The following is a 288,358-nucleotide window of genomic DNA, read 5'->3' as shown; positions in this document are numbered from 1 at the left end:
TTTTTTTACAGCCCAATTCACATAAAAATACTCTGCAGAACTACTACTACTACTACTATTATTATTATTATTAATTATTATATTAAATTTCAAATTTGTATACCACACTTCATCTGAGTTCCTCAGGGCTGTTCACAGCATAAAATATAGAATAAAACCATAAAGTACATATTAAAAACAAAAATGAAACAACCACCACCCACACCACAGACACATTTAAGCAGGATCTGTGGGCTGCTGGGTTTCAATTTTAGATGAAATACTTATTTCCCATTTTAAATCTATCTGTGATAGTTGTTAAGGACTTTAATCTGACGCAGTAGAGCTGCTCTTATGCCCATCCTTGCAGCAAGTTTGTAAGATAGATAACTAACGTTCCCATTTTACAGATGGGAATTAAAGTTGAGGCGCTAAAATGCCCAAGCCAACTTTGTGACGTGAGGGAAAATAGGCTTAGCTGGATTCTATTTCTCTGAAAAACAGAACAATGAAGGCCTCAATGGTCTCTGACTGTCCCCACCCCCCACCCTGCTCTTTCAGGAATACAGCTTCTACATTTCATTTCTAAATACAGTTACTTTGAAACTAAGAGACGTCAATTTCAGTGAAAATGTGGAAGAGCACCAGTGCAGAATAATTGCAAGATTTAACATAAGAGGGCCAAATTTATTTGTACTCTTCTACGCACGGCATGAACAGCAAGAAACCAGGGTGAACAACATTGCTAAAACAATCTAACGTTGATGTTTTAAAAACGACACCACTGATAGCATTTTTTTCATTGTTTCTTTGCTGAAAAACAGGGTATTTCAGTCTTAGTTCATGCTGTTTTAGTATGTGGGAGTTACTGAGGAGCAGAAAGATGTGCCCAAATTGGATTGGGGGGCGGGGGGGGGCAGGTTTGCAGCTTCTGCATGTATGTGAAACCAGGTTTCCTCACAGTGAGGAACTGCATGCACCAAATAGGTCCTATGCGTCTCCAATCAAGCATCTAGCAGTGTACACACAGAGACCTTTTTCAAAGATTAACTCAACTAATCAGAAGCAAGTGGGGGGGGGGACGACTTCTACTTGATTTCCCCTTTCCTGCCAAACAGCTGATTGGTGAGGTTTTATCTTTTGAAAAAGTGCTCTTCAAATGGAATATGCCTTCTATCAACTGTAGATTTTACATTCATTTGCATTACAGATGTGTGAAGTATATTTTAAAAAGTGTTTTACTGTTATGTGTGAAAATTCGGTTTCTTTTGACTCAAGAATTCAAGAAGACATGTATGTACAGGAGCTTCCATTTGCAATAGCCCACTGGGTTAGCACGAATGTTTACATGGTCTAGCATATAACTAATACGTCTGTGTTGTAACACTTCCATGTGATTTGGGCTTGGCTTTGCATACAGGCACTGGGCAACAACAATTTTGAAGGTTGCTATTCTCTGACTATGTAGGTTTATCTATGGCAGTGTCCACTAAAAAATGTGCCCCGATGGCTATTTTATAGGAGGAATGATTGGAGAATTGCACCCATTGCCCTAACAATTTCATTAAGCCCTTAACTGGGAAAACGGGCTGGAAGATCATAGCCTAGGTTGAGCTACAGTGGTGCCTCGCAAGACGAAATTAATCCGTTCCGCGCGTCTCTTCGTCTAGCGGTTTTTTCGTCTTGCGAAGCAAGCCCATTGACGGCTTAGCGGATTAGCGCTATTAGGGGCTTTTAGCGGCTTAGCGGATAAGCAGATAAGCGGCTTAGCGGCTTAGAAAAAGGGGGGAGGGGAAAAAACCCGCAGGAACTCGCAAGACATTTTCGTCTTGCGAAGCAAGCCCATAGGAAATTCGTTTTGCGAAGCACCTCCAAAACGGAAAACCCTTTTGTCTAGCGGGTTTTCCGTCTTGCGAGGCATTCGTCTTGCGGGGCACCACTGTATTTTAATATGCCAAGCCATCTTTTTTTTGGGGGGGGGGGTTGTTAAAATGTGGAAGATACTTTATTTTGGAATGCTTCTGATGATTACCTCAGAAAGTAATATATTTATCAATGTCTATATTTGTTTTATTACAGAAAAGTAAACAAGTGCTACAGGGGTCGTTCTTGTCCGGTAATTGTTCATTGCAGGCAAGTACCATTTTCAACCCACCCTCAAAAGAGGCTCACAAGGAGATTGCATGGACTGAACAAAATATGCAAATGATTCTGTAGCTTGATTTGCCAAATGAGCAAAAGCTGTTCCTTATTGTTCTGCCCCCAAAAAACATTTGTATTTGCTGATGAGGAGAGTCTCTAGTAAATGGGGAGATTCCTCACACTTCAGATTTCACCATGAAAATATGAAAGTTGCTTAAGCCTACCAGAAATAACCAGTGGGGTCTCAATACCATCTCAGCAGCAATTCTTCCTTCTCTCTTCGACCTACAACAGTACAGTGCACACAGGCACCAAACAGCACTATCACATACCTGCTTAGAAGTAAGTCGCATCAAGTTCAATGGGGTTTTACTCCCAGGTAAATCGGTGTAGGATTGTAGCCTCACTCTCTCTGCATCTGTAAATAAATAGGCCCTGTTACTTGCTCGGCAGCTCATTGAACATTTATTTCAAAAGCCTTCAAACATTACTTTTCCCAGTACCACGTGTTACTGCTTTGAGAGAAATTTCGTTATACAGTTTAGGCATGGATTCCATACTTCGTTCAGTTCAAGGACTGGTGTGGTGTGGGAGATTCAGAACTGGGGAATCCAAGCTGCCTTTATTTGGTCCATGGCTGCCTGTCTTTTTCCCTCCATGGTCATAATGCCACAAGCTCATAGGAAGGGAAGAGGTTTGAGACTAAGGAACTGCTGAACAGAATAGACTTCCAAGAAGCATATTATTTGGTAAGCCAGCTAAGAATTTGCTTCCAAATAAGAGAGTTCATAGACTGTGGTTTATAACCAGAAAACCCTGCCAGTTTTGAGGCTGCGTTGCGTAAAACTCAGGGAATTGTGCCATTTTCAAGACTCTAGTAGACTTCTGAATTTGCCTGGACTGGCACGGTTTATTTTGCTATAAAAGAGAAGAAACACATGCCTTCTAATTTTTACATATATTACGATATCCTTGTCAAATAATTTTTTTTAATCGCTCAATTATTTCTATTGACACCAAGTCCAATGCCTAATATCAAAACGTTAATTCTGTGGTTAAAAACCACACCCCTGATCTAGTAAATTGTACTTAAATCAGAATGCATTCAAAACTACAGTAACACCACTGTCTTCTCCCCACACCTCTCCAGTCCAGAAATAATTTTTGTAGGTAAAGAAAATCAACAAAAGTGAATTATTTTAAGTGATATATCTCCCTCCCCCTCTCTCTGTCAAGCATAGTCACAAAAATGCCACCTTAAAAACTGGGGGAAAGGGCAAGAAAAATGGATTGCTTAGAATCTTAATTTTGTATACTGGCAACATCTATGAAAACTAACACCTTTCCAATTAGAAGCTGGTTTCTGACAGCAAACGGAAACTGCTTTCAGATTAAGGATCTTGACATCTTCACATGGATCACTCGGAAGTCTCCAAAATTATCGTGTGTGTTCCAAGGAGGGTTAGAAATACTTTCAGAAGCTGCGTGCTATTTCCCCCCTAACCAAGTCAGCTTCTATATTAAAGAAAAAGGAAATCGGCAGCATTTTTTCCCAAGCCCAGGTGGCTAGTATTCAATTAATTTATAAGGAAACAATACAATCCTTCCCCCCGCCCAGTTTAAGAAGATGCAAGTGATTGTAAGGTTGGTTTGTTGACATGAATGTTCCTGTAAGCTCAGATACCGGGGAGAGCAGTCATTTGGAGAAGATGCTGTTCTGTCCTTTTAGCTTTTTGCTAACAGACCTGATTGAACAGCTCTTGATCATGGATACTTGGCTTCTAGAATTACTTACTTTATCACAGTACTCTTCAAAAATATTTGGAGAAGTCTTTCCAAAATAAGCAAGTATTTGCCCTTAACAAAAATACAAATTCACCTTGCAGAACTGTAGAGTTTACCCAAATAATAATATAAAAGCTGCCAAGCTTGTGAGGACAGTTTGTTAAAGAAAGCTTGTCTAACGTATATCATCCTCTACTTCCAGCATAGCATTTCTGTCGGGGTTTTGAGCATGTTGAATTGATCATGGGCTATTGTTGTTTTTCCCCCTCTGTAGTGACGGTGCGGGAAGAAGTGGAACCTACATCCTAATTGACATGGTTCTCAATAAAATGGCCAAAGGTGAGAATCGAAAGTGCTGTCGCTTTTTGAGTTCTGAGATGTGGTGGCGTTGTCATGGCAACGCAGGCGCAATATTCGCAAAAAGGGCCTCAGATAGATTAGAGGCAAATTTTACCCTTGCCTGTATGTTCTCGGGGCTTTTTTTTTATTTTGTTTTTCCGATGTCCACAGTGATTAAAAATGAAGCAAAATTTCAACCCCTGGAGCTCTATATGAATGATTCTCAAACATGTGTGGTTGGATTTGTACTTTCACAAATTTACATAACTTTTATTGGCAAAAAATGTTATGAACTACGCAGTAAATCTTTATTTCGTTTTGCCCTACATTCACTCTCTGTGTGGTATGCAGCAGTTGACATTCACCTGACCGTAATTCGTGTTCAAGGGCTTCTCTTGCTTTGAAGATGACAGAAAACTGAAATATGCAAGTAGAATATTTTGACCTTTTTGAAATATTTCTCTTTATGCTCCCTGCCTCCTTTCCTCTTATGTGACTGACTTGCTCAGGCTAGACGTGTCCACGTGTCCTGGTGAAGCTGCAGAACACATCAACTAGGTCACAGGAGTTTCTATTATATTAAACAATATAACATTATTTTATGGCCTTTCTCTTGCTTCTCTTTAACATCAACCACCACACCTCCCTCCCTCCCTCCCTCCCTCCCTCTCTCTCTCTCTCTCTCTCTCACACACACACACACACACACTGTGCTAGTCAAGTTCTTCTCACTACTTACTATTAAGCTAGGAAAAGATTTACCTGCTTATTTTTTACATGTCATGCTTCTGTTAGACATGGGATCAGGAAGAAACACTCCCCCCCCCACAAGACACTTCAGCAGGAACCAAGCTAAGCCGGGGTGAATACTTTTCACTTGGTACATAGTGTACTTGCTTTCAACCAGATCCCTCAATGAAGACTCCTGAGTAAGCTTAGCATAGCAGCAGGAATTGGTTAAGTAGCAGGAAGAAGAGACTAGGAATAGTACTCTGGAGAGGTGCAAAATGTGGAGTTCTCCCAAGAGATCACTACTGTGCTTTTTAACATGTTCATAAATGATCTAGAGTTAGGGGTGAGCAGTGAGGTGGCCAGGATTGCTGATGATACCAAGTAGTTCAAGATAATGAAAAAGAAAGGGAGATTATGAAGAACTCCAAAAGGTTCTCTCAGTGCTGAGTGCTGAGTGAATGGGTGGTAAAATGGCAAATGCAATTGAGTATAAAGTGATACATGTCAATGCAAAAAAAATTCCTAATTTCACATATACTCTCAGGGGGTCTGAACTGGTGGTGACTGATTAAGATGCTGACCTAGTGTGACACAGCTGCTTTGAGAAAGCTGGAGATCATCAGGAAAGGAACTGAAAACAAAACTACTATTATCATGATTCAGTTATACAAATCTATGGTGCAAACACATTTGGAATATTGTGTATAGTTCTGGGCGCCTCACCTTAAAATGGGTATCATAGAGTTGGAAAGAATTCAGATAAGGCCAACCAAAATCATCAAGGGTACGGAACAATTCTCATATGAGGAAAGGCTGCAGCATTGGAGACGTCTTAGTTTAGAGAAAAGGCGAGTCAGAAGTGACATGATAGAAGTCTATAAAGTTAAGCATGGCATCTTCTTCTTTGTCTTCCATAAGCACAGTTTTAACAATGAGTCCGTAAGAGACTGTGGAGGCCAATTCTGGATCCACACGTCCTTCCACAGTGGGGACATAGGTTTCCGGGTGGGAGTTGATCACAGTGTGGATTTGCCAAGCGTGCCTTCCTCTTAGCACATTTCTCCCTTGCGTCCTGAGCTTGAGTGTCTTCAAAGCCCATGACATCTTTGGTAAAGGCTGTTCTCCAACTGGAGCGCTCGCAGGCCAGTGTTTCCCAGTTGTCAAGTGTTTATACTACATTTTTTTAGATTTGCCGTGGGACAGTCTTTAAACCTCTTTTGTTGACCACCAGCATTACACTTTCCATTTTTAAGTTTGGAATAGAGTAGTTGCTTTGGAAGACATCCGCACAACATGACCAGTCCAACAAAGTTGATGTTGAAGACTCATTGCTTCAACACTGGTGATCTTTGCTTCCAGTACACTGATATTGGTTCATCTGTCTTCCCAAGTGATGTGTAAACTTTTTTGGAGACACCGTTGATGGAATCTTTCAAGGAGTTGGAGATGGTGTTTATAAGTGGTCCATGCTTCACAAGCATATAGTAAGGTTGGTAGTACAATAGCTTTGTAAACAAGCATTTTGGTTTCCTTGCAAATGTCCTCAAACACTCTGCACTTCAGTTGGGAGAAAGCCGCACTCATTGAGCTCAGGCGATGCTGGATTTTGGCATCAATGTTAGCCCTTGTGGAAAGATAACTGCCTAGGTAGGAGAAGTGATCGACATTTTCCAATGTTACACCATTGAGTTGGATTCGTGGTGCTGCAGAGGGGTTATTTTGTACTTGTTGGTGCAGCACTTTTGGTTCCAAGCATGTCATGGAGAAAGTGGAAGGGGTGTGTGTGTTTTTCTCCTCTCGTAACACTAGAATACATGGGCGCCCAGTGAAGTTGAATGTTGGAAGATTCAGGACAGAGAAAAGACTGTTCTTCATCCAGGACATAGGCTATGGAACTTGCTCCCAAAGGAAGCCGGGATACCCACCAACTTAGATGGCTTTGAAAGAGAATTGGGCAATGTCATTGTCAGGGAGCTACAGACAGCGAGGGAGGAAGGAATGGGAGGTTACCGGGAAAGATCCCCTTTGATCAGCAGCTTTTCGTCTTCAGAGGGAAGGGAAGGGGAAGAAGGGGGGTCAGAGGGGAGTGATTCTGAGAGGGAGGGGATACTTCCGAGAGCCAGTGCCTCTCGTCACAGGGGAAGTAGGAGGGGGCTGGGAAGGTGGCTGTGCTGGTCCCACCACAAGAGGAAAGATGTCAGATGGAACAACTCTCCATGATGATCGGATCGCTTTTTTGAACTGCTTGTAAATACGCCAAGAAGCAATAAAGAGTGTAAAATATGGCTGGGCTGAGCGCCGCAACTCAAGGCAGCTGGCAGTTCTGACAGTCATAGAGGTTAAGGCTATCAATGGTTCCTAGCCATGATGGCTATGCTCTGCCTCCACAGTTGGGATGCAATAATGCTTCTGGATTCCAGTTACTGGAAACTGCAGGAGAGGAGAGGCTCTTGTGCTCAGGTCCTGTTTGCCAGTTTCCCACAAGCATCTGGGTGGCCACTTTGCAAACAGGACACTGGACTAGGTGGGTCCATTGGCCTGATGGCTCTTCTTATGTTCTTACTACAGCTTCTGTATTGCCTCTTAATTAACACACGGGCAGAAAAGCATAGCTCATTCTGCATGGCCATGGGGATTTTAAGCTAGAGTTTCTTGAAGAGCAGCTTTTTAAGCTACATGGCAATGAACTTTGAAATTGAGGGGACTTTTAAAAGCAGTTTATGACATGACATGGGGATATGGTAAAAATTGGGGGTGGGGGGGGGGCAGAATCAGGTGGGCACGCCTAAGCTTGCAAGCATGTCTAAAATAGTGTTGAATGAGATTAGCTGCTTGCTTTCTGATAGCTTAGCTTGCGTGATAGGAGGTCAGTAGTACTAAATACTGAAAGGCGAAGCAATGGCTTATATATTTACCGCATATTGGATATCTGTGTTGAGAGGAATGCTGTATTCTTCCCAATGATACCTGCACCTCCAAGGCATGTATAGGAATTAACAACTGATTCTAGGAGTATTCAGTGATTTGTATTACACCTTAGGCTGTAGAAATGCAGTCCAATTCATCATAGCAGATAATGATGCGGCTAATAGTTGCTTTATGACGAGAACCATAATATTAAGTTAATAACATATGTGCTAATAAATACCAAGTAGTGTTAAAACCATAGGTTGATCTCCTGTTTTACTCATGACCAGACCCTGAACATGATTTAGCTGGGTATCATCCGGGGGGGGGGTGTTCTACAGTCAGCATCTAAACAGCTCAATACGGAGCTCTATTATGTCCCATACCAGACTCTTTCCAGTAAAGCAAATTATTTTCTTAAATGCTCTAGCCATTAAATGTATGAGAAAACAAATTGTAGCAATAAAATACTACAAACCATGTCCTGCAGTTAGCAGAAAAAGGAAAGCTGTTTTTGTTCTTGATCAGGCATCCCCCACCTACGGCCCTCTAGATGTTTTGGCCTACAACTCCCATGATCCCTAGCTAACTAGAGCAGTAGTCAGTGATGATGGGAACTGTAGTCCAAAACATCTGGAGGGCCAAAGGTTGGGGATGCCTGCTCTTGATAATAAACTTTGTGTCCAAATTTTGCACTGAAATAGTGAAGTTCCCATTATTTACTTTCCAAGTGGCCTGGGCAGAACCAGTTTACAGGCCTCTGCCCTAAGGAAAACAGTCTAATCATTGCCCCTTTTAAGAAGCCACTGGTGCTTAGTCTCCTCACCTCATCCCTGAACATCTCTTATATTAGCTGGAAGCCCTAGGAATCAGCATAAGAAAATTTGCCTACAAAGTTGAACACAGAACTCTGCAATCTCAATCTATTCCACTTCATAATGATGCAAGACCTATCACTGATGATCATTTCACTGAGGCCCAAGCAATGAAGATGACAAAAGTATATTTATATGCCACTAAAGCTTTGAGATTGACAAAGTATACTACTTTAAATGTAAATAACTTTTTCTGTAAATTGACTATTAGGGCCAGGTTTAATAAGAATACCATAACAACAACAATAACATTTTAAAAATTATTTATACCCCACCCATCTGGCTGGGTTTCCCCAGCCACTCTGGGCGGTTTTATTACCCTGAACATGGTGTAATTTTTCTCTGCCACAGATTCTCATGTGAGAAAAGTTCAGGCATCATCACCATGTGGTAAAGTCATCGATTAGAGTAATCTATGCTTGGTGAAACTGAGGTGTGAAGGTATCTTACCAAACTATAGTGTTCCATCACTATAGTCTTTCAAAGAATGTTGGTTTCCTCTCCATCTTCGATTTCACAGTTCCAAGAGTTGTTTGCTCTACATATGCTACTCTGAAACCCTTGGAGGAAGAGAGATTGCTCTTGAGTTGCTTACGGAATACTGTAGTTTGATTGTTGAGAAATCTAACCTGCATTATCTGAAAATCACCCCCTCCTCGAGCACACTTTTTTCAGATAGTTTAAACATTAAAAAAAAACCTCTTATCGGCTCAGCTTTGTAGATGCAGCACTATGAAGTCTTTGGTTTCACAGAACTACTCATCAAAGACTGCTTTGTGTGATGAGAAATTCTGCATATATCAAAAGTAATGCATAGCAGGACACCCAACAACTTGATTCAATCATAAATAATGCATCTTAACATATTTACAGTGCTTTCTGCCTTATTTCCAATGATCCTGAAAGATTAGGATACCAGATGATCTAGAATATGGGGTTTCCCCCAAAAAATCTCCTCCTATACATGCCTGGAAATTAGTCCCATTCCACAGGACTTAATTTTTAAGAGACATGCACAGGATTGCACCATTAAAGTGGTGATATATAGCAAAGCTTTGTGTGCCATGTGAGTGAATTTTGTCTTGTGCCCTCTTTGTTTCTTGTGCCCTGTCTGTGGCCCAGTTCATGTGTGGTGTTGAGCCAAACTATAGTTAAGTGCAAGCATGTTGATGTTACAGCAGAAATCATGGCCTCCCCCAGTCCTCCCTGTAGGGTGGCCTGGATTGTCTAGAGTGAGTCAAACTATGAACCCAGAATCAGATGTGTCACAAAGCCAAACCATGGGTTTTTAATGGGTTGCACGGCAGCAGGAGGACTGAGGGGTCTCAAAGCAGCAAAAGTATCCAAACAATCATGTGTTCATGCTTAGCAATGGTTTGCTTTAGTGTTATGCACAAAGTGTGTATATGTGTGTCCTGTCTTAAAAGGGCCTTGTCTACCTTTTGTCCATTAGGCAATGCCTCTGAGCTTATCTATACATAGGGATGCCTCTTATTTTCATGTTTGAAATACTGTTGGCTATGTTATTATTTGAGAATGTGGGCGTTGTCTTCATTTTTGGTTTGGGCAACTTGACCTTGCCATGCAATGTCTTGTTTGGTATGACTGTGTTTTCTGTGCGCTGCGCTACGTTATAATTTCCCCCCCTTAAAAAACAAAACGAAACAACTCACTGAGGATCTTTTGCCATTTGTGCAAAAAAAAAAAAAAAAGGGCATTTCATCTGCTTGGAACATTTGAATTGCAAGTGGCATCTTGAGCTGCCTGTATAAAAGTTATTGAGCTGAGGGAAGGAGCAGACATGCCACATTTATTAGACTTTTGTTAAGCTCATTCCATTTTTCCATCAGAGCTTGCAATGAAAGCAAAACTGCAAAATACATACTGTTTTCTTCACAGAATAGTAAACAAGTAGTATTTTCTAGCTTCGAGCTTTCAACCACTTAAGGGAAGGGTTGACTTTGTTGCAAGAGCTCTAAAGAATGCCATTTACTGACTCCATTGTACCATGTAATGTCAAATTCCATTTTAAGTGTGGGCTTAGTGTGGCACAATGCAAGAGAAGTCATGTGAAACTGGCCAAAGAAAAGAGTTGCAGGGTTTTTCAGATTGGTCAGCCCCATTTTGTTCTTGACCTGCACCCCTCTGCCATTGGGGGTGTGCAGTCTGAAATCCCTGACCTGGCGCTTTTGGGCAATTTAAATGAAAGATCAAAGGGCAGAGCGGGCATCTCAGCCCTGCTGAGGTGGGCCTTTCCCAGGCTGTCACACTGTGAGGCAGCCAAAGTTTTTGTTCTGACAGGAATCTAGGGACCGGTCTGTGAGGCCTAGCCCTCCTTTGTCTGGCCTGAGAAGTTTGAGGCCCAGGTTGAGAATCCAGCGCTCATCAAATGATCAAAGGCCTGAAGTCCAGGACATGAAATCTTTCTTTCCATTTCCTTTTCTTAAAGAATGAATTGCACAAGTACCAATGAATACCCTTGCCGTTGCTTTTTCTGTGGTGCAAACACTAACTTTAGAGTCCTTCAGTTCTAAACATAAAAATGTAAGTGCACTTTCAGTCTAGGGCCAGCTGCAAGGACCGCATCTGCTAACATGTTTTAGGAAAAAGAGGGTGGGAGGAAGAAGGGGGGAGGGAGTGCTTTTAAGGATTAAGGCCTTCAGGTTTTGTGTTTTTTTTAAAAAAAGGACTTTTAAGAATAAGAGTAATCTGAGTTCTTGTTCCACACTCTGGTTTATTAGAAAGCAGGCAATAATGGATTTTAAAATCAAAGTAAATACAGCACCACTTAGTTTCAGCAGTGGGAAAGTGAAAAGCAATCAGTAAGATGCTTTAGCTCTTCAGTGGCTCTTTAAATAGCACATGTTTAGGAAAAGGGACTCCTTTTTCACATAATTTACTTTTCTATGTTCAAAACAGTTTCCCCTAGCTGACTGTACAAGGCACCGATGCTTGTATTTCAGTACTTTAGAAGTTCGTATTTTCTGCTGTTAATCCTGCCTTTGATTTAAAACAAGAAAAATCGCATTTTAAATGATCTTACGGAATTTTAAGAGGGAGGGGGAAACCCAATGGGTTTTGGGTTTGTTTGTTTTTAGTTCCCAGTTTTGATATTGAAGTTGCGATTTCATGAGTTTCTCATTCGTCCAGTTTCTCTTCTAACCAGAGGTTCAGCTTCACTTAATATAAATGGTTAGCACAGAAGTACTCCAATAATAGTTGCCGCTAATATTAAGTGTTTCAGGTGTTTTTGTTCTGTGTGTTGTGTAGCAGGAGGGTATATTTACAGATCTCATGATAGCTGGAGGAGAGCTGTGCTGGGAACATACATTCCAGGCCCTTAGTTCCTTTTGTTATTCAAACAGCTGCATAATGCAGTTGTGGAGTGTTTGGCCTCTCATACAACATCATGAAGGATTTGCTACAACTCTCTGTGAGGCAGAGGTGCGGAACATATGTGTGTGTGCACACTTCAGATGAATTATGATGCACTTTTTATTTACAACGTGGTCTTTTCATTTCATGTATTAAGTTGTGTTTGGTCTGAAATGCCATTCTTTACCATTGTAATCCTTAAGTGTTGGTTTTTTATTGGGGGGGGGTGGAAAGAGGAGGAAGACTCTTCATACCAAATTTCCCACACAGTCCATGCTACCTATGCAACCACCTTGAAATAAATGGGAGTTAGGAAAGAGTACACATTACAAAACTGGAAGATAAATCAGGCCTGCAGCTGTGATGTTGGAATAAAAGGCAGTGTGAAAAGACACAGACACTCAAAGTCACTGAGTGGTATTCAGTTAAGTTTTGCTCAGAGTAAATCCATTGAAATCAATGGACCTAGCTTAGTCACGTTCATTTCAGTGGATCTATTCTTAGTAAAACTTAAGTTGCGTACCATGTTATCTTTGTCCTCATTCCTAGAACTCTCTCCCATAAAACCAATGTGGTACCCCTTCTCTCTCTTCTTAAACCTTTCCTCAAAAGTCCCATTTCCTGCAAGTCCTTTGCTGTCCTTTCTAACTAAAATAAAACTACTACAATGCAATGCATAAAAATAAATCCCACTATGTTCAATGGGGCTTCTTCCTGACAAATGCATATAGGGTTGAAGCATAAAAATGTGAAGTGATGTTCGCTCTCAGTCATCCCTTGCTTCTTCCTCAACTTATAAACTGGGATTGTTTTATGTATTTTGCTTGTTTTGCCCTGTGAAATCTCACAGAACCTACAGCTAAAAACACATACAGTGGTACCTCAGGTTACATATGCTTCAGGTTACAGACTCAGCTAACCCAGAAATAGTGCTTCAGGTTAAGAACTTTGCTTCAGGCTGAGAACAGAAATCGTGCTCCGGCGATGCAGCGGAAGCGGGAGGCCCCATTAGCTAAAGTTGTGCTTCAGGTTAAGAACAGTTTCAGGTTAAGAACGGACCTCCAGAACGAAGTAAGTACTTAACCCAAGGTACCACTGTACTGTACTTTACAATATACAGTGGTGCCCCGCAAGACGGAAAACCCGCTAGACGAAAGGGTTTTCCGTTTTGGAGGCGCTTCGCTAAACGAATTTCTCTATGGGGTTGCTTTGCAAGACGAAAAAATCTTGCGAGTTCTCGCGGGGTTTTTTCGCTCCCCCCCCCTTTGCTAAGCCGCTAAGCCGCTTATCAGCTGTTCCGCTGATAAGCCGCTTAACAGCTGATCGCTAAAAGCCGCTAGACCGCTAATAGCGCTAATCCGCTAAGCTGTCAATGGGCTTGCTTCGCAAGACAAAAAAACCGCTATACGAAGAGAATCGCGGAACGGATTCTTTTCGTCTTGTGAGGCACCACTGTAATGTTCAAGCATAAGAACAGAGCTATGCTCACCTACTAAAAAAAATGAAATCTTGCATAATTCCTGTATCCCTTATTTCTTTCCAACCATGTTTGAGTATAATGAAGCAATATGGAGCTGTGTTTACAAGCCTGATTCACAAGTCTGCAATCCAGTTAAGCTCAATAATATGTTTCTATGCCGCTTTTTGTCTCACATGTGTTGGCTTAATTAAAATTGTGAATCAGTAATGTTGTAGTGGAAATATCATTAATTTACAGAGTTTTATAAATCTGAAATAATTTTTTTGGCTTCCAACACTGTAACTTTTGCTTCCGAGATCCAATTTCCAAATAAATATCTGCATAGGCCTTTCTTATTGCCATATTTTACAATGTAGTTCTGGGGAAAATATGCAGTGTTATTGATCTGATAGTTCAAAGGATATGAGTGGGTTGGCACAGAGACATAATTACTGAGAAGCCCACAAAGAAGGAGAAGGAGAAAAGTCTTCTGTTCTAAAAAGTAGCTGTCTTGCCTTCTAGGTTTTGAATTTTATTGAATCGCTAAGCCTTGAACTTTGCAGCTCATTAGACCCAGTCAGTTATCCGATGGAGGAAAAAAGTGAAAGCAGCAGAAACAGCCTGAATCTTGCTTTCATTTTAAGGCATATTTTTCACAAGCCAATTTTAGGTCATTTCAAGTAAGAACATTCTATGTTCTCTGAAATACTGCGGCTGCAGTTTTGTCAAAATAGCTCTTTTGCGTTCAACAAATCTTATTATATATTTACAAAGGCATTATGTGAGTGAGCTGCTTTTAATGTAATGTTAACTGACGATGGAGTTAGCCAGTTTAACACAATTATGCAATATTGTTGGCTGCGGCAAGTTTTTTCAACAGATAGTCAACCACAGTAAAAACTGTGCCTCAAGCCGTATTCAAATGCAAACATGGAAGAAGATAGTTTTAGTTTTTGACTGATAAAGACTATTTAATATTTTTTTAAGCATGCTTTTATAATACTCCCAGCGAGTTCAGAAACATGGTAGTATTTTTCAGATGGGTTAAAGCAGCGAGGCCATTTCAGCCAAGCCAAGCCCATCTACCTGACACCTGATGTCAAGCAGACGGCCTTCTTGGTAGTGGCACCCACCCTGTGGAATGCCCTCCCATCAGATGTCAAGGAGATGAGCAGGGATGCAAGTGGTGCTGTGGTCTAAACCGCCAAGTGTCTTGGGCTTGCCGATTGTAAAGTCGGCAGCTCAAATCAGCATGACCGGGTGAGCTCCCATTGCTTTGTCCCAGCTCCTGCCAACCTAGCATCTCGAAAGCATAACGGTGTGAGTAGATAGATAGGTAGCGCTGTGGTGGGAAGGTAAACGGCGTTTCCATGCGCTCTGGCTTCCATCACAGTGTCCTGTTGTGCCAGAAATGCTGGCTACATGACCCAGGAAGCTGTCTGTGGACAAATGCCAGCTCCCTCGGTCTGAAAGCGGAGATGCGCACCACATCCCATAGTCGATTTTGGACTGGACTTAACCACCGAGGGGTCCTTTACCTTTACTTTTACTTTACCAAGGAGATTAGTAACTATATAACCTTTAGGAGACATCTGAAGGCAGCCCTGAATAGGGAAACTTTTTAAGGTTTTATGTTTTATTATGTTTTGTGTATGTTGGAAGCCGTCCAGAATGGCTGGGGCAACCCAGTCAGATGGGCAGGGTACAAATAATTTGTTGTTGTTGACGTCGTATGATTTCAGATGTGGAATATGTAAAGATGCAGTTTAGACAGGAGAAGGTTTTGCAGAACTGCTGATCAGCTCATAGTGGTGCTTCCAAAGCCCTATGTGACGTGACTCACCCAGATGAAAAATCGCAGATTCTAGTAGAGAAATTTGTAGGCACACACAGACTTCCAAACATTATTATAGACAACTTAAGCAAAATAGAACCATTTGAGAAAGGAGCTGGATCATGCACTGCAAGGAGTTGATACTTCCTTGAGCAGTTATCCAAGCCTTTCTTTTCATTGGAAGTAAGCAAAAAATTTACTGATCATTTATTTATTTATTTATTTATTTCAGTTAAACATTGAGGGTTCCCCCCCCCCCCCGCCCTGTGGTATTTAGAATGGAAGAGTTAACAGCAGAAACTATAAAAACTGCCTCATTTATTCAGGGTTGGGACCTTTGAATTGATCACACACAGTCAATATCTTTAGAAGGAGAAAAAAGACTTCCAGAGCTTTAGAAGATTCTGAAAAGAATGAGCTGATATCAATAAGTTTGAAATAGTAATCAATTTGGAAATAAGAAATCTCATGGACTGAAGTCTCAGAAGAGACAAGTTTGTAGAGGATGCAGGCAACATTTCTGCATGCAAAACATAGTTGTATTTATGAGGTAAATAACAGACACGGCCAGTAGAAATTGTGTGTTGTCTGTTAAAGATAAAAAGGTAAAGGTACCCCTGCCCGTACGGGCCAGTTGTGTCCGACTCTAGGGTTGTGCGCCCATCTCACTTAAGAGGCCGGGGGCCAGTGCTGTCCGAAGACACTTCCGGGTCACGTGGCCAGCGTGACAAAGCTGCATCTGGCGAGCCAGCGCAGCACACGGAAACGCCGTATCTACTTGCACCCGGGGGTGCTTTCGAACTGCTAGCGCTGGGACCGAGCAACGGGAGCGCACCCCGCCGTGGGGATTCGAACCGCCGACCTGACGATCGGCAAGTCCTAGACGCTGAGGTTTTACCCACAGCGCCACCCGCGTCCCGCCTGTTAAAGATACAGCCATACAAAAGATTGGAGAAGGAAGCAAGCATTTTCATCAAAATATCTGTCTTAATCCATAGTTAAGTTTCAAAAGAGCATAGAACTGAGCTCAGAATGGCATGTTTTATGATGGACTCTTTAAATTAATGCTTCGGAATTTTGTTTTATAATTTCCTGGGCATTCTGTGTATTTTGTTTTGTTTGTTGTGTGGTTAGCATATCCTAAATGGGATTCTTCCTGCTAGCTTTCATGGTAGCTGCAAAGAAGAAAATGGAGCAGTGAAAAATTTCTGTATAGCGTTATGTATGTTAATTAAGTTTGACATTTGTTGCAGCTCAGAATTGGCCTGAGTTAGTGATCTTCTTGCTTAATCCAGACCTTTTAAGGGCTCTCAAGTTTTGTGGCATATGAATGTACTTGCTTGTCTCGCAGCAGGAGTTGGGTGGGCTGCTTCAGAGAATACTGATAATGAAGATCTACATGAAAGGGCTAGCCAAGTAATACTATATTTATCAAGAAACAAATGCTTTTAGTCAACACAAATGTGGAAAAATAAATTCTATGCATATTTAAGTTCCACATGGAATGTAGCATTTTCAAAGCACCCTAAAGCTGTTAGAACAGGATTTGGTTGTAACTTAATTCACCCCCAAAGGAAGTGCTCTGTGAATGTTAGAGGTGCCCGAAAACCAGCCAGTTGCCCAACTTAGCACAGCTTTTATGTGTTGCGAAACCTGAGTAAAATAAAGGTCATTCCGCAGGATCTTCACCAACTTGAAACCTGACATAATACCTGCTATTACAGCCATTAAGGAGCACCAAATGGCAGCAGGATCCAATTAACAGCCTATTCTCCAACATACAAAAGTATTTTAATAGAAATATTTGCACCAAAATACTCCAAAGTCTTCAAGCAGAAAACTCCATTACATAAATGGGAACAAATTATGTAAACTTGAAATATATGTGTAATGTTTTAATATATTTCTCTGCTTCAAAAGGGGACTAGGGAGTAGAGAAACAGGGCTCAAAATAAGATGAACATATGAGAGTTCAGGAGCTGTACCTGCTGACCATATTGACATTTTACTAGTTTCTGAGGCCTGCATGCCATAGTTCACACTCCTTTTCACTACAGAAGTAGCCAAAGCTCCTAAAGTAGTTTTTCTCCACAGATCACAGTAGTTGGCAAGAATGTGTTTGCTAAGAGTCTCATGAACCTGCTCAGGAGAGCTTTAAACTAGATCCTGAGGGAGAGAGATAACATTACTGACAGCAGAAGAACATATGGTACTAGGGATAATAGCTTCACTGGTGCACAGAAAAGTGAGGTGGTGCTCCAGAAACCTGCCAAAGGGCAAGAAACTACAAGAAGTAAGCGGCTGGAGGGAATGACTCATGATTTCAGTTATCTCTATACTAATGCACAAAGTATGGGAAACAAGCAAGACAAATTGGAACGTTAATATAGGATGGCAAATATACCTAGCAGGCATTACTGAAATCTGGTGAGATGAGACTCATGACTAGAATGTAAGAACTGAGGAGTATAACCTGCTCAAAAGAAATAGACCAAACAGTAAGGGAGGGAAAGTAGGATTATACGTAAAGGGTGTGTACACTTGTGAATAAATCCATGACCTGTAGCACGGAAGGAAGATTGAGAGTTTATGCGTAAAAATTGTAGGAGACAAACAACAAAGCCCCTTCCAACTCTACAATTCTATGATTCCAATGTACAGTCATACCTTGGTTGTTGAACGGAATCCGTTCTGGAAGTCCATTCGACTTCCAAAAATGTTCGACAACCCAAGGCACAGCTTCCAATTGGCTGCAGGAGCTTCCTGCCCACAATCGGAAGCCACGTCAGACATTTGCTTCTAGAGAACGTTCACAAACCGGAACACTCACTTCCAGTTGAGTACTTCCACCATCTCTCAACCTCTTCTACGTTACCATAAGCTCCTGGAAGGAAGGGTATGATACAAATGTGTGAACATGGAAGGTATTAGCGTTCCCTCAGTATTGCTTCTTCCTCTGCAAATGGGTATATTATAAACACACCCAGACCATGAGGGTTAAACCAAAATGCTTCTATAAATAAAATTTCCCATTTCCCCCCCAATTATTCAAAAAACATTTTTAAAAACCCTCAAATTATTCAGCTAAAACTTGTGGTGTTGACAGCAGAGCTTGTTTGGTTGTTCCCACCTAGGATTATTACTCTGCAGCTGTCTGAAATGCAGATTAAGTCAGTGCCTCAGGGTGACATGGGAAGATCGGTCTCTTAGCTGGGAATTAATTGAAATCCAAGTCTTCTGAGTCCAGCACCACATCTGCTAGGTGTACTCTCTGCTGCTACATTTGACAATTTCTTTGAAAAAGAAACAGGTAGTTTTAATACAACCTGAGCACTAGGTAATTCACTGGGCCTTTTGTACTGCCATTCATTTCAACGTGAACTTTATATGTAAACAAAGTAGGAATAAAAAGTTTAAATGGTAGCCTTTACAGCAGTGGTATTATGGTAAGTCATTTAGGTTCGCCCCACGTTGCTGCAGCACCATTTGAAGGCTCAGCAACATATGGGAGGGTCTGATCATGCACATAATTATCACCCAGCAAGCATCAGGAGTTACAACTGGGTGGAAAGAACCATTGCAAATGGTCTTGGCCCATGTGGTACTGGGCCTTTAAATGTTACAGCTCCCACCCCAATAATGTCAAAGGTCCTAGCATTTTTCTTCCTACATTGTCTTCCCATCCTAATAATATCTTCTGCATATCATATCTATGACTGAATTTTTGTGAAACTTTATAACCCATAGTTTTATCTGCCCATCTAGGGTTATGTTAATTGGTTTTTAATTTAATTTTGCATTTCACTCTTCCTCCAAGAAGCTCAGGAAGATGTGATCATCCTACTTTATCCTTGCAACAGCTGAGGCTAAAGTAGAGTGAATATCCACTATACCACACTAAAGGAGTAACTAACTCCTGTTGAATGTTCCACATTACTAAAAGTGAGCGTCACTCAGAATTTTGTAGGCTTTGTCCTGAAAGCACCATGTGGTTACATAGCATACAATTCTGGTGACCCTCCTACAAGCCAGAATTCTTAATCCTCCTGAGATTCGGTAATCCCTATGCCAGCTGCTTAATGCCAGACTTCTACCACACAAGGGGAAAGAGGGCTTAAATCTACATTTATGAATGTAGTTTCTTTCCTTGACCGCCAAGCAAAATAGGATCCAGTCCACTTTGGTAGCTTCATTCTGTTGTTCTTAGTGCAGAAATTTTGTTTAAAGTTCCAGTAACGCTTAAGACAACTCACGGAATCTTCTCCCTTCGCGTGCTATATGGTGTTTAAAAAAAAAAAACCACAGCAAGAAGTTACCACTTTGCATTGCAAACTTACACTTAAACTGGTTGTGTAAATCCGCCACAAATATTTATTTACTTTTGTGTGTGTGGTGTTTTGTATAGTTCACAATGTGAGTTGTGAGAGTTTCTTAGGTAGGATCTTATGAGTCTTCAGTTTAGTCTGTGTGTTTCACACCCCCAGGCCACATGGAAAGGCACAACAAGAGAAACTGAGGCAATGCTAGGCAAATCAATAGCCTTACCAAAGCAGAGATCACTACTGAAAAATAATGGTTTAATGTAAGCATAAATGGATCCTCATTGTGGTTTTAAAAAGAAGACCCTAATTTCAGATATGATCTTGAATCCTGGAATGAGGACAACTGGGAGAATAGTTCTCAAGTCATTAAACATGTTTTTTTAAAAAAAACTTTTACTGTTCTTTTTGGAGTGTGTGTATATATATATATATATATATATATATATATATATATATATATATATATATATATATATGCAGGTTTTGGTGTCCTCGGGTGTCTTCCCGTGTAAAAGTTGGGGTGTCTAGGCGACGTTTCGACGAGGTCTCACTCGTCATCTTCAGGCTGGTGCTTTCGGCTTCTTGTTACTGGAACAGAGCAGTAACAGAGCAGTAACAGAGCAGTAACTCTGTTCCAGTAACAAGAAGCCGAAAGCACCAGCCTGAAGATGACGAGTGAGACCTCGTCGAAACGTCGCCTAGACACCCCAACTTTTACACGGGAAGACACCCGAGGACACCAAAACCTGCATTCCTGTACCCGTGAAAATCTACGAAAGCATATATATATATATATATATATATATTCTCCTTAACTCATCAGTATTCTGCAAACCACATTTGGGGCAGCTTTACCTTATAGTGCCTATATGAAAACAAAAGGAAGCACAAGAAAGTTAAACTGGCTGCTCATGTTCTTAAAAAAATGTACAAGCAAGAATACTTGTACAATGCCCACCTTGCAATTATTTTAAGTCACAAAAGATCAAGACACAAACCTCCACTCAAAAATATTAATCTAATGGATTTTAGTATTTTAGTCCAACAGCAGAAAATGAAAAAATACAGACCCTTCCTGTGTGTGTGTGGTTTTTTAAATTACATTTTAAAGGTACCATGCGGGGGAGGGGGGTACCCTACAGCTGTCTGCCTATCTGGCAGCCTTGATCTACTCTTGAGGAGCTTCTGTGCCCGCAAATTCTACCCACTTTTGCCAAGAGAGTGAATGTGGAACACAAATCTTGTTATACACAGAGTGGCTCAGGACTCAAATCACAGACAGACAAGAGCAACCTAGGAACAGATTTTTTTTTGGGGGGGGGGAGGTTAAAGCACAGATTCAAAATGAATCCTGAGGCCAGTTCACACCCCTAATATATAAATTTACAATGAGTTTGAAACACTGAGTTAATTGTCAATAAATGCATTTTGCTGCCTCTCAGCATCAATACAGACATCTTTTAACGATTCTTTATCATTTTTTTTCTCAAAAAAATAACTAATGCTAATCAAAGCCATCCTTGGCTTTATTCTTCCTGCGTTTCTGAATGCCAATTCTTGAGCAGCATGCCAAGTCTGCTGAGAGATGACTGTATAATTTTCAATTGGGCTCGTAGCCCAAAGGGAATCCAGTAGCAGGAGATTGACAGATGGAGCATATATTATCATCACTTTGAACTCAGTCCAATTGGTGATTTATTTTATTTTTATTTCCGGCAGGTGCTAAAGAGATTGATATTGCTGCTACTCTGGAGCACTTGAGAGACCAGAGACCTGGCATGGTCCAGACAAAGGTACTGTCAATAAATCCACTTGGGTTAAAGACCTTAATACTTTGCTTTAGTTCTCCCAAAAGAAAAGGAGGATAGGGCACAATTTAACACAAAGTGCATTCTTTTGTGTTTGCTTTTTCTTCTGAAAATTCTTACTTTTGATCTGGATTGAAATGTTAAATATAGCAATCTTTAAATGACTAAAGAAAATGTGTGTTTAGAAGAAAACACTTTCCCAATCTTCAAGGATAGGTTACTTCCTAAAAAAATAATGCAAGTTCACTGAAAATATAGTGACCATTATCTGAATGGTAGGGTTCATCAAGCATACTTAGCAAGAAGGCTGGAGTTCAAGAAGAGTTTGGATTTGATATCCCGCTTTATCACTACCCTAAGGAGTCTCAAAGCGGCTAACAATCTCCTTTCCCTTCCTCCCCCACAACAAACACTCTGTGTGGTGAGTGGGGCTGAGGGACTTCAGAGAAGTGTGACTGGCCCAAGGTCACCCAGCAGCTGCATGCGGAGGAGCGGAGACGCGAACCCGGTTCACCAGATTACTAGTATACCACTCTTAACCACTACACCACACTGGCTCTTGAGACAAGATTCTCAAATTAGGACAAAATAGGTTAAACATTAAGTTGATGGACCCACAGGCTTGTATATCTTGACTCTTTTTTTTGTTACAATTTTTTCTTTTGTATTTGGTTGTATGTTTGTTATGTGCATAACCTTAATAAAAATGTATTTGGGAAAAAAAAAACATTAAGTTGATGGAATATGTCAAAGAAATACGTTTGAAAAAAGTTAGAAGTCTTAAGTAGAAGTACTACTAGGCCACAGGAGTAATATAGTACCAGGTATGTATTGGCTTGGATCTAAAACTTCCTTCTTCTCATGCCGTGACACTTCTGCGTATACAAGTGTGGGTCTGTTGTTTTCACCAATTCCTTATTCCTGCTAGGGCCATAGCCCATGCTGTTCCAAAGGTTCCCCTAATCCTCAAGAGTAGGTTTTTGGAAGTTGGGTAAGGGACTAGAGTGGGAAGTGGAAGGCAGCAGAGCTCCGTTATTTGAGTAGGAAGTATGTTAATGAGAGTCAGGATCCAAGCCATTATCACTTCCAAAAGTGATTTTGATAGGAAAACCCACCACTAGGGAGACAGAACAGGTTGAAATAAAAATAATAAAGTTATGTAATAATAGATTATTTACGCAAATTGAATAAGTAAATGTAAAGTTGTGCCACGATGGGAGATGTACGTTCCAGCAATCCTCTTTGAAGGTTGTGTTAGTTGTGCAAGTAGAAGACCACTTGCACAACTCAAATGTCTTGCCCACTTCTCTGCAGCCCTATAGCCTTCATAAAGCTTCTCCAGAGGGTGGTTGGGGACTGTAAGCTCTGTTGTATAGGACTGTAGCAGACTGGAGGGATTGTGTGAAATTGCAAGACTCCTCCACCCAGTTTCAGGTGACTCTCCCCCACCTTCTGCAGCAGACTTATAACAACACAGCCCATCCTGTTCAGAGTGGGGACCCAACTCTCTGGAATGGCTTTTCCAAGGGTGCAGAGGAGAAAGTTTGATTGTGCAGGTTGTTTTCTACTCTGGCAGCCACTGGATCCAACCCAACAATTTTTAAAAATGTCTAAGAGCACAATTAGAGTATGATCTAGAATTCTGATTTATTCTATTCATTTACGTTTTGCATGTAGTCACAGATCGGCTCTGGGCTAAAGCTTTTTTAAAAAAAAATATTTGAAAGGACTTCAATAGTATCAGGCTAAAGTTATTGATGATCTGGTATTTAAAAAATGGATTCAAGGTTTTGCTCACCTTCCTTTTAACTATTCATCCCCTTGTTAAAATTGCCCAAATTACTTTGTTGTGCCAAGGACACTGCAAACTCTAAATATTTGGCTATGAGCCAGTAATGGGCAGTCTCCAGAGAATTTTGTGCATGTGATAGATTTAAACAAACCATGTTCTCTCCCAGCTGAATACAAATAAGGGATGAGCCTCTTACAGTAATTTAAAACAGTGGATTAAAAATCAGGATAGAAATGCCAATTAGAGTGTATCTCTAGGCAAAATAAACAGCAGTGACATTGGGTTTACAAGCAGACACTGCACCATGTTTTCATAGCTCACTGATTGGTGGAAATGATCCCTTTCAATATGTTTGTAGTTGTTTTAATCATGACTGTTTTCCCTATATTTGGGGTCCAGAGGTTACAGGGGAGACACTTTGCAATCCACATAAAATGAACACATATTTTCTCCTTAAATTTATATCCCACCTTTCTTCCGTTACGAAACCCGAGGTGGTGCATTTATGGTTTCCAAGTAGTCTCTCAATTATGGTTGTAATTTTTTTAGTGATTTATGTTATGTACATCTGGATCCTGGTGATAACGATAGACATACACATCTGCTTACATGTAGAATCTTGGAAGTGAGCTGCTAGCATGCAATTCCCAGAGTTTGAGTAGTAAAACCTCTGAAAATCTTGTGGCAAAGTTGCACAATAATTGGCCTAAAAGAGGGCTGGGAATGCTGCACCCCCTCCAGATGATGGGGAACTCCCCATCAGCTCTGACCACTGACCATGCCGGGTATGGTTGGTGGAAGTTGCAGTCCAGAAATATCTGGAGAACCACAGGTTTCTCAGCCCTGTTCTATACAGTGGTGCCTCGCAAGACGAAAAGAATCCGTTCCGCGAGTCTCTTCGTCTTGCGGTTTTTTCGTCTTGCGAAGCAACCCTATTAGCGGATTAGCGCTATTAGCGGCAAAGCGGCTATTAGCGGATTAGCGGCTTAGAAAAAGGGGGGGGGGCGAAAAAAATCGCAAGACTCGCAAGACGTTTTCGTCTTGCGAAGCAAGCCCATAGGGAAATTTGTCTTGCGAAGCGCCTCGAAAAACGGAAAACCCTTTCGTCTAGCGGGTTTTTCGTCTTGCGAGGCATTCGTCTTGCGGGGCACCACTGTAATCACCCGGTGTTGAAACTAGGAGAGTCTGGGCAGATCTACACTACACATTTAAAGCTCATCCAGTGCACGTAGCTTCCCCCCCAAAGAATCCTGGGAACTGTGGTTTCCTTCTCACAGAGCTATAATTCCCAACAAACTACAGTTCCTAGGAATCTTTGGGGGAAAGTCATGTGTTTAAAATGTGCATTGGGTGTGCTTTGTATCTCAGGTGGAGGGAAAGTCCTTGTGGTGTGGTGGTTAGAGTGTCAGTCTACAACCTGGGAGACCAGGGTTCAAATCCCCACTCGGCAGGGAAGCTCACAGAGTAGTCTTGGGGCCAGCCCACTGCCTCTCAGCCTAACCTACCCCACATGGCAGTTGTGGGGATTAAATGGGGAGGGGGAGAACCATCTACACCACCTTGATTTCCTTCAATAAAAAGGTGGGATAAAAATGCAATAATAAAATAATAAATAATTGGGAGCCCCATATGGGCTGCTCTCATTCTCTCAAAGAAAGAGAGGATCGTATATATGTATCTATAAGCAATACACAACGTGTCTCGTTGATTATGTTAGGTCTGAGGCCTGTTTCCTATGTTACGCTCCCTGTTTCCTATGCTTTGCTGTCCAATTTTCCCATACAAACTGGCAGGATTTCCAGGTTGATCACTGCTCACAGGCCATTCATCTAGGCTAATAGCTAGCATTACTAATGGTGCTGATGAGTTATTTGTAGTTAAGGTCACTCTGAGCTGCAGTGATTAAGCCACACGGTGGGCACACATTGAGTCTATAATCTTAATCTCAGGACATTTTCTTCTTTGCCTCTTTTTTTTTGTTGTTGTTCTGTTCTGTACAGTTAGTCCCTAGATATTTTGCAAAATGTTTCACCAGGATTCCTGGAAATGCTCCAGAACATTAATCCCAACTGTTCTATCTACAGGAACAGTTTGAGTTTGCGTTGACGGCAGTTGCGGAAGAAGTGAACGCAATCCTCAAAGCTCTTCCGCAGTGAGCGACTCGTCATCCCCGGAAGGCTCCCAAGGCGCTCATCTCCCTCTTCCATTATCCTCGGTCCCTGTGAATGTCATTGGAAACCGTGGCCTGACCTTAACTTGTGTGTCTGCTAGTGTAACCACATATTGATAGGGATCTTTACAAACTTCTATTGCCGGTTAAAAGTCCAGCAGTTAATGTATATCCTTGTTCTCGTTATGGTATTCAGAAATAATACACACTGAGACCTTGGCTTAAGAGACAAGAACAATCCCTCTAGCTCCTCTTAACATCCACAATGTTCTGAATCTCACACGTTGAAAGCACATGTACACCTTGTTAATAGAAAATACACCGTGTTGTGGATGCGCAGTGCATTCAGTGTATCTTTGGCAACATAGTGCTCTCTTGTGTATCTGTAAACTTCTCCAGGACTGAATAAAAGAGGCAGGGGGCCTAATTATTACTTTTTTGAAAAAGAAAAAAAAAACCAAGCATAGGGGGTTGTTCTTACAAAGGCCAAGCAAGACCAGAGAACAATGCCACGTGTTAGTAAACACAGCTCCAACTTCTTGCATAAAGAGGCTGCGCCACTTCACGCTGCGCCTTGGCAAAAGGAACACTTTTCTTAACGGTTGTTTACTTTCCATCTTCTGTGCAATGAATAGAGGCAAATCTGAGCTCTTAAGTCCAGAGACCTGCACAGTTAGCACAACCAGGGATAAAAAGTCGGTCACGTTAGCAGGAGCCCAAGTTTCCAAAGAGCACAGCAAACTTTTTTATTGTGAATCACTGCCCTAATAGAGGGAAAGAAAGGCAAAGTAATTGAACTTCACAAGAGGGTTTGAAAGCCCCTGTGTTGGCAAACTGCTGAATGTTGGTTTTCTTTCTTTCTTTTTTTAGAATTAGAAGAGAAATTGCATCTACCGTTGTGTTTATATCTCGAGATTAATTTACCTTTTTAAAAAATCCAAAGTGCATGCTTTTTTAAAGACCGGTAAAGAGATTTTTTTAGGAGCTTTCGGTCATATCTGATTGAATTGCTAGCATATAGTTATTCAAAATTACAGCAGGTTGCTTTTTCCACTTGATTCCAAATTTGCAGAATAATTTAAAACCAATAGTTGTTGCCTTTAGTTCTTAATCCACTTACAAGTAGCCTTATTTTACATTATGTTACTTGCACATAAGTGCTTTTAGGATTGCTATCTTCTACTATAAAACTGTCCAATAATTCCCTTTTAAACATAAGAGGGAGCGATCCAGCCTCCCCTACTGCACATGCAAAGCTGCATACAAGGAGGCTTCCATGCCCCTGGCATTTGCTGATTTCAATTTGCTGATTGAAACGTGCTTTTGCAGGAAACATATTCATTTGCTTGAGCTTTGAATTAAAGAAGATTACTTGAATTACTGTGTAGTATGCTAGCTATTAATTATTTGTTTCCATGCTTCCGGCACTTAACTGTGGCTCTCAATCTGAGGTGTGTGTCTGTAAATTTCTGTACAGTTATGTTTTGTTTTAAATGTATAATTTGGCTAGAACAGTTAGATCACAGCATCCTGTGAATGAAATCACATGTTTCAATTCTTGAGCACAATCCACCAAGCACAGCTGAAGCACACTCTTGTCGGTTTCAATGGGACTGCCATGGCCCATCCACCGGCCACTACTGCTACGCATCCTTTCTTCATCACACTTGCAAGCCCCACTGAAATATACAGAAGATGTGCATTAGCAGCGCTTAGAGGATTAGATCCTTTATCTCCATTGTTTAATGTAAGCATCTATGCGGCCTCTTAGTAATTAAAGAATTGTTTTTAAAAGCTCCAGATGTGTTAGTTTTCGTGTGTACATTTCTGCACACAGTTCCTGGCACATGGAAAATGTTTGGTTTGCACAATTCATTAGCGTATTACTCCTTTAGAGCAGTTAAAGCGGACTCCTCTATCCTCTTTGTCTACACCTGCTGTATATTTAGCCACATCTTTTATTCTATGGCAAAAGCACTTTAGATCTTCTGTAATAATAATTAAAATAGAAAGTTTTAGGGTGTGGTTAAGGAAAGGGCCTTTTCATTGGTTATTTTTTCTTAACACGTTTCCTTTATTACTTTAGGAGTTTAGGGAAGGGGAAAAAATCAGTTGAACAGCATCTGCTAGCATTTTGAATTCGATTTACTGGAGGTAAACGGTTTGCTATGGATTTCTGCACACTCATGCATCTATGCATCAACTTTGAGATCAAAGCATAGATTCCGAAAAGGGAAGCTCAGCATACAGCTCTTTGTTATGAAATCCTGTAATCTTGGGGATGGTATGTTACAGTGGCTCCTCGGTTTTGGAACGTCTCTGTTGACGAACATTTCAGTTTTCAAACTCTGTAAACCTGGAAGTAAATGCTTCGGCTTTCAAACACACCTTGGAAGTCAAACATGCCATATGGCTTCCGTATTGAGTTTTCTGTTTTCGAACTTTTCAGAACTCGGAACGGTCTTCCGGAATGGATTACATTCGAAAACCGAGGTACCACTGTACTAGCCTGCAAAGAAATGTCAGTGGATTTAGGTCAAATCACACCATTGGTCCACATCTGGGGGAAACTTGTGCACTGTTTAGTTGGTTCGCTCCCATCTGTGTTTCAACCTACATTGATCTCTGCTTTCAACATGGTTGAAAACGACCCTACTTTGGACCAGGATGAGCTGAGTGGTCTTCAGGGTTGAGTTCCCATGATAAAAAAAGGGAATGTTCGGGTGTGGAGAGAACCTGCCCTCTTCCAAGACATGTCTACTGTGTCTGGTTATGCTTCCCACTAAAGAGGATTCTGGATATGCCCTTATATCTGCAGTGCACCATGTTGGCCACCACTCCAGGTCTACATTCAACCAGCTATTAGAACTATTTGCAAAACCCACTGAAAGAAAGAAAAGCCAGCTATTTTGTACACTAGTTCCTCACTGAGTCCTTAAGGGATCCCAGTTATTGGAAAGAATAACCAGCCTTCCTATCTGTATGAATAGTTTCTTATCGGCAAGAAAAGTTTTTTAAAAAACCTGAGTAAGCATGTATAGGATTGTGCTGCAGGTCCATTTTTCTTTGTCCTTCTGATCTCCCTTTCCCAGCTCTAGAGGTGCTAAAGTATCCATGATTAAAGTATTTCATACTCTCTTAAGCCTGCTGTCTTGTAATGCTGATTTATAAGTCCCACTGAAGGCAAGACACTCTACAGAGCAAACGTGTACAATTTGAACTGCAGGCGGTTACTTCTGTTTATGTTTTGAAGCAATTTCAAGCCTTCTCCCATAGCTCACTGATTGGCTATTCAATCATTTCTTTGAAAGTTTCTAACATAATTCCATGTAAAGGCCCTGAATCCTGCAAGACACATGTTCAGGCACTGTCCACTTTAATCGCACAGTGTCCTTCTTTGAGAAAGGGCGGAGCTTTCAATTCTGCCCTATACATGAAGCCCTAAATCTTAAATACGTTTGGCATGGTTGCATCTGACAGCAGTGGCCATCTGTTTGTTCAATACTGCATGCACAACTCCTAATTCAGTAATCGGAACGGTCTGGCAAACCAGATTACTGAAAGCAGGTAACTGTCCTGGGTACCAGTTTTGCAGTACTGTATCACTCGTGCACATCTTGATGAACCCAGGAACTCTGCTCAGATGGACCCAGGTTAATATGCCCAACTGCAAGAGAGTGTCTCATATGGTGAAGTCCAGTGTGCTGAGTTTGTATCTAAGCTGGGTAGCCATAATAGCACTGATTAATACTTTGCCACTCAAGAGGTTGCCTGTGTGATGTTCCTGTGGCTGGGCTCAGAAACTGAATCCAGGCTATATAAGAATATAGCAGTGAACTGCTATACACACATATATTTGGATCAGGGTCATGTACATAAAGTGCCATTCTATTAGATACATTTGGCCCACCATCAGCAATCCTCTGCCCTAGAATCTATCCATCCTTCATTCCAATGAATTGTGATTTTAGAATTTTCACCATTTCAGTCTTCTCTGTTCTGGATGTTAACTTAAGTGTTCGTAGTTTGTGTTAATAGCTAATTGAGGAAAAGGAATATCACAAGCACTCAGATTTTGGGATGAACTGCAGATGAACATCTGAGAAGTTCTGCTTTTTCTTATTTTATAACTATACCTTTTTATCACTGTTTAATTTTCAGTACTGCTTTAAATAGTTTAGACTTACAATGGAAGCGAAGACATCTCCTAGAAAAGTGATGTCACACTGTTACAATGATATTTTAGGTACTTGGCTCACCTCTGGGAAATCACTGTGTGTTTTTATTATTCTAATTTCCATACAAATGGGTCCATTCCAACTTCAAAAAGGAAGTTCTAAACTGGAAAAAAATATGCCAACACACATAAGCTCCTTTTGTGAGTTCCAGATCACCAGGATAGCTGCTTATGTTTCATAGGTTAACCTGCTGCAGACATGCTCCCATGGGCATGTTCAGCCTGGCACATCATGTGTCCTAAAAACCTGAATAAAGCTTATGGGAATGGCATAAGTCATGGGCATTTCCACAGTTGCCAATTTCATGGGGAAGAGCCACACAATTCATCATTCTCATGCAATGCTCAGCCAACTGGGATGGCCTTAGGAAAATGGCTTGTTACGCAGCAGTGCAAGTACAGCACTTCACTATCCAGGATTTCTTATACACAAGAAGAGGCCTTCTAGTTCAGACCAAAGGCACATCTAGTCCAATAACCCAAAAGATTAAAAAGTCAGCTCTTCAAAGTTAAATATTAGAGAAGCCACTCTAGCCAGTTACGACAACATTAACCATAGATAACAATTTCCTTCTATTGTCCATGCACTTCCCATGAGATTTGTGAGGAGGGATTTTATAGCTATCACCAAACCTCCTGATGTATAGTTCCATAAAATCCAAATTACAAGGGGCTTGCAGAACAGTCTTCCAAAGTTCCAAAAGCCAGCAGGTTTTCTCCAGGGGCTGCTGGAATGACTCTGGCTCTGAATAGGCTGACGTCACAAATAAATGAAACTCAGTGCATACACAGCCCTTCAGATGAGTGGAATTTAATTCTTCCCCAGCAGTTACTAAAACCCTAGAGTAAAATGTCCATTGCACATATTTCCTAAAATAGATGTATAATGCTACTCCCAACACATCCCACAGAGGAATGACAGCAGTATTGCCTTCAATTCGGGGGTTTGTGCTTTATTAATCAAGTAGAATGTTAATATAAAACAGCCCAACCTCATAATTACTGGGACAGACATTAATTTTTTTTAAGGAACAAAGCCTGTTTATTGGAATAGAATTTTGATTAGTTTTTGTTACAGAAGAATAGTTACCTTTTTAATTTACATTTTGCCTATGTGTTTAGGGAACTCTCTTAGTGAACATGTTTCTGATGATTTGCTTTTTTAAAGTGTATAGTTGCTAATACTTTGCAAACTGTTGGCTATGCTTTTATGCTTAAAACTTCATTTGGCATTTTAAAAACATTTCATCATTTAGGCCGCTTGTAAAAATCTAATAACTGAACAAAAAATGAAACGTGTGAGACTGAAAGCACAATCCTATACATGCCTATTGCAGACCGAGTCCCACTGACCCAAGACAATTTACTCCCTGTCAGTTTGTAAAGAATCGCAGCCTTAATCTAATTAAAAGCTTGGCAGATTTCCCCTTAGTTACCTCCTTCTAACAAAACATTAACACCAGCAGGATTTTATCTGACAATGGGTGTGATCCACCAAGTGTGGCCCACTTCCATTCATTTCAGTGTGGCGTTGGCAGAGTCCCAGTGGGGTTATGTGAGAGCAGGCAGTTTAGTGCATGGGTGGGAAGAACCTGTGGCCCGCCAGGTGTTGCCGGACTACAACTCCCATCATCCTTGACCGTTGGCCATACTGGCTAGGAGTTGGAGTCTTCCAATAGGCCACAGGTTCACCACCCCTGTTTTTTAGCAGATCACTCCTGGTGTCCCTCTGCATGGTGTTTGTACCGTACCCATCCAACCACATAACTTGTTTGGTCTTTGAAAAGTTTCTCTTGTTCAGTTAAATATATTAGATATGTATATAATTAAAACAAAAAACAAAAAATAGCATACAAAGTATTTTGTTCTACCTCTGTAAAAAACAACAACACCTCACTTGTGAATAAAGTTATGCTGTCTGTGGAGTTCTGTGACTACTGCAAAAAAAAGAGAGAGCAAAGTGTGTTTTGTTTCTAAAGCAGGGTGGTGGCTTGAAGATGGGGAAGTAGGCTTGAAGGTTCTGGAACTCTTCTTACCCTACAAGACTCTCTACAACTCTGCCCCCCCTCCCCAGCTAAATATTTCCTTCCCGTAGCACTGCCATTTACATCTATCTCTGCTGGTCCTGATAGCCCAGAATGCTTCCCCATGATCCTACAGATGAACACAGATGTATGCAGTTTTGAAGAAGGTGGACTTCTTCAATGCATATGCAAATACTATACGTAAACAAGAGACTGAGCCTGGAACTGGGCACCAGTAGCCACTAGGAGAAGCAAGAACACAAGTTGAGTATTAATGGGGAAGAGACTGTGGCAGAGAATCAGCTTTGCACAGAAGTTCCTGGTTCAATTCACAGCCTCTCCAGGTTAAGCTGGGGAAGACTCCTGCCTAAGACCCTGGAGAACTACTGTCAGTTTGTGTAGACAATACTGTGCTAGATGGACAAGTGTATAACACAGCTTATTACACGCCTATTCCAAAGTCCAAATCCAAGGGTGCAGTACTGGAAGCCATTAAAAAAAATCTAGAGCTGAAAATTGGGTACCAGAGGTAGCAGTCTCATTCCACCTAATAGGAATGAGAACCGAGTGCTGGGCTAGGTGGACCTTTGGCCTGACCCAGCAGGTATTTTCTTGTGCCCACCAGCCCTACTTGCCTACCTGGCAGGTTTAGCCCTGTTCTACATGTTCATCAGAATTGCATCAAGTAGCTCTTGCAACTTCAGACTCCAGGTGCGGAACTTCAACCATCGATTAAAAACAAGCAAATGGAAATAATAATTTGTTTGTACCCTGCCCATCTGACTGGGTTGCCCCAGCCACTCTAGAATGGTCACAAATAGAATCATCGAGTTGTAGAGTTGGAAGGGACCCTGAGGATCAAATAGTCCCACCCTCTGCAAAGCAGGAATATGCAGCTGTCCCATATGGGAATCGAACTTGCAACCTTGGCATTATCAGCACCATGCTCAAACACTAGCATGTTAAGAAATGCACAGGGAGAAGGAACATTTGTTTCTGGCATGTTCATGCTCTACAGATGAGCATATGGGACCTGGGACACCAGGATTTGAATTGCAATTCAGCACTCATTTATGGAACTCACCTAGGGCTAATCGCTGTCTCTGAGCCTCTCTGTCTATTTCACAGGTTGTTGCGAGGATAAATTGGGGAGGTGGAGAATCATATATGCCACTTTGAGCTCCTTTCGAAGAGAGGTGGGCTATAAATGGAGTAACAACAATGTAAGAATGAATAACAATGTGATATACGCAGAATGTCTCTTATACCTGCACTCTGACGAGGGCACAGGCCAGTAAAAGTTTCACAACGTGAATCTACTTATCGTGCAGCTTGGCTCTTAAATTCAGTATTGCTGAACTACATGTCCTGATAGTTCAGGACATGCCAGCAACCTGAAAGCAGAGCTACCTGCCCAAATGCGGGAAGCAAAGTATTTATCGCCTCATTAAAAACTGCTGGAGTGTCTTGCATTTTGAAATTCTGGGAATTTTAATACTTGGGAAATGGGGTTTGGGGTACCGAAGGGAAGTTCTTAGTGCATTGTGTTCATTAATGACAGAAGAAGAAGAAGAAGAAGAAGAAGAAGAAGAAGAAGAAGAAGAAGAAGAAGAAGAAGAAGAAGAAGAGAATATAATGGTATTTGGAGGCAGAACAATAGCGCCAATCTCTGAGTGACAGTAATGTCTGGCACAAGGATGCTGAGCCTGGTGCCTGTCTCCTGCTGCTTGACACATTATGATGCTGAGTTAGACGCTGCCATGTGTCTCAGTCCCCGTGATTATACACAGGGCGCTGCACTCTCGGTTGACATAGTCGCATCACTAACAAATCCGGCAATCTTTTCAATCAGATGTTCCAAGGTTTTCAAGCTAGTCTTTAGTCAAGGCCTTAGAAACACTAGTTCTTTCTCCGTAATCTGAAATTCTCCCCTCTACTACTGACTTTGCTAATGTGACAAATCTACAGCCTTGTGGGAATTCAAAAGACAGACAGCTACTTCTGCTGCACAGGACTGCAGACAGCAAGCTCAGAAGCTCATTCCAGATAATATTTAGTGACAGTAGCCCATTTAGTACGGTATCTTAGCAAATCATCATTTATGTATACACTCATAGAATTGTAGAGTTGGAAGGGACTCCTAGGGTCATCTAGCCCAACCCCCTAAAATGGAGGAATCTCAACTAAAGGATCCATGGCAGATGGCCCTCCAGCCTCTGCTTAAAAACCTCCAAGGAAGGAGAGTCCACAACCACTCAGGGGAGTCTGTTCCACTGTTGAACAGCTCTTACTGTCAAAACGTTCTTCCTGATGTTTAGCCAAAACCTCCTTTCTCATAACTTTAATCCATTGGTTTAAGTCCTGCAGGAGAAAACAAGCTTGCTCCTTCTTCCATGTGACAGCCCTTTAGATATCTGAAGATGGCTAGCTTATCTTCTCTCGGTCTCCTCTTTTCCAGGCTAAACATACCCAGCTCCCTCAGCCATTCCTCATCAGGCTGGACCCTTTCCAGACCCTTGATCGTCTTGGTCACCCTCCTCTGCACACGTTCCAGCTTTCCAATATCCTCCTTAAATTGTGGCACCCAGAACTGGACACAGGACTCCAGGTGGAGCTTGACATAAGCAGAACAGAGGAGTACAGCTTTCCAAAGTTTTCTGCTCAACACCAACCCCCTGACTCTATCTAATGAGGTGTATATTCTGCCCTCTTTCAAAGGGAGGTCAAAGCAACACACATGGATCTTCCCCGTTGGTTTTCCCACTTAGGCCAAGACAAGAACTGGAACTACAACAAGCACCCTCAGACCTTTCTGAAGCTTTCTGTACCTGTCTAAGACTTTCTTAAAGAAGACCCAGACCATAGCCTGAAAGTTTAGCAGACCATGTGTGGCCAATTTGGTAACCTCCAGATGTTTTGAACTACAACTCACATCCTTGCTGTCCATTGGCCATTATGTCTGTGGATGAGTTGAAGTCTGAAGGGCCCTACATTGGCTGCCCCGCCATATAACTTTCCTAGAGACCCAAAAGATAGCCAGTAGCAGCATCCACAACTACTATGGTGTGTAGGAAAATATTTCCTTGGCCAAAAGTACTGGCAGCACACCAGTGGCAAGGAAATGCTGCCATGAAAACCCCTTTCATGCATGCACACAGTCACACACTTAACCGGAACTTGTAACATGCAAAAAAGGAGGGACAACTTGAGTATCTCCACATAGGGAGAAGAAAGCTCAATTTCCACATTTCAAGACAAGTGATAGCATTTGCATTTGCACATCGTCTTGTCATTAGTGGCCAAAATATTATGCCGGTTTTCTTGTTATCACACCGCCAAACCCTTTTCAGCAATATATATATATATATATATATATATATATATATATATATATCTCCTCTGGGCTGACTTTTCAGCAACTTCATTTACATTGCCTTCACTTGCACTCCTGTTGCCTTCATGTCATCATGAGCCAAATGTGATTGCTGGCATGGCACTGTAACATTATTCTCAGTGCATAGGTCCCGCGGAAGTGAGAGGACAATAAAGCAATGGGAAAGGACTGGACAAGGGTGCATATTTAAAGGGCAGCCGGGGGTAACATTCCAACCAACGTAAATTCCTAAGTTCCATCAAAGAATCCCCATACAAGGTGGAATTGAAATTCTTGGGGCACCTTCTTCTAAAAGAATACCCACAGCAAAAGAAGAAGAAATATAGAGAGAGTTGGTGATTAGAGTCAAGGGAGAAACCTCTCCTGGTCACAGCTGCCATTGCTTCTGGCTGCAGCTGGTTTCGTTTTCATGCAGAGACGCACGCAATCGTGTGTAGAACTCATTGCAATATGCAATACATAAACCTAGGAACTGCAGGGAGCAGAGGCACTGGCATAGCACAGCCACGGCAATCAGCAACTCTGATGTAAGAATAAGCGTTAGAACAGCCTGCGCCAGTCCTCCAGCTGTTTTCGACTACAACTCCCACCAGCCCCAACTTCTCTGGAGAGCGACAGGTTGGGGAAGGCTGCTTTATAGCAAACGGGAGTCAGATGCAATAAAGGTATGCCTTTAGGGAGGGGAACAAAAATAGTTTTCAGAACTAACTCGCCCTGCGTTACCAGAAGATACATAGGATTGTTTATCTTGCGCTCTTTAATGCCATTCATTATGTCACAGAAACGTGATCGATGGGGTCTCATCTGCCTCCTTTCCACAGCCCTAATCTCTTTACTTTTTCCACAGTGGGACGTATTTAACCTCTTCTAATCATTCATCTTGCCTGTCTCCAGAACATTTGCTCATGCTCTGTTTTTAACCAGATTAAGACAGAGGATCCTCACTTTCAGGCCACCTTTATGTGACACCGAATCATGCTGCTAAAATTGTCAGTGGGCAAAGTGATAAATGTGGCACCATTTCCTCGGGTTCCTAGCAAGCAAGCAAGCTAAATAGGTGTGTGGCCGCAAGTACCCTAACACCAACACATCTCTTACAGAGTGGAATATTTTTCAAAGTAGAAACTGGGTAAGTTATATTTGACTGAAGGGGCGTAAAACGTCAGGGGGGGGGCATTTAAATTAGACCAAGGCCTAGCATTTACCGTATTTTTTGCTCTATAAGACTCACTTTTTCCCTCCTAAAAAGTAAGGGGAAATGTGTGTGCGTCTTATGGAGCGAACGCAGGCTGCACAGCTATCCCAGAAGCCAGAACAGCAAGAGGGATTGCTGCTTTCGCTGCGCAGCAATCCCTCTTGCTGTTCTAGCTTCTGGGATTCAGAATATTTTTTCTCTTGTTTTCCTCCTCCAAAAACTAGGTGCGTCTTGTGGTCTGGTGCATCTTATAGAGTGAAAAATACGGTAATTCCAGATGCCCCTAAGGAGCTTACAAGCAGAGCAATTCAAGGCGCAAGCAGCCCAGGTGAATTCTTGGGATGGGCCACATTTTTAAGGCTTCAGCACACGATCACTGTGGGACCCCCAAGCCCTGGGAATGACTCAATGCAGTCCAGAGATGGACTATATGACAGAAGAGCATCACGGGGGTACAACCAAAAGAGTCTCTGTTCCAAAAAATCTCAGAAGAGCTGGTTCAAAGAACATGGGTAAACTATCGGCTGGTTCAGACTCTGGAATACCAACGACTAAAGTAGCCGCATTTTACCAGCACAACTTCCTGGCAGTGGTTATCAGGAATATAGAAGCACTTTCATCGCCACCACTCCAGCTACCATACAGAGTGGGGAGGAGAGACACTGCGTAGAGGGTCTTCCAGCGTTAGAACCCTTATAGGACTGCTGTGAGGGATTTTGACGGCAAAGGTGCTCTTGAACTACTACGTTGCTGTCTGCACAGATCTGGAAGAGGGGTCCAGAGTGCCATCTGGCCAGTTTATACGTTCAGTTTGGGCTGCTGTCATCTGGGAATGAGATGTTTGAAGGGGCATTACCTCCTTGACCCTTCCTATTACAGCCAATCAAAACTAGCCAGACAGGCTGGCCCATGCCTCCTTGTGATGTCTCCAATGGGGCCATGATGAGACTCTTGCCTCAAGACGCCCCATGGTTTGTGATAACTACCACCCAGTAACAAACATGTCATTCTTAGGCAAGGTGCTTGAGATAGTGTGGGATGTTCAACTTGTGCTGGGAGGAAGCAGATTATGTAGACTCATTTCAGTTAAGGTGTTGGCATCATCTTACAAGCGCTTAATGACTTGGGACCCAGATACCTGATGTAGTTTCTTTTCTGAAATCTGCCTGGTTGATCTTTAGGATCACCTTCTTGGTAATCGCTCCACTGAGTCAAACCATGGTGGCCTAGGAAAGATCCGTTTCAGCAGCCTCGGAAGTGCAACTCCCTCCCCTCTGCATCAGAGCTCAGGCTGCCATCATCTGTTTTTTTGACAGCAGATGAAAACCCATCTGTGCATCTCTGTTCTCGTGGGGATCTGATATCAGTTAGAATGATATGACAGTACTGCTGCTGCCTGTTGTTTAGATATGTTTCTTTCTCTTAAATTATTTTTAATCATCATCATCATCATCATCATCATCATCATCTTACGAGACCTTTTATGTAACCTGTCTTTGGGGTCACTTAATAATAAAGGGCAGGATATAAACTACTATACAGTGGTACCTCGCAAGACGAATGCCTCGAAAGACGCAAAACTCACAAAACGAAAGAGGTTTTCGTTTTTTGAGTTGCTTCGCAAGACGGATTTCCCTATGGGCTTGCTTCGCAAGACGAAAACGTCTTGCAAGTTTGTTTCCTTTATCTTGCAAGTTTGTTTCCTTTTTCTTAAAACCGTGCATTCACTTCGAGGAGCAACTCATAGCACGCGGTGTGGTAGCCTTTTTTGAGGTTTTTGAAGACTTTGGTGATTTTTGAAGCTTTTCCAAAGTCCGTGCTTCGCAAGACAAAAAAATCGCAAGACGAAAAAACTCGCGGAACGAATTAATTTCGTCTTGCGAGGCACCACTGTAATAAACTAATAAACAAACAAACAAATATTTCAAGAAGATTCCAGAGCTGTGGTCCACAAAACAGGAGATGTGAACTTGCTGAAAATATCTGATTTCATTTTTATTTTTTTTAATTGTTAGAAGGCTAGGATGGTTTATGCACTCCATCCTGAACTCAAGAACTGTACTAATGTTTGGATCCCCAGTATGCTTTAGATACGAAACATGCCTATGTACACATGCTTCAACATCAGGTATAAAACTGGATACCAATCAACACAGAGATGGGCAGGGTATAAATAAAATAAAATAATATTTATTATTATTATTATTATTATTATTATTATTATTATTATTATTACTTCTTTCTGGCATCCTTCCTGCAGAGGGCAGGTTGGACGATTCTTCACATTGTGATTATCAGCTATGATGCCATTTGCAAGGAGGGTATTCTGCAGAATCTGGGTTTCCCCAGGAAAAGCAGAAAGAGAACGGGAAAACCACCATGGTGAAATAAGCTAAGAATCCCCAGACAGAAATGTGACCAGGAACGGAGCCAAAAGAGAGCAGGAATCCAGATAAGATGATTTAATAAGACAGCCAACATAAGCCTTAGACTCTCTCAGAACGGCTAAGGCCTCAGGTGTGGTAACAATGGCAAGCTGGCAGGAATATGGTCACCTAGGAACAGCGCTTCCCCTGAACCTCTGCAGGAGGGCTGTGGATGAAAACATCACATCTGTGAATGACAAGCTCTTTTAACCCCAGAGAGAGGAGTATTAATTCATTAGTCAAATTAGGAGGCTAGCTATGACAGACATAACAATATTGGTGGTTTTGAAAGCAAGAAGGAGCCTTTCCTTTTAAAAGGACAGTCAGGGGAGCACTGAACACAAAGAGCTGGAGCTGCTACCGAAAGGTCAGCCGGCAGAAGACGGAAAGCTACACGGTGTACAAAATTATTATATTGTTCCCATTTATTTCTTTTTTAACAAAAAAAAATCCTACAAAGCGTTCCCATAAAAAGTGCACAAAGTGTGCTACACAATCAGCAATGAACTCTCTAGCACAAAAACAAAAATGTAATTGCAAAAATGCAGTTGGCAACAAGATTAATATTGAAATCATGCCGCTACAATCATAAAGCCTCCAAAATCCATATAGACAACATAAATTGCCACAATCTAATCCACAGTTACACACATTTAAATTTCATTTGAAAGCAAGAGAGTTTTAAACATTCCCTAACTATGTACTTACTGGGTTGTGGCCAGGGATGGGGGGGGGGGAATTAGGTTTCGTTCATATTTAAAGTTGAGCCTTACTAATTTGCACTTCCCAGAATATTATGTGAACTGAAACAAAGCCATCCTTCAAAATTTGCACTTGTTCAAAGTAATTTGTAATTCAGCCTCTCCAGTCAAATAATGTGTACAAACATACTAAAATACAGTGTGCAAAATAATGTGTGTATTAGTGAAAACAGCATACAAAAAATGTATTATATTGGGGGATTTTGCTCTGTAAAAATGTGCATATTGGGATAAATTTGCACCAAAATGCTGATGAATTTTATGCATACTTAAAAATATCACAAACTGATGTGGATAACCTAAGAATAGAAAAAGGAGAAACTGAAGCTGACTGATTCATCCATACCTAATTGTGACCAAATACAGTATAAAGTAGGAATTGTTTTCACCAAGCACCTTAAACCAGGTAGAAATATGGAGCCAGGCAAGCCTGCAGGTGGAAAGAATTCCCCAATGTTGACCTCTCTTCTTCAAACACACTGTACTTGGTACTCAACAAATGGATCTCACAAGGTAGAAGAACCCTGAAGATGGTCTGCTGAAATAACCAAGAAGTCCAGGGAAGATCTTAAGACAGCATTTCCTAAGGGATGAAAGGAGCTCAGGATATATTGCTATTATCTATTCATGTGGCCGAAGGACCACAAGTTCCCCATTTCTGATTTACAACCTTGGTTTATTTCCTAGTGATTTGTGGCATGATCACTCATTGCCATTTGTTTTTCTGTGTGTTTCTTCCATTGTCTATTCTTAGCTAATCCACTCTTGGGGTTTTGTTTTCCTCTTTTTTTTTTTTTTTCTTTTTTTTTTTGGTCTGGTCCACTGACTCATTCTCATCCCCAGTAAATCTCTGCAAGAAGTTGACCGGCAAAATCTTTTTGAAAATACAATGGTACCTCGGGTTACAGACGCTTCAGTTTACAGACTCCGCTAACACAGAAATAGTACCTCGGGTTAAGAACTCTGCTTCAGGATGAGAACAGAAATCGCGCGGCAGCAGCAGGAGGCCCCATTAACTAAAGTGGTACCTCAGGTTAAGAACAGTTTCAGGTTTCAGAACGAATTAAGTTCTTAAACCGAGGTACCACAGTATATGAAACAAAAAGACATCCAGATACATCTTTGCCCACCAGGTATTTGAAGGCCATTTGAATTAACCAAGACAGTCAGTCACGACCTTTACTATGAATTCTCAGAGTTTGCAAATGTACATTTTTAAAAAAGTAAAATAAAATCATAGGCAAGGACTCCAATGTGGTTGGTACAAGCTTTAAATATCACTCAAATTATATTTTTTAAAGGAAACTATAACGCTAAATGCAACAGATGGCGAAGAGCACCTTGCGAGGTGGATGATGCAGGCAGAGTCATCATTGTGCTCCTAGAGTCTCCCTTCCTCATCAGCTGTTGCCACGTGGGAGCCACAAAACACCCTCCTTAGGCAGGGCTTGAGCTTTTTCGAAAGATTTGCATGGACTGTGTGGGTGGAAATATAAGAACAACATATGGTAGTCTAACTTAGCTGCTGCACGTACATAGCAAGTGATCATAAACTTATGTTCCAGCAATAGCTGGTAACTTGATACCAGATTAACGGACAGTTTTGCCTTCCCCAGTCATAGACAGTGTGCTTAGACACGGTGATGGTGCTGGCGGATCAGGGAAGAGCACGTCAACACTGTCCAGTTCGAGAACTATGGGTATCTGCGATGTGCTTTCTGCTGCGCTTACATTGTGTCTTCAGTATGTGCAAAACTAGTTAAATGTGAGACTTGTGTCTACATTTGCGTTGCTGCGGTAGCAAAGTCCCGAGAAGGTGGGGAAATGTCACTAAATTCATTAATGGTATTTCGGGCCTGTTATAATAAGGCAGTCTTTTTGTTGTACGCTGTTTTGACAAGACAGCATAGGTCAGGAATCAGAGATGTGTTTTCTTGAACAAAATGTCATGTTACAGGATCACTATCACGCTCTTACGAATGATATGCAATGTAGTTAAGCATACAGTGGTACCTCGGGTTAAGTACTTAATTCGTTCTGGAGGTCCGTTCTTAACCTGAAACTGTTCTTAACCTGAAGCACTACTTTAGCTAATGGGGCCTCTTGCTGCCGCCGTGCCACCGGAGCACGATTTTGGTTCTCATCCTGCAGCAAAGTTGTTAACCTGAAGCACTATTTCTGGGTTAGCAGAGTCTGTATGTAACTTGAAGCATATGTAACCCGAGGTGCCACTGTATTCACAACCGCTTCAATGGCCTTAAATGTGCTTAACTCCGAGTTGGACTGTGGCCACAGCCAAACACCACCTGTGGCAAGAACGCCTTACTGAATGATCTCATGAATGTTTACTCAGGAGTAGCTCACAGGATTGGAACCTTAACAGGTCTAGTAACTGTTCATAAGGGACCATTCTATTTTGTATAGAAAAGGCAGGTTTTGGACAGAACTAGTTCACCACACAGCGAAATATAATAGGTTCCTGGCTGTTCTGAACTGCAATGAGCTCCCAGGAGAACCGGAACGCTTTAAAAAAATGTAGCTAGAAAGTTTGAGAAGTAGGAAGAAAATGCATCCTTAAAAGCCCTTTGTTCATTTGGTGCTGAGAAACTTGCCCTGCCCAGCATTTTGAAGATGAAGACCGAAAATGCACAAATGTCAGTCCCAAAAGGAGCACCCAAAAGGAGGGACCTTGTTTCCCTCTCTTGCTCTAACCACCAAAGTACATACCTATCAAGCCAACAGGCAGTTTTAGAGCCTTCACACACACACACACACACACACACACACACACACACACACACACCTTGCCAGAGCCAGAGCCAGACCCACCAACCAACCCACATTCCTATGCAGGAAGCTACAAACTTACACTGTTACTTGGGTAGCCACCCCTCTGGCCCACCAACAATGGTGTAGCCCGGGAGGCAGGGACCTTTCTCAGCCTGAGGGCTGCATCGCCTTATTGGCCTGGGCTGGCAAAAAGGGGGGCGATCCCAATCCAAATACCTTTATTGTACTAGCCATCGGTCATGACAAATCTGAATCAAAAATAAATACAAGTAAAAGGGGTGTAGCGCCACAAATAATGGTCTCTATTTAGATCTCTGCGTCTCCCTTAACAGTTCACTGCCATAGAAGGCACTGTCCAGGGCCTTCTTTCTGATCTTTTCGGCCGCCAAAGCAAAATGGACGACTTTATGAATCACTGAAGTGTTTACATTGCTAAATAGTCATAGGACCTTTTCTGCCGGGGAGAGACATCTTTCCTGTACGGACGGCAAGGCGAGAAATTGCCTCCCGGGTCCAATGCATAGTGGGGCAACACAGTAAATAATGCAAGATGTTTTCCATCTGCGGTTGCCCACATAGACAGAGTCTGCAAAAGGGGGCAAGAACAGAGGCGAAATTGTAATGGTGAACAATTTAGGCAGGAGGCTGCATTCCAACCACACAGAAGTCATAGGTTTCTGCACACACAGAGACACCCACACGCTCACTTCTTTCTGAGTTACATCCAGACAAGCAAGGCTGACAAACACACTTGAGGACCGTGTGGAGTAGTACTGTTGAGGGTCTATAACCTGGGGAAACTCCTGAAGACCAGATAAAGATGCCTAGTAGGCCATGTTTGACCGACTGCCCCCGCCCCCACATAGATAACTGGGAACCATGATGTCCTCTTTCCTTAATATCTTAGGCAATTGTGGCCACCACGTCCTTGGTTGTACTTGTCCAGAGGCTAATTCCTCCCTCTCCTCTCTGCCTCCCCACAAGAATACATCAGCTCCTCTGTGCCTGGTGATTAGGTCAGTCCATGTCGAATGCTTGAAGTATTCAGGCCAATTAACACTCTTTCTGGGTGACCAGTATTGCCGATCGATTAAGCTGCTCCCGCCTGCTGTGAGCTCTCGCTGCTGCAAAGACAAGAGCCTGGCCCCAGACGCCACGTCAAACGAGAATTAACGAAAAGCTGGTGGAGACTGACAGCTCAAAAGCTTTTGACTCCTGGAAGCCACCCGAGAAGGCTTTGCCGGGTTCATTGCACCCTCAGAGCTCAGGAAAGAAACAACATCTGTCACTAAAGTGTGAAGTTACCACAAAAAAGCACCCACCCTAATATATTCCACGAGCTTAATACGCAGACAGCAATTTAACAAAGCAAAAACCAAAAACCAAGAGCTCCTCTGCTCTGATGGTCTGTACCCTCCAGGGAGACGGCAGTTTCATACACTTCTTGAGACGCTCTTCAAAATGGTGCATTAAATACTCCATATTTTCCTGGTGGATTATAGCACAATCTTGTTTATCCAAATGCCTTTGGAACTATATCTGTGGTTTAGATAATCTCGCTTCCCATTGCATTACTTATTTTTGGACTGCATATATTTGGGCAACTGCCAATCTGCCTCTCTTCAACCTGATCATAGGACTTTATGCAGAACACAACATGCTCCCTGAATTGGTCCATATTTGGCAGGGCAAGTGCATTATGGTCTGCTTTTTGACATGGGGAAGTATATAAATATCACAAGAGAGGAAGAATAAAAATGCACCTGTATTCTGAATCTCTCCCAAATTCCCCACTTGAATGCAGGGTCTGGGAGAAGCAGTTCATTCTGCATGGGGGGTAGGCAGACCGTCTTTATTCTAATAATGCTTCACAGTGGCACATAAGACTAAAGAGAAGGAATTTTCTACAGCTCCATGCTCTATCAATCTCTTGCCCTCTCCTAGGGACAGGGGGAGAAATTCAATTCACATTTAAAGATGAATCTACCTAATTTGCACTTTCCCAAGCAATACGAACAGTTCTCTGAATTTTGCAGCAGAATTTTCTATCCAGGTAATGCGTATGGAAGTGTATCTACTTGAGGAAAGTGTGTGTATAAATGCATATATTGGCAAACACACAAAAATGTGTTGTATCTGGGAAAACTGCTTGGCAGAAATGTGCATGTTAGGCAAAAACGCATTCAAAAATGAGTTTATTAGGAGGAATTCACGCTAAACTCCTGAATTCTCGTGATCGCAAACGGATGTGGCAATGTGTTGATGTGAACTGAGCTTAAGATTGGGGAAAAACTGGAAACGGAGCAAAATTTACAAAAGCTGGTCCATTCCATACTCCCTCCTCCACCATGGCAACGGGTTTAGCAGGTAGCCCGCCCACCCCCCATTCTCCCACCAATCATCTTTAGCCTCTAGGGCCATTATTTCATTCCACCTCACCTGACTGGTTAACAGCCAAGTTCCTGAGCAGTCCCACTGCAGATAATTTGCATACATTTAAATAAGCACGGTCCCATGTTTTACCCAAACCTCACCTCTTTATCTCACGGTCACAGTCACAATTCATGGCCAGGGTCACCAGCTCCCTCCGGCCACCCCTGGTCTTGAGCCAGATTTCACCAAGCGGTTGTCAGTTGCTGATCCCCATGGTAAAAGATACTTCTCCCACATCCACATCCCTGCAAATTGATTATTATAAACCAGTTTCTCCTTCCAGCTTCAAGGTGTTGTACACACTTTCAACTCACCCAACAGTATGTTAGTGGCTCAGGCAACAATGAATCTAGCAATAAAATGGCCATCTCTAGAGCTTGTAAATCTAATTGGACATTCTTGCTCCCAGGCACCCCTCAGTTAAGCACAACTATCAAGAACACAACACAGCAAATATAATTGCATTGTCCCATTACTCTGTCTTGCTTTACTGTCTTGCCCATTAATCTTTTCAGGGTGCCTGGTTTTCTCGGCTACTACCAGTTGATCAACCAAGAGCCGCTGAGTGTTCTGCAGAAGGAGGGGGCAGGGGGGAGGAAGAATAAATTTGGGAAGTAGTAACTTTGAAACATGGCCTTGATTAACATTCTATTGCGGCTAATCTGTTTTATCAATCCCTTAATACAAGGAATCAATGGTTACACACAGCAAAGCAAATGAGTTTCTCAGAGGGAAGAGAAGGGGAGGGAATCCATAAAATGAAGACTTCAAGTCTTAAAAGCTGCAAATTTAAAACAATGAGTGCCACTAAACTTTTATTCAAGGTGAAAATTGCCGGTGTCTTAAGCCTCGTGCGCAGCTGGGAGCTCTGTCAAAGTTGCAAGTGACAAGATTTTTGAGAGCCACAACTAAGTGCCATAATGATACACCACCTACTGTTAATAGTCTGCTGCATCTACAGTTTAAGTTTACTAGCACTGACACAAATGCAGAGGTGGGTGGGTGGGTGTTCTGTAATAATACAGGTGCTTTACCCTACAAAAATATCAAGGAAATATGGCAGGCATAGCAGAAATTCTAATGGCTCTCTTTAACAAGGGTGGCTTTAGTGCAGGGGCAGAAAGTTTCAGGCTCAGCCAAAATGCGGCCCTTCAACCTCTCTACCTGGCCCTTGGAACTCGCCACACGCCCACTCTCTCCAGTACACACCTCTCATTGGTCCTGCTCCACATGCAGCTCAGATGCTTTTGCCTGGCTAGAATGTATTCTTAAAAACTGATGGTGCCTTTGCTTGCCTGGGTGGAGGATGGAAATATGGATATAGATAGAAACCTCTGACTTTGGGCACAGCTGGAGTATAGCCCCCTGTCCAAAGGGAAAGAGCCACATCTGTTGCTCTGCCCACTTTTGCTTCTGACCTTGCCCAACTTTTGCCTCTAGCCTTGCCCACTGCTGCCATGAAGCCCCCAGAAGGCTGCCCACAAAGGCATGCTGCCACCAAGGCTATGCAAACCACGGTTTCCTGAACGTATCTTCTGTACTAGTAGTGAACTCATCTGCCAGGTATTTATGCTCTTCCTATTGTTACTGCTTTAAGGCAGTGTTTCCCAAACTTGAGTCTCCAGCTATTTTTGGACTACAACTCCCATCACTCCCTAGCTAGCAGTGGTCAGGGATGATGGGAACTACAGTTCAAAAACCGCTGTAGATCCAACTTTGGGAAACACTGCTTGTTTTGCATGCCATGTGGCTTTATTATATTGTATGCATTGCGTTTTCTTTTATATTGTACCCCGTTCTGAAATCAAATAGAATGAAATGTAGGCTGGTACTGCCTCAAATAAATAAATATCCTCATGCCACAAAAAATACATTATAGGGCACAGGGTTGTGGGGACGACGACCAAGGTTTGCAGAAGCCTCCCGCAAAATGTTAGGACAAAAAAATAAATATCCTAAGGACAATCCCAACAATCCATGCTAAGCATCCTTAATGGACATGGAATGATGAAACAGGAGGGGGTCAGAAAAATGGGGAAGCAGGAATTCAATGGAGTATGCTACAAAGGGGCATGCCCGACTGGCTGGCTGGCCCCCTGAAGAGGAGCACTCCACACATCAACATTTGGACATAATCATGTATTCCATTGGGTTTTTGAGCTGCATTTTATGCAGCCCCAAGATGCTGTGATAGATTATTTGGGAGTTCTGCAACAAAGGAGACTGGTGGCGGCACAAAGCAATATGGTTACAGAACTATTTATCTCTCTCTGGAACCGTATGGTCTTAGTGCTTATTGAAGGCAACAGCACAGAGAAAGTTCCCTGCAGTCTGTCCAGCGTTTTCCTAGCCGAGAGAAACAGGTTCTGAGGTGCTTTATGCGCATGCCAGAAAGTGGAGCCAGCAGCAGCAGCAGAGGGTTAGTGAAGGGTCAACCTATCCCTGATGGACGCATTATTTTGAGCCCCCTGAGCTACTCATGCCAGCTTTGGGCATGAGATGTGGGCAAAACAAGAAGCAGACTCATACAGCTCCATGCGAAGTGAGATGCAGAAGGAATCTATCAGAAGTGCACGCACCTAAAAGTGGACAGATTGGTCTATTTCTGTTTCATTTTGTGTCTCATATTTCTCAGTCAATAATCCCTTCCATCCTGATTCTGCATCAAACAGTGGAGGGTTTAAATGAACAAAAAATTAACTATGAAATGCAACCAAATATTCACATTTTCACTGTTTTTGCAGTCATTGGGGCTGCGTTCTGAATGCATTTTGGCTATATTTTATGCATTTTGTACATTCTAATTATTGAAATGATAACCACATCACATCTGATGGTTGCATTATATTGCAGGCTGTGGTCCAGGAATTGTAACCCTCGCTGCATAAGGGGAAGGACACCTGTAATTCATATTCATGAATTAAACAATGAAGGCTCTGGAAACCCACCATATGTCCCATAAACTCTTAAACCATGGCAGGGATGGAGAAGCTGTGCCCCCCCCAAGGTATTCCTGGACCACAGCTTCCATTATCCCTCACCTCAGGCCACCTTGGCTGGGGCTGACGAGACAACTTCTCCACACCTTGGCCAGGGATATGCTAACAGCGCGATCCTAGCCATGCATGTCCTATTGAATTCAGTGGGGCTTAATCTCAGTGGGTTTAGGATTGCAACCTTAGCAGCAAACGCTTGCTTGTAAATAATGCAAAAGTTCCCAAAGGCACAAATGAAAGCAAGGGACTACAAGCAATATATTTGTTTTTAAAAAATGTTCCTTTCAAACTCTTCCCTTTTAACGTCTGCTACGGCTTGATTAGAATGAAACCCTTCATTCTCCCCGGTTATTTTTTACTAATACGTATGACGAGTGTCTAGCAACAGTGCTCCTTAATTAGCAGCTCCTTTGTATTCTGGTCCCTGTGCATCCGTTTCCCCCCCCCTTGCCCCCCTGCAGGAAGCCATCCCTATAAATAGCGCCTTCACCAGTGCTGTGTGTTGGCGTTAAAAACGTCGACGATTGGATACAGATCCCTCTTGCCAAAGGAGGCTCGCCGAGGCAGGTTGCTCTAACACACAAGACTGCAAAGGTCACCCCCCGCTGGGCTCTGGACCTGATTTATTACTCATTCAGTTTGTTTCTGTTTTCTTGCCAGGGCTTTCTACCTGCCTTTGTCAAGCCCAGCAAGGGAGGCCTGTGTCAGCCAAGGAGCTACATGCTAAAAGCTCTCCTGTGCAACCTTTAGCCATAACCGCCAAGCCACTTAGAACCACCAGCTCCACTCTCCGGAAGGCGCAGGAAGAGCCATAATTACTTTGACAGAGGCCAAGTAATCACAAGTCTATATCGACTAGGAAGACGCCTTTCATGACTTCTGCAAGCTGGATGCAGAAACTACACCTGCCTCTAGCACCAAGGAAGGAATCTCTCTGCCCAGATACTTCCAATACATCAGCAAGGCTTCTCTGCGATTCAGTTCGATATCTTTATTGTCATTGTCCCATACAGAACAATGAAATTGAAAAATCTACATAAGACATTCAAAATCCCCTAAAAACTCTGAGATCATGTTTAGCCTGGAGAAGAGGAGGTTAAGGGGTGATATGATAGCCATGTTCAAATATATAAAAGGATGTCACATAGAGGAGGGAGAAAGGTTGTTTTCTGCTGCTCCAGAGAAGCGGACACGGAGCAATGGTTCCAAACTACAAGAAAGAAGATTCCACCTAAACATTAGGAAGAACTTCCTGACACTAAGAGCTGTTCGACAGTGGAATTTGCTGCCAAGGAGTGTGGTGGAGTCTCCTTCTTTGGAGGTCTTTAAGCAGAGGCTTGACAACCATATGTCAGGAGTGCTCTGATGGTGTTTCCTGCTTGGCAGGGGGGTTGGACTCGATGGCCCTTGTGGTCTCTTCCAACTCTATGATTCTATGATCCATGGAGATTGAATTGAACAACACTCAAGGGCTCATAATCCCCACAAACACACACACACACACACACACACACACACACACACACACACACCACAATCTCAGGAGAAGGAAGGACAGGGGAGGAGGAAAATAAGAAAACAACACGCGGAAGTCTTGTTTGTTCCATCCTTGTAGGTTCTTTATCCAGCCTAATGTAGAAACTGCAGGTCTTCACAGAAGGTACTCTCTGTTGAGATTTTGACCGTTAGCCATCCACTGAAACTGTCCGCAGGTCCTACAGTCCACGCCAGAGGGAACAACCTGGAGTTTGGATTGCCAGGAGAGATTGCCATAAACACCACTTTATGAGCTGTAATGGTAACTGGGGGAGGGCCATAGCTCACTGGTAGGGCACAAGGTCCCAGCCTCAATTCCTGGCATCTCCAACTACAAATAGCAATGTCCTCAACCTGGAATTCTAGACAGCCACTGCCAATAATAATAATAATCATAATAATTTTTATTTATACCCTGCCCTCCCCAGCCAAGGCCGGGCTCAGGGCGGCTAACAAGCAATAATAAAAACAAGTTGAATGAATACAACTTAAAAACAAGATTAAAATACAACATTAAAATATTGAAACATTAAAATATTAAAATGCAACCTCATCACAGGAGGAGAAAGGAAAAAGAAAAAAGAAAGAGGGGGAGGGAATCAAATTGGCTCCAAGCCAAAGGCCAGGTGGAACAACTCTGTCTTACAGGCCCTGCGGAAAGAAATCAGATCCTGCAGGGCCCTGGTCTCATGAGGCAGAGCGTTCCACCAGGCCGGAGCCAGTGTTGAAAAGGCCCTGGCTTTGGTTGAAGCTAATCTAACTTCCTTAGGGCCCGGGACCACTAGGGTGTTGCTATTTAGGGACCTTGAGGCTCTCCGTGGGGCATACCGGGAGAGGTATGTAGGTAATCAGTGTAGGTAATGCTGACCTCGGTGGACCAATGTTTGGACTCAGTATAAGGGTACGTTCTTCAGCCACCCGTGAAAATCCCCCAGTCCTAGACAAGCAGGAACCAAATGTTCAGCTTTTTTCACCCTCTTCTGACCACGTGGAAATCATTGGAAGTGGTGTCGATAGCAACCCACAGTAGTGTCGTATAGGTTTCCCTCTCCCACCAGATCAGACTTGCCTGGGAAAGCAACCCGAGCAGAAGATGATTTAAGCTGGCGATTTCAGTGAGACACGACTCGGCAATCTTCCCTAAGAGACGTGACTAAGCAGAAAAAACCCCAAATCTGCCTCCGCCCTCCACTCTTGCAAAGTTGCCTTGCATTAGGGCATGGATGAGCAAGCCACCTCTCATTATCACTTCCATCTCTCATGCTGGCTTTTGTGGTGTGATAAAGAATTAAGTTTAGCAAATTAGGTGAGGGAGAGGGAATTTAGAAATGACACCCCTGATGATTGATGATACTAATAAGCCGTATGCTAAGGAGATTCCCCTCTCCACCCCCTCTTTGCCAGCCACACCAAGCCCTATCCCTGAGCATACACAATGAGGCTCAACATCAGCTGCTCTGATTTAAATACGTACTGAAGCATCTGTGAAACAACAAATGGAAAACATGGAGTGGTAGAGAAGGGAGCAAGGTGAGGTACTGGTTTTCAAACCCAGGACACCTCTGTTCTCCTTTTTCTGTTTTGGCATATTGCCAGCTTGTTCTTCAGTTACGTAATTATGGCAGCATCTATATTACAACTACAATCCCATTTTAACAACAGTTTTTGCCAAGCCAATGCCAAGGGAATTAAACCATCATCAGCGCAGACACAACTTTCCCCTCTCAGTGGTACAACTGTCCCTTTCCCCACAGCTAGGAATGGGCAAATCTGTGAGTTTCTCATTTTTCCACACTTAGTTCAGTTCTGCACAGTTCCAAATCGATTTGTGGTATGGTTGCCGTTTTCTTTTCTTTTTTAAGAGTATCCCGTGAAAATACAGTAGCATTTAAGTGCAAATTTCTGCTTAATACATGTGTTTGAATGAAATTTCCCCTTGCATACACACTTTTGCAAAGCAATTTCCCCTAATACTGTATGGGGGGGGAGTGTGTAATTTTTACAAACGTTACACACATTTTACTAGTACCTGTTTTTGTACCTGTTACTTTGCAGGGGGGGGGGAGAACTACATTGCAAAAATCAGGTAATTGTTTATTTCAAGAAACCTTGGTTTGCATGTGGTTTCAGAAAGTGTGAATTAGGTAGATTCTCCTATAAACATGAACTGAATCAAAATTCTCCTCCATCCTAACCCGCAGCTCCCTTCTCCTGCCTCTTGTTATTATGTCTGTGCTGTAATTCTCTTGCATCAAAATTAGAGTATCCATAGGGGTTTAAAAAGTGCCCCCACCCCTTCTGCTTACACAAATAACCACAAATGTAGGATTGAGCTTTAGGTTAATACCTCATTGCACTGGTGTTAATATTCACTCACATTTCATTTTGCAACCTCGGATGTATAGTTGGAGGCACTGTGCACAATAACATAAAGCAAAATGCTCTAGACAGAGCTCAATAAAGGGGCTGCTTTCAGTTTCTAATTTTTACTGAAGGCCTGTAGGATACAGTACAATGACAGCCATGTTGGATGCTGCAAACAAGTAGCAACAGAGAAGGCAAAAAACTTTTGCTCCGTGGTGAGATCCACGAGATCCACATGCATCTAGAGATTAAGTAGATCATGCCCTATTTTTGTGTGTTGCTTTGTAAAATACAATATACATTCATGTCAATGGGGCTGATATATTAGTTCTACAGAAAGCCTCAGACTCGTGAGTTACTCGCGCTTCATCTGTGATCTGTGTCTGCAGCAGTTCCGTGGGAATACTGTTCCGAGAAAAGCAATCAATAGCTGTTGCTACAGAATTTGGGTGGGATCATATAAAGATTCCATGGAACTCTGCAGCTGTGTATGAGAAACACATAGTTGTATCCAATCAAGTTCCACTGAAATTAATAGGCCCAATGTCCATTAATTTTGATGGGTCTACTCAAGAAGGACTAGGGAGCCAGCATGGTGTAGTGGTTAAGAGTGGTGGACTTGTAACCTAGTGAACCGGGTTTGCTTCCCTGCTCCTCCACATGCAGCTGCTGGGTGACCTTGGGCCAGTCACACAGTCTCTCAGCCCCACTCACCTCACAGAGTGTTTGTTGTGGGGGAGGAAGGGAAAGGAGATTGTTAGCCGCCTTGAGACTCCTTAAGGGGAGTGAAAGGGGGGTATCAAGTCCAAACTCAGCTCCTTCTTCTTCTACTTCTTCTTCTTCTTCTTCTTCTTCTTCTTCTTCTTCTTCTTCCATTTGATACAACCCACGAACTCTGCTTGCAAGAGCATGCCAGCTCTTCTCTCACCATCTTAGCCAAATGTCTGCAGCAGGAACTCAAGTTGGTTCTATGTGCAGTTTAGAACCCTGGAATGTGAGGATTCTAGATCAGGTTGGGAGTTGACACAAGTCAAGCAGGCTCCCCATTTCTAAAACCATCCCTCCAACTCATGGCGGGGGGTGATGGGGACAGCAGTGCACTCCCTCATTGCAAGAGGGATAAGAATGTCTGAATAGAGTTTATATAGCCATGCATTCTGCACATGCTCAATGTTTCCCATGTCCAAGCTGTAGGTGAAGTTAAAACCTGGACTCCCTACCCCCAGGATTTTAGTAAAAAGTAGCACTGGTGTGTGTCTTTGTGTTCATTGTCCGTGCAAAATATGAGCCATGTGCATTTTCCATGGCACAATGGTCGTACAGAACCCCGCCTCCCAAAACCAAACAGGCAAAGCTGTGGGAGAATGCTAAATTTGTGACCTAAGTAGAAGGCACAGTGCTCGTATTCAGCATGCATCTTTTATGTTTCATAGAAGCCTTTCCGCATGTACTCTGCAACTGCTCAGCCACCTGAGACCACAGTACAGGGACAGCGAATTATCTAACAGCATTCCATCCTATAATAGCACAGGCCTCTGTGCTCTCTTAAGCACTGATGTGCATCATGATCAGAGCCTAACTTTCACCTGCAAAAAAGGGGAAAAGGGAAAAGAAAAAACCCAAACAGAGAGTTCCATCACAGTTGCTCTATACTAAAGCTGCTACTTCTGATCAGGAGAGAGAAAACACTGAGCCAGTACTTGTTTTAACTCCCTTTATTCTATTCCTTTGACGCTTTTGCTGTGATCTGCATAGCTAGCTATCCTGAACTTGTGCTTGAACTGAACTGAACTGAACTGAACTGAACTGAACTGAAGCTAAATGTGTGCTTCAGTCTCATAATCTCCCCCTCCCGTTCCTCCACAATCAAGAGCAAAGCAGAAGGCCAGTTGAAACCAAGGCTGCAAATACCCATCCTATTCTACAATCCCTGTAGACCAAGCACTTGTTTTCTCCACGTAGTCCACACGTAATCTAGATCTGTTGCATATCTTTTGCCTCTGAAAAATGCTTATTGAGAAACTGATTGCGGTCCAAAGCAAAAAACTCACTGCAGACTGATACCTAGTATTATATTAAAAATATGGCAAACAGTGCAATTGGAACAGAAAATTTCTAATGATGCATTCTGTCCTGGAGTGGGTTCATCTGCCCAAGAGGACTTGCACCTAGTCAAGTAAATGAGCCAGTCCCCATTCTGCCTTCTCCTGCTCTGCTCACTTCCCACCCAACCCCCACCCCCAAATCTTGGACTCATTCAAAACAAGATCCTCATCTTCATGTCTAACCTTCACCCACACTTTTTTCTGCTAGCCTTGTGAATTCTGCCTAATTAAGAGCCTTTCAGATCCCCCCGTGGCCCAAGTTTTGTCATGCAGAACATGGAACTGGGAAAAAGGAAGGGCTGGAGAAAATGTGTTGTGAACATTCCCCACCCCTCTCCCCTGGGTCCACTTGGTGCTCTTAAAATTGGCGTTTCTGTTATATCTGGGTGAATTCTTGAAATGTATTAATGGTGCTCATTAATTAAGACTTGGCGGTGATGTTCTTTAGATGACATTTTGTACTTCAGATATCCAAGCACATAATGTATATGTGTTCTGAAGGGTGCCCACGTGTATGAATCACATCCTGGTTTGGGTTCAAAATACATTCAAGAATAATTCAGACCTCTGGAGCGCAGTTTATGATTTTAACTCCCCTCACAACTTTATCACCCCCTGAGTTTCCTGCTCCCTTAAACATGTTCATCATTTTCCCCTTGATGTCCTGGAATCCTGGAACACCCTCCTAGAACACTAACCAAACTGTCTGTGTTTCTCTCTTCCTTCAAACCCTCTCCCAAATCCATTAGACCTTCGGTTTAGGAAATATTTGCTGAGAAAGGGCTTCGGAAGACATTGCAGAGTCACTGTCAGTCAGCATAGACCAGGGCGGTCCAACTTTTCATCCCAAGGAGGCTGCAAGAGTACTTCAACATGGAAAGTGTGGGCCGCACACAGCCTTGTTGCACAGGGGGTGAGCAGCGAGGCTGTTATGTACTGAGTTGAATAGGATCCAAAAGGCAGCAGTCTGATTGGTCCTAGAACAATAGGGTCCAGAATGCAGCAGTCTGATTGATCCACAGGAGCCACCCAATCCAGCTCCAGGTGGAAGTGAATCCGCAACTTGATTGGCCTACAGGTGAATCCCGGAATTAGCCAATCATGTGGGGCCCATTGTGTAAATAATGTCTATAAAGCAGACATTCTGGGGGAACTTCCATTCCTCCTCACCGCTATGAGCTGAATAAAGAGCATGAAATCCACTCTCGACTGCGAGTATATTTCAGAGGCCAAAATTTGACACACACACAGACTACCAGCCTTCGCGCTGCTTTCCCAAAGCAGGCTAAGTGACGCTATGAGCTTTGAGGAGGAGGCACAAGGCCCTGGCAGGGTTCCACAGCCCTCCCACCTCCTTCTCAAAGCTGGGAATGTGCTCACTAGGCTTTGGGAAGGAGGCAGGACTCCTCAAGGACCCTGTGAAGGCCCTCATAACAGCTTCCTATGTTCCTGTGATAGGAGTGTTGAAGCCCAACTTCTCCAAGCTGGAGCTCTGTGTAACATAGGCAGCAAAGCACAGGGTAGTACTATTGTAGGAACACTTCTAACACTAATAGACTTCTCTCCCAGTTTCTGACCCCTGCATTTAGCACTCACTCAATAGCAAGTAGCACTATCTACTGAACCATCAGCATCACCCAGGGGAGACGCACCAAGGGTGATCAAACTCAGGTTTGCACATACAACCTGAACTGCTTTGCTCCTTTTTGTCAAATGAAAAATATGTATTTTAAAACTTCCTCTGAAGGCTTTGTTCTTAAAATCAATCTTGATTCAACAGGAGAGCCACAGAACCAGAAAGAGAAAGAAAGAAAGAAAGAAAGAAAGAAAGAAAGAAAGAAAGAAAGAAAGGTAAGTTGCGCCCTTTAAAAGATTGATTCCAATTTTTTCGCTAGCCCTCAGATCTAAATATACCTTGCATTTATGGGCAAGAAACAGAACATGAAGAGAAGAAAGGAAAACACAATATTGTCCAACACATAATTGTGACCGCAAGGATTTCATTTGTGGAAACAAATTAAGCATGGATTGTTTCCTGTAACTCTCTAACAATTATTAAATTTCCCCACAGCCATATTGGCAGAAGGCAGGGAAATAAACCTCATTAGAATGTAATAGAAACAATATTTGTCTGTCCTCCCCTTACTAATGGGAAAACACAACTTTCCCTCTCCCTAAATGTTTTTAATAAATCTTAGTTCACATTATTTATTGATTTTTGCTGTAAGAATGGATCAAGTCATACTGCATGTCGTTAAATGTTTGGGCAGCACATGCTTGAAATACTGTGTGCTGTTTGTTGGTTTGGGGTACTTTTGGTTTTTGGTATTTGTTAAAATAGAGTGGAGAATTCCCTGGATGCCTAGATCCAGGTTTAGGGCAAGTACTCTTTGGTGAGCCCCAGCAGAGATTTAAAATCACAAAACATGCAGCATGGAAATATACCTTTAAAATGTCCCCTTCTAAGTTTCCTCCAAAGTTCCTCACTCCCCTTTGCATTGTTTGGTAAGTTAAAAATGGTTTACCTACAAATTCTTCAAAGGTCAGGTTCATGCGCTTTTCCATACAGCACCAAGAAAAGACAAGGCAGTATAACTTAGGTTCCAAAAAGTGGCAAATGTTTCTAAACGATTTGTATAGAAACACAAAGATGGCTTGCTAAAGCCACGTGGTCTAAGCTTGGAGCATCCATCTTAAACGTCCTTACCGGTAGATTCACATGGTGGAAGCAGAGAGACCTAAGAGTTTGGTAACTCCTCCTCCCAAGGTAAGGGGATGTGACCTAGCTAAGCCTGGCAGCTTAATCTGTGGTCTGAACACCTTTATGCATTGATTAGAGTTAAGCATCTTGGTTATGTGAGGTTGGATATATCCCACACAGTTCTGGTCATTACACCATGTACCCCGTTTTGCCATCTTGGCATCCCGCCATGCCACTTCTGCCACTGATGAAGTGGCACTGGCAACAGCACTGATTTCCAGTGAGATCCTGCTGAAAGAGCACAAGGTATTGCCCGCTCCACAGGATCTCGCAAGATTTTGGCAAGATCGTGTCCTTCCAACTCTATGATTCTATTATTATATTTCAATGGAAATCACTGGAAATATTTCACTACACCTCAAAAAGGATGTTGTAGCACGGGTGGTGCTCTGTTCTAAACCACTGAGCCTCTTGGGCTTGCCGATCAGAAGGTCAGCGGTTCGAATCCCTGCAACGGGGTGAGCTTCCATTGCTCTGTCCCAGCTCCTGCCAACCTAGCGGTTCAAAAGCACATCAAAGTGCAAGTAGATAAAGAGGTACCGCTCTGGCAGGAAGGTAAATGGCATTTCCATGCGCTGCTCTGGTTCGCCAGAAGCAGCTTAATCATGCTGGCCGCATGACCCGGTAAAACTGTCTGTGGACAAATGCTGGCTCCCTCGGCCTGTAAAGCAAGATGAGCGCCGCAACCCCAGAGTTGTTTGCAACTGGACTTAACTGTCATAGGTCCTTGACCTTTTTTTAGTGCTGTAAAAGGTACAGAGAACAGAAACTCCCCAAATCCCATTAGTATGAGGAAAGGTTATAACATTTGGGGATTTTTAATTTGGGGGGGGGTCAACTAATTGTGTGCAGGGGGGCGGGAGGGCTAACATGATATGAAATTCTGCATGGGGAAGTATCTGTGCATTGAAATTAATATGATTTTACAATTGCTATGATCTTGCAAGCTAACTATTCTCTTAAATAACATGAGAGATTGAGAAGCGGGTAGAAATGGCTACAGATCTTGGCTGTAATAATCTGTATTCATTCAGTATACCAAAAGAACCAAGTACATAGACTAGAGAAAGGACATGGTATCAGAGAAAATTAGAATGTGCAGAAATTGCCATTTTCTTCTGTGTGTGAAGGTGACTTCCAGTGTTGCCATGTACAGACAGACACACACCTCTGACTTCACCAGTAATAATAATACGCCAGAAGATGATGGGGGGGTGGGCAAAGACCAACCCCTCTTTTTGGCATTGCTCTGACCACAGAACAGCAGCAGAAGGGGGCACCCAAAATCAAAATCAGATGACCCTGACTCATCATTACAATTTTTACTATTGTTATAATGATAAGGATGGTGTTATATCGATTTACTCCGATTGCATTGTTCAGTTTTTATTTTTCATGCCAATGAAAAGGGGACACCTAAATAAACAGCAATAATTGTTGATGCAATTGCAGGTGTGTATCACGTTATAGAAGATAGAGCTATTATACAAATGGAGAGGGTGGCCAATGAACCAAGTAAAGCTGTGGCTTATATTTATTTACTGGAGGTGTGGGATCAGATCACTGAATACTTCCTGTCTGCCAGGGATTTAACAAGCGAAATTATAACATTAAGCCTGAATACAAATGGGTCGTGTGTATGTGTACACACACCACCTTATTGTGCAATTTCAACACATCTAAAAATTGATCAATAAAACATCACAACTTTAATATTTATAATTATAATATTTATAATTATATTTTAAATTATAAATATTTATCATCATTCTTTAGGGGACACCTATATAAGCAATAGTTGCTGACGCAATTGCAGTTATGTAGGGAGGTGTGTGTGTGCGTGCAAATAAAATGGTTTTTTTGCCAGTCTGTTGAAAGTCTAGGCGGCTAACAAATTCAGTAATTCATTTATTTTTTTATGATCCCACCTATGTTTTTACTTGTTTCTCTTTTATCTGTAAGCCGCCTTGAGTCCCTGTCAGGGGAAAAAGGCAGGATATAAATTAATATAATAACAATGGCAAGACGGACAGGAGGGACCTGCAACAAGATATTGCAGTGCCAAGCTCTCCTGCTCAGGATTCCAGCCAGCCATGACCTTTTCCAATATATTCCGTTCCATTCCCATCCATTCTAACTCTGCCTCCCCACCAAGAGTCACTCTGCAATCTATGGCCACTGAGCATGCTCAGTCTTCAGTTGAGGTGTTTTGAGTTCTGCCCTTCCCCCTCCCCCAAAGATATCTTTTCATAGAATCATAGAATCATAGAGTTGGAAGAGACCACAAGGGCCATCGAGTCCAACCCCCTGCCAAGCAGGAAACACCATCAGAGCACTCCTGACATATGGTTGTCAAGCCTCTGCTTAAAGACCTCCATCTTTTGTACTTCTACTAACCATGAGTTTCCTCTGAACAGGCTGATACCTTCCTTCTTGTGCAAAGATGGCGTCATTTTGGCTCCATAAGGAGTCTGTGCCAACCTGGTGCCCTCCAAACGCTTTGGAACAGAACTCCCATCAACCCACTGCCAGCACAGCCTTGCCTGCTGGGTCTGTTGGCAGTTGTGGTCCACAAGATCCTGCAGGCACCTGGCTGGCAAAGGATGGCATATAAGCTGAGCAAAGGAATGGAGGCAGACAGGGCGAATGAGGCCCTAAGCTACTGAAGATAATGGGGCCCTTTATATGTCCAGTTGTCCTTTCTCAACAACAAATTGTCACTGTTTTATGTGTTGAATATATGCTATATGGTAATTTATGGACCTAATAGGTAACTAAAGTAAGTTATAAAAAAGGTATCTAAAGCCATTTGTGCATGTTGACATGCATCCAGTCCATGCAGAATGTAGGCACCCTATATATAGAAATGAGCAAACCAGTGATATTTTATGGAGCAGGCGGAGCCCATTACTTACATCATAGGAACCTACACAAAACACTGTTGTTGTATGTAGGTTTGATTTTGTTTGTTTTTTATCTTATATTTTGGAAATGTACATCCAGTGGGTTTTTTCCTTTAATTTTGGGGGGGGGGGGGCTCCAAGAGAGTGAGGCCCTAAGCTATAGCTTGTTTAGCTTCTACGTACCGGTAAATCCAGCACTGGAGGCAGACATAGAGTCCATGGCTGAGAAGGCACCAAGCAGCCCTTTTGGATTCCTATGTCTCTTATCCCTACTGGCAGCTATTGCCATGCAAGACTAGGGACCCAGCAATAGAATGGATCCTCATTTGAAGAAATAGGAGGCGGCCTTTATAAAATTGTACTAAGCTGATAAGGTCTGCTATGGTTTTCACTTGAGGATCCAATGAACCTTACTTCAGGAGGCTGGTATAGAGACATCGGAAGGCCTTTCCTCAGGGCTACAGTTTGATGGATCTTGGGGAGGTTCAAAATGCACCACCTAATAAATCAGTCATCAAAACGCACAGAATTTAACCAATGCTTTCTTTGCCTCCATTGTCCGTTTCCTCTGCAATAGTTCCAGGGCAGTGTTGATAAAGAAAGAGAAAAGGACACAAAGAATAATGATGATCAGTAGACAATAAAAGGAGAAGGATGGATTGAAGAAAGGATAAACTTCAAACCTACATGGGGGGGGAAAGCTCACCAGGTTGACTTCCACATGGAAAATAATAGGGATTTTGAAAAAGAAAGAGTTTAAAAGGTTTTAAAAGGTCATTATGCATTTAGCAGCCAAAGAGCAGTATGAATTTCTAAGCAGCAACATCTGGAAGATCAAAAGAAATCATACTTCAATCAACATGAAAATATCTGCTCATTACATGCAATCATATTTAGTTATTAATAGACACTGGCTAGACACTGACATTTTACACATTTCATCGTATGATGCACCAGGGACACTTCTGGCATTTAGTTTATCATTTTCATCAGTGTCATGGAAAGAGTGACCGATCTGACCCCCAAAACCCTCAGACTGTCACTCATCGTAAGTGAATTTATCAACACATACAGAATGGGGAATACACAGGAGAATTTTAACTGTTTGCATACAAAATCATTTCATTCTTCACGCTTCAAAAAGAGGGAGGGAGGGAGGGAGGGAAGCCAGACCTTCACTTTTGCATAATAAATAATAAGGGCCAGCAGACAATTACATAGGTGGAAATAGTATGCAAAATGATTGGAATTCAAATTTGTTGTGCAAATGTAACTGGAGGTAGCTTAAGTAATCAGCTGCAACGGGTTGATTTTCCTCCATTGTTAGAGGTTAATACAAAAGCTCTCCAGCTTATATTAGAAGCAGCCTTACTTCAACTGCAAATTGGCACATATCCCATTAGTATTTTCATTCTATGACATCTCCTCTGATAGACTTAGATGCACAGGCTGGCAAATATTAAAATTAATTGGGCTATTATATTTAAGGCAGAGGGAAAAACAAAAGTCTTGGTGAGGGAAATTCTGGGGGACAAGAAGGTCTGACCCCAATGTCCAAGACACCCTGGAATTGAATGGAAGATTTTTCTCCCCCTATGTCAGAATGGTTTGCTAAACTGGCACATCCTACTGACTGGGGTTAAATGATTGCAATTAAAGGAACAACAAGAGCAAATCTCTTCCCCCCCCCCCCCACTGTACTAATCATGATTGCAAAAAAAATGCCTGAAATGTGATTTTATTTCTAATGACAATTATTTGGGGATTGGATTGCAATTTTAGTTTTGCTAATTAGATCCACTGCTGCATTTTCATACTCGCTCATTGCATCCTTTGACGATTCTCACCAGAATTGCAGTTCCACACTGGCCACTTTGCAGGCTACGCTTTAATAATTCTCAAGACAAATATGAGAGGGGCTTGATTATATTTTGTGACAGCAGTAATGTAAACCTTCTTCCATGTTTCAGTTTCAGAAATCATCCTGGTCGCTGAACCATTAATTCTAAGAAAGAATGACTGTTTCAGAGGGATTATCCAGAAACAGATTATAAGCATGTATAATTCTTATGCAATAAATTGAAATTAATATACTGTTTACCCAAAACCTTAAATAAAAATAAGGTAGGCATGTGTGTGTGTGTGTGTGTTTAATTTGGACATTCTAGAATACACTGAACAGCAAGCACAAGCAATGTGCGGATTTGCTTTAGAATAACAGGAGGATTTAGAACAAATTTATCAGTGTGTTAGCTTCTCAAATGTATTAGGTATCTGAAAACAGTCCTCAAAACTCCCATTGTTCTAGGCGCGTTTTGCAACAAGGAATTTCATTAGTGAGAAGCGGTTTCTGCGCTCTGGGCGCAGTCCTAAAATTTCAGATTAAAACTGCAGAGTGGAAGCAAAGGAGGACCTTTTTCTGCCTCCCCACTTCCAGCCACCCTCTGGAGACCTTCTTTTTTTAAAAAATATTTTTTATTAAGGATTTTCTTGTTTTACAGAAGTGTAGTGCCTCGTTGTTGTTTTTTTCTTCTTCTTCTTCCATGTAACGTTTTTACAAATCCGTTTCATTTGTTGAGGCATTAGGGGGAGAAGAAAACTGAAAGAAAAAAGAAAGGGGGGGTGGGGAGAGGGAGGATGGATGGGGGTGGGGTCGGGTGGCGGTGTTTCTATTATGTTTAATGTATGTAGAGTTTGGTGTCAGCGTTGCTTGTGTTGTTCACTTGTGTTCCTTTGGTGGTGAGAGAGGTTGGGGTTGGCTTAGGGTGGGATTGTTTGCTTGTGATTGGCTGTGGTGATCTTTGTTTTCGTGTGTGAGTGAGGTGGGTGGGTGTTTTGGATCAGGTTAGCCATATTGATTTGTATGCTGTTGGTGGATTATTGTCGTTGTCCTGTTGGGCTGTGTATGTGATAAAGGGGAGCCATACCAGGGTGAAGGCGTCTTCTTCTGTTTGTCCCCGTGTCAGTTTATTAGTTAATTTTTCTAGTAGGGCTGTTTCCCATACTATTTGGTACCATTGGTCCTCTGGAGACCTTCTTAAGAATATTTGGGGGGCTGACAGGGGAGGCATGGATTTGTTTTTGCAGTCTTCAGATGAGGATTAGCCCATGTGAAAAATGAATGTAAGATTTTCAGCTTTGTATTCTTGTTATAAAAAAGTGTGCCGAGACATTCCATTGTTGTGCCCATAACCTAGGTTTAAGGCGCCATTTGGCTCCTAGTTTTCATATCTCAGTTTCTAACACTGTTTGAAAATGCAATAAGGTCTCCCAGGATCTCCCTAATCTTGATTTCTCCTTACACAGCGACTGTATGTCTATATAGGGGTGTTCTTTTTCTCACCACCTATAACATTTGCTTCCAATGATCAGATTTAATTTCCTAAAAGAAATGTGCTCGTGCTAAGATTCTTTCCATATTTAAAACAGCTTGCAGGGTCTCTTAAGTGCTTGTTCAGTTTTGGCCACACAGATGAGAATCAACACCCAATTTCTTGGGCCACTTCCATCCCTTAAAAGTTTTAACGGTCAAAAAGGAGCTGTAAGGTGCCAACCATGCACCTATTTCTGGGAGGGGTGATGCTGATTTGGGAACGTTGCAGCAGGGATTTCTTCCACGTGATTATGGGCTTATGTGTCCTGGAGAAAAAAGCCACATGGCTCAGTTTCCCATAAACACAATACAGTGGTACCTTGGTTTAAGAACAGCTGAGTTTATGAACAACTTGGAATAAGAATGCTACAAACCCGGAAGTAGGTATTTTGATTTGTGAACTTTGCCTTGGAAGCAGAACATGTTCCGCTTCCTGTTAAGTGTGTTCAGTTTGTAAATTGAGTCCCCAGCTGCTAATCAGAGGCTTCCTGTTGAGTCTGTCGGCTGTTGAGTCCTGAGCACCCACATAACACAGAGGTGATATTTGGAGCTTTTGTTTTTGCTATTTATTTATTTTTATTGTTTTTGTTTGTGTGGCTTTTCCATTTTTTTGACAGTGACTTGTTCTTCGTTTTATGGGATGGACTTGTGACTGTGGCTTGGTTTTTGTGACTTGTTTTTGTGACTGGGGAACACAGTTCAGCTACTGGTTGATTGTGTGACTGCAGAAATGGATAAACACTCCCCATCCAAACAATGACTACTTGCCGACGTGGGGATCCAGGGCACAGTCCTTCAATGGCTGCGCTCGTTTCTCTCTGGTCGGGGACAGAGGGTGGCGCTTGGGGGGGAATTGTCATCGCGCCACTCCTTGGTGTGTGGAGTACCTCAGGGTGCGATACTCTCCCCGATGCTTTTCAACATCTTTATGCGCCCCCTCGCCCAGCTTGTCCGGAGTTTTGGGCTGGGTTGCCATCAGTATGCCGATGACACCCAACTCTATCTATTGATGGATGGCCATCCTGACTCGACCCCAGACACACTGACCAGATGTCTGGAAGCTGTGGCTGGATGGTTACGTGGGAGCTGGTTGAAGCTAAATCCTTCGAAGACAGAGGTCCTGTGGCTGGGACGGGACGATATGGGATTGGGGGGGCAACTCCCATCTCTTGCGGGGGCGCAATTAGTGCCAGCACCGTCCGTTAAGAGTTTGGGTGTAATCTTCGACACCTCCCTTTCCATGGAGGCGCAGATTGCAGCTATAACAAAGGCGGCATTTTTCCATCTCCGCCAAGCTAAGCAGTTGGCTCCTTACCTCTCTCGCCCTGACCTAGCCACTGTGATCCACGCGACGGTCACCTCCAGACTGGATTATTCACATATCACATTCACCTCCAGGCTGGATTATTCACATATCACATTCACCCGGTGCTATACCAGCTGCACTGGCTCCCGGTGGAGTACAGGATCAGGTTTAAGGTGCTGGTTTTAACCTTTAAAGCCCTATACGGCCTAGGACCCTCGTACGTACGGGACCACCTCTCCTGGTATGCCCCACAGAGAAACTTACGGTCTTCAAATAAAAACATCTTGAAGGTCCCAGGCCACAGAGAAGTTAAGCTGGCCTCAACTAGAGCCAGGGCTTTTTCGGCTGTGGCTCCGACCTGGTGGAACACTCTGTCACAAGAGACTAGGGCCCTGCGGGACTTGACATCTTTCCGCAGGGCCTGCAAGACAGAGCTGTTCCGCCAGGCCTTTGGCCAGGGCACAGCCTGACTCCCTCCCTCGGCAATCTTGGCGGAGCTCTGGCCCAATGGTGGCCAGTGGCTTGAATTTAATTAATTTTATAATGAATGATTTTAGAGTGTTGTTTGTGTTGTACTTTTGTACTGTTTTATTGTTGTTAGCCGCCCTGAGCCCGGCTTCGGCTGGGGAGGGCGGGATATAAATAAAATTTATTATTATTATTATTATCATCAGTGCATGTAAGAAAAAAAAATATTTTTATTTTTATCATCTACAATACTGTCTTATTTATTTTATAGTACAGTACATTGATTATTGCCTTCATTTTATGGATCAATGGCCTCATTAGATAGTAAAATTCATGTTAAATTGCTGTTTTAGGGGTTGTTTTTCATCGTCTGGAACTGATTAATCCATTTTCCATTACTTTCCATGGGAAACCAAGCCTTGGTTTAAGAACACTTTGGTTTAAGAACGGACTTCCAGAAAAGATTAAGTTCGTAAACCAAGGTACCACTGACTTTTTGCAAACACTGAAAAGCCACAGTGACATCATTTTCAACAATGCCCCAATCACATAAAAATTTTCAAAATGCAGTGCCTCTTGCTTCCCAATACATGGCAGAGGACTAACAGATGGACAAAGATCCTGTGAGCCCTTATCGTGCCAAAGAGACTTACATTGCAAGCAAGAAATGATAAACACCCACCATCCACTGTACAGTGAAGCTCTCACTGCCCTTTCTACACTGGAATTAATGACTTACGATTGTCAATCTCATTTAGATACCTCTTCGGACACATGGACTGCTCATATGACTCTATAGATTCTGGCAATGTTTTTCTCACTTTGCCTCCCTTGCCTTCTGTTATATTTGAGATTTTATATAGACACACACACACACACACACACACACACACACACAGAGAGAGAGAGAGAGAGAGAGAGAGAGAGTTCAGCACACAGTGGGACTTCACTATTTTTCTGACTCACAAAGACTCACAGACTTATTGAGCAGATGATGAAGAAAATAACTAAGGAGCTATCCCCTAATACTGATACAAAACTCAAAGGAGCCCTCAAAACCAACACAGTGTAACAGCAGCAGTATTTATGGACAGCTTTTAAAATATTTTACAGAAATCCCATTTTATGGTAATGTTGCTTAATAATTAATTTTGTTAATCTTAGGCTTTGACTTCAATTTCATTCAGGTCTGCTTCAAAGTGGCAACTTCTGTTATTTAAAGGAGCATTAGAGTGGGTTGAGGCACGGAACATTTTTAATGAACTTACTATAATTGAATGCACAAACTCAAATAACGCAATCTGAGGAAAAATAAGGAACACTGCAATTACTGAAGCAATCATAAACATGGCTTGATAGACGAAAATACAATTTCTAGCTTTACAAAGACACCATGAATTACTAGAGGTGGGAGCAAAGATCCATCTTAAGGGGGGGGGGGGCTAAGCAAAGAGTAGAAACTTTTTGATTTTCTGAGGCTGAAACGAAATGAGAACACAACCACAGCAATTTGGGGTGGTTTCCAGAAAAAGCTTGAATTATGGGAGGAAAGGAAGAGAGACCTTAATGAAAGCCCTGGAATCCTTTTATTTTTTTCCAACCAAATCATACCCACAGTTCCATAGCCTTCTCAAAAGATTAGTTAAATGGGCAGAAGAAAATGGTCTAGGTCCCTTGTAACTCTCCTGTAATTCCAACACTGATTTTAACCCAAGATTTAGCAATCTGGTCTAGCGGCTAGATTCTAGCAGAAGGTAACTGTTAGACAAGATGAGAATAAAAAAATAAAAGCATGTATCCAATGCTATTATTAGCTACTTCATGATCCTAAAGCAGTATTATTATTAGCTACTTCATGATCCTAAAGCAGTATAATTCTTCACCCTCGGAAACTCATGGCACAAGCAATTTATTAGCCAATAGCAACCTCGTGCCATCATTCCTTGGGAATTCTAAGAAATAAATAAAAATCACTGCAGTTTTGGAACCAGCAGTAAAAAGCAGGATAGTTATAGATTGCAGCTCACATCATATGTGCACCACTTCCCAGACCAATGATGGGAGCACACTGGATGCAGCTGATGTGCGGGCAAGCAGCTAGTGCTGCTGTGCTACCCCGAACATCAGCTGTTCTGCGGGGAGGTTGAGCAGCTCAACAAAGCCTCGCTGCCCCTCCAAATTGCAAGGAAACCTGCCCCAGAGGGTCTCTGAGGTGGGTCTCCTCCAGAACCAGGAAGACTCTCCAGGGTGCTCCCCATTTTACGCAATTTCGCATATGCGTGCAGAGGCCTGGAATATAACCGTGTAAATGAGGAGTCACCTGCACACCTCTCAATACCAGTTCCTGGCAAACAGTGAGAGAGGGTGATTATGCTCATGCCCTGCTTGCAGGCATTCCACAGGCATCAGATGTCCCGCTATGAGAAATGGACTATATGAGCTTTTGTTACGATCCCACATGATTCTTTGTTGTTGTTTAGTTGTTTAGTCGTGTCCGACTCTTCGTGACCCCATGGACCAGAGCACGCCAGGCACTTCTGTCTTCCACTGCCTCCCGCAGTTTGGTCAGGCTCATGTTTGTAGCTTCAAAGACACTATCCAACCATCTCGTCCTCTGTCGTCCCCTTCTCCTTGTGCCCTCCATCTTTCCCAACATCACAGTCTTTTCCAGGGAGTCTTCTCTTCTTATGAGGTGGCCAAATTATTGGAGCCTCAGCTTCAGGATCTGTCCTTCCAGTGAGCACTCAGGGCTGATTTCCTTCAGAATGGAGAGGTTTGATCTTCTTGCAGTCCATGGGACTCTCAAGAGTCTCCTCCAGCACCATAATTCAAAAGCATCAATTTTTCGGCGATCAGCCTTCTTTATGGTCCAGCTCTCACTTCCATACATCACTACTGGGAAAACCATGGCTTTAACTATACGGACCTTTGTTGGCAAGGTGATGTCTCTGCTTTTTAAGATGCTGACATGATTCTTGTTTATCTATTTTATTTCATTTATATCCCACCTTTCTTCCAATGCGCTCAAGATGGTGTACATGGTTCTCCCTTCCCTCCTAACAACCCTGGAGGTAGGTTAGGCTAAGAGGCGGTGACTAGGCCCTGTCAGGAGTTCGCCCTACACTTGAGTAGGACCCTGGCAGAGACACGTGCCCGACTGGCATGTCCTCTCCCTCCTGGTTGATCGTTCGGAAGCTTCAAAAGCTGTCTTCTGCCCAAACATTACAGCGACCGATGCCAACAGACATCAGCATACTTAGGGATCTACAGAGTCTTCGCAGCTTGCGTAACAGACCTCAGCAACTCAGCATTTTGGCTAATCTACTTTATTTACATATAAACACACACGGAGCACTGCAACATGGCTCCCTCTCTCTCTAGTATCAGGCAGCAAAGAGAGAGCACAAAGGACAATAGTCCCACTCCACGGAACACAGTAAGACAAACATCCTGTCTCCGTCACTTCCCACTCTGTGGAGTCAAAACATACACCATCATGTGAAAGACAACAATCCCATGACTGCAGTCACGGAGCAGGAATTCTAGCAGGCCCAAGGTCACCAAATGAGTTTTATGGCAGAGTGGGAATATGAACTCCCAGGTCCCAACCAGACACTCTTAACCACAATAGCACACTGACTCTCTTATGTTCTTATACTGATGATACCTAGTTAACTAGGACTACAGTTACACAAGCACTAATTCAATCCCTGATTTGCCACCTCCTGCACTTTCCTCCACCTCTATTTGCCAAGCTTCGAAACTGCATTAAAACCAGAACAAAGATTTCTTTGGGTAAATCCTTTCAACGCTGCTGAGTTATAAATCTTTGTGCATAGAGTCCTCTAAAGGAAATGGTAAGAGACTAGGCTATAATGGTACTGGTGGATATTTATACCTCATTTCCTTGCTTCTTCCGCCTTAAGAGATTCTTTTCTCTCCCTTCAAGTATGATATAATTGAAATGGAAGAAAAATGCCCACCTAATTGTGCAGATACTCTGTTAATCACTTATTTCAATTCAATTAGTTTCAACAGGATAAGAATGTAATCTGACAGTCTAGGGAGCAATAGGTATTTTGGGGTATAGCAAATTGCACGATAGCATCTTGCTCTCGTGCCCCACCCCCCAAATCAACCGACTGAAGCTAATATGTTTGCTTAGCAATGCTTTTTTAAAAAGAAAAGAAAAAGAATAACCGGATGGCTTTTAATAAATGTAGTAGATTTAAGGATGAAAATAAAATCCCCATTATGGCGCTTCATAAATATTAGCAAGTTTTATTAAAAGCAAATACAGGTGCATTTGTGCAAAGATAAGTGGTTTTCTCATCGAGGTATGTGGAATTTGCTTAGCGATGGAGCTTGATCAGCAATATCTGTGCTGGTAACACCCAAGCACACCCACACTAACCATAACAACCCCAATATATCTTGCCAGTTGACACAAAACAAGAAATGACTGTCAAAAACCTGAACCCTTTCCTTTTGCACCTCTCTCCTCCTTTTTCAATCACTTTCCCACAACCCAAATCATCCCCATGGTGTTAAAAGATGTATGGAGATGATCAAGTAATCTCAAAGGACACAGTCCTAGCCCTGGCTGTTAACTGCCATATGCTCAAATCCGGTACCCATGTCTGCGGCTGTGTACCAGCTGGAAACACAGCTAAGCCATTCATTTTCTCAATTTCAGTCAAAGCTGGTTTGGAGGGGAAACTGCATCAAGATGCAGTATTTCGTAAGAAATAACAGGGCAAATGCAGGATAGATGTGGATTTCAGCTCACATTATGCATACACCACAGGAACTTCCTTAACAGCCTTGGTGTCAAGGAAAAGGAGACCTGCCTCTTCTATTGCTTATAAGCTTCTAGACCCAATTCAAGGTGTTGGCAATGGTTTGGGGGCAAACTTCCCAGAGTGCACCTGCTCCTACACGAAACTACCAGAGATTTGAGGTCACTTATAGAGACCCTGCTCACCCAGATCAAAGGCCTACCAGGAAAGATTAAGACTGGCTGGTACAGTCGCAGCCAGTGTGGTGCGGCAGAGGTGTGTATCCACCTGCCTATAGCTCACTTGAATGAGGCCAGAGGCTAAGAGTGTGAGCAGAGATGCTCTCACATTAAATCCCATTTTAGAAAGGAACACACTAAGCAGCCTTAGGCAAGTCACTGTTTCAGTCTCAGTCCGCTCTCAAACAATTAATATGGAAATATTAATACTGATCTACCTTGTAGGGTTCATCTAAGTATTGCTGAGCCATAGAATGCTAGACCATTATTTTTTATTTTTTGCACCGTTCCTGCCTATTTAGCGCTATATGCATGAGCTGCAACAAGTTTGAGCAAGGCTAAACTCTGGCTGGTTTCTCCAGCATCATGTTTGAAGCTGGCTTGTTCTGGAGCTGACCAGGGTTTGTTACAAACCATGGTTCCCGGTTCATGCTCCGTTGCTCCCAGATTTTGTGAAAGTGAAAGTAAAATCTGCCACACAAACATGGAAGCTTGAGTCTCACTTGGGCTCATTCCAGCTCTCACACACAGCCTTAAGCCATGGTTTTTAACACACAGTTTTTAACCCGGAAATGAAGCAGCTGAAACTTTTACAGCAGGGCTGGCTAACCTCTGACTCTCCAGATGTTATTGGACTCCCATCAGCCTCAACAGCCAGGACTGGTGAAAAACTACACCGACTGTATTTTCTGGCATATAAGACTACTTTTTAACCCAGGAAAATCATCTCAAAAGTCGGGGGTCGTCTTATACACCGGCTACAGCAGCAGCTCCTGCAGCAACTCCCCACCAAAGGATCAAACGACAGCAAATTAAATCAGAGGACACCAAGCTCTCTAGATGAAGCAGAAATACGCTTGAAAATTGGCCCCAGAAGCCCCCGGCCACTGAGAAGTGGAGCGGATTTCCGAGCCAGACTAGAGACTGGTTTTTTTAATTTTTATTTGGTGTGTGTTGGAAGAGGGGTAGTCTTATATGGCGAGTATATCCCAAACTCTATAATTTAACTGGAAAAGTTGGGAGGTCGTCTTATACGCCCAGTCGTCTTATATGCCAGAAAATACGGTATTTAATTTGTGTGTGTCAAGACAGCTGTTAAAGGTGGTAGGGCTCATAACTGTGCTGCTCACCTAATTCTGCATGCATAAGCGCCATAGACAAATAAACAGGCGATTCCAAGGAGGTATGCTTATGATTGCCACCATAATAAGTCAACCCAATTTCCTGAACTTGCACACCCAACTTGGGTCTGTTTTACGCCTGAGGTTTTCTCTCTCTATGCCTTCAAAAATTGCAATACATTTTACAGCTCTGGCTTTCACTATAGTGAGAGATCTCCAAGGAACAATCCCAAGAGCTAGAGGCAATAAAGTCTGGGGAATTGATTATCCCAGAGTTTATTCCCCTTTTGATTCCTTTTATTGGGAGAGGATCTCTCTTCCTGCCACCTGACAGGACCCCACATACTCATGCCTTTTCCCCCCACCCCTGGCACACACATATTTCTGCCTGCAAAACTAGGAAGTAAGCTGGGTTGCTAAGGGCCAAGCTACTTCTATTTCCTCCAAAGAGGGGGAAAATAGCTTACCAGAATCCAGAAAATCTCCCACAAGGATGCCACACGCTTTAAAGAAAAAGCAGGCGGCGGCTGCTTCTCTCCCCCTCTTTCTTTCCTGCTATCCAATCATTTGCAGGATAAATCCTAAAGCTAGTTTCACTCCCGGTTTTTCTCTCTCTCAAATCGTCAACACCTTTCTTATCAGCAGCATAGGTTAATTTCCCAGCTCTCTCTGCCTACCCCACGTTGCTTAAGGGTCTCCTTCCTGCCTTACGGTTAAAACTGTTTTAGAAAGACCATTGAACTTCACCTTTCTGATCAATGATCAGCAGCCTTTAAAAGCTTTTCTCAGTAGGCTTAGTTGCAGCATAACCCTTCTCTCACACCCCCCCCCTGCCGCCACCACAAATCAGGTGCTCACAAAGCTGTTCTCGAAAATGCCATGGACTGATTCAAACCAACACGTTGCAGAAACATGGGGTTGCCTGTGCTGCAGCTGCTCAGGGACTGAATAGCACCAATTGGGGCAGGGAAGTCCCACAAAGCTGGTAGGCACCTTTCAAATTACTCAAGCAAGGACTCTGAATACATACTCAGCTTCTCTGCTGCTTACAGGCACAATTCCCCATCCCCAACGGAGGAAGGATATGAAAGGCTGTTTGGGCATGTGCATGATTCCCTTAGCTTATGGGCAACTCAGTGTGTTGCCCTCCAGGTGTTCTGGATAGACTACAGCTCCCATGATCCCTGACCGTGCTGGTTGGGGCTGATGGGAGTTGGAGCCAACAACTCCTAGAAGGCATCACGTTGGCTATCCCTGCCCTAGCTAGATCCATTTACCTAATGTAGTTATCCTTCAAACTGTCATACAGTGGTACCTCGGGTTAAGAACTTAATTCGTTCCGGAGGTCCGTTCTTAACCTAAAACTGTTCTTAACCTGAGGTACCACTTTAGCTAATGGGGCCTCCCACTGCCGCCATGTCGCCACCATGCGATTTCTCTTCTCATCCTGAAGCAAAGTTCTTAACCCAAGGTACTATTTCTGGGTTAGCGGAGTCTGTAACCTGAAGTGTCTGTAACCCAAGGTACCACTGTGTGTGTGTGTGTGTGTGTGTGTGTGTCTGTGTGTGTGTCTGTGTGTGTGTGTCTGTGTGTGTGTCTCATTTAAAATGAATGAAGAAGTGTCTCCATCAAAGGGTGGATTGAACCTTGAACACTGGCCAGAGAAGTCCTGCCAGCCCCCGAGCTTCAACTCAAGTTGTGGATATTTTTGTATACAGTATTTTTGGTATGGGTTGGAAAGAGAGCAACAGAAAGGGCATTTAGAGGGTGCTCGCCACTTTGGGGGAAATTGTGTGCTTTAAATGCATGTAATGTAAATAAAAAAAATCCTTTTGTACAGCAACGTGTCTTGTACCTTTCCCCCAACACTTCTGTCCGTCCCATCTTTTAAGAAAATCCCAGCAACAGAAGGGGGGGTCTGGTCATTTATGTGCTGCACTATAATGGATCTCAGAACAATTAACTCTCGGTTCAACCTCAGATTGTCCTCATATGCTGTTATATCCTTGCGCCAAAGTCAGAACCCTTAATCCTGTTCTAGGAGCTGTGCCTATGCAATGGATCCTAGTTCTGAGCCATAAGACTTCTGTACTTCTTCCTGTTTATAGCTATTAGGAATAAATCCAAAGAGCAGGCCTACTCAGCGCACTCTTTCCAAATGAATAACACGGATTATTATCATCAGCAGGCATGCTGGCATCAGGTGGATTGAGAGTGCATTCACTGAGAAATCTGGTAAGCTCAGCTGCCTCTGTGTGCGCCTGCTTTTGAACTATATTTAACTCTTACTCAGCATTCTGTTCACACTCCTGCAAAATGTTGCTCCCTGGATTGCAGCGGATGAGGGTAGCGCTTCGATTCTCATTTAATTAAGTGCTCCGCGTCTTAAGAGGGTGATACCGCTGATTAGTGTTCTCGTTCCAAAGCATTTCATGAAGGAGAAAAGAAGGTTACTTGCTGGTAAACAGAGTTCTCCGATTTCATAATCTCCGTCGGGACCTACTGCCCATCATTGTAAAAAATATATATATTCCCGATATTGAAGACAAAGAAGAGACAAGGCCACATCTTCACCGTACATTTAAAGCATCATACCATTTTGTCATGGCTTCCCCGCCAAGAATCCTGGGAACTGTAGTTGGTTAAGGGTGCACATCCCGTTCATAGCTTGGAAGGGATTAGGAACAATAAATTAAATAACTAGCAATTAGTTGGCCTTTCAATGGACATCCCAAACCAGCTGCCGGAGCTAACCACATGAGAGTGAGGGCCAATGAGCTGCAAGGGGGCAAATGAGCCAAATCAGACACGACTGCAAGTAGAATGATAAATGCCTGACACAAGTGCCAGACCTCACTGGTGACCGACTGATCAGCCAAGCCGATCCCTCAGCGCTTCAGCAATTGTTCCAAGCTGCCAATAGATGCCACAACCTACACCTATGCTACATGGAAAGGGTAAGACTGTCATAGAGTTTGAGGGGACCCCAGGGGTCTTCTAGTCCAACCACCTGCAATACAAGAATCCTACGCCTATTTCATTCCCTCTTGTTGCCTAAACAGAGAATTCGGTGCTTGTCTCTGTTTTCCATTTCCGGCTGACTTGAGAAACCAATATGGTATCGCGAAGGCTGCTGTTACCTCTCCACGACCCAAGTGCTCAAACCCACAAATCACATGCAATGGGTACAAACGAACAAAAAAAAAAAATTATTTAAAATCTTCTCTACAAATCACTCGGCACTGAACGCCAAAGACACGGTGGCCAGGGAGGAGGAAGAGGGGAGATGGGGGTGGAGTTTGGGTCTCCCTCTCCACCCCTGAAGATGGGTGACCAGGTGGGCCTGGCTGCAAGTGAGGGGTACACTCAGGCACTTCCATCTTTGCCCACCCCACCCCCCCGCCCAGGCCCACTGGCCTTCAAGCAGCTTCCATAGAGTACCAGCTAGTGCTTCCGCCAACAAGCCCCTCAGCCTGGGAATTGCATGCACTCCTCACAGAATTGGAAGAGTCATCCAGTCCAAACCCCAGCCATGCACAACTAAAGCAACCCTGACAGAAGCACCCAACCTCTGATTAAAGACCTCCAAGGAAGGAGAGGTGAAATATACTCAGAGTCGAGAGTGGATTTCATGCTCTTTATTCAGCTCACAGTGGTGAGGAGGAATGGAAGTTCCCGCAGAATGTCTGCTTTATAGACATTTACACAATGGGCCCCACGTGACTGGCTTATTCCGGGATTAACCTGTAAGCCAATCAGGTTGCAGATTCACTTCCACCTGGAACTGGATTGGGTGGCTCCTGTGGACCAATCAGACTGCCGCATTCTGGACCCTATTGTTCTAGGACCAATCAGACTGCTGCATTCTGAATCCTATTGTTCAAGGACCAATCATACTGCTGCATTTTGGATCCTATTCAACTCAATACATAACTAGAGTCTATCATGGCTAGGCTGAGGGGCCTGGGGCATTTGGGCCCAGCACACGGGGAGAACGGGACTTTCTCCATCCCTTCCAGGCTCCGAACTGCCCCCCACCCCTACTTGGTCCCAGCCAGTTGGTTTGCAGCAAGCATATGCTGGCGAAAGGGCAAGGCCAGCAACAGGCCAGGACTGAGCCGGACGCAAACCACACGCCTTGGCAGAGTCGTATTTATGACACTGGCAGGGGAGCATGGAAAGGCTGCTTATTTTCTTTCTGAACGAAACCGGCAGAGATTTCTTTGCTCCGGATCAACCTGGGAATTCCCATCTCCTTCCTTCATCCGCCAACCTTTCCCTTGTCACATAAACAGAGATGTAAGCAGAGATAAAGAGGGGCTGGCGAGAGAGAACATCGCTGCAAAGAGACAACAGCAGTCAGGGAAGGTGTCTCTGTGTATGGGGGGGGGGGAGAAGCCTAGTATGGAGTGGCAGACCTGCAAAAAAAGGGGGGGGATCTCCAGTCAGAACAGCAGACAAGAGAAAGGAAATAATTTCAGAAAGGGCTGAAAGGGAAGAAGGTCTCTAAGATCAGACAAAGGAAAATAGGCAAGGTTGTTTGCCCCCGTTGCTTAGTGGAGCCTTGTAATGCGCAGTGAATAAACCACTACAAAAAATATATAGTTTTAGAAAAGGTACTGAAAACCCAAGAGGCATCAACGAGAGGGAGGAAAGCAGCCATTTTGTGCCTTCTTTTGTTTGCTTCCTATGAAGAAGTTCTAAAACAGGGGGAGGAAACCACATATATTTAACAAAATGTATATACCACTTGGTTGCTAATGGAACGTCTAGGCAGTTTACAAAAAAATAAAGCATTAAAAGGCTGGGGGGAAAGGTTTGAAACAGGATAAACTTAAAACCAACGGTTAAGTGAAAAACAGATAAAAACACAGGCTTGCCGGAACAAAAATTATCTTAGTCATAAAGAGTACATGAAAGGAGTGGAGTTGTAGGTGAAGAGAACAAGGAGGGGCTCTCAGTCTTTTGCTCTTACCCTTCCCTAAAGAAATCCCTGTCAGGCCAAAAAAGGAACAGGGTTAGCTTGTGGGAGGTGCAAATTCCTCCCACAAAATCAAATCTTTCCTGCAATACGCTTTTGTGACAATTTTCAACCAAATGAGTGCAAAAGGATGCAACATTTTCTCTTAATAATTAATCCTAACCTTCTTCATTCATACAAAATATGCTATTTAGCAGAGACTGTTCAAGAGCGCAAGTCTTTTGACACAATCCTCTTTTTATAATTTCTGCTGAACTGCGTAGGTGGCGGCATTGTCAGATTGCAAAGCCATCGTAACTGAAAACGGGGGGGAGAATGAGGAAAAGTGTGGGTGGGGGGAGACCCCTGGCGTGACAAGCAAAACAACAACAAATGAGATGCAGTATCAGCAGCACATTTCAAAAAAAATTCCAGAGCTGTTTTCCAGAGAGGGTGTTGGGGGAAAGGTGCAAGACACGTTGTACAAAAGGATTTTTTATTTACATTTCTGTAACGTAAAGCACATGATTCCCCCCAAAGAATCCTGGGAGCTGTAGTTTGATAGAGGTGCTGGGAATTGCAGCTCTGATTTGCAGATGCGTCTCTGGAGCTCCTTGGATGATTAGCAGTGATTACTGAGTGGAAAGGTTGTTATTACTAGTATATTATTATATTATATTATATTATATTATATTATATTATATTATATTATATTATATTATATTATATTATATTATATTATATTTAGTTCATTCACCCTAAGGTCCGAATGCGAATTACAACAATATTTAAAACAGTTTTAAATAACTTAAAGTTACAGAAATAAGTTGGGTCCTAAAAATGTGCATCTTAAAAGTCCAAATGACAGGATAAAGATGCATGTCTTCAGCGTTCAAAAAAAGCTGCATAATCTCTGTGGGAAGGCAGTTCCTCAACTTGGGGGCTGTCACAGAGAAGGCCCCCTCCCAGGATGCCACAAGCACACACCCCAAGCTTCTTAGTACCTGAGAGAGATGGTGGTCTTTCAGGTGTTTGGGGCTCTAAACACCAACACGAGAACTTTGAACTGGGCCTGGAAACAACCGATGATCAATGCAGCTATGTTAAAATGTGGCATTGTATGAGATCTGAAGGGAACCCCCAGCCATCTGGCTGCTGCATAATGGCCCACCGTTGGAATAATAAATTTTTTATTATTATTATTATTATTATTATTATTATTATTATTATTATTATTTTATACCCCACCCATCTGGCTGGGTTTCCCCAACCACTCTGGGTGGCTTCCAACAAAATATTAAAATACAATAATCCTTCAGATATTAAAAGCTTCCCTAAACAGGGCTGCCTTCAGAGGTCTTCTAAAAGTCTGGTAGGGTTTTTTTCCCCTTTGACATCTGGTGGGAGGGCATTCCACAGGGCAGGTGCCACTACCAAGAAGGCCCTCTGCCTGGTTCCCTTCGCAGTGAGGTAACCACCAGAAGGCCCTCGGCGCTGGACCTCAGTGTCCAGGCAGAACGATGTGGGTGGATGGACTTCCATAAAAGAGAACCACCAATACTAATCTTCTTGATTGATTATTTAATTTCTGCACTGCTTAACATATTGGAAATGTCTGAATGCGGTGCACAAAAAACTAAGGCAACAACAGACAACTTAAACAAAATGGTACAAAAGTACAGTTACATATAAAAGTGTTGCATTGATGCAAAGTTGTGTGTGTGTGTGTGTGTGTGTGCGCGCGCGTGCGTGTTTTCTTTCTTTTTTTAATAATATTTATTCGGAGTTTAAAAGTTACAAAAAGAAAAAAGAACAATACAAAATACAAAAAAGAATACAACAGCAACAGGAAAAAAAATACATTCACTTAAAAAAAAAAGAACAGATTAAACCTTTACATAACTTTCTTCCTTTACTTATTTCCTTGACCTCCTCACACCTCCCAATTTTGTATTCTCGTTCAAATCGTTATTTCAGCAAATCCTTCCAACCTGTGTGTGTTTTCCTTTGACACACCCTTCCTCTCAGCCTCCAGGTTCTCACTCAGGGTTCAAACCAACTCTCAGCTCATCCACAAAAGTCTCACAGTGCGAAGAGGTCCTGGAAACAGTGGACACCAGCCTGGTCTCTCTACACTTGCCTTCTGTGGGCAGGCCCAAAGTGGATGGCACTTCCTCAGGCTGCCCACAGTTCTGCCCCATTCATCTGCCCTGTCTACCTCTAGTTCCAGGTACAGGAGGTTTGTTGCGTTTCCCGGGGGGTTCAAAGCATGAGGAAAGGGCTCCCCCTCCAGTCACAGCAATCTCTTTGCCCTCTGCAGATAAGTAAATCTAAAAAGTGTTCTCGGATGCTAGAAAGTTTGGAAATCATCAGCCCTTAATATAAAGTAAGTAGTTTAAACCATAGTCCCCCACCATCATGGCACTATGTTTCTGGTCTGCTGAAAAAAATTGGCTGTAATGTGGTTCTTCCTTGCCTTTTGTATCCTCCAAAGAAGATTTCCCACAGAGGATGCCAATGTGTGCCTTTAAAGCAGCTATTGTTAAAAATATCCCCTCTAATACTAACAACATGTTTACTTCTTTGTAATCTCATCAACTGTGACATTGTGTAATTGCAGTTTGCTCAAAAGCCTCATCTACCCACTCATTCTTGGAATGAAAAACAACCGAAGAAGCAGCCTCAAACCAAGGATCTCAACCATGAAGCTGAGAATGGCAATGGAACCGACTGGGAGCAGCAGCAGGTGTTTAACAAGGAGTTATTACAAGCAGAGATGAGGGAGGCATTCGTTCCGGTTCACATTTTAATGTGAACTCACCTAATTCACGCTTCCCAAACGGGTGCTTCTCTAGCCAACGCAGGCATGCAAACACGCATATATTAGGGGAAAGTGTACAGAAAAAAAATCTGTAAACTTAACACGCAATATATCTGTATATATAGTATATCTGTAAACTTAACACGCAAAGGTACAGTATATTAGGGGAAATGGTTAGCAAAACCGCATATAACAGGGGAGATGGGTACCAAAATAAGTGTATGTGCCTCAAAATGAAGACGAATTTTCACATAGAGCAATTTTTTTTATTTTTTAAAAAATATTTTGCAACAGAGTCCGTCCCCCACCTTGCAAGGAGGTGAAAAGGCCACATAGAACATTTTTAAATAAATGAACCACAAACTTATGAGGAAATGGGGTGAAGTGAACTCAAGTGTGGAAAAATGAAAAACTAAGAACAAATTCCAGTCAACAGATTCTTCCATTTGTAGTGCCAAGAATAGTCGCTCATCTCAGAGCACTGCCTTAGATCAAGGGATCTTTACAATGACAGTGGCATGTCCCCATACTTCCAATAATGTTTTACTTTATTGTCTTGACAATTTATTCAGTAGCTCAGCCCCTGTGTAGAAGTCTGACCAAGAAAGAAATCTCGGGATAGAAGAAGAAGAAATCCTCCAAGTGTTCAGCATATCAAGACACATACAGGTTTAACTTGCATATGTGATGATCTTTCAGGAAAGAAAGAGATTGGAGTGTGTGTGTGACTTGGCTGGCAAAGGGCTGTTAAGAGTTAAATGAACAGGAAGTAGTTTAGCCTTACCACCCTGAACACACCTGATCTTTTCTAAACTAGGAAAATAAATTTGTTTGTGGGCAGAAGGCCCAATACTCATAGTGAACCAGGCCCAGAAATCCTGTTGGCTGGCTTGGTTACATAACCAGGCTTCCTCAACCTCGGCCCTCCAGATGTTTTGAGACTACAATTCCCATCATCCCTGACCACTGGTCCTGCTAGCTAGGGATCCTGGGAGTTGTAGGCCAAAAACATCTGGAGAGCCAAGGTTGAGGAAGCCTGCATAAGACAATACAGTGGTACCTCGAGTTAAGTACTTAATTCGTTCTGGAGGTCCGTTCTTAACCTGAAACTGCTCTTAACCTGAAGCACCACTTTAGCTAATGGGGCCTCTTGCTGCCACCGCGCCACCAGAGCACGATTTCTGTTCTCATCCTGAAGCAAAGTTCTTAACCCGAGGTACTATTTCTGGGTTAGCGGAGTCTGTAACCTGAAGCGTATGTAACCAGAGGTACCACTGTACACAAACAAACAGTATTGTCTACCTTACCCTTCTTCTTTCCCTTTTTTAACTGAGCATCTGAAGTGTTTCTGAGATGCCATTCTGGGGTGCTGGGTTCAACCCCCCTGACAAAAGCTTGTGATCAGTGTTGTTTCAAGTCACAAAACATGGCAAATGCAAGAATTTTCCTATAATCTGTAAAACTGGGGAAACAGCATGTCAAGGCAGCTGGGCTGACTCAATGCATTTTGCTACCCGAGGCAAAGGACAATATAGTGCCTCCCTCATTACATGTGCAACAGCTGACTAGACTGGCATTTGGATGTTACTTCAACACTGGTAATGAGACAAGAGTCCTCCGCCACACTTAAGGGCAACAAGATAGCTTACAGCATACAAAGCAGGCACACAGCTCTGTCTACTATCCATCACTCAACATTTGCCACCTGAGGCTGCACCGTGTCTCATGGTAGGGCCGGCCTTCCAAAGCAGAAATACAATTGCATTGCCAGAAGCAGATAAAACCTACAGTACAAGATTTCTTAATTGGTATACTGAATTATTCATCTCTAAAAGAAGCACATGGGTCTTCTCATGAATGATCCCCAAACAGTAGACTGACTCTGGGCACTGACAAATCTAATGTCTTCCGAAAAATTATATCACATTGTAATTTACAAGCTGAACCAGTTGAAAATTCAAATGCTACATTGGTAACATGGAACCATACCTTGGATATGACTTCTAAGGAATTCTAGGTAGTAGATTTTGATGCACAATCTCTACTGAGTCTACAGGGCGTGACTAATTCAAATTCTGTACAAATAGTTAATTTAATAGAAACATACCCAGAAGATCGGTGTGATGCTGATATTGATTACAAAAATGTGTTTCAAGGCCCAGGTTGCTAGAGCAGTAGTCCAAAGAAAAAGAAAAGGAAAAATTAACCCAGAACTAACCAATTTTAATCAATGCAACACAGAAGCTTCTAGCGGCAAGTGATAAAATTTTAAGATAACCAACTCATGGGGGGGGGGGAGGAAGGTGATAGTCATGGTGAAAGAACTACAGAGTAGGACAATCTAGAGTTGGAGTCAACAAGCCTGGCAGAGACCAGATAACATAGCTGAACCCATAATGTCATAATGTATAGAAAGGCTGGAAAGAAGTTGAAATATGAAAGAGGGGCAAAATCCTGGAGAGCCCCTATCTGGAGATGTCAGGAATATATGATCAAATTAATGGTGTTGGTGGCATTAATTATAGCACTGGGCTCCTGAATATCTATTTGGCAATTCTTGCCAAATACAGCTCATGACTGGCACATGCCGGAATCAATCTTGGCTTACAACACAGGAGCTTTTCCATAATGCTGCACTTATTGCTCAGAGAAAAGCCAAACCACACACACAGCTCTGGGGCATGCACAGAGTTTCAGATGAACCTACCTACTTGGTGTCTGTCTTTCAGCATCAGCGAGGGAATTTGGCAGAGTCAACTGGATGGCAAAGCTCCAGGCTGAGCACACTCAGTATACGCACGATGTACATTTTAGCTGACAGATATTTACAAGATTGGAATTTGGGAATCTTCAGCTCAAGGAAGTCTAGCCAACAGTTAGCCAAAGAACTGTTGAGAATCTTGATGGTGTCATATGGCAGGGGTTCATCTTATTTGGTTTTTAATAAATAAATAAATTCTGTCATACTAAAATAGTGTCCAAGGCAACTTAGCAGATGGATGAGACCTGCAGGTATAGGGCGGTATGCAAATTTCATAAACAAGCAAACAAACCTAATATGACAGAAGTTCAGATAATTACATAATGACAGGCTAAAACAAGTTTGTGATGGATTTTAAGAAAGGAAAGGTGAAAATGAATAAAGAAAAATGTGTACTTGGCAGGTGAGAAATAAAATTATCAATAAACCCAAAGGTGTTTTAAAAACAGATGCAACTAAAACCGAGGCTATACTTGCAGTGCCTCACTCAAAGAGCAAAGCTGGTCTGCAAAAAGTTAAAGGAAAAATCAACAGTAACACCATATTGCAATTGTACGCATGTCTAACCAGACACAAGTTTCAATGAGTTCATCAAGGCTTACTCCCAGGTAAGTGTGTATAATATTGTAGCCTTAAAACACAATAATTTGCAAATTTACCCAGAAGTTCCTCTGAGTTCTGTGGGACTTACTCTCTAGTAAGTATTTAGAATTGTAGCACAACCCTATGCATCTTTACTCAGAATTAAATCCCATTATGTTCAATGGGGCTTATTCCTAGATAAGTATACAAATATTGCAGTTATAGACCCAAAATGTTGAGTTTTATTGTATACAGCAGCCCAAGGGTGGCCCTTCAAAGTGTGGAAACAGACCACGAAACCACTCACACCAGTTGGGAAGGGGGGAGAATTATATAATGCACTTCCAAGAATTTAAATATCGTTACCGACAACAACACAGAAATATCAACTGCATATAGTAACCTGACCACACAAACATTTGACAATACTGGCAATCTAAGGACACAACGGGAACAAGGAGGTGAAGAATGTTCTGAGGAGGCTGATGTTGTTCTACACCCTTTGCGATGTACTCACCAACCTCAGAACCAAAACTGAAAAGTATGCCATACAGCGTCTTCAATCAGGAATTTCAAACACCTCAAGGGAAGACGTGCCAACAGAGAACTAATACCAAATTCGAAATCAGTTTGAAGGAAGAGTTGCATAGTATTAGATCAGTTTTACTTGTTTCACATATATGTCTCTTGAGGCATCATCATTTCATAAGATCATAAGAAGATCCCTGCTGGATCAGACCAAAGGCCCATCTAGTCTAGCATCCTGCTTTCACAGCGACTACCCAGATAACTCCACAAGCAAGAAGAAGAAGAAGAAGAAGAAGAAGAAGAAGAAGAAGAAGAGGAGGAGGAGTTTGGATTTGATATCCTGCCTTTCACTCCCTGTAAGGAGTCTCAAAGCGGCAAACATTCTCCTTCCCCTTCCTCCCCACAACAAACACTCTGTGAGGTGAGTGAGGCTGAGTGACTTCAGAGAAATGTGACTAGCCCAAGGTCACCCAACAGCTGCAGGTGGAGGAGCGGAGACGCAAACCCGGTTCCCCAGATTACGAGACTACTGTTTTTAACCACTACACCACACTGGCTCACACAAACACAATAGTATTCCCTTTACTCGTTATTATCAGTAGCTGGTATTAGAGGTGTACTGCCTCTGTCACTGCAAGTAGTACACAGCCATCAAGACAAAAAGCCATTGACAACCTTACCCTCCATGAATTTGTGGGATCTGCTTTGAAAGCCACTCGTTGCAATAGCCCACAAACCCAATGCGTTGTCGGGGAGACTTGTTTTCTCCACACAGGCTGGTACAGGGAGATGAGCTCCAGCCTGGATATGGACCTTGATACTGAACTTCCCATCTGTTCTGCCTTCAGCCAATTGCAACAACCTATGAACTTTCTCAAGATTAACCACATAAGGCAATAGCAGTTTGAGCTGCCATAACATATCTTATACTGTACACAATAAAGAGTGTCAAAGGTATCAGTTCAGCTTGGACTGGGACTCAGAAAGAAAACTGTGCCTATACGTACAAAAATATTAACATCTAGTGTAAATGGATAATTTCGTATCATTTGTGCATAAATATCCCCAATATGTTTAAGTCAATACCTTCCAACTGCACCCGTTTATTAGATACGTCTCAACAGCTGTGCAATTTACTTCTTGGTTAATAGTAGAGCTTTTCTACCAACTGTCTCTTATTTGGCTGTTGGCAAAATTCAGTCTGCCTTACCTGGCAATTGGATCTCATAACCATTAATGTATACAGGATTTTAGAATTCAGAATACTCCTTGTCTTTCAGGAATGAATATGCTATACAGTACAGATGCTCCCATCTTAAAAAATTAATTGGTGGGATACAGTGCCTGGTTATACTGAAGAAACTATCTAACATGGTTGGGTTGCTTCCCATATTTAATATAAAACGAGTGTCTTTTTTTCTGCATTTGATATTGGAAGGTATGCCGCAGACATTTCTTAGACATATAGCTCAGCAGCTTTAAGTTCTACCTGGGAAGGCCTTCCCTATGAGGCTTTTGCACCGCAATCCAGTTTGGGGTAAGGAAATTCTGGTGTGTGTATGATGATCCCTTACCTGCAGAAGTCTTCTCATTCAATTCAGTGTTGCAAGAAGCTCTACTCAAAGGTGGAGTACTCAACCGAGCGGCTTTCAGCTGTTGTTATATCCAGTTACTGACTCACACCTGTGTGCCTGAAGCCCTGAGCTCCTTACCATGGGAGGGGACCAGCCAGCTCCCAGCAGCCTCTGCTTCTTCCCTCCCCCCCAACTTCCTGGAGCATGCTGGAAGCCCAGAATCTCTCCAAAAGAAGGTTTTTACTGCCTGCATCTTTAAGACTGCATAATTCTCCTGCAAATTATTTCTTTTTAAGTAATTTGGAACTTTTTTCGTCTATATTTTTATATGCCAACAGTTTGGAGGGTTGTTTGCTGTAACTTCTGAAAACTGAGTAAAATTTTCACTTATTTGTAAAGCTAAGTGCAACTTATTCTATCCAAAGTATTTTTGTGGGGAATGTTTTTTTGAAGGTGGGTGAGGTCAGATGTAAATATAAGTTTTAATGTGCTTGGAGCAACGAGCAACTGTCATTGTGCTAAATCTGCTATGAGAGAGTAATTAATCTCTCTTCCAAACTTCTCTCTCCAGCATCAGCCTCATAAGGGGTAAATATGGAGCTATCTTACAGGGTTGTTGTAAGGTAATAAATGCAACCTGAAAGTGCAGCAAAATAATGACTGCTAGCCTTGCCTCCATTTTTTCCTCTTTTCCAATAGGCAGTCAACATTTGTGTGTTTACAGAGCAAGCTCCATTTTCATTCAGCGTTTTATGGTGGCAGGGTCGTCGCCAACTTCGATTCCCACTCCAAATATCATTACATTTTTTGTTAATTTCCGGAGCATGCCATTACTGCCTTGTTTGTTCATTTGGTTCCAATCCTGTCAGCACTCCTCACCTAAGTTCACTATTGTGCATATGAACACCCAAAAGCACTACGTAAGTGCAAAGTATTATAAACGGGTAAGAGCAAAGGTTTAGAGTAATGAAAACATTATCTCACTGCAACTCTCTCCTGCCTCACAGTAATGTCAGTGAAATGAACACTGTGATCCTATATATAGGTAAAGGTAAAGGGACCCGTGACCATTAGGTCCAGTCGTGACTGACTCTGGGGTTGCGACGCTCATCTTGCTTTATTGGCCGAGGGAGCCGGCGTAGAGCTTCAAGGTCATGTGGCCAGCATGACTAAGCCACTTCTGATGAACCAGAGCAGCACACTAAAACGCCGTTTACCTTCCCGCTGGAGTGGTACCTATTTATCTACTTGCACTTGACGTGCTTTCGAACTGCTAGGTTGGCAGGAGCTGGCACCAAGCAACGGGAGCTCACCCCATCGCAGGGATTCGAACCACCGACCTTCTGATCAGCAAGTCCTAGGCTCTGTGGTTTAACCCACAGCGCCACCTGCGTCCCATGATCCTATATAACTCCTCATAAATAGAGTTCTAGATGCACTTCTTCTTGTACAACCTAGTTACAACTATGGGACTTGCTCCCATAAGGGAGCAGTGATGGCAACCATCTTTGATGGCTTTAAAAGAGGATTGGACAAATTCATGGAGGAGAAGACTATTGATGACTACCAGCCATGATGGTTCTTGCTCTGCCTCCATGGTTCCTGGAAACCACAGAGAGGGAAAGTGATATTGCACTTGGGTCCTGTTTGTGGGTTTCCAACAAGCCTTTTTTGTGAAATGCCCCAAGATCTTCAGATGAAGGGTGGTATACAAATTTAATAAATCATCACTATCATCCTCATCTGGTTGGCCACAGTGAGGATAGGATTTCAAATGGCCTCTGATTTCAAATGGCCTCCCTCCCTGTTTAAGCATTCCCCACACCCCCAAACTTGAAGCCGATACCACGGTTTATGTCTGGTGCATCAGAGATGGCATTTTACTTGCCAAGCAATAGGTGTTCTGTATGCTTTATAACAGTCACTGAATTAGCACTTCTAGCCCATGGAAAAGCTACTGATACTCTAGATCAAAGTGCATGCTGTGAACATCCTGGAGTCACATTTGGGCGACAATTTTGTTGACAAAGGCAACAGAGGAAGCGGGAATTCTGTTAACTAGTCCGCAACCTAGTCTTGGAACCCCTGCTGAGAATAATATTACCATATACAGAATGGCATTTATTTCTAATGGCTCCTCTTCTGAGCTCTGTACCATATGCTGCTTTTTTCTGCAGCAGCAATAATAATGATAATAAGAATGATGATAATAATAATAATAATAATTAAAAAGAAAATACCCCAGCGGTCTCCGCGTTCAGTGCAAATCCTACAAGGTTTTCCTGAACAAATAGCAGATAGTGACCTTTTGGCCTTTGTTTTGCATGAGAATTAACATCAGTATTCAGTAGTTACTACTGTGACTAGGGACTACTGCAAATGCCAGATTCTGATTTAAAACTCGGGGGTGTGTGTGTTTTTTAAGAACCCAGAAGAAAAGGGGGGTCTTTGAAGCTCATCTGCATTACAGATCAGGCCTCTCTGAGAAAATCAACCATCCATAATTCATTACATGTTTCCTGCAGGGCTTGGAGACAGCAGCGATCCTAGCAACAGCAGAATCATAGCAACAGCTGCAAAGCCGGCCAATCCAGCGTCAGCCTTCCTTATGCAACGTAACCAATCAGAATGGGGAGCACCAGGCTGAAATGTTGTCAGCCAACTGGTTATTCTGTCATAAGCCTAGTTTTTAAACTAATGTGTGCTATTGGAATTTTCACTAGCATGCTGAAGGGGAAAAGGTCTGAAGCCATTTTTTGCTGAAACGTAGAATGAAATGAAATGCAAAATTGTGGACTTGAAAAAATTCTCCATTCTTCCAAATTGTTAGCCCAGTGCATCAATTAAGTATCTTTAGACTATTCCAGTGTACTATCACTTTCATACAGAGCTCATCACAATATCATTGGTCAAAATGGTTTTCATTATGATAAAACAATGCATTTTACAGACTTTTAGGCTGCAATCCTAGATCCATTTACCTGGCAGTAAGCCCTAGTTAACTCTGTGGGACATAATTTTGAGGAGACATATTTAGGATTGCATTGCCAAACTTTCACATTTATTCCTCCATCACTGCTTGCTGAATGATTTTCAGTATTTTATAATGTGTTTATGCTTAGCCACAAAACTACAGATATAATCATTTGGGGTGGGGTGGAAATACAAAAGGTGCCATACGTTGCTTAAGAGCTTAGTTAATTGTGACTAGTTGTTCCACTCCATTGTGATATCAAAACAGCTATGCTTTTGCAATCTAAAACACAACACATTAAAAATCAGAGATCTGCTTTTGAAATGCTTTGCTGTTTTGATTCTTTAATACAAACTGCTGCGGTAATTACAATTTTAGTGGTATTCTCCTTGGGATGCTAATAGTTTACTGAGCATCATGTGATGTGATGTTTATCCTGAAATCACATAGTTGAGAACAAAGAAAATAAATTGTCTATGGGCGTATGGAAACAAATGGAGATCAGAAACAGTATCATACTCACTTGAGCAGAACTTACAATTTTAAAACCGCCTGAGTCTTCGCAGACACCACTCTACTGTATTTCATAGCTGGTAAGGATGCCGGAAAATGTTTACAAACAGGATACTGATTACCATATTTTTCCGTGTATATGATGCCCCCATGTATAAGCCACCTATTTTGGGGGGCTCAAAATGAAGAAAATGCACTATGCACTATCGCTGTATAAGATGACCCCTTATTTTAAACTTCAAAAATTGAGGAAATAATATAGTCTTATACACTGAAAAATGTATTTTCTTTAGGAAGGTTCAATAACTTATAGTGGGGTATTGAACCAGCATCCCTTCAAGTGGGCTCAAAATGAAGAAAATGCACTATGCACTATCGCTGTATAAGATGACCCCTTATTTTAAACTTCAAAAATTGAGGAAATAATATAGTCTTATACACTGAAAAATATTGTATTTTCTTTAGGAAGGTTCAATAACTTATAGTGGGGTATTGAACCAGCATCCCTTCAAGTGGTGTTGGACCACTACTCCCCACCTGCAAGGTCAGTACCGGATTTACGTATAAGCTAAACAAGCTATAGCTTCGGGCCCCACTCTCTTGGGGGCCCCAAAAAAATTTAAAGGAAAAGAAGCTGGATGTACATTTCTAAAATATAAGATAAAAAACAAATAAAACAAAACCTACATACAGCAACTGTGTATTGCGTTGTGTAGGCTCCTATTTGTTATGTGCAAATGGCTTTAGATACCTATTAGGCCCATAAATTACCATATAGCATATATGCAACACAAAAAACAGCGACAATTTGTTGTTGACAAAGGACAGCTGGATATATAAAGGGCCCTATTACCTTCAGTAGCTTAGGGCCTCATCAAACCTAAATCCGGCCCTGTGAATGGTGGATGATCAGGGGCAATGGAAGCTGAAGTTCAACAACATACAGAAGGCCACAGGTTTCCCATGCCTAGCATGCCAAGTTCCTGCATTGTCAGGAACTAGCAGTAAATGACACTGTGGAAGTGTGCACTCTTTATTAGCAAGAACATGATCTGTGCAGACTTGGCAGAGTGTCAGGCCTAATGTGCACAGCAGCTCATCCCCGGTTGGTCTTGAACCCATGAATCAACTGCAGAGACTGAAAGTCCCTGCCTCCCCTCAGCAGCCTAAGTCCCCTCCTTTTCCAGGGTTTATCCCAAGCAATTGGAGACTGTGCCTACATGAAGCCAACCTGTCCTCTGCCCTTTTCATGCCTCTTCTGGTTCTGGGAGACCAGAGGGGAGGGGAGCTTGCTGCAGCAGCAGCAGGGGGAAGACATCTATGTCTCTTCCCTGCCTCTTGGCCTCCCTCCCTCCTCCCTTGCTTCAGCTTCTGCCTCCAATTCTGGACTCTCTGCCAGACACTTCCCCAGCTCATTATGCCGTGTTACCTCTTCAGCTCCTGACACCTCCTCCTCCCTGTGACCACTCATCATTGTCCCACCACCACTCCCCAGACTTTCAGCCCTCTTCCCTTGGTGGTTCACCAGCTGGTTTCACCCCCCATTCCTCTACGTCCAGCCTTTCCATGGCACGCACCTTCAATAGTTGTGTTGGTATAAGAAAGGAAAGGGATGCGGGTGGCGCTGTGGGTTAAACAACAGAGCCTAGGACTTGCCGATCAGAAGGTTGGCGGTTCGAATCCCCGTGACGGGGTGAGCTCCCGTTGCTCGGTCCCTGCTCCTGCCAACCTAGCAGTTCAAAAGCATGTCAAAGTGCAAGTAGATAAATAGGTACCGCTCCAGCGGGAAGGTAAACTGTGTTTCCGTGCGCTGCTCTAGTTCGCCAGAAGCGGTAGTCATGTTGGCCACATGACCAGCTGTACACCGGCTCGCTCGGCCAATAAAGCGAGATGAGCGCCGCAACCCCAGAGTCGGTCACGACTGGACCAAATGGTATGGGGTCCCTTTACTTTACCTTAAGAAAGGAAGCGCTCTTTGTCACCTGTCCACTATAAGTGCTTGGCCGCAAAGGGAGGAGAGAGACACAGAGAGTTTCCAGAAGCCAGCACCAGATGGTGATTAAAGATTTATTCCACCAGAAACATGTTTCTGTATAACACATTTTTATCTTATCTAAGAAAATTAGAATAATACAACAGAGAATATCTGAAATCGTTTTTTAGACAGGAAGGGTACCCACAATGTTCCACATAAACACATGTGCTGTACAATAATATAGTTATATAAATCTTGCCAGCGGGCATTATCTTCGACTTCATATCTTTAGGGGGAAATGAAAAGCAATCATTCATCTTTACCTTAACATTACCACTTGAAGGAAAGATACGAGAGGTTATCTCTGGTGATGCCTTGGCCCACAGCTGAGAAATCTCAGAGAAATTCCACCTGAGTGCCTCTGTTTCTCTCCATGAGTGAAAGAAGATTTACTAAGGATGCTTCAGAATGTATTTTGGGGCCAATTGCCCTATTCTGAACTTTCCAGATGATACATAAATTGACCAAAACTGTGAAGATTGTCAAAGCACAACTGGAATGAACACACACACGTGTGCGTGTGCGTGTGTGTGTGTGTGTGTGTGTGTGTGTGTTCATCTATGCATTTTATAAAAAAATCTGCTTTTCCAGTAGCGACTTTTCAGATGCTAGAAATTAAAATAAATTGCCAAGTACTTCATAATACTGCAAGCAGAATGGAAGATTCTGGATGTAATCATTCCAGGTCTGTGTAAAAATAATTACTGGTTTGTGTAGGGATGTACATGTTTTTCAACTGTTTAGAACTCTTACAGGTCTGAGGTGTTGACATTCAAATCAAAATGTTTGTGTTACCTGGTTATGAAAGAAAACTTAAGAACTGTGGCTCTGAAAACATAATTACTGTCAATAAACTGAAATTTACATTTTATTTCTTTTCTTGGGGTGGTTCTTTTTGGCAATTGTGTATTTTGGTTGCAATTAGACAGTAATGAATGGAGGGGGAGGAGTGTACATCAGGCCCATAACTATTCATTAAGCTAATCTAATGAACCCTTTGGTCTGCATAGTTAAAAATAAGAAATTGCCTCATAGGATGGTTAAGTGGTCCCATACCTTCATCCTTAACTTTGACAGCTTCAATGTAGAGCTGGGAGGCATCCTCAAACCGAAAAGCACACAGCTCTCTAATGAGATGGTAGAATCATACAACTTAAGCTAATGAATTTCTTATCCTCTTAGACTGATAAAAAAAAAAGTTTTCTGGGAGAAGTCAAAAGATCTCAGCATTTTAAAAGTGGATTTGTACTTTCCATTCCAGAGAAAAAGAAAAGAATCTCAACAATGGATAAAACTCGCAGCATAATTCTGAACAAACAATTGTGTGACAATAACTTAACTAAAACATGATTAGTGTGGGGGAAAAGGCCTCTTCTGTGATTTGTTCAAGACGCCATGCAATGCACAGACACAAATACCTACCACGGCACTCAAAATATGTGAATTCATTGCAATGTAAAATGCCTACCGATTCTGCATTTCATAATATTGTTCTGCAAGCACAGACACACACACACTTCCCTGAACTGTATGTAGCTTTAAGAGCCGCCGTTTATAGGACTTTACAGTCCTGAAGACTTATAATGATCTATGAAGATTTGTGACGTATTTTCTGAGAGCTACTTACTTATAGGTATTCAAACTGGGGAACAAGCCAGCTACTGAACTGAAAATCATTAGCAAGTTTGACACTATGGAATTTGGACTCAATAGCCACTAGGGGCAGCTCATTCTCTGCAGAAATCAATTGCTCCTCTCTATGGGTGTTTATACTACCAGTCTTGCTGCGCCTACTTACCACCATGTTGCACTATTCGCATAGTTTACTAGGGCTCCTACTTTGAATTGACATTACCATTGAATTGACATTACCATTCTGCTCAACAGATGCGCACCCTTGATGCCTCCGTTCTGCACTTTGCTCTCCATATTCGATTCATTCCCAGGTTATGTTGCTTTGCAGTATTGTAAAACTATAGCACTTCTCTCCCTCTCCAACCTTGATCATCACTCCCCCCAACTACTGCAATCTTCTGGTCTCTGATATTCCCTTCCGCCTCACCTGCATAAATCATTCTCCTGACACAATGCCCCTCCTACAAATCCCTATTTTATGGCCTCCATAGATGGGCTCACTTATTTGGAGGGGACAAACCATGGTTTATCATGCATGAGTGTATTACTTCCACTTTGCTCCAGTTCAAGCTAGGCAGAAGCAAATTACGGTCTTAGCATTATTTCCAAACTAGGGATCATGGTTTGTTTCACTCTTATTAACTACGGTCAGTAAACAAAGACCAAACCTTGGCTACAGATCATGGTTTGCTGGCATGAAACAAACCATGATCCCTGATTTGGACAGAACGCTAAGCTAGGGGCCATGATCTGTTTCCTCCCACTGCAAGTAGGAAGCAGCAAAGCAGTTCAGTCTGGTGTATTCATGGCAAACCATTAACTGTGGTTTACCATGGTGTGCGAACTAGGTCAATCAGTCAACTTATGCAGTGAAGGTGAAAAAAGGGCCAAAATGTTCTTTTATAATACTACAATTAGCCAAATCCATACAGGCAACTCCCTGTTTGCACAGGGGTTGTGTTCCGTGTCATTGTGCACCTGCAAGAAATTGCAGGCTTTTTCAATGGATGTTCCGATTATACACAAACAACCTGTTCTGCCCCTGCCCCAACCCATTCTGCCTCTTTTTTGTGATGTTTTTGGTTGACTTCTGGGTTCAGTGTGATACACATGCGTGCATGTTTGCGTCATGCACATATTGGACGTGCCTAAAATGGTTGCTGTGTTATACCATATTAATTTCTCTGTAGACACAGTTCTGTAGATCAAAAATAAACAGGAATTAAGCTGTTATACTATGAAATGTGACTGATTCCCCTGCTCTCGTTCTAGTCAAGCAGAACATTTCTTTTGACCATTGCAGTCAGGCCAAATACCATATTTTAACCTATTTGCCACCACAATCTCTCTCCACAGCCCAACATAGACTGCCTTGGTCGCTTCTGTCAAAATGAGGACAGGCTTCACGGAAGGAACAAAGGCCTCTCTCCCTTTTAGTCATTGTGTCCTTCTGAAAAAAAGAGAGAAGGGGCCCTCCTCAGGTAATTAATGCCCTGTGATTAGTTCCTCTCTCTCTCTATTTATTCAGGAGTGGGGAGAGGCCCAAGAGATCTCTTCACATATATGTGTGTGGAAGAGAGACAGGTCAAGGAGAAGGAGCAGCCTCAGAGGCAGCCATGGCATTGACAGAGCCTGTCCATTCTCTTTGGTAAGGAGGGGATCAGAGGAAATAAGCCTTCGTACCCTCCTTCTGGAGAGGAATCCAGACTGGGAAATAATGGCTGGCCCGCACTCAGACATTCCAAAGAAATCAAGGAATACCAGCCTCTTTTCCTTCATTTCTTCCCTTTACATATGAAGGCAAAGAGGAGGTGGAAATAGTTTGGCAATTATTATTTCTGAAAGGAGGGGTGCTCCGAAATGGGAAGACCTTTGATGATGGTGATGATGAGTCTTCCTTCATAGGAAGTTTTTTCTTTAAAAAAAGCAAAACCATTCATGCCAAGGGAAGGCAGAAAAATTTCTTCGTGGGACAGCATAAGACTCACAGGTTTGCTGAATGGGAAGCAAATATAATCCAGGGAGGGGGGGCGGAGAGAAGACATAGCCCCATAACAACTCCCTTTGTAAGACACAGAAAAGGCCAAGCCATCCATTTGAAGAAACGAAGGAGGGGGGCTGGCTATGAAAGTGTTGTTTAGAATGGAAGACATCAGAGGGAATATGGCTTCTCCGTTCTCAGATGAACATTGCCCAGTCTGTATTTACTGAACCTACTGAACCTGTTTTTGTTTAACAAGGCTTGCTCTGAGGTGTGACCCAGTCATTCATGGGGCATTAATTGTACATCTGTAACGATGAGTTCGTGTGTTTTTTAAGGGTTTGTAGGAATGGCTTTATTGTTTTCAGAACGTGCCATTTATTTATTTTTTTGGCATTTTCTCTCATGTTTATCTTGTTGCATACCTGCTTCAATAGCTGCAGGTTTGCAATAACAGCAAAACACAACACTAATACTGCAACAAACAAACAAACAAACAAACAAACAAACACACACACACAGAGAGAGAGAGAGAGAGAGAGAGAGAGAGAGAGAGAGAGAGAAGAGAGAGAAAGAGAGAGACCATCATCATCACATCCCACTTGGAGTGAGTTAAAGCAATGACCTTTGGTTCGCTCCTCTATGGGGAGTCTGAGAAAATGACCCCTGACCTTTAGCTCAATGGGAGCTCAGGAGAGGTCAGGAGGAATAACTCGCACCGCAATCTCTCTCTCCACAGGAGTTTGAAGGGGGGTGGACCTCAAGAACTGAGGAGTATGTGATCAGCAAAAGTTTGCAGCATTTCTGAAGAGAAAAAAGCAGGCAGAGGGGGGAGGGGAGGTGATATGTTTAGCTACAGTCCCTTGGGGTGGGGTGGGGAGAATCACCTACGATTGAGAAGCAAGTAAACCCATTTCAAGCAAGAATATACCTCGAGTCTTTGACTTGCAAATCAGGAAAAAGACAAGCGGGGGGGGGGGGCAGGGAAGGGAGGAGACCCAGGATGTAGTTCAAAATCAGGGTGTTCCCCTCTGAAGAGATGCAATCAAGGCTCCCAGCCATCAGGCACAATAGTTTTGCTTAAAGGAAGCAGCTCGGAATTAAGCAGAGTGCTTTTTTGTTTTAATGAGGTGATCTTTCCCCCACAATTACAAAATGCCTTTGCTGAATGTAGCATCAACTAAAGGGGGGGAATCTGGATTGTTTGATGGGGAATTATCATCAAGGGCTTATGAATTAAAACTTCGAATCTCCACTATGTTTCTTTCTTTGTCCATACAGAAATCAACTTGGCAACACTAGCTAGATGCTCAAAAATGATTTTTTTTCAACAACAACAACAAAAAGACTACAGAATATACTGCACTCCAGATCTTTCCCAATCAAGCCACACAGCTGTAAAGGTTCCTGTCTTTATAGGCAAGGCTATTATTTAACAGAAACGATATCTTGCTTTCAGCAATGGTTTGATGTCTCTGCCCATTAAGTCATAACCATGCCAGCTAAAGCAGAGGAAAAGGCTCTTTAACCTCTTTCCTGCACATGTGCTTTTGCATTATGTTTGCAACATCACGCTATAAACCATGCAGCAAGAAGCTCCAGACTCAAACTCCTTCCTATCCCCACACAGCTGATCTTTCTGGTTTTCGTTAACCATAGTTACTGGCTTAGATGACAAGGTGAACTTCAGATAACACTAACCATGATTAGTTTCACAAGCCAGCTTCATAACTCACGCTTTGAAGCTGGCTTGTTTGAAGCAAACCATAGAGAATGTTGCCCATGGTTTGCCATCCCAGACGACATGGCGCCAAACATACACAAGCCTTCTGGGGACTCCCCAGAGCTATTCAGAACCCCAGGTTAGCTGGGTTCCCAACCCAGACTTTTCTCCAACTCACTGAGAGTAACAAAGCATGGAGAAGGGGGAGCTTAGTGTGCTGTGTGTGTTTGGTGCCCACCCACAAACCCATCACCTTAAGTCAGTGCTTGAAACCTAATCCTGTTCAAGGCAGGCTTAACTCTTCTTGTCCTGGACTAGAAGTAGCTGGCCCATGCTCTGGTGACATTCAGATTAGATTGCTGCCATATGCTCTGGGCTTGCCCTCCTACTAACCGCCGGTCCACTGCAGTGGTGGCACTGCTTATCAACAATCAGAACAATCGTCCTTCTCCTCCTCCTCCTCCCAGTGTTGTTGCCCTTGTAGAACTCAGCAGGGAAGATGACAGGGGCAAAACTGGAATTAATAGACTCCACCTCTCATTAGCTCTGGCCCCACCTGCTCCAAGGTCACGGCCACTACTGGACAAAGCCAAACAACAAGAAGATTGTGAGAAGATGGAAAAACAGTTGTTGTTGTTTAGCCTTAACCAGACCAGGCTACGCTGAGCAAAACACAGATTTAAGGTTGCACCAAGGGCTACTGAGGTGGAGAAATTGCAATGGGTGCTCCCCTACCAATAAATAAATGCATACATAAATAAGGAAGTCAACCGTTATTTGGATGTGTCTCTTGCCAAGCAGAACACCTGGATCCCTTGTGAAGCAAAGAGCAGACTTAAATAAAAGGAAACATGGTGGCCCTTATATAAGTAATGTTGAAGTATAATTTTATGTAGCACAGGAGTGGGGTTTTTTCCTAATGGAATAACCCCTCTACTGATGATGACTTTCTTTTGGATATTCAGAAATGACTGACAGTTGCACAGAATAGTCAGGAAAGGAGATTTGTCCTTCTCTTCATCTTTTGTTTCTCTTCCTTTTATTTTCTTCTTTCCCTCCATCTTCCCCCATCTGGACTCGTAATTAGCATTTGATTTCCACAATTCCCTGCAATCTTGCATGTTCTTTTCTGAAACAGCATGTGTTCTATCTTCATGGGAAATCAAAGTGGCACCATGTTTACATTTCAGCAATGTGTGTCACAGAAATTAATTTAGCCATACGTGCACAAAGACACCTTTGAAACTGAAGGGGGGAGGGAGGGAGAGGAAAACATTAAAAGGAAGTGCCTAGCTGAGCACTATCAACATAACGGGGACAGACAAAGGAGACTGGTGAGCATATCTGCCAAACAAAAATGCACAAAGAGTTCAGGCTGCCTTGTTCTATAGTGTAGGGCCTCTCTTCTACAGTGGTACCTCAGGTTACAGACGCTTCAGGTTACAAACTCTGCTAACCCAGAAATAGTATCTTGGGTTAAGAACTTTGCTTCAGGATGAGAACAGAAATTGTGCGGCACCAGTTGGAGGCTCCATTAGCTAAAGTGGTACCTCAGGTTAAGAACAGTTTCAGGTTAAGAACAGACCTCCAGAACGAATTAAGTTCTTAACCCGAGGTACCATTGTATTTCTGAATCAGGGATGTTGGGGAGCTTTTCTTAGTCTGGGGGTGACATTCCCTTCTGGGGGCCAAATGTCAGTTGAGGGCAGGCCCATAAGCAAAAGTAAACAGAGCTATAAATATGAAACTTACCTTTGCACAACAGGCTTGTTCCTTCACACTCACACATCCGTCCCTGCAGGAAAACAAGAGGTATAATCATAGATCAAGGGCGCATTCCAGTAAAAACACTTTAGGAGGGTGCAAAGCAATGTTGTGAGGCTCAGGAAGGTGTGTTGTCTGGAAAGCAGGCTGAGGGCCAGGTAGGGAAGCCTGGGAGGCTGCATTTGCTCACCACCAACCCCCCAGCCTGAGGTCCCCCATCTAAATGAACTCATTAAGAGCATAACCTAGAAATCCGTAGTACACATCTCAGCCTAGCCACGAACTGGGTGCCTTTGTAAGCTAGTATCTGTCACCCTCAGTCTGCAGCCCCATGTACGCTATACCTTCAAAGCACATTTGAAGCACATTTTCTTCTCAAAGAATTCTGGGCACTGCAATTTGTCAAGGGTTGCTGGAAATTATAACTCTGTGGAGGGGCAAACTAAAGTGCTCAGGATCCTTTGAGAGAAATAATGTGTGTCAAAAGTGCTTTAAAGGTATCGTGCGTACACAGCCTCCATTACAGAATGGCAAGGCCAGTGGCGGACTTTGGGCACTCAAATTTCAGCAACGCCCTGGACAACGCTAAAATTCAGCGCTCACACAATCCTCTCGAGCCTCCATTCCACACCGTTGTTGCAGTGCCCCCAGTGTGGCTGAATGGGTCACACTACCCAGTGTGGTGTAGTGGTAGCCAGTGTGGTGTAGTGGTTAAGAGCGGTAGTCTCGTAATCTGGGGAACCGGGTTCGCGTCTCCGCTCCTCCACATGCAGCTGCTGGGTGACCTTGGGCTAGTCACACTTCTTGAAGTCTCTCAGCCCCACTCACCTCACAGAGTGTTTGTTGTGGGGGAGGAAGGGAAAGGAGATTGTTAGCCGCTTTGAGACTCCTTAGCCGTTTTGAGACTCCTTAAAGAGAGTGAAAGGCGGGATATCAAATCCAAACTTCTTCTTCTTCTTCTACCCTAAAACCGCCTGTGGTGTGGCCATGGTGATACCTAACTTTGTATACATACACACACCCACACACAGTGCAATGGGGATGAAGGGGTGGGTCATTTGAGTCTGGCTCTGCAGACCTATTTTCTAAGACTTTGCAGACCTAGGCCTAGACTTATTTAAAAGGATGGGTGGTTAGTTTGGGCCTGATTATTTAATTTTGGAATTTTTGCCTCTTTGATACATTTCTCAGGCACCCACTTACATTCCCAAGCACTGCAAATTGGGTTATTCTAATCACATGGATCATGATAATACTTTTTTATTTAAAAAAAATCTCTTGGTCATTAAGAAGTATTCATACTACTTTAATAAAGGAAATTCTGACATTGGAGTTCCCAATTGTATAGTAAAAAAATGTAATCCCTTTCTGTCTGGTGGAGTTCTTGCAACACATCTACAAATTGCAATTTTCTTATAGGTTGAAGGAAACTTCTTTCATACCTCTGAAATACAGAGAGGGAGAATTTAAGGGTTTCCTGTCAATTAAACAGCCTGTTGCCTAATTAAAAAAAACACACCCCAAGATAATGAATACTCCTAGGAAGTTCAGCACCAACTGAAAAAGAAGAGTGCTAATATGTTTTTGAGTGCTTTTGTTTAGTGCATATAAATTATAAATTATAACAGAGATATCAAGAACATGATGTGGACCAAAGAAGAGAGTATCTGGAAAGACGTTATTCAAAAATAGGAAAGGTATTCTTCATTGAGATAACTACCCTATCTTTTTTCTGCCTCTGCAAAATAAGAAAACAATTCCATCTATCTACCCCTGCCCTAAGCACCCCAACACACACACACCCTGTTAAAAAAAAACCCACCACCCCCTGCCCAATAGAGTCCATATCCTTCAAGGAAAATGTATGTAACAAGGTAAGTCTGGGATAGCTCACTCGGTAGTGCATGAGACTCTTAATCTCAGGATCGTGCGTTTGAGCCCCATGTTAGGCAAAATATTCCTGCATTGCACGGGGTTGGACTGCTAGATGATCCTCGTCGTCCCTTCCAACTCTACAATTCTGTGATTTGAAGATGTACTTGAAATAACCAAGTATTCCTCAGAACAGGGTTGGGGAACATTTTCCCTTCTGCAGCTTCTAAAATTAATCCACAGTCAGAACTACTACCTGCATTGCATGATTCCTTCAAAATCCCCAAAAGAGAGCACTGGAGAACTTTCTCATATATATATATATATATATATATATATATATATATATAGTCTTTAAGGTGAATGTACCAGGTCAATACCTGGCAATATCACAGAAACCAGAACGAAGCCAAGAAGTATTCCACTTGTAAAAGAGCAGGGCTTTGATGATATACATTGCCCTTTGCTCCTCCTCATAAGAAGAAGGAACATTACTTGGAGAAAGAACATAGCTCAGCAGCAGAGCACTTATTTGCACCCAGAAGTCCCCAGGTTCAATCCCCTGTGTGTGGTGGTGGTTTTCAAAATAATAAAATAGTGGGAAATGGAAAAGAACTTTCTCTTGTCTGAGATCCTGAGGCAGCCAAAGTGGATGACAGCAGACTCAGTGAGCAAACCGCCCGATGTGGTCTAAAAGCAACTTCACAGAATAAATTACTCCCCATAATGAGGCTTATGTAACTTGATTTATAAGAGGTATCTAATTTATCCTAACACAGTGCTGCATTGAGCATTGGTCATATTCAGACATGGGGGCAGCTGCCCACCCCGCAGCATCAAATAAATAAAGAAATAATATTTAACTAAAAGTAGGAATAATCAGAATATTTGAAACTGAAATGCTTGGATGATGTTGTGCCGCATTCAAGGAACGCAACTGGCAGCTCGGTAGCTCGGTTCTGGAACAGATTAGGTGGGAGCCCTGCCCTCCCAACATAAATACTGGTTACGACCATGTACTCAGAGTAGACCCACTGAAATCAATGAATACGACTAGCTTAATTTCAATGGGTCTACTCTGAGTATAACTTAGTTGGGTACAACCTACACATTTTTTATCTTTTGGTAAAGCAACAATACCGTACTTCCCATTCCAATGTATCACGCCACAGTTCTGCACGCCCTGTAATAAAGCTATTAAATAAAATTAAACTATTCTTCAAATACCTTAATGCTGTTCAAACCCTCAGTGTGCTAGTGATCTGTTCACTGGGAGCAGATGAATTTTGAAGCCCACAGAGCGAACGATAAAAACACCTATTTTAGGGTCATGTAAAAATACATAGCAATGTTGGGTTGAGTTTCTTCTTCTTCTTCTTCTAATATTGTATTTTACACCAATGGCTTCCTTGGAGCCATTATGGCTTAAGGAGATCAATTCAGCTTTGGGGCTGCATCGCTTTCTAATTTCCAGAAACACATTTTATTTATCTGAAAGACCATATGGCTTATCGGGTAACTGTGTATACAGTATAGCTACAACAAATCCACAAGGAAGATAATATTTACCTAATAGACCATAACAGCACAGAATAACACAATATGGCCCCCTATTTGATTGTGCATTTCGGTACGAGCACATCATGCCCATTTACAGAGCAAGCTATCACCCTGGTCAATCCATATTTAGGCAATTCAATTCAAAGTGGATTTCCAACAACAGAGAGATTAGAGGCATCCCTCGGATGCATTATGGCTCATGTAGTAATTTGGAAAATACTTTGTACATCACTGATAATTGACTCCAAAGGAGCTGTTAGGCTTTTATCAGTTAAACACATCCTTTTGATATGCAGGGTAAATTTGAAAAGCAAAATATTTGCTGAATAATTTACTACGCCAGACTAAGTGCAACACAGGCATCTAAGCGGGCTGGGGTAGACTTTATAGTGCATTATATTGTTATGAATTTCTGGGTGCCTGACACCTATAATCCTAGGAAGTGTTAAAATATAAAGCCAGGCCAGCTCCCTGGATTGAGGTAATCGCCTGGGTGATGGGCCATTAAGAGAGCAAAGGAAAGGGGGCTCTGGGCCAAACCGGAAATGGAGTGGGGTCCCTCCTCCAATTTTTTGATAGTTGGTAGGACAAAACCTGGGAGGGAGAGCAGAGTTGGCTGTGATGCAACCTAGAGAAAAAGCTACAGACTGGAAAGTCAGAGAGACAGAGCGTGATGTTTGATTTCTGTTTGAATCCAAGGCTGCAACCATGAAACAAGACCCTCTCGGGGTGTTAATGCTGTGAACCCCTCCATCGCAGCATCAGGTTGTATACACCGTAATTTTTGCTCTATAAGACTCACTTTTTCCCTTCTAAAAAGTAAGGGGAAATGTGTGTGCGTCTTATGGAGTGAATGTGCAGCTATCCCAGAAGCCAGAACAGCAAGAGGGATTGTTGCTTTCACTGTGCAGCGATCCCTCTTGCTGTTCTGGCTTCTGAGATTCAGAATATTTTTTTTTTCTTGTTTTCATCCTCCAAAAACTAGGTGCGTCTTGTGGTCTGGTGCATCTTATAGAGCAAAAAATACGGTGTGTGTAAATACACCATACATCACAAAGACACTGCAGTCTCCCCTGTGCCCTATTCCCAAAGGGAAACGCCAACCCTGCATAAGCCCCGGGACTCCTGAAATCCCACAACATTCGGAGACTGGGCTGGGGTGCAAGAATATTTTGCCAACCGGGAGGGGATTGAGGAGGCGGTGAAGAGGAAGATCCTATCCCACAGCTTATTCAGTGCAAAAGTGAACAGAGCAGGTTATATCAGTCTTGCATCAATCATCCATCATGAGGAAGTAGCAATATGCTTGGTACCATGAGCATTCTGTTCATATAATCTGCTACTAGATGCAGAAACAGCCATCCTAATGATTTCTATTTACATTTTAACAGCAAGGTTCTGGTCCTCAGCGTTGCTAACATCTCATGACAGCTCAGAAACAAAATTTAGGTTTGGGCAATGTTTCCAGTTAGCTGGGCAGTAGCACTGGGCATTGCACTCCAGCCCAAAAATGGAGGTCAGGAACCAGGTTTTCTCCCCGGTTCCCAAACACTTAGCAGCAAGAGCCCTGTGCATGCCCTGCTGTATGCACAGAACCTCATATCAGAACTTTAAATGAATAAGGATAGATTACAGCTGCTGCCACAATCCCACTCCTCTTCAATGCATGTGATGGAAGTTTGAACCAGGAACCCCTTAGCTCACACCTCCAGTTTTGCTCCATTGTACTACACTAGTTGCCACAGCAGTGTTGACCAAAGATTTTCTAGCAAACATTCCCCAAGTCAAATAAGAGACAGTATCTCTCTAGCACATACTTCATGGTATACCTACAGCAAGTCACTCTCTCTCTCTCTCTCTCTCTCTCTCTCTCTCTCTCACACACACACACACACACACACACACACACACACACTCACTCACTCAGCTATCCCCTAGGCCTGGGGGAGGGGGTGTCGTCCTACTTAGGAATGCTGAAAATTTCCAGGATTCCTGCTACTTGGGGCAACCATGCCACCAATTGGCTACCAACACTCTACTTATCCTCTTAAAGGTAAAAGGTGAAGGGACCCCTGACCATTGGGTCCAGTCGTGGCCAACTCTGGGGTTGCGGCGCTCATCTCGCTTTATTGGGTCCAGTAGCCAGCATGACTAAGCTGCTTCTGGTGAACCGGAGCAGCACACGGAAACGCCGTTTACCTTCCCGCTGCAGCGGTACCTATTTATCTACTTGCACTTTGACGTGCTTTTGAACTGCTAGGTTGGCAGGAGCAGGGACCGAGCAACAGGAACTCACCCCATCGCGGGGATTCGAACTGCTGACCTTCTGATCGTCAAGTCCTAGGCTCTGTGGTTTAACCCACAGCGCCACCCGACTTATCCTCTTAGAGATGTCCTCTTAGAGATGACCATATCCAAATAGTTGCTTTAGAGCAGGTGTGAGGAACTTTTGGCCCTCCAGATGTTGTTGAGCTACAACTCCCATCATCCCTGGCCATTGGGCATGCTTTCCGGGCCTGATGGAAGTTGTAGTTCAGCAGCATCTGGAGGGCCAGAAGTCCTCTCCCCATGCCTTCCTTAGAGCACTTAAATGCAATTGAAAAATTCAAGGTCAGAACAGTACAATTGTGGATAGCTCGATCCAATAAACAGCATGCTGCTATATGCATTCCAAATGTCAATACGAGGCCACATACTACTGTTATGAGGTCATTATTTTTTTAAAAATGATGGAGTCAAGACTGCTGTGCAACTGAACCAACATTTTTGCACAGCGAGCTTGGAGAAAGTTGGTCTAAAGCAAGCTGCGATTCTCTTTCTTCCAACCCCACTCCCCCGCAAAAAGGAAACAGGGTAAAAAGGAAGACAAAATGGGCCTTCTCTTAGCACAGACTTCAGTTCAAGGGGGAAAAGGCACCTGAGCTCTCAAGCATTAGATAGGCCAAATGCAACTGGCAAGCACCGTTAGCAACCTTTCAAATAGGGACAATGTTTCCAGGTGCAAGGAACAGAAAACAGAGGAATGCAATTGTTTGCATCATGTATGAGCTCACCGACAGACAAACAAAATAAAGCTGCACTGAAGCTGTAAGAAACAAAATCTAAAACACAGCACAGCCATAGCTACAGAGAGGTGGGTCTAGCCCGGGGGGGGGGGTTGCCCTGGGTGAAGCCACCTGAGGGCAGCCACTGAGGCACCAGCCTATGTGTGCCTGTACGCAAATGCGCGTGGGAGTGTGCCAAACTGGGTCTTTGACCCAGGTGAAATAAAGCTTAGTTTCGCCCTTGCACAGAGTTGAGCAATTCCTTGCTTAGGATCAAGTACAAAGTTCCAAAACAGTGAGCCAGCGTTCAAGTTCTCCATAATTCTTCATCAGGCTGTATGTTAAGTAACGCAAGGGGGAAGGAGAAAGTGGGGCATTCAAGAAAAAAATTATGAATTGAAGTTGTCATAAGATGCAGACCGTATAATTATTTATTATTTATACCCCACCCATCTGGCTGGGTTTCCCCAGCCACTCTGGGCAGCTTCCAACAAAACATTAAAATACAGTAGTCCATCAAACACTAAAAGCTTCCCTAAACAGGGCTGCCTTCAAATGTCTTCTAAAAGTCTGGTAGTTGTTGTTCTCTTTGACATCTGGTAGGAGGGCGTTCCACAGGGTGGGTGCCACTACCAAGAAGGCCCTCTGCCTGGTTCCCTGTAACTTGGCTTCTCGCAGTGAGAGAACCGCCAGAAGGCCCTCGGCGTTGGACCTCAGTATCTGGGTAGAACGATGGGGATGGAGACGCTCCTTTAGGTATACTGGGCTGAGGCCGTTTAGGGCTTTAAAGGTCAGTACCAACACTTTGAATTGTGCTTGAAACCTACTGGGAGCCAATGTTGGTCTTTCAAGACCGGTGTTATGTGGTCTCGGTGGCTGGTCCTGTTGGTTTCTGCTCTCTTCACTGTGCAGCGAACTGCTTGTCACAAGACAATGTTTACATTCCACAGTCAGCGTACTGTTGGGTTTTCCCATGGGAAAGGGAGACTGGATGTGACGTACACTGGTTTCCTGTTTTTCACTGTTCTTTGCAGTTCAGTGCGTGCTTTAGAGGAGAGAGGATGCTTTTCTCTGCTCCGGCAGAGGCAAGATGTTTTCTGTAACATACCAGCTTTGAAGTGTAAATAAAGCAATATACAGTATGTAGCACGTACTCCTCATCCTTCCGCTGTGCACGGGACTGCTGCTTATCAACAACATTTGGTTCCGGGCCCAGAAAAACGCAGTCATCTTAAGAATGGGCTCCAGAAGTCGAATCGGAGTGCCGGCAAAGGATCGGAATGCAGGGGGACAGATCGGAACGGAATCTGCTCTGCGCGTCAAGATGATTGATGAGGTATGTGCTACTGCTCCGGGCAGCCTGCCAGCTTCTAATTAATGGCTTTATGGCTGGACTTTGAACTTTTAAGGCAGTTTTGCCGGGCTGGGGAAATCGAAAGTAACTTTTAAAAGTGCTCTTGGACTAAAGCAGCTGCAGAAAATAGTGACGCAGCACTATTTATGGCAGCAGAGAGAAAGCACTTTAGAACTTTCCTTTTGAACTTGCCTTTGGAATGAGGTTTGAAGCAGCTGCAGTTAAGCAGAATGGCACAGGCTCACAGAGGCTGTTTTGAACTTGCCTTTGGAATGAAGCAGCACAGACACAGCTTGTATAAAGTAGCCTGATTTAAAGCAGCAGAGATGACACAGAAGGCTAATGCCAGAGTCATGATGGCCCTTCAGGATGCTTGTGGAATTCCTAAGCTCAATAAGAATAACTATGCGGACTGGGTTCTCTATGCAGAGGCTATTCTGCGGAAAGAGGGTCTGTTTGAAGTTATTACAGACACCCCCCCAGCTCCAGTTACAGATGCATGGGAAGCTAAAGATTCCAAAGCAAGGGGAACTCTTACATTGATAGTATCCCCAGAAGAGCTCTGTCTATTGCGTGATAAGACCTCAGCCAGACAAATTTGGGACGCTTTGAGAGAGGCTCACTTGAGGACAGAAGCTGGATCCACCATGTTTTACTTTAACAAGCTGCATAATATGGCTCTTGCTGAAGGTGGAGATGTGCGTAAACATCTGATGGAGATGCAGAATCTGAGACATGAGCTGCAACAGAGAGGACTCAACTTTCCAGAGGCTGTGTATTCCTTCATGATACTACAATCTTTGGGTTCAGGTTGGGAGTCTGTTGCGACTCAGATTGCTGTACAGCCTACTGCTCAGCTGACAGTGGACTATGTTACTGCCGTGATTCTGAATGAAGCAGATCGGCGGGGTGCTAGCTGCATGGGCAAGGGAGAGACTTCACAGTCGTCATCCCATAGTGCAGTGGAACCACCAGATGGCGCCAAAGCTTTGAAGGCAGTGAAATGCTACTCGTGTGGACGTCTAGGCCATATGAAGAGGGAATGCAAATATCCCAGGGCCAAGACAGAGCAGCGCAGTGAAAGTTCATCGCGTGGAAAAGGCCGAGGCAAAGGCAAAGGTCCAGTGTCCAGGACAACGCAGCCCAAGGCAATGGTCTCACGCTTCACTCCAAAAGATGCAGAGGTCCAGAAGACGTCTAGATCTTTCTTCGTTGTTGATTCAGCGGCGACGCATCACATGTGCAACGATAAGCGACTGTTCGTGTCTTTTACACCGCAGGAAGGTGCAATTCACCAGGCGGATGACCACACAATCCCCAGTAAAGGCTACGGAACTGTTGTTCTTCACAGTTTGGACTTATCGATACAGAATGTGCTTTATGTGCCGGATGCCAAACATAATCTGCTCAGCGTTGGACAGCTGAATGAGCGGAATATTGACGTTTCCTTTAAGAACAAAAGGTGCATCATCACAAAGAAAAATGATTATGTATTGTATGCTGAATATGTTGATCGTTTATATGTTTTGTATTATGATGATGTTGTGCAGGATGACACTTGTTGCATTGCAGGTTCTAACAAAAGTTTGCATGCAGAATGTATTCATGATTTTCACAGAAAACTTGGTCATTTGCATTTTGAGGCAGTATCTAAGATGCCTGCCTTGGTTGAAGGTATGACTATTAAACCCTGCAGGTACCACATGAAGTGCAAGGCATGCGCAGCAAACAAGGTGAAAATGGCTGCGAAAGGTAAGGTGTCTAGTAGGCAAGCTACAGAACCATACCAAATTGTTCATGCTGATTTGGTTGGACCACTAGCGCCCTCTTTGGGAGGAAACAGGTACTTCATGGTTCTCATTGATGCATTTTCCAGGTATATTTATGTGTACAATCTCAAGCAGAAATCAGAGGCTTTTCCTAGGTTCAAGGAATTCTGTGCTTGGTTGGAAAATGTGCATGGTAAGAAGGTAAAGACTCTTTTCAGTGATCGCGGGGGAGAATTCACTTCTCAGCAGTTTGAAGCTTTTCTGACTGAGAAAGGAATTCAACACGATTTGTCTAGTCCTCGCTCGCCATGGCAGAATGGACTTGCGGAACGAGCAAATCAGACATTGCTTCAAGGGTTAAAAACCTTGCTGCATGATGCAAATCTTCCAGAGAGTTATTGGGCCGAAGCTCTCTCATGTTTCACTTACAGTTATAATCGCAGGTTATCTTCAGCGATTGGTTGTACCCCCTATGTTTTTTCTGTAACATACCAGCTTTGAAGTGTAAATAAAGCAATATACAGTATGTAGCACGTACTCCTCATCCTTCCGCTGTGCACGGGACTACTGCTTATCAACAACAGGTCCCAGTCACCAGTCTAGCTGCCGCATTCTGGATTAGTTGTAGTTTCCGGGTCACCTTCAAAGGTAGCCCCACATAGGACGCATTGCAGTAGTCCAAGCAGTAATCCAGTTGTATGGAAACAAGGTTTGCTCCATCATTCAAGTCCACCCCAATTTGGAAGTATGTGTGGATTTTGGAGTACTAATGGATCAGCGATTTTTCTAAGGAATGATGCATTGCTGTTACTAGCATTCCAAGGAAAGGGGTGAATCAAAATCTCCTGATTTTACTACAATTATTTGGCTTCCTTTTTTCCACCTTCAGCCTCCAATCTGCCCCTTGAATACGAAAAACGAAAACGTGAGATTGAAGGGAGTTTGGGAGCCATTGCCCTGGGATATCAGAAGCAGCAAAAATGTGCTTAAGCTGCCCTTGCTTTAAGACAGCATTTCTCCACCCTGGTAGGAAACATGACCAGGCATAATTAGCTAGAGCTCATAGAGCACTTTAAAGATGAAAAGTACTTGTTAGTTTTTTAAATGTCTGAATTTCCTCACTTTGGTTTTAATTGGCTTGGTTCATAACCTTCAATGTTCTTTCCCTCTATTTTTGCGTACACCTTATTTCTTCGTAGGCGAAATGAAAATGCATAATATAAAAGCCCCATGAATAACAAAACCCAGCACTCCAGCCTAGTGGTGTTTAATTAAAGTTGCTTGCCCACTCCTGTTTCGGTGATGCTTCTAGTTGCTCCCACTCACAGCTGCAACTCAAAAGAGAGCAACTTTAAAGGAAAGAGGGAGATGGAGAGAATATGTAGTCCTGTGTTTCTGGAAGGAGGGGGATGGCTAAATGTGCAAAGATCTGTACTTCTGGATTTCTATGCTGAAATCCAGGGGACCTGTACTAAATTTTATTGTTATGCTCATACAGGGACACGGGTGGCGCTGTTGTCTAAACCACTAAGCCTCTTGGGCTTGCAGATCGAAAAGTTTGTGGTTCAAATCCCCGTGATGGAGTGAGCTCCCATTGCTCTGTCCCAGCTTCTGCCAATCTAGCAATTCAAAAGCATGCCAGTGCAAGTAGATAAATAGGTACCGCTGCAGCAGGAAGATAAATGGCATTTCCATGAGCTCTGGCTTATGTCACGGTGTTCCGTTGTGCCAGAAGCGATTTAGTCATGACCCGGAAAGCTGTCTGTGGACAAATGCGCTCCCTCGGCCTGAAACAAGGTGAGCGCTGCAACCCCATAGTCGCCTTTGACTGGACTTAACCATCCAGGGGTCCTTTACCTTTACCTTTTTTACCTATGTTCATACACTAGGGATTGGCAAATCTGTCAATTCTGGTTTCTTGTTTTTTCAGTCTTAAGTTCAGTTCTCTACATTTTCACATAAAATTGTGGGTCTTTTTAAAAAGTTCTCATGAAAACTAATAATACTTGAGTGCAAATTTCTCCTAGTACACATTTTTCTTCAAGCAGTTTTCCCTAATATAAGGCATTTTTATTTTTTACTGATATTTATCCTGTTGCATGCCTTTTTGCATGCATTACTTGGTTGCAGAACTGCATTGTGAAATCGAGAGAAGTGAGTATTTCAAAGGATGTGCACATTTCGGTTCAAGCATATAGTGGTACCTCGGTTTGCAAACTTAATCTGTTCCAGAAGTCCGTTCTTAAACTGAAACCGTTCTTAAACTGAGGCACACTTTCCCTAATGAGGCCTCCTGCCATTGGTGCCCTTCCACCATTCGGATTATGTTCTTAGACCGAGGTAAAGTTCTCAAACCAAGACACTATTTTCCAGTTTTGTGGAGTTTGTAAACCAAATTGTTCTTAAACCAAGGTACCTCTGTAGTTTCAAGCCACACAAATAACATAGATTTATCTTTAAATGAAAACTGATGCCAAGCCCACCCAAAGGAACTTACATCTTTTTAAAAACCAGAGTGAGTGAGTGAGTGAGTGAGTAACAGCAGCAACAATAACAACAATACCAAAAAGAGTTTCAATAGGTAATGACCCTGTTGTCCTATTAGCATTAGTGGTTGATTTATACAGTGGTACCTCGGGTTACATACGCTTCAGGTTACAGATTCCGCTAACCCAGAAATAGAGCTTCAGGTTAAGAACTTTGCTTCAGGATGAGAACAGAAATCGTGCTGTGGCGCCGCGGCGGCAGCAGCGGGAAGCCCCATTAGCTAAAGGGGTGCTTCAGGTTATGAACAGTTTCAGGTTAAGAACGGACCTCCGGAACGAATTAAGTACTTAACCCGAGGTACCACTGTACTGGCCAAATTTGACAGCTGAATGGGGCAACCCACCCATCTATCACTGACCTCACATAATTGGCAGGTGAGTTATCCCACCCACCTGCTGAAATCCCTTACTGTCAGGTGCTGAGGAACCATAGCACAAGGGCTCTGAGCACAGAGATGGCAGAGAGAGGAGAAAGAAGACAGCATTTTGCAAGCACTGGCTGAAGGCAGGATAAATCTATCTTGCGGCCAATGCCTGCAAGAAAGTGAGACTTAGAACAGGGTTTCCCAAACTTGGGTCTCCAGCTGTTTTTGGAATACAACTCTTCATCCCTAGCTAGCAAGGCCCATGGTCCGGGATGATGGGAATTGTAGTCCAAAAGCAGCTGGAGACCCAGGTTTGGGAAACACTGACTTAGAATCTCCCCGCAGAAGCAACTCTTCCTTTCCTACTGATGCTCTGAACGCCCCCAAAGCGCTCTGTTCCAGAAAGCCACACTGGGAAATATAGCTGCTTGGTTTACTCCAAAACTGAATTCAGCACAACACTTTAATACACATACATATATTTTAGAGATTTCCATATTGGCCTTTAGCAGAGCTTCCAGGGTGGTTTACAAAAATACATAATGTATATATCTTGGTCCCAACCAGTTTACATTAAGAGTAACACTATCATTATTCTGCTCTCAAAAGATTTCCAGTACCTCAGAACAAGGGTGGTAGAGCTGCAAGGCTAGCAGCCGGGCTAAGCCTGTCCATGTAAATAATCATTTTGTTGCTCCATCCCAAGCAGAGAACCTCACTGTCATCAGTCATTCCACTACAAAAGTCTAAAGCTAGCAATAGACAGAACAATGCTTTCCCCACGGAGCAAAACTACTGTTCTCCGTGCTTCGTCTGACCCTGTTTTCTCAAGCTGTTAAAGAAGACTACGGTATTACTGTATATTTATCTATATTCCATGAACAAACCACAAAGGTAGTTGCTAGGCCAGGGTGGCTGCCCTGTGGCCCACCAGATATTGAGGGACTACAGCTCCAGTCATCCCTGTCCAGTGGCCATGCTGGCTGGGGCTGATGGGAGTTGGAGTCAAACAGTATCTAGAGGGTCACAGGTTCCTTCATCCCTGCTCCAAACATACCAATCGAGCTGGGAAGAAAGATGGCTGACCTCTGCCTTCCTCCTCATTTTAGATCATCTCCAAGCAAGTGCCCCACCCTCATACTTCTACGTCATGGGTAGGCAAACTAAGACCCAGGGACCGGATCCAGCCCAATTGCCTTCTCAATCTGGCCCGTGGACGGTCCAGGAATCAGCGTGTTTTTACATGAGTAGAATGTGTGCTTTTATTTAAAATGCATCCCTGGGTTATTTGTGGAGCATAGGAATTCGTTGTTGGTGGTTTTTTGTTTTGTTTATTCAAAATATAGTCTGCCCCCCCCCCCACAAGTTCTAAGGGACAGTAGACCGGCCCCCTGCTGAAAAAGTTTGCTGACCCCTGTTCTACGTGTTTGGCTGAATGTGGCAACGGGCCCTAAAACAAGTACTGCTAGGCCAAGGTTACCAAACCTAGGTCTCCAGTTGATGTTGGACTACAACTCCCATCATCCCTAACTAGCAAGGTCAAGGTTGATGGGAACTGTAGTCCAAAAACAGTTGGAGACAAGTTTGGGAAACCCTGTGTCAGAGCCTGTTCTCACATCATTCATTCTGACGGGGTGGCTGAAGAGGAAAGGCCAGCAAGCATGATGCCATTCAGTAATCCCCTAACAATTCTCAACAACCTTACAAACTGTAGTTCCCAAGATTCTTTGGGGGAAGCCATGACAGTTTTGTTGGATTGCTAGAAGCCAAGACCGCAGTTTGGGGCAAGTGTTCTTTGCTGAGAGAACCTTAGCAGAGATTTAAAATCACAAAACATGCATCAAAGAAAAGCATGGAAATATAGGCTGTAGAACCTTTAAAGTGGGCCCCCCCCAAATGCTCCCATTTGAAAGCTTTTTCCAAACTACCCCACATCCCTAGCAGAGAGATAGACCACACATTTGGTAAGTCATAAAATGGCTTACTTACAAAACTCTTCAAAGGTCAGACTCACATGCACTTCCATACCGCAGTCGGAAAAAATACACAGGCAGTCAAAATGTTGCTTCGTTACAAAAGGCTAAACTATTGGTATGGGGGGGAAATGCTAGTTTCAGATTCCATTCTGGTCTGAAACAAAAGGCTTGGTAAAGTCCATGCAGCTGCAATGACCAGCTCAGAGCTCCTTATATATTGAATTCACATGGAAAAGAGGAACAACAACGGCTTGGTGACCCATTTCCTCCCAAAGTGAGGGGAAGTGACATAGGCTAAGGTTTAACCCCTTTATGCACCAATTAGATTCAAACTGGCTTAGGTTGTATGAAGATGGAACCATACATGTTTAAAGTATATCATGTAATGTATAAATGAACAGGGCAGTTGGGGGTCCTCATTTCCATGTGGGGCTTCATACCTCATAAAGACAAATCAACCCCAGAGGTGGAACAGTGACATATCTGAGCCACTCCTAGGATTGCCAACTTTTTTAACCAGTCGCAGAACTGTGCCCCATCAGTGCCTTGATGTACTCCAGTTGATAGTAATTAAAGCTTATCTTGGGATGAAAACATTATGATGGAAGATTGGGGGGAAATATGGAAAACTGATTAAAAATTTACAGATTGTTCCTTATTGAAGGAGAATTACATGAAGATGATGTACAGATGGTACACAACACCAGTGCAGTTAGGGAAAATGTACAAAACTAGTTCAAATGTATGTTGGAAGTGTAAGGAAAAGGAGGGGACATTTTATCATATATGGTGGGATTGTAATGTAATTTAAAAATGTTGGGAAATGATATACAATGAATTGAAGAAAATGTTCCATTTAACATTTGTTAAAAAACCTGAAGCATTTTTGTTAGCGATTGTAGGGAAAGATCTGCCAAAAAAGCTGACAAACATCTTCATGTATGCGACAACGGCCACGAGAGTTCTAATAGCACAAGGATGGAAGACTGAAGAAACCCCAACTAAAGAATCATGGCAAGAAAAATTGATGGACTATGCAGAACTGGCAAAATTGACATATAAGCTACGGGAAAAGGGTAACTGTGACTTTAAAGATGAATGGGAACCCTTTACAAAGTATTTGAAGACGCAACAAAGCAAACTGGATTCCTTGGCTGGCTTTGAATAAACTTTTCTATTAATGATGATCAGCTAAAAAGTTTGAGGATCTATACAACTGTGCAACATGCAGAAAACAGCATTCTTAGAGAAATCAAAGGCTGGAACTGGGGGAAGCAGGGGGGTGGGGGGGTGGGTTTTGTGGGGGAGGGAGGAAAAATGGGGGGGATAAGGATGATATGTTTCTGGATAATATGTTTTGTTTTAATTTTGAATAAAAAATATTTTTTTTAAAAAAAGCTTATCTTGGGATGGAGATAAACATTCTCACCTGCTAATGGCTTCAGATTAATCTCCTGTGAAAGGCACAGCTGCAAAGTCCGGTTGTAAAGTTGGCGACTCTCCATCTGTGTTTTTAGGCCTGTGTGTGCACGCGCACACACACACACACACACACACACACACAGAGAGAGAGAGAGAGAGAGAGCGCAAAGAGCAAAGTACTTTACTATACTGTTCAAAATAGCAGGAATTAAACGCAAAGGAGTGTTCTCAGCCCAAAAGAGGTAGCAGACAGAGGTAGGGCTTTTAGTGCTGAGAATTAGCACACATTTCCCCAGCATGCTAACAGGTAAAACTAGGGATAAATCCATTTTCTAAAATACTGCCCCTGGACTATATGAATAACAGGTGGCTGTAAAACATGGCTAGCATGTAAGAAATCTCTGGCAGGGAGAGGGAAGAATGATGCTTTAATGAAGGTGATTGGTGGGGGGTTTTTTTAAGGGCCTGTTTTCTGTCGCAATTTTGCTTTTTGAGTCTGAATGCTACTGTAAAGTAAAAACTATGTTACCAAGCCTTTCGGGGTGAAAAACAAAACTCCAAAGTACAAGCCCAAGTTGCGAGCAAGTGCAATACCTGAAAAGAATTCCACCTGAATTTTCTCGCACGATAATTCTGCTGCAGCATGTCAAATATTCATTCCACAGTCCTACTAAAGTACAAATATTTGTTTTACCCAGTGCCTACCTGCTTAAAAACCATTTAGCCCTGTTGTGGTCATGAATACTAATGTGCCTTATAAGTGATATTTATAGCCAACTCTAGGTGGGCCTACAAAATATTCCTTTCTGGCAAATCTTTGTAGTATGCTGTTCTCCTGCATTTCTTTTTTTAAGTTTAAAAAAGAAAACTGGGGGAGGGTATATGACTCATGCAGAAATATACATATATATATGTGCTAGGTTTCCAAGAGCTCTTATAGCCATTTCAGCCCATTATTGTGCAGCTAACAGAACTGAAAGGAAAAGCAACAAAACGGGATATTTGGGCCAATGGCGACAGCTACCATTATTCAACAGTAGAAGCATGTGAAAAGTTAAAGAGGGTTTAAAGGGATGTTCTTTTGTTGTACTTAACACTGATAAATGACATACAAGTCAGGATAACAGGGCAGAGCTCCTGTCAGGGAGACAATGATAAACGAGAAGCCCGAGACAGAAAGGTCTACTAAACAGAAATCTGTATATGACATATTTCTCGTTGATAGACTTGTCTGCACGGACCAACTAACCCAACAAAGCTAAGATTCTCTATCCGGCCACATTCATCGCTGAGTCCATCGTGTACAGTGACCCATCTCTTGTTGGGTTTTTCCCTCCCATTTCCTTGAGGCAAGGATGATCAATTGACCTTAATGAGGGCAGTGGTGCCAGCCTCAGAATTGTGGCTCTCCTGCAAAATATGGCTGGTACCCATTTCAGGCGGGTAATCGTAAAGCAAAAAATGAACCCCAAAGCAAGAAAGCCTTGCCGTTATTACCACTGCCCGAACAATCTCATTCCTCTTGAAAATACTGTTTGATATAAAAAGCTTTGCCTCACAGGGAGGAAAAAATAGTAATAATAAAAACCCTATTCTTTATGAGTGGGGGAAAGGCACAAGAGCTGTGATTCATGGACTAAAGCGACATAAGTCTCTTGCTCCTGAACTCGCAGCAGCCTACATCACACAAGACATCTTTATCCCCACAAAGAGGAAAGACGAAGAGGGGAACGTGACAATGGGGAGACAGCCACAAAAAGACGTTTCTGTCACCTGTTTATAGCAGTCAGAAAAAGAATACCCAAGAATAATCACACATAACATTGCCTTCTTAATAGATCCCTTGGTTTCTTTCGCTGTCTTCCGGTTTAACGGTGTTTGTCACTGAAGAATAAATGTTATCAGGTAATGGACATTGAAGGAGGGCATTAAAGCTGAACAGCTCTCAAGGAAGGAGGCCCTAAGATGTTGAGGAAGATGTGCTTTATATAGAACTAAAGGCATTCTAGTTGGGAAAGTACTTTGACGGTCATCTTAGTCCGGGGACAGTTCACACGTTCTTCCTTCAAGGATTATTTATGATCACTGAATCATAGAATTGTAGAGATGGAAGACATACTGAGGGTCATCTAGTCCAACCCCCTGAAATGCAACTCTCAACTAAAGCATCCATGACAGATGGCCACCCAACCTCTGCTGTTGTTGACTTGCCTGCCCCAGAACCTCAAACGTCACAGGGGAATACTAAAGTGCACATTCCATCCATGGAGGGCACTTTGTGTTACATACGCTTCAGGTTACAGACTCCGTTAACCCAGAAATAGTGCTTCAGGTTAAGAACTTTGCTTCAGGATGAGAACAGAAATCATGCTCCAGCAGCGCAGCAGCAGCAGGAGGCCCCATTAGCTAAAGTGGAGCTTCAGGTTAAGAACAGTTTTAGGTTAAGTACGGACCTCCGGAACGAATTAAGTTCTTAACCTGAGGTACCACTGTATGCAAATTGTCCCTAAACCACTGACACATACAAAGTATTCCAGTATAGGTAAAGCTAATATCAGGAGAAGGACTATAGACTACACTAGGCAAATAAGACATACTGTATTTTTCGCCCTATAGGACGCACTTTTTCCCCTCCAAAAATGAAGGGGAAATGTGTGTGCGTCCTATGGGGCAAATGCAGGCTTTCGCTGAAGCCTGGAGAGCGAGAGGGGTCGGTGTGCACCGACCCCTCTCCCTCTCCAGGCTTCAGGAAGCTATCTGCAAGGCTCCCCCGGCTTGCGCAGCGCTGCCTCTTATCCCGAAGTCCCGGTGCGCTCAGCAGTCGCGCCAGGGCTTCGGGCAGCTCTGCGCAAGCTGCAGGAGGGCTCCCCTGGCTTGCGCAGCACTGCTTCTTATCCCGAAGGCTCCCCCGGCTTGCGCAACGCTGCCTATTATCCCGAAGCCCCAGCGCGCTCAGCAGTCGTGCCAGGGCTTCGGGTAGCTCTGCGCAAGCCGCGGGAGGGCTCCCCCAGCTTGCGGAGAGCAGCCTGTTCTGGGGGCTGGAGTCGGGGGAAGCTCGGGCTTCCCCCGCCCCAGCCTCGCGCCTTGGGGGGGAAATAATTTTTTTTCTTTATTTCCCCCAAAAAAACTAGATGCGCCTTATGGGCCGGTGCACCCTATGGGGCAAAAAATACGATACTTGCCTGCCTCCTCTTAGATTGTAACATGTTCAGATGAAATGAAAGCACCACCTTGGAGATTTAAAGCAAACATTCATTGGAGATTAGGATAACTGGGTGTGCCGGAGGTTAATAAAATTATTCGCAAGAATTTGTTGTTGTTGTTAAAATTTATACTCCAGCCTTTCCACAAGGAGCTCGGCATGGTGTGTCTGAACAGAGATTAGAGCCTCTCTGCAGTGTTAATGCAACACCAGTCACCACCCTGTCCTGGCTCTTTTATTTCTAAATCAGGCATGGCCAAACTTGGCCCTCCAGATATTTTGGGACTACAACTCCCATCCTCCCTAGCGAACAGGACCAGTGGTCGGGGATGATGGGAATTGTAGTCCCAAAACAGCAGGAGGGCCGAGTTTGGCCATGCCTGTTCCTAATTATGTCATAATTAGGTATTGACATAGTTCTGAGGTCTCAGGGAGAACACCTGAAGCTGCCTCCAAGTCAGGCCATTGAGTCCAGAACTGTCTACACAGACTGGCAGCATCAGAAGAGAATCATTTCCCAAGCCCACGTGGCAATGCCAGGAATTAGGCCTGGGGCTTTCTCCATGCACAAGTGTGTCCTCCATTACCACCAGGCTATGACCCCTTCCCAAAACCTTTTAGAAACTGTCAGGTATTCTGCATGGAATGTGGCAGCAGAGTGACCTGGGAGAATTCAAATAAAATTTTTCAATCTTAAGGCGTATAGCCCAGAACTTTAGATACCCTTCCATTTGGTGTAATGGGTACAACTGCTCTTACACAAAGCTCTGTTCTCAGTGTTTGTTAAGAAAATGGCTGCAAATGAAAACACCCATCCTGCGATGTTGCTGAAACTATTTGTTCCTTTCTTCCTGGCTGAGGGAGAAGTTTATAGTTTGGGAGGAGAGTGTCTGACTTGGCCTCTAGGGTAAGGTTACCATGGGTGGAAGAGAGTTTTAAAATCTCACCCCTGGTAGCAAAATTAAAAGCATAGGAATTAAGCTGCTTGTTTTCAGCAAGTCCAGCAACAAAGTAAGATGGCTTTCCCCCTGTCTACCCTGCTTAACAAAGAATCAGGCAACAACCTGGGAAGGAAGCTTAAAAAATAAGATTTACTTACTTTGCAATCGTGCATTGGTTCACAGCAATGGCAGCTATGCAGGCAAAATAGCTATATTTACAGGGTAACCAACTCCAGGTCCATTTGCCTAAAGCTGGAGCAAGCAGAGATCTGCATCCAAAGTTGGTCAAAGGAACAGAGAGAGAGAGAGAGAGAGAGAGAGAGAGAGAGAGAGAAAGAGAAAGAGAGAGAGAGAGAGGAACAGGAAGTGCTACATACTCCTTCCTCTCCAGGAAATGACATCACACAGAGCCCTCTCCACCACTTGTATTTCTGTGGTCTATCAACTCTGTGGAATTAGCCCCTTCTCATATTGACTAGCAAGAATATACATTTGTTAGGTTTGGCTGCTAATCTCCCACAATGAGGGACAAGGCAGCAGGCATGGGAATGCCAGATTGGCTCAGCTGGAGCACCAGTAACACCTGCAGGACCCAAAAATTCCCTGTCCCTCATCTAAACAATGTCTTACACCTGCACCTGCTTTTCCTCAATATAGTCCTTTCTGCAGCAAAAGCCCCAGTCCATGTGAATTTCAGTTGGACTACTGTGGAGCAAAGCTGAACTGCTGATTGCAGGCTGAATTATCCATCGCTCCCACATGTAATATTCTGCTGTTAGGTTGCAACTTTATCAAGTTTTCCGGGCCTGGTGATTTTTATCGCAAGTCTTAGGATGGAGGAGGAGGGCTCAGAGCCTAGAAATGCAAGGTTTGAGATAAGCCATCACATTCACAGTTTTCATTTGATGCTTTAGTTATCTTGGCGGCAGATAGATATTGGGGAATGTGATTGGAATGCATCTTAAAGGTGGGAAAAAAAAAAAAGCCCACCACCCACTCCAAAACCCCAAAAGATAAAAGGAAAAATGAGCTCTTAAAAAAAAAATCACAGCTTTATTTTGTGGATGTTCTTTTCCACCATTTGCAGGTGGTGCATTGGCTCAAAATTACCTATGTCATCTTAGCTGCCTGATAAAGAAATTGTCTGTAGATTTAATGGGAAACTGCCTTGTCAGTCATGGTGTGTGTCTGTCTGTCTTGTTTTCCTTGCTGTATCCTCTTTAATGCTCTGAATCTCGCAGAATTTTTATCATCAGAGGAAATGGAATTTCTCTCTAGCCTTTAGAATACGAAAAGTACGGCATGCTAAAGGCTTGCAGCCAAAGAACCGTCTCTTTCATTCAAATCAATATATGAAATTTGGCATCTCACAGGCTCTTTTAAGATTCACAATTCAGGGTGAATGGCAAAATCACTCTTAAAAGCACAAGAGGTGCTCGAGGTCTAGATTTAACACATTTCGGCTGCAATCCTGTACCCATTTACCTGGGAGTAGGCCCCACTGAACTCAATTAATCTCATGAGTAGGCAGGTACGAGTTGCATTGCTAACATGTGGCTCTTTTCCCTCTCATGAGCTCAATGAGACTTATTCCCAGGTTAGTATGCATAGAACTGTAGCCCTAATCCCCTCACCTCCATAGGCCACAGTCTCCAAGCCTTGTCCTCTGACCTCTTCCATTGATCTAATATATCTCACTCCATTACGTCCCCTGCTTTAGCTTTTGCCCCATTGCTCTAGCTACCCTGCATAAAATTTCCCATTTTCAGTGTGTGAGCTTTTCACTGGAAAGCGGAGAATGAAAATGAAGCGTAAATCAAGAAGGATATTTTTAAGAAAATATATTAATCGGTAATATACTATGCAAATTAAATATGGGCTCAGTCTTTAGTCATTCCTTGGAGAGCAAAAGAAATTCTACTTTACGATTTCAGTGTTAACATTCACATCAAATTAGAAAATTGGAGCTTTTCACCGGAACCGGCTACAGCATTCCTAAAAGCAAGTATAAAGAAGAAATTAATATTTTACATTGCAATTTGGTGCATATTCATCTGGGAGAAGACCTGCTCACTAAAGAGTACAATTTGCCTTTATACAATTTAATTTAATGAACTGGCATTTGAAACATTTCTTAATCCAAGCTCAGCCTTAACTAGCTGTGATAAATAGAAACCTGTGCATACAGGTTTAGAGCTTTGGTTTGGAGGAAATAATGGCCACTGAAGGGGGAAATCAAGCAAGACAATTTATAGTGGTAAAAATAATAATAATAATAATCAAACATTAATTCTAATCTGACATCCCAATTGTCAATATTTGCACTGGTGTGTTTGCCTGCAGCACTGGAATAATGTATGGTTGGGGATGCAAAGGTATTATAGCATTTGGAACAACCCAAACAACATTTGGCACAACCCACAACATTTGGCAAGGGACTGTCACTCAGTAGCTGGGCACAAGCTTTGCATATAGAATGTCTTGGGTCCAGTGGTGCCCATTGGGTCTGATAGGGTGGAATGCAGGGAGCCCAGCAGTAGGTGGCGCCAGAGCCAATACCAGACATTCAAACTTTGTCCCCATACTGTACTTTTCCCTGAACTCGGTTCTACAGGGGCAACACTGAGACTATGGAGGAGGAAGCTGGCATCTAATGCCATACCCCTGCACTGGATGGAAGTAAGCAGGCAGGCAGTTGGGGGCAACTGTGGTTGGTGGGGCAGTTCCCCATTCACCCCAATGGACCAGACTCCACTACTTGTAGCAGGTGGTGTGAAAGACCTTTCTCTGTCCGGCAGCTGCTGCTGCTGCTGCCAGTCAGAGTAGACTATACAGGGGCCAGATGGACAAACCAGTTGACCTAGCAGAAGGCAGCTTCCTACTTTAAATTTATACCAGCACAGCAAGTGATGTCCTTGATAGATACTGAAGCACTTCAGGAAATGATCCAGCTAAAGTTAGTAGGAACTGAGGCTGCAATCCTAATGCTGCTTAAACTGGAAGTGAGCACTGTTGAATTCAGGAGGACTTTTCCCTCTGGCACTAGACATCCTTCTGCTGGTCCACCTGCCCACTAGGATCCAAAGGAGCCACAGGTTGGTTCCCAGGTGTCAAGAGGAAGTAAGGAGGCTCTGCGTGGCACTGCAAAAAACCACCCCACCCATTTCATGGGAGGAAAATGCATCTCCTACTATTTATCTGCTCAAAATCACCTCTTCCAGCCTCCTGGTGTATGGGGAAAATACACATTTTTTCTCTGTTGAAAGGCAAACAGGTTAGGAAGGTCATTTTTTAAACAACAACCTAGAGAAAAGTCAACATGTGTATACAATCCAAGAAACCTTAATTACCAAGGAAGGGGGTGATAATGGAGTGTTTCAACACCTCTCCTGTACTCTACCCCTACAGGGGTACTTCCCTGTCACCTGTAAAGTTGAAATTTGGTACACGTTTAATTCAAGCCCCCTTGTTTACTAGAAAAATCTGAAAATGAGACATTTTAATACCTATCAATTGAAGCTGACAGCTAGAGGACACCACACAACCAGGGAGTCGCCAAGACCACATATGGAGTGAAAATTTGGGCTGAGGTAGTTCTGTTGTTCCTTGAAAAAGTCTTGGACAGATTTCCCTTAGCAGCCAAGCACACGTATCCACAAATGCGAGCTGAATTTACTAGTATTTTATATTTATCTTCAGGTTTCCACATTTGGCTGGCTATCATATTTTAAAAAGAAAAGGGCTGGAGTCCTTGTCAGAGGAATCCTTCTCTCCAGGGTGAAGAAAATTACTTTTTTGCCATACAGGATTGATGAAGATTTGGTGGGTGCATTCCGCTGTGTGGAAGAAACAACTACACAATTTACAACTTGATATATTCCTTTGTTATTGGTATACGGAGAAAGAGAAAAGGAAATCTACATCAGCAAGAAATACAGCTTCATTATCAAAAGATGACTTGTTTGCCAAAATAATATCCTACCTCTCTGAAATACTGTCACTTTAAGTGCTGGTCCTTAACTGAGCTGGGGCTTTGGTTTCCAACATGTGGGCACTTGGAACTAAAATTTGCCAAGCTTCACATGCAAAAACAAATTGCGAGTGTCCCTGAGTATAAGCAGAGTTCTTCTCCCAATGATTTTTTAAAAAATAGACCTAGGTGGGAAATAGCCATGAAGATGTGCAGAGTGTCTTTTCTTTGAGAAGGGAATGATTATTTGCCTACCCAGAAACTATTCGGATATGCTGTAGGTATTATTTTGATTGAAGAATGAAGTGGTCACTCAAAGGAAGGGTGAGCCTCAGTTTCTCCTCTGGAGTGGCTGGCATGTTCAGGGGGGAAATGCACACACATGGTCTGGCTGAATGCATTGTCCAAAAGTTGTTGTTGTTTAGTCGTTTAGTCGTGTCCGACTCTTCGTGTTCCCATGGACCGGAGCACGCCAGGCACTCCTGTCTTCCACTGCCTCCCACAGTTTGGCCAAACTCATGCTGGTAGCTTCAAGAACACTGTCCACCCATCTCATCCTCTGTCATCCCTTTCTCCTTCTGCCCTCCATCTTTCCCAACATCAGGGTCTTTTCCAGGGAGTCTTCTCTTCTCATGAGGTGGCCGAAGTATTGGAGCCTCAGCTTCAGGATCTGTCCTTCCAGTGAGCACTCAGGGCTGATTTCCTTAAGAATTGAGAGGTTTGATCTTCTTGCAGTCCATGAGACTTTCAAAAGTCTCCTCCAGCATCATAATTCAAAAGTAGATCACCCAAAATGTTAAAATGACTTGGCCGGGTTTTTTATTGGGGGTGGGGAAGGATTTTCATCCTCTAGTTCCAACAGTCGATCAATAGAGTGAAACCCAAGCTGATAAAATTCTGACGATTTGGTAACCCTGTCTAGAATATGTGAACGAATGAGAGAATGGCCTCTCTGGGCATGTTTAATTTGCTTTCTCCTTACCAGTGAGAAATTGCAATCCCAGCTCCCCAAACCATGCCCCAACACACATCTAGGATCAGTCAGGGGTTGGCTTTGAGGTCAAGCAATGCAGCTTCCATACAGAGGCTGAGCAATTTATTTGAATTTATCCCATCCCATCCCATCCCATGACCTCAGAGCAGGTAGAGATATTAAAGTGAAAATAATGCAGCCCATAATACAATGCCCATTAAACTACTAAAATGCAATTAAACTTGCCCCCCATTAAAATGGGGCTAATGCTTTAAAAATTATGAGAAACAATCCAATTTCCTTGCATTGCCTTGCAAATGTCATAAAACGAGGCTGGGGGCCTTAGCAATATACAGGATGCATAAACTGCTCTGTTACCCTTTGTTCCTGCCTCCCTATGTATATTCAGCTAATAACCAAGGCTGTGTTATATTCTCCGCTTTTAAGCAGAACTGACGGATTTGCTGTCTCCCATTCCGCCACGGGTGCATTGAAGGCAGCTGATTTTCTCTCCCTTTCCGTAGTAAATATGTCCCTCCAGTGGCCTCTTCAGAAACCGCATCATGAAATTGTTGCTTCTGGTATTTGGGAAGGAAATGCACTGTGGAAATTTTCGTGGAAAACTATAGAGTTTGGAGCTGTTGCTGTTGTTTTGTTGGTTGTTAAATACAGTGGTACCTTGGGTTAAGTACTAAATTCATTCTGGAGGTCCGTTCTTAACCTGAAACTGTTCTTAACCCGAAGCACCACTTTAGCCTATGGGGCCTCCTCCTGCGGCCGCACCGTTGGAGCACGATTTCTGTTCTCATCCTGAAGCAAAGTTCTTAACCCGAGGTACTATTTCTGGGTTAGCGGAGTCTGTAACCTGAAGCGTCTGTAACCTGAGGTACCACTGTACTGGCTTATAAAGATCAAAGAAGAGTGAACCTCCTGCTCAGAAGATGACATTCTGAAGGGTAGCACTGAGGAAAAGTATAGCCTTGGGATTTCATGAAGAAAAAGAAAACAACACACACAAACACACACACATACCTTGTGGCACTTTAAATGCAAATTGATGGCAGTGCAAGCTTTCCTGAAACTAAGCCCACCATGTCCAATACATGAAGTGCAGCCCTAGTTTACACATTTGTGGGGAACATAAGAAGAGCCAACAGCCTTCTCCCCACTAGAGTAAAATGCAGATGGGGGTAAAGCCATCTATGTGGCCTCTTGGTTTACTCCTCCAATCAGTGCCAGCCTCCAATTGATGCTGCATGGCTGCCATTTTAAATTTCCCACAATGCCCCACAATGCCTCTCGCTCCAGGGCATTGTGGGAAATTTAACAAGGTGGTTTGTAGATGCCCATTGGCCAGATGCTGGTGAACACATCTAGGGTGCTGATACCCCAGGGACGGCCCAGTGCCCAGTGTTGGTTGCTGACATTGGCCTTGACTACTGAAGAGTACAAATGGGGTGTCCACGTATCCCATTTTACAGAGGATGGTCCTCTGTTTTGAAGAGCTGGCAGAGGGCAGTTTCTGAGTGTTACCCTTTTTAATACCTGTGCTATGTCAGATTATTTTCTTGGGTAGAGACGGTCCAAAAAGGCATGGCCACACAATAGACTTCTAGGATTTGTTGCAATAATAGCATTCCATTGAAGCCCTCCCAATAGTTTGGCATCTTGGGTTGAGCTGGAATGAAACTATCCATCATACTGGGTGATGTCATGGTTGCCCTTCCTTTTATGGAACACTTACCTGGATAAAAGGTGTCAGTCGTGTTTTTCTGTCACATTGGCTACTCTCTTGGGGGCTTCTAGCAGCTGAGTTGGACTCTTGCAGGTAGAAGTGGAAGTTGGAGTGGAGCAGGTAGGTCAGGCCTACCTAGTTCTTTAAAGGATGGAGAAATGAGAAAATCAGGAGGAAAGAGAAACCACAATGGACAGGTCTGCCCATCCCATATGTTTAGCTTCTAGGGAGAAGTATCTAGACATGGTTGCTTCAGTTACCAGATTGGGAATTGGGGGTGGGCTCCTGTGAGCTAAAGGCGGAACAAAACCTCAAAGTGCTGAATTACTAGAACTTAAAGATGGGAGGGAATTGTTCGTTTTCATGAGAAAAGCAGCAAACGAAGCTGTTTTGCCCCCTGTCCATAGGGTGGCACCCCCATGCAACCCTAGAGCCTTTTAAGAATGGCAGCTATAGACGAAAGGATTTCAAGACTTAATCACAATTTGACTAGTCTTAAGGATGTAACTGGAACTCTTAAGTGTTCAAGTGGCTTTATGTTCCTTCACAAAAGATTTCCTTTTTGTTCATAATCAAGGGCCATTGGCTTGATTGGTCTCCCATTGACTTCTATAGGAGTTACGTTAGGCTAAATATGAACCAATTAGCGTCTAGCTGTAATTAATAAGCTTGAAAGGGGCCAGTGTGAGAAGCTGTGATCCTAAGCAGGTTTACTCAAAGCTAAGTCTCACTGAGTTCAATGGTTCCAGTTACAGATAGGTAGCCGTGTTGGTCTGCCATAGTCAAAACAAAACAAATTCCTTCCAGTAGCACCTTAAAGACCAACTAAGTCAGTTCTTGATTTCATGCGGCTCAATGTGGTGCCTTCCATAGTTCCAGTTACAGATAGGTAGCCGTGTTGGTCTGCATGCACACGAAAGCTCATACCAAGAACTGACTTAGTTGGTCTTTAAGGTGCTACTGGAAGGAATTTGTTTTGTTTTGAGTTCAATGGGTCTTGCTCAGGATTCCTTTGTCGACGATATGACCACAAAGAAATGCTTTGTGAAGCATTGCAACAAGAAGCCCCGTAAGGGTGAAGGTTGCAGGCTCTAAGCATAGGCCATGGTCCCATCTGGAATACCTTGTATTAAGGATTGCAAAAATATGTATTCTTTTCTTCTTTCCATCTTTTCCGCAGCTGGAAATGAATGAGGGGAGCAGAAAGCCTTTCAAGGCACTGTAACAAGCACATGTTGTGATAGGAGATCACCTAATCCATTTCTTGCCTGAGTGGGCTCTCCAATTTCTGCCTCAGAGCTGACAGTTCCCTTTGGTTTTATGGAAGGAAGGTTCTTGTTCTTTTTTTATTTGCTGAATTTGTCTCCGGGGAAATCTCAGAGGATCAGCTTCTTGCCATGAGAAATAACTTCCCCCCCCCATACTTTTTTCCTCATTTAGATAAGCTTCACAATTCCATTAAATGTTGCTTTTGTTAAGGTTCCTCTGCTCTCGTCTGGACTCTGAAGTATTAGGTGCATCTTAACAGCATGATTGAGTTGGGCCAACCTCCACTATGCTAGGCTTCAGCTGACAGACAAGCAACAGAAATAGTTCTTCAAGCTGCTTTTGTAGGAGTTGGTGCAGGAGCGGCATTTTGGCTCAAGACCCAACTGTGGATATAGACTCTATTCCACTTGGAATAGAAATGGCAGAAACTAAACTGTTCCCTGCTCTTCTCCATATGATATCCCCCCTTTACAGGGCAGGGGGAGAGATGCAAATATTCTGATCTGGATCATTAAAATATCAAATGGGAAACTGGAGGCAGGAGGCATCTTCCTGCTTTTTGCTCACATCCTCAACGTTCCTCATTGCTGCCTCCCAGCTCCTGTTGCCTAAGAGGCAGGCACCTCAGTCTGTCTGACAGTAGGACCGGCCCATCTATTTGCAAGAGCAGTCGGTAAGGCGATTCACTGGAGCTTTACTGCGTATTGACTATGCTCAAACAGGTTTTGTGAATGATCCCACGAAGCAGGCCAAGGTACGCGTGAATGAGGCTCAGTCACATTCAGCGGCGCAAGCGCAAGAATGCAGTTACCTACAGAAACAGAAGGAGACAAGATCTATTGTGCTGCCCTGACATGGGTAAGATATTGTTATTAGAGACAAAAATATTAGGAGGAGAAAACAGGGGCTAAACTACGGCACCATGTGGTGTTTGAAGTGAGGTAGGAAGTCAAGTATGAAATTCTATTTTTATGTGGGCAAAATCCCTCGTTTTTTAATATCTGGCTCCTGCTTCTAGCTGATGCAGCTTATCATCCTGAAAGTAAATGTGATTTCATTGAGCGGCAGCCGGTATCTCACAATCGGGGGGGGGGGGGTTGTACTTTGCAATGTTAATCGACAAAGGAAGAGAATGTGGCCATTTAGTGCAGTCGAGAAATTGAATTTTTAATCATTCTGTTTAATTCTGATTTTTAAGTGGGTTCTCTTTTTCCTTATAGGCCATGATTAAAACAATTGTGTAACTTTAATGAATGTGCAAGTTTAATGAATTTTTGAAAAGTTACCTATTGAAGGTCATTCTCAAAAATGTAGATAAGGCAAAAACTATCTTTATCTGGAATATTGCAGTGTCACTTTCTGATTGCATTCAGATGCTCACAAACGTTTTGGGTCTTGGACTGTTTTGGGACTTAACTAGCCAGATGGCAATGTTGTACCTCCACTGGCAGACACTGTGTGTTCTGAATACCACTTTCTGGGAATGCAGTTGGGGAGGGTGGCTGTGGGGCTCAGGTGCTGTTTGGAGGCTTCCCATAGGGATCTGGTTGTCCACTGCAAGACCAAGATGAGCTAGGTGGGTCCAGCAGGCTCTTCTTATGTTCTTATGAACAAATTGGTTTTACTATTGGCTTTTCAGCTCTAGGAGGCGCATGGAGGCACAGGTTAATTCTGTGTCCAGGGCAGCTGTTTACCAGCTCCATCTGGTATGCAGGCTGAGACCCTGCCTGCCCACGGACTGCCTCACCAGAGTGGTGCATGCTCTGGTTATCTCTCGCTTGGACTACTGCAATGCGCTCTATGTGGGGATACCTTTGAAGGTGACTCGGAAACTGCAATTAATCCAGAATGTGGCAGCTAGACTGGTGACTGGGAGTGGCCGCCGAGACCATATAACACTGGTCTTGAAAGACCTACATTGGCTCCCAGTATGTTTCCAAGCACAATTCAAAGTGTTGGTGCTGACCTTTAAAGCCCTAAATGGCCTCGGTCGAGTATACCTGAAGGGGCATCTCCACCCCCATCATTCTGCCTGGACACTAAGGTCCAGCTCTGAGGGCCTTCTGGCGGTTCCCTCACTGTGAGAAGTGAGGTTACAGGGAACCAGGCATAGGGCCTTCTCAGTAGTGGTGCCTGCCCTGTGGAACGCCCTCCCAGCAGATGTCAAGGCAATAAACAACTATTTTACTTTTAAAAGACAACTGAAGGCAGCCCTGTTTAGGGAAGTTTTTAATATCTGATGCTGTATTGTTTTTAATATTCGGATGGAAGCCACCCGAGTGGCTGGGGAAACCCAGCCAGATGGGTGAGGTATAAATAATAAATTATTATTATTATGAGAGGGTGAGGTTGTACTCCCCCTGAAGGATCAGGTTCATATTTTGGGAACACTCCTGGATTCCAGTTTGTCACTGGAGTCTCAAGCGGCTTTTGTTGCTAGGAGTCCTTAAGCCCAGCTATGGCCATCCCTAGACCAGGATAGCCTCAGTTGTCCATGCTCTAGTGACATCCCATTTGGGCTACTGCGATGTGATCTACCTGGGGCTGCCCTTGTAGATGGTCCGGAGCTGCAGCTAGTGCAGAAGGTTGGTATTTGGGGCAGCCTGATGGGACCGTGTGATCCTGGTCCTGAAAGCACTGCATGGGCTGTCAGTGAGCTGCTGGGCCCAACTCAAGGTGTTGGTACTAGCATATTATAGAGCCCTAAATGGCTTGGCTCCCAAGTCTAAAAGAGCACCAATGATCCTAGACACTGTGATTGGCAAGTGAGGCCTTGTTGGTGGTGCTACCCCTCGGGGCTGCCCAGTTGCTGCTGCCCCATGATAAAGGCCTTTTCAGTGTTGGTTCCCCAGTTGTGGAATGCCTTCCCTATTGAGGGTGCACATGTCAGCGTCATTCAGGGGGAATTTAAAAACATAACTGTATACCCAGGCATTGGATGGATGGAGAATACAGTTCCTGGACACCAGTGCCGGCCCAAGACATTTTGGCACCTGAGGCAAACCACCAAATGGTGTCTCCCACCTTGCCTTGCCAGAGATGAAGGGTTGAGTGAAGATGTACATCAGCAGCGGGGGGGGGGGGGGGGGGTAAAGATCTACATTGGATCTGCTGCCCCTTTGGATCTTGCCAGTCACCTTTTCTTAAGGGCCCAAGATCACTGCATGGAACGTTTCTCACTATAACTGCTTTTAGATATTTTTAGCTGTAATCATTTTCAGAATGTTCCCCCTTTGTTTTTTTTCTTTTTACATAGTGGATCTGTTTGCACTGCCCCAGTGTGAGGCAGCTGTGGGGAAAGGCAGATTCCCTGATAGGGATCATTAGGAAAGTAATCAAAACAAAGCTGCCAATATCATAAAGGCCATTATACAAATCTACAGTGCGACCACACTTGGAACACTGTGTACTCTTCTGGTCACCTCAGCTCCACAAGGATGTTGTAGAAATCGAAAGGGTTTAGAAAAGGGCAAACCAAAATGATCAAGGGAATGGAGCAATTCCCCATGAGGAAAGGCTACAACCTTTGGGGCTCTCTGTTCCTGCTCTGCTCCTGTGTCACTAAAGGTAAAGGGACCCCTGACCATTAGGTCCAGTTGTGGGCGACTCTGGGGTTGCGGCGCTCATCTCGCTTTATTGGCCGAGGGAGCCGGCGTACAGCTTCCGGGTCATGTGGCCAGCATGACTAAGCCGCTTCTGGTGAACCAGAGCAGCGCATGGAAATGCCGTTTACCTTCCCGCTCGAGTGGTACCTATTTATCTACTTGCACTTTGATGTGCTTTCGAACTGCTAGGTTGGCAGGAGCAGGGACTGAACAACGGGAGCTCACCCCGTCGCGGGGATTCGAACCGCCGACCTTCTGATCCGCAAGTCCTAGGCTCAGTGGTTTAGACCACAGCGCCACCCGCGTCCCCGTGTCACTACTTACCCCTTATTTCCCAGATTGTTTCCTCCTGTTTCTGCTTTGCCCTTACAAACAACAAAGCCACACAAAATTTTAAAAAGTTAGACTTCTTTTCACCACCACTAAAAGCGAATGCAGTGGCACCTCTGGTTATGTACTTAATTTGTTCCGGAGGTCCGTTCTTAACCTGAAACTGTTCTTAACCTGAAGCACCACTTTAGCTAATGGGGCCTCCTGCTGTTGCCAAGCCGCCGGAGCACGATTTCTGTACTCATCCTGAAGCAAAGTTCTTAATCTGAGGTAATATTTCTGGGATAGCAGAGTCTGTAACCTGAAGCGTATGTAACATGAAGCGTATGTAACCTGAGGTACCACTGTAATCAAACCACCATTTCTCTCAACTAAACCAGGCTAGCTGCTATGGAAAGAGCTTTGGGGTTTTTATTTCTATACACAATTCTCTGATGTTGAAGTTCACATTTCTCAGCTCTACCTGCCTTTTAGCATCGCAGGCCTGAGCAGCTGTGGCAGAAAACTTATCTGGCAAACACCTCTTTCTCCCATCTGTACTTTCAGATGAAGCCCAAGATCTGGCACCAGATTTATCCCTTTGAGTTATGAAAAGCTGGACCCGTTTTTTAAAGTTTACAGCAGAGCATAGACGCGTGTGAAGAATGGACGGAAGAAGCATATGGCCTGGGACATTTGGAGCAGAACTCGAAAAGGGAAAACTGGGGCTTTCTTCTGAAACTCTATTCCAGTTTGTTTTATTAGCTGCTGGTACAAACTAGATTGGGTGGCTGCCACTCTTCCTACTCTGCCAAGAAGCAGAGCGCCCACTTCCAAGGGAAGAGGGGGGAACATTTTATGCCAGCCAACGGGAGCAAGGAGCAATCGGGCAAAATCTAACCTGAGCCTTGTAATGTGTGTGAGCAATATTGCGTTATTAAAACCGTAAGTGAGATGGGCCTCTTTTTGCTGTTCAGCTCTTAAATGCTTTAAAGTTAGAAACCCAAACTCTCTTGTTGAGACATCAGCAGATGAATGAGTAGAAATCAGAAGAATGCAGACAAATTATTACTGCACAAAAGACAACAACAATTGAAACAGAAATAAAGATTTCCCTACATTAAAAAAAGGAAAGAAGACCATGTGTTACTCACATTGGAAATACTCTCCCCAGCATTTCTTAGCACCAGGCAAAAACATTCCTCTTAAACCAGGTATTAGGCTGATTAACACTCTATGTCCTTTAAATGTGTTTGTGGGAGGCAGTGTTATTGGTTTTGTTCTTGTTTTATTATGTACTTTGTGGTTCTATTCTGCATTTTTATGCTGTGAGCCACCCTGAGATTTTTTGGATGAAGGACAGTATGCAAATTTAATAAATGATGACGACAATATAAATCAAATTGCAAAATGTCAGCCTTGGCCCCATGGAAATAGAAGCAAATGCATAACATCATTTCTTCTGGCTGTTGGTGTGATCCTATGAGAGCAGACATTATGGGCATGTGAACCACGACGCTGCTTTGCAGATTTGTGTAGAGCATAATAGTTTCATTACCAATGTGGCAATGCTTTTAAATACACTCTCTTGCATTTAAATGTCATTTCTGCACCTGAAAACAGAAAAACCAGCAGCTCCCAGGCTTGATGTTCACCTGTCAAAACAAGAGTAACTGTGGATGCACAGAAGATTCTCCACCCAAGTTGTGTCTTAGCCATGTCTTAGTCCTTAAGTGCTCAAAGAGTGGCATTCATTTAAAGAGTGGAAATTATTATATTCTTACCCCCTTTATGCATATTTGGGTGCATGCTTTAACATGCAACCTTATTTTTTAAGCAGGTAATAAGGGAATGTACCTGCTTAGGAGGAAATGGTGTCTTGAATAGTTGCAAGACTATTCAAAAGTGAGGTGCATGTATCAGAACCATTGCTATTAACATTTTTAGCCTGAGGAATGTGTACCAAAAATCTAAACAGGTAAATCGTCTTCCAATGAGATTGATAGTAGTTTTTCAGTCATCATTGTAATGACAATATTTTGTAGTGATTTTGTTTTTGGAAATGTATTTTTATATTCTGCTAATTTGCCAAGTCTTTGCATTCTGTAGAAAATGCATTGTTGTTGTTGTTGTTGTTGTTGTTGTTGTTGTTGTTGTTGTTGTTGTTACTACTACTACTACTACAACTACTAGGTAAGCATCCAATTTTCACTTAGGAGGAAAATCCACTGTGTGTGCCCTAGATATCAAAACTGCTCAAGTTGGGAAATACTGTCCTGGAATGTGAACTTTACCAGTTTTTAAAGGGGAAGAAAGAGAAATCAAAACAGCACCACAATTTGTTCTATTTGTTATATGTTGCTGTCAAGACTAAACACACTGGATTATACAGTATTTTGAAAACAGCAAATTCTGTCTTCTGCCTGAAATGCGTGCATTCACCACATGGGGGCGCCTTTACACAAAACTTCTAATCACAGCCATACCACAGATTTTTCTACCATGGTGACAGGAACAAACATGGATCACAACTTTACCTTAGTAAAGTGGTGTCTAGAGACCGCAGTACGACAGACAGCACATCTGAAACACACTTGGTCTGGTTGAGACGTGCAAGATCATTCACAAGCTTCTCCATTTTGTAAGTTCTAACCCAGGCATAGGCAAACACGGCCCTCCAGATATTTTGGGACTACAACTCCCATTATCCCTAGCTAACAGGACCAGTGGTCGGGGATGATGGGAACTGTAGTCCCAAAACATCTGGAAGGCCAAGTCTGCCTATGCCTGTTCTAACCATCCTTGGGAACAGGATCTCAAACTGCTAGAAATAAGTGCAACACTTAACTGGGAAGACACTTTCATTAACCAGATACTGTGTGCATTTCTGAACTGCTGCCATCATGGAAACTGCCACAAATTCTGCCCGTCTGTAATTTGCAGTGTTTCATTTTTGTCACATATGCAGAGGCAGAAGGGATCGCGTATGAAGAAACTCCTATAGCTTTTCTTCTGCTTCAAAAACAATTTTGTCATGCAGTCTTGGGGCTTATTTTATTTTCTTAAAGGGAGGCAGCCAGACTCAAAAAGGGACAGCTACGTTACCGACGGCGGGGGCAGAAAGGAGAATTCAAGAAGAACATTTGGGCAGTTCAAACATTTAAGCCATGCAAATGTTTTATTATGGTAGGTGATGTAAAAAGACATTGATAGGGATTAAGTAACCCAGACTCACCTAGAATCCCAAATCCAGATCAATCATATCCATTTCTCCTCTTCACTCCCCACCCACCAGATGTGCTTCCTATGATGCTGTCAGATTCCCAGTTCTGAGCGTTTTCTCTCTACATTGGCTGCTAAATGTCCTGAATGAGAGCTGCCCTTCTTATATATATATATTCATATTTTGGCTAGCCAAAACTCCAGCACTGGATTATTTTGTTTGCTGCTGTCACTGCCTTATAGGCAATTTTAATTTTAATTTAATAATTTGCTTCTGCTTGGCTCCAACAGGCAAGATGTCAAGCGTGTGTCCTATAAGGCAGGTGTACAAAATCCTTAGCATATTGTAAGATGATATAGTCTTGAAACAAATGTATGCAAGGAATTGTGCGGCTAAAATTCAGCTCTGCAGGTTCTCCTTGGTTCTGCTCCCAGCTGGACTCATGCCTACTGAATCATTCTCAGGTAATTTTCCATTTCAGCATTCTGCTAGCAGGTAGGAAAGAAAGGCTCACTAAACACTGCAGGAATTTTCCACTAATGTTAACCCCAAGCATAAGTAATACGGCTGGTAAGTAGAAACACCCATCTCTTCCCACTTGCATCAGCAGAAACTTAATGCAACTGAAAAACCAGGGATTTCCGAATATTTTTGCGGCTGAGACTTCTTTTCAGAAGATCACATTTTTTTTTTCAGATCATTGATGCAAAGTACGCTCTTCTCCTTCCAATCATCCAGATCCAGGCAGTGGCACTGAGGAAGCAGGGTTACTATCACTAACCACCTCCCACTAAACACACACATCTACTGCATTTCAAACCCACATGCAATTATTGGGCCAGTTCACTGCTTTTTTGTGACTATTGCGGATAAAAATCCTCTCTGCGCACTAAGTGTGCATGCCAACAAGGAAAAACAACAACCCATTGCTTAACAAAGTGGGGGGCAGGTGGAGAGAGAATGCTAATGTATAAACCATACTATAGTTCATACGAGGTATTGAAAGTAACTGAATATTCACAAACCATTCTTTTGGGAATGTTGCCTTGATTAACTCAGACTCTTTCATTTAAATTAGGGATGGGGAGTCTGCGGTCCTCTGGATGTGGGACTCCAGTTTCCATCAGTCCCAGCCAGCATTGCCACTGATCAGAGATGATGGGATTTTTAGTTCAACAATAGCTGGAGGGCTACAGTTTATCTATGCTTAGCTTAAACTGCCAAGAAGCATGTCCCAAACATGCAATAGCATGCCTGCCTGGATTCAGTCCTCTCTCCATCACACATAAAATTATAAGAGTGGGAAGGGACCATAGGAGTCATCTAGTCCACCCCCTGCAACACAGGAATCTTATTCCCTATGTGGTGCTCGAACCCACGACCCCAAGATGAAGTGTCTCGTGCTCTGCAGACTGAGCTATCCCAGCAGCCACCAACCCTGTACTTACATTAGGCTCATCTGGATGAGCATTCAGAATTGCTTCATAAATTATATTTTCCACCCAGATGAACAGTAATCAAGGAAGTGGCATGAAGCAGTCCTCTCTCCATCACACATAGAATCAGAGTTAGAAGGGATGTGAATTGTCTCCAACACAAATGAATCACATAGGCCCCAAATTTGCTTTGTACTAAATCATTTCCTTGAAATGACTCCAATATAGCCAGTAAAACCTGCTGGTCACAACTTTACAGTAACAGTCTGTCCTGTTAAATCACCTGTAGAAGGAAGCATGTCAGAGGGACCTTCTAGGATATGTGTGTTTTTAAAATCTAAACATACATTTGCAAGCAGAAAACAGTCGAACTGATTTGAATCTCCAGACAGGAAGTATAAGTTCTTCCAGTGGGACCACTGGCCAGTTTATGCACAGCAAGTCAGATTTAGAACAGGCATAGGCAAACTCGGTCCTCCAGATGTTTTGGGACTTCTTCTTTGGCGATCACTCATAGCCGAGTAAGATTGTCTTCCATAAACATGGTTTTAACAATGAGTCCGTAAGTGACTGTGAGACCGTAAGTGATTCTGGATCCACACGTCCTTCCACAGTGGGGACATAGGTTACCGGGCAGGAGTTGATCACAGTGTGGATTTGCCAAGCGTGCCTTCCTCTTAGCACGCTTCTCCCTTGCAACCTGAGTTTGAGGGTCTTCAAAGCCCATGACACTTTTGGTAAAGGCTGTTCTCCAACTGAAGCGCTTGAGTGGTTGAGTGGTAGAGTGGTTGCTTTTGAAGACAATAATCAGGCATCCGCACAACATGACCAGTCCAACAAAGTTGATGTTGAAGAATCAGGTGATATTTGCTTCATCCAGTACACTGGTATTAGTTCACCTGTCTTCCCAAGGGATGTGTAAGATTTTTCAGAGACACTGTGGACTGAATCTTTCGAGAGGTTGGAGGTGGCGTTTATAAGTGGTCCATGTTTCACAAGCATACAGTAAGGTTGGTAGTACAATAGCTTTGTAAACAAGCATTTTGGTTTCCCTGCAAATGTCCCGGTCCTCAAACACTCTTCACTTCAATCGGGAGAAAGCCACACTCGCAGAGCTCAGGCGATGCTGGATTTTGGCATCAATGTTGACCCATGATCCCTAGCTAGCAGGACCAGTGGTCAGGGATGATGGGAATTGTAGTCCCAAAACATCTGGAGGACCGAGTTTGCCTATGCCTGATTTAGAACAAGGGTGGATAATGTTTCCCCATTCAAAGGCCGGATTCTCTCCTAGGCTATCTTATGGGGGCTGCATTCAGGTTGTGGGCATAGCCCAGCCCAACTGCAGTCATGATGGATCTATATGATCCCCAAGTGCTTGTATTAATGGGATGCTGCACCCAAGGTGGCAAAAATCAACAGTTCCAGTCATCTCAGGCAAGGCCCAGACTGTGAATGAAGCAAGACCTACACAATTGAATTTCCCCAGGGCGTTTTATTTTAAAACCCAGCACACCAGAGGTTCCCTTGGCCAGTGGCACCAAACCCTAATGTGTCATCGAGAAATCCATTATTGGGCTCCAGTAAGTGAGAAACAGAGTCACTATGTTCTTACACTTATTTCTGCAGCCCATAAGAATAACAGTCATGTTGGCATCTCTTGGAACAGAGAGCTAAAACTCAAGATAAAAATAATAATAATAAACCTAGTATAAAACCATTTCAGGCAATCACACACAAATTTATTCAGCCAAGAAATATAATCACAGAAAATGTGTGCAGTAAAACATTCCAATTTTCAAAAATGGTATATTGAAATTGTAATGTACATATGGCATGAAGGTGGCACTACATATCATTAAAGTGCTTGAGAATATATTTGGATAGATTCTAAAAATGTTATGTGATTATATTTATTGTGTGAATAAATCTCTCTCTGTGTATGTGTGTAATATTAAGGTTTTTAGAGTGTTTCTCAGACTTAAGCTATCTGTTCTTCTGTCCCTAGTATCTCCTGCTGTCTCTTGTTACCTCCTCAGAAGCAATTCCAATTAATATACATTTCTACTGAGAGCTATAAATCCACCCTTCATCTTGTTAGCGACGCAAAAATTCCCTCTTTGAAGAAACTTCCATGGAGTTAGTTTAGCATCCTGACTTTTATATATATATATGTCAGAAGTCCATTCTTTGCGCTGTTCAAATAAAAATAAAAAGTCAAGGAATGGGGAACTTGCTTTATTTCTTTAAATATTAGTAACACGGCACGACACAAATCAGTGGTATTCATGTAACAAAAAAGGGGGGGGTTCTGCATCAAACTTCAGACATATTGTGTTTTAAATACCTAATGAGTTGCACAAGATTACATTTTCATAATACCAGCATTAAAGATTAATCCAAGTAAGTACCCCAAATCCTCTTGCAACCTAATCTTCCTGGACCTAAGATACATTATTAGGGGAGGGCTAATCAACGATTTCTCCAGGAAATTTGGGGTTTCCAACAGTGCCAAGGAAGAGAATTGCCACATAATTTATCAGGGAGAGAAGGGAGGGGAGAACACACGGGAGACCAAAGCAGCTGAGAACTTCAAATTGCGGATTAAGCAGCAAGGAGGCAACTTGCTTCTACAGTAACCATGCTTGGCAAAAGTTAAAGGAATGGAAGGCTCCAACTTAGTAGTATTTATGAGGTTAACAGAAGCCGTGTACCATGCAAATGAAACATTTATATGGAGGGGAATGAAGTTCCCTTGCTACATTCAACTCCTTAATTCACCCCTACAACCCCAATTTAGACCAAATGGGAACCAGCACACACTGCATACACCCAATGTACAAATACGTATTCTAGATCTGACCAAGGAACACAGGCCGTAAGCTCCACTCCACCCTCACATGCCACCCTAGGAAAAGGGGCAATTTCTGGCAGGTGCGGTGGGGTGCTGTGACCCCTGCTCTACTTGGCATGAACACATCATCCAGGCTACTGATTTTCGGGCAATGGACATAGGGTAGTATTTCAAAGTATGCCTTTTATTATTTGGCGAGAGAGAGTTCTGGGGAACATAATGAACTCGCAAGGGTTGATTTCACGAAGAAGCTTGTGGGGGGGGGACCTTGCTCTCTCTCACAATCATGGCCCACTGCTTGTGATCCATAGCACATCAATAATGGCACATGCAAGCAAGAAAAAATCAACTGCTTCTTCCCCTGTGGAAAATAAGATGCAGGGCTGAATCTCCTGAGAACTGATCCTCAGTCATTATGGGGGAGTCCAGCTAAGGAAAACTGAGGTCATATGAAATGAGAAACATATTAAGGTCAGAATATCCCATGATGAAAACCGTTTGTTTTTTTGGAAATATGAACACATCGTTTACAACCTTTCTAAGTTCTAGAAGAAGCACACTAGACTACGATAGCTTTAGCCCCAGGAAAGAAAAAAGGTTGAAAAGGTTCTACCAAATTATTATTATTCTTTTTTCGAAAATAAAACACATTTCAAGCCAGGATCTGCTTATCTGATGCATCGGATACACCCTGATCCTAAACACGCTGCTCAGAAGCCAAACCCACTGATTTCAATGGAAGTGACTTCCGTGGAGCGGGTTTCTGACAGGGGTGTCACACAGAAACTCAAGCAAATCTGTGGTGCTCAAGCGTAATAGTGCAAGTTTAGTGTACTTTAGAGAGGAGCCATAGTCTCTCCCCCCCCCCTTGCTAAGTGAGATTAGCCGTAAGAAAATATAAGCACCAGGAAAGGAGTGTGGGTGGGGTCAAGTGGTGTGACAGCGAGAGGGTCTGTGCTGGGGGGCATCGAAGTCCATTTTAATAGGGTGCCTTGGCTGACTTCTTCTTCTTCTGCTCCTCCCTCAGCTTCTGCTTCTTCCTCTTGCTGACTTCTTTGTATCCTGAGGAGACACGGCTGGTAAAACATTGTTCATATAGATTTCCCTTCATTAAAGCAGAAGCATTCTGATTTTAAGCCTTCTGAAAATGCAAGGCAGGTCGCCCCTGAGGAGCACAAGCCAAGGGCTTCAGCAAGTGCAAGGTTCCTCCCAGGTCTCTCACATTTCCTTAACAGTTGGCCTACCAAAGTTAGCTTCTCCACATGTAAAGTTACTTCCAAAAGGTGACCAGCCATAGGCTCAGTGCAAAGGCCTCCTGGCCATATTGAAAGTTCCCATTAGCCTTCACTTCAGAGGCACTCTGTCCATCATCTGAAGAGTTCCCTGTTGTAAATATCTCTAAAGGCTATGGCTAGGTCTTGACGAGATTGTTTACTATGCACCTGTGAGTCAAAAAAGCAACAACAAAAAGGACTGCCTTGTCCAGTCCTAAATAAATGCAATATAGTTTAACTATATTGTTAACTGAAAGGGCCCTTTTTGCTTCCATTGGATCCTCCCTCTCAAAAACTGCAGGCTAGGTTGTGAATTTAGCTCCCTCCCTTCTCCTGTGATCTACTCGGTCCTATTTCAGAGCAACCCTGACTGTCATCAGTTGAGGTTTTGAAAACTTTTGTCGAAATAAGTCTTCCCTTGTTAATTTGGCTTTTAACAACCCTACCGGTTTTTAAAGGCTGTTTTGAGGTCATCTCTGTATCTTGTTTCTGAAGGCATTCCTTTGAAATTTGGGAAAGAGTTAACAAAACATTCAAAGGAATTCTGGATAGCCTTGTTTATTTTCTTATCAAATGTGTACAAGTTTAAATGTGTACCAGTTTTTAAAGGCTGTTTTAAGGTCATCTCTGTGACTCGTTTCTGAAGGCATTCCTTTGAAATTTGGGAAAGAGTTAACAAAACATTCAAAGGAATTCTGGATAGCCTTGTTTATTTTCTTATCAAATGTGTACAAGTTTAAATGTGTACCAGTTTTTAAAGGCTGTTTTAAGGTCATCTCTGTGACTCGTTTCTGAAGGCATTCCTTTGAAATTTAGAAAAGAGTTAACAAAACATTCAAAGGAATTCGGGATGGCCTTGTTTATTTTCTTATCAAATGTGTACAAGTTTAAATGATGGGGTGGGCAGGTATTTTAAATTATCTGTACTGTTTGCAGAAGTGAGACAGTATACGACGCCAAGAGCACTAGCTCATTTCAATGGGGATTAAGCAGTTTTAGTGCTTAAGTCGACAGGAGACTAACCTGCACTAGAATACTTGGGCCGTGATATACTTACAAGAGTTTAATGCATTGCCCTGTACCAGGAGGCAAGCCAAACATTTGGTGCAGGTGGGGAAGCAACCCTGCCTGGAATAAGTGAGCTTCCATTTGAATTATGCAGAAACAGGTAGTTTTCCATTTGAATTCTACAGAAATCTGTAGTGCAACCAATTATTTAGAGCTGAAATCACCTGCTATGACATGTGAAGGCTGCTCCATGGACAGTGGTTGCTCTGTTTCTAAACTCTTTGACAAACTATTTTAATGGGGAAATTGCATACAAAACCCAAGAGATAAAACACCGAGAAACCACCCTCTTGTCCTTACAAGGAAAATGCAGGTTTAATTGCATTGGTTAAAATTTGGTAGGGTAAACAAGTGACCAGATAGGGGGGTTTTTTGGTGGGCAATATTCAGCCCAAAAGGGAGCCACCGACAGTTTTGAACACTACCTACCAACGGGCACTCTCTTCTCTCGTATCCAGGGTTGAAATTATTCACTGGGTTCAAGTTCAGCTTTTGGCTACTCCAAAAATGGGGGAGCTGCTCAAACCAGTTTTTCAGAACTACTGCCATTTACCAGTTCAGTCAGTTACCTAACCAGGGAGGACAAACTATTGCAAGTTAGGTATCACTCATCCTAGGGACAGTTGTCCCTGATGCAGAACATATTATCTCATTCAGAGACAGTATGAACCCAACAAAGGCAGTGGCAAGACTCCTAAATCGCAGGTGAGGGCCCCATCAGCAGGAGCCTTGTAAGTGGATCACCAGGTTGCCAACAGGGGGTAAATATTGGCAACGTAAGCTGGTACGTCCACCACTTCCCGATACAAGGCTACAACCAACCGTTGGATCTCACAGGAGAGACAAAATTGCACAGGTGTCTGTCTCAGCAAAGAAGTGAGGACCCAATGGGGCGAGAAGAACTAGAGTTCTAGCAACATGATTCATAGAATATATGAAACGATCTTCATCTGACCACTGGTCTATGTCGTCCAGCACTGTATACTTCAACCGGCAGCTGCTCTTCAAGACACAGCCAGACTACGCTTCAAAATACACCTTCCTGCTCCTGAGATCAGTTTTCATGGGAGATGCCAGGTACTGAACCTGTGGCCTGCTGGATGCAAGGCATCTACGCACACTACCCAATGCACCCTATCTCCCACCCCATAACTGATGCTGGGGAAAGTTGACCAGTGCCAAAGTCTATTTTTGGCAACTTTCTTGTCTCTGCCCTGCACAGTACAGGGAATAGTGATACTTACCTGATCGAACAAAGTTTGTAAAAAGATGCAATGATTTTAAACAAGGAAGCATTGTAATTTTTGAATCTGACATTTGATAGCCTCTGGTCCCTTTAAAAAAATATGGAACTTTACCTCAATCACCTGCGCTCCCTGGTGTGTTTTTCTAATGCCCAAGGCTGTGCTACCTGGAAAACTGCACTATGTCTAGAATTTTAAAATGATGGGCCCTAGTCTGCGGGAGATGGGTGGGGGTTTGACAGCCCCCGTTTTACTTGCAAAGCAAAAAGCACAGATGGCTCCGATATTACGTTGTCAGATTACAAACAACAGCAAGACAACGGCGTAGCTGCTGCAGCTGCGAACCCCTCTTTCGTGTTATTCCAAAGAGCCACTTCAAAAAAACCCTGCGTCCTGCAATTGACGAGCCATCGAAGCATAGTTACTCCAGTTGTGGGGAAGGTCAGCTTCCTGTTACCAGGAGTTGCCTCGCCTGTTCAGCACCTGCTCGCATGCCAGCCCAGACCACAACACATCCTTGATATGTGCCGTATCGGGAGAAAACATGGAGAGGTATCAGCGCTAGTCAGACAGGGAGTAGATCCATTGAAACAAACAGAAATGACTAAAGTAAGTGAATGGATCTACTCTGAATTTAGTAGGAGACCATCCATGGCCGTTAAGGCTGGCGTATCAATGGCCTCGGAAGCAGCGGGAGGGAAACGGGCAAACGGTTTGAGGGCAAACCAAAATGACAGCCCTTTGGCAACCTGTTGCTTAATTTTAAGCAAACAAGAGTTTCCCTCTCGGTTGTTTCACGTTTCCTAAGTTTGCACCATGAAAGCTTCCCAAGGTGGTCCCCGCTCTCGATTCTGGTCTCCATGGGTCATGGGAGGGGAAAGGAAGCCCTAAAAGAGTCATCCCAGCCAAACCTTGCCATAAAGCAGGTTTCTGCAAGTTCATATCCGCCTTTCCCAGATTGCGGAATGCCACAAGCAGGGATGATGAATAAGATGCTTGAGGCTAGAAGTGCCTGCAGGCAAGGGGCAACACGGGAGAGGATAACTCACCCCATTTGGCTGTGCTGCCTGCCATAGCAAGGAAAGACCCAAAGACATTTCCCTTTCTATTCTGTCGGGGACTAGATGAACACAATCCACCCCAGAACTTCTACACTCAGGGCAGTTTCTCATATTGCACAAGGCAATTTGAGCCTACCAATCCTGGCTCCCCAACACACCTCCCTTTGTGAGACAGGGGTTTGTTGTGGGTTGGACCCAAACAGTCCCTCCCTCCTTCCACCTGAGGGAGAAAACCTTTGGATACAACCCCCCCACACACACTTTAGGTGTGCACCTAGAAACCATGCTATGTGAAATCTTCCTCACATCATCATTTCTCCTCAGTTCATGTTCATTTTGCTTGTGTTGGCACTCAAAGAAGTGTGGGAAGTGGGGAGTGACCGCCTGGCAATGGTGAACTGAGGTTTCCTGAAAATAGTTTCCCAAAACTGGTTCTGAAATTAAGCCATAGCGGGGGGGGGGGGAGTTACTAAGCTACAATACCGCAGCTTCTCATTTTAGTAAGCACATGAAACAGACTGGATCAGCAACTTAGTGCACTTGTGTCTCCCATGACAGCAGGCGGTAAAAAACAAATAGGGTATGAACAATGGATTATTCACATTAAGGAGCTTGTTAATACTGGATACCAAGGGAAATGTGAATCTTGCAGTATTAACCTGCAAATTAAATGTTTTGGATCTGGCACCGATTGAAATGAGCAAAACGATGAACGGGCTGCTGCTTATGTCAGCCCTTGCTAAGCATATCCTTGGCTAAAGGAAACGAGGAGGAGGAGGGCAAGCCATTTTGCCAAGGAGATTCCACCAGGTCTCAAAAGTTTGAAAATCTAGTTACCTGACAGTGCAAAGAACAAAATCTATACAGGCTACTAGAAACCTGCATTCGGAACAAGGAAAGCAAGCAACGTGTCAGCTACTAAACACAGTTCTGCTGTTTGCTGTGAGCTGTATGCACGATTTGGCACAGGCAATGAATTTTATTTGGGTATCTTCTGAAAACGGGCAGGGCAACGTAGTCCTGAAGCTAGTCTGAATGCAGAGGAATAGAGCATGTGAAATGTTAGCCTTAAATCAGTACGCAGCAACGCGATCTTATTGGGTTCTTTGACTTAGGCTTCTGGCTAAGTGGCGTGACTTTTTTTACGGGCTCCTGCTTTAGCACTGGCTCCTGCCTTTTTACTGGTTCCTGTGTCACCTTTTTGTGCACACCTGATGAATAAATGGGCGTCTCCCAGTTGGTCATGACCAAGTCATCATCCTCATCGCTATTACAGTGAAAGGTATGCTTGGGGTAGGCGGCAGGCTTCAGGGCCGATTTTGGAGAACGGGCATTAGCCGGCTGGAAAGGCAAGGCGTTTTGTCCTCTGCGTCTGCATTCCTCTGCAAAAGCTTCGTCGTCAGCTACACCTGAGAGGGGGGAAAAGCAGACCATTCAAGAAAGAAATGAGCAGGGTCACCAAGGATGGCTCTGTCTCCAATGGAAACAAGAGAAAAGCCAGTCCCATAACTTTAGCTGTTGTCCCAAGCAAGTCACTTAAGCTTTTTTTTTTTTAACACTTCAGTTTCTCCATCTGCAACCTATGAGTATTTCTAGAGTTTGGATTTGATATCCCGCTTTATCACTACCCGAAGATGTCTCAAAGCGGCTAACAATCTCCTTTTCCCTTCCTCCCCCACAACAAACACTCTGTGAGGTGAGTGAGGCTGAGAGACTTCAAGGAAGTGTGACTGGCCCAAGGTCACCCAGCAGCTGCATGTGGAGGAGCAGGGAATCGAACCTGGTTCCCCAGATTACGAGTCTACCGCTCTTAACCACTACACCACACTGGTTCTCCCATCATATTGGCACAGACCACAAACTGTGCCAGGGTAACTGCACAGCTACATTTTAGAATAGTGAGGCAAGTAGAAGAATATCGTACTTGCAAGTCGAAACTCCTAACAAAGGTTGTTGCAAGTACACACTACATTCCATTTTGAAGGAAATGACACACGCGAGTGCTCTGTTCTCTAAATTGTCCTTGAGCATGTGCAGGACGTAGAGGCAATAAGACAAAACAGGTGTACTCAGCAGACTCTGCTTCCCAGAAGATCCCAGGCTCTGAACACATCTAATGCCACTAGAATCCTAGAACTGTAGAGTTGGAAGGGACCACCAAGAGTAACCAGAAGAAAAAGTCCTGCTAAAATCTGCAACACAGCAAGATGTAAACTCAGGTGCATTAAAAACATAAGCAGGCCTGGATCCTAGTGACCATCTTTGGAGTGTTCAGAAATGGCACCAACAGATCATGTGAATTGATTGTGACACTATCTTCTCAAGGCCTGTTAAAGGGGGACTTTGGCAATAAGTAAAAAGCTTACTTGGGAGGCAAAAGGAAAGCTGAGGATTGCAAGAATGCAAAGATGAATAAGATCATGCACAGGGAGAAAGAGATTTGTGCAAAGTGATCCTGACCACTGCCTGGGATGTAATGAGACAAAAACCTTAAGGCAGAACTTGTGTTCTCCACATCTTTCTTTTTTAAAAAAGAAGTCCCACACACATATCTAATCTTTTCAGCCATAAAGTCTAAAGTAAAGAAAATAGAGGACATGCTTCTCAGGACTCTCCAAAGGTTTTTTCTATTCTCCTGGACCAGTGATGAACTGATACACAGCAGCTTCCATAATTCACATCAATAGCTTGTGCTTCTCACAGATGGTGAGTTGCTAAGAGGTTACAGGACCCACCAGGTCTCTGCACCCACTTCTTTGGATCAGCTCAATCAGATGCCCTTGACTGCCATGTCTCCCTAAATGGCTGCCCATGGACTTGAAGCACAAGGTGTCTGGTTGATGGGAGTCTGCAACCCTCTAGAAGAGACCACCAGCATCATGCAATCCTGAGACCTGCACTCTGGGGTTCATTCACCTTATTCAAGAACCAAAGAGTCCAAGCAACTTGTCAAGTAAAAAGGTAACTGTTCATACCGGCATGGCAGAATTGACATTGTACTATAGGTCAATATTGCAAAAAGTTCAAGGTTCATACTACAAGGAAGTACTAAAGCTCAGTGCAGCCTAGCCTTATGTTCCAACCAGCATAAACCAGTCTTTCTTAACCTAGTGTCGTCCACTATTTTAGACTACAGATTCTATTATCTCTGACCTTCAGCCTTGCTAGCATAAACACTCCAGAAAGCAACTGAACCCACCAGAGGTGCCTTCATAACAAAGCTTGAGTTATCCACAAGGAAGTGATAACCATCTGGAGCTGTCATCGTCAATCCATTCATTCACATTTGAGCAAGAGTATAAAAAAGGTATGTTCAATGAATATAGGGCATCACCCAATGTGGCTGTTGAACGTATCTGCTTACATCCCATCTCACACAGTCCCCTACTCACTTTTGCAGGCCTTTCCCTTTTTCATAGAGACACAGACAAGCATAGTGAGTGGCTCCTTTGTTCTGTGACTTGAGCTTATCCAACTTCCCAGCTCAGTTCCACTGCTAGAAAAAGCCTTCATTTTTAGGCCTTTGGGTTTGTAAATCTACTGTTTTAGAGTTCTGTGCTTTTAAATCTGGCTGTTTCAAACCTGCTTCACTTACCAAGGATTTTCCCAAGGTTTTAAGAGATACTGGCAGCCCCTCTGTTGCCACTACAAAGTGTCGTAGGTTAAAAACAAAGCAACCTCAGATACTAGGAATAAAATCCTCATGGGGCAAGCTATAAACCAACCACAGGAGACGCCCCAAAGGGCTGCCCCAGTTTTAAGGAACGGATTAGTTCTTGAGGCAAGACATAAAAGTAGAAATGAAAAAGGCAGGCAGAGCGCGCCAGGAGGAAAACTTTTACCACAAAGACATTAAACAATACGAAAGAGGTGCTGGAATTTCTAACACATTGCTTAGTTCATCTCGTTAATCAGATTTAATGAGTGCTCATAAAAGCATGGTGTCATCCAAGGTGGTGCCACATTTTGTGCATGCTTTCCCTCCTGGCTCATGCATCATTTGGTAAGGATGGCTGTATGTAGTTGGTTACAAGCGAGTCCTGTGACAAAGAGCACTAGGAACTGGCGTGGAGAAGTGAGAGACAGGTCAAAGGGAAAGGAAATCCTTAAGAACTATTGCATGTGCAAAGCTAGGGTGCTTTTGGATCACAGCACTGAATAGTAGTATGACAATAGTTCTCAAATGCCACTAACAGGACTAACATGGAAAACTGGCAGAACCCCCGTGCCAGCTTGAAACTAGAGTTTAATTCCAAGTTCAGACATGACATAACCCTGCCCAAGCTCATCTTCTCTTGTCCTCAGTCTTATTTCTGAGTAATGGAAGTAATCTACAAAACAAAGGGGACTTCTTATAATGACAAAGGCTTTGAGGAGTTTATCAGAACAATATTAAACAATGAAGCATGGACACAGTATTAAACTGATTTTAAGAAGGATGTTTACTTCCTCTTCTACTGCCCATAACTTTTCTTTAAAGGGGGTGTCCTTTCTCAGCTGTAAGAGAACATAATGTCTCCTTCACCAGTCCCCACTAAATAGGACCAAGTCTCATCCGTGCACGGGAGAACTTCTCAGTTGATTTTTCACAGAATACAAGATACATCTGACCTGCTGGCCCTCTGCTGTGATTTAGGTGACACAGTAATTGCTCGGTTCGTTTAAGGACAGCAAATCCACAGTCAGCACCACCTTATCCTAAAGTAGCCTGTGGGTTGCTCAGATTTGTTTCTATATAGCCCTGGAAGCCAGTATGCGTCTGGCCAGCCTATTGCTACATCAGAACAGAATGTCACTGTGTTGTGGCTTGTGCACTTACATGATTGTGCAATTTGTACAAAGTTTAATGGGGATATTTTTGGGAGGGGGTAGGTATGATTGTTTGGGGAAGAAGAAGCACATGTACAAAGGCTGCTCAGGGAAATGAATGTTGTTTCCACGTACTGCAGCAGCAACGCTGGCCCAAGGTATTTTGCTACTTGTGGCAGAAGGGAAACAGCACCCCTTCCTTCCAAGTCAAAGTGCATGGTATCCAATTTTGGCACCCGAATCAGAAAATCCCCAAAACATTTCTCCCATTTCCTAGGAGAAAAAGAAAGGCAATAAATACAGTAAAAAAAAACCCAAAAAACTAAAAACTTCATAACTTGCTGCTCTTTCGTGACACCCAAAGTCTGCTGCCTGAGGCAGACGCCGCATCTGCCTAATGGTAGGGCTAGCCCTGAATAGCAAAAGGAATTTCTTCTACACAGAAGCTCAGTCCCAATAAGACTGAGGCCCTGTTCGTGGGTGGTTCCCTAGACTGGATGGATGAGAGGTTGCCTGCTCTTGATGGGGTGACACTCCCACTGAAGGAGTGGCTAGACAACTTTGGAGTCCTTTTGGATCCTTTGCTGTCACTTGAGGCTCAGGTGGCCTCACTGGCGCAGAGTGCCTTCCATCAGCTTCGGCTAGTGGCCAGGTTGTGCCCCTATTTGGACAGAGACAGCCTAACTACTGCTGTCTAGGCTCTGGTAACCTCTAGGATAGATTACGACAATGCGTCTGCCTCTTAAGATGCTTCAGAAACGTACGCTGGTGCAGAATTCAGCAGCCAGGTTGCTCAGTGCGACAAGACCAGGGGTAGGCAACCTTTTCAATCCGGCCTGTGGACTGTCCGGGAATCAGGCTGTTTTCACATGAGTAGAATGTGTGCTTTTATTTAAAATGCATCTCTGGGTTATTTGTGGGGGCATAGGAATTCGTACATTTTTTTTCTTCAAAATATAGCCCGGCCCCCCACATGGTCTGAGGGATGGTGGACCGGCCCACGGCTGAAAAAGGTTGCTGACCCCTGGACAAGACAGTTTGAGTATCTTACACGGATCCTGGCTGCCAATTCTGGGCCCAATTCAAAGGGTTGGTTTTTACCTATAAAGCTAAACGGCTCAGGACTGCTTTTCTTCAACAAGGCATTTTGCTGATTAACAATCTATGGCTTTTTAAATGTGTTCATGGGAAGCAGGGGGGATATTGATTTTGATTTTGTTTGTTTTCTTATGTATTTTGTATTTTTCTGTTGCGAACAGCCCTGAGATCTTTGGATGAAGGGTGGTATAGAAATTTAATAAGTCATCATCATATCTATGCAGCCAGCTAGGGCTGTTTAATGACAAGGCACTCTCTCTCTCTCTCTCTCTCTCTCTCATGAGCCTCAAGCCTAACCAGCTCCTAAATTATAACACTCTTTTCATTCCATGTTTGAAGACTGGTTTTCCACCGGTACCATTAAAGGCTGCTCAGATGGCAACAGGTCAAGGAAAAGTTTCAACCACCATGCACAGGAAGTCATGAGGTCTGGATGATTATGAGTAGGAATGAACATGTGATTTGATTGGTCCGGTTTCTCTTCCACTCCATAAAGATTGCAGTTCAGCGACAGAAATGTAGGAAGTTGGCTTGTGATAGGTCAGGCTGCTGTCTACTCTGACTCACATCAGCTCTTGGGAGTGTCAAGCAAATAGCTCTACCATCACCACCTATGCCAAGGCTTTTAACCTGGAAGTTCTGTATGCAGAGCTCTGATCTAGCACTGAGCCAGAGAACTACCTGTACATTCCTACATACATTCAGCCAGGTCCCACCCATTTAATTCCCTACCCATGGGCCACCACAACTTGTCCAGTAACTTGGAGAGATGCAAGGTAGATCATTTTTTAGGGGGGAGGTGACAACAGAGACTTTCTTCCTGCACCCACCAGTCCCCAAAACATCTTCTGTGACATTTACTGAAAATTAGCATTTAGAAGTTAGAATCAGCACTGCTATGTTCCTTATAATTAAAGCATGCTAACGCCAAAGCATCACAGTGATGAAAAGTTATTCCTTACAGTAATTATACTGGGGGGAAAGTTTCATATTTGTTTTCCCCCAGCTTACTGAAATAGGGTTTTCTTCTCCCCATGCAATTAACAGTATTGGCTTTATTCCTCTCTAACCCAATTAAAATTCTCTTATGAAAAGAGTTCTTAGGCAGAACGGCTAGGATTCAAAGCTATCACACAAGCAACTGATAATTTGAACGTTAAACCTAGCTGCTTCTTTCATCTGATTGTTATAGCCAAATTTAATTGTAAAATGACTCAAAAGGTAATTCCAATCATGCTGATGTGTTAATTGTTAACTGCAAAGCTGGAGATCTTTTCCAAAAAGAGACTTGTGTGGCTCAATTGTTTGGATCTGACTTCTTCATTCAGTCATGCAAGTCCCTTTTGGATAGGAGTTTGCACTTATGTTTAACCAAGAACCTCATTTTACCCTGAAGGGCTGGCCCAGAATCAAACCAAAAGGGGCAGAGCTTTATTCTTTAGCAGATAGTTCAGTAGGTATTAATCTCAGGGTCATGGGTTTTGCCATGTTGGGCAAAAAGATTCCTGCATTGCAGGGGGTTGGACTAAATGATCCTCATGGTCCCTTCCAACTCTACAATTCTATTCTGAGGGTCAGCAAGTGGTCACTATTTAATAAACATCTTAAGGAAACCTAAGAGCTACAGGAAGACTTTGAGAAGTTGTGGCAGTATCTTAAACTGTGGCATGAAGAAGAAATGGAAGTGTACAATATATAAATATAAAAGTATGGGCTGGAAACTAGATCATGGTTGCTCCATCCCCTTGACTTGCTGTTTATGAACCATGTTTCTTCTCTGCTAATGTCTAGCAGAAGACAACCTGTGATGTAGATGCTCTTGAGTTTCTTTGCCCCAGCTCCATGAGCAACAGCCAATTAAGCAGAACCAGGGGTGAGGCAAAGCAGGAGCCCAACGTCTCCTGAAGGTGAAGGGACCCCTGACCATTAGGTCCAGTCGTGGCTGACTCTGGGGTTGCGGCGCTCATCTCGCTTTATTGGCCGAGGGAGCCGGCATACAGCTTCCAGGTCATGTGGCCAGCATGACTAAGCCGCTTCTGGCGAACCAGAGCAGCGCACGGAAATGCCGTTTACCTTCCCGCCAGAGCGGTACCTATTTATCTACTTGCACTTTTGATGTGCTTTCAAACTGCTAGGTTGGCAGGAGCAGGGACCGAGCAACGGGAGCTCACCCCGTCGTGGAGATTCAAACTGCCGACCTTCTGATCGGCAAGTCCTAGGCTCTGTTGTTTAACCCACAGCGCCACCCACGTCCCGACGTCTTCTGTAATACCCCTAAATTATTGGCTCTCAAACTTTTTGTCTCTTGACCACACTTTCAGAAATATATATGGAATACATTTGGAAACGCAACTGGGATTGTCCTCAGTATCACTTGATGTTCTTGCTCTCATTTTGAAAAATACCTATCCATATTCTGCCAAAAATTAAAACAATTATACTTTGCTATGCTACACTGAAATGTTTACGTGTTTCCTTGGTTGTCCTTGAATCTTCCTGCCCACACCTGCCATCCTCTTCTGCTGCACCAGTGGGGCAGGTCACACACCCTTTGAGAACCACTGATCTAGAATGACTGGAGCGATCCAAGGCCTAATGTTGCAGAAGCATTTACAAGGCGATATGTAGTGTTAGATAACTTGTTGGAATTGGTGTTAAATGAATCTTCAGCATTGCAAGGCATATTCCCAAAGGTCTGTTCAGGTTGCATGATAAAACCTGAATAAACAGGAATCTCTCTTAACATCTTTCAGAGTCGCAATAATATGAATTAGCTTAGGCTAGCTAGTAGGACAAGAAAATCCCCAGTCCATCATATTATCCTGTGTCTGAACACAGTACTCTTAACTAGAAGGGGGGGGGGGTGATATTGAAGTATATACATTCTAGCCAGCAGAGGGCAGTACTACACACTGAGAAAGATCAACTGAGAAAGATCAACAGTGAAGTAATCTGTCAACAATCGGTTTTCAGTGTATGCCTTATAAAAGGGTAAAAGGCATGTTGACAAGTCAGTACATTTGCTGAAGATGCATACTTCAAATTTACTGACAACTCTTCACTGTCAGAAGCAAAACTGCATGCATCCGTTCTGCAGTTTGTGGAAGGGCAAAGAGGCAATTAGCAACTGATATTCGCGAAACAAAGGCTTGGAGGGCAACCAAAGCATAGTGATGAGAAGAGGGTCATTTGCAATAGTATTAAAGAAGCGGTGACACACTGATGATTAGATGCATTGCAAAAAGATCTGCAAAATTGAAGAGGGTGGTCTATTGATGGATATGAGCAAAGATGGCAAAAAATAAACCTTCATTTTCAGAGACAGTACATCCAGAGTCCCTTAAAAAAATGCCAAATGTAGGAGACAGGCAACAGAGAAAGGCACTCAACAGGCAGTGCTAGCCTGGGATGAGTTCAACCATAAACTAGGAGTGAGTGTTTTGGGCAAATCTCCTTTCCCTCCCCTCCCACACCTTAGCCTCAATTCTAGATCTGTAAAATGGGCACTTTTTCAGAACTGCTGTAAACATCTGTTCTAAGATTGTAAAGAACTTTGCACACTTAATAGGAGAACTGACTCCTTCTCATAGGACGTTGCAGAGTTAAGAGAGAGGGAGTTTACTGGTGAAGCAAGACTCAACTTGAGGGTGAAGCGGCAATAAATGTATTCCAGCACAAGGTATGACTGAAGCAGGGAAACACCAACTGTGGGACAAAGCTCTGACAAGATGGTACAGCTTCTTCTCTCACACCCTGGCCTCAGGCTGCATCTCATCTCACTGTACTTTTTTTTTTGGGGGGGGGGGTGAAGAGAATGGAAAGCTTGCTTTGTCTCATGTTGGGATCACCATTACAAATGAACCTTTCTGCAACCTAATGGAAATAGGTATACAGTGGTACCTCGGGTTATATACGCTTCAGGTTATATACACTTCAGGTTACAGACTCTGCTAACCCAGAAATATTACCTCAGGTTAAGAACTTTGCTTCAGGATGAGAACAGAAATCGTGCTCTGGCGGTGCGGCAGCAGCAGGAGGCCCCATTAGCTAAAGTGGTGCTTCAGGTTAAGAACCGTTTCAGGTTAAGAACGGACCTCCGGAACAAATTAAGTACTTAACCTGAGGTACCACTGCACATGCTTTTAAGCATCTATCCTGCAGGAGTGCAGCAGTTATTTCTAATTATTGTTCAGCCCATGCGGGGGGGGGGGGGGGAGGAGAGCAAGAAGATCACTGTAAAAACAATTTAATAAAATAGCTTTCCTTTCACCTCCCAAAACTATGCATTCCCAGAATACTGCCCTGCTCCCACTCACACTCATACAACATTGCTGAAATACCGATTTAGACCGAAAAAGCTACCATGATTCTTTGAGAACTTACTTCCAAATGCTGGTGTCAGGCTATCTCCTACCACCACCCCACTCTTCACATTTTTCTGTCAAGTTCCCCAGTGTACAATTTATATTTCTCTTTGCAACAGGCCTCTATTTGCAAAGCAGACTTCATGCCGCTTTGCTTCAGCGACATGGTTACATCGTTGTGCCTCCAGATCAAAGCTTCGTAGACAAATCAAGGATTAATATTTATTTTGCCAAATTAATTAGTGCATATGACCAAGGCTGGCGTGATTCAAAAACAGTAGAGTGAAAAACAAAGGACTACAGTAAACTGGACCCCGGTGAATGGTCTGGCAATGGTGGCTGCCAGAGAACAGCTCTGCATGGAAGAAAATGAAAATCTGCACCAATTACAATGCATTTGCTGCAATGGCATTTGAGATTCTTGAGCAAAATTTGGAAGCTTTTGGCCAAATATTCTGCAAAGATCATGAATGGACAGCAAAGACTTGCCTTCCTCAGCCTCAACAAGCAGGAGGCTGCATCCTTCTAAGCACAGCAGGGCAAAGTTAGATACCATCTGCTGCATACTGAGAACCTTACCAAAAGCTCTGGAGAGTTTAGGAGGGCTGCCTTGTTGCTTTTAAGGTTTCCTCTTAAATTATGCATGTTAGAGTCAACTCTTTTAAAAGGATAGCTCAGATTCCCAAGTGATGCCATTTTGTGCTAGACACTGCCATCGTGGTGTTGACTACAGCAATGTGCATTCATAAATCACTGGATGCAATCAAATGTTTACATATCAAGAAGCTCTAGTTACATATTTGCTTAGGACAGGGGTAGGCAACCTAAGGCCCAGGGGCCAGATGCAGCCCAATCGCCTTCTAAATCCGGCCCATGGAAGGTCCGGGAATCAGCATGTTTTTACATGAGTAGAATGCGTCCTTTTATTTAAAATGCATCTCTGGGTTATTTGTGGGGCATAGGAATTCATTCATTCCCCCCACCCAAAAAAATGTAGTCTGGCCCACCACATGGTCTGAGGGACAGTGGACCGGCCCACAGCCAGAAAAGCTTGCTGACCCCTGGTAGGAACACACTGAATTAATGAAGGCTTGGGGGGGCCACTAGGGGGCACATTGGAAGATGGCCGACAATACCATCTCTCTGACCCACACAGGGTAATTAAGAGGCTGTTATGGGAGTAGGCAGCCTCCCTTGTTGCCCCAAGGAAATGGGGAACACTGCCCGTGCCTGCTGTGCCCATAAATCACCCCCTAATTCGAAAGAAGGGGGTGAGGGCCCTAGGCAGAATGCCCCCATGTAGACCTCGGCTCTCCTGGACACTGTCTCTGATCGCGCACTAGCTGTAGCAATTTGGAATAATTAATTACAAAAGAAGCAAATGCACATATTTCAAGTGAAGAAGGGGAGTGAAGTCTGCTAATTTAAGTGACCTCTGCGAAAGACGACGACGGGTTGGAGAAACAGGAATATTTTACGATGAAGATACACCAAAGGCTGGGTATGTTGACAACGGGACTGAATGGGGGGGACGGACTTTTTTTACTTTCCTTCTATGTGATTTACAAGAACCCCTCCTCATTAGAATCGTCGGTTGAACTGACCCAAGCAGGATGATTAAGGTCTGTGTGGAGATAAACTTTAACCAAAAGTATGCTTTATGGAGATCAAGAAGCAATAAGAGCTTTTGGAATGGCGCAGCAATTAATTCGGAGTCGCCATCTTGCCAAAGGATTTATAGCCATTTTCAGACTGCATTCCTGGTGAATCTCCTCAGAGGTTTTGAGAAAGGAGGCGAAGATTAATGACGCTGAGACTGTTTTGATGTATGGAAGTGATGTTATATGGAAAACGTCTGGATATGACTACTGGATAAAAAAAATAATATCCACGCAGGATTACAAAATGTTCTAACCAGCTTATGGAGACTATCAGAGGTCACAAAGAGAAAGGAAAAATATATGAAAATAACAACAAGAGATGTGGAAAAACAATAAGAAAGGACTGGATAGTACTGTGAACATCATAAGGTTAGATTTGTGGACATTAAAACAGCAAGAAGAAGCAAGAAGTTGATTGGATCCCCTTCGCAACTTGAAATATGGGTACCCCCAACAAAAATTTAAAATTCGGCTGTGTAATTTGGAATTTATGTAATTTGGTTTGATTTGATGTGATTGGTCGGTTAATAAAAAAATATTCTTTTAAAAAAAAAAGAATTAATGAAGGCTTGGGTAACTGGAAAACCATTACTTTCTTCTTGCATTTTGTGCTAACACATTTCCTACAAAGACCACCCTCCCTCTCATTTTAGCATTCAGCATTCATTTTAGTAAACTAAAAGCCCAATGGGGAGCTGCTTTGGGGGGGCTGCAAGTTTCCATTGATTTGGCAGTACACAGCACGCTAAAAATCCTGAAGCATTTTCCAACACAGGGAACCTTCAGAGTTCAAAATACTGCCAGTTCCATAGCTCATACAAATACTTCTGAATATTAAAATTTCTTTCCAGCAAGTGTTTGAAATTCCAGAAAAACCCACAACACTTGCAGCACTTCCAAATAAGGCAAAGTTATAATAAAAATCAACTTGCTTTTTCAAAAACACGAATACTTTGCTATACCCCATCATATTTTTTTTAAACAAGAACTTATGCTGATATATGTTCTACTAAAAAACAACAACTTGAAATATCCCAGGTTCTGATATCATGTGAAAAGTCTTTTTTTTTTTAATTCCTGGCCAAACAATGCTTGGTAGACATGAGACTGAAATCATCTAGGAACCATTTAAGGAATATCAAAGCAGCTGTGAAATCACTAGCATGTGGTATTTTGCAAGTCTGGAAGAGGTTTATTTGTTTTTTTAGCTCATCCCTGCCTATGTTTACTCAGAAGTAAACCCCACAAAGTTCAATGGGACTCAGAGCAGTACATATACCCCTTCCTCCAGTTTTATCATCACAAAGACACTAGTAGGTAAAGCTGAGACCTAGGCAACTACAGCAGATTTGAAACCAGATTTGAAACCAATTCCAGCCTACACTCTATCCTCTACCACCCTGGCTCTCAGTGTTCTTGCAGTGCCTGCTGAACCATTTAAGGACACTGTCACATTCTAGATAATCACAACAGCTTTGGAGATGATGCCACCTTCCTCTGTTACCTATAGATCTGCAAAAAGATCTGCAAAAAAAACCTAGGTGGTCTCTGACTGGACAATATAAGCTTGTGATCGTATGAAGACAGATCAGAATGAGAAGAACAACTTGAGAGAAATGAGAGTGGGAAACAGAAAATGGAAATGGTGGAGGGTAGTAAATTAGAAGAAATAAAGATTTGCGCTATGGAGACATGGCTGATGTTTCATGGGCAATTCCTTCCTGGTTTCTGAAATCTCAGGTGATCTCACTCTATGACTTTCAGTCTACATTTGTGACAGTGCACTATGTTCCGACAGCCTTGAGCAATTCAGAGAAGACAAACAGGGAAATTCCCATTCTTCCGGGATATTTCTCTGCTTTTAAGTTGTATAAATTTACTAAGAGCTCTTCCAAGAATGAATTTTCAACTGCAGGTGTGGTGTAAAACATTACACAAGACCGTAATGCAGAACACCCAACGTCTCACCTTCAGAAAGCAAGGCCCTTTCGGTAGTTTTCACAGCACCCTGTTACAGCCTCCTATTTTTGTAAGATTTGATCTGGCAGGCCTAAGCCACAGACAAACTATTTTGAAACCAAGCTCACTCTTACGGTCGAAGAATGCCTAGCCGTTTGCCAAACAAAAGCTCTGCCGAACCAATGAAGGCATGGCAGCCTGATATGTGACGTGCCAAAGGTCGCCGCCAGAGCATGACAAGTTTCATTTCAGTATGTTCCTCTGAGCTCAGTTCTTTTCGTACCCTGAACCGATTGCAGCAGCACAAACAAAACAAGCATGCTTCTGGTAATTCTAGAAGATAATGCATTCTTGGGCCCCTGCCCTAATGTCAGTGACGGACTGAGATGGATATGAAGCAGACACTGTACCCTTACACTGAAGCAAGCGCTCTAGTCCCCACCTCACCTCACCTTTGCACCTGCACCACACCCTGAATATAGAACACAGCTATGAAAGGCCTACTAGTCAAATTAAGGTCCACGCACGCAGTGCCAGCGTCCAAAATTTCCCAGGTGCCAGATTAGCAAAGGACACCTTCAACCATCTGGTCTCTCCAGCTGTCGTAAGCAGAAGAGCTGCATCACTGCATTCATATCCCACCTATTCCTCCAAGGAGTACATGGTTCACGCTCCTCCACAGTTAATCCCTATGACGACCCTGTGAGGTAGGTCAAGAGGCGGGGACTGGCCCAAGGTCACCCAGCAAGTGGGGATTTGAACCCTGATCTCCCAGGTCCTAGTCCGGCACTCTAACCGCTACACCACACTGGCTCCCTAGAGTACTTCTGATATGGGGCAGCTATATAAATTAAGTTGGTAAATAAATATAGGGGAAAGCAAAAAGTCACTTAGGGAAGGATCTGAAATATTCTCCTTGAACATGGGTAGGCAAACTAAGGCCCGGGGGCCAGATCCGGCCCAATCACCTTCTAAATCCAGCCCATAGACGGTCCGGGAATCAGCGTGTTTTTACATGAGTAGAATGTGTCCTTTTATTTAAAATGCATCTCTGGGTTATTTGTGGGGCATAAGAATTCATTCATATATATTTTTCCAAAACATAGTCCGGCCCTCCACAAGGTCTGAGGGACAGTGGACCGGCCCCCTGCTAAAAAAGTTTGCTGACCCCTGTCCTTGAAGCTTGAATTTATTTTATTCTGCGTTGTTCTGTTTCACATTTTAATGTGTTGTAAAGAGCTTTGAAATTATTTATTTAAAATATATAGGAGTATAGAAATGGAACAATTTTTATTTTTATTATTATTTATTCCTCCACTGGAGGGAAAAATGGTGCCTAGACAGTACGTTGTGGCAACCATAACCTAGGTTTTAAGGTGCCATTTGGCAATTAGCTTATGTATCTGAGTTTCTAACACTGCACAGTGACAGGCATGGATATATGTATGGTATGGTTAATCAGCATCCTATCCCATTATACTAGAACCAAGACCCTTCCTTTCAGCTGTGCAAGTAACCCACTAACTCCAGGATGGTTGTGTACAGTTTTCTCCCTACTCAGGTGGTAGAATATACAACACACATATGCACCCCGACAACTGTTCCCCATAAATCCTTACAGAAAGCTTCTCCCAGGTCTGCACTCCATCAACTCTCCTCATGAAGGACAGGAAGAAATCATCAGTCCCAGGACAAGGCAGCGAGTGTCTAATGAAAAGGAGGCCACAGTCAAACAGCGGATGCCCAGCATCACTGCCAAGCAATCCTTCCCCAAGAGTATTATTGTTCATTATTAATGCATATACCCCTTTAGGTCGAAAAAGGCTTCTAAGTGGTTTACAGGATTAAAAGCCAATTTCACCAACATTAAACTATAAGCCTCCATAATTAAAGCACGCAATAAAACAACCCCATTAAAACAACACAGCAATTAAAACAGGTCAAGAGATCAAGGGAATGCGTGTAATCAGGTGTGTCTTCAGAAGCCAGCGGAACGCCAATGCAGATGGGGCCTCCCTTATTTCAGCAGAGAGGTTATCAGCGAATGAGTCACAATGGTTAAGGTATCTGTGTCCTGAAGGGCACAGTTGTTGATCCACCAGCCAAAGATACAGATAGGGTATCCAGTGGACACGTAGCCCAAGACTAGTGGCTTGCAAAAGTAGCAGCTGGCCATCTAAGCAACAGCACAGGATAAAATTGTTAGTAAAACTAATCCAGTGTCCTTTCCCAAAATTGTAGTGCACTGTCACAGCTAAATATATTGACAGGAAAGCCTTCCATTCAATCTCACCACAACCACAGTCTCCCTTAAGTTAGCCTTAAAGGTAAAAGGTAAAGGGACCCCTGACCATTAGGTCCAGTCGTGGCCGACTCTGAGGTTGCGGCGCTCATCTCACTTCACTGGCCGAGGGAGCTGGCATACAGCTTCCAAGTCATGTAGCCAGCATGACAAAGCCGCTTCTGGCGAACCAGAGCAGCACACGGAAACACCATTTACCTTTCCACCGGAGCAGTACCTATTTATCTACTTGCACTTTGAAGTGCTTTCAAACTGCTAGGTTGTCAGGAGCAGAGATTGAGCAACGGGAGCTCACCCCATCGTGGGGATTCGAACAGCCAACCTTCTGATCGGCAAGTCCTAGGCTCTGTGGTTTAACCCACAGCGCCACCCACGTCCCTTAAGCAAGCCACAATTCTCTGACTCTCCGATCCCCCATCTACAACATGGTAACAAGGTTATTGTACAGAAGATGCATCTGAAGTGCTTTGGAATGCATAGTATAAATACCGGCTGCTATCGACAGTAAGCAGGTCTTGCTTTCTGATAACTGCAGCCTTTTATTTGAATGCCTGTCTTAAGCTCAATAATTTATGTTGCTGTGGTATCTTTTGACGGGTATTTGGGACTCAAAGAATTGCTCATTGCCATGATGGGATGTCCCAACCCGTTTATGCTTACTCAGCAGACTGCAAAGTTTGCTGATCCAGGCTTTATAATTCTGTGAAATCTCATACAAGCCCCATAAGTAGTCAGGATAGATGCCAAAGGCACAAGTCCTATTATAGCACAGCCAACAGGTCTGGTGTAATGGAAGTTTTAGAATCTTTTAGACGAAAGCTTGGTTGCTTAAGAAATGCAGCTAAGCCACAGACCTCTCATTCCAAGGATGAAATGGGAGGAATAGAGAGGTGGGCACTGAACGAAGCCTCCTCAGCACTGAATAAGTAAAATCCTGGAGAGACACCCATTTCACACCAGCCATCGCTTTGTAACTTCTCAGTGACTGGAAGGTCTGATAAAATATGGAATGCCCACAATCACCAAGCATAAGAAGCTAAATATGCAGGTGTGGATTCCATGTCTGTCAGAAGGTCTCACACCTTACACACAAGTAGTCTCACACAGGTAGTGCACCACACACAAGAGGCATGACACTCCCTGGTCTCCACAGAAGGCAGCCCTTTGCTTTTTAGCAGTTTGCTTTAAGATGTTTTATGTTGTCTATTCAATATGCATCTATCTCTTTCCATGTATGGAAATCATGCAGTAACCTGAAGACCTGACAACTTAAAGGATATTCTTTCCCACATGTATCTACCGGTACATTAAGAGCTTCATCAGATACCCTTCTCCTGGTGCTCCTCTCTACTGAAATTAGGCAGGGAGCAACAGCAAAGAGCACCTTCTCAGCTTCAGTACTGTTTATGGAATGTTCTACTCAGGAAAAGCTCACCTGGTGCAATTCTCAGGTGTTTTTTTCAACAGCAATGCCCTTTAAATGTCCCCAACCTTTTAAAAATGGCTAGTTAGCTGCCATGGATATTGTGCCTTTATCCCACCATTTCTTCTAGGAAAAAGGACTTTTTCATGCAGCACACAGTTAAACTAGGGAACTCGCTTCCACAAGAAGTGGTGATGGCACCAACATAAAGATCTTTTGAAAAGTATTAAAATTCATGGAGAGCGCTATTGATGGCTACTAGTCATTATGGCTATTCTCTGCCTCTACAGTTGGGATGTATCAATGCTTCTGAATACCAGCTGCTAGAAACCACAGGAGAGTGCTCTTGCGCTTGAATCCTGCTTGCTGGTTTCCCACAGGCAACGGGCTGGCCAATGTGAGAACAGGATGCTGGACTAGATGGGCCACTGGCCTCATCCAGCACATTCTTATGATGTTCTATTTTTATTACAACTGTTTTTTTATTGTCTCAACAGTTGGAACATATTTAAATGTCTGCAATGCTACCTTGGGAGTTTTGTTCCCTGGTGCAGGATAGAAAATCGTTTAAGAAAGAATGTTCTATTGTCAAACTAAGAATGGACTAAGTTAACATTCTTCCTAAACTTGCACATATGTTTACCATAACATCTGAATGACAGTTTTTCCTTGCTTCAAGAATAAAGAGAGAGATTATAACCAGCTGGGGAAAAGTAGCTTTGAGCTATTATGCTAGCATGTTTTTAAATGTTTGGGACTGCTTAAGACCTCGAGTTAAGATTATGCAAAAGTAGTAAATTGCAAAATTATTTGCCCTTCATAGTTTAAAGGCTACTTTCCTCAAGGAGAATTAGTGAGGCATCTGCTGCAACCCATTAGTATATAGAAGATATGCAAACTTTCTGGTTGCACAAGCATCTTCTTTGGGTAAACTATGGAAACACAGTCACTCCTGCACTGCTTGGCAATGTCAGAAATTAATGGTCATATAGGGAAAAACTTGCTCTGCAACTTGTTTCCACATTAGCTTTGCAATTCTCAGAAACTGGAGCAATGCTGGAAAGAACTGTGGCATAAAAAGGAGCCACAAACGGCTGAAGGAGCAAAGTTTAGTGTAGCCTTAAAATCCCACCTGTTTTCATGAAGCAGAACAGAATTCAGGTTCTGCAGGAACAAATGAATGGGTTTTTTAAAAAGTAGTATCAATCAAACACAATGCAGCAAACGCCTATCTAGGGAAATCTTGTACCAAGTCACACCTACACATTCTGGCAAGCAAGGTAGCCCTTCCCGGCAGCATTCTCAAGCAAACCAGTTATCCTTGTAGGCAAGTGTTGCCGTGTTTTAGAAAGTCCCAAAGACCATTGCACATACTGGACACCATGCAAAGAGGAAGGCTCCGGTGGAAATAAAAGCATTAATAATCCAAGGAACTACAAAACTAAAGGATAACCCAAAACGAATCTAAGAATGGTTTTGTTCTCAGGGGGAATAAGCAGACCCTAAGTAAGTTTCAGCTAAGAAAACAAAGCATTGGAAGGGGGCTTAAAGACAGCGTACTAATTCTCCTAAAACCTGTCAATACTAACAGAAGTGTTTTCTAGCCTGAAGGTAAGCCAGACTGCTGGTGGATCCAATTGAAGATGCTGACTAGGGGTCCACACATTTTGCCTTGTCTAGAAATGTATTATTGCCAGAAGCCTGGCAGTTGCCTCGCACAGCAGTTCCAAAAGTCAGTACAGTACGAGATCAGGAACAATGGTCTGCTCCCCTCGTCCGATTCCTGCTGAAAGAAGAGCAAGCCCCAACCTTTATGCTGAGTTAGCTATAGAGAGGCGTGTGGCAAATATCCCTGCCTTGCTTCTGAAGGTTGAGCGCCTCCAAAGTGCAGCATAGCTACTGGGACATGGTTCCAAGCTGGAGAGGGGGCTGAATCTCACGCTTCTCATATTGCACAGTTGTGAAGATAACAACACCCTGCTCCCCCCGTTCAGCTCTAACTGTGGGAGGAAGGCTGGAGCTTGTGATGAGGGTCAGAAAGCTGGAAACTTAGGAAACGTTTTTCAGGGAAGGACATACAAAGGAGCTACAATATTCCCCCCCCCTCCCCAATTCTATAAGAGAAAAACAGTTCTAGGAAAAGTTACCGTGCATAAAGTACTTGAAAAAGAGCTCTTGGCTGTTTATCAAAGATCTCTGCTTCCACCAGAGGAGTAAGCAAGCCAATACTTTACCTCTGACTGAGCAGCCTTTATTTAGTCCATCAGCTTGCAAACAAGCCTCTTGGAAACGCTTCTTAACTGTGCTAGTAATGTTCATTTTTTAAATTTTACTACCTGAACGATTATCTTGATTGCCTTCACTGTCAGGGTTACTGCTCTGAAGAGACAAGCATTCAAACTTGAAACAAAAGTGCTTGTCACAGGTTTTCACCCAACACACAAGGAAGATAGTACCTGGGAAGTATACTCCCAAGGCAATAATCTGACTGTTTTGCCACTTTCCCAAACCACTGGACACAGAATGATACACGTAATGTTCTAAATTTTCACCCTTTGGCACCGAGGAGGTTACTCTTCAGGGAGCTATCATAATCGGAGAAAAACAAAATTTCTTCACAGTGAATGTGCAGTTCTTTTTTGATATGGCAGAAAGTGTACAGACTGTGGGTGTCATCTGGTCTCGAAAAAAACTATTTTAACATAACGCAGACACCAGCTGACAAGCCACCAAGTCTTAGCTTGCACCATCTGCCCTAGATCACTCACTCTGGCCAGGTAAGCAGCTTTAAACTGTCTGCAAGTTCATGAAAGGCAGCAGTACGCTTCAACACATTTTCTTATATATTGTTGCACAACTTGCAGAATAGCTATTGAACTATTTATCTTGAGAGACTGGGAGCACTATTAAGCTGCCCTGCTCCAGGTCACATGGTTGGTGCACACACATGGAATGTGTACATTAAAATTATATATATATATACACTTTTCTGTCTGAAAGTCTAGAGCTAAGGCCAGAGCTATAAAATGCAGTGTGCATGGCCAAGAGCCAATTTGGAACAGTGGTTAGAATATATGACCAGTGTCAAGGAGAACGGATTCAAATTATGAAGCTCACTGGGTGACCTTGGGCCAGCCACTGTCTCTCAGCCTGATCTACCTTGCAGAGTTGTTGGGAGGGGGAGAACCATGCACATCACCTTGCCCTTCTTGGAGGAAAATGTAATAGTATATATAATAATATTATGCCAATGCCTATCAGAATGGCTTGGGTCCTTTTGTTTGCCCAGTCTTGTCCTGGCAACCATTTCTTGGTTTTGCCAAACAAAACAAAGACAAGTCCTGCCTACGCACAGTCGTACCTTGGAAGTCAAACGGAATCGGTTCCGGAAGACCGTTTGACATCCAAAACGTCCGGAAACCAAAGCAGTTTCTGATTGGCTCCAGGAAGCTCCTGCAGCCAATTGGAAGCCGTGGAAGCCCCGTCATACGTTTGGGTTCCAAAGAACGTTCACAAACCAGCATTTGGGAGCCAAAACATCCGAGTACCAAGGCGTTCGGGATCCATGGTATGACTGCATTGCTAAATGCCTCACATTTCAGAGCCAGTGAGATGGGTGGCTCCTCTATCCTTTCTCACTTCTTTTGCTTGAGCCCTTACTGCCATGCCACCTGATGCATCCCCTTCTTTCCTCTCATATTAAAGCCAGGTCTTTGGTTGGATGGAACAAAAGCAATGGAAATACAGTCTCCCCACCCCAGCTAAGGTTAGTCCTAAATTATAGCTGGGCAGGGGAAACTGTCTCCTGCTCTTTCCCCACACTAATTTCCACTGTGTCCTTAAGCACTGTGTGACAGCTAGAATATCGAGACGCACACATGGGAAGAAGCCTGTCAACAAGATGTTATAAATATTGAGATATATGGATTATAGAATTGTTGAATTGTAGAGTTGGAAGGGACTCAAAGTGTCATCCAGCCCAACCTGCTACAATGGTCTGACTTGGTATAATAAAGTTTCCCATCTTCCTAAAGATACTGTGTTCATACAGGCAAACCTTAAAAAATGATAACATACCTTTGAAACAATCACATCAATAGGAGTCAGGATTCTGAACACTAGTAACTTTTAGAATACTAAAACAGTCTCATCCATTTTCAACCATAATCAGAATAAGCAAATGCATTTGCACAGATTTCTGGCTAAAATTAGAAGGCGTTGAGTACAAAGAGCACTCTTTGAATGAGAAAGTGGGGAGCAACGAAAACATGCACATTAGATGAAATGCAAATAGCAAAGGCATCCTATAAAAGACTTGTTCGTTCCTGATATATAGAAATACACAAAATACACAGTAGCTGCTACTGATTTGCCATTCTGTTCTCAATGCAGAAGGTTCAACCCAAGTTTTGTCACTACTTAGCATTCAAGGAATTGTTCCTGTATGTTTCAACAGGCTGTCATGTTTGACATTTGTTAATTCATATGACATCTGCAGTGATCCGTTAATTAGGCTGTGCCACCCATAATTCCGGAAACTGCTCTCCCTTTCCCAGGGCACATGCCTCTCTGGGTCTCTCACTCTCAAGACAGCCACACCAAGGAAGGAAGAAGTGCATGTGTGACTCCTTGCCCCAGGCAGCGCCCTAGATTGTCCCAGGGGGTGTCTGTTTAGTACCTACTGACCTACATTGTTCGAATAATATGCTATTATTTTGAAGTGTCTTATCCTGGCCAGCTGCCATGAACAGGCCCAAACAGCAATTTAGGAATTTTTTAACACCACACCCAACAGTGAACTTTGATCTCCATCCAAAGTTTAATTACGTGACAGTCTAGTACTTTTTACCTTAGGTACACACATCAGAAATCTAAGTCACTGGAGTGCTTTTGAGAGACTCCCACAACAGAAGATATGCTGCTTGGGAAGGCATTATTTGTGTATCCAACTGCAGCAATTTATGGGAGAAAACAGAGTTACCATGGATCTAATCTTATGTAAATGTTCTGGGACGACGCACATAATGAAAACACAGCTGAATGCCCTTTTAAGTACCAAGTGGAATTATGATTTGAGAGGCACATTAGGGCCTTTGTTTTTGTCTAAGGAGGTGACTTAGATGAGGAAACCCTACGACCATGGATTCTGACCTTTGTGAACAGCTTTTGAAACCTGTGCATTATAAAAAATACTCCAAATAAACTTCCCAAACATTAAAATGGTTTGCTCAGTACTTTTTACAGATTTGTGACGAATGGTTGCATCTCATACAGCAACGTAATGGTCTAGTCAGTACTAGAATGGGAAATTTCTTCCTTTTTAAGCACTGCCTAGGAGCATTTTCTAATTTATATTTGTTTTCTCTGGTACATTTAGAATTATTGGGCTGCAGTCTAAGGCCAAATAAACTTAAAATTTGATTTAACTTCTGTGGCTATCAGCTCTTGCCTAAGTTCAGTTCAAAATCTCTGGTGGCTTGGTGTTTATAGTGGCTAACTAACTGGGTTAGTTTTTTTGCTTTTAACAAATGTCCCTTACATCCCTTAGAAATGCAAATGGTTAAGCAGTATACCAGAGCCTTAAATAAACAAATAAACCAGTCAACGCCAAAAGTATGAGATGGAGCACATTCAAGTGTGTGCTGGAATGCATATGCCCCTTGTGCCTTGGTGTATTTCTGCCTCTAGTCTACTGAGCTGGGGAGCCAGTGGTAAGGTAGCATGAAAGTAACAGATGTCAGTGCAGATGTGACTGTATGTCACAGGCAGTATCATGCACATATAGACGACTTATCTAATAGCCACTGGCAGCCTTATCCTCCTGCAATTCCCTTATTTTTCACCTGATCTTTCAAGAGAACTACTGTATTGAATACACAGTAGCAGGGCTAGGAAAGATCTTTATCGAACATAGTGGGAAGCCAGTGAGAGTAAACAATGACAAGCTAAGTGAATCAATGATCTGGCTCAATATAAGGCAGTTCCAGGCATCAATATGGCCAGTGTGAGCAACCCAATGCACAGCCTTAGTATTAAAAGCTTCTTCAAAAACCTGAGTACAAACAAATTCGGAATTCTACAGCCAGCAAAATAGAAGGACGTTTAAAAATGCAGTCTGCCGTGGACAAAGCATATGCTGAATAGAGATTGTGACTCAAATTCTTTTTCAACTGACCTTAATCCTAAACATGTAACTTAAAAAGTAACCTAAATATTCTGCTAGTGCAACTCAATGACAAGAAACGTACATGAAGATGCTACCAAGCAACTCATTATGAAGAGTGAAGGAAGAAGAGAAGTTTCGTAGGGTCGACTGTCCGTCATTTGACATGTGAAATCTCATTACAAGCAAGCTCAACTCTGAGGCTTGGAAAAGCATTTTGTATAAAGAGCAAAGTAATTGTTATAGGGAAGCCAGACGGCAATGGTGTTCCGCCAAGCATCGCAAGTAAAAAGACTAATGCAGCCCTTACATTATTATAAAGAATAGCAGTGACCATCATAAAGAAGGATTTGAAACAGAGTTACTCCGGGTGGAGGACAGAAACCAAACCGCAGTCTCACATGCCACAGTACTACAGAAAATGAAATTAGTTTCGAATGCAGCTTATGATACATCATGGGAATCAGAACTGGGAGCAGAGAGATACCCAAACCCTGCTTGTATGGAGGACATTAGACTGAAGGTTTGGCAAAGTATCCACCAATAAGAACTGAGAATTAAGGCAAAGGCCTCATTGTCCTATATCACATCACAATGCGGGCACAGGTTGTAAACTATATGCAATCACTAAGATACCCAACTGCAGCCTCATTTATCAATTTTCAACATATAGCATTTTTAAAAAACACTTTTGTAGATGAAGAAACTGAGGTTAAGTGACTAATCTAGTAACAACAGCTAAGCAAGAGCTAAGCAGATTTTATGTTTGAGCATTTGGGTCTAATGTGAACCTATACACATGGTTAATGAAGACTCCAAAACATACTGGGACACAACACTATACAAGACATCAGACAAATGCCATTTGCATACAAACCAATATGTTCAGCCAGGCAGATGGGCAACAGAGAAAGCCCAGACATGAGAATGACATATATAAGTCAATGTTTAAATCTTTCAAAATTAAATCAGACATCTCAAAACACTCACATAAATTATACCTTTACAAAACACAACATTTTAAAGGGGACAGTTTAGCAATACCTTGTTGGAAAACAATCCCAAGGTACAAATGACAGCGTTCAATCTAGTAACTAGACAGAAGACAGGTTAATACAATGTATTTAATAATAAACTTCACAATTTAGAAAATTTGGTATTAGCATGTCTCAGTATTGAATGCTTCAGCAACTGGGTCAAGTTTCAAACAAGGGGGGGAATGTGTTTCATGTGCTAATGCAGAAGATTGCAGACCTTGTCACCTACACACAAATACAGCATGCATTTAGTGGCCCTTAGAAACAACTTTCCAGACTTACCCAAGCTTTGAAAATAAAGGATGCCAAAGTTCTACAGAAAGTTATGATACAGCTACTTACCCACAGGATTTAAACATAGTACACATAGTAGGCTTGATTCAGACTTAGAGGCACATACACCCCACTGAAATTAACAGCACAAATAAAGTCATGCCTTTGTTCCATTGATTTCAAAGTGCAACAAAGTCTGGATCCAATAGATAAATTTCTCTTTCTCTGGTGGCAGCTGTAAAATGTAGCCCATCAGCTATTCTCAAGACTAAATGATCAGCTACACCAGCCAGTCGCACCTAGAAAAACCCACAAGTGACCAAGTCAAAACTATCGTTCCATAATATAATAGTGTGCCAATGGAGCAGAATCTGTAGTCAGGAAGTGCCATAGGTCAGTGGTAAAAAGCACATTGCTTGCATGCGGAATGTCCATGTTCTGCCACTCAGTGCGGACAACACTGAGGAAGAGGGACCAACACCCAACGTGTTAAAACAAATAGGGTGGTAGGAATTAAGTATAAATCCATAACCTGCCCATTTGTTATCACTGCTGAATATTTCACCTCTAATTCCTTTTCCCATCCTACTCAATCACCCCCTCTAATAACAATCTCAGCTGATGAGTGCTGACAGGGGTTGGTTTTTTTAGCCAAAACGTGAGTGCACTGAGAAACAAAACAGAGCTATCAGTGGGTTCATGGGGACCCCAAAAGTTGCAGTAATTGAAAAAATATTTTTTCTGGGGGAAATCCACATGAGGACACAGCATGTTCAGCAGTCACAGAATGCTGAGTGCTTGTTAGGATAGGGGAGAACAAAGCCAGGGTGGCGGTAGAATGGAATATCCAGGAAGAGAACATGGCTGGTTGGAATACTTGCGAGTACTCCACACTGGAGCAGTTTGCTTTAAGTCTCATTTCTTCTTTCTAATTGAGAACTCAGGTGGTTGAACGCTTTATCATTTAGGAAGAGAAACAGAGCCATACATAGACAGGGGAGTGGTTTTTACAGGAAACTTTCTAGGTGTGCAGAAATATACATACTTGGAAATGAAAGGGTTTTTATTTTAAAGCTACTTTGACAAGAACCTGTCACCTTACAGAATGCTAGTGGCAGGTCAGTATATTGAGGGGGCTCTAAATAAACTGTTAGGCAGACTGTGGAAGTCTACAAATTAAATATATGGTCAAAAGTAATTGGAACAAAGATTTCATGTCATTGAAAAAAGAAAAACAAAGTAGGGCGAGCGGAAATGGACTTGTCAAGCCCCTGACATTTTACACTGCATATTCCAGAAAAGGGGGAATGGCACTGGTTTGGGGAGTTGCATAAGCAAAAACAATTACACAACTCAGAATAGGAAAATGGGACTTCCGGGTTAGCGCGATCGGTTAATGGCGGATTCCCTCCGAGCTCCGGAGGGAATCGGCTCTGCTGAAGACGGGTCTTACCGCGCCGGCGACACGGGGACCCTTAGAAACCGCAGGCACGGAAGCCTGCGGACTTGGTGACTCAGCGGGCACCTTTAAGCGCCTTCCCCGACCCACGAAGAGCCTTTTTAAAGGCTACGGAGAGGGTACGGAGAGCGGCGTGGTGCTGTGAGTAGACCGCTACTTCAGTGGAGTGAAGCCGCGAGCCATGGCCGGAGAGCGCTGACTTTTTTCCCAAAATTTGGACTGGAAAACAAACAACCTGTGAGTAGAATGGAATTTGGACTTTAAAATTTTTACCTTTGAATTCGGCACGACCGGGGGATGTGCTAAAGGGAAGTCCGCACCCCCCTACCTACAAACGATCTAAAGCAAGGATTGGAGAACTAAGGTGGAGAGATTACTGTCTTTTTGGTGCTAGATAAAAGATATTTCCATGAATTTGACAGAAGTCTTTGTGCTGGAGAGAAAGGGAGGAATTTTGGAAGTTTTTGTGTAACTCCCCCCCCCCCGAACCCGGGAGCGTCCTGTGCGTGTGCCGGAGGAAAAAGAATAAGGAGTTTGACAGCTGTCAAAGGAGCTATCAAACGGGCGGTTAAAGTCAAGAACTTTGCTATTTAATAACTCTCTGAACTAAAGGTGTTACATTTAAATTGAGGTGGTTGGAAACAAAGTAGTAATAAACAACAAAGTAACGGATTGTTGGAAAAGGACTATTAAGCAATTGGAATCCCCCTAGGGGAACTAGAGACATTACAATGGCTGCAGAGGGAAAATTACTGGCAGAGATAGAAAAAATGTTTTTTCTCATGGGAATCTTGCAAGAGCAGAGTACGGCTATGAACAAAGAACTTATGACCTTGAATTCTAAAACAAACAACTCTGCTGAATGCATAAAGGATTCGACTGATAAAAAATCTGCAGCTGAACCAGAAGAGACATCTTTGGAATTGGCGGAGAGGAAAGAAGGAGTGGAGAAAGTACAGGTGGAAAATACCAACCAGAAGCCTATATCGTCAGAAAATAAAGAAGAAGATCTTTGGATTACAAATCTGCGAAAGATGAGAAAGGAAGTCCCTGGAGTACTTGGAATACTGGAATTTAAAAGAATAAAGAAACATGATCGGGACTTCCTCTTTGAGTATGGGAGAGCAGCTGACCTTTTGCAGCAATTGCTTTTAAACATTTTGGATGGAAGAAAATTTGATGTGACTGTGACAGAACTCCTTCGAGACCTGAGGACCAACAAAAAGGATTACCAACAAAATCGGCAGAGAGAGACTGACAGAGAACTGAAGGCCTCGGATGTGAGGAATCCGGGCTAGGAACTGTTTTTGTGGACATTTGCTTGGGAAGGGATGGAAACCGGGATAGGGAGGGAGGGGAGAATAGAATTTCAAAATTTTATGATTTTTGTATTTGGCCATTGTGACCTATAATTAATATAATAAAGGGAGAAATTCGTGGAAGGGAAGTTAGGTCGACCTTAGAAAAAGGATTTAATGTTTATAAGAGAATTGGATAAATTAAATGTGGACAAGTAAAAAGAGCTAAGTTTTAAAAATAATAATAATATGTTTAAGATTATAGATAAGAACTTGCTGAACTAATTATCGGAATTGGGATGTATGAAGAGGGGGTGGGGGGAAGTCAGGGAAAGAGGGTAAAGAAAGTAAGGGTATGAAATTGTATATGTGTTGTCTTCGTCTTTTTGTGTGTGTGTGTCTTTATAAAATGTAAAAACCCAATAAAAATTTTATAAAAAAAAAAAACAGAATAGGAAAATGGTACTGTATTGTACTCAATATGTATGGCTGGAAAACTAATTACATCAATGAAGGTACAGAAACAAAAAAACCAAATAATATAAATCAGAAGATGGCACAACTGTAGACAAAGATCCACTCTGACTGCTCAGCCTTTCAAAAAAGCACAAGAACCGCCAACTCTTCGGGAGTTGATCACTCATAATGGACAATTGATAAAACAATCTCAATTGAAAAATACGAAGCTGTCAAAAACACTTCTTTGTCTACTAGTGTGCAGTCTTCTAATTGATTTTTTTTTTTGTATCTTCAACGATGTAGTTTACATTAGATAAATAGATAGATGATAGACAGACAGACAGACAGACAGACAGACCGACTGACCATGTTTATACTCTGGGTCTTGCAATTGTTCTTGCTTTGGCTTCTAAGGACCTTCATTTTTATTGTTCTTTATCTTGGGGAGGTGCATGCCATGAAGCAAACCCCCAGGAAAGTAAATGAGCACCTTTTACCCTTTCCAGACTGGTAACAGGTAAACTGATTTTTTTGTGGATGCATGGGCTGACTAACAGGTTTCTGTTGGGCTAAGAACAATACATCCAACCCCCAGGCAAGGTCTGGATTTATTCTCACAAATGCTAAGCAGTAAGAACCACATTTCGCCAGATCAAATTTAACACCTTGGACATACAGACAACACAAAGTGTAGCTTGGCTTGCAATACCAGAAAGGTTAGCAGCTAAGAGTTAGATTTGACATCCAAATGACTAGCTGCTGCTAAATATGATGCAGCACATTTGGAAGAGACAGAACTGCCAGGCAAGTTGGTATACAGGGGCTGTGTGCATTCTATGATCAGACTGCGCAAGTACAAAAATAATCTAGCACAGAATTCAGCATCCTGAAAATCTCAGCTCTTGAAAGTATGAGCGGTATGTCTGTCAGTGATGCAAATTACATGTTTTCTCATAATTCCCATGGGATTATGCCCTCACTTGAAGGCTGGTGGTGAAGGTTTTGCAGATAATGCATATGTTTGATGCCTGGTGAAGTCTCATGAGATTTCAAGTGATACAGGAGAGGGCTTCAAAATAAGCAAATATGTAAATTTTAATTGCAAGGCAGGATACAGGATGTTGACAATTCTTTGGACACAGTTCTGATTTTCAACCACAGTATATACACAGCCCCATGTTTGCCTGCATAGAACCATTCCAGCAAAAGCACCCATGTGGCAAGTTAAGCACATTGTGTTTTGAAATATGAAATAATGTACAGTATTCTACTTATTTTATCACCATAATATAGTTGTTGATGGGCTAGCCTTCTAACTCTTGTCAAGTCTTGCTCAACAATACAGTTTGATTCTAATTTAATAATAAGCTACAACTAGCACTGTCAATAGTTCTTAAACTGTGAATGTTGAGAAGGTACCAGGGGCTGATTCTTCAATGAAAGTAACCTATTAATGCTCTCCTTTAGCAATTTGGATGGAATTTATGAGGAGAGAAATGGAAAATGCACAAGGCAGCTAGTTTTTGTTTCAGTTAAAGGCTTCTGTTTATAGCAAGTGTGATTAGCCTTTCCTAACTTAATATTCACCCTCATCATTCTAGACTGATGTTTCCCAAAGAGAACAGAAATAAGAAATGAGATATAGATCATAATAGGTTACTGATTAATGAATTCTGTGCTAAAAATACATTTGACCTTTTCTCATTCCTTTGTCCCTAGAATGGCACTTGGCCAGGGGCACTGTGGAGGATGCAAAATGGTTGTCAGTCTGTCAACATGGCCATTGCTGCTGCCACTTTTGTAGTAGCAAGTGGTGGAGGCGGGACTCAGGGAAAAAGAAACTATGCTACAGCCACTGCTAGTTGTGAGCTCTACACCCACAAGGAAGTGCTGGAGAATTTCTTCTCCCAGTGAAGGAGTTTGGTGAAATGGTTCCCTCCCCTCTTTAATCATACAAGGACAGTCAATTTGGAGGACACAGCCCAAGATATTTGAACATGTGCCAACCATTGAGAGGTTTACATTAGGAAGGACCTTAAAAGGGTATGATCATAGAATCACAAAATTGTAGAGTTGGAAGGCACCCCAAGAGTCATCTAGTCCCAATTCCCTGCAATGCAGGAATGATACTTTCTATAATTTGTAGGCAGGATATCCAAAGCTAGACTTATGGTTAGGTTTAGAAATGGATACAAAGTGCACTTGCACGTCCTAAATTAATAGGTACTGACTTTCTGCTGAAGTTATATAGCACAGTGGCTAGCCTACAGTCCTTCAGATGTTATTGGACTACAACTCCCATCAGTCCCAGCCACCAGGAACAACAATGGGATGGGAACTGTAGTCCAACAACTTCCAGAAGGCTACAGGTTAACCACCAGTAGGAAACAACTTCATTACAACTAATGATGATCTAAAGGTTTTAGAGCAAAGCTGCCCTGATAAAGGTTTACCTTCCTCTTTTTCTCCCACACTTCCAGTGTGACCCTCTGTCTCGTAGCTTAATTTAAATAGGTTTCACTGGAGCCTAGTTTATACCGAATAAGGGACTTGCCCATGTTCTTATCCAACTGAAGGGCAGTCTAAAAAAATGCAACACTTAAACTGAAAAACAAATATATGTTTCTTATTTTGCTTTTTGCAGCCATCTACTGTTTCAGGGAAAAACAAAAGGCATTGCTCACTGAAAAATAATGGTTAGAACTACATTTATGTCAGTTCACAAAAAAATGAATTTAGGGGGTAATATCAATCTCTGATGTCCTGCTTGAGCAATGAGCTTCGTGCAAATGGAACTTAACTCTTGCTCTCCCCACACATTCTCAAAATCTGCTTCAAAAGGTTCGGGGAACTCTCTGGCGCAGATGGGGGGGCGGGTTTGCAGGCAGAGGAAAAAAACCAATTGTTTCACACCCGCTGGTGTGACATTTACCTAATCCAGAGAAATAACACTTGTCTAGTTGAGAATGTTGTGGTTAATTGTTTAGTGGCACCCAATTCTTATATGGGGAAATGTTTGCAAGGAAGAAAGTCTGAAGTAAGCAGGTACTGAAAAGCAGAGTATAGTTATCATCCAAGTTACACAGGCGCACAAAAAAAGCTACAAATGTTACCCATGAAAGAATGCACCACAAACATCAGCATTTATTCATTTTTTAACGTTTTAGCAAAAATGACAAAGTACCCAAGCTCACTAGTTTTAACTTTTGTTAGCCTAGGCTTAAACATTACACATTTAGATGTCAAAACTGACTAAATTGCCAGCATTCATGCACAACTAGAAAACACCCTTAATTCGTTTAAACCAAAAATGCACCATCTGTAACATATTAACATTATTTCACTACTAAATATTGAAAGCTTGAAACTAAATCTGCCTCAGAAATGTTAAACTTCACAGTAGATTTAAACTACTAGTTGGCTCACATATCAAACAAACAAACAAAAAAATCAAAAAAAGCAGGATTCATGCTAATGTTAGTGTACAATTTTGCCCTAGCGCTAATGCAGGGTAATTGTCCACCTAGAATCAGGTTTAATAAAAAGCAAAGTGCATACAGAAATTTACAACAATTTTAAGGACAAAAAATGGTCCTATTCATGTGGTCCCAGCAAATAAACGCAAAAGTCTGACAGTATCATGAGCTCCGATGAGCCGTTTATAAATACTTTAGATTACGTACAGTATAATGAAAAGAGTTCGTTTGAAATCTTCAAAAAAATGTTCCTGTTAATCCTCAAAGGGTGCTTGTTATAGCTTAACATTTCTGTTAAATGCGTGCGTTGAATTACTTGTTATCCAAGCGTAGCAGCTGCTCCTTACCATTTACTGTTAAAGACTTTAACTGGCCATCTTCTTCAACTTCTACTCTCTCTTGTCCATTCTCAACAATTCTGCAGGATAAAAATCCATTTAATAGTCTTTTCTGAATAGTCTTTTTTTAAAAATAACAACCAGTTGGCACATGGATATCTTGTCCATAAAGTGATTACTACTGATTGGCATCAAATAGCAGCAGCTAAAGTTTCATTTTATGCAAAAGCTTAGAACAACTCTGACTGCTTATGGAAACTGAACCCCTTATGAAATCCTGAGCCACCATTTTAGCACAATTCCAATTTCAGCCAGATCCAACATCACAATTTCACATATTTATCACATCTCTAATCCACTAGGACTGGACCTTTGGCACCTCAATCACAGGAATATTCAACTTATTCAAACACCACACTCAAAACTTGGGAAAATCAGAGGCATCAACCTGAAAACAGAGAACCTAAGCTTATTGGGAGCTGAGTGTGTCACTAATGTAAACAGAGTATATACACAGTTTGAAGTTAATTCTGGCTAGTGAAAGCATTTGTTTCCTTCCTTGGGCAAGTAATAAAGAGAGAAGCAATATATTTCTATAATTCTATGTCTTTAAAAATCTATTAAGACTACAGAAAACCAGTTACATAACTAACCTACTGAGAAATGTGAATTTAGATCACTGTACCTCTTTGTAGTAATTTTTCTGCCATTAACTATTTTAGTTGAAGTCGATACAGATTTGAAGCTGCCCATCCCGGTGCCACCAAACGATGTGGAGGAGAATGAAGTAAGGCCCCCATGTCCCAGAGAACCAAACGAAGTAAAACCTAGTAAGGGAATCAAAGTGTCAGAATGTACTTGAACCAAGGCAAAAAAAGGACCAACAGTTTTTCACTCCTGCTTTTTCCACAGATTAATAAACTCAGTAAAATTCAGAACTGATTTGTCAGGCCACTATGTGTAACCACGTCTATTAACTTCATATACCAGTTTATATCCTGATTCTAGCAATTTTAAACAACCGCCAATCTCTTAAATTTAGCTGTAGTTTTTCCTTAGCTTTCGATGCTCCAACTCAAAATGAAGTTTGGGTCCTTGATATGATATTCTAATATAATGATACTAAGAAATTTCATTAACAGTAAACCACATGATGTATTGCTTGTGAAAGTTAAAATTATGTGATTCACTGGTTTAAACCTATGCTGCAAGCCTTTTGAAGAGCAGAAGACAGCATAATGACACATTTCCTAAAAGCTAGCTGGAATCCAAACTGTAATTTTATTTTTATGATGTAAACCACCCTGTGCTCTTCAGAGGAAGGGTGGTATATTATTAGTATTAGTATTAGTATTACTAATAATAGTTTACCCAATGTCACATGGAAAATCACTTTTGAAACTGATGAACTTTCCAGAAAACAAACTACAGACGAGTTCAAATTCAAGCCTTTATGTGCATCTAAAATTGGATTCAGCACTGTTTTCTTTCAGTTGTAGCTCAGGTGAAGGGAATCTGTGGTGCTCCAGAGGTTGCTATACTACAACTCCCACCAGCCTTGGGCAAGCACAGCCAATTTTCAGGGATGATGACTCCCAAATTTTCATGTCTTAACTAGTGGCTCATCGAACAATTCTACCATTTACAGTTTAAATTTTGCTGTAATCGGGAAATTGTCTACATTCGCTGATTAAACTGAATTTAATTCACCTTACCCGTATCAAATGAAGAGAAACCACTCCCAAATGCAGGAAATCCACCAAAAGCGGAGAAAAAGGATCCACCACCTCTGTTCCTATTTCCACGTGGCCCTCGCCTATTGCCAAAGAAGTCATCAAAAGGATCTTCTGCAAATAAAAATAAAGTTTTAAAAATCATATACCGGTAAGCTTCAGTACTAAACACTCTAAGTAAGGTACAAAATTAGTGATTTTTTAAGTATTAAAGACAACCAAGCCAGTGCTTGCTGTCTACTTCCAATATCACACACTTTCTATCTTTAACAAACATTAATTCTCCAACTGGCAGATACATGGAGCGGCCTCTGCTTTTCAGTGCAACCTTATGCATGTATAGGTAAAGGTAAAGGTAAAGGTACCCCTGCCCGTACGGGCCAGTCGTGTCCGACTCTAGGGTTGTGCGCCCATCTCACTTAAGAGGCCGGGGGCCTGCGCTGTCCGGAGACAATTCCGGGTCACGTGGCGAGCGTGATGAAGCTGCTCTGGCGAGCCAGCAGCAGCACAGCACATGGAAATGCCATGGGGATTCGAACCGCCGACCATGCGATCGGCAAGCCCTAGCACCGAGGTTTTACCCACAGCGCCACCCGCGTCCCATGCTATGCATGTATACATAGAAGTAAATCTCATTGTGTTCATGAAAGTCTGCACAGGCTTACAGCCTTTGTGATCTTTTTCTCCCTATCGGAAGGAATGCAGCTGATTTTGTGGAAAGGTTCAATGTCACTGCAGGTAGTTCATTTTTAATTCATCATTGCCATTTAGTGAAATACATTATATATTCAAAATCCTGAAAGTATAACTACTAAACTCTGTTAAAGGAGATGAATCTGGTTTTCTAGATTCACTTTAACAAAATATCTTTAAAGCCTTCACAAAAACTACAGATCATAAAAGAGTATTAGAAAACCCACAATGGATGTGCTTGAAGAAACCAAGCAAGAAAATTTCTGGCAATGTGAAGTTAAAGTAGTTGGCATTTTGAAAGCTCAATGGTGATTTTATATGTTGCATTATCTCTTTTAAAATTGAGGGCTAGTCTTTCCTCTCTGAAACCAGATCTATTGTAGAAGCCATGTCTTCCCAAAATAAACTTAAATGGTCCATTACATCTGATTGTGAGTGTATATGAATTCCTTGAGTACTACCTGAATGCTAAAGTTATACTCCAAGCACTTTACCATAGTCGGTACAAGTAAGTTGTATCAATATGTATGAAGTGTTTGAAGATGCATTAAGCAGACATATGAACTATGAACATACTAGGAATAACAAATAGGAATTGATTATATACTGCTGTAACTTTTTAATTAAAAAACAAATACCATTTTAGTGACACATGCACCCATTTTGATAGGGGAAGTATTTTCATGAAACTTTTGTAAAGTAGTGTTTTGAAGCTTATGTGTATGCTATGCTAAGTGGCATTATTTATTTATTTATTTATTTATTTAATTTGTATATCGCTTTTCTGCCAAAGCATCCAATGAAGCTTACCATTTTAAAAGAATAAAACAAACAAATGGTGTAAATTATATGCTTGTAGGTGCTTTGAGGTGTTTTTCTACAATCAAGTGGTATATAAATGATGTTATACAATAAATAAACAATTTGAAAAAAGTGAGTTTTCAGTCCTTGCAGATTTTTAAGAGGAACATATTATTATAAAATATGAACAAGGCCAAAGGGGGGGAAAATAGGTTAAGGAATGGAATTCAACCACTATATGAAGATGAATGGCTGAACATGGAAGGCTGGATCCAGACTACCTTAGCTGAATCAGAGTCCCACTGAAATTATGAAACGTTAGGCAATGAGTTCAACAGGGCTAACATGCAACCAAGAATCTAGATTCTACCCAGAATGCATAGCATTTACATATGCACAACACCCAGGAACCTTTTGGCAGAGGAAAAAGTTTGTGTGCCAAGTCAAAAGTACCCTGTGGCACAGGAGAAACTTGTTGCTTCCACATGTATTATGTCACTCCAGTTAAAATGCAGTTTTCCGGTATCAGTAGCATCTCTTATTTCCCCAGCTTCAAAACTTATCTAAATCAAAGAGTGCCTGAGAACAAGTTCCAAACTGGATGCCTATATATATATATATATATATATAAAATTTTCTTAGGGGCTCAGGGAAAAGTTGCTGAGCTTTTCTTAGGGGGAAAGGGGGAAAGTTGAACACCAAAAGATCTCACTTAAAAAGATCCGTCTTCTGTTCTGGGGATCGTGGAACAATGGAGGGCGGTCCGAGGCCAAATTTTACTTTACCACCGCTGAGGAAAGGGAGCCAGTGATCAACCGCGATCTACCAAAACCTCCCAGGGATCTACCAAGTAGATCACAATCGACCTGTTGGACATCCCTGCATATATTATTGCCTGTTCACACATTATAAACGTAATGTATCTTACAAGGATACTTGTTTGAGCTCATATAAAGTGTAGTCAATGTTTGCAGGCATCATGAACATTTACCAGTCAGGGAGCCTAATGTGGCTGCAGCTGTGAAAACGTGACAGAAACCCCAGCTTTGCTGACAGCATACAAAATAGGCCTTAGGGAGGCATTCCTAAAATTTGCAACTTGAAACATACTTACTAGGATTTAATTTATATACCCAGATTCAGATACATAATCTCATAGGCATCCAATTACCGTATTTTTCGCTCTATAACACGCACCTGACCATAACACGCACATAGTTTTTAGAGGAGGAAAACAAGAAAAAAATATTCTAAATGAAACAGTGGATATATGATTTTTGTGGTTCATGCTGTGGTCACAGACATGTGATCTGACGGTGAGTTTGGGGTAGCCCAATGCAAAAATCCTGAGGATCCATGTGGATCCATGCTTTGTAACCACGTTTTTGCGCCATTGCGACCCCATGAAACAGTGGGTGCGTGTGTGTTTTGGTGCAGGCTGTAGCCATGGATATGCTATGTGATCTGATGGTGAATTTGGGGTGACCTAGTGCAAAAATCCTGAGGATCCATGTGGATCCGTGCTTTGTAACCACGTTTTAAGTGGGGAGGGAAGGAAAAGAACTCAAGGGACAAGGAGCTCGCGTGGGGGGTGTGGAGAAGGATGCTGCTGATAATGCAGGAGAGGCTCCTCTCCAGCTTTGCTCCTTTAGAACAAGCAGGCTCTGCGTCTCTCCCTCCTCCCCGGCAAGGAAACCATGATAGTAACCACTCTGAGACAAATCAAGAAAAATTGCGACCAACACTCTCCCCCAACAAGCGCAGTGAGGTCAAAACACACACACACGCAGAGAGGGAACTGGCCCTAAAGTCGCAGGGCGCTGGGGGAGTGAAGGGGAAGCAAGAGAAGGAGAAGGAGCCCTCACACACAGAGAGACACACAGAGTGTCAATTCTAAAGTCGGAGGGACAGCGCAGGGAGAGTGACGGGAAGCAGGAGGAGGAGAAGGAGCCCTCTCTCACACACACACAGACACAGAGTGTCAATTCTAAAGTCGGAGGGACAGCGCAGGGAGAGTGAAGGGAAGCAGGAGGAGGAGAAGGAGCCCTCTCTCTCTCACACACAGACACAGAGTGTCAATTCTAAAGTCGGAGGGAGAGTGCAGGGGCGCAGGGAGAGCGAAGGGGAAGCAGGAGGAGGAGAACTATAGCTCAAGCACACACACACACAGCCCCTACAGTGGCTAATCCAAAATCGGACAGCAAAAAACTGCAGGCAGGGACAGAGAGTACGGTTTTTTTTAAAAGCAGCCAACCCCGCTCTGCTTCTCTCCCTCCTCCCGGCTAGGCTGGCTGAAAAGCTTCGCTGCTACTTAGCAGCTCTGTGGGGAGGAGAGAGGAACATAGAGGACGGGTTTTTTTAAAGCAGCCAAGCCCGCTCTGCTTCTCTCCCTCCTCCCGGCTCGGCTCGCTGACAGGAGCCGCTTACACCCGCTTTGCTGTTTCAAAGCAAGCCACGGACTGCTCACAACTGCAGCAGATTCCCCCGCCATCTGTAGGCATTCACTCCATAACACGCACAGACATTTCCCCTTACTTTCTAGGAGGAAAAATCTGCGTGTTATGGAGCGAAATTTACGGTATTTGGGCTTAAGTGAAATCATTTTACAGCATGGGGAACATGTGCTCCATCCCCTTCAGAAGTAAGGGGAGCAAGATGGATAAAAACCTGGGACCATTATGCTTTTGGGGTGATATACGTTCAATACCATCTGTCTGTCTTGGGTGTATATTAATTTTTTGTTCAAGGGAGTTTTCTTTGGTAGCTCTTTCTCTTCAACCTAATTTGACAACGGCAATAAAGCAAAAAACCCTCTGATAGGTCACTCATTCCCCTACTTCCAAAATCATACATCATTTCAAAAGAGGAGGAAGAACACCTTGATCATGAGTGAAAACCAGCCATACAAAATAGGGAGCATATCTAGAATTAGTTGTCTAATTAAGTGAATTTGTTTTTAATTACTCCTGTTATTACTGCCTCCCATGGGAGTAAAATCCATATAACTATCTGCTGTGTGAAGTACTTTCTTTCACTTGTCCTCAATCTTCGAACTTCAGATTCCTTGGATGTCCATGATTTCTAGTGTGGTGAGGGAGAAAAAAAATTCCCCTATTCACTTTCTCCATGCCAGGCATAATTTTATCAACTTCAATTGTGTCACCTCTTATTCACCTTTCTCTAAACTAAAAAGTCCCAAACACTGCAATCTTTCTTCACAGGGGAGTTGCCCGACCCCATCAATCATTTTGGAGGCCTTTTCCCAACTTTACAGTGTCATTTTTGAGGTGCAGCAACCAGAACTGTTGTGTTTTCCAAATGCAGTTGCATCATAGATTTGTATAATGGTTCTAGGTTTTCAACCACTGTTGTACTGTTGGTAAAAACAATGGTGTCTGTTGCTGCTACACAATTCACTTGGTCGTTAATCACACTAATTAATTTGACCAACATCTTTCCAATAGGGCTTAACAGTACATCTGTAAATCAAACAAGCCCATAACCTTCAAGCTCCCATACTGCTAATTCTTATCTTTGTAAATGTCCAAATTAAAAAATGGAGGTGAAAGCTGCAAAAAAAATTTCTTCTGCTGGATAAGCAACATGGGCAAAAGAATTAACAGTGGCCTTCAGTTGCAACTGTTTAAGATTTTGCCCAGAATCCTGAATCCACTTAACTCTCAAATAATCCATATTGGGTGGTATAGTCCTACTTAACATAAATGCACTGAAGTTAATGGACACGGCCAACTTAAGTTTATTAATTTCAGTGGCTCTACTCTGAATAGGACTTATAACCCATTAGGTTCAAAACTACCAAAATGTATTTGCAAGGCACTGCTGCTGGCTTAGAAAGACACAGAACCCAAAAGAGACCATGGCACCAAGTAAACCTAATCAAATTTCCAAGAAAACAATACAGTAGACCCTTCCAGATACGAATTCCCATCATCCCTGACCACTGGTCCTGTTAGCTAGGGATGATGGGAATTGTAGTCCCAAACATCTGGAGGGCCGGAGTTTGCCTATGCCTGATCTAGACCAACTAACTGCAACGGAGACTTAATTCCACATAGCACACATTTTTCCCTAGAGGATTTATTCTGGATAAATCAAGTTAAATATTTTCTTGTAACGTAGTATGCATATAAGAATAAGGGTCAACGAAAAATGAGTTGGAGTAGCCCTCCGACCCTTTGACTGCAATTATATTAGGGTTATGCACATATATGAGTGCTTGTGCATACTGCTAAAAGGCATAGCACACGTCTATGTGCTATCATCATAAAGGGTAACAATGTTAGCAAAACTATCTCATACATGAAAACAAGCATTAGTGCTTTGGTAGGATGTTTCCCAAGCACTACAAATGAGACAAAAAGCTTGGAAAGATTGTTCATGTATTAAAACTTGAGAACACATCCCTTTTCAGCTGAATGCACTATCAGGTAAACCACTAATGCAACAGTCTAAATTATTCCTGCTAAAGTGATTTGACTCACTAGCAAACTATGAAGGTCACTTGTGTAAACATGAACAATATTATGTTACTGCCCACTATTATGCATCTATATATAACCAAGTTTTCTTTCGTTTTTTTCTTTTAAGTTACCTAGTCATTTGCTTAGAACACATTGTCATACTCAACCCTATAGGATTATGAATGTAAAGTGGAAGGAGGCCTGAAGCTAGCCCTATTCTGTCCATATTAAAATTACTGTAATGGGGTGAGACTCAAGCCTTCACTTCCATAGGAGCACCAAATTACCTTCTCTTACTATTCAGCAACACTGAGCTCTTGGGAAAAGTGTACTTCATCCCATTCAGTTCTATCAACTGTATGCCTTTGAATCAACACACTTAATTCACCAGGTATTCTTTTCCATTCAAGTTACCGTATTTGACCTCATCTGTCTACATGCCTAGCACCTAGTGTGATAGTGCTCCAAATATCATACACATGATTTGTAGAAAAACTAAATTGTAGAGAACAGAGTTTAAACCTTAACTTGCACATAGTTAATTTTAACCTTTGTTTTGTGCTTGTTTCTGTGAGATGCTCAAGTTACGTAGGTCAGCATGTCCTAAAATCAAAACCCAAAATAACTCTGATTTTGACATGTGTTGAGTGAAGTATCCCACTCTACAGTGATAATTCATAATCTTAATGTGTAAACTTTTTGTAAACACTAAATGTATGCAATGCAGAACTATGCGGTCACAATGAGGTGCTTAGGAAGTTATTTGGGGATCTTTTATCTCTTCCCCTGTCTGCAGATCCCCCCAATTGCAGATACCATGCAACTATATACTGAAGCAGGCAATACCTTATCTTAAGAGAGTTATCCATTTGCAAATCTCTCACTGTTATTCCAGTGCCAGTTAGTAGAGGAATAAGACAGTTTCCACTGAATGGGGTGCACTGAATTGACAGATAACATGAAGATCACTGGCTTAGCTGATAGCAGTCAGCATGTTTGTCCTTTTTAACCTCACCTACCACATGTTCACTTTGAGCCAACTTGTTTTATTTCTATGGCAATGCTTCTGAAAAGTTCACCTGTGTATGCTCTGTAATGCAGTAGGGCTAAAATGGACAGCGATTAAGGTGTGTGTGAGAAAGCAAATGCACAAATAATGCTTAGCATTGATATGGGCCTCAATTAGCGTGAACAGGAGTGTGTGAATCTGAACTTGTGATAAGGTTGCTCTCTGTAGAGCATGGCATACGTACAAGGTTCGCACAACTTAAACATGACAGTAAACCCTCCAGGATAAAATTTGGTGACCCTGGAGCAAGTCTGATACCAAGCGTCCTGAAAGGCATTCAGACATATTTTGAGTTCACCCACATCTGACCACATCTGATTAACACATGCAAATTTAATTGCCAAGCACAGGATACTCAACTCCTCAATGGGAGCCATCTACACAATGGTAAGGTGATTTGAAGGCAGATAGCAGACAGATGGCCAGTCAGATAAATGGCTCAGAATCAAAGTTGGTTAAACAAACAAGATGGCCAGTTTTCAGTCCTCTTCTGGCTAGGATGGGCAAGGTGAGAAATGGGCAGGAATTCTGAGGGAAAGACAGAAATTCCTTATCTCAAAGCCCGTCCTACTAGGAGACATTGGCTACCTGCTTAATTTGTAACTTTGCTGTCTTAAGCAGCACTTACTTACTCTGCCGCTCCTATGTCATATAATAAGCCAAACTTTCTTTATTCCTGTGTGAGAGCTTCTTGTGGGTATAAGGTTAAGGGTTAACACACATCCATAACAAGGGCTGCACACATGTGAATCCAGGCACTTGTTACAACAGTATCAAGAACCTTCCATATCACAGAAAAGATACAATATTGATGTTTGGAGAAAGAATATGTGTTGACCACAAAAATGTGCTACTTTATTCGCAACAGAAACATACTGGTGATCTGCTTAATAAGGCAACAAAATAGATTAATTAGGTGTCAAGTGTATAAACAACTCTCCCCACCAAAACCCAACTGTGTAGAAAGTTACTCTTCAATATGGTTAGAGCTATTTTGTCCCCAAAGGAAACAAGCTTTGCAATTAAACCAAGGTAGCTGAAAATCTGCTCATCTGTTAACACCCCTTCAGTACAATTATGAAATACTTGGAAAACCAAAGCAGGAGCAATTTCAGCAACCATTTTAAAGGGGATACAATTTGATTACAACTTCTTTGATTTGAACACATATTTATATACAAGCTCTCAGGCTGCTTGAATGAGACCACCACAAAGTAATTTCATTCATTAATGTTGATCTATTTGCGCCACTCTATTAACATCTCAAAGGAAAAGTAATTTTCCAGTACTTCAACACAAAAGGCCAATTCGTTATTAAGGCTAACGGATATTATTCTATACTGCTTTGAAGGGGTCCCCAAACAGGCACTTTTAGAAATCTAAGAAACCGTGAACCACAAAATACTCATTTCACAGGAGAAATAGTGGCGATGCTTAGAACTACTAACAAATACAAACAGCACAGACAAAAAAAGGAGGCAACATCTCCTCAAATATAGACACAACACCCTCCCAAACAACTTTTTAAAAAACCCTAGCTAAACACCTCCATGGTTACAAAAAAAGGCAGAACTCAATTTCAAAAATGAAATTGGGAGGGGCAAAGGGCTATAATAGGCACCATAAGCCTATATAATGTACAAAGCCATCTACATAAAAGCAAGCATTCAGGATCTGCTAAATATTCTGAGCATTCCCAAACCTTGTAAGAGCTTGAAGTACTGTATTGTATTCAAACCAAACTATTACTAAATTACTTTGTACTCCACAACTAAGCACCCTCAGATAAGTAAAGAGACATTTTAGATAAATAATTTATTAATTTTAATGTTTCCTGTCAGTAGAATTCCTCCAACTCTGATCCTATACTTATTTCTTCTTCCAGCTCCTCCAAGGTTATACTGCTAGGCTCTTCTGTCCACTCTTCTGACACTAAACTCACTTCCTCCTCAAATGACTCTTCTGCTACTCCTTCAGAGACCTCCTCCTCCACTAGTAGTTCTTCCAACTCAATAGATCCTTCATCATATTCTTCAAAGACCTCAATAAAATCTTCACAATATTCTTCATAAAGCTCTTCCTCTAGCACTTCCTCCAGCTCCTCTGCTACTTCTATTGACTCATAACTACACTCATCCTCCAGCTCCTCTATAGACCTTTCTTCTGATCCTTCATTAGACTCCTCTGGCAGCCAAGTGATAATCATTGAGTAGGTATCTACAAAAAGTACCAATTGCAGTTAAGTCAATTCATTAATTTGTTATTCATTATTTTGAGTTGCAATACCTTAATTTATGAATTAAATGAACTTTTACATGTGAAGCCTCATAACTTTAAACAGTTATGTAATACTAAGCTTTGACAACTGAAACTCTTTTCATAGACCAAGAGTCTCATGCTCTGACGACTGAACTACCCTAGCTGACCAATGAATGATAAATTATATACTATAGTTCAGTGATCAATTGTCACACTGGTGGATCTCAATGAAGGTAGCAGTTTAAGAGCTTTATTCAAGCTGATTTCTGTCACTTGCTAGTAAAGATATAGAAGTTACCCACTCTATTTTTTGGGAATAACGCTAAAGACATTAAATATGCCCTGCTTACAAGGAATGCAATTTTAACTCTGTCATCCCTATGATTCAGACACTTCTACCACATGCGTATTCTAGCTGGTCATTGAGGTGCCGTCTCAGAGAAAAAGCGGCCAGCTCGTTCAGAAGCACCTTGCTAGCCAATTTTCCATACACTTTCCCATACCATCAAAGCACACTCTACCCAAGCAGGGGTGCCAACTAGATTGCATTAACCCATCTTGCACTTTTCAAAGAATCCACCATCACCAAGCAGTGTTTACAACAAGCCTGCCCCCCCCCCCCGCCCCACAATATTTAGAACGGAATATATAAATTTAGCTATACAGAATCCTATTTACTACTACCCATGTCACCTCAAGACAAAAGAAATAAAAGGGTTCAGGCTGGTTTACAGCAGAGGTAACTAGCTCCATAAGACCTCAGAATGTATACGAATAAGTAAGTCAATTTCAAAGGGGAAAGCTTGAAAGCAAATCACTGCTGTAGCTGCAGTGCTACCAACAAGAACGTAACATAATAAAACCTTGCTGGATTAGGCCGGTGCCCTATCTAGTCCAGCATCTCACAGTGGCCAACCAAATGCCTATGGGAGACCCACAAGAAGGCTCTGCACACAGTGACACTCTCCCCTCCTATGGTTTTCCATGCAGACTGTTCCCTATTTAACAAATTCACAGTAGCCCTGAAATATCTAATTAAAGATACAAAGTCAGACTCTGTGTATACTAAAGCTATCCTTTTGTCAACACCAACAGTAAGTATAAAAGGTGCAGATTTTATTACCACACCCTTATTGGGATCCATACATGAAAAAAATGCAGCATATTTATTACCAACATATGCGTTTCAACATTTTGCATATCCATATTTCCAAAAATGTCAATGTTGTATACTCACCAAAGAAATCAAATGAGAATGGGTCTCTTCCACCAAAGAATTCCCTGAAGACATCTTCCGGATTCCGGAATGTAAAACCATATTCAAATGGACTGTCAAAATGAGTTCCACCTGCAACAAGAGAGCACTCAATATCACAGCAGTTCTTCAGGATCCTAACACATCTAAATCTCTTAACATTTGATTTGCAACTTATTTTCATTTATACTGTTCTCAGTAATGGTTCAGTATGACAAACCTGTCAAAGTTATTATTTTTCTTGAGGCATATTGACAATTTTACTACAATCATAAGAACTGCAACCAAAGATTCCCAGATCAGGAAATCCATGCTTTAAAGCTCCCCATATCCTCAACACACATTTTGGACTATAAACTGAGCTCATTTCTAAGGTATTTAAAACTGTGTTAAGAGGACTAGAATATTCTTTTTTAAACATTATGACAAAGATTTTCCACAAAGTCTGAGTCATTGTGTGAATTAGCAATGACAAATTCATTAGCATGTCATTTCTTACATTTTCAACCTACTTCCTCCATGGAAGCATATATAGTTCTTCCTTATTATCGTCAAGCTCACCCTTAACTAAACTAAGGGGTAGCAAGCCAAGGTCACTCAGTGAACTTCCAGCTGAGTAGTGATTTGAAGCTCGATCTCCACCATCATACTCCAATACAGTAATTACAACACCGCGGGCTCATACTGTTATCTGGGCTTTACTAGACCTGCATACCCAGCAATCCACACAATGTACAGCAGTCATGACACATTAAGATGGGTGACAGAATGTCATGTGTCATTTCTGTGCAAGCTGCTTGGCCTTTGTGCAAACATTTGCTGCTTTAAGTTAAATTTACTGTGACTCTGGCATCATGATAAGAATCACAGCAAACAGCTATGAAGCCAAAGAAAAGGGTGCCAAGTATTTTGACAGGCCAGTACTTGAATGTGCCAGACTGCCTTGCGTGGAAAACCACTGATAAAGCAGGGCTCCCAGTTACTCTCTTCACCCTTCCCAGATTATGGTAAATTCATAGCTTGCGTTTTAAGTAGGTCTGACCACACCGAACAATAAAATAAATGGGAAAGCCCGCCCCATTGTTCAGTTCCTGATCAATATAAAATGTATATTCCTTCTATTTTTTTTAGTTAGTTCTTAGTTCTTGACCCAGCTGAAGACCACAAAGGCCTTCTGCCTTGGATTGGTAACTGAGAATTTTTTTGATCTAATTATCTATCTATCTATCTATCTATCTATCATCCAGCTCTTCCTATCAAAGGAGCTCAGGTTGGAAAATACGCTGTGGAACTTAGAACTATTTCACATCCAGATGGGCTGCAGGGAGTTATGAGAAGAGCATATTACCTACTCATATTGATCACTTTTCTTAACCACAGAATCGTAGAGTTGGAAAGGACCATGTGGTCATCCAGTCCAACCCCCTGCAATGCTTGAACTGACGACTTGAGATTAAGAGTCTCATGCTACTTATGAGTTCATCCCATTCATTAGTTAATGCAAATTAAATCAAATGCCTCTGTTGGGTTAGATTTCATCATATATAAGTTGTTTGATTTGCACATATTTTATCTCATGCAACTTACTTTATTTCCCATCATTTTTTCCACAGCAACATTCCATTAAACTTTGTACAACAATATAGTGGGTGATTCATTCCAGTTACAATCTTGATTCTATGGTTTAAACCCCCTGTTCCATTGTGTTGCTGCCGAACAAATTTGAATGTTGACTGGGGGATCCAATGAGTGTTAGTAAATTTGCCAGAATTCAATATGGTAGGCACTGGTGGCATTCACTGGATCTCCAAATTAACCTGTTTGTATTAGCATGGCAGAAACATCTTTAGCTAGAAAGTTATTCATAGCATTAAAATAGAAGAAAGCATTAAATCCCTACGTACCTCCTCCTCCATTTAAGCCTTCTTTTCCATATTTGTCATAGATATCACGTTTTTTAGCTATGAAGAACAGAGAATAGATAAGAAATAGATCACTTTGATATGAAAGTAATGAAACATGGAAAAATATATTAAGGTTATATGTTAAGAATACATTCTATTTTAAATCATTATAACGAAAGGATCAAAATGTGTAATAAAATGGCCTCAATATCTAAGCTATGCATATAAAACTAGTTACATTATTTTGACGCAGCTATATGTAACAGTAATCATCCAAATAAAATAAAAAGCAGAGGCATATTCATTACTTAGTATGAATTTTTAATGGTGTTCAAGTTCAAGCTGCTAACTGACAAGGCCCTTTGATTCCCCCCGGCCTCCGTATCTATTATTCAGCCATGAAGCAAAAAGTATTCTTCTTTTTTGCTACAAATTGCAACTAAATGCCTTCAAAATCTATAAATTAACCAAATAATAATAATAATAATAATAATGTATTATTTATACCCCACCCATCTGGCTGGGCCTCCCCAGCCACTCAATCAATCAATCAATCTTTATTCGACCAACAGTCAGAGATAAAACACAATACAGAATTATAAACTCATAGGGGTACATAAATAAGGTAGGGCCACAGTACTAAACCTCTCACAGATAACCCACATCAAAGCATTCAGTTATACGTTTCCGACACTTGAGTGCCAGGAAAAGGAATTTAGCCACTGACAAAGTTGTTTTCCCAGAAGACTTATTTAGCAGATATGCTGTCTGCTTTCCTCTTTGTCGGGGACTGAGCTGGGGTAAGTATGGAGTTATAAGATACTGTCTTAAATCGTTGTAGAAGGGACATCTCAGTAAAATGTGCTCTGTGGATTCTACCTCACCCAACGCACAATGGCATAATCTCTGGTCATATGGGACTCCTCCATATCTTCCCTTCAGAACCGCCGAGTCAAGAACATTCAGCCTAGCCGCAGTAAATAGTCTGCGGTATTCCACGTAGTGGATATCCTCCCCAGCCACTCTGGGCGGCTTCCATAGAATCCAAAAATACAGTAAAATATCACACGTTTAAAAACTTCCCTAAACAGGGCTGCCTTAAGATGTCTTCTGAATGTCAGGTAGTTGTTTATCGCTTTGACATCTGCTGGAAGGGCGTTCCACAGGGCGGGCGCCACTACTGAGAAGGCCCTCTGCCTGGTTCCCTGTAGCTTTGCTTCTCGCAATGAGGAAACCGCCAGAAGGCCCTCGGCGCTGGACCTCAGCGTCCGGGCAGAACGATGGGGGTGGAGACGCTCAGGTATACTGGACCGAGGCTGTTTAGGACTTTAAAGGTCAGCACCAACACTTTGAATTGTGCTCAGAAACGTACTGGGAGCCAATGTAGGTCTTTCAAGACCAGTGTTATATGGTCTCGGCGGCCGCCCCCAGTCACCAGTCTAGCTGCCGCATTCTGGATTAGTTGTAGTTTCCGAGTCACCTTCAAAGGTAGCCCTACGTAGAGTGCATTGCAGTAGTCCAAGCGGGAGATAACCAGAGCATGCACCACTCTGGCGAGACAGTCCGCAGGCAGATAGGGTCTCAGCCTACGTACCAGATGGAGCTGGTAAACAGCTGCCCTGGACACAGATTTGACCTGTGCCTCCATGGACAGCTGTGAGTCCAAAATGACTCCCAGGCTGCGCACCTGGTCCTTCAGGGGCACAGTTACCCCATTCAGGACCAGGGAATACTCCACACCTGCCCACCTCCTGTCCCCCCAAAACAGTACTTCTGTCTTGTCAGGATTCAACCTCAATCTGTTAGCCGCCATCCATCCTCCAACTGCCTCCAGACACTCACACAGGACCTTCACCGCCTTCACTGGTTCTGATTTAAAAGAGAGGTAGAGCTGGGTATCATCCGCATACTGATGAACACCCAGCCCAAACCTCCTGATGAACATATTTTGCAGAGAACAAAGCAGTTTTATCCGTGATACAGAATGAATGCTAAGCCTTGGTGTTTGCTTTTGTTAAATAGTGTGACCAACTTATGTCCAATATAAGCTTTGTTCTATAGTTAATAATATAATCCCACTCAATATACTAACAGATAAGAGCACACAGAACACAAACCCTTGTTTGTCCCTTCTTTTTAAAAAAAAGTAGTTGAGAGCATTCCTTGTAAAAAAAAACCTCCTCTGCAACAAACAGCACAGACAGCCACAGCCAGTTCTTTGGCAAGAAATAAAAGTTGTGTAACATGTTTCACTGCTAGCTCAGATTAGCAGCAGCTTTTGCTTTGGCAAGTAGTATGGTCTCATCCCAACTGGGAAGGTAAGCTGTAAAATTCCAGCACAGAGTTATTTTGATGGCAATCAATTCTAAAAATAAGTTTTACTTCCCAAACTGCAAAGTTAAGGAACTGGCTTGAGCCAAATTTGCAGTCAGATTTAGAAGGTAAAAAACATGTTTTAAATTTATCTAATACTCACCATCGGACAGAACTTCATAAGCCTCAGCTACTTGCTTAAATTGCCTTTCAGCTTCTTCTTTGTTATCTGGATTCTTGTCAGGGTGCCACTTTAATGCCAGTTTGCGGTACCTGAAATAAAAGGGGAAGTTGTGTACGCTGATTTTATTCAAGATGGACAACACAATTGGCTAAGTTATAGTTATTATAGTAGTAGTAGTAGTAGTAGTAGTAGTAGTATACAGTACTCGCAGGTCTCAAGGCAGTTCACAGGATAAAATCAGAATATAAAAGCACAGAATACCGTATTTTTCGCTCTATTGGACGCAGTTTTTCCCCTCCAAAAATTGAGGGGAAATGTGTGTGCGTCCTATGGAGCGAATGCAGGCTTGTGCAGGGAGAGGCTGCACGGGGCTATGGCTTCTTTAGCCCTGCGCAACCCCTCCGGCAAGGAGAGGCTGCACGGGGCTAAAGGGGAAGCCAAAACAGCGAGCGGGATCCATCCCGCTCGCTGCCTTGCCTTCTTCCATAGCTGTGCACAACCCCTCCGAAAGGAGAGGCTGCACGGGGCTATGGATTCTTTAGCCCCACGCAGCCTCTCCCGGCAAGGAGAGGCTGCACGGGGCTAAAGGGGAAGCCAAAGCAGCGAGCGGGATCCATCCCGCTCGCTGCCTTGCCTTCTTCCATAGCTGCGCGCAACCTCTTCGGCAAGGAGAGGTTGCGTGCAGCCTGTACGCTGCTCTTTGGGGCTGGGGGGAAAAAACATTTTTTCCCTTGATTTCCCCCCTAAAAACTGGGTGCGCCCTATGGTCCGGTGCGCCCTATGGTGCGAAAAATACGGTACATAATCAAAATAAAAACAAAAACAACCCAATAACTCCCCCCCAACACATTTTAAAAGGGCATAGGATGCCAATCAATCAAAGGCCTGGTTAAAGAGGAATGTATGTGACTGGCGCCTAAAGGTACATAAAGAAGGCACCAAGCAAACCTTTAATGTATTAAAGTAGTCAGCAAACACATACTTTAAACGCAGTGGGTGTAATCCAAAGAAGTACACACACAGAGGGAATTCCCTTCTCCTACTGCAGCACTGGACTCAGAGATGCTTACTGATTACAGGAGATTTTAATAAAATGATATGTAACTTCCCAATATGAATTATTTGAAGGCAGCGATATAGTAACATAATATAATACAGTGTAAGTTGATAAGCTTGCAGGTTTGCAAGAGTTAAGATACTTTTAACCTTTTAATAACCCTCTCCATTTCCCAATTGTCACTAACCATAGATTGCTATGATATTAAAATTGACGAACAATGATAGGCTCCTGCCCTCCAAACTATAGTACATGATTCTGGCAAATACTATTAATAGTTGTCAATTCAGTTTTCTTAGCAAACAGCGTGTAATACTAAATAGAGAAAAGAGAAGCAGCCAGCAGCATTCTCAAGATCCTCCAAAGCTCCAAATCAGTTCCAGAAGTCCGTTTGATTTCCGAAAAGTTCAGAAACCAAGGCACGGCTTCTGATTGGTTCCCCATGGCGTTGGCACACTGGAAACAATAGCAGAAGCCGCGCCATACGCTCGGCTTCCAAAAAAAGTTAGAAAACCGGAACACTCATTTCCAGTTTTCGATCGTTCAGAAGCCGAAACGTTCCAACTCCCAAGGCGTTTGGGAGCCTGTATTGAATTGAAAGGCTGTATTGGATTGAAAGCAAAATCATGATTTAATGCTATATGAAGGAGCCTAGCCTTTTCCCCAGTTCACATACACCTGTTCCTTCTCTTTAAGTTGAGGGAGGACAAAGCAAAAGCTTCTCACCTAGGAATTGTGATTAAATAATGTTAGTATCAAAGTAAGTCAACTTCAAATCATCCTTTATGAAGTTGGCTTGTTTAAAGTAACCATAGCCAATGTTACCCACAAATTCCCAGTCTAGACAAAATGAGAATTGTGTTAGCTAAAAGCAAATTCTTCTGAATTCAGGATGTAAGGGAAGAAAAAAAATGCACTGAGTCCGAGAGCAAACTAGGCTTGGATATAGCCCAAAAATTGCTGGAAGAGCATATTCAATCATTCTTCTCATGACTTAACGATTCTCAAGACAGTTGTCTGGTACAGAACATCATCTGATACAATAAATAATTCCAGTGATCACAAGCAATGAACACAGTAACTTGATGTATGAGACCATGTTACCCACTCAAAATGTGGAGGAGACATTACATTCAAAGAAATTCAAAACATATTTGCAGCTTACCTACAGTTTTAAAGATTGGTACTTACGCTTTTTTAATGTCTTCTTGTGAGGCATGTCTGTGCACTCCTAGAACTTCATAATAATCCACCATGTTTTATATTGCTTTGATAACAATAGTCCTTGGGGGAGAAAACAAGGTTTTAACAAATATTAACACTGGAAATTTTGATTGAAAAGACAAGCTGCATGATAGAAATGAGTCTGCTTTAATCATAGATTTCAGTTTAACAATAGCTGAACTGGACATGCATGCATTCATTTCTCCTGTATCTACCAGTTTCTTCCAAACCCTATTTCAACGAACCCTTCTCCCTTCAGTTACTGAGAGCTCTAGGAGTAAAACAGAAGGGCCCCTTTCATTAGAAAAGTTTCCATTGCACCATTTCCTAATGGCACATGGAGAAACTTTATTAACCCAAGTGCCTAATGCCCACAATGGAAAGTAATGTTGCAGAGGAGGCAAAGAAGTAGGCTGGGCCAAAGCCATGCCTCCCAAAGCAGCCATTTTCTGACTGGCACCCACAGCACTTTCTAAAATTCAAAATGCGCTCGATGGGCCAAAAAGTTGATGGCCTCACCTGGAAAAGAAAGCAATGACAGAATGGATTCAAGAGATATAGAGAACTGGATACCCTGGGCTTCACCACCAATGTCAGACAGCTGAAACATACCATAGTCAATGGTATCAAATGCTGTAGATAAGTCCAAAAGGACCAAAAGAACTGCATACTTGTTCCTGGCATAAGTTATCCACCAGGGCAACCAAGCCTGTTTCAGTACCAAACTCAGATCAAAGCCTGGATTAGAAAGGAGCCAGGAAGTTTCTGAATATCAAGTATCAAGTGCTTTTAAACCAATACCTGTACAGAATATACCGGAAAAGCTAACCATAAGAAATGTAAGTAAGATTACAAATTACAAGTAAGAACAGAATGGCAATGCAGGGGGGAAAGGAATGAACAGCAAGCAAAAGAAAATCCATTTCAGCATTTATCAGCCTGATAAGGGATATCCTTTCAGTATGCGCCAGCAAAATGTGCTGAAAATTATATCCTCACCATTATGCAGTAAATAGAACCTGGATTTCCTTTGACTATGGCTCTACAAATACTTAATGATTAATTTCTAGCCCTCATTAAATTAAGAGTATAGGCTTCATATGACTAATGGTTAATGTGTTTTGCTCCGGCAAGTCATAATCTTACAAGCCCAACTATAATGCAAAAGGAAAACTGAAAGCAGATTTCAGTGCCCCACCACACATTGCGTGCAAAACATATCGCTACTGAACAAGCTAATCAGAGTTGTAGCAAAGAAATAAAATAAGCAGATATTTACACTTGCAAACTTGACGTGTGAATACAAAATGAATAAATAAATAAATAAATAAATAAATGTATAAACACTTTTAAACAATGTGTAAAGCTGCTCCACCTTACATGCTTTACTGGTATTCATGAAACAAATTCCAAAAGTCACTCTAATTATATTGTTGATACCAGCCAGTATGTGCATTTGTTACATAAACTAGTATTAATGCAGGCAATGCTGGAAAATGCATCTTCAGAAAAATCCATCAAGGAAGCAAAACCCAGAAAAATATATGTCAACTTATTCAGGGACTAGCTTGTTACACAGCAGGGCAAGCAACTGGTCACAATTTTCATGAATTATAAGTTAACAATATAGATTTTCGGCAAGGGGAAGCTATCAGATTGGTAACTTTGAATTTCATGAATTCCAAAATGTGGTACCTCCGACATTTCATACTTTTTAAAAATCAACAATTCTATCAATAGTTCATGGCACTTCACAAAATTTGTTTGAGGCTGCTTATGGATAAGCAAAACTAGAATTCTATGAAGGAGTAAACATGCCAATTCTGTGCCATCAAGAAATTCATGCTAATTGCTTCATTAGAATTTAAGTCTGTCAGCATTTTGGAAAGCCATCCACCACCACTATTTGGAAAGAGTGAAGATAAAGGGTGCCGGACAACAACTCCATTCATTAAGTCTGAACACTTTAGTCTCAGGTTGTCACCTAGTGGGATGTAATTATAAATCAAGAGAATCACAGAGGCCAATTAAACTAAGGAACATGGAACGGAAAGGAGGGCCCTGGTATGCAGCAGCAGTGGCCATAGGATTTATGCAAAGAATGCAATAGTCAAGACAGCTGCATGATAGAACTTAAATATCATGCAGCAGCTTTACACTGACATGTCTCCAATCTTACACAACCATTTCATGAAAGTACAAAGCATTACATATTGGGGGGCAGGGGAGATCTGATGGTACATCCCAGGGAATTTTACCAAGACACCCATCATGAAACACACATCACATCTATATACAAGCTTTTGGTTTGTAGCCAAAGGAGTCCTTCCATTCACGGAAGAGACAATGATCCAGGGGAAGCTTTCACAAGCAGGTTCTGGGCAGTATCCAATGTTCTCATTCCACTAGCACAAGAAACTTGCCTACAGTATGGGATTTTCTTATCCCCTTCTCCGCAGTCTTCTGTGCACCTTCAAACTCAGCTCCAAAGGGTTGGGGAACCCTCCAGAGAAGACTGGACTGATGCCCCAGGGGAGGGGGCAGGGTGAGGAAAGGAAACAGAACTGCTGCTGCATCAGCAGAACTCGGCTGGCAATGCTTGGGATACAATCCTATTTTTACTGATTTCCCCCCCTCTACTATACTATTCCAAGGGCTCCGAAAAAGTACACGGAAGAGGCACAGAAGAAGCTGGAACTTGACAATGCCGCATTCCATCGGCAGAGCTGCAGAATACAGTTCTTACGCTTTTTTTTAAGAGTACAGCTTTAGTATTAGCAGTGTAAAACTGTCTTTCTTCTAAAGCAGTGTTTCCCAAACTTGGGTTTCCAGCTGTTTTTTGACTACAACTCCCATCATCCCTAGCCAGCAGGACCAGTGGTCAGGGATGATGGGAATCGTAGTCCAGAAACAACTAGAGACCCAGGCTTGGGAAACACTGTTCTAAACCCTCTACTTGCCAATGGACTTGAGGGAGAAAAGGGAGGAATTTGTTTAAGACATTGTTACCATGCTAGTCAGCTGAAAAAGACTCTCAGATTGGTTTAAATAGTAAGATTAACTAGACAGTCCCTGCCTGCAGCCTCTAATCTAAAAACCTTGGAACAAAAGGAAAACAGCATGGAGGGGAGAAGCAAAATAGCAAACTCATGTGTCAGCTCTTAAAAGTTACAATGTTTTTATAAATAGATTGAATATAAACAATTCAGAGATAGGAACCAAATAGAACCAGTCTCTCAGGCAAGCAAATGGAGTAGACCCTACTTTCCTCCTCTCTCTCTCTCTCTCTCTCTCCAGCAGCCAAATGAATGACTGCTGATAGATGACAGTTGATGGCAAGTTGGCATGTTGAAGTTTATGGCCCAACAAAGCGAGACAATACTGCACTAGCCACATGCCTTATTGGAAATCCAGGTAAATTATTTCATCTGCTATGTGCTTCCAATAATTCAAGAGGTCTTGAAAAGAAAGTTCAGGAACCTCAGTAAAAACACATGATTGTTATAGATTAACTTCATTATCCAGAACTGAGGCTACATATGGAGCAAAGAACTGAATATGCAGAAACGCCCAACTGAGAATAGGGGTCTTTCCAGCAAAACAACATTTAACAGTGAGAAGGTCTGAGAAGAAAGCAGTCTTCTCCCATTTTTACAAATGTTTCAATAAAATTAGAAACAGCAAGGCACATTATGCTGCTTTTTCTTCCCTTCTTCACTACTGTGCAAGTGATAGAAGACTGCGCATCTCCTTCAATACCTAGCAATTGCAGGAGACTTAAAAGAACTTTTTAAGTTCATTTGGATAAAAATGGAACAGCAGGGGTTAGTGGCAAGCACCTCTTTTTGTACCCCTAATTAAAGTGTATTAATTCCAACCATTAAAAAATATTATTTAGTCATTAAATCCAGAAGTAAGATGTGGTCTAAGGAACTTCTCTGTGTCCTGCCTCAGGGAACTGTGTATTAGGTAGCTGGGCTGGGCGATATGTGATTTTTAACATCGCGATATATCACCAGCTACACATTGCAATATTTCGATTTATCACAATATCTGAAATAAGGCAGGAGCTATGTAGAGATGAACATGGTAATGCCACGGCAACTTCTACTACTTATGGGTCTAACTATAAAACTGAAAAAATGTTATTTTATCTTTAGCATATTGTTACAACTGTTACATTATAATACTATACCAATAATGTTTAAGTTAGCACATTTTCTCTAAAATAAATGCTGTAGAAGTAATCAGCAGCAGAGATATCAAAGGTAAAGTGAGAGAATGCTCCCTTAAAAATTAACTACATTACTAAACAAGAAAAAAAGCCAATTCAGTGCCACACTTTTAGATATTCAGGAGGCAGGGAGGAGCTTAGGCGGAGTTAGCAAGGGCTGCACATAACAAAGCATAGGTTCCCCCCAGCTTTTCCAATACCATGCTTGATTCACAATAAATTGCCAGGTCCTTTTTAAAAAAATGGTTATCACAATTTTCTCTAAATATCCTTTTTAAACAGTATATTGATATATTGCACAGGCCTATTAGGTAGAAATGCAAAAGACAGCCTTTTTTTCTGTGGTCCCCCTTGTTGTGGAGCACCTTGCTGATGCTAACACTAGCTATATTTCAGCACAAAGTTAGAAACTGGCTGTGTTGAGGGCAGACTGGTATACAGACTGCTTATGCTGGCTGCTGGTGTTCAGCATTTAACATTTTGTGCAGAGTACGATTATAATGTTTTAATGTTTTGAGAATCACCACTGGTCTGCTGCAGTTTGCTTCTTTGACTTCCAGCTGTGAATCTTGGGTGGTATGTCAGTAATTAGGGATTGTTTTAACTGATCTAGCCTGTCCTGAGAGCAACCAATACAGGATGGGTTAGAAAGATTTTGGCAAATAAACAAAACTGTTTTCTGAAGGCAAACAAGGGCAATTCAGATATATGGTGATATCAATCACCCACAGTGGATTATAAAAGGCAGATACAGTCATACCTCGTGTTACATTTGCTTCATGTTGCGGCTTTTCAGGTTATGTTTACTTCCGGGTTCACCGCGCGCACAGAAGCAATCTGCGCGCATGCGCAAAAGCGCTCTATCGGGCTTCAGGCACGCACAGTAGCGGCGCTCTACTTACGGACTTTTTGGGGTGCGAACGGCACGCGTTCATAAGTAGAGGTACCATTGTACCAGCATTTTGTAGTGAACAGAATAGGCATAGGCAGACTCGGCCCTCCAGATGTTTTGGGACTACAACTCCCATCATCCCTGACCACTGGTCCTGTTAGTTAGGGATGATGGGAGTAGTCTCAAAACATCTGGAGGGCCGAGTTTGCCTATGCCTGGAATAGAAACTTGTAGTTGTTGGGTGACTTACCATCATCACACCAGAAATGAGAGCAAGAATGATGTCAGGCTGAATAAATTTTCAGTTTGAACTTTTTTATTTCTATGTTTAAGAGTTTATAAAACAAAAATATCCAGTACTACAAAAAAGACATTAAAGGCTATCCTATTTTTATCAACACTGTTCAACTATTAATAGACCATGTCTCCACAAACTAATCAACATGGAAGCCCTTTTAATGAGCATCAAATGAAACAACCTTACAAATTATTTTGTCACTTATTAATGCAAATGTGTCAACTGAATTAATCTTGCATCTAAACTCTTCAGTAAACAATTTTCTGATATTACAGAATTACATATTGGAAACAGTAACTTCAGTTAACCTTTTAAGGCATCTGCAGAACAGAGATAATTCCCAATCACAATGACTTTGCAAGCAACGTGAAACACGTTATATTTTAATGACTACATACTTCAAGATGCCTAAATGGTTTGCAACAACCTAAAAGTTTCACAAGTAAATATAAAATGAAAATCTTGTACCTCACAACAGCACATAAATATAAACTGGGGACCATAACATTAATGACTGAATGTTAAGAGCCGTGCCTGATTAAGACATCTGTACCAAGCAAGTTTCTAGCACTAGTTAAAACTGTCCTGCATCTTCCTCACAGGTGTACTAATATAGTATTTGGTAGAGCATAATGCAAGGTATATTTTTGATGTTTTGCTTAAATATGTCTTGCTTAATTTATAAAGATGCCATCCTTATCCTTGAAGAAAGGGTGTTAAACGTGAAGTGGCATGTGACCGGGGGGGGGGGGGAACAGAAATTGTAATGAAGTAGACATCAGAAAGGTGAAGAAGCCTTAATCTGGAATTCAACTTAAAAGCTTTTTCTTCTTATGAAGATATAGTTCTGCTTTTTGGGGGGAGGGGGGAAAGGATATATGTTTCTAAAATTCATAATATATAATGGCTCTATTGAGTTTTTGATCAAGTGGTCTTCTAGCTATTCCAGTTTATAATGTATGGTAAATACTCTGCTAAAGAGGGGTGGTGAAAGTGATTCTTTTGCACAGGAGGGCTTGCAGTACAAAATAAGAAGTTATAATCCTGCTCCACAATTTCCAGGTTTCAAAAATAATCTGGGCCTCAATATGAAAAGCAATTAGAGCTCTACTTAAAAGGTACTGCTTACACTATGTTAATCCAGGTCTTTACCAGAGTCATAAATGTTTTTGAGAGTCTAGTGTATTTTGAACTCGGCTACAGTACTGGAATGAGTACAGTTAAGATGGCCACAACTCTGGTTCTGTCTGAATGAATATATAACTTTACTGGGTAAACTGAAATATAAAGAGTTCTTTGGCTAACAGCCTTTCTACTGATTGCATGTTGAGACAATAGTTGCTGGGCAACAGGATACTTGCTCTTGGTCTCATCGCAACCTCCTGTGTAATTTTCCTCATCACAAGGGAAGCTCTCCCAGAACAGCCTTTTCGCACGCTACATCGGATAAGCCTGATGCTGAAATCCTTGCATAAAGGTGAGACTGGCACTCTACTGGGAATTTTTGAAAACCCTAAGAATACTCCTATGTCCTGTTGATGCTCCACCCAACCTTTTTTCTAATATTGACCTTTGAGCTTTAACCTTCTAATTATCTCCTGAATGATTCTTGTCCTAAATACTTCCTTAAGGATGCAAATGATCCTATTACAAGACCAACTTCTCTCTTCTTGTTCAGTCTGGTTTGACTAGCAGGTATAGTGATGTCTGCTTAACCATATGCTTTGCAAATAAATGGTTCAGTAAGGTAAAGGTAAAGGGACCCCTGACCATTAGGTCCAGTCGTGACTGACTCTGGGGTTGCGGCGCTCATCTTGCTTTACTGGCTGAGGGAGCCGGCGTACAGCTTCTGGGTCATGTGGCCAGCATGACTAAGCCACTTCTGGCAAACCAGAGCAGCACACAGAAACGCAGTTTACCTTCCTGCCGGAGCGGTACCTATTTATCTACTTGCACTTTGATGGGCTTTCGAACTGCTAGGTTAGCAGGAGCAGGGACCAAGCAATGGGAGCTCACCCCGTCACGGGGATTCAAACCGCCGACCATCTGATCAGCAAGCCCTAGGCTCTGTGGTTTAACCCACATTAAAAAAGGACCAAAGAAGCAATAATTGAAAAGGCATAGGACAACCACTGTGAGAACAGTGATATGGAACCAGAGGCCTTCCTCCTGGGTATTGTCGGCCAGAAGGTGTTAAAGAAGGATCGAACATTTTTCATGTATGCAACAACGGCAGCAAGGATTCTTATCGCAAAAAACTGGAAAACTCAAGATCTACCCACACTGGAAGAGTGGCAGATGCAGCTGATGGACTATATGCAACTGGCCGAGATGACCGGCAGAATCCGTGATCTGGGAGAAGAGAAGATGGAGGAAGACTGGGAGAAATTCAAAATGTATTTACAAAAACATTGTAATTTGGTTGAATCTTAAGAAGGATGCTGGATTATAAAAAACTGCTCACCACTAAATTAGATCTAAATTTGATGATAAGTGAGACTAAAGAAAATATAAAATTTTTTGGGAAGAAGTGCTAGATTATATTTGAATGAATGGACATGAGATTGAAAACAAGTTGATAATTTGTGTGGAAAAAATTTTAACAATGCAAATGGGAGCGGGAGACGTGAGGGAGTCCAAAGAAGTGATGAAATTGTTATGACAGAAATAAGATTGTTTATTATGTGTGCATTTATATTTTAAAATCTTAATAAATATTTATAAAAAAAAAAGAGAACAGTGATATGGAAACAGATGGTTATGGACCAATGGCCTGATTTTGCACTAAACAGCTTCTTAAGTTCACTCCTAGGACCAAATTATTCAGAAATATAGACTAAAAGGTGAGTAAGCTTTAGCTTAGTGAAGAAAAAAATAGGAATACAGAAAATAATGCAAACTAATGTAGCATTTGGCTTTTAGTTAATCCTAAAACAATTACTAAAGTCCAGCCATCATAATCTGCCAATGGAAATTCAACCATGGTATATACATTTAACCATCATTTTTAAATTCTAAAATTTAGCTTTAAGATAATATTCCTGTGGAATACAAATGAACTCTGGGACAAATATAGTGTGTCTTCCTCCTACTTAGACCTTTAAGACTAAATGAATAATTACACAGTGAAGAAAAAAAATGAATTTCCATCTTTAAATCTAATGTGTTATTAACATTAATTAAATTTGTATACTGCCCCTTCACCTGTAGATCTGAGGGTGGTTCACAGCATAACTGAGCAACAAAAGGTATTTAATGAGTAATAAAATATATGCCTTGTAAAGAATAAAATTGTAGTGTTAGAATGTATCATCACTTTACTATCCTTCCCTTAGCTACTTAATCTCCTTCATTATGAGTCTGGAAATTTCAAGGGAAACACGGAAAATCCCAGATGCCCAAAAGAGCAACGGAAGTACCACACAAATGGCCTCCAGTCTAGTCGCTAGACTTGAAGCACGTAACACATATTTCAGTAATTTATTATCTCTTGCTCTTCAAATAAGGCTTACTTAGCGCAGCTTACACAAGGCTGAACAAAATCAACAATTTAATATGTGAACTTTGGGTATTTTGTTAACCCACTCCTGACAAAAAGCTGGGCCAAATATGAAATAGTGGACCCAGCACTAGTTTTACAAAATCCAAGGTAGCCATATATTTGTATATATTATCTCTACACAACCTCCAAAGTTTCATTTGAATCAAGTAACCAACCAAATGATTGTTTGTTTGAGATTTGTAATCCTTTAAAAGTTACACTGCTACTCTTTTTATTTTATTTTAGAAATGATATTTTTATCTAAAATTTGTCAAGCAAGTATTATTAGTTATGCTTTAACAGATATACAAAATATTCATCTACTTAGCTTTTAAATCTTAAGATTCCAACTTTCAAAAGTTTCCCTCCCCTGAAAGCAATTTAACAGCTGCCAGTTAAAGACTATTCTTTCTACATCTTCTAGACTGCAATCCCAACCATATTCAACAGGAGTCGCATCCAAGTAAACATGGAAAGCACCATTAGCCAATTCCTCCTAATAGTTTTCAAATGGCAGTTTCTGACCTCAGCTCAGTTTGTTCACTAAGCAATTCCGAAAGAAACCAAGGATTCAATTTATTTATTTATTTTTAAATAGTGATAACATTTGCACAGAGCCGTTAAAAAACAATCTACAAAAAAGCAGACAGGCTTCTTGTAATTGCAAAGCATTGTGTAAAAACCAAGAATTTTTTTTTTTTAAGAGACAAAACAGGCAATTGCCACAGAAAACAAATCGCTAACAGCAATACCATTCCAGAGAACAAGCCATGTTAGCCTACTACACAGCAAAAATGCAAACGGAAAAATAAAATTAAAAGGGTTACGGTGCCTTCACTTATCGCACGATAAGCTTTCGTGGACCGCAGCTGAAATAGGCTGCATGTAGCCAATGAAAATCTTACCGCCCCCTCTTTGCATGATCTACTTGGATTTTTTAAGCGTTTGTTTCGGACGGGAAAAAGAAACGTTTTTAGAAGTTGGGCCTACGCTAAAGCTTGAAGCCCTCGAAGGACTGAAATGGCTCCGAAACCCAGACAAGACCCGCCACGCGTTCCTATGGGGCGCCCCCACTCCACGACGCCCCCCTTTTTTGCGCTTGGTTTTGATTCGTTTCACGGAAGGCGCTACGGGAGGGAGGGGGCACCCACTTCCCCACACCCCCCCCGGAGTTTCCCGGGGGTGGCATCCCCAGGACGGGGCGGGGGTTAGAAGCAGATCGGTGGGGGTGGGGCTGGAGAAGAGGTAGCCCAGACAAAGGAAGAAGAAAGGCGCCTGGGCCATGGCGACCGTTGAGGGCGAAAGAGGCACAAAGGCCCGGAGAATCTAGTCTGTGTTGGGGGGGGAAATGTTCGCGGTGGGGGAGGGGGGAGAATCGGAAGCCAAGGCGAAGCCCCGCCGCACGAGCCGAGAGATAACCATCCTTCTCCCTCCCCCCACCCCCTGCAGCGGGCCTCAGCCAATCAGGAGAGAGCGCGAGGCGGAGGAGGGGGTGAGGGGAGGGGGGAGGCCGCGCGCCCCTGGCGCCAACCCCGCGGTGGAGATACCAACCCCCCCGCCGCCGCCCCTCAGAACAACCCCCTTCCTTCCCCCCCCCATACCCGCCACCTTCCTTCCCTCACGGCTCCCCGCGCCCTCAGCGCTCCCCTCACCTCCGAGCTCTTCTTCTCCTTCAAGGCCGGCGACTGCAGCGCTCAGCTCCCGTCTCGTCCCTTCCCGCTTTCTGATAAAGCAGCGGCAGCCGTGACGGTGGAGACGATGCCTCTCCTCCTCTCAGGGCCGCAAACAGGAAGTGCGTCACACGCTGAAAGCGTCGGAAGAGCCGTTGGTGGGGGTTTTTTGTGTGTGTGTGTGTGTGTGTGTGTTTTGTTTCCTCCTCCCTCCCCAGACCAGCGCGCCTCCCTAGATGTAGGAAATGGAAGAGTGACGCGTTATAGCTGAACTTCCAAGGTTTGGAAAGGTTCTCGATTTCCTCCTTCCCATTCGTTCATCCTAAGTCAGCCTGCCTGGCGGAAATAATTTTGATATAATGTCTGATTGGGGAGCAGCGTACCCCCCCCAAAAAAAAACAAAGGCAAGCAGGAATTTACCAGTGTTCTAATCTCTCATTTAATTTCATGTAAATATTTCATGTAAAAATGTGCTTTTACACATTTAAAATTGTTTCAGTTTCCCCCCCCCCGGCTTATGACATTTTATTATTTTCAGAGAGAGAGGTGTATGTGTGTAGGTATACCCGCCCTGGGGCCTTTAGGGCGAAAGGAAGGTAATAACAACAACAGCAACAACAATAATAATAATAATTTATACCCCTCCAGATGTACTCATCTGGCGATGGTAACAAAATAATCATAGAATCATAGAATTGTAGATTAGGATGGTACCCCGAGGGTCATCTAGTTCAACTTCTTGCAATCCAGGAATCTCCACTTAATCATACATATGGAATAAATGATGATATTAAATGATGATGATGATAGTTCTAATACCTGCCTGCAAAAGGTTCGAAGTATCGCTGGACGGTTGTCGTAAGCCACTCTGCCCAACCCTTTTTTAAAAATTAAATAAATAATAATCATAAATAATAAATAAATCTCTTTGCTGCCGTCTTTCCAGGTGAATACGTTGTGGCTCAGTCACAGTTATGGTCGAATCTTGGAATTTCCTCATTCATTTCTATTAACGCAGCTCCTGACTTACCGTAACGTGGACCCGGAAATTCTCGATCTGTGAGATTCGGTCATCTCTCTATTTTTTCTTTTCTCTGTGACCTGGAGAGAAAGGGAAGGAAGAGAACGCGAGATGAGGAAGTCTCAGCTCCCACTTCCGCCGGGGTTTATTACTTTCCGGAAGTTTCTAGAATAACTCCTTCTGCTTTTTGGCGTCTCCACCCCGCCCCCCCCCCGTTCCACTGCCGCAGGTGGGAGGGGGATATTTCGGGCGCTCCCTGGCGGCTGGGAGGAGGCGCTGCGCTATTAAGGGGACAGCAGTGGAGAGCGGGAGCAACGTCTCTAGCCTTTCTCAACCTTGGGACCCCCAGATGTTGTTGGACTACAAGTCTCATCATCCCTGACCACTGGTCCGGATAGCTAGGGTGGGATGATGGGAGTTGTAGTCCAACATCATCGGGGGGACCAAAGCTTTTGATAAACCCTGGTCTGGGCAAAGCCCAGGTAGCATTTAGGGCAGGCATCCCCAAACTTGGCCCTCCAGATGTTTTGGGACTACTACAACTCCCATCATCCCTAGCTAACAGGAGTAGTGGTCAAGGATGATGGGAATTGTAGTCCCAAAACAGCTGGAGGGCTGAGTTTGGGGGTGCCTGATTTAAGGTGAGGCCAGTGAACACTTTTCCTCCCTACTGCCCCAATATTTCTGGTCATCATTTTTAAGCAGCAGCTGTCGCTCTCTTACTCTCAATAGGCTTCTGGCTGACCAGTCGTCCCATCTGTGTGGCAGACTGAGGCAGCCACCTCAGGCGGTGGAATCCAAGGAGCAGTGCCCGTCTGTCAGCACTGCTGAAGCAGCTGTGGCTTGCAGGGAGATCTCACGAGAGCTGCACAAGATCTTGTGGGGGCTCTTGCAAGATGTCGCTGGAAGCTGCCACCTCCACCCCCACTTCTCCTTATCTGGCCCCTCCATGCCTCTCTCCCCCACCCATTAGCAGAGAAGTGGCTACAGTCGCAGCTTCTGGGTTGCAGTGGGATCTCATGGATCTCTTGCAAGATCTGGCTGGAAGCCAAAGCCGCATGTGGGGCTTCAGCAGGGGACTGGAACAAGCCCTGTGGCCAACTGATTGAGTAGAGAGGTGGTTAATAGTCCCAGATAATCTGATATTCCTTCACTTAGGAGCAAACAGGTAACCATCTGATAGTTTGGGTTGTGTTGTTGAGTAAGATGCCCATCAGCTTTTTACTTAGCAAATGACAACCTTCAAGCTGAAGAGAGTGGGCAGAAGGTGCGTGGGAGGAGAAACCTTTGTTCTTGGACTTGGCTTTAATTTGCTACGAGCCATATTAAATTTGTTTTTGTACCCACCCTTTGCCAGCAGGTCCCAGGGTGCGTTACAGCAATTAAAAAATGGCTTCGAAACAATTTAGTCGAAGAACAGGGTGCATGGCTTTTATATTTGTGTAAGCTATCTTTAATGCAAAAGGTGAGATGGCAATAAGAAAAAGAGGAAGTGCCATAGGTCAGTGGTACAGCTGCTTTGCATACAGAAAGTCTCCCTGGCACCTCCAGGTAGGGCTGGGAATGTCCCATGTGAAAGCTTGGAGAGCTGCTGCCGGTTAGGTGTAGACAGTACTGAACTAGATGGACCAGAGATTTGACTTGGTATAAAGCAGCTTCTTGTGTAAAAAGAAACCCTTGAGACTTGGGAAGAGACTCAGTTGCTGGAGTCAGCCATGGACAACTTACCTGTCACTCTGGAGGAATCTTCTGGCTTGAAGGAGTTTGCTTTTTCTGACACTCATGCAAATGATGGCAAGGCCTCAAACTTCTCCAAGTGGGGGTGCAAAGAATTGTGTATAACCGTTACAGACAGACCAATCCTTTAGTAATGTGTATTTAGAGTATGTGTAGAATTGGCCCAGTGAGCCAGGTAACAGGTCCCTCTGAACCACCATAGTCTTATAATAATCTATTCCAGAAGCTTGTTCGACTTCCAAAACATTCAACTTCCAAGGCGCAGCTTCCGATTGGCTGCAGGAGCTTCCTGTGGCCAATCGGGAGCCCCAGAAGCCCCACCGAATGTTCTGCTTCCAAAAGAACGTTCGCAAACCGCAACACTCACTTCCAGGTTTGTGGCGTTCACGAGCCAAAACGGCTGACTAAGGCTTGAGTGAGTGCAAAGCTTGTGGTGACATGGATGCCACCCTCCAAAGTTTCTCTCTGAACAAAACTAAACTCTGCCCCTTATTCCAGGGCTCATCCATTTCTAGGGTCATATTTACATACGTAATTCTGTGGCTCAGTGGACATCTCAGTAACATGGCCCGTGGATTAAGGTAAGGATTGCAAGGGATACAGAGATGGAACTGAGGCCCTAGGAAATATACAGTAGCTATATGACAAGTGGGGCTGCATTCACCTACCAATTCAACATGGGCATTTCTGTACAGATTCTGACAATTGGTTGGTATCTTGCTAGTCGGTTGCATAATAAATATGACTGCCAGCTCCCAGGCAGCATGATGTTGCAATACTTTTCTTTTTCTTTTTCCCAAGGCTGGAAAGAACTGACTGTATTCCTTTCAGGCTCTGCTGCTCCCTGCTTTTTTTCATTGTGCTAATTGTCATTAAGGTTTTAGCCCTTGGAATTTTACACCACCTATGCTGTAGGTCCTGCCCACAGGAACATACTGGACAAAGTCACATATGTGCTAATATACTTCCTCCCAATCCAAAAGCAATAAGAGCAGCACTTTATAGCACATGGCAGACCGCCTGCAAAAACATTTTGTTTAAAAATGGTTGTAATGTAGCATGGAAGAGAAAGGGGCGGAGAATAGCTCATTTGATTTTGGCCAGTGTCAGCCTCATTCTTGTTTTGGCTTCCTTGGTAACATTTTAGAAACTGTGCATTATGCTTGCAGAACAAGAGTAAATTGTAACTTACCAGACGTTAAAATAATGTGGCCTAAAACTAACAAAACCCTGGAAATACTAGGACTCAATACAAAAAGAGTTTAATTTACATTTTACAATTTACAAACATGACAGCTTTTAATCCAACAAATTAATTCAGTTGAAAAAATAATTTCAAAATATTTAATACTTTGGATTATAGAATAAATAATGGTGTGTGTTTTTTTAAAGGAAATGTCCAGGCTTTGCTTTTTAGAGAAGGCAGCAGTCCTGTTAAAGGTTTCTATAGTCCTTCTGTGTTAAGTTCCATAATCTATATAAAAATAAAAATAAAAAGAACACAGGCAGCCATCAGGAACAGAATAGGCAGGGCATTGTAAATGTTACCATAAATAAAGCAGCTTAGAACAAAACCAAAAAGAAAACAATTGTTTTATTTCTGTACATTGTGACTACAAATAGTATTTTTAACACTTCATTTCTTATCCAAATCATGAAATTATACATTTTTTGTACTAACACTAGTAAACATCTTAAAATCACTCAAGAGCTCTTCTGCACATTTAAAATATATTGCTGTTTACTGCTAATTAAATATATTGCTGTTTACTGCTAATTAAATATAAATATTTAAGGTGAGGCCAGTGAACACTTTTCCTCCCTACTGCCCCAATATTTCTGGTCATCATTTTTAAGCAGCAGCTGTCGCTCTCTTACTCTCAATAGGCTTCTGGCTGACCAGTCGTCCCATCTGTGTGGCAGACTGAGGCAGCCACCTCAGGCGGTGGAATCCAAGGAGCAGTGCCCGTCTGTCAGCACTGCTGAAGCAGCAGTGGCTTGCAGGGAGATCTCACGAGAGCTGCACAAGATCTTGTGGGGGCTCTTGCAAGATGTCGCTGGAAGCTGCCACCTCCACCCCCACTTCTCCTTATCTGGCCCCTCCATGCCTCTCTCCCCTACCCATTAGCAGAGAAGTGGCTACAGTCGCAGCTTCTGGGTTGCAGTGGGATCTCATGGATCTCTTGCAAGATCTGGCTGGAAGCCAAAGCCGCATGTGGGGCTTCAGCAGGGGACTGGAACAGGCCCTGTGGCCAACTGATTGAGTAGAGAGGTGGTTAATAGTCCCAGATAATCTGATATTCCTTCACTTAGGAGCAAACAGGTGACCATCTGATAGTTTGGGTTGTGTTGTTGAGTAAGATGCCCATCAGCTTTTTACTTAGCAAATGACAACCTTCAAGCTGAAGAGAGTGGGCAGAAGGTGCGTGGGAGGAGAAACCTTTGTTCTTGGACTTGGCTTTAATTTGCTACGAGCCATATTAAATTTGTTTTTGTACCCACCCTTTGCCAGCAGGTCCCAGGGTGCGTTACAGCAATTAAAAAATGGCTTCGAAACAATTTAGTCGAAGAACAGGGTGCATGGCTTTTATATTTGTGTAAGCTATCTTTAATGCAAAAGGTGAGATGGCAATAAGAAAAAGAGGAAGGGCCATAGGTCAGTGGTACAGCTGCTTTGCATACAGAAAGTCTCCCTGGCACCTCCAGGTAGGGCTGGGAATGTCCCATGTGAAAGCTTGGAGAGCTGCTGCCGGTTAGGTGTAGACAGTACTGAACTAGATGGACCAGAGATTTGACTTGGTATAAAGCAGCTTCTTGTGTAAAAAGAAACCCTTGAGACTTGGGAAGAGACTCAGTTGCTGGAGTCAGCCATGGACAACTTACCTGTCACTCTGGAGGAATCTTCTGGCTTGAAGGAGTTTGCTTTTTCTGACACTCATGCAAATGATGGCAAGGCCTCAAACTTCTCCAAGTGGGGGTGCAAAGAATTGTGTATAACCGTTACAGACAGACCAATCCTTTAGTAATGTGTATTTAGAGTATGTGTAGAATTGGCCCAGTGAGCCAGGTAACAGGTCCCTCTGAACCACCATAGTCTTATAATAATCTATTCCAGAAGCTTGTTCGACTTCCAAAACATTCAACTTCCAAGGCGCAGCTTCCGATTGGCTGCAGGAGCTTCCTGTGGCCAATCGGGAGCCCCAGAAGCCCCACCGAATGTTCTGCTTCCAAAAGAACGTTCGCAAACCGCAACACTCACTTCCAGGTTTGTGGCGTTCACGAGCCAAAACGGCTGACTAAGGCTTGAGTGAGTGCAAAGCTTGTGGTGACATGGATGCCACCCTCCAAAGTTTCTCTCTGAACAAAACTAAACTCTGCCCCTTATTCCAGGGCTCATCCATTTCTAGGGTCATATTTACATACGTAATTCTGTGGCTCAGTGGACATCTCAGTAACATGGCCCGTGGATTAAGGTAAGGATTGCAAGGGATACAGAGATGGAACTGAGGCCCTAGGAAATATACAGTAGCTATATGACAAGTGGGGCTGCATTCACCTACCAATTCAACATGGGCATTTCTGTACAGATTCTGACAATTGGTTGGTATCTTGCTAGTCGGTTGCATAATAAATATGACTGCCAGCTCCCAGGCAGCATGATGTTGCAATACTTTTCTTTTTCTTTTTCCCAAGGCTGGAAAGAACTGACTGTATTCCTTTCAGGCTCTGCTGCTCCCTGCTTTTTTTCATTGTGCTAATTGTCATTAAGGTTTTAGCCCTTGGAATTTTACACCACCTATGCTGTAGGTCCTGCCCACAGGAACATACTGGACAAAGTCACATATGTGCTAATATACTTCCTCCCAATCCAAAAGCAATAAGAGCAGCACTTTATAGCACATGGCAGACCGCCTGCAAAAACATTTTGTTTAAAAATGGTTGTAATGTAGCATGGAAGAGAAAGGGGCGGAGAATAGCTCATTTGATTTTGGCCAGTGTCAGCCTCATTCTTGTTTTGGCTTCCTTGGTAACATTTTAGAAACTGTGCATTATGCTTGCAGAACAAGAGTAAATTGTAACTTACCAGACGTTAAAATAATGTGGCCTAAAACTAACAAAACCCTGGAAATACTAGGACTCAATACAAAAAGAGTTTAATTTACATTTTACAATTTACAAACATGACAGCTTTTAATCCAACAAATTAATTCAGTTGAAAAAATAATTTCAAAATATTTAATACTTTGGATTATAGAATAAATAATGGTGTGTGTTTTTTTAAAGGAAATGTCCAGGCTTTGCTTTTTAGAGAAGGCAGCAGTCCTGTTAAAGGTTTCTATAGTCCTTCTGTGTTAAGTTCCATAATCTATATAAAAATAAAAATAAAAAGAACACAGGCAGCCATCAGGAACAGAATAGGCAGGGCATTGTAAATGTTACCATAAATAAAGCAGCTTAGAACAAAACCAAAAAGAAAACAATTGTTTTATTTCTGTACATTGTGACTACAAATAGTATTTTTAACACTTCATTTCTTATCCAAATCATGAAATTATACATTTTTTGTACTAACACTAGTAAACATCTTAAAATCACTCAAGAGCTCTTCTGCACATTTAAAATATATTGCTGTTTACTGCTAATTAAATATATTGCTGTTTACTGCTAATTAAATATAAATATTTAAGGTGAGGCCAGTGAACACTTTTCCTCCCTACTGCCCCAATATTTCTGGTCATCATTTTTAAGCAGCAGCTGTCGCTCTCTTACTCTCAATAGGCTTCTGGCTGACCAGTCGTCCCATCTGTGTGGCAGACTGAGGCAGCCACCTCAGGCGGTGGAATCCAAGGAGCAGTGCCCGTCTGTCAGCACTGCTGAAGCAGCAGTGGCTTGCAGGGAGATCTCACGAGAGCTGCACAAGATCTTGTGGGGGCTCTTGCAAGATGTCGCTGGAAGCTGCCACCTCCACCCCCACTTCTCCTTATCTGGCCCCTCCATGCCTCTCTCCCCTACCCATTAGCAGAGAAGTGGCTACAGTCGCAGCTTCTGGGTTGCAGTGGGATCTCATGGATCTCTTGCAAGATCTGGCTGGAAGCCAAAGCCGCATGTGGGGCTTCAGCAGGGGACTGGAACAGGCCCTGTGGCCAACTGATTGAGTAGAGAGGTGGTTAATAGTCCCAGATAATCTGATATTCCTTCACTTAGGAGCAAACAGGTGACCATCTGATAGTTTGGGTTGTGTTGTTGAGTAAGATGCCCATCAGCTTTTTACTTAGCAAATGACAACCTTCAAGCTGAAGAGAGTGGGCAGAAGGTGCGTGGGAGGAGAAACCTTTGTTCTTGGACTTGGCTTTAATTTGCTACGAGCCATATTAAATTTGTTTTTGTACCCACCCTTTGCCAGCAGGTCCCAGGGTGCGTTACAGCAATTAAAAAATGGCTTCGAAACAATTTAGTCGAAGAACAGGGTGCATGGCTTTTATATTTGTGTAAGCTATCTTTAATGCAAAAGGTGAGATGGCAATAAGAAAAAGAGGAAGGGCCATAGGTCAGTGGTACAGCTGCTTTGCATACAGAAAGTCTCCCTGGCACCTCCAGGTAGGGCTGGGAATGTCCCATGTGAAAGCTTGGAGAGCTGCTGCCGGTTAGGTGTAGACAGTACTGAACTAGATGGACCAGAGATTTGACTTGGTATAAAGCAGCTTCTTGTGTAAAAAGAAACCCTTGAGACTTGGGAAGAGACTCAGTTGCTGGAGTCAGCCATGGACAACTTACCTGTCACTCTGGAGGAATCTTCTGGCTTGAAGGAGTTTGCTTTTTCTGACACTCATGCAAATGATGGCAAGGCCTCAAACTTCTCCAAGTGGGGGTGCAAAGAATTGTGTATAACCGTTACAGACAGACCAATCCTTTAGTAATGTGTATTTAGAGTATGTGTAGAATTGGCCCAGTGAGCCAGGTAACAGGTCCCTCTGAACCACCATAGTCTTATAATAATCTATTCCAGAAGCTTGTTCGACTTCCAAAACATTCAACTTCCAAGGCGCAGCTTCCGATTGGCTGCAGGAGCTTCCTGTGGCCAATCGGGAGCCCCAGAAGCCCCACCGAATGTTCTGCTTCCAAAAGAACGTTCGCAAACCGCAACACTCACTTCCAGGTTTGTGGCGTTCACGAGCCAAAACGGCTGACTAAGGCTTGAGTGAGTGCAAAGCTTGTGGTGACATGGATGCCACCCTCCAAAGTTTCTCTCTGAACAAAACTAAACTCTGCCCCTTATTCCAGGGCTCATCCATTTCTAGGGTCATATTTACATACATAATTCTGTGGCTCAGTGGACATCTCAGTAACATGGCCCGTGGATTAAGGTAAGGATTGCAAGGGATACAGAGATGGAACTGAGGCCCTAGGAAATATACAGTAGCTATATGACAAGTGGGGCTGCATTCACCTACCAATTCAACATGGGCATTTCTGTACAGATTCTGACAATTGGTTGGTATCTTGCTAGTCGGTTGCATAATAAATATGACTGCCAGCTCCCAGGCAGCATGATGTTGCAATACTTTTCTTTTTCTTTTTCCCAAGGCTGGAAAGAACTGACTGTATTCCTTTCAGGCTCTGCTGCTCCCTGCTTTTTTTCATTGTGCTAATTGTCATTAAGGTTTTAGCCCTTGGAATTTTACACCACCTATGCTGTAGGTCCTGCCCACAGGAACATACTGGACAAAGTCACATATGTGCTAATATACTTCCTCCCAATCCAAAAGCAATAAGAGCAGCACTTTATAGCACATGGCAGACCGCCTGCAAAAACATTTTGTTTAAAAATGGTTGTAATGTAGCATGGAAGAGAAAGGGGCGGAGAATAGCTCATTTGATTTTGGCCAGTGTCAGCCTCATTCTTGTTTTGGCTTCCTTGGTAACATTTTAGAAACTGTGCATTATGCTTGCAGAACAAGAGTAAATTGTAACTTACCAGACGTTAAAATAATGTGGCCTAAAACTAACAAAACCCTGGAAATACTAGGACTCAATACAAAAAGAGTTTAATTTACATTTTACAATTTACAAACATGACAGCTTTTAATCCAACAAATTAATTCAGTTGAAAAAATAATTTCAAAATATTTAATACTTTGGATTATAGAATAAATAATGGTGTGTGTTTTTTTAAAGGAAATGTCCAGGCTTTGCTTTTTAGAGAAGGCAGCAGTCCTGTTAAAGGTTTCTATAGTCCTTCTGTGTTAAGTTCCATAATCTATATAAAAATAAAAATAAAAAGAACACAGGCAGCCATCAGGAACAGAATAGGCAGGGCATTGTAAATGTTACCATAAATAAAGCAGCTTAGAACAAAACCAAAAAGAAAACAATTGTTTTATTTCTGTACATTGTGACTACAAATAGTATTTTTAACACTTCATTTCTTATCCAAATCATGAAATTATACATTTTTTGTACTAACACTAGTAAACATCTTAAAATCACTCAAGAGCTCTTCTGCACATTTAAAATATATTGCTGTTTACTGCTAATTAAATATATTGCTGTTTACTGCTAATTAAATATAAATATTTAAGGTGAGGCCAGTGAACACTTTTCCTCCCTACTGCCCCAATATTTCTGGTCATCATTTTTAAGCAGCAGCTGTCGCTCTCTTACTCTCAATAGGCTTCTGGCTGACCAGTCGTCCCATCTGTGTGGCAGACTGAGGCAGCCACCTCAGGCGGTGGAATCCAAGGAGCAGTGCCCGTCTGTCAGCACTGCTGAAGCAGCAGTGGCTTGCAGGGAGATCTCACGAGAGCTGCACAAGATCTTGTGGGGGCTCTTGCAAGATGTCGCTGGAAGCTGCCACCTCCACCCCCACTTCTCCTTATCTGGCCCCTCCATGCCTCTCTCCCCTACCCATTAGCAGAGAAGTGGCTACAGTCGCAGCTTCTGGGTTGCAGTGGGATCTCATGGATCTCTTGCAAGATCTGGCTGGAAGCCAAAGCCGCATGTGGGGCTTCAGCAGGGGACTGGAACAGGCCCTGTGGCCAACTGATTGAGTAGAGAGGTGGTTAATAGTCCCAGATAATCTGATATTCCTTCACTTAGGAGCAAACAGGTGACCATCTGATAGTTTGGGTTGTGTTGTTGAGTAAGATGCCCATCAGCTTTTTACTTAGCAAATGACAACCTTCAAGCTGAAGAGAGTGGGCAGAAGGTGCGTGGGAGGAGAAACCTTTGTTCTTGGACTTGGCTTTAATTTGCTACGAGCCATATTAAATTTGTTTTTGTACCCACCCTTTGCCAGCAGGTCCCAGGGTGCGTTACAGCAATTAAAAAATGGCTTCGAAACAATTTAGTCGAAGAACAGGGTGCATGGCTTTTATATTTGTGTAAGCTATCTTTAATGCAAAAGGTGAGATGGCAATAAGAAAAAGAGGAAGGGCCATAGGTCAGTGGTACAGCTGCTTTGCATACAGAAAGTCTCCCTGGCACCTCCAGGTAGGGCTGGGAATGTCCCATGTGAAAGCTTGGAGAGCTGCTGCCGGTTAGGTGTAGACAGTACTGAACTAGATGGACCAGAGATTTGACTTGGTATAAAGCAGCTTCTTGTGTAAAAAGAAACCCTTGAGACTTGGGAAGAGACTCAGTTGCTGGAGTCAGCCATGGACAACTTACCTGTCACTCTGGAGGAATCTTCTGGCTTGAAGGAGTTTGCTTTTTCTGACACTCATGCAAATGATGGCAAGGCCTCAAACTTCTCCAAGTGGGGGTGCAAAGAATTGTGTATAACCGTTACAGACAGACCAATCCTTTAGTAATGTGTATTTAGAGTATGTGTAGAATTGGCCCAGTGAGCCAGGTAACAGGTCCCTCTGAACCACCATAGTCTTATAATAATCTATTCCAGAAGCTTGTTCGACTTCCAAAACATTCAACTTCCAAGGCGCAGCTTCCGATTGGCTGCAGGAGCTTCCTGTGGCCAATCGGGAGCCCCAGAAGCCCCACCGAATGTTCTGCTTCCAAAAGAACGTTCGCAAACCGCAACACTCACTTCCAGGTTTGTGGCGTTCACGAGCCAAAACGGCTGACTAAGGCTTGAGTGAGTGCAAAGCTTGTGGTGACATGGATGCCACCCTCCAAAGTTTCTCTCTGAACAAAACTAAACTCTGCCCCTTATTCCAGGGCTCATCCATTTCTAGGGTCATATTTACATACATAATTCTGTGGCTCAGTGGACATCTCAGTAACATGGCCCGTGGATTAAGGTAAGGATTGCAAGGGATACAGAGATGGAACTGAGGCCCTAGGAAATATACAGTAGCTATATGACAAGTGGGGCTGCATTCACCTACCAATTCAACATGGGCATTTCTGTACAGATTCTGACAATTGGTTGGTATCTTGCTAGTCGGTTGCATAATAAATATGACTGCCAGCTCCCAGGCAGCATGATGTTGCAATACTTTTCTTTTTCTTTTTCCCAAGGCTGGAAAGAACTGACTGTATTCCTTTCAGGCTCTGCTGCTCCCTGCTTTTTTTCATTGTGCTAATTGTCATTAAGGTTTTAGCCCTTGGAATTTTACACCACCTATGCTGTAGGTCCTGCCCACAGGAACATACTGGACAAAGTCACATATGTGCTAATATACTTCCTCCCAATCCAAAAGCAATAAGAGCAGCACTTTATAGCACATGGCAGACCGCCTGCAAAAACATTTTGTTTAAAAATGGTTGTAATGTAGCATGGAAGAGAAAGGGGCGGAGAATAGCTCATTTGATTTTGGCCAGTGTCAGCCTCATTCTTGTTTTGGCTTCCTTGGTAACATTTTAGAAACTGTGCATTATGCTTGCACAACAAGAGTAAATTGTAACTTACCAGACGTTAAAATAATGTGGCCTAAAACTAACAAAACCCTGGAAATACTAGGACTCAATACAAAAAGAGTTTAATTTACATTTTACAACTTACAAACATGACAGCTTTTAATCCAACAAATTAATTCAGTTGAAAAAATAATTTCAAAATATTTAATACTTTGGATTATAGAATAAATAATGGTGTGTGTTTTTTTAAAGGAAATGTCCAGGCTTTGCTTTTTAGAGAAGGCAGCAGTCCTGTTAAAGGTTTCTATAGTCCTTCTGTGTTAAGTTCCATAATCTATATAAAAATAAAAATAAAAAGAACACAGGCAGCCAGCTATCAGGAACAGAATAGGCAGGGCATTGTAAATGTTACCATAAATAAAGCAGCTTAGAACAAAACCAAAAAGAAAACAATTGTTTTATTTCTGTACATTGTGACTACAAATAGTATTTTTAACACTTCATTTCTTATCCAAATCATGAAATTATACATTTTTTGTACTAACACTAGTAAACATCTTAAAATCACTCAAGAGCTCTTCTGCACATTTAAAATATATTGCTGTTTACTGCTAATTAAATATGAAATTCAGAAGCTTCCCCAGCAGTAAAATAGCTTTCGGTCTAGGAGGCCGGAAGTGGAAGGGCCCCCCAATGTAAAAGTTCTCAGGCCTTTTCCAAGTGACAATAAAGGACACACTTGATTCTGCCCGTTAATGATTTAGGTTCTAATTATATTATTAAAAAAATAATTTAGTGAGAATTGCACGTGAAGACAAATGTTGACCCAGTGCCATAACCATTTCTGAACACATGAAACAAATGTTTGCCTTGTCTGTCAAACATAGTCCAGTGATGCACTCCCTTCCCCGTGTCCAAGCAGCTAACTGCTAACTGAGCAAATGGATTCGTAGTTGTTTAATCATGGCAAATAACGAAGGAAAGCCCAGTTTCTACACCAACCACAATTATTCCTGACAGAGAAAGCTGAAGAGGGTACGTGAACACCCACCCACAGGCTTTCAGATATAAAAGAGTAAAAGCCTGGAGCTTCCGGTTCAAATATATTTTAATAGTTGTTACAAGTATTTCTTTTCCAAAGTCACAGCTATCGTATGTATTATATATGCCAAAGAAGTCTGTCGCATTAAAAAGTCTACAGGCACACAGGAGAAAATGGAACAGAAGAAGGAAAGAACATGTCCAGTTAATCAAGACACAGGTTAAGGTAGTGACTGAAGAACAGGCATGCCCATTCAGATAACTGAAGGTCTTGAAAAAACACGCACACACACAAGTGAAATAAACGCTTTCTTTCAATGCCTACCACAGTAATAAAAATGCATTTCCCCCCCAGTTGCAACAAACTGCAGTTGCAGAAAGGTTTGTAAACAATTTCTGCCGCTTGAAGAAAAAAATAAGTGGAACTGCTTTTAGCCTTCCAGTTCTGAGCCACTTGCAAAATGCCTGCTTCCCTCTCCAAAGTCATCACCCTGTTTATTCCTCATGGGCTGCTTTGTATGTTGCTTTATTGCCAGCTTATGGAATTATTCTGTATTTGAACAGCGCAAAGCCAAAGCTTCATCTTTGGTTATTTTCAAAATGATGTTACTGTGCCCCAAATATGCTCTTTCTTGGAAAGCCTACCAAACTGCACACAGCGTCATTATTTTGAAATCAGAGTAAGATACCGTTGATACAGTTAAATGCTTAATGAGTGACAGAGAAATAACATCTTGCACTGAAACTGAAACCTACTTGACAGGAAAGATGAGTTGCAGAAACCTAGGTGGGATTCTCTTAATCTGCTTGGTGTGGGTGGTGCGTATGGAAGTAGGCACTGATTAGTTCCTCAACAGAGCATTAGAGTAGCTCAGCTCAGCTCAACTCAAATCCAGCAGCGCATTCAATGGCATAAAGCAGCTTACTTCGCATAAGGTTCTCATCATAAAACTCTGGAAGCTTCAATAAATTCATGCAAGTACTGGCAGTGGGTAGTCGCTCTAAATCAGAGCCTCCATTGTGTATGCAAAAAGCAGGATACAATTCCTGGGGCAGGAGAGAAGATGTAACCATGAAACAAGGATTAGAGCAAACATCCAAACAAGGAGAAAAAAACAATCCAAATAAAAGTTTCTTTGCGGCCTTAAAGAAGCCCCTAAACATGTATTAAGAGATACACTATTAGCTTCTGAAGTCACAATAACCTCCTATTGTGGAATTTTATGTGAAATGGACAACTACAAGGTATTTTGCCCACATCAGTTCATTTTTATAATTTTACTATTCAACAGTGTTGTAGAATGACAGTTGCCAGCTTGAGACTTTGGCCAGGATCCACAGAAAGGTTGAAGAAGCAGAATTTCTTTAAAAGCAGCCAATGCTGGTTTTGAAACTGAGAGCAGTTTCAAAAGCAGCTTCTGATACAGCATGGAAGTCATCTGTTACAAGTAAAACTGGATTAGCATTGAGATTCTTGTGTAAGCTTAACACAGCAATGTGATTATTGGCCCTTAGATAAAAAATAAACACACAAATGTTGTTCCACAAAACACATATTCTATCCTTAAAAGCCTAACTCTGATTCACTGAAAAGCTAATTTGCATGTGTTTATCAGGAATCAAGATGTATTATTGAGCTGAGCAATCTGTAATGTGCACTTGGTGTTTATCTACACATATATTTAAATAATCCTCAAACCATTTGTTGCTTATAGCAATAGAATACTTAGAGAAAAGGTATGTAGAGTTACACCACTGTGAGCATGGCGGGTGGGGTGGGGAGATTGTTGTGTGGAGTCCAGAGGTCAGCTCTCAGCTGAAAGTAATCATTTTCTAACATCTGAGGAATCAAATACATTTTTTCTCTCTCACACACACAAACACACAGAGAGATTATTATCTGGTACTCCCAAAAATGTCAAACCGTATCAAAGTAATTTGAAGGAAGATTTTGGTCACAGACATGCTGCCTATTCCCGATTCATCTAGCTCAGAGCTTTTCAAACTTTTCATGTTGGTGACACACTTTTTAGACATGCATCAGTTCGTGACACAGTAATTCAGTTTTACTAGCAAACCAGAGGTGAAAATCCTTTCCAGCACCAGGAGAAGTGAAGGGAGCGTTTGCAAGACAAACCTACACACTGCAGCCAACACGCTAACATGTCGTGACACACAGTTTGGAAAGCTCTGATCTAGCTACTTAACAACTCTGCCTCTAACAAAATAAGAACATTCCCAAGGTGTATAATGGTTTTACCCCTCCTCCCCCCCCAAAAGGAAAAGAAAATAGGTTTTCCTCAGTTCTTAGAAAACAAGATCTCTCCTCCCACCCACAACCCACCCTAGGTGCCTAAGACATTTCCACATTATAATCCAAAGCTCTCCTTTTCTTTACAAGAGTTTATTAATTTAATCAAATGCTTTGGTGAGTGAAAATAGATTGTCTGGTTTTAGAAACTGCAAAAAAAGAAAAAGAAATCCTAACACCCCATGCCAGAAGGTTAATGAGATTTTAAGTTAAATTATTGTTTAAATGGAGGCCTTAAAATGTATGTCATAGATAAAATGCTGTATTTTTAGTGTTCCTTTCAAAATGCTAATTGAATTTTCCTACTTTAAGCTTTAAAAATGTTAAAAATGAAGTTCTATATTGAAATGTCAAGCCAAGGGCACCATTTGTTGAATAATTAAACACTGTGGAACGGGAATCTGCAATAGTAGAGAAGTGAGAAGCATCATCAATTTATCGTGTGACCTGATTGGAACTTAACAGTTTCCAACTGCACTTTAATGATTTTTTTTTGTCTGTAACAATCTCATTTATTAAACTTATTAAACTTTAATTAGCTGTAGCATATGTTATTGTGATCTGAAGCTGCTGGCAGTAAAGGCTTCCATTTTTTCTTCTTTTTTAAATAGTGCAAGTCGTGACTGTGCTATTTATAAGTAAAAGTACTTCAAGACATACTGCATTCTTCTAAATGAGTCTGAACTAACTTTAGCAAAGGTGAAGGTTCCACAATGTAGCATGGACAAGATTTCAAAGCCAGGCTATTAGAAAGTTATGTTCTTAACAGTAACATTTAATTATCTTCTACTTTAATGCAGCTATGTACAATTAATTACCGAAGACATTTTGTACTAATTGCTGCCCTCAATATATTTTTTTTTTCATTAAATGAATCCACTTATTTCATTGCAAATACTAATTACTACTTACAGTACATGGTGCTCTTCATCTTCAAAAAAGCACTACAACAGCATTTGTAATAGTCACACTGAATTATGCTACTTATCTCAGGGCTCCTATGCTGCTTGGGAGCAGCATGGTAACAGTACATTTCCCTGAGCTTGGTGGGCAAACAATAACAGCTCTTGGCATTTGACAGGAGTTATTCATCAACCTACACAGTTATCAGACAGTGGTAACAGCTGTTGGGAATCTTTGCCCATATATGGGGAAAGCATCTTTCCTGCTCCTCATGTCAAATAATATGCACTACATGGTAGGATTTTACTGGGTAGGCACAGTCCCTGTAATGAGCATATAAGAAATAGAAAGCTGTACATTGTCATCTATATGTATGCTGATTCCCAATGGTAAGCCATACTCAAAGCAGCTCACAATATCAAGAAGTTAACTAATCATTCCAGACACAACAGAAAATGCAAAAATAGAGATGGGCGGCATAGAATATGTGATAAGCCAGAGGATCAGTGAAACCTTATTTCTCAAGGTCTAGAAATAGTTACTCAATGAAGAACACAAAATCCCTCAATGCCCTCTACTCTAGTCTCCTGAAAATACTTCACCATGTGTCAGTGGCATGGAGGAACCCCCAAAAATCAGGCAGAGGAACTGATGAGCACTTAATATTGTGCGCAAATGTTGAGTACTCCTATTTATTGTGCTTTTTTCTTAAATTGTTGAGCAATTATTTCTTAATGTGCTAAAGCATGGGAATGGCTGCAATAAATCAGATTATGCTTCTGTTAAGCCAATTTCAGGAACACAGATACCTTAAACCCCAAGAGTGGAGGCCGTGAACAGCTTGTCACAAACTTGAGCAATTTACGTTTTTCGTCATCGGTGAAACTTTCTACAACTCTCCAAAATATTTTGATTACTGGATGATCTGCAGAATAACCACCTACAATTTTCCAAAAGAAAAACAAATTGTATCAATGTTGAACAGCGCTATTACGATATACTATTAAGAGACAGCTACAGTGCATTCTAGATACACTGATAAATCTGAATGATTGAAATGTGTTAATCAGATCTCATCTAATGCCAGCCGTGCTACAAGTTACTTCGCTACTGGTTTCTTTTGTTCATACGTCTTACAGTACTCACTGCAGAAAATCAGATGTGCAGATTATACAGCCCGCATGTGCCAGCAAAAGAACCAACATATTCTGAACCACCTGATACATCAGTACTGAGAGCAATAGAATGGCATGTCCCATTCCATATTAGCCTTTTCGGGGATTCAATAAATGTGCTAAGATTCAGCACATTTTGGAAGCAGCCCAGCATTCTAAAACTGAGCTCAATCAATGCAACATTTGCACATTAAGCAGAAATGGTGAAAAACAAAGGCATGAGTGAGAAGGCACCTTGGATAGTTCCATCTCCAAGACTAAGCAAGTCTGAGCCAGACCAATATGGGGAAAGAAGACCCAGCTGGGAGCCTCAGCGCCATGGGGAAAGGGTACAATACCAAATACAGCAAGCAGGACTTTCAATTATAGGGTTTCCAGTTGGAAGGTTATCTGCCTTCACTATCTTTTCATTAAACATATGCATATTTAAAGTTATGGGGTTGGACCCGGATTAGCAGGAGGGAAACAGCAGACATAGTGTGACAAGGTCTCTCATCAATGACTGCCACAGGTTTTGAAACACTAAAATCCAAGATAATATACTGAAAATGGACTACATTTGAGTATTTTCTTTCATGTCCTAAGACAGTATTAATGTAGCTTTAAAAACTCATTGTAGCGGACGTTCTTAGGCATTCTGATCATCATGAATGATCGTACATTTGTATGACATTATTATATATTTGGTGTTCTCAGTCCTCTTTGTGGCACTGGGCATCATCCAAGAGCTCCCTAATATAAAACTGAGCCAATAAAGGACTTTGTTGTAACTGGTTGCTGTTGTTTTAAATATTGCTCTTAAAAACTGTAATGTGGAAAATGATCCAACTAAAATTTAGAACCAATTTGCAACCCATGAAATGGAGAGAAGTTAAACACAGTTAATTCTTCAATTGAAAATTGTGGCTCAACCTTCCTGGCTCATGCCTTTGATTTTGTCTTATTTATCATCTGAATTACAATATACTTGCCTGAATAGTTTGTGAAAGTTTTAAGGTCGTCTAGACTAATAGGAACCTGTGCACCAGATATCAAAACCTAGAACAGATAGGGAAAGATAGGTGCATAGTTTAGTTTCAGGCAGGATTTTCAAAGGTTTATATTACTAAATTATTTTGTCCACAGAGCTATGCAACAGTACCTGAATTTCTTGCTGATCAAACATTCTAAGCCACTCAAGATTAACAACGTTGGCAAGACCCTGTCTAAATGCAAGGCAATGCTGCCTGATCTGTTTGTTTAACCTGTAGTCTGCCACAAGATGGATGTATGCGATTCGATTGGCGCTAGTGACAGGAATATCCTTTCCACCAGGCTTCAGTTCAACCACCTGTAAAACATAAAAATATTCTATGAAATAAATGTCAGTCTTATGAACTGTTTTTCCTCCTAAATCCTAATATCCTTGATGACGATCTGGTGGCATATCAGCCTATATATCGCCCAATATTACTGTTGATCACTAATTCATGAATTATTTGTATGCAGAAACATCAACGCAAATGGGCATTTACGGCGTGATATAAGCAGAAATTAAAAACCCAGTCCTTCCTTACTAACTAAATTTAGGCAGGAGTTCTGTTGCACCTTCTGCCACTAGATGGCATAACTATAAAGTCTATTTAAAATTATGCAGGCCATAGTTCACAGGTCTTTAATCTGGCAACATACCTTTTTAAATGCTTTTCCTTTCATTTTGACCACACCCAAACCCAAAAGAACTTCTTCCATGAATAAATAAAAAAATAGACATTCCCCTAAAGAGGCTTTATCAGCGAGATTCAGCTGCAATACAGAAGCAAACTATTTCAAGAATACACTTAACATTCTGACCACAAATATTTTAATATATAATTAGGGATGAGCAAATGCAAGGAGTTCCAGTCAGTGAAGTTTTGGCAGAGCCAAGAATGAATCAATTCTACTCTGCCAAAATTCTGGAGAAGATTCCTGAATTCAAAAATGCATCGTCCCCCACAAAAAAAGCATTGTGGGTATCTATTGATGGCACATTCTGGGTCCGTTATGCATGTATGCAAGGTGGCGCCAAGAATGTCACTCAACCAGGCTAGCAAAGTGTTTTATAGGCCCCAAGATCTCAGATACAGCAAAGTCTTAGAGATAGCACCAGGTGGGGTATCCCCAAGCCATGCTAGATCTTGCCTGGTATATTCCAAGGTGCAAGGTGACAGCTCAACCTCCTTGTTGCTGAAAATCATTATGTGCTGTGTGTGAGAGTAACTGGATATAGTACTCAGAACATTCTAGACTTCCTCAACCTCAGCCCTCCACATATTTTTGGCCTACAACTTCCATGATCCCTAGCTAGCAGTGGTCAGAGATGATGGGAATTGTAGTCTCAAAACATTTGGAGGGCCGAGGTTGAGGAAGCCTGTTCTAGACCTCCCAGACATCAAAATCTAATGTGACACTTGGGGCCAGTCTACCCTTAAGATGGCAGAATCCCAGGTTGTGATACCCAGGTTCCAGCAAGATATTACTGACCTCTCACAAGATCTCACCAGAAGCCATGCACTGGTAAGTGAGGCATGGCCCCTTCCTGCTCTGCCTCAGGTAGCAAAACAGGGCAGACCGCCACTGCTGACACTCAGGTCTAGATTTACCAATTAATGCAGCCCTTTGCTCCATTATCAAACATTTCTAGTCTAGAAGGAGGCCTCTGTGCTTGGATGCCTTTTGTGTCAGTCTACTAAGCACAATATAGCTGCATAGCAACACACATTTATTTGGAATTACTGCTATTCTAGTGCCCTCCAATATACAGTGGTACCTCGGGTTAAATACTTAATTCGTTCTGGAGGTCTGTTCGTAACCTGAAACTGTTCTTAACCTGAAGCACCACTTTAGCTAATGGGGCCTACTGCTGCAGCTGCGCCACCGGAGCACGATATCTGTTCTTATCCTGAAGCAAAGTTTTTAACCCAAGGTACTATTTCTGGGTTAGTGGAGTCTGTAACCTGAAGCGTATGTAACCTGAAGCGTATGTAACCTGAGGTACCACTGTACCATTCAATTCCCATTGCCAAGTTTTAATCAACACAGATTGAACACTGTCAACACTTCTGTGAAGTCAACGGCATCATCACACTTTCCAATTTGTTTTCCTTGAAACGGTTAAGTTTTTTGAAAGGACGGAAGGGCTGTAACTAAAAGAGGGAGAACATCTGAAACTCTGGTGGGGTGCTGCCAGCATATATAACCAACAGCTAGGTAGACCAGTGGTCTGACTATGCAACACAAGTTCCTATGCCAGAGTCCAAGGCCTGAAGAGCCCCATCATGAACAATGTGGTTGATGGTGATAGATTTGGGGTGCATTTATTAGACATTATTAAGCAATTAAGCAATCATCAGGAATTAAAGCTAGGTTCTAAATGAAATCCACCTCCCTTTCTACCTCAATACTTATCATTACACCAGAATTTAGGATATTGTGGTTTAATCCGAGACTTTGGTACATAACTGTAATGGTTCTAGGGGGGTTGCTCGTGTGTAAGTCATCGCAACACCTGGCTGAGTCACCTGGGTGAACCCTTTCTGTCCGGACAGCCACCCATCCGTGGCTGTCTCAATCGCTGGCAGAATCCGTCAGTGGGCGTTTCTTGAACTTCTTCCAGCAAAGAAGCTCTTTGACGCCTAGTCTCCGCCTACTGTCCCTGCGCGGAAGCCTTCTGCGCAGGGAGGGTGTGGGCAGCGGAGGACCCGTGCTCTCCCCGCTGGTCTCCGGAGAGGAGTCCTGGAGCCTCCTCACCGATTCCCCCATCTGTCCCCCTTCTCCACTGGTGCTACGCTGATTTCCTTCCCCCGCAGATGGGCTGCCTCTCTCCCTGCTGGGACCCTCTCCGGCATCCCTCTGGAGCCCTCCCTCCTCCTCTGGCTCCGATGGCAGTTCCCTGACAATAATGTTTTCAGCTAGCAAAATGGACACAATGAGCAGATGATGATGATGATGGGCGTGGCCAATTGCAACAAGTATCTTCTGCAAGTAACAGTACAATGGCTAAACTCTACCTGATGCTCTTGTTGACTTTGTTTTAACAGTGGCCTCTTACCGGACTTCTCTCCCCAATATCCAGCAGACTTTCAGGGGTACAGATGGGTCATCTGTATTTAAGACCCTACTTTTAACTGGATTTACATAAACGTCCCCTTGATCTGAATAGTATGGTTAGGATTGTGTCCGAGACTGGATTTTCTCCAAGTAATAATAGCTTTCCTTTATTGGTAGCTGGACTGCTTCCTTATAAAGACAGTCAATTAAGATATGAAACTGTTCTTCTTAAATTCTTTCACAAGGATATTCTCAGAAGCACCCAGCAGAAGTAATTGCAATGGCAGAGATCCAACGAGATACTTTAGGTGCACCCAAGGGCTTAGGCAGGACCCCCTTACTGCATCACACACTGCTTTTCAAATTCTCCTCTGTTTCAGTGAGCATTTGCCGCATAGCAGGGGTTCCTGTTCAAAAAGAACAATGCAAAGTTCCTCTGGAACTAATTGCCCAGTTCTTTTGTATTCAAGCTCATATACTCTAACTCATATACTCTAACCAACTATTAGGGTTTTCTATTCGAGTCATTACCTACCATGTAGAATTGCCCTTCATAGTATCCTGAATGTCTACAAATTCAGTACTCCATACCAACATTTTAGAGTCATCAGCTACAACTATTTGTGAAAACAATTCAACAGGCTAGGCAAACACTTTGTGACACTTGTAAAGCAGTATTCTCTGCATATCCCAATCTCTAAGTGCTTCTGATGAAAGTGAAGAACTTGAGGTTGATGCAAAGCATTTTTAATTTAAATACAAAAATTATGTAATAATTTCCCCTATCTAAAGGCATATGTGACTTGCCATAAGAGCTAGTTTGATGAGTATCAATACAAAGAGTGCCTGTATGCTTTGACTCCAAGTTACAAAGTCATTGATGAACACATGCTTTATCATTATGACATCTGAAACATTGCTGAGAACTTAAAAGCCTAAGTCCCTTACCTGTGCTTCCCCCAATTCATTATTCACCACAGTAAAATTCAGCCCAAGTTCTTCCACATCCCCTTCATAGCTCTTGAGAAAAAGTAGGTTTTTGTACATTTCGGGATCTAGTGAAGCCAAGTGATGAATGTCCACATCTGCACTTGTTCCCAACAACTTTGAAAGGAAAAAACTGGCGAATGGAAGCTCGACAAGCATATTTTCATATAAAGCCTTTAAAAAAAAAAGTAAAGTCGAGAATTATTTTTATATACTTCAGAAGCTAAGTATTTACTATGTCCTTTCATTTAAGAAACTTAGCAGGATATTTCCTCCATCTATGGGAGTGCTATACAAGTTCCCCCATCCATCTTCGTATCATCCATCCAATGTAAATATTTTATTTCGATATTTTTATATTGCCCTTCACCAAAAGTGGTCATCGGGCAGTTTGTATCAGTATAAGGCAGTATGTATCAGAAAAGGCAATACAAAAAACGCATAAACAAAAACATTAAAACAAGTCTCATAAATACATAAAGTAATTAGCAACATCAAAACTCAGAAATGACTTAATCAAGCTGTACCATGGTAGAGTTGCAGAGAATCTCTTTCCGTCATTTAACAGTTGCCAAAACATTATATAAGAAAACCTGAATGCTTTTATTTGAAGTCAAAATGAAAAAGACCACCTCCTTACTGAATAAATGACAGCTTATCTCCTGTGTGTATTCAGTCAATTCTACTTACTTTTGGAAACTTTGATTTTCTCTTTAGCCCCATTCTAGGTTAGATTACTCTAATGTGTTGTATGTGGGCTACCTCTGAAGACAGTTCAGAAACATCAGCTGGTGCAGAATTCAGTGGCCAGGTTACTCACCAGGGCAACAAAGTTTGAACTGTGCTGGCTTCCAATAAGTTTCTGAGCTCAATTCAAAGTGCTGGTTTTGACTTATAAACAAACAGCTCAGGACTGCAATACCTCAAGGACCACCTCTCCCCATACGAAGGTGAATTCTGCGTTATGAAAATTTTGAGGATTTGTATGGCCATGTTTACTTGGTTGGTTTACCATTGCTAGTAATGGAAAGGGGCAAAGGAACTAAGGAGTGCTTAACCTTCCCAGCCCTGAACTTAATTCCCCTCTCATCCACCCAGCCACCCCATTTTGTATTTTGAGATTCCACCCAGTAAAGACATGTGTCCATTTCCCCCCATTTATTTACATGAAAGGAGAGATTCTCACAACATGGGAATACATTCTGCACTTGGACAGAAGAGCAGTAACAAACCCCGAGCGAGAGAGGCATATGGTTAATTATGTACAAACTTTTAAATGCATCTAAATAGAGATACACATTGTATGAAATATTACAAGGCTATGGGTATTGCTATTGTTTTACTGTTATTTTATAAATGCAATAAAGTTAGGATTCGTTTTTTTTCAGGTAGCCTTGGTGCCTGGTGTCTAACAGAAAGGTGGCACATTTTTTAAAAATCAGTGTGCTATCTACCGATAATGCATTAAAATCGAAGTTATAAAAAGTCCTCAAAATTAAGTCTGCACCACTGCTGCTATCTAGAAGCTTCAAATTCAAGTTCTCCTACAAGTGAACCAATGTCCTTGGGTCACTCGGTCAATTCACTGCTAGAATGTTTTCTGGCCCTTAAAATATAACGGCCTTTCTTTTCCATACCTCACCAGGTTTTTGGATAGGCAAACACCAACCCCACGCTCTATATGCTAAGAGTCCTTAATTCCAATGCATTTACTGGCTGTTATAGTATTAAACTGAATTATGTGCCACCCTATTTATCAATGGTAGACATATACTGCTTTCACCTAGACATTCAGAACGATGTGCCTCTCTATCTGCCCATAAAGTGATAGCTAATGGCAGCTTTCAATTAAATACTGGAAGCTGCAGATTGTGCTACTCTAGGTTTGTTTGTTTGTTTCATTTGTAATTAGCTCTATATCCTATACTCCTCCGCTCTAGGTCTTTAGGTTTCTGCTCTTGGATGAGCTGCCATAATTACTCTCATTAACAGCATGTATATGAGCACAGAAGGGCTCCTTCCTTCTATTTCCAAATGCAAATCTTCATAAACTTTCTGTATTCAGGGTCAAGAAAAAATTACAGAACCACAAAGAGCAGTAAAAAGCACCAATCTCCTAATGATGCCCTATCAAAATACCTTCACACAAAACACTGTGTGACAGTTTAGCCCCAAGAATGTATGAATAACAAGATCAAAGCCAAGGAGGCATTTTTAGGAAAGGGATGAAAACTGAAACCTTTCTTTGTGTAGCTGAAAAAGTAAACTTCAAGTGTAAATCATTAATTTGCAATCTGTATGGTCACAGTTTGCTATTCTGAATTAGTAACAGACACACACACTCCACAACTTTGGTAAATATATCAAAGCTACCTGAAATCTGAAGCTGAATTTAATCACTGACTCACCAAATACTTCTGCATCCTTATATATATTTTCCCCCTCCCCACCCCAACACAAGTCAGGTTTAGGCATTTAAAGCATTTAATATACAAGCACTAATAAATGATAGCCCTAAACACTATGATCACATCAGCTAAATGGATTATAAATTAAATTTCCATAATGTATGCAACTGAAATACAAATGTAGGCATAAATCAAGGTATTTTCTAAACACAGGTTAATTACACAGATTCAAGAACTGTCTATTTTTTATGCAAAATAATCCACTTACCATTTTTCATATGGGTCTTAATTCTTAGCCACATGTTAACACTGGCTCCTAGAAGCCTATCAATAACTCCTTGTCAAGGGAAAATAGCAATAGGTATATTGAAAGAACCTGCATGTTATTTTTCAAGTGTCTGTCTTTTATGAGTGTTTATTGCTGGAAATTGTGCCAAAATGATTTGAAATAAAAAGGATTAATTATCGTAGAAGCCTTTTAATATAAGTGAGTGCACTAGCAATGCAATTAATGCAAATTGTGGTGCTATCAGGAGAATAAATGTGAACAACATCACAGGCCATTTCTGTTTGCTGCCAAATAACTTTAGTAATTTACTACATTAAGAATCAATATAAAAATAATGCTTTTCAAATGCAGATCTATCAATCTTCAGGTAGCTCCACAGCAAACATTTATAACTTAATCTAAAAACTATATAAAACATTTTTAGGCCACCTTGATTGTGTTTAATTAAAATTATAATCAAGATGGCACAGTTTCCCATAGCCAAGTTTCTCCAAATATAAAAGACAAAAGAAACATTCATTGTATAAACAAGGTGAGATGAATAGTTAATATTCCAATTAGTGTAAAAGCTAAGTTTTTAAAATAGGCATCTGCGAAATGTATAGCAGTTCTTTGATAAGTTAGTCAGTTAAGCTCTTCTCTTTCTACATGGCAAAATATAATAAGCCACACATTGCAGTAGGTGCACACATGCCCAGACTTCTGGGGTTTCTTGATCAAGCCAAGCTCACCTTGGTCCTTCAGTTTCAAATTTAAAAACTAAAAATACATCAGGCTTGAGAACTCCCTGCTCCTTCTCCCATGCAGCCAGGAAGAAAAGTTTGGAAGCTCTTGGTAGCAATTTTTCTTAAGCGTGCAAAATGCTGTTAAGCTAAGATGGTTGCTTCTGAACTCATTCTGGCCACATGGGAGAAGAAGCATGCAAGTCTGAGGTCTGCTGAAGCTCAGTCGTGTCTTGCTAAGTTGTGATTTAATGTAGACATTCAAATGCATCCACTGTATCATTTTACAGACTTTTTGTTTTATTTTTTCTTAACTATTCCCCTAATATGGCCTCCTTCTACAGCCCCAGCAGCCTAATGTTCAGATTTAATATAAAGCATAATATTAAGACAAACTTAGTATTTTTACAGTTTAAAAAAATTGCAATACTAACATAAAACATTCTATTTTACTTGTTTGTTAAATCATACTTTTTTGTCCAGTCTCCAACACATTTCCCCCGATGTACTACACTGCTATATCCTTTTACTTAAACACCCATACTTATATTCAATGGTTGTACAAGTGGAAAACTGTGCAGCCAACTTTTCTACTCCCCCCTTCCTCTTCTGCCAGCAGCTCTCTCTACCCCTCAAACCCCTCTCCAGAACCACAGACTGAAGGGAAGGGTGTCATATGGCACTGCAGTGGGAAGGAGAATCACCTGAAAGCAGATGCAGGGATCTTGACCCAATGGTGCTCCACTTAATTTCATGTGAATTCCACAACAACCACAACCACACTGCAGTCCCCATATGGCATGGCCCCACTGTTCAGGGGTGGGTGTGGAAACAGAAAAAGACAGTCGTAGAAACTGCCTTCAGCTGACACAGTCATTGTATACAATCCTCAGTATTTATTTATTTCATTTATTGCTCCTTTCATCAAATTCACGATCCCCTGAATGATTAATTTACTCTTTTACACTGAAAGAAACTATTACTCACACATATCAAACAGAAAAAATAGCTATGTATTTCTATTATAATAGACACACAGAATTAACGTTATGGGCCTCTGGTATTTAAATTACACAGATTTGCTGCTAAATATTTTACAATAATCATACTAATTGCTGTTGCTACTTCGCCAGCAGCTTCTATAGTCATTTTTACAGAGAACCAGAACTACAAACGGATATGGGAGGACTTGTGCTTATCTTCCAAGCAGAAGTTTCAAAGTCGTATTTCACACATCTGCACATCTGTTTCTGTGCACAGAACAAGAATCACAAGACTACAATTTACTATAATGATCCGCATTAAGGAAGCATTTTTGCCACTCTGCACGGATAGCCATAGGCCCTTAAGAGCACGAGTGTTCCAGAATTAGTTTGTTCAAAAGAATTATCCTGTTGCAAGTTCATGAAGAATAAAATTACCAGCAAGAAGTATAACTTTTCTATATGAAGCATTTGTTTAAAAAAAAAAACAAGTGGGCACAGGTAATTATAATTAATCCATGTGGTGGGAACACGTATTGAGAGGAATCAATATCTTCAAATCAGCAGAGTACTCATTTTCAGTAAGAGTTCAAACATGACAATTTATTCCACTAAATATTCTGAACTTAATTGACTTAAATGGACCTAGGTGTTTCCAAAGGCAAAAGAAGATCAGGATGCCATTACCACATACTTTAACTGTTTATTTATTCCCTGTCTAGGAAGCCTGATTTAGGAGTTATAAAATGCAATCAGTACACAAACCAGAAGCTGGAATCATCTGCTAATGGAACTTTTAATTGAGAAGTGACCACTGACATGAGGTAATTCTTTCCATGTAGAATTGCTTGCAGAGACCTTTGTGCTCTTTATCACAGTAAACAATCACTAACATATGCATTAAAGAAAATTTAAATACATTATGACCCAATAAATATCACAATCAATCAATACAATCTTTTCCCTTTCAAAGATTTAGTGTTAAAATACCACACTTTTAGTAGTCCTTTAGTGCTGGACACATATTTATAAATGCTGGTACTAAGTTTAGCCATTTGTAATGAAAAGATAATTGGTTATGTGAAAGGAACTGGTATAGGGAAGACAAGCATATTAGTTATGTTAAAACCATTTCAAAAATAAGTTAGGAAATTTTTAAAATCTGCTGAACAATACTGAGTTCCTATACTACTGAATCATTAGCAAATTCATACTATTTTGAAATTATTCAAATACCACATTTATTTGTGCTATTAACATATTGAATAAAAAAGGCCCAAACAACCAAAGTAGAATATCAGGCAGTTTACTTAATGGCCTTTAAAAAAATTATTTTAGGAGACTTAAAAAAATTACAAAAAAAGATTTCTAGTTTTTATTTGACATCTATTTGAGGTGACGATAAAGAAGGATAGAGCCAACCTAGGAGTTCTTCAAAGCATAGACTAGGCTCAGATGTCTGATCTGCTCCTGTTCCCCTTAGGAGTGTCTAGTTTTCTAGCAAATCACCTGGTCCTTCATCAACTGCATGACATGAAAGTTCAACATGCTTTTCCCATGGTGGAAATGCAGTACTGGAGAAAACCTTCCCTCTAAAATTTGTGTCTGCCATGAAGTTCTTGGAAGTTGAGTAATATTGCCACATACAAAAATGAACCATCTCTGCTCCAAAACACTAGATTAAATTAGGCTTACTCCCAGGTAAGTGGAGTTGGGATTGCAGCCATACTTAATCATATGAGTGTCAGGAAAATGATTTTTAAAAACTGGGGGGGAAAGCATGCAAGTGAAACAGTTCTGAAACAGTAACTCAACATTTTCAGACACTTGGTTCTGCTGTAGTTGCCATCACCTTAAGATATTCCCTGCAGTTTCATAATGTCTCTGTTGCCGTCTGAAAGTTCAACCTGAATTTATTTTCAAAATCTGCTGCCTATTTGATCAATATTAGTCTATCAAAATGTTTTAAACTGATTTATTGAGCCAATGAATCTATTACCTTATATCCTCCATAACTAAAAGTAAGCCTCACTGAACTGAATATGACTTATTTCAAGTAGAAGTGCATAGGACTGTTCTATAAATGTGGTAATCCTAAGTAGTTACAGCTGCAATCCTAACCTTTCTTACCTAGGAGTAAGCCCCACTGAATTCAATAGGACTTGCTTCTTAGTAGACATGGTTAGGACTGTGATATAAAGCATCTATAGTTCAAAGATATTTGGAGGGGGTAATATTCTTTCAAAATTGCAACTACCACAATGAAGAGCTTTTAATGTGTATTATTATAAATTGTCAGGGATATAATACAATTTATTCAACACAGAACTGGAACAAGAGAGTTTTTAAAAAAATAAAAATGGATATCTGCATGGGTTGAGAAAATTAGATCCATAGTAACTAAGATAACTTATTACAAAAGAATACATATAAGCCATGTTTATGGTAAAATGGGTATTTTTGTAATATTTTAGAACAAGATCAATGATAATGTCCTACCCTATGCTGCTTTCATCCTGCTGTATTAGTATTTCTTTATGCTCTTTATTTTATTTAATAATAAACATTAAATAATTTAATAAAAACATTGAAAATATTTGGGGTAAGAAATATTCAGCACTAACTAAAATATACTAGGTGATTACCACTGAATGGCTGGCTACACAGAATATAGGTAAATCATTCAATGTTCATGTATTTGTTTTCTGATAACACTGTCATATAAATAGAGCTCTTAGCAGCAACACTCTGCATTTTTTATTTATACAAATAAGAAATTTCTGTGGATTTCAGATGGCTTCCTTTGTATGGCATGCAGTTTATTTATACAAAGACTAAACAACTGCAGCATTTCCAAAATTATTTGCAAATGGATAAAAGGTAAGCATTTTTATAAAACCGAAGAATTTAATGAAGTCTTTAACTAAAACCACAATACTGGCAGGGACCAAATAGTAAAACCGTGCCTTATCTTGCTACTGAATTCATCAGCTTTCCAAACATGCCAGTTAAAGGGTGTTTCTGCACCTGGGTACAGCTAATTATTAAATAACGTAGTCATTTTGTGCCTTATGTAAACACAGAACACACACACATCAATATTTGACTGCTTTCAAAATGACAAGCAACTGGGTTCCTTCTGATCTCAAAGTATAAGAACAGCCATGCCTCTCAGCTTTTCTCAACCCAAAGTCAAACTTCCCCCACTCCCCTTTTAATACTTTAACAATTAACCTGTTAATATCCAGGTAAAATATAGCAGCTTTTGTATTTTAGATGTTGGCGAGGTAAGTTTTCCAGATAACAACAACAACAACAACAACAACAACAACAACAATTTATTATTTATACCTAGCCCATCTGGCTGGGCTTCCCCAGCCACTCGGGGTGGCTTCCAAAAAATATATTAAAATACTGTAATACATCAAACATTAAAAGCTTCCCTAAACAGGACTCCCTTCAGATGTCTTCTAAAAGTCTGGTAGTTGTTGTTCTCTTTGACATCTGGTGGGAGGGCGTTTCACAAGGCTGGCTCCACTACCGAAAAGGCCCTCTGCCTGGTTCCCTGTAACTTGGCTTCTCGCAGTGAGGGAACCGCCAGAAGTAGAATGGGTAGAAGGATGGGGGTGGAGACGCTCCTTCAGATATACTGGACCAAGGCCGTTTAGGGCTTTAAAGGTCAGCACCAACACTTTGAATTGTGCTCGGAAACGTACTGGGAGCCAATGTAGGTCTTTCAAGACCAGTGTTATGTGGTCTCGGCGGCCGCTCCCAATCACCAGTCTAGCTGCCGCGTTCTGGATTAGTTGTAGTTTCCGGGTCACCTTCAAAGGTAGCCCTACAAAGAGCGCATTGCAGTAGTCCAAGCGGGAGATAACCAGAGCATGCACCACTCTGGCGAGACAGTCCGCAGGCAGGTAGGGTCTCAGCCTGCGTATCAGATGGAGCTGGTAAACAGCTGCCCTGGACACAGATTTGACCTGTGCCTCCATGGACAGCCGCGAGTCCAAAATGACTCCCAGGCTGCGCCCCTGGTCCTTCAGGGGCACAGTTACCCCATTCAGGACCAGGGAATCCTCCACACCTGCCCGCCACCTGTCCCCCCAAAACAGTAGTTCTGTCTTGTCAGGATTCAACCTCAATCTGTTAGCCGCCATCCAACCTCCAACCGCCTCCAGGCACTCACACAGGCCTCCAGGCACTCCCAGGTCCAATACATGTCTACTCTAGCAGTTACAAGTAGCTCCAAGATCAGCACAAACTGTTCTCTAGTGTTGTTATGTGGAGCCTTGATATGGCCAGATGGCAAAGGCCATTTCACACACCATGTTGAGACAAATCCAGAGTGTGCAGTCAAGAGGCTCCTGATGACACAAGTTTGCAAAGACACACCTGTGAGGTTCGTGATTTACATGTTTTGATGTACACTTAAAATATCTTAGGTGTACACCGAAAAACAATGTGTGAAATTGTTCTACTGCACCTTCACCCCTCTGTGCAACTGGTGTCACTGTGGGAGCTCAATGAAATGGCTGTCAATAATGGAAGTTAAGGGGGGAACTAGAAAATCAGGAACAATGGTAATTAATAGAATCCTAACTCATCACAGCTCAGTGCTGTTGTAGTACCTTAGGTCCTGCTCCATGTATTAGAGACAAGAAAAAAAGTTGCTGGGTTGGGAAGGAAAATGAATCATCTTGGTGGAAACCAAATGCATTTTTCCTGACATTGAAAAACTAAAACTTGACACCATGACCAGGCTTGAGATTCTATGAATGAAACCCTATCAAATCAGAGAGTTCATTATCATATCTATCATTGTCTGCCTGAAACAAAAATTTACCTGACACTACTGATCATTAAGACTTTATAATCTATAACCTTACGAAGTGTTGTTAATTTTTTGTGTGAAGGCAATTCAACTTGGAAAATGTCTTAGACAAAAATGGTGTGCGTATCTTTTCACTTAAAACATAGAGCATTAAGAAAGTAACCCCACAGGTAGTAAGAATGTCAAGCATGAAGAATGCAGCTGTGCGCATTTAGCTATCAATATCGTTAAAGCAAATGTAACACATGATCAAAATGAAGAGGCCCTTCTCTTCATAGAAAGGGCAAAGAAAATGGATACAAACCTATTATTGTTTCCCAAGTACTTTCCATTTCTGAAAACATTCCATTAAAAAATCCACTTCTATCTCATATACTAGACAAGCAGCTCCTATTCATACATATCTGCAATTTTATTTATTTTTACCTTTCCAAGCATCCTCCCAAGGAAATAGTAGTGCCTTGCATATGACTCTCCAATGAGCATGTGTGCAGCAGGGTTAGGGTAAAGCAGTCCTTCATTGGTGGTCTTAAAAAAACCTTGGTTAGGGTTAAATCCTGATTTAAGCAGTTCATTCAGAAATTCTCTGAATATTCCACCCCCATCAATACCGGCTTCATCTAGACCATGGGCATTAAGTAAATGGACACGAATTCGTTTTTTCAAATCTGGTTCTAGAGAAAGAGAAAACAAGTTATGTAAGAATTTGCAAATGCACAACTCTTTACACATGCATACATTTAAAAACAACTTTATGAAGATGTTATGGGTTTAGGGGCTGCTTATGCGTAAACGGTTGAGTTCTCAACTCATGCAATCTGTTTCTAAACTCTCCCAGTCCGCGGAGCCATGGACGTATGGCTACCTCAATCGCTGGCAGAATCCGTCAGTGGGCGTTTCCGGAATTTACGCCAACCTAAGAGTTCCTTAACGGAAACTCTCCTTCTGGATTCTCTGCGCGACAGTTTCCTACGCGGAGTGGGCGTCCCCAGCGGAGGTCCTGAAACCTCTCCGCTGTTCTCACTGGAAATATCTTGGAGCCATCCCTCCAACTGAGTTTCTGTGGGAACTCTCTCTCTCCCCCTGCTGGTTCCTTCCTCAGCATCTGAGGCTCTCCTACCCTCCTTGAGCCCTTCCACCACCTGACTCTCCGATGGCAGTTCCCTGACAGAAGATATAATAATAATAATAAATTTTATTTATACCCCGCCCTCCCCAGCCAAGACCGGGCTCAGGGCGGCTAACAACCAATAATAGAAACATGTTGATTAAAATACAATTTAAAAAACAAGATTAAAATACAACATTAAAACATTAGGATGCAGCCTCTTCACAGGAGGAGAAAGGAAAAAGAAAGAGGGGAAGGGAATCAAACTGATTCTAAGCCAAAGGCCAGGTGGAACAACTCTGTCTTACAGGCCCTGCAGAAAGAAATCAGATCCCGCAGGGCCCTGGTCTCGTGAGACAGAGTGTTCCACCAGGCCGGAGCCAGTGTTGAGAAGGCCCTGGTTCTGGTTGAGGCTAATCTAACTTCCTTAGGGCCCGGGACCTCTAGGGTGTTGCTGTTTATGGACCTTAAGGTCCTCCGTGGGGCATACCAGGAGAACCGTTCCCTTAGGTACGAGGGTCCTAGGCCGTGAAGGGCTTTAAAGGTCAAAACCAGCACCTTAAATACCATACAGTGGTGGGTAAAGTAGCCCCTTTAAAACATGTTATGAAGTCTGTTGACCTTATCGACATGTTATAAAACAATTGCAATTCCACTTAAACAAAAATTAAAGGTGCATTTGGTTCAGGCTTTCTTCAGGACAAGTTGTTCTAAATAAGTGATGAGGAACCTGAGCCTCTGTAAGTTGCTGTTAGATAACTCCCATCAGACGACTCCATCTTAAGACTTACAGGGTTTATTTCTGGAACTCAACGACTGAATGAAGCCCCTCTGTTTTTATTGCTCGCTGAACTTAACATTTCTACAATGGTTCTGTCCTTAATTAGAAAGCAAGTACAGCTTCACCACCAAATCTTCACCTTGAAAGATGAAGCAAAACTGCCTTCTTTTATTCAGATCACGAGCTCTTTCAACTTACAACAGTCTATCCACCAGTGAGCTATTCACAAATTAAATGTTTGAAATCCTACTGAAAGTATGAATATCCACTCACAACATGTGAAAAAACAGGCAACACATTGAAGAAATCTAGGCAAAAGTAATGTGCAACAGGCTTAAAAAAAATTTTTTAAAAAAGCTTTTTTAAAATCCCAAAATAGCTTCATAAGAGCCCGGTGGAGATAGATAGATAGATAGATAGATAGATAGATAGATAGATAGATAGATAGACAGACAGACAGATAGAGTGGTGCCTCGCAAGACGAAATTAATCCGTTCCGCGATTGTCTTCGTCTAGCGGTTTTTTCGTCTTGCGAAGCAAGCCCATTGACGGCTTAGCGGATTAGCGCTATTAGCGCTATTAGCGGCTTTTAGCGGGTTATCGGCTTAGCGGATCAGCTGATAAGCGGCTTAGCGGCTTAGAAAACGGGGGGGGGGGGGAGGGAAAAAAACCCGCAGGAACTCGCAAGACATTTTCATCTTGCAAAGCAAGCCCATAGGGAAATTCGTTTTGCGAAGCACCTCCAAAACAGAAAACCCTTTCGTCTAGCGGGTTTTCCGTCTTGCGAGGCATTCGTCTTGCGGGGCACCACTGTAGATAGATGGAATTCCGAGGTAGAAAATTATTCATCTTCATATGGTGCACTAACCAAATTGGCCCACAATCTGGATGTAAGCTTTTCATGCAAGAAAATAGTATATGGCTCATATTTTTATAGTTCCCAGGGCAAGTGATTTTATTACTATGAACTTATTTTAGCATTAATTTAAAAACACATTACCATTTTCAGGGGAAAGTTTGTCGTACGCATCTTCATAAATATAATTTCTCCTAATAGTGACATTAATTCCATCCAGAAATGGGCCTTCTCCTTGAACCTCTTGTTTGTCAGCATAGATCAGCCTTTGAAATATCTTGTATAAATCGAGTAGTAAAAGGGAGAGAAAAAGTAATCCCATTTAAATATGGATTTTCAATATCCCACATTTTCACAACATTCCAGCTTGCTTTCAAAACTGTGTTTAATGATAATATACTGGAGAGTTTGTTAATGTGTGTAAACTGTTAGTATAGGGAATAGTTAAAAAAGGTATTACGCCTGCATTAAGAAACTTGACGAATGCAAGTTTCAAGTTATAATTCTGTTCTGTACCACTTGTAAGTCTTGCACCAAAGCGAAACAACACGTTTCCCCTCCATTTATCATTGTCCTTTTGGGAAACAGTGATTTATTTCTCCCATGAAACTATCTTTCATTTCCTTGATAGGACTAGCACACATTGATGGCAGCACAATTCTGGGAATTCAGTTTGCTAATTAGCTGAAAGCTGTAGAGTCAACAAAAGAACCTTAGAAAGTTATTACAGTTTTTTAAAACTAAGAAGATGAAGACAGCCCTTTAAACAATAGGCACTTTGTGGTATACTTCAAAGGGCTGATGATTTTCAAAGTTATAACTAAATTATAGGTCGAGGTCAGGATCGCCCTACCCCATCCCCCAAAAAGGTACTCCCCATTCTGAAATATAACAGCGCTTTGGACTTTGTTTCTCTAGTGTTGCCCATCCTCTGCAACCAGAACAAAAAATGACTGTTAAACACCAGCAAGGCATACACAGCTGTGATCACATAAGGCAACTTTCCCCAACCCGGTGCCCTGCAGGTGTTTTGGGCTACAATTCCCATCGTCTGTGAGCATTAGGCACACTAATGAAAGCTGTAGTCCAAGACACCTTCATTACACCAGGTTGGGAGAGGAGGTGCGAAGAATAGCTTTGGCACATCTAGGATTTAAAAAAGAAAATATCACACCACGAGACACATACAAACATCCCCAGCCGCTTTAAGACAGAGGCACTAAAACTGAAGAACCTTTGAACCATGCCACCACTCACTTGTGATTTTAAAATGGCATCTGGAATGATAGGATCACGCAGAAAGATCGCCTATTTCTGTGTTGCAGAACAGGGTCCTTTACAAATCATGTAGCAAGATTCCGTATTTAGCAAATACATTGCTTTATGCTAACTATCAAAAGTACAATACTTAAAGAGATGGTGTACCTTTACTCTTTCTTCAAAAGGAACCACAAAAGGTAGCTCAGTCAATATTGCAAGTTGTCGTTCCTCAGACACGGAAAGAGGTGCTGGATCCAACCCCACTTTTTAAATTGAAAGTCAGAGAGGGAGAGAGCTCAGTTTTAGTGCACAATACAATATACTACCTTTCCATTCTTCTCTGGATGGTAAAGACACCACTCCATACAAAGAGCCAAGCTTGTTGACTGTATAAAGCAATGATAAACTGAGATCCAAATAGTTGTGTGGGGAGTTACTGCTCATATACTTAGACTTGGTGGCATTTCTTCCTACTGAACCATCCACATACTTTGTGCTGTTCAACACATAGCTCCCAAATTCAAAGGATACTGGGAGTGGTCTCCAATGCAAAGTAAGACACTGTAGTTCAGAAATGAAACTGTAGGAAGTCCCACCAGGTATACAAATGCACACATTTGATTGTATAGCCCTAACTGAGTCCTGGCTATAGTCACTGGAACAAGAGAGGTGTAGTCTGTGTTAAACTGTACACCTCATATAAATGTTCATGTGGACAAAGGCAAACCAATTTGGTTGGAACTGAAAACTCCTCAAACAAAAAAAGTACAAAATTTTAGTTATCTGAGTAAATGATGAAAGATCTATTCCCAAGCACAGGCAGACACTGCCTGCAGGAATGGTAAAAATTCTTGGAAGACTGGGTATGTATGACTTGAGTATTAAAGCAGAAGCAATTCATCATCATCATCATCATCATCATCATCATCATTATCTGTTTGCAGGGTAGTAGTGACTAGCTGGCCTTTCAATAGCAAGCATCAGCAGTAACAGATACTATACTTTTGAGCTCCTCAAGCTATTTTTAACTAGAGCTATTAAGAGTGCCTATTTAGTGCAACAGAAACAGAGCTGGGAATTTTTGGCAAATACCAATATTGTAAGCCCTTGGAATGAGTGTTTTCCTAACTTTCAGTAAACAGTTTTAATTACAGTCAACGTATGCTATCTATTAAGCTAAGGGTTAAAAGCGTTTTAAAACAAAGTGCATGTACAGCAAAGGTAAACCACTATCTAACTTCAGCAGTTCAATTATTCTGGTCAATTAGTCAATTTTATCTACATTGCCCCATCAACGTTTCCATCTTTAAAGAGAAATATGGGATGGAGTCATCAATACACAAGACATTTAGAACTCAAGAGCTTGCCATTTAAGTAAATGAAAAAGCACAAATAAACATAGCCATATGTGAGTCAGTGGTTCTTTCACACTAATTGATTCTAGCCCATATGGAGTCAAGTGGGATTAAACAAATCATAAACACACTGTTATGTGCCCTTCTTCACACAATCATGTTGATCACATCTTTTTTCATTTCAAGGGCATTCAGTCAAGAAAGGTAGAGGAACAACCTATGGAAGATTAAGCCTTTATTTCATCAAGAAATTAAAGCGAACAGGCAGAGAAAACTGATTTTGGATGCAAATCTATCAGTTGCACAGATAAGAGGACATCAAACACAGTGGAATTTCAAGTACCTACCACCTGGCCATGTAAAAAGCTATTGGTCTTTAGTGGGTACCATCAATTGTCTAGGTAAAATTTAGCTCACTCAATCCCAGAGGCTGTTGGTATATTAACAACTGCTGGCATGAATGTAGGAAAAATCCTACATCATCAAACCAAGGGTTCATCTAGTCCAGCATCCTGTCTAGTTGTCCCACAGTGGCCAACCAGATATTTGGGGAAGCCCCAAAGAGGACATGAGCACAATGTATTGTTTCCCAGCAACTACAATTCAGAAGCATGCTATTGCCAATGAACTGCATTGTGACTGGAGCACAAATTCTCTTAAATGCTGTATCAACAGATTGGGAAAGCTCACATTCCAGAAACAGGCTCTCCATTTATCAAAAGAAAGATGCGACATCTTCAGTTTCCGAGGCAAAGCAATATTGTCTTACCATCTAGAGTAGACTGCAGAGGTCCTATTCTTCCCATTCTTCTCACTCTCCATACATGCCTGGCTGATGGCACATAAAGCTGTGTAACCTAGTTGTTTATTAAATGTAATAGTTAAATATTTCATGTCAAAACCTTAAGACAAAAGTATTTCCTGCAGTTTAATCATGATCATTATCAGAAACAGAGTTTCAAATGACATACAGCTCTGTTAGGATACCGCAAACCATGTTCTAGGAAAACAGACACCATGTATTAAAATAATGCTCAACTCAAATAAAACACCGCTCCGAATTCCTAAATTCTGATTAACTCTACCACTGGGCAACAGAGCAAGGCATCACAAGTTTATCAGGGAATATGATAAATACCTTGTGTATTAATGCTACAATCCTACACAAAATTATTCCCAAGGATGTACCACTGAACTTAGTGCAACTTTCTTCTTAGTAAACATGCATAGGACATGATAAATATATCACAAATAGAGAACTGAGAACAAGTGACATACACATGCCAAATGCTTCAAGGAGTCGGATTAACACCTGCACACCAGAATTGTACTAAAGTACATATGTGATTATTAATACCAGGAGTTTTATTTTAAAAGGAAACTGAATTTAAATCTGTACAGTGTTTGATTTTAAAAGAATGAAAGAGTTTTTTAAAACAGCCACATCTGTATTACCTTATCTGCTCTAATGTTCTCCTGTTCTGAAAGCCAGTGGTTTGGTGGGCAGAAATTCCTTCTTGTATCTCTAGATTTCAACATTTTCACCAAGTTAGTGATTACCTGGTTGGCAGAAATATATCAATATAGATTGTAACTTTGTCCTTTTCAGAATACCACAGACAAAGCAGAAATGTTTAAAAATATATAATGTTACAGTATTTTTGTTCTTAAGAGACATGATTAAGTAATCAAATATTTAGCCAAAGTTCATTAGATAAATTACTTAAAATTACTTCAGTTACAGGTAGGTAGCCGTGTTGGTCTGCCATAGTCAAAAGAAGAAGTGTGCATGCACACGAAAGCTCATACCTAGAACTAACTTAGTTGGTCTTTAAGGTGCTACTGGAAGGAATTTTTTTTCTTTTATTTTGTTTTTAAAATTACTTCTTCATCAAAACAACTGGAATCTCTCAACATGTTAAAAATGGATTTTGAGGAAAGTCAAGGAAACTAAATTGTTTTCACTTAAAGTAATTTAGAATAAAATACCCAATTGTACCATTTATTAACTTAAATTTACATCCTGCCATTCTCTGGGCAGAAAACACACAGTAAATAAAAGAATGAATAAATAAAGCATTTAAAAAGTAAATAAAAACAAATTTAAAACATAAAAACAACCACATACAATAAAACATCTAAAATAGGTTTAAGAGCAGATGAAACAAAATTACACGTTTGGATAGGCCAGTTGAAACAAAAAAGTTTTCCGCAGACATCTAAAACAGTACAGTCATGGCGACTGCCCAAAGGACAGGTGCTGCCACATTAAGGGAATTACTCCTTTCAAATGTAGTACATGGTACATGGTACAAGTTCCACAGATTAAAGTGATCACATCAGTATGTAAGGTGATCTATTAAGTAATCTGGTCCCAAACAATTAAGAGCCTTTTGTACCTACAGTAACTCAGCCCAGTGGCCAACAGGTAGCCAGTGCCAATCTTTAAGCACAAGTATAATATTCTGACAGACTCTCATTTTTGTCAACAATCGCACTGCCTCATTTTGCACTAACTGGAGTCATTGTCTAAGTAGTGGCTGTATTCGGATATACTACTAAACCATGGTTCAGCATTACAAGAATGAGCCACAGTAAGCCTCAGCAAAGTATTGCTTCCATTTCAGATTAACTGTCGTTTGTCATGATATCTGAACCCAGATAAACTGTGGTTAATCTTTACTATAGTTTGTTGGAATAGGCCATAGTTAAGATTAACCAGTTTGTACACTTCAGATGTCACAACAAGCGGCAGTTATTTCAAAATGGAACCGAGTATTTCTTAACTCCTCTTTACAAATGCACCCAGGGAGGAGATGGAAGTGTACAAGACCAAGGCTTGCTGCAGCTCACTGTTGTAAAGGTTTTACATTTGAACAGGCCAGTATCTACTCCTTATGATATAAGGACAAAGTTTCAGGAGGCAGGAGATCTGAGTAAGATACCCACATAGAAGTAGTTGCCCCACAGTTCCAGGCACCACCCAGAGGCAGCTTAAAATGCAAAATAGTTTACGGCTGTAAAAGATAAGGCTTTAGTAATACAGTCTAGGTGTTCATATATACATACAGCTTGTTGGCTCTACAGATACAGATATATACTAGCATAAAATATCTCTGTTGCTCCACCTTCAAGTCACAACACAAACTCCAACTCATGGACAGACTGACTGACTAATGAGCTGACATGACTTAAACACTGGGTCATTGCCATAGTAACTAACTGGCTTAGTTGACCTTGCCTGTTGATTTATCTCATACATCAGGTGATTTGTGACCATAAAAGAAATTCACACCTAGGTAAATATCCAGTTCCTCCAACAGTTACCAGTGCTAGATCACAGGTGATTATTGGAGGTAGGGAAAAGAATAATGCTAGAAAAGACATGTTACATATTCCCTTCCTTGTGATATTCACAAGATCCAAGAATGCATATGATGATCCAAGACCCAGATAATAATTGAACATTTTAAGACACTCATCTTTAATTTATAAGACTAAACAAAATCCCTGCCCTTCCCATTCAGTTATATCAAGTTTGAAAGCAGCACAGTAGATGTATGGCACTATGAGCCAATAGGGGGTTTTTTATTTTAAAAAATGTAATTACTTCAATAATGTCTCAACTGGTGCATTAGTGGGCAGATGCCAAAAGGAGCAAAAGAACTTAATGGACAATCAAAAAGGTTTCCTTTCCACATACTGAAGATATTTTTTTTAATGACCTGGTTTATTAAGTGAACTTTTTACAGGTTAGAAAACTACTGGTGGGGGGAACATTAGGAGATCTGTATGATTATGCAGAATCTTTTTCACCACTTTTTGCCCTCTGTAAAATTCAATGCAGGTTAGCCAAGTTGGTCACTCAAGCACTGATTCCATTAGGCCCTGATTGCAAACGTCATGAGATATTGCATGTGAAACCTTTCAAGCACTGAGGGAAGTAATCTGAAAGACATTCAAAGAAATTAATCTGAGGCAGAAATAGTCTTTAGGGCTTCTTCTTTTTTTGAGGGGGTGGGTGACCAGTTTCCTACAAGCCTGCTCAGAAACACACCAGAGCGGGGGGAGGGGGGTTTTACAAAAGGGAACCATTCTTTATTCTAAAAAGAGGCAAGAACATAAAGAGCCCTGCTGAATCATACCAGAGGCCTATCTATTCTTGTCCAACATCCCTTTTCTCACAATGACCAATTAAAAGCCCATGGGAAGTGCAAAGGCAGGATGAAGAATCAGAATTGTAGAGTTGGAAGGGACCCAACCAGTGGCGTAGCGTGGGTTGTCAGCACCCGGGGCAAGGCAAGTAATTTGCGCCCCCTAACCCGTGGATTTGCCCTAACCCCAGATGTTGCGCCCGGTGCAGCCGGCCCCCCCTGCACCCCCCACGCTACGCCACTGGACCCAACGAGTCATCTAGTCCAACCCCCTACTATGCAGCTCTTACTGTCAGAACAGTGTTTGAAACTCCCATTGTTCTAGGAGCATCTTGCCACTGGGAATTTCATTAGCGCGAGCAGTTTCTGAGCTCTGGGCGCAGGACTGCGCCTAAGATTTCAGATTAAAACTGCAGAGTGGAAGGAAAGGAGGACCTTTTTCTGCCTCCCCACTTCCAGCCACTCTCTGAAGACTGGAGAAGAGACCCTCTTAAGAATATTAGGGGGTGGGCAGGGGAAGGACTAGACCATGTGAAAAATGAACATAATATTTTAGCTGCAGTTCCTTCATTTTCAAGCTTTGTATTCTTGTTATTAAAAAGATGTGCCTAGACATTCAGTTGCTGCGCCCATAACCTAGGTTCAAAGTGCCATTTAGCTCTTAGCTTTCATATCTCAGTTTCTAACACTGTCAAAAAGTTAATCCTAACATCTAGGCAAAATCTTCTTGTAATTTGAATCCGTCTGAATTTAGTATTCAGAAGCATGCGGTGTATGATTATAGAAGTAGTGCCTGGCTGTTGATTGCCTTATCCTCCATTAATTTGTCTCATCCCCTTTTAATGCCACCCATGTTGTCAGCCTGTGGAGTGAATTCCTATGTGCTGCACTTCCTTTTATCTGACCTGAATCTTCTACAAACCAGCTTCATGGGGTGATCTTGGGCCCTAGATCGGGGCCCTATTATATTGGGGTGGGGAGAGACAGGAATAATTCTCTATCCACTTTCTCCATACCATGCCTAATAATTATCTAAATTTCTATCTTGTCCCCTCTTTATTCTGAAACTAAAACTAAATGTAACAGTGTAACTTTAAAAATTATTCTCTTAAGTAAGGTTCTGTTGTTTTTACCAATTGTTTTAGGAATCTCTTGAGCTTGGAAAACATTTAGAACTAGAATATGAGGAAAACATTTTGGTTTTTTGATAGAAACAAAACAAATTCATAAACTTGGTTACTTCAATAGGTTTGTATCCAATTTTTCATTAAAAAAATTCTGGGAGGGTGGAAACTAAGGATAAGTCAGGTTTGTCAACAGCAGAAGCATGCAAACAAGGATAAAACTATTTGTTTTGAAGTGGCACCTACAATCCCTCTCTTTCAGCTGCCCTTTGGCACCAAAGAAAGAGTAAATTTGTTGCAAACTGGTTCCTTTAAGTAAGAAGTTACTACTGTACATTAGAAGCAGGAGTGCACATTGCTTGAGTGAGACACAGATTTCTTCCCTTCTTGGGGCAGATTTCAAAGAGAAGGATTGAACTGTGCATGTATGTCTAGGTAATGGGATTTTTTTTTGTGATGGGTTACTTGATTATCGGTGAGAGCATCACCCACTACAACTTTTGTGCAAAAAATTGAATCTCATGCAAAAATGCAGGACTTGAAACCTTTAGTCCTACAGATTATATTCTACAAATCTCATTCAATTTGTTTACCATAGACTCCTACATTCACAGAACACGATAGAAGTGAAATTATAATGGGTTGGGTCTATGTTATATCTGACATATAGATCATAGAGTTGGAAGGGAAGCCAAGGATCATCTAATCCAACTTCCTTAAATTCAGGAATACACAGCTGTCACATACAGAGATCTAACCTGCAACCTTGGCGTTATCAGCACTCTGCTTTAACCAGCTGAGATTCTATCATTTTTGTGTTGGGCAAAAGGGATGGGAAACCTGTAGCCCTCCAGATGTTGGACTCAATCTCCCATCAGCCATGGGGTATGTTCAGGGATGATGGGAGTCAGATCTGGAGGGCCATGTGTTTCCATTCCTTGGCCACAGAGGTGTTATCTTGTGCAGTTCTATTTTTAAAGGCACAGAATACACACAGATTAAGAGAAATGCATTATATGCACCGTATTTTTCGCTCCATAAGACGCACCTAGTTTTTGGAGGAGGAAAACAAGAAAAAAATATTCTGAATCTCAGAAGCCAGAATAACAAGAGGGATCGCTGCGCAGCGAAAGCAGCCATCCCTCTTGCTGTTCTGGCTTCTGTGATAGCTGCGCAGCCTGCATTCGCTCCATAAGACGCACACACATTTCCCCTTACTTTTTAGGATGGAGAGCTTATAGAGCAAAAAATACGGTATTTCTTCTCTGGTGAACATTATTCTGCAACTTGCTTTTCTTTGTACAATTATTAATTATCAAGACCCCCTGGAATCTTTCCAAATTTTAACAACTCTACATAAGCGTTAAAACAGTTCTTTTTGTAGATTTCAACACCAGATAGTTTGCTAAATGGATGTAATGATGCACAGCGCAAGGACATGGCATGATTTCATAACATACAAAAACATATGTTGGGCCTCTCTGCCCAGCTTAACAAACTGAGCATGTAACAGGATAATGAAAGGACATCTAATTAAATAAAATTGTGCAAACAGATATTAGATCAATCTGCAAAAATTCTAACTTTAGTGATGCATTAGGACCGTATTCAACACAATCAAAACATTATCAGTTACTCTCATCACTGGTAATGTCCGTAATGTTCATGCTCGTAAGTGAAATGTGTTGTAAAAATCGGGCAAAATGGGCGGGATAGAGGCTATTGTAGACTTGTAGAATGAATAAGCATTCCTTAATTAGCCCATCAGGTTAAGTGCAAGCATTAATGGGCCTTTCCTAAAGTCTAGCATGACATCTTTCTCCAAACATGGCCAAGAAGAAAGTTCCATTAGCAATATTAATACAAGCTTAGTTGATCATTTTCATTCAATTAACTTCTTTCAATTAAATAGATAGCTTGACAAAAGCAGTGATAAAAGACCTGAAGGGACGGCTGATGACTCGAACTGAACATTAGTGTGTGAGAGGTCGCCAGTATTAAACCGACTGTAAATCTAGCATTCAATTTGGAAAATGCATTTCTTCTGCTTCCACTCCTTTAATGAGTAATTTTAGCTGACTATATGTGTTTGCTGCAGAAATTTCATGGCAAGTCAAGCACTTTCTTGCACAACCGTTATATTCTCGATTCCTAACCCACCTCCTTAGTGTTGTTCAACCTTGGGTTGCCAAAAAGAAAGAAAAAATAGACTGGGTAGAAGGCTATTCATTTCGTCTCCCTGAAACACTGTAACTGGTGTGCAAACAAAGTCTTAGTTTACCGCACCCATAGGTGGTTGATATCCACACGACAGCTTTTCAGCCAGGCTCTGCAATGTGTATGGTACTCAAAAAGGAGCTTAAGATCATACAGACACCCCAAAAAACAGTACATGAAGTATGGACCATGGGCATAGCTCCAAGATTGTTTGTCTCAACAGAGAAAAAAACAAAAATAGGGGAAAACTGAATAATGTATTATTAGCACTACTGATTCACTAACAAAGGGTTGCCAACCAGGTGTCCTCCAGATGTTCTTAGACTACAGCTATCATCAGCCCAGCCAACCACAGTCCAGCAACAGCTGGAATGTCCCATGTTCCCCACCCTTGTGTTAACAGAATAGTTTCTTTTAAAAATAAAATAAAAAACCAACTTATGTTATCTATTTTTGTAAAAGACCCATCTCTAAAGCCCTACTCAGTTTGGTCTTCTTTACTGCATTGTTCCAAACTGTCTGAATAGGATACTCATTATTTATGGATATGCAACATCTGCAAGAACTAACAGCTAAACATCAGTAGCTGAATCAGAAACGAATGTAGCACCCATTTTCTACATCACTTCTCCTTTCTGCATCTAAGCTCCTCAAGAAAACTACTTGTTCCAAGATATAATGGCATTTTTAACATTTCTAAGATCCCACTTAAATTCAATTAGATTAAAAATATACTGCCAGAAATACTATTTTACAATAGCATTTACAATCAGGAGAAACATACTCTATAAAAAACCCTTTAATTAAAAAACTAATCTCTCTTACTGTCTTTGTAATTAAATCAGGTGCTAACTCCATATGTAGACATCATCACCTGTGTTATCTCCATGTTTAAAGTGCATGAAAAGGGAAGTTCTATATATAAATCAAAACTACTGTACCTTAAAGAGCTGAATCCACCGTTTTTGTTCTGTTTGGATGCACTGTTGCATTTCTGTATTTGTGGTGACTCCAACACTTCTAAATGCTGCAATGTATTCTTCACGAACTTCTGGTTTGGTTTCAGGATATGCCAATTTAATGATTCCTAAGCAAGCATCTCGAAGGCAGCGTGATAATATTACCAGTTCTTCTAATGTAAAAGGCATCATCGATGACTGCCTTGGACCTACAACTAGACAATACATAACTAGAAGTTATTTCTCTGGACCCAAAGTACAAGACAGAACTGGAGAAGATATTTTGGATCTATGCTAATATCTCTGGTTAGAATTATGCCTCTTTGCTTTCAATGTAGCTAAGAGTTAGCTACATTTCTAATATAGAAGAATAAGTACAGGGCTTGGGTTTTAACATTTTTGCATGCCAATTTTATACAAGCAGTGCAAGTCTAATAAAACCTTCCCTGTTGTTTTATCTATGACAATTTAGCACCAATTTCAAAACTCAAGTTTGGCACTTTGTTTTTAACCAGATCCATACAACTTCTAACCCAAAAAGCCCAACACAGCCTACAAACCATGTAGGGAAGCACCAGAATGCTCCTTTTTACTGCCTGGCTGCTTTCAATTGCCAAAATAAAGGATGGTTAAGCACCCTGCAGACGACTATTGTGTGTCCAATGGGTTCTGTCCAGCTTGAAAGTCGTAAGTTGCTACAGGCCTGAATAAAACCACAGCAAATTCAGCATCATTTCCCCTCCACTCCTGAGAGATATTAAAGGGCAGGGACAGACAAACAACAGGAGAATATTTCAAAATTATGGTATAATTATAGCAACAACAAAAAAATGAGACAACCAACAGTTACTCAGTTTTGTAGAATTTTGGGAAATACTGTACACTTCCAGCCCGGGTGTGTGTGGATAATACACATACACACACACACACACACGACCATGTGTTTATAACAACAATATGAGTTTTGAGGGGAAATATTTCACTAGACAAAAGCTGTTGAGGAGGATACTCTTACCTTCTATAGGATCACCAAAGAATTCATTATCATGTATAGAAATAAGCGAGTGACTAAACAAGGAACTAAAAAGATAAAAGAGAGGGATGATCCGACTAGAATCTTCTAAAGACATCGGTGAGCCACGTGATATCACCTGAAGGAGTGGCACCATAGACCTTAACAGAACAGAACAAAAGATGAAGAGCAGTCATTAATTTAATCTTAGGACCTGGGAACTGGGGGTGGGGGGGAGGACTTGAGGTGATTTTTATTTTCCCGATGCCACAATACGGAACAAGTTTAAAATGATGAAATATGCTTTTTAGAATCTGCAAATAATATTTTTGGGTCTTTGGATGAAGGGAGGTACACAAAATTATTAAATAAATAAATATTTATTTAACTTACTTATATTTAAAAGGTGGAAGATTCATAATTTATCTTTTAACATGGATTCTAATAAAATAATGCTGGCATTTATGTTTCTGTTTATATAATATTCTCAGGATGGTTATCACGCAGCTGAATATCCCAACGGAACATTAGGTATTTTCTGTCACTTAGCCAGGCGTTAAAAATGTTAAAAGCTATTTTATGAATATCTACAGAAAAGACACTAACATACCAGAATGTACAGACACTCATATTAAGAAGTCTTAAATAGCATGTTCTAATTGGAAAAATGAGGTGCACTGAAGTTGAGGGGGGGAGGGGAACCAAAGCTACCGTATTTTTCGCTCTATAAGACACACCAGACCACAAGATGCACCTAGTTTTTGGAGGAGGAAAACAAGGGAAAAAAATTCTGAATCTCAGAAGCCAGAACAGCAATAGGGATCGCTGCACAGTGAAAGCAGCAATCCCTCTTGCTGTTCTGGCTTCTGTGATAGCTGTGCAGCCTGCATTCGCTCCATAAGACGCACACACATTTCCCCTTACTTTTTAAAAGCGAAAAAGTGAGTCTTATAGAGCAAAAAATACGGTAAATTCCCAGGTGGATGGGCAGACGTGATAGGTGTATCAGTGCATCACAATACTTATAAAGACTGATGCAACTTCAGGATCAAGAGCCAGCATGAACAACCATATTTTGGCCTAGTAAGGTTAACAAATATAATTTCATTTCATCTTATGCAAGCTAAGTTGGTTTATCAATAATAATATCTAGCTCAGTAGTGAAATTCTGCAAGTGTAAAAGGGCTGCCCCCCATTAAAGAAATAATAACTCCCATTCATGTGTTTGCTCCTCCACATAATCAACATGGTACAGTGGTGCCTCGCAAGACGAAAAGAATCCGTTCCGCGAGTCTCTTCGTCTAGCGGTTTTTTCGTCTTGCGAAGCAAGACCATTGACGGCTTAGCGGATTAGCGCTATCAGCAGTTTAGCGGCTTTTAGCGGCTTAGAAAAAGGGGGGGGAGGAAAAAAATCCCACAGGAACTCGCAAGACATTTTCGTCTTGCGAAGCAAGCCCATAGGAAATTCGTTTTGCGAAGCACCTCCAAAACGGAAAACTCTTTCGTCTAGCGAGTTTTCCGTCTTGCGAGGCATTCGTCTTGCGGGGCACCACTGTATGGAAAAGAGAGCATACATGAGTAAACTCACCTTGGGCTGCATTCCCAGTTATCCATATAAATATGTTTTTTAAAAGTGTATTTTGTTTTTAGATGATGCCTAGGTGTGTTAAGAACTAAGAAGAGCCTTGTTGAATCAGACCAAAAGCCCATCTAGCGCCCAGCATCCTGTTCTCAGTGGCCAACAAGATGCCTTTGGGAAGCCCGCAAACAAGACATCAGGCATCGTTTTAGAGGAAACTTCCTTCTTCATTCTCACATAAGAGGCAGTGCCTCTTAAGATGGCACCTCCTGTCTCCAAGTACAACACACCTCCCATTTATTCTCACACACTGTTTGGTTCTGCACTGCCACACACTGCTCCATTTACATTTAGATTATTAATGAATATGACATACCCAGTAATCATTCGTGTAGTCATTGAGGAGATTAAATACCAAAGATGCCTCAGGAACCTGGCATTAAAAGCCAAGCTGTACAAAAGTCTAAAAAGGAAAAAAGGAAACAGGTTGAAGAATAAAAAGCATCTTTGTCAACTTTCATTTCAATATTTATCTCAAAGCAACATGCCTAAATAGGTATTCTTTCCAGCACTAGTCAACTCGCTTTATTTTATCTCTGTTTTAACTGTACAGATGCCTTCCAAATGTAAAGACGATAGCACTCATTTACCATGCTACAAGTAATCAGAGATGATCTGTTAACCTGTTCTTCTATGCTTCACTAATCATTACAGGGCCCTTCCAAATTATAGTTGTAGTTAGTCACATGTATTCAATTTATTACACAAAAGCTGCTGTGAACGGTGATATTATGGGAAGACCCTTCAACAGAATTATAACCTTCCTGCAACTTTTCAAAAACATTGAGCTTCTGTGCAAAAAATGTTTCACATATTCAAGAACTACTACATGTATTTTTCCATATCTTAAGCCATAAGAGCCTATGGAATTTCCAAGATCACTGAGAAAGCGAATAAAGGTCTTAGTATGGTTTGGGTCTGTAATACTTACCGTATTTTTCACCCCATAGGACGCACTTTTCCCCCTCCAAAAATGAAGGGGAAATGTGTGTGTGTCCTATGGGGCGAATGCAGGTTTTCGCTGAAGCCAGGAGAGCGAGAGGCATCGGTGCGCACCGACCCCTCTCGCTCTCCAGGCTTCAGGAAGCTATCCGCAAGCCTTGCAAGCCCGGCGGGAGGTCCTGCCGGGCGTGCGAGGCTTGGGGTGGCAGCCTGCCGCACGGAGCCCTCCGGAGGGTGCCCCGTGCTTCGGGCAGGTGTGCGCAAGGCTTGGGGCGGCAGCTGGGGGGGAAAATAATTTTTTTAAATTCATTTCCCCCCCCCCAAAAAACGAGGTGCATCCTATGGGCCGGTGCGCCCTATAGGACGAAAAATACGGTAACTGTAATGTGTATCTCCCTAACGCAGGTGTGCAGAACCTCAGGTCCATAGGCTTAACTAGGATTTCCAGGCCTCACCATTTGGTCTACAGGGGTTTCCCCCAAAATTGTGCTCACCTGATGTAGAACAGGAATTCCTGCGGGGCCGAACTGAAAAGGAAGAACTGGGAACGCACCAATTCTTCCTTTCCACCCACTGGCACCTTTGTCTCTCACCCAGTGGCAACAGCAAAAGGTGTTAAAAATGTAAAGCACTGAATATTCAGAAAGAATAATTATAAAGGTAAAGGTACCCCTGCCCGTACGGGCCAGTCGTGTCCGACTCTGGGGTTGCGTGCTCATCTCGCTTAAGAGGCCGGGAGCCAGCGCTGTCCGAAGACACTTCCGGGTCACGTGGCCAGCGTGACGAAGATGCTCTGGCGAGCCAGCACCAGCGCAGCGCACGGAAACGCTGTTACCTTCCCGCTATAAAGCGGTACCTATTTATCTACTTGCACTTAGGGGTGCTTTCGAACTGCTAGGTGGGCAGGAGCTGGGAACGAACGATGGGAGTTCACCCCGCCGCGGGGATTCGAACCGCCAACCATATGATCGGCAAGTCCTAGGCTCTGTGGTTTTACCCACAGCGCCACCCGCGTCCCAATAATAATTATAGCTGAAAACAAATAAAGGTGGGTGGGCCCTAGGCACCTGTCAAAATGGTCTGAGTTGGTGGTGGAGTTTTAGATCCACTTCCCAACCCAACTAAGAGGGAAATGAGTCCAGGAAGCTAGCAAATCCTTCCAAAGCTACATCTACTATTACCAATCCCAAAAGGAAAAGCTTTGAAATTCCCAGCAAAGTGTACCCTTATCTACAACCACAGCTCTATAAACAATTAACGCTTAAAGAATTCAAATGAAATTAAAACAAGATTTAAATGGCCTTTTCCCATTTCTGGCAGCAATTGTAAAGCAGCATAACCTCATTACTTAGGATATTTTATTTTCTCTAGCTTTTAGTAGCATTTGATTGTACTGCTGTTTTATTACTGTCTGCTAATGGAGTCAGTTTTAGTATTTTGTTTTAATTGTTGTAATTTGAATATATGTATTGTTTTAAAATGTTATTAGCCAACTTGAGAGTCTTTGACTGAGAAACAAAATAAAAATATTTTAAAGAGAACAAATATGGGATAACTAGCTTCAAATAATGGGGAGTTGGAAGGAGGAAGTATCCAATTTTAGCTTGAACTACTGGGCTGCCAAAGGCCTCCAAGGCTTTGTCTTTATTTTACATCTCTTAAGTTTAAGGGAAGAGTTGGGTAAAGCACAGCAATTTTATGTGAATCCTGCAGATTCTCTAAGCAAGCATCTAGTTGTTCACAAAGAGTACATGATTTGTGTGTGTTTGGCAGAAGGGTATCTTGTGCACCCTTGGCTTCTCTTTTTTATTAAAAAAGTGTAAAATTATTTCTGTTGGAATGGGAGAGATTAAATGACCCATTAAGCTTTATTTAGCTGAGGTGATGCTGTAAGTTAATTAGTTAAAGGCAAGATTTTCTGGCTAGGTCATAAATTGGGCCCAGTTTCCCACAGAGACCATTTAAGTTAATGAAGAGAATACAATAGAATGAGACAAGCTCATACAGCTGGATAAAAGGTCACCACAGTAGGGCAACACATTTTGACACTTCCTTCAAACTGGAAGGTGCTACAGGTAGAAGATAACAGATGTGACTGCAATTACATAAGATTAAGTGAGCCATTCCGAAACACCAGCAAGGAACTGTAAACAAATGCTGCCTTTCTGCTAATGCCTGTCCAGGACTTCTATCCTGCACAAACAAGCAAGACGCTCTCTAGATATTTTTATGCAGTGTGGCATGCGGATTTTAAAACAAGGTCAGAATAGTAATTTCACGATACATTGATAAATGTTCTTCACTTTGCAAAGAACGTTTCCGTGAAGCACAACTGCTTCCCAGAGGTGGCTTGAACAGTTTCTCTGAAAACATGGGTTCTCTCTAACTAGAAAGGTGAATATTCCTGAGTCTCATCTGCCTAATGTTAGAAAATGAGCAGTTCTCATCAGGGTGGATTTGATTTAAATCAAATTTATTTAAACCACAAATTAAATAACAATTTAAATCACTAGTCAGTAAGACTTGTTTTTAATCTTTTTTTTTACAACCAGATGGTGTACTTTATTGGAAGGAGAAAAATAATCATTTCCTTAATAACAATTTAAACAATTTATTTAACTAAAACAATAACATTACAGCATATGTATCCATGTTTGTTAACTGATGTGGTTAAACTTTTTTTTTTTAAACACCTTAGACTGAGTTTTAGCACACATGAAAAACTTAAAACAAATCTTATTTCCTGATGAATAGCCTTTGGACTATAATGTAACATAAATAGAAAACTATATTTAGAAAGATTTTTCCTCCAAAAGCATTTTATTTTAAAAATCCAATTTAAATTTAAAAAATCTGATTTAAATAAAAAAATCTGGGATTGCTTGCATGCAAAGCATGTGCTCTACAGCCCTTGTATGTCCTTCCAGGTGTTGCTGTACAACAAATTCCATCAACCCCAATCAACAATAGACGATATCTTTATTGTCATTGTCCCATACAGAACAATGAAATTTGAAATCTACATAAAACATTCAAAACGCACTAACAACTCTGAAACCCCATTTTAAAATACAATATACTATAAAGACTCCTTATGCTGCGTTTAGAACCAGAATTGCACTTGGGTAGAAACTGTTTCTCAGTCCTGGTCTTTATAACCCTATACCTTCTTCCAGAAGGCAGAAGCTGAAAGAGATCATTACCAGGGTGCGCTATCTCTGCAGCTTTCTTATGGCACCTGACAGCATAGTCAATGGTGAGGGATGATGGGAACCACAGTCCAGCAACATCTTCAAAGCCAAAGGTTAGCCACCCCTGCACTAGTCTCAATCTGTTTTTGTCTAGTCAACAGAAAAATCCAGAATCCTCTACAGGATGTTCCTGAGAGTCCCCCCTTCCAAGCCTAAATTTGGTTCTAGCTATCCATGGTTGCAGCCTAGCCCTGACCCAAAGCAGGTGCCGCACACAGCCATAGCTCATACTTCCTATGCCTCACATTTCCATGCTCAACATGGAACCAGTAAATACCAATCAAGTTTTTCCCTTCCAAACTGGGGAAAATAAAACACAGCAAACAACTTGTGAATTATTCAGCAATTCAAATATCTGATTTTGCAGAAATATAGTGTGCATTTAACCTTGACCAACTAAAAATGTAACATTATAGGCATAACAAAATGGCAGCTGAGGGATGGATGTCTACAATTCCATCGGACAAAGTCATCTCTCATAGCCATATTTAACCAGGAATAAAAGCAGTAATTATTTTACTTCTGGCTGGTACTTCTGAAAATTTCAGTCTATTCTGAATTTCTATCCATCTTGACAGGCAACAAGCAGACAGGAAACAAAATTAGAAGGCAGACAATTCAAACTAATTTTACCAAAAAAAGCAAAAAAAACCCAGAAGAGAGTTCTAGATGAAATGAAATTAGCAAGCACTACAAAGAATAGTCACATGGGTTTTATAGGAAATGAAAACATTCAGTTATTTAACTACAATAGCACATTGGCAAAGATGGATTAGAGGTGTAAGAACTAACTGCTTAAGAACAAATGGTCATTTCCTTTAGGCACAATTTATTCCAAAATTGCTTTTCTCTGTACAGCTGGTGCTTCACAGTGCTGACACAACATAGAAATAGACTCAATAGCATAATATAGTCCTAGTTATTCTAGAATCTATCCTGACATTCCCATTTACTGAAAAATCAAACAGGCAGTTAAAAGCAACTAGTACTCCCAGTACAGACATATACATGGGAGGAGAGTATGGCTGCAATCTAATATTCAATTACCTAGAAGTAAGGCTCACTGAAATCAATGGGACTTCCTTCTGGGTAGACATTGAGCTAAATTGTTTTTCTCAATTAGAACAGGGGTGGGGAACCTTTGGCCCAACAGGGAGTCCAATTCGGCCCGTGAGGCCATTTTCCCCACACCACGCCCACTCATCCATCAGATGATGTCACATATGATATCAGCTGACAGGCAGCACCTTCTCCTTTGAGTGAGCAAGCGGATCCTGTACAAAGCAGGATTCTTTGCCTGTCCCCCGCCTGCTTCAAGTAGAAGTGCTTTGAGGAAGTCCACAGGCTCCGCGCGGGTTTAAATACACATAGTAACTGTGCCCTTCCATCATACAGATACTCCATGTCTCTCATCTATTTATTACATTTATATCCCACCTTTCTTCCATCATGGAGCTCCAGATGGCATACATAGGACTCCCAGGCACTTTGCCACTCAGGAACAGACCAGACCCAGATCTCTTAAGCTTCAGCAAAGTTGCTGTATCCTTCAGACCATGCCCCGGATCCTCCTAACTCCTAACTTGAAGACAAAGGTAAAAGGCAGGGAATAGAGACACTGACCAGTGCTACTGCTTGCCTCTGGTCTTTATTGCTTTCTCACAGCACACACTCAAGGCCTGTGCAATCACTGCAGCCTGACCTGCAGCAATGCCCTGTGCCTACATTGGCACAAATACTAGCACAGCAACAAAGAGAACTCCGTCTACCAAATGGCTGCGAAGATAAAGAAATATTTATTTCATCAGCTTTGCAAGTCTGAGCACACCACAAAGATGTTAGGACTGCACTCTTAACCTGCCCTTATGTGTAACTCTGCTTTTTGCATAAAAAAGGGAAAGCACAGTATGCTAAACTCTATAGTTAATGGTAACAGATCAATAAAAATGTTTTTAATAGATGCAGTAAATACAATATTTTAATTCTTCCATAGAGAACAACTTTCCCAGAAATGGAACTGGAAATCAGTATATTGCTCTGATTGAATACTTTCGTCTTTGAGTGTAGTAGGGCATTCCAACAATACGAACACCATTTTTCATTTTGTATTCCACCCCTCATAAGTAGAAAATAAAAAACAGAAAGGGGTGATCAAGAAAGGAGGGTAGAGCGCCCTTATTTTTACTGATTACATAAAAGTGAATTTCAGCAGGTACACATATCTTGCATGCCAAGGTGCACCTGCCAGAAATCTCTCCTTTGTCACCCAAAGAAGAGAAAGGCAGACAGTAAAACAATTAAAAGCAGGCCCCTTTGGGTTAAAGGTGAGCTGTGGGTCTGAAAGGGCTGCCAGCTTAACACGCACACAATTAAAGTTAACCACTTTCATAACCTGGAAGCAAAACCAAATAAATTCACACAAAGAACTACAGGATTTTAAGCACAGCTCCTTGGAGGAAATAGAGGCTGTCGTCATACAATTAAGGCTATAGAAACGTCACTAATTAAGCACCTTTACTGCACAGTTCACCAATAAACCACAAGTCAGAGCAATGGTCCATTTAAATCCCTTAATTACTATCCAAGGCAATAGACCACTTGCAATAAAGAGAGGCATACTAATTCAGCTTCTGCTATGATCTCCAGGTCTCACATCCTGTTCTAATGCCATTAGTTGACAAAGAACTAATTACCCTAATCAAGTGATCACAGTTTCACTGACATCTTACTTCCTTGAGTAGCTATAAACACCAGTGGGCTAAAGAGACTGCACCACTTAGCTTTCTATATCGTTGTTTACCAAGCAGTTTGAGTCAACTGTAGTAGGGCATTCCCAAAATACCAGGAGTATTTATGGTATTCCCAGTAACTGTGCAATTCACCATTTCTTGTGAGTTTAAAATTAAAGAAGTAGCTGTACCACTTATTGGGGGGGGGGGTGTCAGCCAACGCCAATCACTACCTCTTGTATTTCTCAGTATTTTATGAAGGTCCACAGTTACATTTAATGTTTAAGTCTTTCTAATCAACACCTCTCACATTTAGCTAACCTCTTAAAGAGGCGGGCAAGGGTTTTTAGTTTGTTCCCCTGTGTTAACAGCTGGACCCACCCACAAAGATATATCAATAAACTGTTTTTGAAACTAACCCATCACCACCACACCCCCATAGGGCATGTGGAGCTGCTGTTTGAGAAAAGTTTAGCTTAGCCAGCTGGACTCATGTACACCAAGTTCTGAGAGAACTGCACAGACTATCTATGCACTTCCAGGTGTCCCCCCCCCCCTTTAAATTGTATACAGGCAGCAACCAATTTGAGCCAGGATTACGTCCCAGTCTCCCATGTGCATTGGCAGGGTCCACGTAAGGCGCCCTGCCCTGTTCCACCCCTGCCCTCCATTGTGATGTTTTTACAACATTTTTGGGGCACTCCCAGGTTCAGCGCAATGCGCGTGTGCATAGTCGCACACATATCAGACATGCCTCAAATTGTCACTGCCTGTATTAGATATAATTACATTTTATGGTTTTATACATGTATTGTGCCCTGCAATCAGTTATGACGACGAGCGGCTTAACGTATTTTAAATAAACAAAAATTCACCCTTGGGCTTAGAAAACTAGATTCATGTTTATTAGGATTCTGAGTGGTAAGACTACACATTTCTATCCACTCGTCTAACAAGTGTACTACCGGCAATTTTTATAAATCTTGTAGTGCTGCATTTGTATTCCTAATGTGAGTTGGCTGTTCCATAGAAAGCATGGAAAGCCTTCATGCTGCTTTAGCAACTAGCCTGCTTATTACACTTAAAAACAGTGAGCAAGGCACATTCCATTGCCATACCCATGTGAATAATGTTGTTCAACTGGTCTGGGATGGAGTCCTGCCCAATAATTCACAGGTGATAAGTTTTTGGAGGGGTTAACGGCTAATGTGGGCAAAAGGTAATGGTCAGCAGCTTGGCTAAGTTGTCAAGGTGGAATAAAAATTCTTATAAAAATCCAAAATCCACATTAGGGAAATACCTTTTTTTAAAGCCAGTTGAGTTCCAGAGAACTCAGAAGCTTGCACACTATTTTTGTCACATTTTGGTTGGCCTAAGAGGTATTTCCCCATTATGGAATTTCTTATTGGCCAACAGCACTACCTTTACTTTTAAAACAAATAGCTTACACTTAAGCTGCAGAAAGAGGTGGAATCGCAAGAAAATAAACGAGCCTGCAGGACCATCTAGTCCAGCATCCTGTTCTCACAATGGTCTACTAGATACCCCTGGTAGGGTAGTAGTAGTAGTAGTAGTAGTAGTAATAATAATAATAATAATAATAATTTATTTATATCCCGCCCTCCCCAGCCGAAGCCGGGCTCAGGGCGGCAAACAACAATAAAATAATACAACATTCTAAAATCATTTAATTATAAAATTAATTCAAATCAAATTGATGGCAACCATTGGGCTAGAGTTCTGTGAAGATTGCCAAAGGAGGGAGTCAGGCTGTGCCCTGGCCAAAGGCTTGATGGAACAGCTCTGTCTTGCAGGCCCTGCGGAAAGATGTCAAGTTCCGCAGGGCCCTAGTCTCTTATGGCAGAGCGTTCCACCAGATCTGAGCCACAGTCGAAAAAGCCCTAAAAAGCCTAGGGTACATGGGAAACCCACAATAGTTAAGATCTAAATTAGTTTAAGATGGAAAGCTCGTTGCCTCCTGGTTTCCAAACATCTAGAGATCCCTACCACAGCCTTGTTTTCAAGGTTCTCTCAGCAAGTGCATAGTCAATGAAATAGAATGATCTGTTTCTATATCAAAGCAACCAAGGACCTCAGTTTTACCAAAAAAATGTCAAAATGAAAGAGAACTGCCCTATATCCTGTTGTCCTTAGTACATTTCTTGGGCTTCTGGACAGTGAGCTTCCAAATAATTCCAATACATACTGCTAATGAAGTAGAGTTAACATAGGACCAGTGTTTCAGGCACACAGGAAAGAATGCCAGAATTGCCCCTAAATTTGTAGATTTATGTCTGCAAATGCACTTTTCTTTTTTTTAGGCTTACCTGACTTTTGGCACCATCATTCGGTGCTGCACCATCAATGTGTGACAGATGGAAGCCATCAGAGTAAAAACTTCTTCACTAGCTGAATCTCTCCAAACCATGTTTAGCAGAGTGTTTGTCTGCTGCTTTGTATCCAGTTTTGAAAGACACTCTTCAGTTATATATTGGACTGATATTCTTCCATCTCCCTGCATAAGAAAAAAAAAAAAAATTTAACATATCAAAGAATCTGTGCTTTTTAAATAATGATGTATATTAACCTCTTTTGGGTGGGAGGAGCTAACAAGTCTCAAAGCACTTATTGCAATTTTCAGCAAAAGCAGGATATCAGTTCTACTTTCTAAATGGATTTAGAAATGCAAAGATACACTTATAAATCCCATAGTACATGGAAGAGGCTGGTACTATATTAGTCCTTCTGTTCAAGGCAAGCCACACCACCTAAAAGGCAGGGAGAGAACTCAGTCACAGATCAGCACCAGCCATGCAGTATGCCTGAGCAGTTTAATCACAATGGGGGCGGATTTAGTCTTTTTCTCTGAAGGGCTGTTCCACTGTTCTATCTGGGTTCCTTGTCTACTACCCTAGTACTAGATGAATAATAAAGAAGGCTGCCATGAAGAAAAGCCCTGCAATACTTGTATAATCAGTTTGAAGATTGCAACGTAGTACAGCAATGGCCTGCCGCTCCAGTATGTTGGATCTTTGCACATACCTGGATGAGTAAAGAAAGCATCACTCTATGGACAACCTGAAGCAGCGCTGGGAATATTTTTCAGCCCAAGGGCTACATTCCTTCACACAGGAAGGCAGGCACACACGCAACATCCCATTCACATTCATCCACACACCCACACCCATTCACACACACTGCAAAATCTAGTGTGCTTCCAACAAAGAGGCCATGAGCCAGAGGACCCCTGACCTAAAAGAGTAAAATATTGAACTTTCCACACCGTATTGCGGATCTTGTTCTACAAAGCTTCACCTAATGTTTTGGTTAACCACTGAAAGCTAATTTCCAAGTATTCAAATTCTTCAGAAATGTGGTTTCAAGTCTTGGTTAACTTATGCCAGATCTTCGCTTTTTAGTTATTTCCTTTTGTGTCCTTGGCTTTATTAACAAATTATATTCAAGCAAGATACCCAATAAAGATAGTGTTTAAAGACCAGAGTTATTTTTCATTTGTGCATTTTCAAGGTCAGTTTTCCAAAAGCATGTAAGAAACGTCACAATGACTTAATTCTCAAATCCGAACATCTATTAAAAAAAAAACTAGATACTAACGACTAGTTCAAAGCCTGTTGTAAAAAAAGAGTGTCTACTAGCATGTGTCCAAGTGCAATGTGTGATGCCTAATACCAGCAACTTTAATATTTTTTACTACCTGAAATTGACAAATCAGGCTTCTATTTATAAATGCATACAAAGAGCAGTGAGGCTTTTATACACCACCTCACTGATCTCTCTGAACAGTCATTAAATTCTATGCCCCCATTAGAATTCCATTCTCTTCCACAATAAATCACAGTACATTATGCAGCCACCTGTGCAATGTGCTATTTGACTGCAATTGACATGCCTAGCCATGAAAAAGCCACTGTAAGCAGTCTGCAACAAAACACCTGGAAATGAGGTAGGCTGGGAGAGGCACTGCACACAATATTCAAAGTTAAACACACACAAAATGTTAAACATTTGTGCTTCCCCACAAAGAAAATACAAAGGAAACTGCAAGCCGTCCACATGTAAATAGATCCAAGCCAAATATAAGTTAACTACTGCCAACATATTTTGCTGCGAAAGCCAAAGAAGAATGGAGTATTACAGAAGAGGAAGCCTACTCCAAGCTTGAGTGTTACCACTGTGCAATTTCTTCTGACAACATTTAATACCTACAGGCATGGAAGTCGTCTTGCTAATTCCTTCATCTTCATCTTCAGAGTCACTGGTTGAATCTTGGCAGTCTGCACCTGATGCAGACACCGGTAACTGAGAAAGAAATGTCTGAAGTACTCGCAGGTACACAAGCAGCCCTTCTTCTGAAAGAGATCCTATATTGAGGAAAAGATTAAATACAGAATAAAGAACACAGAAATACTGAGCAGGGATCACTTATGACTCTTTGTAAGAAACTGAACACACCCGCTGCTGATACTGTGCGTATTTTAGGGATAAGTAAAATATATATGGTTCATAGGCCACATGGTGTGCAGATTTTTCAAATCTTGAGAGTCTGGGCTTTCTTAAGTTTTAAGACCTCACTGTTGTCAATATTTAAACTTGAGAACCTAAAAACAATGATTAAATTATGCATTGGGTTTCTGAGATCAGTAAAAAATCAAAACCACGTATTTATTCTATTGCGAATATCACGATCACCGTGCGTTTTTAACAACAGTATGAAGTCAACCTGCTAAATTTTCACTGGGATGTTCAAGGTTGAAAGTAGGAATGTGACCAAAGACCAGTCAATTAACTCTCAGTTTAACATACCTCGCAAAGGTCTTAAGGTGAACAATGCAGTGAATCACAATGTGCTCTGCCTTAAAGCCTTTGGAGGAAAGATAGGCTGTAGTAGAAGAGGCATAATAGTTGTAATCATAATAATATTTGCAACTGTAAAGCACCTAGCCAGCTACTGCAGGGACGGCATATAACAAATGGATACTTTAACTGCTTAAATATGCTTTACATACCTAAATAGGTTTCCCCAACAGTTAGAACAACGTAGAAAAGCCAAGGAGCTCTCTCACTTTTCCTCAACCGCCTGCTTTCTGTTAACAATAGTGCATTCAAAAAGAGTTCATAAGGAAAACAGGTCTTCACATCTGCAAGCGCTGGAATGATGAAATGAAATATCTGATCTGTAAAAGGTGCTGCCAGGAATTCTTCTGTAAAAGCAGCAAAATTCTGTTGCCTGCAGAAGGTAAAGAAAGGATTCTCTTTATGGGAAATGTGAACATACCTTTCCACTGCTACATTGACAATACAATAAAATATTCAAGTTTGGAAATATATTTTACCCATTGGGATTATTTTCTTTGTAATTGTCAAGGTGCATTTTATCAATTCTGCTTCTACCCTCTTGTTACTGTATTTATTTTTGCTAAACAAGTCTGCAGAACAGTAATAAGAGGCTGTTTCAAGACTAAAAAGAGATGATCTAGTCATTCCACAAAGCCTTACATATTTGTTCCATTAGTACCTATTAGTGCTTTGCCATGGTAAGGGGCGGAAATTAAACTAATACATACCAATGAACAACTAAATGTGCTTACCTAGCATTTTCTGGACAGGAGCTATAATTAAAGTGCAATGGTTTCAGAACATTCTCTAACAATATTTTTGCAATAGGAACTCGAGACACATCAGAATACTCAATACTTGATGGAAGCTTGTTATTTATTAGCAGATAAAGAGACCTGTAGTATCCTGAAAGAAAAAGAATTCAAGCATTTGTACCCATTTTAAGGTATACATTTATTTTTAAACAATAAAATTATTTTACAACTGACTAAAATATATTTCAGAGGCAGAGGCATGTCAAAGGTTGCACAAACACAACTAAGAGTCTTGTAGGATGCCAAGTACCAGCTTTTATGGGCCAAAGACCACATTGTGAGATGTGCTTTAATATAGTAACTATAATTTTAGCAGCATAGCTGATAAACTAGAAAAAAACTGGCAACTGATCTCATCTAGTTAATCAAATCCAAAAATTAGTTTTATTTACATCTAGGAAATAGTGCTAATTCAAAGCAGTGGCTCTTCAAAACACCAGCTAAATCTGCTGTTTCATAGTATTATGGAATTTGAGCCTAGTAGTCCATGGTTTTACAATTACAAAAAAGAATGTTAAACGGACTCTGCATTAAACACTTACATGCCATTCTTAAGGATGAATGTTCTCAATGCAGCTAACAATAAGGCAATATGAACATTAAAGCCATGACAAGTTAAAATAACAAGAGTAAAAAATAACACACATTTTTTTTAAAAAAAACACACCTGAATAAAGCATCAGGAAACATTTGAAAACATATACAACCATCTGCAAGGCATTAACACTTACAATATTTCAATAAGAAACAGCATTTTCGAAGACATAAGAAAATTATGTTTCATTTCAGTATTACTGCAATATTCACAATTGTAAATGTAGCTCATTCACAAAACTGGCAGCTGTTACATATTCAAAGTTCAATAAAATTTTGAAAAGCAATCATTACACGAACCTTTTTGAATCACGTAGTGCAAGATTTGTTCAATTATTGATGCTACATAGTTAGCATCTTGTAAAACAGGCAAATAGGTATTCTCAGATGAAAATACTTCAAGCATCCTCATAGGAAGTGCAACATTCAGACTGTCATCATTGCAGTTTTGCAGCAATCTATGACAAAAATAAAACTTGTCACTCAATTGGTATAGCTTTTCCCTTCTAGCGAAAAAGGAATACAATTCTAACTTGCAAACAATGAAGTAAGATTTCAGACCTCAGAGTTCAAAAGCAAACGTAAAGTGCTCTTGCCCATAGAGCCAACTGGGGCCAAAGACTTCAGGCTGGCCATTTAACATATTTAATATAGATTTGTAGCCTTAACTGAGCTAATTCAGTTAAGGAACATGGTTAAGTCCGCAGTGAGCTGATTAAGTTTATTCGTTTTTACCTGCAACATAAGCCCAACAGCCTTTTTATCTGGAACAGGCATGTAAGTTTCTCAGGGCCATCAAGCTGCTTCACAAACTGAGAATTCTGCTTAATCAAGTTCTGACATATCCATATCTGGAGATGGGGGGGAAAGACATCCGCAGATACAAGTGTTAAAATGCTCTAAAAAGTAACACTGTTGCTTTTTGTGACTGTTCATGTACATAAAGCATGCACGAGCATCTAAGGCAGGAATGGCGACCTGTGGCCTCCAGATGTTTTCAGATTATATCTCTCTTCATACCCGGCCTTGGCCATGCTGGATATGACTGAGGGAAGCTAAAGTTCAACAATATCTAGAGGGCAACGGGTTCTAATCTCAAATGCTGAGAGGGCCTTCGCCATGATGTGCCCCACCCCTGGCCTTAACTATGGAACACTCTCCCTAGAAACGTATGACCAATATAAGGTCTGCTTGGTGCCAAGCTGAGACTTTTTTCCTCTCCCAGACCTTTATTTCTAATTCTTAATTAGCATCATGTAAGACTGTTAATCCCCACCTGCCCCCAAGCGGAATACCCCAAAACAGGATTTTTTAATAAAAAAAATCAACACAACCAAAGCATCTAGGATTGGGGGGTAGTGTTGTGGTTGGTCATATGTCATCAAAGTATGCCAAGAAGAGGCAAGAAATGGTAGACAAAGGTTCCAATTTTGGGCAAGTTGTTCGCTATCTTTACATGGCACATTAGTTTGTCATAACGAGGTGGTCCCAAATCTGTCTGCACCAAGCTTGAATAACAGACCAGGTTATTTTCTCCTGTTTTATGCCTAAGAAAAACAAATCTGTGTTCAGAAATAAGGGATAATTGAGGGGCAAACAAGATGTACAACATGATAGCTGAACATCTTTTTCTTTTTGGTAAAGGCAGCCACTAGGACACCCTATGTGGATAGGTTTCTTGAGGATGAAGAGGCTAACTCTCCCTAAACAAACACACACACACAAAATTATGCTCTGGCCCTAAATTAAATCCCCCTTCCCAAGCTACTGATAGCCATGGAGGGTAAAAAACAAAGGTACCACAATGAACTTTACCATCTATGGCTAATAGCTGCTTCAGTGGAGTAGGGGAGTGTGTGTAGAGGGACAATCCAGGAACTAGCACAAGCAAACGGATTAGCAACCATACACATCCAGTGCCCTGCAACTGCTTTTAAGAGAAGGAAAGTGATGTGGCCTCACCACTCTGACCCCCACCCCCAAAGATTCCACACTTCAGCTTTATTACATTTAAACACCAACATGTATCAAGGGAAGAAACTAATTTCTGGGTGTTGCATATACGTTTTATTTTGTTGTTACCTCATGAGAATTGCAGAAAGGTTTTAATATGAAAGAGCCACTCTTGAGAGAAACTTATGAGTCTCAGGTACATTCCTAAGTCTTGTCCGTCTGTCCATCCCTCCCATGCATACTCAGCCAAATGAGCCTGTGCCATCTTCCATTAACTATAAACTGCTACATAATTTTATGAAATAAATAAAGCCCTTAAGGTTAGATAGCACTGACTTTATGAAAGCATCTGCATGTTTATTAGGATGTAATGTTCTCCAAAACTTTGGATGGATCCACACACTTCAGCATGAAAACTGAAAGCATGTTTTCCCACAGATAAGGAAGTGGCGATTTTTTTTGGGTGGCACCATTCTCTTGTAGCAGATGGTATACTGGCCTTAGTGAAACCCTGACCTTGTGGGAGGGAAGAAGGAGTCCTTTCTTGGGGTTGCTATCAGAAGAGGAGGAAGAATGGGAAAGCAACCCCCTCTCTGCAAGGACAATTAACTTTCTGCATGTCCAGATTCAACCTCACTGTCTTTTGAACAGATCATTTAGTACTGACAACCAAGAAATTAAAAATAATTACTAAAAACACACAAGAAACTGGAATCACTCTCATTGAGTACTTACCAAACGTTTAGAATCCTCATTATGCCTATAGAAAAACAGAAGTTGGCGAACTAAAAGAGTCAGATTTGCTCCATTGGCGGTGGAGAAACTTCCTCCGGATTGCGCTAGATTAGCACAGTAATCAAATTCGCTCCTCTGAATGGAATACTTAAATTGAATAATAAAATTTAAGTTAATGTACTGTAATGTACTGTCAACATTATGAAACACAGGCAAGATTTCAATATACTCATTTGAAGCTGCAGCTTTCCCCAATGAACAATTTTATGCATATAATTTCTTCAGCATTGATTTTTGTTTATAACCCGAGGTACATTATTGGAACAATCACTTGCTCAAGGCCAAGTGTGGAGGTTAAATTGGCTTGTACATAAAGGTGCAAAAATGCAAAGTGATGTCATAGCATTTTCAGAAATTTTAAAAGCATAATCAGTCAGTACAGTACAAGTACTGTCATCTGTACACATCAACTCCCTCAAATCCTATGGAAATAGAACTGCCCATGTACTAAGAGCAGAATTAGAACTCATTTTGAAAGCTAGAATGAACCAAGAATAAAATTAATGTGAAGTAATTACTTTTGTGTGAATTCATCTTCTACTGCATTATTCATCTAATTGAGACTAACAATAAACAAGTTTCCCAACAGACATTACGACTATATATATGAATAAATGTTCCAGATTAGAACTACTGTACATATTTTCATAATTTTATTGCACTTTTACACAGGCAAGGATTGAAAGGGCTATGTGTAGAGTTTGCTCCTGCCCACTGGCCTGTTTCCAAAAGTCAGGCTACAGAGCTTCCTATGTAGCACAAGGAGCTGCAGTCAAATGAAGGTATTTGGCAAACCTCTGGGCATAAACAGATGTTCCTGGGAGAAAGCACAGGGTTCTTTAAAGCCATACAATAGATATTTTATATTTATGGTTATAGTTCATTTTTACTGTGCTCTTATTCATTGCAAGTCCTTCTCAATGGAGTTCCAAACTAAATTTAAGACTATGGTTTCCCCATAGGCTGCAACCAATAATCCCAGTCTAGAGAATCACTGAACAGGAGTTTTATACTACAGGGAGAGAATGACTAACATACAGTACAAGCTTGTCCACATGGCTATTACATTGTGGGTTTGAGGAAGTAGTAAGTATCAGAGGGTTTCCTACAGAAGATCAGCATACATTGTTTCTGCACATGCTGACATTAGTGACTAGAAGGCAGGCTGAAATAGTGACAGTGTCAACTCCTCCTCTTTCTGTGGTCACTGTGCAAACTCAGAAGCACGTAAGAAAAGTCAATCATAAAAAAAAATGCCTACTTGGTGTTTTCTGTCCCTGTACCCACGAACAAAGGACTGGATGATTATTGCATTTTTCAGCCTTCTCCTTTCTTCCTAAGGAGACAAGACAATGGTCAATATAAAATTTGCTGCATTGTAGTTAATAGAACAAAGCACTGACAAGAAAAACACCTGTGCAGTCACTGAATAACCTCACAAAAAAAACTCTCTCTTCAATAGTATCAGAGGAACACGAGCAGTGGAGTTTGTGGTAAAGAAGGTCAGGGTTCTCCACCTAACGGGCTTACGCTGCCCGACACCAAGCCATAGCCAAACAAGACAGACTGAAAGGAACACAAATATCTTGCTAACCATTAGGAGAATTGTGCTTTTCCATTGATATGCTTTTCTGCTGTGATGCAAGCTCTCTTTTATTATATGCATATCCAACAAATTTACCATATAATGTATTTCCTGTTGAATCTGTCAAATTTAAAACAAAGTTTCTTCTAATTATTTTTTAAAAACTAAGTTCCTAGCCTTTATGCTGAAGACTCAAGCCAAATGGCATTTGGGCAGGTCGTCCATTATTTAGAGACCAGAACATCACCACCCTACAAAGCTCCTTGCTTTTCCCACCAGCTAATAAAAAACTAAATCTCACATCTCATATCCAACAGTGCCCCAGCATTCCTTATGTACTCCATGGCTGTCAAAACAGAAAATGTTGACCCGAAGCTACTAAAACATCTGTTTAATAGATACTGGTGGAATGAGAATATGGCATTACAAGATAAATATGGGAGGGGGATAGATTACTTGAGGTGGAATTCAGGTTTTTATACACTACTGTGCCAGCACCGATAAATGAAGGAATGATAGAACAGAAATAAGAAACTGAATGAATAAAGATTTGGCAAGAAGTGAGCCAGGGATATTCAAATGACAGACCCTGGAAATGGGCAGCCTGCTGATCAACTTGTACTGAGGTTTTTTAACAGAAACAAAACAGGAAAATTCATCAGCAATCTCAACAGCAGCAGCAACTGATCTTCCACAGCACACAGCTGAATTACAACACAAGACAGTTATATTCTCCTCATTAGGCATAGGTTTCATCCAAGAATGCATAATTGTCAATTAGTGACCCATAGTTGCAAATGTTTGAAGCCTGAGGTCACTGCAGCAATTTCACTACTCATTTTTTAAAGCTGTGTCTGATTTTATTCTCAATAGACTGAGTCATGTTTTCTTCCCGATATATGCTACATCTTCAAAAGTACATTAGCGTAACAAAATATATTCTTGTAAATACAGAGTGCCTTGTTTCTTGTGCACATTTTCTGCACCAGAGCCTTACAAATAATGAAACGGGCAAATTATCTGCTCATTGGAGCTGACAAAAGGATTTCCATGGTTGTAGTTAATCAACTATAATGATGGTTGGGATGTACAGTCTCAAACATAGGCAGTGTTTCACATGACTGCCTATGACACTGAAGTCCAGTTCACACAACACACAGAAACACGGCTTAGTAATATGCAGCCAAGAAGGAAGAAGCTGCAGTGAGCCTCAGGCTGAGGCTCCGCCTTTTTCCTCCCCATCCTGCATGACTCCATCAGTTTTCAGCTCCACTCTCCTTTAAAGGCAGGCTTGGTGCATCATACAGGTAAAGAAAAGTGGTTTGTTAACAAACTCTACAGAGACTGTCAGGAACCACTGCTTGAAGTTTGCTTGTTTTGAAACTGAGAAGAACTGGTTGTAAATGATCCCTGGTTCAGGTGACATTTGCCTAGCTGTAGGGGAAGCAGGAAAAGAAATTGTTGGAGTCCAAGGGGGGGATGAAAGCTAGAGGCAGCTCCTTCCTGCCTATGCATATGTCGGTAAACCATGGTTAATCAGGAAACATTATCATACAAATCCCTAAGGAGAATGGCATAGTAAACACTGCTCTAGTCTGCCAAACAAGTGTGTGACTCAGCCCTACAACTAGTTTTTCTGCTAGTGAGTCAGGATCATGTTAGCAATTCTAAGGTACCAAGCTTGCATACATTATCCCAGCAAAATTTAAATTTGGTGCAAAACAATGTAATGGGGGGGCCTACTATTTAGCATTCAAAAATTCAGCAACTACAAAATGAGGAAAACAGGAGGTTTTAAAAAGCGAATACCCAAGCTATTTTATTTATTTATGAGTTTTATATACCATCCTTTGCCAGTAGGCCCCATGAAGGGTTACACTTATAAAAAAAAAGACAAAACAATAAAATAAAATACTAATTTATTCTAAATCAGTTCCTAACTCCAACACAGAGAAAGGATGAAAGACAGCATAAACTGCTCATCAATGCTTTAAAAAAAGAGGTATCTATGAAGCAAATTGACTAACCATTCTTCACCCCACCCCTCCTTCAAAATCCTGTCAAGAGAGGGGTGTCTTGATCCGCGCTGCCTAAGAGTAAAAGAACAAGGCAGACAAATCTCACTGTGGAAGGAATTCCACCGTTCTGGAGCCACCACTAAACAGCACACACAATCCTATATACCTAGCACTGCACAGGAAGCCCTAGGAGGGCACTGTCCATGGATCTCACTGAACGGCAGTAAGTATTCTCTCAGATACTTGGGGTCCAGCTGTTCAGTGCTTTAAATACAAACATAAGCATTTTCATCATACAATATTTCAACTGGAAGCTATTTTAAAAGGTTTTACTTGTATCATACCTCTCGTTTCCTCCTCTCTTCCTGTGTGCGATGCAAAAGAGATGCTTTTTCCTCCTGGAAAAGACGAGAAATTATATTCTGTTTCTACCTAAACAAATGCATTTAAAGTTTTGCATAAAGATAAACATCATCTTTCCAAAATATTTTGCAGAAAAGTAACACGCATCTTCCTCCTTTATGTGCTTAGATACAACACAATCAATGACACACAACAAATCAACCTAAAGTCATTCTACCTAACGGCCTCCATCACAAATGTGAGCATGATTATTTCTTTATTTTGTTTAAACTAGACTACAGTAATTAACGCAATTTAAAACTGCAGTGGATTCAACTGGCACAACCAGTTAACAGTAATGAATGAACGAACATCCATTACAATTTCTGATTTTCCCAACAAAGTCTCAAAAAAAGTTTTCAGCCACACACTGTTCATTCAATTAAACTGCATAAATATAAATATAAATATCTAAATAAATACTGATCTTCTCCAAACAATACCCACCCACAGCCCAATGTCAGAGAAGGTGCTAAAAGGAAAGTGCATATGAAAGTATTTCATGCATTTGAGCACCATGATAGAATGTATTTAGGGAACAATAATGTAATTAAGGAATTAAGTCAAAGCAATTTTAAAAGGAAAGTTACAGTAGAAAAACTGTTTAACAATATTGCCTTATTTGGTTTTATAATTTGATAAAGAAATATCAGAAAAGTGGTGAAGCCTACACACTTAAAATATTTCTCTATTGCTCACACAAAGCAGAACTAAACATTTGCAATAGCAAATAAGCCTAATTATCAGTATTTTTAAAGTGAAAATAACAGGCCTAACAATAACCAATCAAAAAGGCTAATAAACAACACAGATTTACATCCTCATTACTAATGCTGAGTCAACCCAATAGATTTCAATCATCAGATGAAGAGCCAAACTCAAGATCTCCCTATAGAGTGGTACCTTGGTTCTCGAACTTTATCCGTTCTGGGAGTCCGTTCGATTCCCGAAACCCTTCGCAAACCAAGGCGTGGCTTCTGATTGGCTGCAGGAACTTCCTGCACTCAAGTGGAAGCTGCATCGGACGTTGGGCTTCCGAAAAACGTTCGCAAACCAGAACACCTACTTCCGGGTTTGTGGCGTTCAGGAGTTGATTTGTTTGACAACTAAGCCGTTCGGGAACCAAGGTGCCACTGTATAGCCGAGTTATCAGACATGCAACTTACCAATGTGCGTTATTTATTAAATTTATATGCCACCTTTCTGCTTAGTAACCTAAGGTGGTTCACAATTTTAAAAATATTTTAGAACAAGTACATTAAATAAAACGTAAAGTGACTTTCTCAGGCCAAACTGGAGCTGAGGATAAAAGCCTGGGCTCCCTCGCTTCTCCCTTCACGCCATTCACACAGAGCTCTAGAGAAGAAATCAATGCCAAGGTGTTTCAAATGGACAAAACCACTAAAGCAATGGAAGCTGCCTCTAAGTAGTATGTAAGCATTAGACCCAGCACTAAAGCATCCATCACATTCCTAAATCCTTGGGGAAAACCCTTATCTCAAATGCATTTCTTTGAAGGTATATTCTGCTGATTTCAACATAATTATCTGTCAAGCACATATTCCAGGATGATTGTGTGGATAACCTGCTGAATCAGAACAAAGGTTCATCTAGCCCAGTACCCTATTTACCCCACACCAGATGCTTCCGGGAAGACAACAAGCAGGGCATGAAGGCAACAGCCCTCTCATACAGTCTCCTTCCAGCAACTGTTATTCAGCAGCATACCATTTCTGAACATGGAACTTCCATTTAGCTGCCATCGCTAATAGTCATTGATAGACCTTTTCTCCATGAATTTGCCCAATTCCATTTTAAAGCCATGGCCATCACTGCATCCTCTGACAGCAAGTTCCATAAATTATGTGTTGTGGGAAGAAGTGCTTCCTTTTTTCTGTCCTGAATCTACTGCAGATCAATTTCAATGGGTGACCCCGTGTTCCAGTGTTATGAGTGCAGGGGGGGGAGTGGGGGGGAAGGTTGATCCATTTTCTGCATCATTTTATAAAGCTCTACCATGGCCCACTTTAGCTGTCCCCACCACCATTACCTGGATCGAGGGGGTCACAGCAGAGGTGAGGGAATGGGCCTCATGTTTACATGGCAATTCTTACAGAAAGCTTCCACTGAATAAACCACTTTATGGGAGGCAGTCTGTGGGGATGGGAGTGGGATCAAATTTACAGGGGATGGGGAAAACTGGAAGAGACACGATAATAAAGGAAGGGAAAGTGTGCTACAAGTTCACCAATGAGCCTCTCAAGTGATTTAGGTAATAAAGAGGAAAACACCAAGGGAGGAAGGCAAAGAAATCAGGGCTTGCTCCAGTAAGACTGTTTCCCCACCCTCGCCAACTTTACATTCTGTTTCATTTGTTTTAGTACTTTAAAACGGTAAACGACATTGGGCACCTTGGCAGAAAAGCGGTATATAAGTGTATATAACACTGTATCCCTATAAATTTTCAGCTCAAATGCAAACAAAGGCAAGTGTTTCAGCCTCCGCAAGAGCTCAGTTTTCCCCAGTACTCCATGCGAAATCCAAAGTCACATTCTTTCTCCTGGCAAATCTAATCTTAAGGACAATAAACTGACTGGTTTCTTCTACTGTCAGCACACTGTGGTCCAGTGTAACACTAAAGAGTGCTTATTCCTGTTTCCTGAGTACCAAAACCTTCCTGCAATAGTGCTTCACCAGAGGGAGAAGAGGTGTCTTCACAGGATAAATTAAGGCAGAAATATTTCAGCACCACAGCAGAACAGGGTTTTTATTTTTTTCTGCAATTATTTTACATATTACCAAACTATTGGGTCAGTGTAGAAATCAGGGCTGCAGATCAGCTATCCCTGATCTAAGTCTTAATAAATCACGATCAATATTATTGCACAAACAGCCTAACCCTTAGTTGTTGTTTAAAATTCAACAGAGGTTTAAAAATCATAGCGAGAATGTATTATTCCTGCCTAACTTTTGAGCAAAGCAGCACAATCTTTAAGTGGCACTATTAGTGTTCATAATTTGATGACAAAAGATGTAGAAAACCTAAGATACATTCCTGAAGAATAAGACATACCCTGCCAATTGCCATCTTTGCATATCAAGACTTATTCTTTCTTCAGTGCAGAAAACAGTATCACACATGTGATTTAATGAACGTAAATGGCTTCTAGCCATCAGAAATGTGTCAGTAGGCAGTTCCTCAATAATTCAGATGAATAGCTACACATACCTAATATACTTCTGATGTGCATCTGATTCATGAAAATATGGCCTAGGTAACACCGCAAAGAAAAGGGTGTGCTATGATATTTCTTTATGGCACAATATATCATTTAAAGGCCCCATCTCATACAATTCATAAGAAGTATTTTAAATTTCAGAATTAAAAATAAAAATCAAGAATCCAAATAAAGCATATTTTCATTAATAACTGACAAAGTACTTTCAGTATGCAAACTGCTTCACAAGCTTCGTGAGATCTTGTATTTGTTACCTGAATAGCTTCAAACCAGACTAACCAGCTGTTGCTTTTAGGTCTGCCTCAATTCTGAATGATGGGTACATTTAAACAGTTATAGTTAACTAAAGCAAATGCAAAATGACTGCATTTGTGGGTAAACCTGTTCCTTTGCATAGCAATCATATGAGATAAGGATTATTACTCCCATTGCAGGCAGGAAACTTATGTTAAGAACCAATGACTTGCATAAATAGCCTCTAAACCACTAAAAGACACAAGACAGTTTTGAAACTAGGCCAGGTTTCAGTTTGTGCCATCTCAATACTTAAAAAGCACACACACACCCCTATTTAATCCGTTCATTTAGATTACAGACACTTCTTTCAAATAAAAAACGGAAAGCTATACATAGATGCCATATTGTGCATGGACATTTTTAGTGGGCCCCTATGCGCTTTATCAGCACTAGGAGAGGCCTACGAATTAAGTAACTGAGTGCTGATAAGAAAATGAAAAAAGGAAAGAAAAACCTAGGCCAAAGTGAAGGAATGCATTCCTTGCTGTCCTATCTACTTCAGAAACCTGGGGTGGGTTTTTCCTCAAATCATGTATTAAAAAGGCAGTGTCGAGAAACAGTGTGTTTCGCAGACTCCTGTACAGTTCAGGAGTTGCAATGTGGGAATTTAACAGCGCAACCCTAACCATGCCTACTCAATTCAATCACACCCAGGTAAACAGTGTTAGGATTACAGACTAAATTATTATACTCTCCCCCCCAACACGAGAGAGGCCTATCCGCTGCCCCCTAGTTTTCCCCTCCCACAATTACGTTTCACCCAACCGGATGCCAAACTGCCAAGGGACCCGAGGAGGAGACACTTGCAAGAGCTGATGCACCACAGGAGTTTCACAAATGGGCCGGTGGCCCCTTCCCTCCCCCCCCCCCCTTTCCAATCACGCCTCTGCCTTTTTGCTGGCTATTTCGCAACCAAAGCATCTCAAGTTTCTCTTTTCAAAACCCTCGGCCTCGAAGCAAACCCTCTCCGGGAAAGACCAAAGCCGGGGCGACACAAAATGACTCTCCAGGCGCCTTTTCCTCCTTAACAACAAAAACAAACCCAGGGCACACTGGGGCTGAGCTGCACCCGCTGGTCTTGGGGTGGGGGGAATAATAAAAATCACGATGATGATGATGATGATGATTAGGAAAGGTGAGAAAACACTAGGCACCGCGGGAAACAAGGGGTTGCTCCGATTTAACCTTAGTCACGCCGGCTTCGCGGGGCCCCACCGGAATCTGCAGGCAGGCTGGGAAGCGGGGCTGGCGGAGACAAAAACCGCGCAGAGACCCCGAGACCTGAGAAGGGCGGCGCAGGCACTGGGTGGGGGTCGCTTACCTTCTTACTGGCTCCTCCAAGAGACACCTTGGGCCTGGTTTTGAACTCCCCTTCGAAGCTGAACATGGTTACAGCTTATCCTCCCATCCAGAGGGGGAGAGAGAGAGCAGCCTCCGCCTCCTCAGCAGCAGCAGCACCTTGGCGGGGCAGAAAGAGCCAGCGGGGGGGGGGACCGGGGAAGGGGGGGACCGGCCCGACCCCGAGAGGAAGCCCCCAGCCTCACGCCCACCCGCCCACCCACTCCCGGCGCAGGGCTCCTAATGCCAAGGGCTGAGGCGGCCCCTCCTCCCTCAGCCCCTTCCGCACCCCGGCCGGCCAGGGAGGGCGATTCCCCCGCCCCACTTCCAAATTATCCTGTGTGGGTGTCCCTCCGTGTGCCTCCGGCTCCCCGCCCCGGCACCGGCTCAGTGAGTGGCAAGGGGTCTCGCTTGGGGCTGCCTCATTTGCAGCGGAGGTGGAGGAGGGGGGTATTGGTGGGGGGGGGGCGCGGTGGAAATCAGCCGGTTCCTGAAAGAAGATGGCCGCCGCCGACTGCAGCTTTCCCTCAGCGCGCTCCCGCCTCTCGGGCGCGCGGGCGCGCTCGCGCCTCCTATAGGAAAAGGGAGGCGGGAGAGCGAGACGGAGCGCCCGGCGCTTTTTGAGGGAGGATGACTGGCAGAGGGGGAAAAAAAGCAGAGGAAGCTCAAGGCGGGGTTTTTAGAGCGGGTTCTCGTGGTGTGGGTGCAAACACAAAAACACACACACACACATACGCAACGTGGTGCCCTCAGCTGTGATGGGGCTTCTCGCCTCTTCTGAGAAAGGATTTTCCTTTGCTCCCGGGCTTCCCAAGGCAGTTTCCCTCCCAAAGAAAAGGGTCCTTCTCTTCTTGGGTTTTCTGTCCTGTGTGGCCACTGTTTTTATGTTGCATGCAAATAAAGGTTTCATTGGGATGTGGTCGCAGGCTGCACTTTTTCTTGTATTCCCCCCCCCCCACACACACATCTACACCATATGCTTAGAACTGCCCTGAGACCAGTAGGCATAGGGTGGTATACAAATTTAATATTTTTTTTAAGTAAAATAAAAAAGTAAAATAAAAAATGTGGAAAAGTTTTCCACGGTTCTCAGGATTCTTTGGGGGAAAGCCATGTGCTTTAAATGTACTTTTTTATGTCATAAAATTGATACACCACTTGAGTAGGAAAAAACCTCAGGGTGGTGTCTACATCTGTACATCAGGAGTGGGGAACCTGTGTCTTCCAGATGTTGATGGACTGCAACTCCCTTCAATTTCCTTCAGCAGCGCCTTTTCTCTAGAAGTTGTTACAGCAATGCCACACTTTTTATGACAATTTTAAAAAGAGGTGTCAGTACGTACCCTTGAGTACCCTGAAAAGAAAACCACTGCCCTTCAGCCCCGTCCCAAACAGCAGTCAGGAATGAAGTCCAACATCATCTGGGAAGGTCACAGGTTGCTCTACTTCCATGCATCCCAGGCTTCCTTGACCTAGTATCCTCCAGTTTTTTTGGACCACAATTCCCAATAGGCCCAGCCAGTAGGGTCAACGAGTAGGGATGATGGAAGCTGTAGGCCAGTGTTTCCCAACCTTGGGCCTCCAGCTGTTTTTGAACTACAATTCCCATCATCCCTGACCACTGGTCTTGCTAGCTAGGGATGATGGGAGTTGTAGGCCAAAAACATCTGGAGGCCCAAGGTTGGGAAACACTGCTGTAGGCCACCAACACCTGGAGAATCATACGTTCCCAGTTCTTGCTTTAGACTAAAGGCAGGTTCTCACAATAATTCACACATGGAGATATCACATGGTGCTTGAGCCTTCCGCAATCTGGTTCCCTCCAGATGTTTTGAAGTCCAACAGAAAGGGGAGACTTGTGACCCTTCCGATGTTGTTGGACCAGCTCCCATCAGCCCCAGCCAGAACAACTAATGGTCAGGGATGATAGGAGTAGTAGTCAAACAATCTCTAAAGGGCCACAGATTCCCCACTTCCATTGGCTCCAGAAAGCATAGTCAAAGATTCAGGGGGGTGGACTTGTAGCCCCTGTCATTTTGAAGGCTACATCAGCTGTAGTCTAACCTACCTGACAGGGTGAGGATGGGATTAAAGGGTGTTGGAGCAGGGAAAGAGCAAATAACCATGTGTGTTGTCTGGAATTTCTTGGAGAAAAAGTGGCTATAATAAAAATAAATTATGTCTTTATTATGCTTTTATCTTACCCCTTCTCCACTTTTTGTTAATCCTCACAACTACTCTGTGGGGTAGTCTAGGCCAAGTGATAATGACCGGCCAAACGCCATTTTGCAAATTTCATGAATAAAAAGAAATTTGAACTGTGGGTGGATATCCTAGAGCGGTATGCTATACACCACACACTTTACAAGTAAAGAAGTTCCTCTTTGCTGTGTGGAAGGGGGGGGGAGTATTTCACCCATGACACGGGGTGACAAAACCTAACCTACAGCCATCCCATACTAGGTGTGATGGGTCAGAGCCCATAGCCACACACCCTGAGGCTTTCACAAGACAAAATACATCCTTCTGCATACATCAAGCACATCACAGTGAGCATTTTGCTAGTGGAGAATAATCCCAGAAACCGTCAAAGCAGGCATATGTTGGTCTTTTGTCCATGGTGGTGTCCATCACCACCAACAATGTAGTTCAATGGTTAAAGTGTTGGGCAAGGAAATTGGAGGCCAGAGTTCAAATCCCTGCTCAGCCATGATGCTCACTGGGCGACCTTCAGTCAGTTGCCATCTCTAAGCCTAAGCTACCTTACAGGATTGTTGTATGGGTAAAATAGAGAGGAAGGAGAACCATGTATATCGCCCTGGGCACCTTAGAGAGAAATGCAATAATAAATACATATAAAGTAAGTATCTCTTCTTCTGAAAAATCTGGACTTGGTCTGTCAGTCATTATAGTTTCCAGTACCAGAGCAATAAAGCTACTCAAGTGACAATTGGAGCTTTGGCAGCAACGGAAACAAAGCCTCTTTCTCAGAGACCGACTTGGAATTAATGGACTGCTGAGTGGTAATTTATGACTGTAATGTAACACTTCCCGAGAATAACATGCTAACTTTATAATCTTGTAGCTGTTAGTGACTTGCTGTTACCTTAAGTTATAGGCAGAGAGTCTGACTCTATTCGTGACAGCTTTAATTGTTTTCATAAATTTTCATTCAGCCCGTTTTTAAATAAAAATCAAACAGCAAGAAATATAGTGTGGAGTAGTCATTTTACACCCTGATTAATTCAACTGATAAATTTTATTGGGACAATTTATTAGATCATTGGTTGAATACCGCACTGAGCTTACCATAAAAAAATTGTTAACACTAAACAAAAGTTTAACAGCTCTGACAAATCATACAATGCTGATGGTGCTAATAATCTGCTCAGTGAGAATCTTTGTCAACAGCAATGGGTGTCTGACCCACAACTGAGAGAGAACATCTGTCCAGAATCCTGGCGTACCTGGCGACCAGTCCAAAGGGCAAATGCTAATCTGGCAGTCCAACAGTCAAGAAACACAGTCCAGGTTCAATACAACAAGCCAAGTCCAAAAGCCAGGTTCCTGTCTATGCAGCCAAACCAGGGTTAGGGTACTTGCAGATCAGTTCCATGGAGCTCCTCAGATACCCAAACCATGGTTCATCAGTATGGGAAGTTGGACAGACACAGCATCTTGGTTCTGCTTCTCTTTTATGCCTTGAATCTTGATTGTAACATCTGGGCTTTATGAGGCATGTGACCCTCAGCTGCCCTGAGCCTAATCCAGTTGAGGAATCACACACCTACTCCCAGAGCTAACAAGCCACACCTGGCCAGCTAGGGAGCTGGGCTATGCGACTTTGCCTGTCTTTGTCTCCTAGAGCAGGGTTTCCCAAACTTGGGTTTGGGACTACAATTCCCATCAACCCTGACCACTGATCCTGCTAGCTAGGGATGATGGGAGTTGTAGTCTAACAACTCTGAGCTCGCTATAGCTCAGATTCTGCCATGCTTGTAGAGAGATGGGCCCCTCTGGTGATGGTGAGGGGTCCTGCTCTTCTAGTTCCTGTGCTCTGACCCCCATCCTCTTGCTGTCCTTTGTCGCCCCACAAGTACTTTCTACGCCCACAACATTCCCTTCTCCATTCCCAGCTTGCCCCAGTGGGCACCAGTCATGAGTACACAGGCAGCCCTGTTCAGGGAAGTTTTTGGGTGCCATGAGAGCATGGCCCTGAAAAAAGCACACCTTTGGGGCTCCGTGATCTCGCATGGGTCATGTGACTCGAGTGGGAGCACAGATGGAAAAGCGTGCGTCCCAGTTTGGGGACTCATCATGTTGGAGAATATGTAGTAAGTCCCATAATCCATTCAGCTGAATGTCACATTCATGATTAAGTGCTTTCAGGACTGGTAACTGAAAGCTGGAAGATAATATGGGACATAGTATTTGTGCATCAGAAAAATTAATATAGATAATTACATTAAACAAGAATACAGGACTGCAGTTACCACTAAGGGGTTTAGATGAATGATTGCCATTACTGTTAATTAATTGAAGTTAATTAATGGATGCTTTAAGAACATTTGCTGTTCTTGCCCACGAAAACCAAATGCTAACAAGTCAGCAAGAATAGGCATGTTCTTACACAGAAGCAATTTCACTGACAAAATTCACATAAAATTCAGCAGACTCAGGGTTTCATTAATCATGCCAACCTTACCTCTAAGCTTGTAGAGACAACTCAAAGCGATATGATTGACCATAGCTGAAAAAACACAACCCCTAAAGCCACCCTTATAAATAAACTAAATTTCTGGGCCAGTTTCAACGTGTCCCTTTCGTGCTGACCGCGACACTTTTTATTCTTGGCAGTGTACATCTAGTTCCTATTAAAAGGAATTATATCTTGTTCATTTATTTGCATTTATAAGCCAGTTTTCCAATAAACCCCCCAAAGCAGCATACCAAGATCTAACACCGTAGGCTTGAAATAATTAAAATAATTATGACAGCCTGAAATAGCCTAAAAGCAGCAGCATCTAGTAAAAATATTACCAGTTCAAAAAGGTAAACACAAAAGAGCCTTGTTGTGATAGCAGAAAGCAGACTTGCTGTACTCTGATTCAGCCGGCCCTGCCAGTTTGTCAACCAGAGATTGCAACAACCCCCACTGTTATGTACTGAAGTTCTCACCCTGGGCCAGCAGGGGGATACTGTAGATAGTTCAGGTCCACATATGCAAATAAGGGATCAAAAGTGATGTTCAGTGATTGGATAGTTACAGAAAGTTGTTACAGTTATGTTGTACTGGAGCTCTATATAAGCAGGCTGGCTGAACCCTTCAGTTCAGTTCAGTTCTGACCTGTGAATAAACAAGAGCTGTTTGGAGAATTGCTGTGTCGTCTGATATTTTCACCCACAACTTAACACCCACCATATGGGTTACAATCAACAATTCAAAAGGGACATTCTAAGGAGCATAGTGGCTGTTTCCAATTTTGGATTCTTTATGAATACAAATTCGCCAGAGCTAACCACCACACTTGAATCTCAGCAGGACTTGCTTCTGAGTGGACGTGCATAGGAAACCCGCTGTTAATCACAAGTATGAGCAAAAGAAACTCCACCCTCTCCACAACTTTTTAAAAAACAATTATAACCCATTTTGAGGATCAATTTTTGTGAAGCCGTCAGAAACATTTTTCATGAGGTTGCAAACTGTCTTCAGTAATATGAACTAGTGGCCCTTTGTTGGCTTACTTTTGGGCACTCCTAACGCATCTGTCCTGGAGTTAAGTAAATCAAGAACCTTAATTAACAAAGACTGGCAGGAATGCAAAAGCAATGAATTAGTTTGTGCGCTACCTGAAGGCTCAAGCTCATACACAAACCCCTAAAATATAGTAGTTACAATTAATGGATTTAATTATTAATGCCAGACCCTGTCTCTGAAAGTGTCTGAGAGGTCCATTTTGGCATTCTTATTACTCTTTAATTATAATTGATGTGCCAAGGGAAAATGTCAGGTAATGTACATTTTGACATGTGTTATTGTCCTCCTTAAGAGCTCCTGGCCCTTGTTTTAAAAAGTCAGTGATATGCAAGACTATAGTGATGAAACCCAAATTTATTAGGGCACTTAAAAATCATTATTAATTACTTCGCACAGCAGGTATCTACAAGATAGAACTTCTTTTTCAATATATATACAGGAATTATTTAAGTGTTTTAAAAGGCAGTATTAAACCTACGGGGTGTTTTGTCACAAGTTACTGTCTCTCAACTACAGCCCACCCTGTGCAAGTTTATAAATGATTCACAAAGACTGGATTAGAAGGGGAGGGGGGACTTTGCTTAGCAATGTGCTATTTATGAAACTGATACTAGTCAAATATCCCTTAACTTCCTTTCCTTGCTAGTTCTACCTAGAACTGATTCCTTGCATACACAACAATTTCTAGATCATTTCAGTGTATACAGTAATGCAGACTGCAGACTTGCACACTGTAATGAAGGCCTGTTATACACCTGTCTCTTCAAGATTACTCAGTCTCTCCCAGTCTCCATCACGAATATGTGGGGGGGGGGGGTCATGAGGAAAGGCTCCTGTCTCCCGCTTTGCTTGCCTCTGCTACTACTATCTGAAAATCAACCCTGCGGTGTTGAGGAGACCGGAAGCCTGCTTTTAAGTGGCTGCAATAGGATTGCGTTGGACGAGAATGTTTGCTTAATTTTTCTTAAAATGCTCTTTTGCCTTTAAACTAATTAATTAGTTAATTAACAGAATTTATATGTCACTTAATTGAAGTAAGATCCCTAAGTGGTTTACAGGAAACACTAATTTACGAAAGGTTTTTACTCTTGTACTCCTCCATTTTAGGCCGAATAAATTGGCTGTTGGATTCGCGCATGCATTTCTGCCTCAAGGGAATTTTCCCCTCATCAGCGGCGGAGGAAACCACTCGGGCACAATAGGTGTGGGGTGCACTGCGGGGTCTCTGGAGTCTGCCTGCCTCCTCCCACTCAGCCGCCCTATAGCTGGGGGGAAGGCAGCGGGCGGACCGTTTGGGCAGCGCGGATCCTGTACACGCCCAAACCACTGCGCCTCTCCCAGCACAGACGTGTGGCTCGGATGTGCTGCAGGCCTCGCGGTGAGTGCCACCCGGCATTTTGTCACCCCCTCAGTGGTGACACCAGGGCGGCCCGGCCCCACCGCACGCCCCTTCCTCCACCCCTGCCCCTCACATGTCTATATCAGCAGCAGACTTTAGCAAAACCAGTCATATCAGCCTCTGCTTTCAGTGGTTCTCAACCTGTGGGTCCCCAGATGTTGTTGGACTACAACTCCCATCATCTCTAACTACTGGTCATGCTGGCTAGGAATGATGGGAGTTGTAGTCCAACATCATCTGGGGACCCACAGATTGAGAACCCATGAAACTGGAGTCTGACAGACAAAAGCAAGCTACAGTACCTGGGGCACTGATGAGGGACAAGAAAGCTGGATGCTGTTTCTACCTCCTCACATAAGTGTTTGCTGTGCACCCTGTATGGTGGACAAGGCTACTAATGGCTGTGTTCTATGAGGCACGAATATCAGTTATTGAGAATCTCTGGGGGGCAAAGTGCTGCTACACTCATGTCCAGTTTCAGCAGTGCCAACTATAGGGGGCAGAAAGGGATTCAGCCCCCTCAATATTTCTGGGCAAGGGGCCAAGCCCCCTCCCCCATATTGAGGGGGGCCACCACCCCCCATTTCCCCCTGGGTGAGTGCTGGCCTGCTGGGTGGGGGTGGGATGAGTCACATGACGCCGGGCCCCCTCAATGTGGGGGGCAAATTAAGTGTCATGGCCGCCTACCTGAGAGTCCCTTGCATGGCTGGCCTATCCAGTCTGGCAGTTATGCCAGAAAGTAGGCAGTAAAAACCGCACTTTCCTTGCACACACAGTACGTAATAGCAATGTAGGATTCTTGTGTGTTCCCTTACTTGTGAACCTAACATTGGCGACAGTGAGGACACCTGAGCTTTATTCTAAATAGGAGAGCTGTCTGGAGATTAAGCACACATTATACTCCTACAATCTTAGCCACAAATAGGAAAAAATATGTGATTGCCAAACGAACAAGTCATCCACCATTCTTGCAGGCTTTTTGCAAAGGGTGGCTTTGCCCCGGGATCATTCAGCCCTTTAAAGCTCTAAGTTGTATTTTAAAGATTGACAGTAAATATATGAATTAAACCAATTAGAGTAATGCTCTGGGTTAATCATGTGCCAAACGCCACCACGTCTGCCCCACAGATTTATTAAGTTGATCCTGCCTTGGTGGGAGTCAAATGGCAAGTGTCCCGCTGCCTTTTATGACTTCCAAGGAACTTGAACAGCCTTTGCCTCCTTTGAATCGCCTGTGCGACATTTCCCTGGAGATCCTTTCCCTCCTGCTCAGCTGACAATTGTCACAGCTGCGCGTTGCTTAGCCTGCCCTTAAATTGGCACTGACTTATAGCCAAAGCCCTGAAGTGCAGATGCAGCCCACAGGTTATTATCCTGCACACACACACACACACACACACACACACACTGACATTCTGTAGCAAGGCAAACCAAATTGTATAAAAATAGGAATAGAATTCTGTGCCTTGTTTCAATTATGAAAACGTATGTCATTTCGAATTTTGCATAGCATTTTTCCCTGCGTTTATTTCGTATAATTTGTTCTGCTTTTGCTAATCCTGGAGACAGTGCCGGATTTACGTATAAACTAAACAAGCTATAACTTGGGGCCCCCAAACAGTTTAAAGGGGGGGGGGACTGGATGTACATTTCCAAAATATAAGATAAAAAAACAAATGAAATAAAACCTACATACAGCAACAGTGGCAAATGGCTTTAGATACCTATTAGGTCCATAAATTACCATATAGCATATATTCAACACAAAAAACAGCGACAATTTGTTGACAAAGGACAGCTGGACATATAAAGGGCCCCATTACCTTCAGGAGCTTAGGGCCTCATCAGACCTAAATCTGGCCCTGCCTGGAGATAGGAGAAAGTAAAGAGCTTTATGGATTACCACCCTCTGATCCCGGAAAATCATATTCAGCAATTCCTCTGCCTTCCGAGATATCATTTGGCATCACTTCCTTTAATCTTTTCAGATCAGGCATCCACCTTTTAATGCTAGTCTGCAACTTGGGATCCACGTTAATAAAAAAATTAGCCATGTAACTTTCCTTGTAGTAAAGAGTTATATGGCAAATGGCTCACAGCGAGAGTCTTTGGAACAATGCGTCCAGGAATCCACATAAAAGAGTAAGTGGAGGAATGAGGATTGTTCATGTCACCAGAACTTTGAGTGTTCTCCTCATTCATCTCCTTGGCTAGAAAACCAGGATTCCCACTGAGAAGAGACATGTTGAGCTTGATGTGTGTTGATATGGCCCGTGTAAATTGATTCTTAATTTTAAACTGTTTTCAGTGGAAATAGCTTTTGGGCATCATCCCAAAGTGTGATATATACTGGTAATGGATCGTCGCGAGTCATTAGCTACAAGCGTAATGTAGAAAACATATCCTGGGCAACAACTGCCCTTTACACACTGTATTTGGTAGATTCCACTTTCACTTCAATAAATTTATATAATGAATTCTAATGCCAAATGCTAATAACACAGCTGGCTTAAAGACTTAACATGGGTTCCCTATATCATCCAGGCCAGCAAGGGAATATACATATCAGAGCGAATGCAAGAAAATATAATTATATTCAAAGAGGAGTTATCACTGTACTAGCATTAACCTTGCAAAGCACACACCACCAATGTCTATATAATGAATTTAACCTTGCATTTGATAATGAAATATGATGAAAAGATCAGTGCAGCGCTAGTGTTTCAGATGATAAGGAATCACTACAACTTGCTATTTTCACTGTGTGTTGTAAAATGGGAATGCTGTTTTCTTTGATTTAGATTTGGGGAGGTTGCTTTAAATTCCTTGTGTGCCAGGAACATAAGTATTTTATATATATATATATAAATGCAGAGCTTTAAACACAAACAAACCATTAAATATATCCTCTACACAGAAAGCCAATCCTAGAGAGGAAGTAATTTATTTAACAAGATTTATAGACCACTTAATAATAATAATAATAATAATCTAAGTGCTTTACACAAAATAGTATAAAATATTTATAAGAAAATATTGATAGTCAACAGACTTTAAAAACAAAGGCTGCTTTTTCAATCATTGCTTGAGCAACGTCGTCTACCTGAGAACTGTTCTTCTTCTGTGTTTCTGGAGTTTCCTTTATTCTTGCCTCTTGATTTGCCCTCTGATCCCAATTGCTCTTCATTACCAACCCTTGGTTTGTTCTCTGGTTTTTGCTTTCTGACTGGCCCTCTGACCCTGATTGTTTTGTGGCAGAGACTCCCGGCTCTTTCCATGACTCAGCCCTGATTGCCTGTTACTGCAGATGCACAGGGTGGTATTTCAATGGTCCCTTTTAATAATACAGTGGTGCCTTGATTCTCAAACGCCTTGGCTCTTAAATGCTGAAAACCCAGAAGTAAGTGTTCTGGTTTCCAAACATTTTTCAGAAGCCAAAAGTCCAATGTGGTTGTCGGCTATTGTTTCCAGGGCGCCTGCGCCAATCAGAAGCTGTGCATTGGTTTTCGAACATTTTGCAAGTCAAACGGACTTCCGAAACAGATGAAGTTTGGCGCTTTTGTTTTTGCTATTTATTTTGCATTTTTGTTTTTGAGGCTTTTTCGGTTAATTTGTTTTTGTGACTGTGTGGAACCCAGTTCAGCTACTGATTAATTGATTGTGTGACTCTAGAAATGAATAAAAGGCCCCCATCCAAACAATGACTATCATCTGTGCAGGTAAGAATTATTTTTTTAAAAAAATAATTATCATCTACAATACTGTGTTATTTATTTTATAGTACAGTACATTGATTATTAAGGACGCGCGTGGCGCTGTGGGTTAAACCACAGAGCCTAGGACTTGCTGATCAGAAGGTCGGCGGTTCGAATCCCCGTGACGGGGTGAGCTCCCTTCGCTTGGTCCCTGCTCCTGCCAACCTAGCAGTTCAAAAGCACGTCAAAGTGCAAGTAGATAAATAAGTACCACTCCGGCAGGAAGGTAAACGCCGTTTCCGTGCACTGCTCTGGTTCACCAGAAGCGGCTTAGTCATGCTGGCCACATGACCCGGAAGCTGTACGCCGGCTCCCTCAGCTAATAAAGCGAGATGAGCGCCGCAACCCCAGAGTCTGCCACGACTGGACCTAATGGTCAGGGGTCCCTTTACCTTTACCTTTACATTGATTATTGCTTTCATTTTATGGATCAGTGGTCTTATTAGATAGTAAAATTCATGTTAAATTGCTGTTTTAGGGTTTTTAAAAAAAGTCTGGAACAGATTAATCCGTTTTGCATTACTTTCTATGGTAAAGCATGCCTTGGTTTTGGAACGCTTTGGTTTTGGAACGGACTTCCGGAACAGATTGAGAACCAAGGTACCACTGTAACAACAACAATCTCCCTTGAAATGCAGTAGCTCATCAGGGAGAAAGGTTCTCGTCAGCTCTCTTCTTGGCATGCGAGTTTTCTATGTGCAGTTTTCTTTGGTTTAACTGCATGAGAGAGCATTCCAAAGAAGTAGCCTGGAACACTCTTGTGTTGTCCAGAGTTGTCTACACCAGTGTTTCCCAACCTTTTTTGGGCAAAGGCACACTTGTTTCATGAAAAAAATCTCGAGGCACACCACCATTAGAAAATGTTTAAAAAAATAACTCTGTGCCTATATTGACTATATATAAAGTAACTCTCTTTAATAGGAATAAAATAAACACAAAGAAAGTATTTTATAATTACTTTATTATGAAATAGTAAGTAAACAGAAATATGAAAAATTATAAAATACTTTATTCAGTGCGCAACCTGGGCCTGTTTGGCTGAACACAAAGCTGATATTCTGGCTGGAATCGAAGAAAGACACACACGTAGCTCTTCGTCAACAGCTCTCAGTCTCTCTCTGTATTTAGTTTTTATAGCAAATGAAGGAAGAGTAAGCAGGCTGGGGTGGGTTAAGTAAGGGCTGAAAGTGCCTAGATGAAGTGGGGGAAGCTAGAGAGGAGGTACATTCTGACGTTTGAGGATAGACTAGGTTCTTTATGTGAATGATAGGTGAGTTATTTGACAGATCGAACTGAGAGCAAGGTGTGGCTTGTGTAGCTGGGGTGGACATGAATGTTTGGGGTGCAAACCCCAGGCCGGCCAGGTCCGAGGGGGGGCAGGGAGAGACGGGCCTGCCTGCCTCTGCCTGCGCTGTGGTGTGTTTTGCCCCGACCGACCGACCGACCGACCTGCCAGCTGTCTCCGCAGTAGCAGCGCGGACTGGAGCTCCGT

General features: G+C 42.0%; 3 protein-coding genes and 3 long non-coding RNA genes across 10 annotated transcripts in view; 3 read left to right on the top strand and 3 right to left on the bottom strand.

Moving 5' to 3' along the window:
* Positions 1-27,317, top strand: part of PTPRN2 (protein tyrosine phosphatase receptor type N2) — a gene marked incomplete at its 5' end in the record, with an annotated part of 436,031 nt that extends 408,714 nt beyond the window's left edge. The window contains 4 exons of the mRNA XM_081881778.1: positions 2,059-2,112; positions 4,181-4,245; positions 21,469-21,542; positions 25,434-27,317. Coding sequence (XP_081737904.1) covers positions 2,059-2,112; positions 4,181-4,245; positions 21,469-21,542; positions 25,434-25,505 — 265 coding nt within the window. The 3' untranslated portion in view covers positions 25,506-27,317. The remainder of the gene's footprint in view (positions 1-2,058; positions 2,113-4,180; positions 4,246-21,468; positions 21,543-25,433) is intronic.
* Positions 27,318-40,898: 13,581 nt separating this feature from the next.
* Positions 40,899-116,930, bottom strand: LOC309326089. Of its 2 annotated transcripts, none has more exons than XR_014150128.1 (4): positions 116,790-116,930; positions 112,496-112,585; positions 96,569-96,611; positions 40,899-41,032 (listed from the first exon to the last, which is right to left on the bottom strand). It is a non-coding gene; the product is annotated as an uncharacterized lncRNA (long non-coding RNA). The 2 variants fall into 2 exon arrangements; XR_014150129.1 differs by lacking the exon at positions 40,899-41,032 and adding an exon at positions 44,940-45,024.
* Positions 116,931-135,373: 18,443 nt separating this feature from the next.
* DNAJB6 (DnaJ heat shock protein family (Hsp40) member B6) lies at positions 135,374-202,562 on the bottom strand. 3 transcript variants are annotated; one of them, XM_081834537.1, is made up of 10 exons: positions 202,362-202,536; positions 191,712-191,804; positions 189,443-189,552; positions 186,967-187,023; positions 185,045-185,155; positions 174,487-174,618; positions 173,457-173,598; positions 172,781-172,851; positions 141,864-142,061; positions 135,374-137,067 (listed from the first exon to the last, which is right to left on the bottom strand). In XM_081834537.1, the coding sequence occupies exons 2-10, from the start codon at positions 191,774-191,776 to the stop codon at positions 136,985-136,987; spliced, it is 969 nt and encodes a 322-aa protein (XP_081690663.1). In that variant the 5' UTR covers positions 191,777-191,804; positions 202,362-202,536; the 3' UTR covers positions 135,374-136,984. The 3 variants fall into 3 exon arrangements, with proteins under 3 accessions (XP_081690663.1, XP_081690664.1, XP_081690665.1); XM_081834538.1 differs by lacking the exons at positions 135,374-137,067; positions 141,864-142,061 and having other exon boundaries at positions 172,082-172,851; positions 202,362-202,534; XM_081834539.1 differs by lacking the exons at positions 135,374-137,067; positions 141,864-142,061; positions 172,781-172,851; positions 173,457-173,598; positions 174,487-174,618 and adding an exon at positions 183,349-183,765 and having other exon boundaries at positions 202,362-202,562.
* On the top strand, positions 198,158-240,775 carry LOC309326088. The gene is made up of 4 exons (XR_014150127.1): positions 198,158-198,645; positions 230,566-230,667; positions 232,637-232,723; positions 240,221-240,775. It is a non-coding gene; the product is annotated as an uncharacterized lncRNA (long non-coding RNA).
* Positions 215,089-276,499, bottom strand: UBE3C (ubiquitin protein ligase E3C). 2 transcript variants are annotated; one of them, XR_014150078.1, is made up of 24 exons: positions 275,938-276,499; positions 271,023-271,076; positions 268,337-268,411; positions 267,016-267,162; positions 265,063-265,178; positions 264,628-264,785; positions 263,671-263,824; positions 263,089-263,309; positions 262,289-262,443; positions 260,389-260,576; positions 251,456-251,542; positions 249,504-249,661; positions 248,471-248,703; positions 241,490-241,594; positions 240,804-240,891; positions 238,845-238,942; positions 237,564-237,696; positions 235,101-235,348; positions 225,403-225,615; positions 221,525-221,713; positions 221,355-221,421; positions 220,018-220,148; positions 216,741-217,041; positions 215,089-215,287 (listed from the first exon to the last, which is right to left on the bottom strand). XR_014150078.1 is itself a non-coding variant. In XM_081834224.1 (23 exons), exons 1-23 carry the CDS (start codon positions 276,001-276,003, stop codon positions 216,871-216,873), a joined length of 3,255 nt encoding a protein of 1,084 aa, XP_081690350.1. In that variant the 5' UTR covers positions 276,004-276,499; the 3' UTR covers positions 215,391-216,870. The 2 variants fall into 2 exon arrangements, 1 of the variants encoding a protein (XP_081690350.1); XM_081834224.1 differs by lacking the exon at positions 215,089-215,287 and having other exon boundaries at positions 215,391-217,041.
* LOC309326118 lies at positions 217,048-218,475 on the top strand. The gene is made up of 2 exons (XR_014150172.1): positions 217,048-217,642; positions 217,725-218,475. It is a non-coding gene; the product is annotated as an uncharacterized lncRNA (long non-coding RNA).
* Positions 276,500-288,358: the final 11,859 nt, after the last annotated feature.

This window comes from Podarcis erhardii (genome assembly GCF_964252035.2).
Source record: "Podarcis erhardii genome assembly, chromosome: 12".
Taxonomy (NCBI): domain Eukaryota; kingdom Metazoa; phylum Chordata; class Lepidosauria; order Squamata; family Lacertidae; genus Podarcis; species Podarcis erhardii.
Note: the sequence above shows the minus strand (reverse complement) of the source record. Positions and strands in the feature narration are given on the sequence as shown.

Excerpts from the sequence above, each read along its gene's own strand:
- DNAJB6 (XM_081834537.1), bottom strand. The coding sequence starts at position 191,776 with ATGGTGGATTATTATGAAGTTCTAGGAGTGCACAGACATGCCTCACAA. Across the intron at positions 189,553-191,711 it reads CAAGAAGACATTAAAAAAGC|GTACCGCAAACTGGCATTAA; the intron begins GTAAGTACCAAT and ends CTTTTATTTCAG. Across the intron at positions 172,852-173,456 it reads AGAAAAATTACTACAAAGAG|AATTGTTGAGAATGGACAAG; the intron begins GTACAGTGATCT and ends TTTATCCTGCAG.
- UBE3C (XM_081834224.1), bottom strand. The coding sequence starts at position 276,003 with ATGTTCAGCTTCGAAGGGGAGTTCAAAACCAGGCCCAAGGTGTCTCTT. Across the intron at positions 265,179-267,015 it reads ATGAGGATTCTAAACGTTTG|ATATGGATATGTCAGAACTT; the intron begins GTAAGTACTCAA and ends CCCCATCTCCAG. Across the intron at positions 264,786-265,062 it reads CTGTTGGGCTTATGTTGCAG|ATTGCTGCAAAACTGCAATG; the intron begins GTAAAAACGAAT and ends TTTTTGTCATAG.